The sequence below is a fragment of the Bubalus bubalis genome, chromosome 12 (genome assembly GCF_019923935.1).
Source record: "Bubalus bubalis isolate 160015118507 breed Murrah chromosome 12, NDDB_SH_1, whole genome shotgun sequence".
Classification (NCBI taxonomy): domain Eukaryota; kingdom Metazoa; phylum Chordata; class Mammalia; order Artiodactyla; family Bovidae; genus Bubalus; species Bubalus bubalis.
This window is the reverse complement of record NC_059168.1, coordinates 12,738,806-12,986,585: the sequence shown is the minus strand read 5'-3', so window position 1 is coordinate 12,986,585 and position 247,780 is coordinate 12,738,806. Positions and strand designations below refer to the sequence as shown.

The following is a 247,780-nucleotide window of genomic DNA, read 5'->3' as shown; positions in this document are numbered from 1 at the left end:
TATTATAACCCTCTCTTTATAATTCGAGTGTTATAAACCTAGAGATAAACCAAGAGAGAAGTCCTTCAGGTTAGGAACTGTTAAGGTATTTTTTGTTGGGCCTTCCAGATCCACTCTACCCTTTCACACCCTGCTTTCTGCCTAAGAGGCTAACCTATGTGAACTGCATCCCTTGCTTGTCCACTTCTTAGTGGCTTTGAATAATGAGGAGCCAGGGCAAGAGATTGAATAGAATGAGGTTAGAGTATTTCTCCTGGCTCCCTCCCTGCAGGATCACCTCAGACTGGCTTTGTACTTCAACCATAGATGAATATTTTTTATCAAGGCTGTGTGTTCTTTATCAGATCAGATCAGTTGCTCAGTCGTGTCTGACTCTTTGCAACCCCATGAATCGCAGCACACCAGGCCTCCCTATCCATCACCAACTCCCGGAGTTCACTGAGACTCACGTCCGTCGAGTTAGCGATGCCATCCAGCCATGTCATCCTCTGTCGTCCCCTTCTCCTCCTGCCCCCAATCCTTCCCAGTATCAGAGTCTTTTCCAATGAGTCAACTCTTCGCATGAGGTGGCCAAAGTACTGGAGTTTCAGCTTCAGCATCATTCTTTCAAAAGAACACCCAGGACTGATCTCCTTTAGAATGGACATTTTGGATCTCCTTGCAGTCCAAGAGACTCTGAGTCTTCTCCAACACCACAGTTCAAAAGCATCAATTCTTCGGCGCTCAGCCTTCTTCACAGTCCAACTCTCACATCCATACATGACCACAGGAAAAACCATAGCCTTGACTAGACGAACCTTTGTTGGCAAAGTAATGTCTCTGCTTTTGAATATGCTATCTAGGTTGGTCATAACTTTCCTTCCAAGGAGTAAGCGTCTTTTAATTTCATGGCTGCAGTCACCATCTGTAGTGATTTTGGAGCCCAGAAAAATAAAGTCTGACACTGTTTCCACTGTTTCCCCATCTATTTCCCATGAAGTGGGATGCCATGATCTTCGTTTTCTGAATGTTGAGCTTTAAGCCAACTTTTTCACTCTCCACTTTCACTTTCATCAAGAGGCTTTTGAGTTCCTCTTCACTTTCTGCCATAAGGGTGGTGTCATCTGCATTGTTGTTGATATTTCTCCCAGCAATCTTGATTCCAGTTTTTGTTTCTTCCAGTCCAGTGTTTCTCATGATGTACTCTACATATAAATTAAATAAACAGGGTGACAATATACAGCCTTGACGAACTCCTTTTCCTATTTGGAACCAGTCTTTTGTTCCATGTCCAGTTCTAACTGTTGCTTCCTGACCTGCATACAAATTTCTCAAGAGGCAGATCAGGTGGTCTGGTATTCCCATCTCTTTCAGAATTTTCCACAGTTTATTGTGATCCACACAGTCAAAGGCTTTGGCATAGTCAATAAAGCAGAAGTAGATGTTTTTCTGGAACTCTCTTGCTTTTTCCATGATCCAGCAGATGTTGGCAATTTTATCTCTGGTTCCTCTGCCTTTTCTAAAACCAGCTTGAACAACTGGAAGTTCATGGTTCACATATTGCTGAAGCCTGGCTTGGAGAATTTTGAGCATTACTTTACTAGCGTGTGAGATGAATGCAATTGTGCGGTAGTTTGAGCATTCTTTGGAATTGCCTTTCTTTGGGAATGGAATGAAAACTGACCTTTTCCAGTCCTGTGGCCACTGCTGAGTTTTCCAAATTTGCTGGCATATTGAGTGCAGCACTTTCACAGCATCATCTTTTAGGATTTGAAATAATTCAACTGGAATTCCATCACCTCCACTAGCTTTGTTTGTAGTGATGCTTTCTAAGGCCCACTTGACTTCTCGTTCCAGGATGTCTGGCTCTAGGTAAGTGATCACACCATTGTGATTATCTGGGTCGTGAAGATCTTTTTTGTACAGTTCTTCTGTGTATTCTTGCCACCTCTTCTTAATATCTTCTGCTTCTGTTAGGTCCATACCATTTCTGTCCTTTATCGAGCTCATCTTTGCATGAAATGTTCCTTTGGTATCTCTGATTTTCTTGAAGAGATCCCTAGTCTTTCCCATTCTGTTGTTTTCCTCTATTTCTTTGCATTGATTGCTGAAGAAGGCTTTCTTATCTCTTCTTGCTATTCTTTGGAACTCTGCATTCAGATGTTTATATCTTTCCTTTTCTCCTTTGCTTTTCGCTTCTCTTCTTTTCACAGCTATTTGTAAGGCCTCCCCAGACAGCCATTTTGCTTTTTTGATTTCTTTTCTATGGGAATGGTCTTGATCCCTGTCTCCTGTACAATGTCATGAACCTCATTCCATAGTTTATCAGGCACTCTATCTATCAGATCTAGGCCCTTAAATCTATTTCTCACTTCCCACTGTATAATCATAAGGGATTTGATTAGGTCATACCTGAATGGTCTAGTGGTTTTCCCCACTTTCTTCAATTTAAGTCTGAATTTGGCAATAAGGAGTTCATAGTCTGAGCCACAGTCAACTCCTGGTCTTGTTTTTGCTGACTGTATAGAGCTTCTCCATCTTTGGCTGCAAAGAATATAATCAGTCTGATTTCGGTGTTGACCATCTGGTGATGTCCATGTGTAGAGTCTTCTCTTGTGTTGTTGGAAGAGGGTGTTTGCTATGACCAGTGTGTTCTCTTGGCAAAACTCTATTAGTCTTTGCCCTGCTTCATTCCGTATTCTAAGGCCAAATTTGCCTGTTACTCCAGGTGTTTCTTGACTTCCTACTTTTGCATTCCAGTCCCCTATAAGGAAAAGGACATCTTTTTTGGGTGTTAGTTCTAAAATAGGAATCTCCATTTAGGTTCCAGCAGCTAGTAACTGCTGATACTCATCCTAAGGTATTGAACTACCCATTGTTCCCCCAGAGCCTCCACACCTTTATTAAATCTTCCTCAAGTTATCCTAATATCAGTATTCTATTTTCTTTTTCTTTTCAAACTTAATTGTACTGGGGAATAGTCAGTTAACAACGTGGTAGTTTCAAGTGAACAGCAAAGGGACTCAACCATACACAGACGTGTACCCATTCTCCCCCAACCCCCGCTACCATCCAGGCTGGCACATAATGTTGAGTAGACTTCCATGTGCTATACAGTAGGTCCTTGGTGGTTATTCATTTTGAATAAGGTGTGTACATGACCTTCTCAAACTCCCTAACTATCCCTTCCCTACCAGCAACCATAATTTCATTTTCTAAGTCTGTGAGTCTTTTTCTGTTTTGTAAGTGAGTTCATCTGTATCATTTGTTTTTAGATTCCACATATAAGGGATGTCTTATATTTTTTCCTTCTCTGCCTGACTTCACTCAGTGTGACATCCCGAGGTCAATCTATGTGGCTGCAAGTGGCATTATTTCATTCTTTTTAATGATTGAGTAATATTCCACTATATATATGTACCACATCTTCTTTATCCATTCCTCTGTTGATGGACATTTAGGGTGTTTTCATGTCTTGTCTATTGTAAACAGTGCTGCAGTGAACATTGGGGTGCATGTATCCTTTCATATCATTTTTTTTTTCTCCAGTGATATGCCCAGGAGTAGGATTGCAGGGTCATATGGTATCTCTATTTTTACTTTTTTAGGGAACCTCCATACTGTCCTCTGTAGTGGCTGTACCAATTTACATTCCCCTCAACAGTGTAGGAAGGTTCCCTTCTCTCCACACCCTCTCCAACTTCTGTTGTTTATGAAATTTTTGATGATAGCCATTCTGACCAGTGTGAGGTGATACCCCCTTGTAGTTTGATTTGCATTTCTCGAATAACTTGTGATACTGAATATCTTTTCATGTGCCTGTTGGCCATCTGTGTGTCCTCTTTGGCAAAGTGTCTGTCCAGGTCTTCTGCCCATTTTTTAAGTGGACTGTTTGTTTTGATGCTGTAAAATGTCATAAACTTTTTAAATTTTGGAGACTAATCCCTTACCAGTCATATCATTTGCAAACATTTTTTCCCAATCGGTGGGCTGTCTTCATTTTGCTTATCGTTTCTTTTGCTGTGCAAAAGCTTTGAGTTTAAATAGGTCCCATTTGTTATTTTTGTTTTTATTTCCATTATTCACTGTGCTGTTTCTTACTGAGACAGATTGAAATCAGTACTGGAAGTGGCTCTAGGAAACTGCACTTCAAAACTGAGCTACCAGTTCTTTTAAACTGGCTATATTAATATCAGATAATTATACTCTAAAGCAAAGTGTATTACTCAAGACAAAGAGAACATTGCATGACAATAAAAAGGTCAATCCACCAAAAAGATGTAGCAATCTGTATGTTTAAAACCAAGCAAGAAAGCTTTAAAATACATGAAGCAGAAACTGATAGAGCTAAAAGGAGAAGTAGAAAAATCAATTATTCTTGGGAACTTCAACACCACAGTCTCACTGATTGATAGAATTGCTAGAGAGAAAATCATCAAGGATATAGAAAAACTGATGAAAATCATCATATCAACAGGAACTAATTGGCAGTCATAGAACACCCAGCTATAGCAGAATACACATCTTTTCAAGCACATATAAAATGTACACCAACATAGACCATAATGTGGACCATCAAACAAACCTTGACACATTTAAAACAATCAGAATAAGGCAGAATAGGCTCCTTGATCCTAATGGAATCCCACAGAAATCAACAACATAATGGCAATAAGAAAATCACGAACACTTGGAAATTAAACAGTACCCACTTAAATCTATGGGTCAAAGAAGATTTTTGAAGGAAAAAAAGGAATGAAGATGAAAACATCAAAATCTGTTATTGTTCAGTCACTAAGTCACATCCAACTCTTTGCAACCCCATGGACTACAGCATACTAGGCTCCCCTGTCCTCCACTGTCTCCCAGTTTGCTCAGATTCATGTTCATTGAGTTGGTGATGCTACCTAACCATTCAATCTCTGCTGCCCCTTCTCCTTTTGCCTTCAGCCTTACCCAGCATCAGGGTCTTTTCCAATGAGTTGGCTCTTCGCATAGCTTCAGGATTAGTCCTCCCAATGAATATTCAGGGTTGATTTCCTTTAGGATTGACTCATTTGACCCCTGCAATTCAAGAGACTCTCAGGAGTCTTCTCTAACACAATTCAAAAGCATCAAAACTCTTCGGCACTCAGCCGCCTTTGTGGTCCAACTCTCACATCCAAACATGACTACTGGAAAAATCACAACTTTGGCTATATGGACCTTTGTTGGTAAAGTGATGTCTCTGCTTTTTAATATGCTGTCTAGGTTTGTCATAGCCTTCTTCCAAGGAGCAAGCATCTTTGAATTTCATGGCTGCAGGCAGAGTCTGCAGTGATACTGGAGCCCAAGAAAATAAAATCTGTTGCTATTTCCGCTTGTTCCCTATCTGTTTGCCATGAAGTGATGTGACCAATGCATGATCTTAGTTTTTTGAGTGTTGAGTTCAAGCCTACCTTTTCACTCTCTTCTTTCACTTTCATCAAGAGGTTCTTTAGTTCCTTTTCACTTTCTGCTATTAGAGTGGGGTACCATTTGCATATCTGAGTTTGTTGATATTTTTCCTGGCAATCTTGATTCCAGTTTGTGATTCATCCAGCCTGGCATTTTGCATGATATACTCTGCATACAAGTTACATAAGCAGGGTGACAGTATACAGCCATATCATACTCCTTTCCCAATTTTGTACCAGTCCATTTTCCCATGTTTGGTTCTAGTTGTTGTTTCTTGACCCACATACAGGCTTTCAGGAGGCAGGTAAGGTGGTCTGGTATTCCTGTCTCTTTAAAAATTTTCCACAGTTTGTTGTGATCAACACAAAGGCTTTAGCATAGTCAATGAAGCAAAAGTAGATGTTTTTCTGGAATTTCCTTGCTTTTTCTGTGATCCAGTGAATGTTGGCAATTTGATGTCTGGTTCCTCTGCCTTTTCTAAATCCAGTTTGTATATCTGGAAGTTCTTGGTTCATGTACTGCTGAAGCCTAGCTTGAGAAAGATTTTGAGCATAGCCTTGCTATCATGTGAAATGAGTGCAATTGTATGGTAGTTTGAATATTCTTTGGCATTGCCCTTCTGTGGGATTGGAATGAAAACTGACCTTTTCCAATACTGTGACCACTGCTGAGTTTTCCAAATTTGCTGACATATTGAGTACAGCACTGTACTGAGGGAAATTTAAGTGCTTACTTTGTAAAAGAAATATCTCAAATCACTTAAGTTCATAGTTAAAGAAGCTAGAAAAAAGCAAAAGAAACCCAAAAAGGGAAATTAAAAAGAGCAGAAATTAATGAAATTGAAAAGAGGACTATGAGAGGGAAAAATTAATGAAACAAAGCGACTCCTTTAAGAAACCCAACAAAATTGATGAACCTCAGCAAGATTCACAAAAAGAAGACTTCCCTGGTGGCTCAGATGGTAAAGAATCTACCTGCAATATAGGAGACCCAGATTTGATCTGTGGGTTGGGAAGATTCCCTGGAGAAGAGAATGGCTACCCACTCCAGTATTCTTACTTGACGAATTCCATAGACAGAGGAGCCTGGTGGACTGTAGTCCATGGGGTCACAAAGAGTCAGACATGACTGAACGACTAACAGAAAGAAGACACAAGCTACTAATATCAGGAATGAAAAAGGAAATGTCACAACAGATACTGTAGTTATTAAAAGAATAATAAAGGAATATTATGCTCAAATTAAAAAACTCAGAAGAAATGGACAAGTTCTTGAAAAATCTAAAGCAACCAAATGAAGCCAGGATGAAGTAGAGAACCCAGATAATGCTAAAATTGAATTTGTAATTAAAACACTCTCAAAAATAATAATAACTCCAGGACAAGATAGTTTGCCTAAATAATTTTTTGAAACATTCAAAGAAGTACTTTATACAATTTCTTTCAGAAAGTAGAAGGAATACTTCCTAACACATTTTATGAGAGATTTATTCCAGATGCAAGGCTGGTTCAATATGGAAACTCATCAATATAATCCAACATTATCAAGAGGCTAAAGCAGGAAAGAGCCATATCTTTTGATTCAGAAATGACATTTAACAAAATTCAGCACCAATTCATGGTTTAAAAGAAAACATTAAAAATAGATGGGAAATTCCACAGTCTCATAAAGAGGATCCACTTTGGAAAATCTACAGCTAGCATACCACTGAACACTGATAGACTGTTCTCCCTCTCAGATCGCAGATAATGAAAGGCTGGCCACTCCCACATCTGTTACTCAACATAGTACTACAAACTGTAGCCACTGCAAGAAAAAATATATATATAAAAGCACAAATTAGAGGAAATAGAAATCTGCAGATCATATGATTGTCTACATAGAAGACTCCCAAGAACCTACAACAAAACTTCTAGAACTACTGTATTAGTTCAGTAAGATATATGAGCAATAAAAAATGAATTTTTATGTATTTTCTATTTACTGACAATAAGTAGAAACCCAAGTTTTTTTCAAATTCAGTACTGTTTACAATTGCTCCAAAGAAAATGATTTAGATGTAAATGTACCAAAACATGTCGGAGAAGGCAATGGCAACCCACTCCAGTACTCTTGCCTGGAAAATCCCATGGATGGAGGAGTCTGGTAGGCTGCAGTCCATGGGGTTGCAAAGAGTCGGGCACGACTGAGCGACTTCACTTTCACTTTTCACTTTCATGCATTGGAGAAGGAAATGGCAACCCACTCCAGTGTTCCTGCCTGGAGAATCCCAGGGACGGGGGAGCCTGCTGAGCTGCTGTCTATAGGGTTGCACAGAGTCGGACACGACTGAAGCAACTTAGCAGCAGCAGTACCAAAACATTACAGGATCTGTGGGTGGGACAAATGGATAGAGTAGCATGGAAACATATACAATACCATGCATAAAATAGATGGTCAGTGGGAATTTGCTGTATGACTCGTAGCTCAAACTGGGGCTCTGACAACCTAGAGGGGTGGGATCAGGTGGGAGGTGGGACATATGTATACCTGTGGCTGATTCATGTTGATGTATGGCAGAAACTAACACAATATTATAAAGCAATTATCCTTCAATTAAAAATAAATTTTAAAATATGGTCAGGATCTATTTTGAAACTTACAAAATGCTGATGGAAGAAATTAAAGGGAGACCTAAATGAGAGATTTATTATGTTCATGGATGGAAAAATTTAACACAGTAAAAATGTTAATTTTCCTCTAAATTTTCTATAGGTTGGTGCAATTCCTGTCAAAATCCTAGCCAGCTTTTTATTTCTGTAGACACAGACAAGGTTGAAGTGAAGTCAGTTGTGTCCGACTCTTTGCGACCCCATGGACTGTAGCCTACTACGCTCCTCCACCCATGGGATTTTCCAGGCAAGAGTACTGGAGTGGGTTCTACTGTATATATGGGACACATAAAGTTGGAAGAGTGAAGAAGGATTGGCCAAGATGCTGGAGTAGAAAGACCCTGAGCTCACCTCCTCTCTTGGGCACACCAGAGTCACAAATACTTGCAGAACAACCATTGGTGAAAAGACCAGAGCCTATCCAAGATAAAATGATAAATCATTTTCTTATGTTAAGTCTTAGATTTAGGTGCAGCAATCACTAGAGCATGGTACTGGTAGAGGGAGAGGTACAGAGAACAATGAAACAGAAAACCTGGAAATAGACCCGTTCAAATATACCCAATAAATTTTTTACAAAGAAGCAAAGGCAATTCAGTGGAAGAGAAGTAGCCTTTACATTAGATGGTGTTGGAGTAGTTGGACATCCATCAGCAAAAAATTGAACCTCAACCTAAACTTCAGACCTTACATTAAAAACGCAAAAGTGATCATGGATTTAAATGTAAAACATAAAACTATGGAACTTTGAGAAAAGAATGTAAGGAAAATTTTAAGGATCTAGGATTTGACCAGAGTTCTTAGACTTGACACCAAAAGTTTAATGCACAAGAGGAAAAATGGATAAATTGGATTTCATCAAAGTGAAAACTTCTGTTTTGTGAAAGACCTAAAAGGATAATAAAGGTAAATTATAGACTAGCAGAAAATATTTACAAATCACAAATCCAACAAAGGTCTTATACGTAGAATATATAGTCTTGGACTTCCCTGGTGGTTCAGTGGTTGAGAGTCCGTCTGTCAGTGAAGGGACACTGGTTTCACCTCTGGTTGAGGAAGATCCCACAAGCTGTGGAGCATCTAAGCTCCGTGCCACAACTACTGAGCCCGAGCTCTAGAGCCCATGCTCTGCAACAAGAGAAGCCACCATAATAAGAAGCCTTCACTTCGCAACTAAAGAGTAGCTCACCAGGCTCCCCCATCCCTGGGATTCTCCAGGCAAGAACACTGGAGTGGGCTGCCATTTCCTTCTCCAATACATGAAAGTGAAAAGTGAAAGTGAAGTCGCTCAGTTGTATCTGACTCTTCACGACCCTATGGACTGCAGCCTACCAGGCTCCTTCATCCATGGGATTTTTTCAGGCAAGAGTACTGGAGTGGGGTGCCATTGCCTTCTCCATGGTGATGCAAGGCTATACAAAAAAAATGCATAGTGCATATACACAGAAGTGCATGTATAACTGGTGAAACTGAAAAAGCTTCATAGGTTTTACTAATAGCACTGGGTGATTTTCATATAGGTCTATAGTTGCTTAAATGTTAACATTGGGTGGGGGGAGTTGGTGGGAGGGTGCATAGAACTTCCCTATGCATTTCTTTGCAACTCCCTATGAATCCATAATTATTTCAAAGTGAAAATTTTTAAAAAGTGGATTCTTGAGTTGTGTTGGTCATTTGTTTGAATATTATGTAACCTCTTTGCCAGGGATGAATAGGACATGGTCATCTGGTATGCAATGTCCTCACAATTATTCCAGTTATCACCAGTGGTATCAAGGAACAATACCTTGTAAAGATACCTTGTATAAAGGCTTTGGAAGACCAAGTATCTGTGGCACTTAAATCACTGTAACAACAATAGTGATTATAGCACATTTAGGGGAAAAGAGACAAGTTATTAGCCTACAATTAAAACAGTCATGGAGAACCAGAAGGCCTCCATAGCAACTCTGAAGTTGTACCTCATCTGGTGTCACAGAGCAGGTAAGGGTGAGGAGCCCCACAGATCCTCCCAGCCACTTGGTAGCCTGTCTCATCATAGAGGGTACAATGCTTTGTCCTCACCAGGGATACATACACATTTGGGGTATGGATTTGTCTTCCCTGAACTCAGGACTTCTGATCGTACCACCGTTTTTAGACTTTTGGATGGACTTAACCATCACCATGGAATGACATTCAACATCACTGTGACAAGGAGATGCGTTCTTTGGTAGTGGGCCATGGGCTCATGCCCACAGACTTCACAAGTTTTACCATATGCTGCATAATGCAGAAGCAGCTGGCTGATAGGAACAATGAGCTGCTAAAGATTAGTTACAGCACAAATTGGAGACAACATTTGGAAAGTGTGATTGTTGTCTTACAGATGCTTTATATACCTTAGATAGAGGCCAACAGGTACCATCTCCCCCAATGGCCAGAATGCATAGGTTTGAGAACTAGGGAGTAGTAACACAATTGAAGGATTTTTATTTCCCATCTTTGTGACCTCGGCCTCAGTCTTTGGAAGTTCAGGTACCCAAAGGAAGGATGCATCCACCAGGATGAATTGGAAGCTGAGACCACCCTGTCACCTTTTGGGGTTCCTCATGCCACTGGACCAACAGAAAGGAAAAGAGATCATTGCACCTGATGGGTGATTGTTTTTGTTTACTGGGGGAAACGAGTTGCTGCTACACAGTGGGGGCAAGAAGGGCTATATTTGGAAGCCAGGAGATTCATGAGAGTATGCTTCTTAAGACTTATTTGGCCAATAGCCCTGGTCAATGGAAAATTGCAATAATCCAATAAAGACAGGACCAGCAAGGACTCAAATTTTCCCAGCATTCCTGCTGGCAGAGCATAAGCAGAAAATGGAATGAGTAATGGGAAAATTAAACTGTTATTTCAATATGGGCCTTGTTACCAGATATAGAAGTGGAGACCATAGCAATCATGTTATGTGATTCTTTTTAAAATCTCTTTTCCCTCCTATTATTTTACATGCTGGGTGTGACAAGCTAAGGATACTCTGATGAATACCCAATTCTAAAAGCAAGGGACTTGAATATTAGTAAAGATTGATCCCAGAGCCTAGGCTTGAAGAGGATCACCATGGAGGAGAAAGTGTTCTCAAATGTTAGGATGCCGGTAGATCTGATCTCTGGATCAGACATCAGGCAATGATTGGGCAAGAAAGAAGAGCAACTATGAAGTGCTGTGGCTGGGTAGGAAGTAAGAACCTCAGTATCTTCCTCAGCTGACGCTAAAAAAAAAAGCTCTTGGTAAGGGTGGGAATTTGCCAGGATCAAGGAGTTAAGTGGATTCCCTGGATTGGAGGGAGCCTAGTTGTGAAGAAAGGTGTAGAAAGACAGAGTCCTATTGAAATCACGGAGTTTGAGCCTTGAAAACCAGTCATCACCCTGGGTTGTGTTCATCCCAAAGCTGATTCTCCCCAGGCTTCCTTCTGTGCCTGCTTCTCCAACCAGTTCTTTCTTGTCGGGCAGGATTAGGCTCCATATAGCAGGTCCGTTCTTTTTCAGTTCATCTTCTAAGTGATGGAATGGTCCCTGAGGTAAGTCGAGATATTACTAGATGTGTACACCTGAGCTACTGTAACTTCCCCCAAATGTCCAGAGAATGGAAGTCTCTCCTCAGCACCTGGGCCAGCCCTTACCCTAGAATCATCATCTCTAGTAATCATTTTCTCCAGTTTCCCCTCTCCTGTATTCCTCACCTACAGCCCCTCTTGCATGAATCTTGGTGAGGATTTCCATGCAGGACTATATCTTCTTGATCTGCAGCACTCTCTCTCCTGCCTTCTGGTAGTTACGCTACTTTGAACAAGGAGTATCTTCCACCACTTTTATTGTTGTTCAGTCGCTAAGTTGAATTTGGGCTTCCTGCGTGGCAGGTAAGAATTCTACCACTGAACCACCAATGTCATGGCTTCACCACTTTGGATTTCTGCAATACTTCTGTTAAAACCATAAATGCTTCTGCTATAGTCTGAATGTTTATGGCCCCCCAAATTTACATGCTGAAATCCTAACCCCTAAAGGTGATGGTATTAGCAGGTAGGACCTTTGGGAGGTGTTTACATAATGAGAGTGGAACCCTTATGAATGAGATTAGTGCTTTTTAAAGAGGCTCCAGAGATATTCCTAGTTTCCTTCTACCACGTGAGGACACAATGAGAAGTCTGTGACCCCTAGAAGAGACTTCATTCAACCACGTGGGCTCCCTGAGGTGAGACTTCCAACCTCTGAGTGAATCCAGGTAGTCTGACTCTAGAGTCATCCTTCTACACTGCTGCCATTGTCCTTTTCTTGTCCTACTGGTTTTACTGTTTTTAGCTGAAAATTATCTTCCTTACCTTTTCTCCCTCCTCCAAATGCTCCCTTTCTTCACTTCAAGCCAATCTCCAGATAAACATCATCTTCTCAGTCCTTGTGAAATGTACACCCTCTGGATTCAAGAGTGCATTCACCTGTCATTTAAAGTAATGATCCAAAGAGCCCAAAGCCTGTGCTTTGACACTACTTAGGTCATTGTTTCCTGGTCTTTGGTCCATATGAGAATAACTGGGGGGCTTTTAAAAGCCAGATTCCTGAGCCATTTGCAGACATTTTGATTCAATAGTAATCGGGAGTTCAGAGGAACCCAGGTGTCTCCATTTTTTACAAGAATTCAATGAGGAGACTTTTGGATCAAGCACACTTTAAGAAACACTAATGAGTCAAACATTCACTTCTCTTGGTGTCCTTTCTCTTCCAAAGTCTCAGCCTTCAGGCAAGGAAGGCACACTGAAAATGCCAACAGTTTGTTGCCCTCTTAAGTCCTGGAAATATTCTTGAGGCCTTTTCTGGTGGTGTCTGCCCAGGTAGCAACAGGAGTCCTTTGGTGTGTAAGTTTCAGAAAACTGTGGCTCAGCTCTGCCCAGAGATGCACAGTAGGTACCCCTCACTGCTGCTGCTCCTCTTGCGCACCCACTCTGCCTAGACCTTCAGCTGTGCCTCAGCAGGGAGCCACTCATCACCAGGACCTGCCTCCTCCTCTCTGCCAGGGCCTGGAACTGCATCCTGGGATGTTGTTGACTCTTCCCGAAGATGAATAACCTCACTGGAAAAAGTTTATCTCTTGTTCTTTTCCATCATTACCTCAGTTTGCACTCTTGCCCTCTCTCCCTTCCTCCAATGCCCCACCCCATGTACCTGTGGATGTGTGCTTTCCTCCATCCTCTCTAGAGACACCCCATCTTTTGGAATTGCTTTGAAAGGAGGATGGTGCATATAGATGGACCTGCTTCTGGTAGTCCCAGGGCGGTTCTCCCTGCACTTCAGCCAACAATCTGCTGGGGCTCTCAGGGAGAATTTCAGACCATGGGAACCCCAACCCTCCCATTCTGAACACACATCTCTTCAGTATCCCAGCCATGCCTGAATGGATAAAAATAGTCTGTCTATTGGGTATTTACTAAGTGTTTCAGTATTGGGTATTTACTTGGTATTTCACTTCAGTATTCTTGCCTTGAGAGCCCCATGAACAGTATGAAAAGGCAAAAAGATAGGACACTGAAAGATGAACTCCCCAGGTCAGTAGGTGCCCAGTATGCATCTCCACCTTCAGTGGAGAAATAACCCCAGAAAGAATGAAGAGATGGAGGCAAAGCAAAAACAGCACCCAGTTGTGGATATAACGTGATAGAAGCAAGGTCTGATGCTGTAAAGGGAAGTATTGCATAGGAACCTGGAATGTTAGGTCCATGAATCAAAGCAAATTGGAAGTGGTCAAACAGGAGATGGCAAGAGTGAATGTCGACATTTTAGGAATCAGCGAACTAAAATGGACTGGAATGGGTGAATTTAACTCAGATGACCATTGTATCTACTGTTGTGGGCAATCTCAAAAACGACAGAATGATCTCTGTTTGTTTCCAAAGCAAACCATTCAATATCATGGTAATCCAAGTCTATGCCCTGAGCAGTAATGCTGAAGAAGCTGAAGTTGAAGAGTTCTATGAAGACCTAGAACTAACACTCAAAACCAATGTCCTTTTCATTATAGGGGACTGGAATGCAAAAGTAGGAAGTCAAGAAAAACCTCGAGTACCAGGCAAATTTGGCCTTGGAGTACAGAATGAAGCGAGGCAAAGGCTAATCGAGTTTTGCCAAGAGAACACACTGGTCATAGCAAACACCCTCTTCCAGCAACACAAGAGAAGACTCTACACATGGACATCACCAGATGGTCAACACCAAAATCAGATTGATTATATTCTTTGCAGCCAAAATGGAGAAGCTCTATTACAGTCAACAAAAACAAGACCAGGAGCTGACTGTGGCTCAGATTATGAACTCTTTATTGCCAAATTCAGAGTTAAATTGAAGAAAGTGAAGAAAACCACTAGACCATTCAGGTATGACCTAAATCAAACCCCTAACAATTATACAGTGGAAGTGAGAAATAGATTTAAGGGCCTAGATTTGATAGATAGAGTGCCTGATGAACTGTGGAATGAGGTTCACGACATTGTACAGGATCAAGACCATCCCCAAAGAAATGCAAAAAAGCAAAATGGCTGTCTGAGGAGGCCTTACAAATAGCTGTGAAAAGAAGAGAAGCGAAAAGCAAAGGAGAAAAGGAAAGAGATACCCATTTGAATGCAGTTACAAAGAATAGCAAAGAGAGATAAGAAAGCCTTCCTCGGTGATCAGTGTAGAGAAATAGAGGAAAACAAAAGAATGGGAAAGACTAGAGATCTCTTCAAGGAAATTAGAGATACCAAGGGAACATTTCATGCAAAGATGGGCTCAATAAAGGACAGAAATGGTATGGACCTAACAGAAGCAGAAGATACTAAGAAGAGGTGGCAAGAATACACAGAAAAACTACACAAAAAAGATATTTACAACCCAGATAATCACAATGGTGTGATCACTCACCTAGACCCAGACATCCGGGAATGTGAAGTCAAGTGGGCCTTAGGAAGCATCACTAGGAACAAAGTTAGTGGAGGTGATGGAATTCCAATTGAACTATTTCAAATCCTGAAAGATGATGCTGTGAAAGTGCTGCACTCAATATGCCAGAACATTTGGAAAACTCAACAGTTGCCATGGGATTGGAAAAGGTCAGTTTTCATTCCAATCCCAAAGAAAGGCAATGCTGAAAAATGCTCAAACTACCGCACAATTGCACTCATCTCACACGCTAGTAAAGTAATGCTCAAAATTCTCCAAGCCGGGCTTCAACAATACATGAACCGTGAACTTCAGATGTACAAGCTGGTTTTAGAAAAGGCAGAGGAACCAGAGATCAAATTGCCAACATGCGATGGATCAACAAAAAAGCAAGAGCGTTCCAGAAAAACATCTATTTCTGCTTTATTGACTATGCCAAAGCCTTTGACTATGTGGATCACAGTAAACTGTGGAAAATTCTGAAAGAGATGGGAATACCAGACCACCTGACCTGCCTCTTGAGAAATTTGTATGCAGGTCAGGAAGCAACAGTCAGAACTGGACATGGAACAACAGATTGTTTCCAAATGGGAAAAGGAGTACATCAAGGCTGTATATTGTCACCCTGCTTATTTAACTTACATGCAGAGTACATCATGAGAAACGCTGGGCTGGAAGAAGCACAAGCTGGAATCAAGATTGCCGGGAGAAATATCAATAACCTCAGATATGCAGATGACACCACCCTTATGGCAGAAAGTAAAGAAGAACTAAAGAGCCTCTTGATGAAAGTGAAAGAGGAGAATGAAAAAGTTGGACTAAACCTCAACATTCAGAAAACTAAAATCATGGCATCCGGTCCCATCACTTCATGGGAAATAGATGGGAAACAGTGGAAACAGTGTCAGACTTGATTTTTTGGGGCTCCAAAATCACTGCAGATGGTGACTGCAGCCATGAAATTAAAAGATGCTTACTCCTTGGAGGAAAAGTTATGACCAACCTAGATAGCATATTAAAAAGCAGAGATGTTACTTTGCCAACAAAGGTCCGTCTAGTCAAGGTTGTGGTTTTTCCTGTGGTCATGTATGGATGTGAGAGTTGGAATACAAAGAAAGTTGAGTGCCAAAGAATTGATGCTTTTGAACTGCGGTGTTGGAGAAGAGTCTTGAGAGTCCCTTGGGCTGCAGGGAGATCCAACCAGTCCATCCAAAAGGAAATCAGTGCTGAATATTCGTTGGAAGGACTGATGTTGAAGCTGAAACTCCAATACTTTGGCCACCTGATGCAAAGAACTGACTCATTTGAAAAAACCCTGATGCTGGGAAAGACTGAGGGCAGGAGGAGAAGGGGACGACAGAGGATGAGATGGTTGGATGGCATCACCGACTCAATGGACATGAGTTTGAGTAAACTCTGGGAGTTGGTGATGGACAGGGAGGCCTGGTGTGCTGCAGTCCCTGGGGTTGCAAAGAGTCGGACACGACTGAGCAACTGAACTGAACTGAGCTGAACTGCTAAGTGTTTATTATGGTAGATTCTCTGGAAGGTCCCTTTCACGGCAAATTGAAAGCTTCTGACACTACCATGAGTTATTCTCCTCAGGGAAAGCAGATGAGATGACCAGAGTGTGATCAGGGTCTGTGGTTCTTAGCAAGCTTGGCAGGGATGTGTGTGGCTGAGAACATCGAAGTGTTCATGGAGTGTTTACAAACGCTTTCTTCTTAATTGGCAGGTAGTTGGCAGGTACTGAGTGGGCATCTCTATATTTGATAAGAAATAAAAGATGAATAAAATATTTGGAGCAGCGTCTGTATCCTGAAATGTTGCAATTTTTTAACCTGTGATTAAAAAAAAAAACCCTATGCAGTCCAGAAAAGCCTTGTTATATTGTTTTACATGTATTTTATCCTCATTTTACCCTCACCACAAACTGTGATTGTATTTATCTGATAGATGAGGAAACTAAAGCTCGGCGATATTAAATCTGACCATCGTATCATGGTCATACGACGACTGGGAGCTAACACTGATACCACCCCTGCTTTCTGTCCCCAGTACACCTGACTCTCTGGATTCCAACACAGAGCATGTGGTCTTACAGGAACTGAGCTCATGAAAGCTAAAATAGATTGACCTTGAAGATTCAAATAGTTTTTCTTTAAATTGCCTAAGTTGGGAAGGGTTCTGCTTATTTACTTTCTTTCCCAGAGGAGAAACCAAACTGTAACACCAGAGAGAGTTTTAAGAATTGAAAAAACCTTACTGGTAACTATAGGTAAATCTAAGCAAATCTTGATAAATCTAGGTAAGTCATCTTGTAACCTTGGATGAAGCAGGGATTACTTATCAAGACAACAAAAGTAGAAGCCATAAGGGAAAGGACTGATAAATTTAACTGCATGAAGGTGTATAGCTTCTGTATGTCAGCCAAGCTATCTACAGAGTAGAATTCAGCTTTGAAGGCTTCCTGAGCTGAAGCTGACTGCCTGCCTGTTTAGTACCTTTAGCTAGAGATCCTGACTTTGACAGTTATGGTTTATGAGGGTCAGCATGTATCATTAGTTCAATGTACTACCTGTGCAATTGTACCTGGCAGCCCCTGTTATTCTCTCATGATGCCCCAATTAAGGGATAGACACTAGCCCACAAACTTCTCCCCCCCAACAAACACACACACAAACACACACACACCCCCCTAGGAATTTTTCTGAGTTACATCAAAGCTCTCAGTCCTCATGTTCTCCACTTCTTTATGTCTTTCCTGATCTGATCCCAGCCGTAGTTCCAAAGGAGAGAAGATATAGAAATATAAGACTTTAGTGGAGCTTCATATACCTTGAAAGTCATAGCCAAGGGTTTTTTTCAATAGCAAGAAACAGAGTTATGCTTCAAGTTGTCCTAAATAGGATATGGATGGATTCACTCTAAAGACACTGGGTACAGTTGGATTCTTGGCTGCTAGCAGTCTCACCCAAGCCTGGGCATCTGAGTCAGGAGATTATTACAGGAGAGCTTTGGGGGTTCACAGAATGGAGAGAAGCTGGCAGTGTTGGCTTGGGAAACAAACAGAACTCAGGGCAGCAAAAGTCACAACTGTGATCCTTCATCCTATTGGAGGAAAAGACTGGTCATTTGCTGCCATGGCAGCTGTCATGTCTGACTTCCTGCTTACGCTCCTTAAGGACTCAAGCCCTGGGAGACACTGTCCAACTGGCTGAGCCTTGGCCACGCTGCACAGGGACAGGAAGGTGGAGGCCCTGACTCTGACGTTTCCAGAGAGGTGGGCATTTCTGCTCCTAGACCACTTACAAGAAGTGGTGAGAGGTGTTTTAGGAAGGAGAGGTTGAAAGCTGGGAGCTAAAAATGATAAGTATTCACCTCCAAGGCCATCTCAGAATTCATGGGCAGAAAGACTCATGAGGGATGGGATCCACAAATGCCTGAAAGTGTTTCTTTCTGTCCTCTGCCCCAACCCCTGTGATCTTTTTTTCTCTGACTGCTGAACTTTCTCCATTTCTCCCTGCCTCCATTTTATTCATCTGAGTTCCAGCCACGCACAGAAGCTAGCATCTCTGTCCCAATTCTAAATTCTTGGGCGAGATCATCATATTGCTTTGACTTGAATCAAGTGTCCACCCAGGGGGTGGTCTCAGAGAACATGTGTCTTTTAAATAGAGAAGAAAACCCAAACATGCCCTATGTTGAGCAATAAAGTTGGGGGGCATTCCCACTAGGGGTTCATATCTGTACAGATGAGGCTGTGCATAACAAATTTGAAGAGAACTTGTTGCATGAATAAACAGCATAGAGAAGTTGCAAGGGGGATGTTCAACCTATAAAGAAAGCTGGTTCCTCTTAAATCACTTTAGTCACCATGTCTGCAAGCAGCTTAATGTTTCTTGGATCCAATTTTAGCTCAGCCTTACAGCAGGTTCATATTGCTTTATGCATCTGAATAGAGCCAAACTGTACTTCTTTAAAAATAGACCATAATTTGGACTCCCTAGAGCAATAGGGCCTCTTGTCCTTCTTCCCATTGAAATTAAGTTTTACTCCCTACTTGGCACCCTTCTCTAAAACTGAAATCTGCACACTCCTGCCATATATGAGGCACCCTATACATATTGGTTAGGGTTTCCCCAGTGGCTCAGCAGTAAAGCATGTGCCTGCCAATGCAGGAGATGCAGGTTCAATCTCTGGATAGGGAAAATGCCCTGGCGAAGGAAACAGCAACCCACTCCAGTATTCTTTTCTGGGACATTCCATGGACTGAGGAGCCTGGTGTGCTGCAGTCCATCGGGTCGCAAAGGAGTCAGACATGACTGAGCAACTGAAACAACAATCCATATTGGTAAATGAAGGAATGAATCAGCCAATGACTTCATCCATGCCACATGTTTTTTCTCCAGTAACACATAAAGGCCAAGTTTAACAGCAGGAAACTTGATCTCCTCCACCTGCTCACAGAATGACCCTCCTGCTTCCTCCCAGCTTTAACTTCAGTTCCATCTCCTCTTTCACCCCTGTGGGCCAAGTCACCACCACATCTCACTTTGACCCTCTGCTGTGGCTTCTAACTGGCCTCTTCACCACTTCACCTCTTCACCACGCTGGCCCCTTGCACCCCATTCCCCCAAATGCAGCCAAAGGGAGATGCTGAAAAGTAAGCCAGGTCCTGCCATTCCTCTGGACTTGACCGCAGGCAGCTTCACACAGGCCCTGTGTGCTTCTCCAACCTCACCTCCTCCAATCCTGCCTCCTCCCAGTTTGTACTCCAGCCAGGGTGTTCTCTCTTCCCTCACTCTTCCCAGGAACTTGACTCAGAGCATTTCCTTCCTTCTCTTAAGAAACCTCTTGTCCTCTGCTCCAACCTCAGTCTTTACCATCTGAGCCACCAGGGAAGCCTCCAGTCTTGCCCAGTGAACTAATTGGCCTTCAGATCTCACCTCAAATACCTTTCGCTGTCCCAGGACTGGATAAGGGCTCCTTGCTATCTGCTGTCACGCACCACCATTTTCTCTACTTTACTGCACTTACTGGAATGGTGTGAGATTGGCTTGGTTACTTGATAAGCACCAGTTTCCTCTACTGAAGTGGAAACTCCTTGAGGTCTAGGTCCATGTTAGTTTTCTCTGGCTGCCATAACAAAATACCACAAGCTGGGTGACTTAAAATGACAGAAGTTTGTCTCCTCACAGTTCTGGAGGCTAGAAGCCTGAGGTCTGGTCTCTGCTGAGGTCTCTCTCCTGGGCTTGCAGATGCCCTCTCCCTGTAGTGTCCTTGCATGATCTTTCCTCTGTGTGCATGCCTCCCTGCTATTAATATCTCTTCATTTAGCCAAATTTCCTCTTCGTATAAGAACCTGTTGGGTTGTATTAGATTAGATCCCACTCTAACAGCCTCATTTTGACTTAATCACCTTCTTAACTGAGGTCAGTGCTTCAATAGCCAAATTTTGAGAGAACATGATTCAGCTCATAACAGGGACAATGTCACTTATGTTCACCTTTGTGTCATCACCCAGGACAGAGCTTGGCATGCTCTAGGACTCCATACATATCTGTTAAATGAATGATTAAGCCCGCTCATTTTCCTTCCCCCCCTCCAATCACATATTGTGCTAGAGGCAAAGAGGCACAGACTGGAGCAGGAGGACCATAAGCGATCACAAGAAATGTCTGCTATTTTGGTCTTAAAATCACAGTTCTTTGGGGAAGCATTGCTACCTCCTGCCACCTTCACATGAGGCAAAGCCAGCCTCTGATCCCTCCTGCCCTGGGAGTGTGTGCTCCCCAGTGGGCTCTCGGGGGAGGAGCTTTGCTGACAGCTGCTCACCCACACCCATCCAAATGGCCCGCTTTAGAAGGCGAGTCACCCAACTGCTGGAGTGGGTCCACACAGCTCCGGGAAAGCAGTTTACAACAGGTACTAGGACCTAAAAAAAGGCACGTCCTGTGCCCTTATAATTCCAAAGCTAGAAATCCCAACTGAGGAACAAGCAGAGAGGGGCTCAAGACAGGTATATATCCCAGTTTTTATATAAAAAGCAATTTCTCACTACTATTTCTCACTACTGGAAAGAACCTAAATATGCAGCAATAGGAGAAAGCCTTGAGAGTTTAATATATTCATATGATAGAAAATTAAGTAGCTATTGAAAAAAAAACTTTATAAAGAATATTTAATAATGCAAGGAAATATTACTTGAAAAAGCAGGACACAGCACTTCACAGACACTTTGATGTCACTCATACAATAAAGACCATAACAACATGCATCAGTTCAGTTCAGTTCAGTCGCTCAGTCGTGTCCGACTCTTTGCGACCCCATGAGTCGCAGCAGGCCAGGCCTCCCTGTCCATCACCAACTCCTGGAGTTCACTCAGACTCACGTCCATCGAGTCAGTGATGCCATCCAGCCATCTCATCCTCTGTCGTCCCCTTCTCCTCCTGCCCCCAATCCCACCCAGCATCACAGTCTTTTCCAATGAGTCAACTCTTCGCATGAGGTGGCCAAAGTACTGGAGTTTCAGCTTTAGCATCATTCCTTCCAAAGAAATCCCAGGGCTGATCTCCTTTAGAATGGACTGGTTGGATCTCCTTGCAGTCCAAGGGACTCTCAAGAGTCTTCTTCAACACCACAGTTCAAAGCATCAGTTCTTCGGCACTCAGCTTTCTTCACAGTCCAACTCTCACATCCATACATGACCACAGGAAAAACTGTAGCCTTGACTAGACGGACCTTTGTTGGCAAAGTAACATCTCTGCTTTTGAATATGCTATCTAGGTTGGTCATAACTTTGCTTCCAAGGAGTAAGCGTCTTTTAATTTCATGGCTGCAGTCACCATCTGCAGTGATTTTGGGGCCCCAAAAATAAAGTCTGACACTGTTTCCACTGTTTCCCCATCTATTTCCCATGAAGTGATGGGACCAGATGCCATGATCTTCGTTTTCTGAATGTTGAGTTTTAAGCCAACTTTTTCACTCTCCTCTTTCACTTTCATCAAGAGGCTTTTTAGTTCCTCTTCACTTTCTGCTATAAGGGTGGTGTCATCTGCATATCTGAGGTTATTGATATTTCTCCAGGCAATCTTGATTCCAGCTTGTGCTTCTTCCAGCCCAGCATTTCTCATGATGTACTCTGCATAGAAGTTAAATAAGCAGGGTGACAATATACAGCCTTGACGTACTCCTTTTCCTATTTGGAACCGGTCTGTTGTTCTATGTCCAGTTCTAACTGTTGCTTCCTGACCTGCATACAGATTTCTCAAGAAGCAGGTCAGGTGGTCTGGTATTCCCATCTCTTTCAGAATTGTCCACAGTTTATTGTGATCCACACAGTCAAAGGCTTTGGCATAGTCAATAAAGCAGAAATAGATGTTTTTCTGGAACTCTCTTGCTTTTTTGATGATCCAGCGGATGTTGGCAATTTGATCTCTGGTTCCTCTGCCTTTTCTAAAACCAGCTTGAACAACTGGAAATTCACGGTTCACATATTGCTGAAGCCTGGCTTGGAGAATTTTGAGCATTACTTTACTAGCGTGTGAGATGAGTGCAATTGTGTGGTAGTTTGAGCATTCTTTGGCATTGCCTTTCTTTGGGATTGGAATGAAAACTGACCTTTTCCAGTCCTGTGGCCACTGCTGAGTTTTCCAAATGTTCTGGCATATTGAGTGTAGCACTTTTACGGCATCATCTTTCAGGATTTGAAATAGCTCAACTGGAATTCCATCACCTTCACTAGCTTTCATATATACATGCAATTCACAGGAAAAAGTCTCAGTTGGTAAATAACCAAATGTTAATATTGTATTTTTTTCAGACTCAGCGATTTCTTTCTTTTATGCTTTTTGATTAAAGTAGTATGTGTTGTTTTTACAACCAGAGAAGAAGGGTACAAAGTTTTTAAGGCAGCCAGCGCTGCCTCTCAATGAAATTCCTCAACTCTGTCTGGAAAGCGCCGGCCCTGCGCCTGCTCCCCAGAGCGTCCCCGGGGCGGTCTGGCTGGCGGCGAGGGAGAGTGCTGGAATCCCCGCGGTGGGAGGCCACCGGATTGGCGTCGCGCACTGCCCGAAGTGGAAGGTCAGGGGAGGGACCAGGTCTTTCTCCCGTCCTGGAGCGAGATCTGGACTGCGCTGGGCGCCCGCAACCCCGGTGCAGCCCTCAGCCGGCGCGGCCGCCGCCCAGTCCGCTGTTCCACCGCCAGGTGCAAAATGCCGTGTCATTGGGAGAGTCTGCGGCCGGAGCATTGAATTACAGCTTAGCCAAGCTCGCGCAGGGCGGCGCGGGTGGAAGATGAGCAGAAGCCCCTGTTCTCGCAGCGCCCGCTGACAAGCGGGCTAAGCGTAGCCCGGGGCGCTGACCGAGTGGAGGCCAGTGGAGCAGCCCGAGACTGGCCTGTTTTTTCTCCTTCAAGAGCCGTTGCTTTGAGCTGGGAGTCAGTTATCCGAGCCAGTCTCCCTCCACCAGCCCTCTGCAGTGAGGGGACCCACGAGCTGCGCCTCGGCAATCCCCAACCTTCCCCAGCCCTCTCCGCGCCCTGGGTGCACGGGATCCTGACTCCCATCAGTCATGCTGAGGGTCTTCATCCTCTACGCGGAGAATGTCCACACCCCTGACACCGACATCAGCGATGCCTACTGCTCCGTGGTGTTTGCAGGTAGGAGGGGCCCGCGATCCTTCCCGGAAAGATGGGGTGGGAGTTGGAGAGGGGACGCCGCGGCTCTCCACCTCGAACACCGGAATGTGAGAGATAAGACTCTTCGGCCAGATTGACTTTGAGTGTTCCAAAAACACTCACTCGGAGAGAGGCGACTCGGAGAAATGGAGGCAAGAGGGAGAGGTGGTCAGCGGCCCGGAAGCTGAGCCCCGGCTGGGGCTAGGAGGGGCCTGGGGGGCAAGACCAGCATCTATCCTCGCACTCGCTGGATCTCTTAAAAGAGACCTTTTTGCATTGTGTGCTGCAAAGCGTTGTGTTGCAGGGCTCCCCGCCTCTCCCCGGAAGACTGGTCCCAGGGCTATTTATAATCCAACTCTCTTGCCTTGGCCGGGGCCTGGCGGCTGCCCTCGCCCTTTACTCTCTATCACAGGCTGGGCCGGCAGGCAGGCGCACACTGGGAACAGAGGCACCGCCCATCGGTCCAGGGGTCCTACTCTTGCTTTCTGGCACAGGATGCGGAAATTCAGCATTTTGGGGGTGGCATCCCCATCATCAGGTGGAGGAGCCTGCTCCCCCATCAGACTGAGACCATCCACAGGAAGGTCTTTCATGGTGATGAATGGACTTCTCCAGGAGGTGAGGGCTGGGCTCAGGCTTCTTCTCTGGGACTTTCTGTGGGCGAAGCCAGAGCTGGGGTCTATGGGCCTGTGTGTTTGGAGCCTTACTGGAGGACAAGGACCAGAGAACTTGTGTGGGCCCGCTGCCCCACCCACTCTGTGGGTTTGCTTTCAGCCTCTATACCTGTCACTCCCTTTCTCCTTCAAGATCTAGCTACATCCCAGGCCTCCGGAAATCCCTGGCCATCCAATGGACTCGTTTTAGTTTCATGAGCTTTTGGTTCCCTGTTCCCAGACACCCCCGTGCCCATAGGCTCCCAGACACATGCACACATGAAATGCAGGTGACACTTGCAAGTTCCAAGGAGTAGAAACTCACAGAATGCAGGCATGTGTCCACAGCAGTGTGCTTGCGTGCACACACACACACACACACACACAAGCACACACATATTCCTGGGGGTGAGATTTCAGGTTTCTCGAGGAGGAGCTGCTGAATGGGCCCTTGGCTGGAAAGCAATGTGCTCCAGGGTGAGGGGTAGGGGGAGGTGACACTCTGGCTGTGCTCTTTTCCTGACACCTTGCTTTGAACTGTTCTGACCAGTTTCCTACAGTTGCCTTCGGAAATGCGCTTTATCAAGGTGTTTCCAGGGGGAGAATGAGGGCGTGAATGGGGTGGCGGGGTGGGGGTGGGGGGTGCCTCCACACTTCTACAACCTCAGCTCTGTGCAGGCCAGGACAGTGGTTCATCTGAAAGGCCCAGATGTGCAGCCTAGCTGAGGGCCCTGGGCTTGGAGCTGCAGACCTCCTGGGAGCCCCGTCCACTCTGTAAATAACCCCCTGGCTGAGGGGAAGGAGGATACGCTGCTGCCAGAGGGAAACAAGCACCCTGGGCTTTGAGCATCCATCTCCCTCAGCTCATCCGCCCCACCCAGCCCTTCATCCCTGTCCCAGGGCTGAGCCCACCCTGTGGATGGCACCTTCTGGAGCTGTCTAGTACAAATGAAATGCAAGAAGGGCCACTTTGGTGCTCCTGCCTCTGTTTTCAGGGGCCTTGTCTCCTCTGATGACCCTCAGCTTGAACCAGATTTTCATTCACCTTCTCTGACCACACTCCCACCTCCCAACACCTCCCCCCAATACACACACACACTTTCCCCAGACTTCACAATGCCCCCACCCAGACCAAGCTCAGAACCCTAGTAAGAGAAAGGAAAGAATGAAGAATGGTTAATGAATGGGGAAGCACTTTCTAACCCTGGAAGTGCTTTACCCACCGGAAGTCCCTCTGGCATGGTTCCTCTCCTTTCATAATTTCCTACTTCTGCCTCAGGGCTGTCTGTGGAGCAATCGCTCATCTTTTATCCTCCCCCCAAATGAGTCCCCCCACCATTTGTCTGCTGTCAGTCTGCAGTCCTCCCCTTTGTCTGCAGCCAGCTCCTCTGAGAGGGCTCCCCCTTCCCTGGCGGTAAAGGAAATATGTTGCCTGTGCTGACTGGGAGTGCCCCCAGCCTTCAGAGGGGGCTGTCTGGATGCCCCAACTCCCAGCCATCACAATCACTGCCAGGCAGTCATGGGGAGCTCAGGCCCTCCCTCCCCCAGCCCTGGCCACAGTCCACTTCCTGTGTGTTGGCCAAGCTCTTAACTTATGTCCAAATTCGGCCTCCCCGCAGCATCAGGCTAGCTCCGCCTCCTCCTCCCGGCCAGGGACAGGTTGCTAAATGATTACACAGAAGGCTCTGGTCTCAGGGACACACTACTCAGAGCAGAATGCCCTTCTGGGAAGCCTCCCCTCACCAACTGGCTGGGAACTGGCCTTCTCAGACCTGTTAGGTTTGGAAACCATGGACTTCCCGCCCCCCCCACCTTTGGCTACCTGTTTGGAATATCCTGTAATTTAACAAGTGTCTCCATGCATGCCTAAGTTCACTTCCTGTTCACAGTAGCTTTGTGAGGCCATTGGGCAGGGATATTATCCCCTTTGACAGATGAGCAGAGCAGATAGGCCCAGAGAAAGGCAGGGGCCTGGCCAAGGTTACACAGCGGCCAAAGCATCCACCACACCACCCCCATCATCATGCCCTCTGTTGTTCTCAACGTCTGTGCTCATGAATAAGAAAGTGCTTTGAAAAGCATACCATGCACTGCCCACACACGAGGCACCCTGGACCCCAGCCAGAGCTAGGGAGGGCTGTGCGTGGGGTACCCGGGCTGGGCTGAGTCAAAGTGGGGGGTGTGCCAGGCTGCAGGGAGTGCAGTGTATGACAAATGACCCAGAGATGGGGATTCCAATTCTGAACATGTGTATTCATCACAGTGAGAGAGAATAGTCATTCATTAAGCATAATGTACTATTTTCATACGCTGTCTCTTTAAAACCCACAACAATCCTATGAGATGTACTTAAATGATATTGTGCTTCCTAGGTGTAAGCTCTGTTCTAAATAGAGGTCACTTACTATGAGCTCTATCATGTTCAAGTTGCTCAATTTGTACCAGGCCCTTATATGTAGATCCTTAATCCTTCTAGCAGCCATATATGGTAGTAACCATTATCACCCACACTCTACAGCACGAAGAAGTTAAGTCACGCTAGTCACTCGTGGAGTCAGGATTCAGGCTCACATGCTCTGGCTCTGGAACCCTGTTGTCTTTAACTGCCCTACCACTTCCCTCTGGCCTTGGCTCTGATTTACAAAAGACTAGCAGTAAAGGGTGGAGAGACAGGAATGAACCCAGCTCTGGCTCACACCCTGGAGCCCCATCTCCATCTGCACGTGGCTCCTCACACCTTGTCTTGCCTCACACTTTTTGTCCCTGCTGCCACTGGCTCTTTCTCCCTCGGACTCTGACATCCTCGATCTCATTCTCTAGTCTGAAGGAGGCTTTCTTATCTCAGAGGGGTCTCTGCCCTTCTGCATCTTGCAGGACCAGTCACCGCTTGGTCCAGGGTGCTCCCTCTGGGCAGAACTCTTGTGCTAGGCCATTTCAAGCCTTCTGTTAGGCCTGTGGTGGCTCTTAAGGGTCTGATAAGCTGAGGCTAGGGTCATGCATCCCATGGCACCGAGGTGGGCAGCCTGCAGTGGGGGTGGCAGGCACTTGGGGGCCTCTGAAAAGGGAGCACTGTAACCTTAGGCCCCCAGCTTAGCCGATCCATTGGGGGGTGGGGTGGCACTCAGGAGTGAAGCCTCAGTCACATTCCAGTGGGATAAGAGCACTGAACAAGAGCGGAAGAAGGATGGTAGCCTAGAGTTCTGGCTGTAGACCCAAACTACCTAGGACCTTGGGTGTGGAATTCCAGCTCCGCCACTTTCCAGCGGTGTGTGTGTCTTTGGGCAAGTTACTTAACCACTCTGTGCTCGGTTTCCCCACCTATGAAATGTTGATAATAATAGTACCTGTTTTGGAGGGATGGTTCTGAAGAGTTTATGTGTTAATCCATATAAAACACTTTGAATAATGCCCAGCACATAAATACACATTAACTATTTCACTATTATAATATATGATTATATATATTTAGCTCAGACAGTAAAGAATCTGTCTTAAAATGCAGAAGACCCAGGCTCTATCCCTGGATCGGGAAGATCCCCTGGAGAAGGAAGTGGAAACCCACTCCAGTATTCTTGCCTGGGAAATCCCATGGACAGAGGAGCCTGGTGGGCTACAGTCCATGGGGTCACAAAGAGTTGGACACGACTGAGTGACTAACAACATTCTAATTATTATCATGGTTAACATGTATTGTACATGTACTAAGAAATCATTGCACACATCCAAAAAGTCTTTCACAATCTTTTTGGCCTGGTCAGTCCTATCACCAGCTCTGTTGGTTCATTTACTGTCCAATCAGACTGGGCACACTGTGCTGAGCAGTGAGTGGTCATCCCTTCAGCCCCAGGGGACTCTGGCCCTGTCTCCTCTGGGAGCACTCCCCAGGGCAGTCCTTTCTGAGGCCAAGGCATTTGTCTACTTACCTAATGGCTGGCTGTGGCCATCAGGCTGGCTGGCCCTCCCCATTGGACTGGATCTTTCTTGGAACGAGCATCGCTCCTGTGACTCCCTGGGCCCACAAACCTTCTCAATCTCTCTCTCCAGGCCAAAATCTCTCTCTTTCTTTTCTTCCTGCATACTGGTCTCTCCTCAGATGGGTTCATTAGGCTGAAATGTTAACAGTTGTGCATCTCCTGTGAGCCAGGCAGGCTCTGGGCTGGAAGCCCTGGTGTTGCTTTAACCATCCCAAGAGCTCTGTGAAGTAATATTCTCTTGATTTTACAGAAGTGGAAATAGACTCCAAAAGGTCAGATCTCATGCCCTGGGACACATGGCTAGAAAGGCAAGGACTGCAATGGACGCCCAGGGCCATCTAATTGTTCCTGCGATGGGCTATTCTTCCAGGCAGTTGGTCATGTGGTCATGGCCGTAACCAGAATCATTGTTGCCTGACACCCCTGGCAGACATGTGTGGGTGCCCCTCTAATCCCAGCTGGTTGTATTGGGATATCCACGGGACACAATTTCTTAAATGAATGTGGAGGTGGAGCAGAAGGATGCATTGGACTGTTCATACTCCTGTGAGTCTTTGGACTTGGACAAATGTGCCCTGAGGAATCCTGGAAGCTCACATGCAGAGTGTTCATCTCAAGGTTGGTGTAACTGGAAGCAGAGGGCAAGGTTTATTTGCTTCCTGGATAACCCATGTGAGGCTTTGGGGAAAAACAAGGACCAGATATTAAGAGAGCTGAGCTAGAGGAGACCAGTGGACCAACTCCAAGAACAAAAAGAGGCTCTCCTTGAAGTAACTCCTCTTGACTGGCAGGGAGGAAGGACCCCAAATAGGGGACAGAAGAGGGTCATAAGCCCACATCCCCAGGGGAGCGTGGCAGGTGGTATAACTAAGGCCAGAGGGAGGAGCACATGCATATCTGGGTGAGTGCTGGTGTAGGGCGAGCTGAGATGCACACTTCCGGCCAGAGGTGCTAGGTAATCAATGTTGGGCAGAAAATTAGGGCTCACAGGCCAGGTGTTCTGATTTTTCAACAGATGCTATAAATCCAGATCTCATAATGTTTAAAGTACAATTTTGTCATAAAATGTTGTGTTGATCAAAGACAACAGGTCTCTGTGCTGGGTGTGTCCCAGGAGACACCAGTGGCAGCATCTGATGGCTTCCACTGTGTTTAATCCTGGAGACCTAGGTCTGTGTCTCTTCAGGGAACAGGCAGCCAGGCCCCTCACTTGAGATGATCAGGCAGCACCTATCTGTGGCTACACCACTGGGATGGCAGGGGTGAGCTTTAGTCCCCTCCCCTCTTACCTCTGTTAGCTCTGAAATGTCATTGTGGTTAACATGAAATTTTAAGTAAAAACTGGGCTTGCTATGCAAACTCAGCTTCAAAACAGGTCCCCTTCAGGCAGGAGATAGACAGGCGCCAGGCTGAACAGCTAGATTTTGTCTGCTGTCGACAGATACCCCAAAACAGCAGGAGGGAGGAGAAGCAAAGCATGACCAGGTAAGAGATCAAAGACCACATATTCCTTATTCTTAAAATCAAGGACACCTTCCCAGTTACACATGTGCAGAAAAGCTCCTTGGAGGTCAAACAGGGAGGGGCCTCCACCCCATAGTAAGTGATGTCAACCTACCCATAGGCCTCTTGGCTAAAATCCATCTTGGCTAAGAGATGCACACACACATGGGAGGACCCTGAGATAAACCAAGTACGGATCAGAACAAGGCAAAGCAAGATGACTGGCCACAGGAAACCCAGAAGAAATGCCCCATAAAAGCAATTTAAACTACCATGAGGGTGCGGCTCTCTCGCTCAGCCTGCCTGTGTGTCTGTCCACATGTCCTCTTTTCCCTCCTTGTAAACACTGTTTCCCTACTTTGTTTCTTTGTGGAAATTCATTTTCCACAAAGCCATATGGGCCAAGGTCGTCTCAGTGGCCAGTGGTCTAGCAGCCAGGACTCAGAGCTCTCATTAATTACTGTAGCCTGACTTCAGTCTCTGACTGAGAACCAAAATCGTGCTTCAAGCCACTGTAGGTCAAGAACACCTTTACCCACTTGCTCCCCGATGGTGACTCCTAAGCCTGCCCTGTCGCCTTTGCAGTGGGGCTGGAGTTGTCTAGGGTGCTGAGGAGCTGCCCTTACCTGGGCCCTTAGGTAGGGTGCAGATTTGGCTGTTGGTTAGAGAACCTTAACTGAGGGTGGGGGGCATGCATGATGGTCACTCTCGTAATGTTTGCTGCATAGGCAGCCCTGACTGGTAAAATACTGACCCACTGGGCTGCCCAGGCCTCCGGATCCTTCTGTCCTGTTTCTCTGCTATAACTTGTGGTCCCTTTGACAACATGGTTGATGTGGTGGACATTGTGCTTGGCTCTCCAGTGTCCCTTCCATACCGTGATGAGGCTAAACCAGTGGTTCTCAAAGAGGATAGTACTGCCCCCAGTGGGTATTTTGCATATGATGATTTGGGATATGTTTCCACTGCAGCCGGCAGGACAGCATTAGCCTTCCTCTTCATTGAGGCTTCCCTTCCCTGGTGGCTCAGATGGTAAAGAATCTGCCTGCAATGCAGGGTAAAGAATCTGCCTGTGCTTAAAGCTAAAGCCGGGACGTGAGTCAGTCATCTTAGCTGGGTGAGTACTGTGGTCTGAGCAGGGGCAGCAGGACAGTGGGAATAGACTGAAAAAAATGTAGGCCTCCGGAGCACTGCTCAGTCCTGCCTCTCTGATGTGCTCTTGTACCAGGGGTCTGATCAGGCCTATGTCTGCCTCCTTCCTGAGTAGGCCAAAGAGCCCATCTGAACAGCCTTCCTACAGCAGTGTCTCACTCCGGGTGGCTTGATGGAAATTCCAGACCAGTGTTGTCTCCTGGCACATTGACACAGTGGCCAAGTTTACTGGCACTGGGGCTGCCACAGTTGGTATGGCTGGTTCAGGGGCCGGCATTGGAACAGTGTTTGGCAGCTTGGTCCTTGGCTATGCAAGAAACCCATCTCTGAAGCAGCAGCTCTTTTCCAGCACCATTCTGGGCTTTGTCCTGTCTGAGGGGCTTTTCTGTTTATGGCCACCCTCCTCATCCTCTTCACCACATGAGGCTCCATGGAGGTCACCTACCCACCGCTGCTGCTTTGACTCCAGGCCATGCTCAGTGCTGGAGTGTGCTAACTTCTACCATTAAACACAATGTTTCTCTTTAAAAAAAAAAAAAAAATCGACTTGCAATGCAGAAGACCCAGTAAGATCCCTGGGTCAGGAAGATACCTGGAGAAGGGAATAGCAACCCACTCCAGTATTCTTGCCTAGAGAATTCCATGGACAGAGGAACCTGGCAGGGTTTGCAAAGAGTAACCCAGTCCATGGGCTTGCAAAGAGTGGAACACAACTGAGACAATAACACTTTGGTGTTGGAGAAGACTCTTGAGAGTTCCTTGCACTGCTAGGAGATCCAACCAGTCCATTCTGAAGGAAATCAGCCCTGGGATTTCTTTGGAAGGAATGATGCTAAAGCTGAAACTCCAGTACTTTGGCCACCTCATGCGAAGAGTTGACTCATTGGAAAAGACTCTGATGCTGGGAGGGATTGGGGGCAGGAGGAGAAGGGGACGACAGAGGATGAGATGGCTGGATGGCATCACTGACTCGATGGACGTGAGTCTGAGTGAACTCCAGGAGTTGGTGATGGACAGGGAGGCCTGGCGTGCTGCAATTCATGGGGTCGCAAAGAGTTGGACAGAACTGAGTGAACTGAACTGATTGTATAGGTTATCACTTGGATTGCTGGCCACATCCAGCTGTGAGCGAATTCTGGGAAATGTAGTTTATCTATGTGGGTGACCATGTGTCCAGGTCGGAGTCCTTGGAACATTTCTGTGGAAGGAGGGGAGAACAACTTTGAGGGCGACAAGTGGAGATCTCAGCACACTGTCCACAAGAGCTACATTCCTGATGCAAGTCCCCTTGGGAGGAAGCCCCCTTGAGGATTTGGCTCCAGGATGATGTCTCCAAGGGATCAGTCAACCATCCAATCAGTGAGAAGTGAAGTTGGAAATTGGGATGGGAAGAGAAGCCTCAGGAAGTTCCAGGGCTCATGCCACCAGCTGCTGTTTTTCTGGTGTACAGAGCAACTGTGTGAAGACCCTGTTCCTTGGAAATACGCCAAGTGTTTGTAAAAGTTCCACACATTTCCTATGCTGTCTCTGACCTAATTAGAGCAGGTCTGGGGGGCACGGTGTGGCATGCTGGGGAAAACAGCAAAGCCAGGAATCATTGTGATGGTAAAAAAAAATCCCTAGTCATCATATCCAAAATTCCCCATAGAGGGCAGTAGTATCCTCTTTGAGACCTGCCTGCCTAACCAAATCCTAGGGTGGAAGGGACACAGCCAAGTACAATGTCCACCACACCAACCCCAGGCCAGCCCTTGCTTGCACTGGGAACACCTGGCTGCCTGAGACAAACTTGGTCTCTCCCCTCAGTGACCAACTTCACCATCTAGCTAGACATCAAACCAGCAATTAAACAAATAGGTATTGCTTATAATTGGGATGAAAGCTAAGAAGGAAAAGTGCTGTTGTGCAGTGGTTTGCCAGAAGAGCCAACCTAGATCAGGTCAGAGGCTTCTCATGGAAGCGATGAGGCCTGAAGGATGAGTGGGGGTGGCCCTTTAAAAGAACGGGAAGGCAGGAGAGCTCTGAGTTTGGAGGGAGCTCAAAATACTCCAGAAACTGGAAGTCACTGGAGCTCAGAGAGTGAGGGGCTGAGTGCTCTTACCTTGTATGCAGGGGAAAGGGAGTTGGGCTTTATTCCAAGAGCATGGGAGGCCTTGGAGGGATTTTACAAAGAGTGTGTGTTTGTGTGTGTGTGTGTGTGTGTGTGACTGATTATATTTAAGATCACCTGGCTCCTGTGTGGAGGCACATGGATGCTGTGGGCACATAGACCGTACCAAAGTCAGCAAGGATGATTTAGGCTGTAAGTGAAATCCTATCTCAAAATGACTTTAATAATAAACAGTCTTAAAGTGATCTTCATTCCCAATACAAGTCCTCTGGGGAGGAAGCCCCGTTAGTATCAGGCCCCAGTATGATCCAGAGACCTGGTGGGCTCTGGGCACATAGAGTGGACAGCTCCAGACATCCCGGACACAGGCAGACTCCATTTTATTTTTCTCTGGTCTGCCGCCCTTGGTGTCTGCTACATCTTGGAGCTGGCTAACAATTGGATCTACACGCTTCCTTATTCTCACAAAGTGGGACAGGGAGTTGGGCTTGCCCAGTCACGAAGAACAAGTTATCCCTCCGGGAGAACAACTTGGGACATATATGCCCATCGCTGAACCAAGAGCTATTGCCAGGTGATGGGCTTAGTTAGGTCAGGATCTGGAGCTAGGGCTGGAAGTAGTACCCAAATAGTTGGGTTCTGCTGAGAGAGAGGAACTTTGGATGTTGGAGAGGAAGTAAGTGGCCATCGCATTATGAGAGTGAGTGGGGTCACTCAGGGAGAGTGGAAAAATCAGGAGGAAGAGGGCAGAAGCCAACTGGAGGAGGGATGGCCTTTAACTGGGGAGAGGACAGCCTTAGACTTGTCTTTGAGTGGGTGAGGGGGATCGGATCTAGTGCCCAAGCTCCCAGCCGGGCTTTGCAGTACAAACGATTCGTTTATTAACAGCAGGAGAGCAAAAGGTTTGGGCACAGAAGCTGGTGGGGTTTAGGAGCCTGGGAGCCTGGGGCGTTCTCTCCTTTGCATACAGTAAGCAACCTGAGAGTGAGGGTGGTGATGGGGTGCTGTAAATTTGGGGAGCGAAAAGTATGAAGTAGTTGTCTAGGAGAGAGTGTGGCTGAAGAGACTGCGGTGATGTAGGGTCACTGCTTATTGGCAGTCAGGATCCCCCTGAGTCTGGGGTGGGACATAGCAGGTGAGGCTGGCAGGGTAGCTGTGTTATTCTCCAACACCAGTTAGCGCTTAAGGGACAGAGGTGGAGGAGGTGAAGCTGGATTTCACCAGGTGACAGTCACCTGAAAATGCTGGAGCCTCAAAACAAGACAAGGGGAAGAGAGTTGGGGTTTTGTGCAGCGGAATGGGGATAACTGGTCACGGAATGGAGGCCGAGTGAGGAAGCTAGTGAGCACCTGGGAGGTGGGAGGAAGGGCAGCGCCCGTCGGGCACTCGGTGCAGGTCTAGAGGTGGGAAGCCCGCCACCTGTGATCGTCAGCTGGAAAGGAATCAGACTTAACACGGGAACGCATGCTAAAGGCTGTCACCGCTCGAGGCTCACACTAAAAAGCAGTTCCGCCCACGGGGTGGGGGGTGGGGGGCGGGTGGTGGCAGGGGACCTAGAGATTGCTTTCGGGATGTTGCAGAGCAGCTCCAAGAGAACAGGACACAGACCTCCGCCTCCGGAGATGAGTGACCCCAGATCACTGATCTGAGAAGGCTCAGAGGCCCTTCCCGAGAGTTCGAGCGTCGGGGTCTCTCGGGTCTCCGGGAGCACCGAGGGTGGGCCAAGGCCAGCGGCGCGTGGGGGCGGGAGGTGCCGTTCGGCCTTCTCCTTCTTTAGTGCTCCCAGCGCGTGCAGTTTTCCGCGGACACACTGTGGTCCCTGCAGCCGGGTTTCCCCCACCTCGCGCCTCCACACCCAGTTCCTTGGCGCGCCACCCTTTGCGCAGCGGCAGGAGAGCCGCGGACAAGAAGTCGGCCCTGGTGCGCTCCGGGCCCAGGCGCGCTCGCCGCTCCGGGAGCCGGGTGGTACTGACTGCCGCTTTCCTGCTGCTCAGCCGAGCGGTGCGCCCGGCGTCAACGGCGCTTCCATTCCTGGCGGGGGCGGGGACCGGCGGAGGGGACCAGGGCCCCCGCCAGCGCCCGTCTGAGCTTTGGCCTGTCCCGCCCCCCGCCGGCAGGGCGGATCCGCATCGGGGCCGGAGGGGAGGGTCCACCCAGAGGGTGTCCGGTGTCCTCTCCGCGGCCTCTCCCAGGCGTCGGGACTTGTCCGCGGAGGCGCAGCGGAGGCGACAGCTCGCTCCTCTTTGGCGCGGCTGCTGCGGAGCCGGGCGCTTGCTCGGCGGGGGCCGGCCGAACCATGCTGAGCTGCCAGCTGGTGAGGGCCAGCAACCTCCCCAGTCTGAAGAAGGACCGGCGCAGCGACCCGGTCGCCAGCCTGACTTTCCGAGGTGAGAGCCCCTTGGCCGCCGCGCCCGCTCGCCCGCGCCACCCGCCAGCGCGCGCACCGCTGGGTCGGCCACCCCAGCTAGCGCACTCACCAGGCCAAAGTTTCCTCCCCTGTCAGCAAGGACAGAAATCTCAGAGAAATCTCGGACCTGTCTTCTTCAGAGGGGGCAAGGAGGATGCAGTCGAGCAAGAAAAATGCCATGGTGCTCAGAAATTTTGGAAACCGAAAGCGCCGTAATATGTCGATAGTTGCACTTCTAAGACCGATACTCGGGTGATACCGTGCGAGCCTTAGCAGGCAGTGATGAGGGTGGGCTGGAGGATGAATGCAGAGAGAGAATAGGATTGCTTAAAAATTGGGCGTGGAGACCGTGAGAGTTGTGTCTTGGTTTCATTCATTCATTCGTCCGTCTTTCTTCAACACTGGCCGCCTTGAATTCGTCTCAGTTGGGAGGAAAAGGGATAGAATAGGGCGGATATGGCCTTGATACAAGGAATTTTGAGTGTTTTAGGAAGTCTTTTAAAATGCCAAGATCCTAAATGCCGTCTGTGGGTAATTAGTCAAGAGAGAGTCTACAGTTTGGGGAAAACACCCCTAAGGACTCACACCCGCCCCCTTCTCACCAGACACCCTTAATCCTCACTTAAAGGCGGACATTCCCGTGGGAGGAGGTGTCTCGGGAGGGGAAAGGGAAGAGGAAGGACCTGTCAAAATTAAGAGAAGGAACAATGGCTGTGAGTCAGGACCCCAGTTCTGCAAAGAAAGATAATTAAGGAAAGGGGAGAGGGTTTTCCTCTTAACATATCCTGTGGCTTTGTGGAAGTACAAATATCCTGTGGTTCTGTGGAATTAAAAATTTGCGCAGCACAAAAGGTGGTCAAAAGTAGAGGGATAAATGGCTGGTGTTTTCAGGAGGCTTGGAAAAGGTGGGGACACCATGGCGGCTCTTTAGTTCTGACCCACGATATCCATCTGCTCCCCCAGCACCCCAAAATATTGATAACCATAGATGAAAGACACAGTTTGGCAAAGTGAGAGCTAACTGTAGCTTTTATTCTTTGTTATGGGACGGTTTTCATTTTATTCCTTTTTTTGAAAAGTGTAAGTTGAAACAGTTTAGAAAACCTTTCTACTTCCATTAATTGGTGCTATTCCTGGGTGCCTACAATGCAATGCAGTGTCAAGACAGGTCCCTAGCTGTCCCTTAGGCTCAGATTCTGACTAAGCCATTCTTGTGTGAAATTATAGGGCCAACTGGCTGGGAAAGACTTCCCAAGGACCCTGAGCCCAGGGCCCTTTATCAGCCTTGAGTCTACTAGATGATTTGGATCTCTTCTGCATCTTTTCACCACTCTCTTTCCCTGGTTCTCCAACAATTGTGTGATAGCTACTAATCCCCCTGTTCTGCAGGCAAGGACATGGAAACCTGGGGAAGTTAATTAAATGCTGTGTCCCACTCATGGCAGGGAGGACTTGAGTGGGCAGTGCCCTTGAGTCCAAATCTATTGAGGTCCCTCTCTGCAGTTGAACCTGCCCAACTGAGCACGTGCACCTGTTGCCCTCTCCCCAGCTCTGCATTCCCCACCCTTTACAATGCCTTACTATTTATTCTCACTGGTGAGCTCCTAGCAAAACTGAAATATAGCGGGATGTACCATCTCCAACTGTTCAAAGTCTGTTCATCTTTCAAAGCCCAGCTACAATGCCACCTTCTCCGGGAAGGCACCCAGGAGTCCCTTGACTGTCATTAGCCTCTCCTCTCTGGATGCTCAGCGCCTTGTTGCCCTCTGCACACCTTGTGTGCACTCTGGTGCACACACCCCAGCTGACCTGTGCTCAGTACTCTGCTCCATAGTTAAGATCACACAGCTCCTTGCGGGTAGCGACTTCACCAGGATTCCCAGTGCTAGCAAACCGGGTGTATTCTCTAGTGTGTGCCCCATTCTGGCCCAGTTTCTCACCATCTTCCAGAAGTGCCTGGGGGTCGCAACAATCTGGGGGAAGTGGTCCTTATGTTTTACTGTGCCTCAGAGTCTTCTGGAGAGTGTGCTTGACAGACAGATTCCTGGGTCCCCTCCGTAGAAGTTCTGATGCAGCAGATGGAAGTGACCTAAGAATTAGCACTTCCACACCTGAGGCAGGTCATTTTGGAACCACATCTCGAGAGAAATTGATGTGAGATGTGGTGAAAGGTGAAATTAATGTGACTTCCCCCACCCTATGGGGATATTCATGCTGGAGTTTGGGGCTGAGCGGATGCTTAGGGAAAGAGGCTGTTGGAATCAGACCCAGAATTTACAGATCCTCTAGCCTGGGGTACTTAGCCCTGGCTGCACATCAGAATTGTGTGGCGGAGCTTTTTAAAAGACCACAGCCAGACTCCTTGTTCCTCCTCTCTTGAAGCTGAGTTTCTGGGAGGAGGGGCCCAGATACAGGTATTTCTAAAAAATCTCCAAATGTTCAGGAAGCGTAATTGTGGGGTGAGAAGCCTTGCTGGAGCCTGTCACAGCACAGAGGGGACGGGCCTGCTTGCAGAGAGGCCACCACACCGTGTGCTGGGCTCCCATCCGGAGTCCGAGGTGCAGGCGCCTGGTCAGGCCCACTGTCTCACAGTTGTTCCTGGCATTTCAGGCTCGGATGTAATTTCAGGACCTGCTTCCCAAAATAGACTATGAGATCTGGGAGGTTGGACTCTGAGGGTGCTTTTTTGGGTTCCCTCTCTCGGGGCTTTAGGATAGAGGCTTTTAATGAATACCTACCATCCCTTTGTTCTTGTATTAATTAATTGGTTAGCATGACTGACTACTACAAGTGCCTGAGCTGTGGTAGAGATAGTTCCCTGACCAGCTTCGAGAATGAACAGCTTCATTTCCTATAGCATTTAATGATCTGTATCTTTCTTCTGCCCTCTCTATTTTCCACCCTCTACAGTCATGATTTATATCCTTTTATTCACTCATTTTGTTACTGAACAAATATTTATTGGGTATCTACTACATGTTGGGTGATGCTTGGGGGTCTGGGGATACATCCAAGAACGAAACCAGATCCCTGTTCCCTTAGAGCTCAGACATCTAATTTCCTTGAGGGTCGGCTCTCCTGTGCCCCCACTTGGTAACTTTCTACCCTGCTTCCCCCAGGCTCACCAGCCAGAACCCGAATCATGTCTGCGCCTTCCTTCTGCTTCCTCCCATCAGGTCCTCTCTTCCTCCCTCTGTCTTACCAGTTACTCCTTCTCCCTTCTCCCTCCCCTCTCTTCTATCTTCTGGGGAATCTTTTCGATCCATCTGTAGGTGGACCCACATGACTTACCTGTATAGGGAACGTGGGATGCAGGGCCACTGGACTCTCTGAATCTGGATTTTTGAATAGTAAAAGTAACTTTAAAACATTGACAATAGCTCATTTTCTTTAGATGAACTTAGTATGTAGTCAGTGTTAAAAAAAAGGCTATATTACATAAAGGAATGGGGCTTCCCTGGTGGCTCAGACAGTAAAGAATCTGCCTGGAATGCAGAAGAACCGTGTTCAATCCCTGGGTCAGGAAGAGCCCTTGGAGAAGGGAATGCCAACCCACTCCATTATTTTTACCCGGAGAATCCCATGGACAGAGGAGCCTAGTGGGCTGCAGTCCATGGGGTCACAAAGAGTCGGGCACGACTAAGTGACTAACACTTTCACTTTCATGAGGCAACAGTAAAAAGTAGCCCCTGCCCCCGCCATTCTGATGCTTCAAATTAACTTGTTAACAATTTGACATATTTCCACCAAGATTCTTTTTCCTCTTTTTTAAAAAAGCAATGTTAGTGTGAAATTTAACACCTAAGAAAGTGCATAAAATACACATGTACACTTTGATGCAGTGGTTCTCAGTTGGGGGCGGTTTGTTCCTCAGGGGCATTTGGCAATGTCTGGAGACATGTTGGGTTGTCACCACTGAGTAAGAGATGAGGTGCTATTGGGATCTACCATGCGGGGAGGCCAGGGATGCTGCTCAACATCCTCGAGTGCTCAAGATGGCCCCACAATACCCATAACAAGGAAGTATCGAGGGCCAAGGTTGAGGAACCCCACTTTAATGGATAAATTATGAAGGGAATACTCATGTACATTGCCCAGGTCAAGGAATTGAACCTTACTCATCCCACCCGTCCACCAGAAGTCCCCAGACTGCTTGCCTTCCTCTCTAGAGGTAATCCCATCCAGATATCTTTTTCTTTCTTTTTTTTTTAAAAATAATTTTATTCAGATATCTTTTTCAAATGTTTGCTTATTTACATTTTCACTCAGTAATAAGCCAGGGAGATTTTTGTATGTCAGTAAATATTCTACACACTTTTCATTTTTATTATTGTATGGGTGGACCATAATTCAGTTAATCAACCCCCTGTTGAGGAATGTTTAAGTTGTATCAATTTTTAATATTTATATCCAATGCTTAAGTTATAGTGTCTCTGCAAGAAGTATCCTGGCAACTAAATCTTTGCCCAGATATTTAGTAATTTCCTTTAGGTAAGTACTGGAAGTGGTGTTGCTGTGTCAGAAGTTATAGACATATATAAGACTTTGCTGTGTTTCCCAAATTGCTCTCCTGATGATCTTTATCAACTTTATCTTCCCATTAGCTGACTTTAGGGGCTTATTTTCTTATAATTCTGCTAACACAAAGCATAATCATATTTTTATGATCAAAGCATAATCAAATTTTTAACAATTTCTTAGGTTCAAGTAGTATTTGTGATGTTTCAATATTATTGCCTATTTGTATTTATTTCTTAACGAATTGCTTTTTTTAATTAAAAATTTTTTATTTATTTATTTATTTTTGACTGTGCTGGGGCTTCATTGCTGCGTGTGGACTTTCTCTAGTTGTGGGAAGCAGGGGCCACCCTCTAGTTGCCGTGGCTTCTCATTGCAGTGTCTTCTTTTGTCGCAGAGCGCAGGCTCAGTGACGCATGGGCTTAAACAGTTGCAGCTCGTGGTCACTAGAGCTTGGCCTCAGTAGTTGTGGCATGCAGACTTAGTTACTCTGCAGCATGTAGGATTTTCCTGGACCAGGGATTAAACCCTTGTCCCCTGCATTGACAGGTGGATTATTAACCACTGGACTACTAGGGAAGTCCCTACGGCTTTTTAATTTGCCCAGTTTGGGAGGGAAGAGATGTTTGTCTTTTTCTTAATTAGTTTATGAGTACTCTTTACATATTAAGGACATTAAGATTTTTGTCATCGGTGTTTCAAATATCTTCAGATATCTTTGATAGTTTCAAATAGAACTGTCTTTCAAAGTTCTATTTGGCCTTTTGAGTTTAAAGACGTCTCTTCTCAGACAGCATTCCATCATAGCCCGTGTACCCACTTGCCACCACTCTTTCCTGGCTACTTGTTTCCTGGAAAGTATATTTTCAGTTAAGATTTAGAAAGGTGGAGATTGGGATGGGAGTTCTTGAGATGAGAGGAGTAGGGCTCTCGTAGGGAAGGCGGAGAGTGACTGCTGCCCAGTCTCAGGGTGTGCAGGCTGGAGTTAGGGAACAGGTGGCGGGCAAGTATCAGAGTTATCTGAGTCTGCCGACCCTTTTTGTTAGGGGATATCTGTGCTGAGAAGTAAAGCAGACCTTCTTTCAGCAAAAGTCATTCAATTTCCACCATGTTTCGGTTTCTGCTGGTAACTTTGAATTCTTATTACTTTGCTTATCTAATGGGTATTCTAATGAGGTGTCAAGAGAGTGCCCAGGACAGAGCAAGTCCTCAATAAATATTTGTGGACTGGATTTCCCTGGTGGTATAGTAGACAAGAATCTGCCTGTTAATAAAGGAGACAAGGGTTTGATCCCTGGTCCACATGCCACAGAGCAACCAAGCGTGTGCGCCCCAACTAGCGAGCCCGAGTGCCTAGAGCCCGTGCTCTGCAACAAGAGGAATGACTGCAATGACAAGCCCGGGCCCCGCAGCAAAGAGTGGCCCTCACTTGCTGCAACTGAAGAAAGTCTGCTAGCAGCAGGGCAACACCCAGAGCAGGCCCTGCTTCCCCCAGACATTTACAAATATATTTGTGGAGCAAATGAGAGGCTGCATTGAGGCTGCCTGCAAGATCTAAAGGTGCCCTGCCTCTCCGTAGTGGATCTGCTACCTGACTCGTGGGCAGAAACAGCCCGTATCTCCCTCTCTGTGAGTCCCAGACGTCCCATCTCCTCTTCCGCCTGCTCCATCTCTAGGTGAACGGCCCCTCCAGCCACCCTGAGTGCATCCATGTCAGAATCTGAGATGGGCTCTCCTCTTGCCCCAGCCCCCTTCCCCACCCAGTGGCTGGTCAGCAGACCCCAGGCCTGCTGCTGTGTCCTCACCGTCTCCCACCTGGAGATGCTATTTCACCTAGCATGATGTCTCCAGGGTTCATCCATGTGGCAGCCTGTGTCAGAATTTCCTTCCTTTTTAAGGTTGAGCAATATTCCATTGTGTGTACAGCTCACATTCTATTTATCTGTTCATCTGTCAGTGGACATCTGGGCCTTGGTGCCTTTGAGATACGATGGGAAATGGACCAGTATTCCTCGGCCTTTGTGTAAGTCCTCTTTGGACAGATGTTAGAAACATGGGAACAGGTTACAGACTGTGATGTGCACCCTCAGTGAAGACCCTTGCTTTGGCATTTATCTTCTCTGTGATCCCACCAGCTCTGAAGATTCCACTGAATGAGTGTTACAAAGACAAGCATTTTGTCTGCTTCAGAAATGTACCTCAACCTTATCATTGTGTAGGGGGAGGAGTCTGTCCCATCACTGCTATGGGGAGACTGCCCCCTTGTTCTGCCAGAGATTGGGGTGCTCCCTTCCACTAGTAACTCCCATCCATATGTGTTCAGGCCTTGGCAGTGGGGGCGGTTCACAAGTGTCCTAGACCATTGAAAGGGGCTGTCCCCACAAGTGCTCTGTGTTCAGTAGCTTGATCATGTCTGATTCTTTGCGGCCCTATGCACTGTAGCCCACCAGGCTCCTCTATCCATGGGATTTCCCAGGCAAGAATACTGGAGCGGGTAGCCATTTCCTCCTCCAGGGGATCTTCCAGACCCAGGGATCAAACCCTCATCTCCTGCACTGCAGGAAAATTCTTTACCAACTGAGCCATCTGGGAAGCCCTGCTCCCACAAGATGGGCTTGAAAAGGTGAACGAGCCATGAGGCCCAGATGGCAGCAGGGACAGCAACTGGCTGCTGACAGCTAGACCTCACCAGGTGGAATGTGGTTCCTCGTGTGAGGCCATGGCTGTGTCTGATGCTCAGGTGTCAGATGTGTGAGGCTCCTCTCCCCTGTGGAGATTGCTCAGCCGGGTGGCCCCAGGCGCTGGCTGGGCAGGATGGGCTGTCCTCTTAACTTCACTTTGCTCCGTGTCTCTAAGCCTCCTTCCCAAATCCCTTCCCACAGCCCATGGTCTTAATCAGAATTGGCTCCATAGGGGGCTAGGACAATGTACTATATCTTTTTCTGTTACATACCTTACCTCTCAACATTCAAGGGCCAAGATTTCTTTGTCCTCCAGTTCTCCTCTGACAATCTTCCTTTAAGTGATCATTTTTAAACTTTGGGGCTGTTATCTACAATAAGAAATGTATTTTACATCAAGATAGACTACACACATAAGTATATATGTGAAAATATAACCAAAAGTTTTGAGTAATAGTACTTTCACATGAAAGATGTGCTCTGACATTTTCTTCTCTAGTCTGCTGCTGCTGCTGCTAAGTCTCTTCAGTCGTGTCCGACTTTGTGTGACCCCAGAGATGGCAGCCCACCAGGCTCCCCCTTCCCTGGGATTCTCCAGGCAAGAACACTGGAGTGGGTCTAGCCTGTCATTAAAAAGACATATTGGTCAACTCACTCAGTTGATGCCATGGGCTGCTAATGGGTCCCATTGAGCAGTTTGAAAAACATTACCCTACAGCCATGGGTGACTCTGGTAGGAATGTAGGGTTGAGGTGGGGTGGGTGGGCAGGGGAAAACAAGTGAAGAATTTCCATGGGGCACAGAAGAGTCCTCCCATGGCAGGCTCACTCCTCTTCACTGAGTCATTCAGTCTGGAGGGACACCCCAGGGTTCCAGCATGATTCTCACGGATGCCTGCCTGCCCCCAATTCGGCAATCCCCTCTCCACACCCCTGGCAGGAGCTGTGAGTGCTTATCTATCTTTAACTATTGAGTCTGTTTATTTATACACATAAAGCCACATCTCTCAAGGCCAAAACTGATGATCAAGGACAGGAAAGGTCTAAATCCATGATGAGGAAGAAACTATTTCCTAATTAGCAGCCTGCTTTCCTTTTCCTCTGTGTCTGTGAGTCATGTGGTCGTGCCGGGTTAAAGTTTCGTTTCTTTCTGTCTCTTCTTTGGGGCTGTAGAGCCTATCGGTGGCCCCTCCCTTCCCATCATCCAGATGGTCCCAGAGTCGGCCCTTCTCGCTGGGACTTAGTGTAATCATATTGAGGGCCTTTGTTCTCATCTGCAGGGAAGGCAGAAAGTAGAAAATGTCTAAAAGACATTTTGCACAGGGCTTGGCACATGGATACTGCTTATTTGCTACTAGCCAGAAACACTAGGTTATGTTTCCAAGTGGATAATTCAAGAGAGGCTGCAGATGGAATTTTCCATGTTACTCCTGTAGGCCATGGAAAGTTGATAGGGGAGGGGAAGTAAACACTTAGATAGCATCTCATATCCCCTCAAAACCAGTGAAGTAGAGATTCTTTTTTTATTATCATTTTACTGCCAAGGGAGCTAAGACTTTTGAGAGGTGACAAGTTTTTCTTTAGGTCACTTAGTAGTGCCTGCTGTTTGAACGACTCCAAAGCCATGAGTTTAACCCCAGCTGGAGCCACACCAACATGGCCCACAAGGGGATTCAGAGCGATTCAGTCAGAGCAGGCCTGGGACACCTTTCATAAGATCACCGGGCCCCCTAAGGACATCTCCCCCTCCATTGTGCCTCCTTTAGCCCCTCTGTCTGTTGACATATAGCCAGACTGTGAATGTAGTCTCTGACGTTCCCTGAGAAGTGTGGCTCTGCCCTCTAGTGAGGAAGTGAACTTGCACTCAACTTGAGAAACAAAAGGACCCATTCATTTCACGCTCAATTACTGGGCTCCTTGCTATAATAATCCGACTGCAGTGTGGGAGATCCGGGTTCAATTCCTGGGTTGTGAAGATCCCTGGAGAAGGGAATGGCTACCCACTCCAGTATCCTGGCCTGGAGAATTCCACAGACTGTATAGTCCATGGGGTCGCAAAGAATCAGGCGCAACTGAGCAACTCTCACTTGCTGTATTCTAGGGTTCCTACCATGAGTAAGGCATGGAGTCTGCCCTCTGAAGCTCACACTCTAGTTGGGAGACAGACATAGAAGTGCAGCGTTGTCCTGCTGTTCGATATATGTTTTCACAGATTGCAACCATCTCTGTCTGGGGGAGTCAGGGAAGGCATATCAGAGCAGAAACAACTGAGCTGGGCATTGAAGGATCAGTAGGAGTTCACTACATGCAACAGACTGAGGCTCAGAGGGGAAGGGAGGGGACGCGAACTCACACTTAATGAGCATGCTGTGTGCCAGGCACCTCTCTCATCCTATCTTGTTTAATTTTCATGACAACCCTGTAAAGAGATATTATTATGACCTTATGCTAAGTGCGTGGTGCTAGTCGTAAAGAACCTGCCTGCCAATGCAGGAGATGTAAGAGACGTGGATTCGATCCCTGGGTCAGGAAGATCCCCCTGGAGAAGGGCATGGCAACCTTACAGGTGAGGAAACAGATGTTCAGTGAATTTCCTGAGAGGTTCTTCAACTGTGGTACATGGACCCGTGGGGGAATCCCCAGAACTTTGAGCAGGTCAGCAAGGTTAAACGTATTTCCACAATAACATTAAGATGCTGTTTGCACTTTTCACTGTGTAGAAATTTTAACACTGGTGCAACAGCAATGGAAGTGAAACTGATGGTGCCTTAATACTAACAGGGCTTTGGCACAAAAGTTGTACTAGTTGTATTTTTCACTAAAGGTCCATCTAGTCAAACCTATGGTTTTCCCAGTAATCATGTATGGCTGTGAGAGTTGAACCGTAAAAAAGGCTGAATGTTGAAGAATTGATGCTTTTGAACTGTGATGTTGGAGAAGACTCTTGAGAGTCCCTTGGACTGCAAGGAGATCCAACCAGTCAATCCTAAAGGAAATCAATCCTGAATATTTGTTGGAAAGACTGATGCTAAAGCTGAAACTCCAATACTTTGGCCATCTGATGTAAAGAACTGACTCCTCTGAAAAGACCCTGATGCTGGGAAAGATTGAAGGCAGGAAGAGAAGGGGACGACAGAGGGTGAGATGGTTGGATGGCATCACTGGCTCACATGAATTTGAGCAAGCTCCAGGAGTTGGTAACAGGGAAGCCTGGTGTACTGCAGACCATGGGGTCTCAAAGAGTCGGACACGACTAAGTGACTGAACAACAACATGTAATTTGAAGGGGAAAAAAAAACCCAGTACTTACAGTTTGAAAAAGAAAAGCTAGTTTTATTGAAAAATGTCCCTGATAAAGCTGTGCAATCATTGATTTTATTAATCTTGATCCTGGAGTACCTGTTTTTATAATGTTTTCTGTGTTGAGATGGGAAGTATGCCCAGAGCACTTCTGCTGGACCTGGGGAAATGACGATTGTTGCAAGAAAAAGCACTTGTGTGACTGCTCAGGTGGCATGTTGAACTAGCCTTTTGTTTTAAAATTTTAAAAATGGAATATTGTTTTTACTTCAAAGAATGACTGACAAGCTATGATTATTCAGACTTGGGCATTTGATAGATATTTTCTTGAAAATGAGTGAACGAGCCTGCTACTTTAAACTGACATTTATCATTGTTGCCCATCATAAAAGTTGAGCTTTCAAACAAGCATTGGAATTTTAGAACACTTCTGTCTTGCGTTTCCCAGTATTTAATGACTTTTCTGATGAGATTACTTCCCAAATGACCAACGCAAGATGTTACAGAGTCCTGCATGGGTAAAAGAGTTATTCAAAATGCAAGATAGGACAATAGATTTTAATGTAACGGTATGAAATGTTTATCACTCTGCTTTCAAATTTCACTCTGCAGCTAACCTTTAAGTTTAAGAAATACTACTTGTCAAGTTTTGGTGTAGTATGAGAGAAGAATATCCACAGTTATCTGAAAACTTATTAAAATGCAACTCCTTTTCCATCTATATGTCTGGTTGGATTTTCTTCATAGATGTCAACTAAAACAAGACATCTCAATGGACTGAATGTAGACAAAAATATGATAATCCATCTAGGCATTAAAGAGTTTTGCAAAAAGTAAACAGTGTCACTTTCCTTTTTCCTTTGTTTTGGAAGTTATAGTTATTTTTCATAAAAATATGTCACTTATGTTAACATATACTGGGCTTATTTTTGTTAATGTAAAATTAATTTCCAAATAAATATTTTAAAGTGCCTCAGTTTTAACCTCAAATACAGTAAAAGTCGATAGATACAAGTTACCTTAGTTTTACTTAAGCTCCTTAGGGTCCTTAATTTTTAAGAGTGACATTGTGTGACCAAAAACTTAAGAACTGCTGCCCTAGGGTCTCTGATAAAATAAGTGTTCTATGGTGATCTGTGTCATCTCAAAGTCCACGTGCTTTTCCCTCAACAATGATTTTCAGCAGGTGGTGGAGTGGGTGGGGCTCATCCTCTCCCGCTGGGGGAGATTTATCAGGACCTCTGAGGGGACTCAGGGGGCCTGAATCTTTGTCTTGTCTACCAATCCTCCGTTGGATGTTTCTTTCTCCTTGATTTTCTTTACTCCTTTCTCTGTTGTTGCATGCATACGTGCTCAGTCAGTTGTGTCTGACTCTGTGACTCCATGGATTGTAGCCTGCCAGGCTCCTCTGTCCATGGGATTTCTTAGGCAAGAATACTGGAGTGGATTGCCATTTCCTTCTCCAGGGTATCTTCCTGATCCAGGGATGGAACCCGAGTCTCCTGCATTGGCAGGCGGATTCTTTACCACTGAGCCACCTGGGAAGCCATTGTTCCCTTCCTCCAAATCTGTCCCCAGACCTTGCTTGTGTCCATGACCCCCGCTGCTCCCCTCTTCCCTTCCTGCTCTGAACTGGGCCATGGGGGCTGGACCTGCAGAAAGGAAACAGACAGTGCTCAGCTTCAGAGGACTCAGGGGGCCTGGGGTATGTTTCCAGAGGCTCAAAGGGTCAGTCCAGGTAGGACACTGTGAATGCTGAGCGGTCTGGTGGAGCCACAGGCTTCTCACTGAAGGGTCTTGCACAGTTGGGGTTGAATCGGTGATCTTTCATATCCAACCCAAATATAAGTTCTGTGTCTGGCTGAACACTTTAAATCGTTTACTAAGCACAGAATCATTCCTGTCCTGGTGCTTAATGGAAAAGCCAGACATGTTTGGCCCCTCCTGTTCCTCTCATCCACCCCTCAGGCCCAAAGGCCAGAGAAAAGGCTCAGCAGGCTTCCGCCTGGGGCACTCAGCAGCATGAGTTCTTGTCTCTTCCAAAGCCCTTCTGTGTCCCCTCAGCCCAGCCCTCACGAGCAGGTAGAATAGCCTGTTTCAGATAGATGCCTTCAAGGTAAGAGAGAGGAGGATTGTTTTTTTTTTAGATTGAGGTAAAATTCACAAACCTTAAAAGCCACCATTTTAATAATTTAAAAATGTACAGTGTAAATGGTCTTTATACATTTACTATGTTGTACAATCGTCATCATTATCTAATTTCAGAACATTTCATCCCCCCCCAAAAGAAATCTCCATTAAGGATTCATTTGCCATTCCCATCTCCCCCTAGGCTGCTGGAAACTACTAACCTATTTTCTGTCTGTGGATTTCCCTATTCTGAACATTTCACATAAATGGAGTCATACATTATGTGGAGATAGATTTTTTTTTAAAGAAAAATGGAATATTTTCTATGAAGATCATTCATTCTTAGAATCAGAAACTTGACAATTTCAAGACTTTATTTAGAAAGTCTGGAGTAACAATAACAGACTCATTAAGAAGAGTCAGGCTGAGTTTGAGGAGAATGTAGATGAGTGGCTGAGTCCCTTTGCTGTCCACCTGAAACGATCACAACATTGTTAATCAGCTATACTCGGATACAAGTAAAAAATTAAAAAAGAAGAGCCAGGCTGGTACTTCCCTGGTGGTCCAGTGGCTGAGACTCTGAGCTCCCAGTGCGAGGGGCCTTGGATCCCTGGTCAGGGAACTAGACCTCATGCGGCAGCTAAGAGTGCCCAGCCACAGCTAAAGATCCCGTGTGCTGCAACTAAGAGCCAGAGCAGCAACATAAATAAATAAAAATAAAATATTGAGAAAAAGAAGAGTTAGGCTGGGTTTTTTCCTTTAGACGATCCCTCAGATGGGGCCGCTGTTTCTCCATCCCAGGGCTGAGAGGCGTGTGTGATTGGCATTGGGCTTTCACTGCAGACCAGGGGCATTCTCAGGGACCTGTGGGTTTTGTAAGGTTTCCTTTGGGGGCCGGCTGCAGTGCACGTCTGGGAACTGGCCCTCACTTGGGGAAGGTGCAGAGTGGGGTGTGTCTCTTCACTCACCCTCTGTGTCTCTTGTAGGTGTGAAGAAGAGAACCAAAGTCATCAAGAACAATGTGAACCCTGTGTGGAATGAGGTATGTCCTCTGCGGGACGAGTCAGGGGGCTCGGTGGCTTTTCCAGTGGTGTTGTCATCCAGAGGAGGGGCTCTGGTCTGGCTCGCCAAGGAATCCTCCAGGCACCAGGAGCCCGGGAGGAGAGGCGGTGGCCTGGCCGGGGTCTGCCCTGTGCTGTGGCCGCAGCGTGGAGAGGAGTGAGGCGTGCACTTCTCTGCTCCTCTCTGGCCCGGCCAGCCGGGTGGAGGCTGTGTTCGGCTCTCCTGTCTCCCTTACACAGGCTGTTGTCTTTACCCAGAGCCTCCTCCTACCAAGGCCCTCCCTGGCTCCTCCTCTGCCTCCTGCTGGCCTCTGCCCCACTCCTCAGCCAGCTTGCTTTCTTTTCCATTTTTAGTTTGGGTTACATTGAATACATTGTTTTAGAAAAACTGACAATGTTTAGGTAATTTAAACCACAGGAAGTAATTGCCTGTTTGCAGTAACTTATCCGTGCAAATGATTTGCTTAAAGCATTTTGCAATAGCCTCTAACAGTTTTAGTGACTAAATCCCTGTTGGGAGATGCTCATTTATTTGCTCACCAATTCAGGTTCTTGTTGGTCAGTGTGTTATCTGCTCAGAGATTCATCATTCTCTAATTGGCAAAAGAACTGTCTCCCATCGGCTGTATAACTTGCTCTTGTTTGAGACTTAGTCAGCCAGCTTTCCTTATATGGCTCCCTGGTCATCTTTGGAAGCCCTGGCTGCCTTGTGTGGGTAGGGTCGAGGTGCATGGGGTACCTTTGCTCTGAGAAGGATCCTGGGATTATGGGAGACCTATGTGGCACTAAAGCATACTGTCACCAGGGCCCTGACTGCTCCCTGAGCACATTGATCTGTGTCCCTGAGGGCCCTGCAGAGTCACTTGGCGTTTTCCCCAGCTGTGCTCCTGGTGACTGGTAGAATTGAGTTGGGGGAGGGGGTCACGGGGGTCTCGCCTCTTCTGGTGCCTTCAGCTCTCGCTGTCAACTTCTGAAGCCCTGGGACCCTGCAACTCATGTATTCATTCTTCTGCTTGTGCATCCCTCCCTCCCCCAGCAGTGGTCGCAGTTGCCAAGGGGGAACCAGACACAGTCTCTTCTTTTCTAGGGGCCCACGGATTAAGACATCTTTTCTCCTTTTCTTCCAGGGATTCGAGTGGGACCTCAAGGGTATCCCCCTGGACCAGGGCTCCGAGCTTCTTGTGGTGGTCAAAGACCATGAGACGATGGGGAGGAACAGGTGAGGCCATGGTGAGGGGGTTCTCTGTGACCTGTGAGTTTGTGTGGGTAGGGTCGTGGCAGACGCCGATTCCGGAACCTGGACTCTGGAGAGCTGGAGTTTAGTGAAGACCTGCCACTCATGGGCTTGGCCCACAGGAGGAGGGGAGAGGCTTGACTGCAGCGTCAGAAACTCAGCTGGGGGTGAACTGGCAGGGAAGGAAGATGGGCTAGAGACAGATGTGAGTGTGTTTCCCAGGACAGCCTGTGCCCCAGGAAGCAGGGAAGAGAAAGCTCTCTGGGTCCTGCTGCAGCCCCGAGGTGCCTGGCACGGCCCTCTCTCCCCACCCACTGCGGGAGATGGGCGAGCAGAGCAGCCACTGGCAGGAGTGCTCCAGGAGGGCTTCATGCAAGAGGTGGGACTCGAGGTGAGAGCTGTGGTTTACAAGTCAGGACAGTGATCGCGGTCCACGCTGGCTGCCCATCATCCTGTGGCAATGTTTCCTGATGTCATTTCATGTGTCAGTTTATAGTGGGGAGGGTTTCCAGGCAGGGGAAATAGGAGGAGCAGAGTTCCAAGTTTTGTGGTGGTAAAAGTAGGCTCTTTGGCAGATGGTGGGTCCTTCCTTTTGTACTGAGTGAGTTCCTGGCCTTTTGTGTGCTGGTGATCAGGGTGTGGGGAGTGGGCAGGGCCAGCCGAGCTTGCAGATTGATGGCCCTGTTGATTGTGGGGTGGGGTGGCCTGGGAGAAACCAGGTGTGAGGGCACCCAGTGCTGAGCCTTAAATGTGATGGGGGTGGTTCAGCAGCCCTTGCTGGGTCTGACGGTGCCGGCAGGAGTGGGTTCTTGCTCTTGGTGCCATTTGCTGAGGTCCGGACCCAAGGATCAGGCACGGGCTTGCTGTTTTGTGACCTGCTGACAGTGGAACTTTTGTTTGGGAACTGGGTGAGCTGGTGTCTGGGGCCCGGCTGTCTTTCCCTGGGGTGGGGGAGGGGAGAAGGGAGGAGGGAAGATTCTGATCTGGGGAAGGCCGACAAGGGTCTCAGGCTGCAAAATATCCGGGAAGTTTGAAATCTTAAAAAGCTTGGAAAAAACCCAACAGCCACAGTCTCTCTGTGGTTCTGCGGGCCGTGAGTGCAGAGCTTGGTATGTGTGGGGAGGACGGGGGTGCTTTCAATGCACCCTCCCAAGGTGGGGCTGCAAGTGTGGGGCCCAGGGCGTCCTGGGTCCGTATTGTCCATTCTGGACCTCAGCAGCCCCCACCTGCACAGGAGCAGGGTCTGGAATTAGTTCACACTAAACTACTCCAACACAGTCGTTTTGTGGGAAAAAGGCAGCTTCTGACAAGTATGGATGGTGGACCTGCGGGTGAGGGGGGAGCAGCACTGGACTCCAGGCAGTCCTGGAAAGCTTCTTGGAGGAGGGCCACACAGGCTGAGTCGGAGGCCAGGGTCGGCTTTAGAGAGGAGAGGAACGGAGGGCCTTCCGCTGTTCAGTCACACAGGGCCGCCGGCTAAGGCCTTACAGGTGGGACCGAGTCACACAACTTGTGCCGCCCAGTGGGAGGGGAGCAGGGGGGCCCGACTGGGAGGGGGCCTCCAGCATCAGGCTGAGGATAACAATAGCAAATCCACAGCAGCTGATGTTTACCGAGAGCTTAGCCAAGTGTCTGGTCCTCTGCTGAGTCTTTATATAAAGGCTCTTTTTTAATCGTTAGGGGTTGCTGTTATACTTCTCATCATTACAGAGGGAAATCGAGGCTCCAGGAGGCCGGGTGATTTCCCCGAAGGTTAGTGATGGCAGAGCTGTGATTGAAGGGTGGTTCTTCAACATGGTCAGAATCACCGTGTCCCTGCACCTCTCAGAGTCTCCCGGAAGCCCCAGGCGGGTGCTAGGCCCTTCTGGAAGGAGCTTAGCAAGGCAAAGGCATGCAGAGGAAATGCAGGTTTCATTTTCATGATCATATTCAGCATTTTTCAGGCCCCGTGGGGAGATTTCTAAGACCAGGAAGGCAGCAGGGTTCAAGAACATATTTTTGATCAGTTCAAGAGCCAGGCTGGCCCTCGGGGCGATACCAAGTCAGTATCACACATGGATCGGCCCGGCCCTGTGGGTTGGAGGTCATAGGAGGGACAGGTTGGATCGCACCTTGGAACCCTCTTGTTGGCCCCTGTAGGTGTCCTTTAGCTCCCAGGGGGAAGTCAGCTCTCTGGAAACCAGTTTCCCCCATGACCAGGTCACTGTGAGGCCAGCGTGCTGGAAATCAGTTCCTCAAACATCAGTCTGCAGAAGACCTAATTGACAAAGCTTTCTAATTTAAACAGAAACTTCTTTCCCATAACTATTTGATTGTTATTTTTTGAGTTTTACAAACATTTATCTTGATTTTGTATTTCTAGCAGTTAAAAATTATTAATGGGTTTCCCTGGTGGCTCAGCTGGTAAAGAATCCGCCTGCGATGTGGGAGACCTGGGTTTGATCCCTGGGTTGGGAAAAACTCCTGGAGAAGGGAATGGCTACCCACTCCAGTATTCTGGCCTGGAGAATTCCATGGACTATAGAGTCCATGGGGATGGCGAAGAGTCAGACATGACTGAGTGACTTTCACTTCACTTCAAAAATTATTAAATTTTAATTATTAAATTTTAATTTTAATTTTAATTTTAAAATTACATTCACAAACACCTGAAGAGTTTCAGGAATAGAGTTTTGCTTTCATTGTTGGAGCTGCTGCCAGATTGGGGTATGCAGGCTGGAGAGCAGTTTGACTGGATGGAAGGTGTATGGGAGTAAGCCCGGTGGAGCGGCAGAGGGGAGGCGGGTACACACAGGTACTTCTGTCAGGCCCCCATGGTTGGACCACACAGCACATTCACTCTGCTCATGAAATGTGAGAAAACAATCCCAGATTTAAGTTATTAGCATTTCTAAGGCTGTGAAAGTGAGGAACCTTTCCCGGAAGCGACAAGAGCAGCCACATGACATTTTACATTCTGAAAGATAAAAGGGAAAAAAAATAGTGAATTCAATTTAATGAACATTTTATGTGAAACACCTACTTACTACCCTCAAGTTGTCAGTGTCTGGTCAGGAAGCAAGTAGGGAAATAATGGGTGTGACGTTGACCGTTGGCATCAGACTGTCCTTGGTGTCAGTGAGGTCCACGGGGTTGTCACGCAGTGGGCCCTTCATCCCTGGCTGTCCCGGGTGCTCTCTGAGCCCCACCAAGGGTCCTCCTGGTCTTCTTCCAGCAAAGCCTCTGCCTCCTCTCTGCCTCCTCTGCAGAGGCTCCCTCCGCCTCCTCCTCTCCTGCCAAACCTCCATCCTCTGCCTCCTGCTGTTCCTGCTGCTGCTGCTAAGTCGCTTCAGTCGTGTCCGACTCTGTGTGACCCCAGAGACGGCAGCCCACCAGGCTCCCCCATCCCTGGGATTCTCCAGGCAAGAACACTGGGGTGGGTTGCCATTTCCTCCTCCAATGCATGAAAGTGAAAAGGGAAAGTGAAGTTGCTCAGTCGTGTCCGACTCTTAGCGACCCCATGGACTGCAGCCTACCAGGCTCCTCCGTCCATGGGATTTTCCAGGCCAGAGTACTGGAGTGGGGTGCCATTGCCTTCTCCCCCTGCTGTTCCTAGAGTCCCCTCAATGCCTCACACATTATTTACAGCCCCTCACTTGCACCTCTGTCTCCAGAGGTCTTTGGCTTTGCTCACTTTCCCTCCTGGCCCCTCTCCTTTTATCCGTTCTCTCCTATGACTCTTCCCCGACTTCCACTCTCCTCTCTTGCCCCGTGGTTTCTGTGTTTCCTCCATGGCTGTTGGCAGTTTTGAGTGACCTTGTTGTGCCAAACTGGTCTGCTGGCCTGGAGTGGGGTCTTGGAATCTCTCAGGAGGGGAACCTCTCAGGCTGGTTACTATCTCTGGGCCATTTAGCACCCCACCCACCCTGAACCAACTGCAAGGGTGGATCAAAACTGTGTCCATAAAATCAGATTTCAAGTGCAAAAAGGAAGTGTCACTCCTCTGGATGGGAGACACTTGTGCCGATCCAGCTAGGGTGGGTCCTGGACTTGTGTCCCAGGCTGCATTCAACAACTTCCTGTTTACTCTGGGCTTCTCAGAAGGATGTTGGAGGGGAAGCTGACCTTGATCCCTGACCAACTGCTTGACCGCTGGAACGCTGAGCCCAGAAGTTCCCAATCCAGGCTATGAGACACAGGAGTACCACTGGCAGTTTTGACACAACACACCAGGGCCTGGCCGCACCTGCAAGTTCTGACTTAACTGGGGCCAGGGCCTGTGCATCATTACGAACTCCCAGGTGTTAGGGAGTGAGAACCAGTCATCTCCACTCTAGACCAGTGCTGCTGGATAGAACTTATTGAAATGATGAAGTCATTCTGTGTTGGCTAGTGTAACTGAGGAACTGAATCTTCAATTTTACTTAATTTAAATTTAAATAGTTCATTTGCATGTGTAGTGGCTCTTTGCTGTGTGGCACAGTGCAGCTCTAGATTTTTGGAACAGAGCTCCAACGCTGGGTGCATCTTAGAATGACTTAGGAGCTTTACGATAGATCAGTGTCTGGGCTCTGCAGCAAATTGATTAAAGGAGAAGCTAGAGTCGAGTGCAGGCCTCAGCACTTCTTGAATCCGCACAGGGGAGGCCAGTGTGCACCAGGGCTGAGCACCCACTGCATGAGTGCAGGGAATGGCTCTCAGTTTTTTTCATGGATTAACTAAGAAGTAAATATAATTCTTGCTGTAGTTTATTGATGTAGTTATTGGTAGAAATGATTACCATACAATAATCATGGGCAAAATTGTTAAGGAAATGAAAAGACTGACTGAGGGATTCCATTGGTAACTGTGAACATTGGCCTGAGAGAATTAGACTTAACAGAATTCCACAAAAGAAAACTCAAGAATGGGAGAGACCTATAGTTGATAAAGCTTGATCTTTTTGTACCAAAAGATGAAAAAAAACACAACAACTTTGCACCAAACCTATGTTGGGAATGTAAATAGAAAATAATTGTTACCAATGAGAATAATTTAGGTAAAATAAAAATGAAGATCAAAAAAAGGAAAGAGTTTAATTACACTGTATAGAAAATACATCAACAAATTAAATGGGTTTAATTTAATTTGTTCTGAAAAATGCCTTTCCAGTGGAAATTAATTAATGTAGGTGTATTTTTTTAAATTTAAATGTTTGGTAAATATAAATATGGAAGCAAAAGTTTCCATGGGGTCGAAGTATCCATTTGTTAAAACACCAGGGTTACAGAATTCCCTGGTGATCCAGTGGTTAGGATTCTGTGTTTTCCTGCTTTCACTGCTGAGGGTCCAGTTTGATCCCTGATGGGGGAACTAACATCCCACAAGCTGAGCGGCACAGCAAAATGAAAAACAAGAAGCATAAAACATCTGTGTTAAAATGATGCTCATCTTGACTACGGTAACTCAATGGCTCTGGGCCTAGCCAGGCCTGGGGTAGGGTGGCCAGATTCAACAGAGAAACATACAGGACAGACATTTAAGTTTGAATGTCCCAAGTGTTGCATGAGACATACTTATATTAAGAAATTCCCCATTGTTTATCTGAAATGAAAACTTAACAGGCAGTAGTGTACTTGACGGAGAAGGCAATGGCAACCAACTCCAGCACTCTTGCCTGGAAAATCCCATGGACGGAGGAGCCTGGTAGGCTGCAGTCTATGGGGTTGCTCAGAGTCGGACACGACTGAGCGACTTCTCTTTCACTTTTCACTTTCATGCATTGGAGGAGGAAATGGCAACCCACTCCAGTGTTCTTGCCTGGAGAGTCCCAGGGACGGAGGAGCCTGGTGGGCTGCCGTCTCTGGGGTCGCACAGAGTCGGACACGACTGAAGCGACTTAGCAGCAGCAGCAGCAGTGTACTTAATTTGGCAACTCTACCTCAGGGGGCCTGTGCACCATAATCCCTTCAATCAGACCGTAAAGAAGGAGACCCAGGTTGACACCAAAAATCAGCTAGAAGGCACATTACTGTTTTCAGGAAGCGTTCCTTTAGGCGCTCACTATAGCATTTTCTTTGGACAAGCGTGGTCCACCCCCAACCTTTCAGCAACCTGGTGACTCTATAAAGTGGGCCATTGAGGGCTCTCTCAGCCACACACAGAGCCTTGCCTGCCTTCGTCTGCCCTGCAACCTGGGTTGCCTGTGTGGAGTCTGCCACTGAAGGGGGCCCAGAAGGCAGCTCCCCACGCACAGTGCTCCCCGTCCTTCCTCCTCAGCTGCTCCTCCTCCCACCCCCTCGGGCTCCGTGAGCTGGTGGAAGGGAACCAGAATAGACTTTGGGAAGACGTGCAGTCTAGTTGCAACAGCCCTGCTGCCTTGGGTGGGTCCTCACGTCAGCTCCCTGAGCCTCCGTCCCCTCCTCCTTATGCAGCGTTAACTCAAGTGCACAGGCCCATCTCAGGGCCCTGCAGAGGGCTGCTCCATAAACGGCAGGTGGCACTTCCTCCAGGCGCATTTCCTTTTTGTCCCTCATGTGCTGCCTCTGGCTGTCCGGGTTGCTTTGAGTCCCACTGCCCCAGCCCTTTCCCATCAAAGGCTCCTCTTAGCTGTCATTGAAAAAGACTCATTCATACTGAAGTGTTGGTGGCAGCCTGTAGCTTAACTTTTGCTTTTTCTTAGAAATGTTGGGGATGCTGCTTTATTCCCCAGGCTCTGCTTAGACCAAAAAGAGAAATAATAATGGTGAGGGGTTAGGTACCACGATGGGCTGTGAGGAGACATTTTGGGAATGGTGGATCTTCCTGACATAGGTGACTGTCTCCTGTAAGGATGTTGCTAAGTAGGTCTTGGCTCCCTCCCGCCCCGGGTGGAGGTGGAAGGGGTGTCCTGGTGTCTCCTGGGACAATGGGCTTAATCTGTTGAGGGAAAATGGGGCTTTCCAGGAAGAAGCTGAACATGAGTCAGTCACATGCAAGAATGTAAGGAAGGCCGCAGAGGCGCCTGGGGGAGCAGGTCTGGCCAGTGGGTGTCTGCCACTCACCCCTGGAGTGGGTTGATGTGGCTGAGGGGTCCCATCCTGGCAGGAGCAGGTGGTCTTTGCCCTCTAGGTTGTCTGCATAGCTGAGCAGGGCAGCAGTGGTGGCTGGCATGAGTCAGGGTCAAAGCTTCTCTCAGGAACTCCTCTGTCAGCAGTGAGTCTCATCCTGGCACTGCCTATGACCTGGACCTCTCTGAGCCTCTGTTTCCTCATCAGGACAGAGGCAATAACCATACCATAATGCAGAGTTGATGTGGGTGTTTTAACGCCTACCCCATGCTTGGCACATTGAAGGTGCCCAGTATGTGGTAATAGTAGAATCCATATGGATGCACATAAGAAACCACACCAGCATGTGAATATTGCAGCAAGCATGTGCTGCATGTGGACACGTGCTATACATAAATTTGCACACATTCTTTTATTTATTTAGCTATGTTAAGTCTTAGTTGTGGACGCTGGATCTCCCTTGCAGCACTAGGGCTCAGTAGTCCCACAGCATGTGGAGTATTAGCTTTACCATTGAGGATCAAACTTACGTCCCTGCATTGGAAGGTGGATTCTTAACCATTGGACCACCAGGGAAGTCCCTGCACATATTCTTTTGTTTAAAAAAAAATTTACAGAAACCCCATAAGAGTACAAAAATTATTTTTAAAAACATCAGCATAAGTAAGCTCCATTCTTAAAAGGTCATAAAGGAAAAAGTCATGTTCTCCCATTCACTCCTTCCCGTCCCTACAGTGATGTCCACTGTTGATCATTTGGTGCGTGTCTTCTTTATCCGTGCGCATCTGTTTACATACAAGTGTATACATTTACTCACACAAAAGTGAGTCACGCCATGTAAAATGGTCCACGTCGTGTTTTTCGTCATTTTATCGTGGACCGTTTTCCCAGGTCAGAGGGTATTGATCAACCTCATTTTCAGTAGTCGTGTTACGTTTCATGGCGTGAGTGTACCATAATCTATCCCATTGTGCCCTTATCCACTGGTGTTTAGTTTCTTTCCTGGTTTTTCACTGAACATCTTTAACCAAATGTTGTTATGTTCTTATACTGTTTTGCCTTTAGGATAGGTCCTTAGAAATGAAATAGCATTTTCATCAGTTCTGACAAATGACTTTTCAAAAAGATGTCCTGGTTTACATCTATCAACAGTATTAAAAAAAAAATCAGTGTTTTATGTTTGCTAGTGTGTTTCCTTGATTGCTTGTAAAGTTGGGCGTCTTTATTGCCCAGTCGTATTTCCTCTTCTGTCAGTTGCCTGTCCTTCTGTTTTGAGGTGCTTGTTTTTTTCTTACTCATTCCCAGTAGCTTGTACACGTGGGATCTTGTCAGGAATATTGACGCCCAGTCTGTTTTAAGTGTGGAGGGTATTTTCTCTCTGTCTTTCTATTGGTTGCTTTGTCCTGGTGTCTTTCTTACACGGGAATGGATGTTCACCCAAATGTGCCTGTGTGCATAGGCATTAAGAAAGGCAGAGAGGCAGTCTGTTGTTGCTAGAAGTCGGGGAAAGAAGGCCTATGTTCCACTTCCAGGTTTCAGCAGGCCAGTTGCTGGCCTCCGGAATCCTTGGGAGGAAGGTGATTTATTTCTTTATGACTGCTCCGGGTCTTTGTTGTTGCACGTGAGCTTTCTCGAGTTGCCGCGCGCCGGCTTCTCGTGGTGGGTTCTCTTGTTGCGGAGCAGGGACTCTAGGTGTGCAGGCTTTGGCAGCTGTGGTTCATAGCCTCAGTAGTTTCAGTGTGTAGGCTCAGTAGTTGTGACACATGGTCTCAGTTGCTCTGAGGCATGTGGGATCTTTCCGGACCAAGCATCGAACCTGTGTCCCCTGCGTTGGCAGGTGGATACTTAGCCACTGAGCCACCAGGGAAGCCTGGCAGGCAGACTCTTAACTACTGGACCACTAGGGAAGTCTGGGAGGCAGTTTTGAGGCAGGAATATTTATACTTCACCATCCTCTTGTTCCCAGCATCCTCAGAAGCATTGATGATATCCTTATTTTCCAAGGATTTTTATAACTATGCATTTTGTCCCGGATTCTATTCAGGATATCCCTGGGTTTCAGAATAGTTTTTCTTTTGTCTTTTTTTGGACTGAAGTGGACAACTATTTAGAGTTACCCTGGACACCCCTGGGGAATCAGATCCTGGCAGGAAGGCCGCCAGAGGCCAGGCAGGCTGGGTGTGTGGGTGTGTGTAATATCCGGCTCTTCTCATTTCCTGCTCCTCATGCCTAGGTATGCATGGCTGGAGGGACCACCACTCATGGTGTCTCCTCACCAGTATCCTTAAACTTCCCCTGAGTCTGTGTGCCTGTGTGTGTGTGTGTGTGTGTGTGTGTCCCCTGCCAGGTCAGGGGCTATCTGACTTTCCTGTTGTGCTAACTCACTAAATCTAATGAGGAAGGTGCAGCTGAGTCAGTGATGAATGGGTTTGAGTGGTAATACATATATTTTTAGTTGACATGTCTTTTTCTTAGTTTAAAAGATAAAGAATGAGAAACTGACATATGGAGACCCTTCTAGAGTTTTTCTGGGGAAGTAATTTCAAACCCAGAGAAATGTCAAAAATAGAACAAAGAACATTCACATACTCTTTACTCAGATTCACTTATTGATAATGCTCTATTCCATTTGCTTTATAATATTCTCTCTGTCACTATCTCCTCTCCCTCCTTCCTCTCCTTTTCTCTCTCTCCCACTTGAGGGTTAAGTTTTACTCATCATGGCCCTTTATCTTTAAATACTTCCATGTATATTTCCTACGAGTAGGGATTTTTTTTACATAAGTGCAGTAAGTTTAATTTCAGTAAATTTAATACAGTTGCCTACTTTAATCTACTGTTTGTATTTTAATCCCATCAACTGGCCACATTATGTCTTTTATAGCACTCCCCCACCCCTCTTTTCCTGTACAGGATCTCCAGTCTAGACTCTCACACTAAATTTCATCATGATATTTCCATAACCTCTTTTACTTTGGTTCACTTCCACAGTTGTGACGGTTTATATTTTTGAATAACATGCGTGTGTGTGTGTGTGTGTGTGTGCGCTTAGTTGCTCACTCATGTCTGACTCTTTGCAACCTCATGGACTGTAGCCCACGAGCTCCTCTGTCCATGGAATCCTCCAGGCCGGAGTGGGTTGCCGTTTCCTCCTCCAGGGGATCTTCCTGACCTGGGGATTGAACCCAAGTCTCCTGTGTTTCCTGCATTGCAGGTGGATTCTTTACCTGCTGAGGCATCCAGGAAGCTTTGAATAATATAATACTTCAATTAAAAAATTGAATATTCCTCAAATTAAAAAAGAGTATTCCTCATTTGGAGTTTGCCTGATGTCTTTCTCATAATTAGATTTATGATCAGATTGGGTTACTGACTCCTGGCTGGAATCTGTCATAGTTTATCTCCTACTTGTGCCATAGTTGTGTTTTGTCTCGGGATCTGGAGATACATGGTATCCCTCCTTGGTGATATTCATTTCAATCACCTGTCAAGGTATTGTCTAATTTTTCCATTGTGTCTTTACTTTTATTTTTCCCTCCTTGAAGTATATTAAGAGACACTTTAATACTCTGCAAATATCCTGCTCCTCATCAAAATATCCCTCTAGATTTAACATCCACCAGTGCCTCTTGACTGATTCAGTCTTTACCATGAAGGTTATGAACTGGTTCTCCATTGCCAGCACTCCCTTTGTAATTTACCAGTCTGGGCTGTGGAAGCCTTTCCCGTGGGAGGCTGTTGTTTTCTTTGGACCGCTGCACCTGTTCATTCTTCAGCTCATGGCACCATGGCAGAGGGGAGACCTGGAGTACTGATGGGGGATCTGCACCCTTGCAGGTATGGAGGCCACTTTCAGTGGAAGAGCCTCTCTCCTAGCCTCTCCCTCAGCCATGCCTGCCCCAGGCTCGGCTGCCTCTCTCTGGCTGGCTGCTTTCTCCTGGGGTCTCAGCCAGACCTGTTCCCCACACAGGACCCTTCCCTTCCTGCCTCTCATCAGTTCCCTAGAGGAGGGGCAGGCACTGGGAAGCACCAGGGTCAGTCATGAGGCAGAGGGGGTGAGAGGAAAGTGCGTACAGGAGCCTTTACTGTGGTTTCCTCAGAAAAGAAAGGGCCAGGCAGGGTAAGCAGAAAACGAAGAAGAACTAAAGAGCCTCTTGATGAAAGTGAAAGAGGAGAGTGAAAAGGCTGGTTTAAAACTCAACATTCAAAAAACTAAGATCGTGGCATCTGGCCCTATCATTTCATGGCAAATAGATGGGGAAACAATGGAAAGAGTGACAGACTTTATTTTTTTGGGCTCCAAAATCACTGCAGATGGTGACTGCAGCCATGAAATTAAAAGACACTTGCTCCTTGAAAGAAAAACCATGACCAACCTAGGCAGCATATTAAAAAGCAGAGACATTACTTTGCTGACAAAAGTCCGCCTAGTCAAAGTTATGGTTTTTCCAGTGGTCATGTATGGATGTGAGAGTTGGACCATAAAGAAAGCTGAGTGGTGAAGAATTGATGCTTTTGAACTGTGGTGTTGGAGAAGACTCTTGAGAGTCCCATGGATGGCAAAGAGATCCAACCAGTCAATCCTAAAGGAAATCGATCCTAAATATTCGTTGGAAGGACTGATGCTGAAGCTGAAGCTCCAATACTTTGATCATCTGATATGAAGAAATGACTCCTTAGAAAAGACCCTGATGCTGGGAAAGATTGAAGGCAGGAGGAGAAGGGGACAACAGAGGATGAGATGGTTGGATGGCATCACCGATTTGATGGACCTGAGTTTGAGCAAGCTCTGGAAGTTGGTGATGGACAAGGAAGCCTGGCGTACTGCAGTCCATGGGGTTGCAAAGAGTTGAGCATGACTGAGCGACTGAACTGAACTGAACTGAGGCAGGGTGAGTGGGTTTAGGAATGGCTGTGAGAGTGAAAATGTTAGTCGCTTAGTCATGTTTGACTCTTTGTAACCCCAAGGAACTGTAGCCTGCCAGGCTTGTCTGTCCATGGGATTCTCCAGGCAAGAATACTGATGTGGGTCGAACATGGGTCTCCTGCATTGCAGGCAGATTTTTCAGCATCTGAGCCACCAGGGAAACCCTTACAGATGGCGGGTCTGAATAATTTCAGTGGGCTGTGGGGTGCTGGGCTGCATGGAGTTTTGTGTGCCTGGTCCTGGGGTTTCAGGGCAGGGGAATGTTGGCTGAGTGGGAGCACTCTATAGAGGAGTGGTGGGGGTGTGGGCTCTGGACTGGTTGGTTTGCATATGAAAGGTGCAGTTGCCAGTGAGTCCTTTACTGTCTCTAGGAACTGGCCAGCCCTGGGAAGGGCAGCCTCTCCAAAGTGAGCAAAGCCTTAGATGTCAAAATATGTCATGAAAATATAGAAAATAAGAAGGCATGATTAATACATCTTGGAATTAGATTTTTTTGAAAAAGATTGAACCATATCAAATTTATAGCCTGGGTTCCTGTTTCCATGGATGAGGCAAACCAAGGATTTTTTTGTGTCTTTCACGATGTGCTCACAGGGCTCCGAGGTATGTCCTCTAGTCCATGATTGGGTCTAAGGCCAGGCCTTTGGAGTCTGGCTCTGTCTGTTATTTGTGTGAAATCAGAAAAGTTAAGTGCCTGTCTGAGTCCCAGTTTCCTCATCTGTAAGATAAATTGAACTAACACCAGTACACTACCCCACCGCTGTGACAGGCATACTTGTAGAGTGCTTGGCAACGTATCTGATATACACTCAGTCAGGAGGCAGGCAGCTGTTAGTAGAATGTAAGTTCCATGAGGCCAGGCCCAGTATTTTGTCTGATGTGCGAAATAAGTATTTGTTGAATGAATAAATTATAAAATTAAAAAAATGTTTTTATGCTCCGTTTTTAAATTTAATTTTTTAGTTTGTAAAAAAAAATTAAGGAGCTATAAAACCAGAAATGATTTTAAAAAATGCAGCGAAATTCTTCCCTTTGTTTCTCCATCTGGTTCTCATCTTTCTCTCATGGTTATAACTGTTTTTTGTTTCTTCTCTATCACTCATATTATTGCTTAATCATCAGTATAAATTCTGACTTTCCTATTTTTACACAATAGCTAGTATATTTATTTATTAAAATAGACTTTTTTGTATTGTGGTAAAATATAACATGGACATGGAACAACAGAATGGTTCCAACTAGGACAAGGAGTACATTGAGGCTGTATACTGTCACCCTGCTTATTTAACTTCTATGCAGAGTGTACATCATGAGAAACACTGGGCTGGAAGAAGCACAAGCTGGAATCAAGATTGCCAGGAGACATATCAGTAACCTCAGATATGCAGATGACACCGCCACCCTTATGGCAGAAAGTCAAGAGGAACTAAAGAGTTGGCTTAAAGCTCAACATTCAGAAAACTAAGATCATGGCATCCAGTCCCATCACTTCATGGCAAATAGATGGGGAAACAGTGGAAACAGTGGCTGACTTTATTTTTCTGGGCTCCAAAATCACTGCAGATGGTGATTGCAGCCATGAAATTAAAAGATGCTTACTTCTTGGAAGGAAAGTTATGACCAACCTAGACAGCATATTAAAAACCAGAGACATTACTTGGTCAACAAAGGTCCATCTAGTCAAGGCTATGGTTTTTCCAGTGGTCATGTATGGATGTGAGAGTTGGACTATAAAGAAAGCTGAGCACCAAAGAATTGGTGCTTTTGAACTGTGGTGTTGGAAAAGACTCTTGGGAGTCCCTTGGACAGCAAGGAGATCCAACCAATCCATCCTAAAGGAGATCAGTCCTGAGTGTTCATTGGACGGACTGATGTTGAAGCTGAAACTCCAGTACTTTGGCCACCTGATGTGAAGAGCTGACTCATTTGAAAAGACCCTGATGCTGGGAAAGATTGAGGGCAGGAGGAGAAGGGGATGACAGAGGATGAGATGGTTGGATGGCATCACCGACTCAATGGACATGGGTTTGGGTGGACTCTGGGAGTTGGTGATGGACAGGGAGGCCTGGCATGCTACAGTCCATGGGGTCGCAAAAAGTAGGACATGAGTGAGTGACTGAACTGAACTGAAGATATAACAATTACCATCTTAACCATTTTTAAGTATATATATAGTTTAGTGATATTAAATACATTAGCATTGTGTAACCATCATCACCATCCGTCCCTGTAACTCTTTTCATCTGTAAAACTAAAGCTCTATGCCCATTAAACAGTAACTTCCCATTGTCCCCTCCCTCCAGCCTCTGGCAACCAGCATTACACTTTCTGGCTACTCTAAGTAACAGGTAGCATATTATACACACTTTTTTGAACTTGGTTTTACACTTAACAATGTATGTTTTAAAAAAAAAAAATCAATCAATATTAAAAACAATTTAAGTATAGGTGATTTACAATGTTGTGTTAATTTCTCCTGTGCAGCAAAGTGATTCAGTTTTACATGTATATATATTTTATATCTATATATACACACACACAGACACATATTCTGTTTTTCTAAAATATTCTTTTCCATTATGATTATCATAGGATATTGAATATAATTCTCTGTGGTATATAGTAGGACCTTGTTGTTTATCCATTCTGTATATAAAAGCTTATATCTACTAACCCCAGCCTTCCATTCGACCTACCCCCCCAACCCTCCCCCCTTGGCAACCACTGTCGGGAGCCGCGTTAGGCATTACTGACAAAATGGAGGCACGGCCCTAACCCCCTCCCTTTGTTCCGCAGGCATGGACCGGGAATGAAGGAGTTAGGCTTTATGATTCTGACTAGTTTTTTTCCTTTCCTCGGCTGAGTTGACTGAAAAGAATATTAAGGTGCTTATTGTGTTTGAGAGGAGCATGAGAAGGCACAAAGCCTTCTGCAGGCTGTAGCTTGAGGCCATGGGAGGGATTGCTATATGAAGCCTATTTGTGAGGAAAGTGTTTATGGCAAAAGAGTTTGCTGAATTTAGGGCTTAGGAATAATTAAAATAGTTAGAAGCTAAAGAGTTAAGGATTGCTGTAATGTTAGCATATTCTACTATAGCTTATAGAAATTAGGGACTTTAGAGATGATTATTAGCCAGAAGCCCTTTCTAAGAAATAGTGAGCTTAGGATACTAGGGGCAAACAGGACTTAGAAAGATAAGAAATAAACTGAGGAATGTGGTATGCAGCCCAGACATTAGCATGAGTTACAGTGTATTCACAAGGACACATGAGAAAAAGTAGATAAGAGAATCACTGAGGAAGGAGCTCCTTTTGAGGGGCAACAATGATTTATGGAGACAACAAATCTGGGTCAGTGGGAACTGAAAATATCAAACCTCTGACCTAATGCTTTTGTAAAGGTATAAAAGAGAATCATAAGCTTGAAATAAACAGGCAGTCCAAGAAAACTGAGAGGCTGCCTCAGTTTCTCACTGACACTGCTCATCCCTTCAGGTTGAATCCCTGGCAGCTGGAGCTGGGCTCTGGTAAACCACCAATCTGTTCTCTATGTCCATGATTCTATTTCATAGAGAGGTTCATTTGCATCATAGTTTAGATTCCACATATAAGTGACATCACATGGTATAAATGACATCATTTTTTTTCTGACCTACTTCACTTAGTATGAAAATCTCTAGTTGCATCCATGTTGGGCTTCCCTGGTGGCTCAGACGGTAAAGCATCTACCTGCAGTGTGGGAGACCCGGGTTCAATCCCTGGATTGGGAAGATCCCTTGGAGAAGGAAATGGCAACCCACTCCAGAACTCTTGCCTGGAAAATCCCATGGACTGAGGAGCCTGGTAGGCTACAGTCCATGAGGTTGCAAAGAGTCGGACATGACTGAGCAACTTCACTTTCACTTGCTGTGAAATGGCATTATTTCATTTTTTATGGCTTAGCAGTGCTCATGTGTGTATGCACCACATCTTCTTTACCCACTCATCTGTTGATGGGCATTTAGGGTGTTTCCATGTCTTGGCTATTGTGAATACTGCTGCTATGAACAAAAAGGTGCATGTATCTTTCTGAATTATTGTTTTGTCTGGATACATGTCCAGGAGTGGGCTTGCTAGACCATACAGTAATCTGTATTATCTGTATAATCACACAATGTAGTTCTGTTTTCAGTTTTCTGAGGTACCTCCATACTGGTTTCCACAGTGGCTATTCCAACTTGCATTCCCACCAACAGTGTAGGAGATTTCCCTTTTCTCCACACTCTCGCCATCATTTATTTGTAGACTTTTTAATGATAGCCATTCTGACTGATGTGCGGTGGTACCTCATTGTAGTTTTGATTTGCATTTCTCTTAATAATTAGCAATGCTGAACATCTTTTCAGGTTTCATTTCAGTAGGCCATGTGCCTACTGGCCATCTGTGTTTCTTTTTTTGACAAATGTTTGTTTAGGTCATCTGCCCATTTATCAGTTGGGTTGATTGCTTTTTTGTTGTTGAATTGTGTGAACTGTATGCGTAGTTTGGAAATTAAGCACTGTTGGTTGTGCTGTTTGTAAATATTTTACCCATTCTGCAGTTTGTCTTTTCGTTTTATTGTTTCCCATAATGTGTAAAAGCTTGTAAGTTTGACTAGGTCCCATTTGTTTACTTTTGTTTTTATTTCTATTGCCTTGGGAGACTGACCTAAGAAAACATTGGCATGATTTATGTCAGAGAATGTTTTGCCTTTGATCTCTTCTAGGACTTGTATGGTATCACGTCTTATGTCTTTAAGCCAGTTTGAGTTATTTTTTGTGGTGAGAGGGTGTGTTCTAACTTCATTGATTTACCTGCGGCTGTTCAACTTTCCCAATACCACTTGCTGAAGAGACAGTCTTTTTTCCCATTGTTTATTCTTGCCTCCTTTGTCAAATATTAATTGGCCATAGGGGTGTGGGTTTATTTCTGGGCTGTCTATATTCTGTTCCATTGATCCATATGCTTAACAATGTATCTCGAAGAATTTCCATACATTATAAATCTACAGTGTAATATTCCCATTATTTTTATAGCTGTAGATAGTGAAGGACAGGGAAGCCTGGCATGCTACAGTCCATGGGGTCGCAAAGAGTCGGACATGACTTGGTGACTCAGCAACAACATGGTATTCTGTTGTATGTCTAAACTTACTCATCTTCTCTGCTTGACATTTGGGTTGCCTCCTGTGTTTCGTTCTTATAAACAATGATGTAAAATGGCCCACTGTTTTATTTATTTACTTATTTAACTTTTATTGCAGTGTAGTTGATTCACAGTGCTGTGCCAGTTTCAAATGTACAGCACGCTGAGTCACCCACTACATATATCTACTCCTTAAGATTCTTTCCCCATATGTGGCCAGATGTTTTAAAATAAAATTGTTTCGATTTCTTTGCGCTTTGTTAAAATCAACTTACTTGGCCACCTTAATTCTTACCCTCCCACTTAAGGCTCAGACTTGGAGGTCACCACCTCCCATTTCTGGCAGGACAGTAACCTGCCTGGGTGATGAGTTTGAATGAATTCTTTTTTCATGAGGAAAAGTGTGCCTGTCAACATGGAAGCTGCTTTGACCTTTCCCTCCCTCCTCCATGCCGATTCCTGATCTCACTTTCTGTCTTTGGGATGGCAGCAGCTCTTTCGGCCCCCAAACTTGTGCCCTCACATGCCAGTGGCTTCAGAACACAGCACAGCCAAGACGGATGACGGGGTCTGGAGAGGCTGGGCAGCGCATTTTTCTATCAGTAGGTTGTGCAGAGTGGGGGGTGGGGGCAAGGCTCACAGGCTTTTATTCCAGCTACCTGGGTTCCATTCACACTCAGAGCTGGCTCCCAGGCTCCCAGGCCCCCAGGCCCATCCTTTCCTCATTTGTACTGAATCCTGCCTGCCACTAAAGGTTGGTACCCACCAAGTGTGCAGCATCCCTCTTATGCAGAAGGCTGGGTGCCCTAAGTTCTGTGTCTCAGTGTTGATCTCAGGATGGGTTGAGTCTCCTCAAAGGTCTGCATCCTCCCAGCTCTGATCCCCCTGAATAACACCATGTCCCTCTGTCCTCCGTGAAATGAATGAATGAAGAGTGGCCCATCGGGGTTTTTCCATCTCGATCAGCCTCAGACCGTCCCTCTTTCCTCCTTCCTCCACCCACTCAGAGGACGCTCTGCCTTTCTCGGATCTTGACCCCACAGCCGGCTCCTTAGGCTTAGGGACGGGCATACTGCCTCCAGTCTTTCCTTCTGGAGGAACTGGGGGCTTGTGAAGCCACCCAGCCCCTCGGAAGGGCTGACTCCAGGGCCTATGCAGGGCTGGGAGGTGGGGGTATTTTATGACCCAGGAAGACGTTACAGGGAGGAAATAACAAGCAGTCCAAGGAGCAGGCCATGGAGGTGCCTGTTCCCCGGGCTGGCAGGGGTGGCGTCACCGCTTCCTCCTGCATTTCCTCCCATTGTTCCCGCCCCGCTTCCGGGAATTCTCCCGGGCGGAGGGCTGCGCGGGAGGCGAGGGAGGCAGAGGAGGCTGGGCTGCTCTGTGCTCAGCGATCCGCTGCGTTCGGCAGCAGCTCCCAGGTTGCACCGCCAGGCCTGCCATCCCTCCGCTCCCTTGCCGGCCCTGCCGCTCTGAGAATCTGGGGACCAAATTTGTCAACCAGGAAATAATGCACGAGGCTGCAGATAAGAAAATAATTTATTTGGGATTTTAAGAATTGCATTTCAGGGGGCTTCCCTGGTGGCTCAGTGGTAAAAAATCTGCCTGCCAATGCAGGGGACACAGGGTTGGATCCCTGATCTGGGAAGATCCCACATGCCTTGGGACAACTAAGCCTGTGGTCACAACTACTGAGCCTGTGCTCTAGAGCCTGGGAACCACAACTCCTGAAGCCCATGGCCTGCACCCCTGGGGCAGTGCCCCACAACTAGGGAGCAGCCCGGCTCACGGCAACTACAGAAAAGCTGAGCAACCATGAAGACCCAACCTTGCCAAAAATAAATAAACATTAAAAAAATGTAATATGGGAGACACAAATTCAGGTACCTGTGAAAGTATTGGGAGAAAGAAGGGCTTATAAAGACAAAAAGCCTGGAGGTTGTTAAAAGTTGTCTAGAGAGAATTGTGATTGACTTTGACAATATTTGTGCTTTAAGTATTACAAGTTGTTTCAGAGGGGGGTCTGATAGATGGGTAGACTCTCACTGAGTTATTTTAGGGTAAAGGTCCCATAAATATCTTGGCTTCTGGCAGGTGTTCTGGATGACTTCATCAGGTCAAAAGGTCAGATTAAATCCAGGACCAGCCATATCTGAATCACACTTCATTAGTGACCTCCCAGCTCCACCTTATAGAGCTCTTAGCAGTACCGACTCTATTTCACAAGTTCTAGGGCAGGGTCCTCTGTCTACCATCTGCCTGCTCAAGCAAGTCCCTCCTTTCTGCTGCCCTAGGTTTTCAGTGTCACATTGTTACCCAGAAACTGGGTTCACCTCTTAGTGGGTATCGAGCCGAAAGACACAACCGAGTCAAAGATAGGGAGAAGGAAGGATTTATTTCTTGCAGCAAGTAAGGAGAACATAGGGATCGTTTCCCAAAGCAGTGTCTCCCCAAACAGCAGAATTGGGGAAGTTTTAAGCTAAAGGGTATATGCATATTCATGAAAGGGTTTGGGCAGTAGGCAGAGTCCAAGTTTTAGTTGATTGAAGGAATGAGGGTCAGAGAAGGTCAACATCGTTATCCCTTATATTCTAGCTGACCCAGTTGTTGCTGTTATTTAATCTCTATGTTGTGTCTGACTCTTTTGCAACCCCATGGACTGTAGCCCGCCAGGCTCCTCTGTCCACGAAATTTCTCAAGCAAGAATACTGGAGTGGATTGCCATTTCCTTCTCCAGGGGATCCGACATAGGGATCGAACTTGTGTCTCCTGCTTGGCAGGTGAATTCTTTACCATGAGCGCCCAGGGGTGGTATTTAAATTCTGCAAAACAGCTCAAGAATGTGCATTAAGCTAGTCTTTACCATTGAAATAGAGCTGGGAGTCTTTACAACTGATTTATTTTTGTTATTACTTTCACCTGGTAAGCTTGTCCTTGTGTTTTCTTAAGATCATTATTATTGAGACTTGTTCAAAGACAAGTACTGTGGCCAGGCTTAGATCATCAAATGACTTAAGCCCCAAATGGCTTCTGTTGTGTCAGGAAAGCCATTCCTCGTTCTCTTTCTCCCAGGGACCACTACCCTGTCTGCTTTCAGCATGGATTCCTGGTTCCCTGCACTTACTCTCTGGTATTCTTGACATTGCTCTGGTTGTGAGAACACTTCAGTCAACACACCGGTGACAGGGGCCTTCCCCTTGCTGACTCTGGGGTGGAGACACTCCAGGAGGCCTGTCTTAGTGAGCTATGGCAAAGCCTGCTCTGCTCTGCTCTGCAAAGGAGTATAACACTAACTGTTGCAGGAAGGAGGACCGCTTCCAGGGCCCAATGGTGGGCTCTTGTCTAACACTTGGAAATGAACTGTCCCAGGAGACATGTGCTGACAAAGCAAGAGATTTTATTGGGAAGGGCTCCTGGGTGGAGAGCAGCAGGGTAAGGGAACCCAGGAGAACTGCTCTGCTACATGACTCTCACTCTTGGGTTTTTCCCGGTTGTCTCTGGCTAATCGGTCTGACTAGGGTCCTTCCTGGAGAAGGCAATGGCAACCCACTCCATTACTCTTGCCTGGAAAATCCCATGGATGGAGGAGCCTAGTAGGCTGCAGTCCATGGGGTCGCTAGGAGTTGGACGCAACTGAGCGGCTTCCCTTTCACTTTTCACTTTCATGCATTGGAGAAGGAAATGGCAACCCACTCCAGTGTTCTTGCCCGAGCCTGGTGGGCTGCCGTCTATGGGGTTGCACAGAGTTGGACACGACTGAGGCGACTTAGCAGCAGCAGCAGCAGGGTCCTTCCTGGTGGTGATGTCATCATTCAGCCAAGATGGAGTCCAATGAGAAGGATTCTGGAGGTTGAAAGGACATATGGACTGGCATCTCCTCTCTTTTGACTTTTCTCTAATTCTTCTGGTTGGTGGTGTTCCTTACCAGGACCTCCTGTTTTGTAAGCTAACTCGTGCCGAGTGGTTACTGTCAGGCCTGGCCAGGGTAAGTCGGTTTCAGTCAGTGATTCCCCTAACAAAACCAGTCTGGATTCTAGAAAATGTGATTCCTAGCATCCTGAGTGGTTTTAGAACTCTGGAATGAATATTAGCAAACACCTCTCCCTTTAGCTCTGTTGAAAAACAAAATTGAACCAAGTAAATCTGAAGATCTAATTGGTTCTCTTCAATAACTCATGAATTGACTGGACTTCTCTCGTGGCTCAGATGGTAAAGAGTCCGCCTGCAATGCAGGAGACCTGGCTTTCATCCCTGGGTTGGGAAGACCCCCTGGAGAAGGGAATGGCTACCCACTCCAGTATTCTTGTGTGGAGAATTCCATGGACAGAGGAGCCTGGGAGGCTATAGTTCATGGGGTTGCAAAGAGCTGGACACGACTGAGTGTCTAATACTTCCACTTTCACAATGACTCATGAATTTAAAGCAACTAGAAAGGTGCTCCAAGGGGTTGTACAAAATGGAAAGTTTTATAGGCAGAAGGTGGGTGGGGCAAGAAGATATTAACAAAAGAAAATAAAGGGTTATTTTTAAGCCAGGACATCAAGTTTTTGGGAGTTGAGAAGGGATCAGGCAAGGGTTTATCATGCTGATTACCTTGTCTTCCACTGGCTGTGGTGGGGGTGGGGTAGAGAGGGCCCACATGACAGATGTCCATTTTGGTGCTTGACCAGAATATTCCAGACTGGCCTATTAAGGTTACATTTCTGGGAAAAGTTGAAACTGCAATTAGACCCATAATTAAATCTAGGTTTGGTACTATGGGCTTTAGCAAGAATGACACCATTTTGGGCTTGTGGTTTTCTTTTTTACAGCATCTTCTGTAAAGAAATGTTAGAAAAATCGGTCTTGAGTAAATATCAGGCTGGGCTTTCCCGGTGGCTCAGTGGTAAAGAATCCACCTGCAATGCAGGAGCCGCAGGAGTTGTGGGTTTGACCCTTGAGTCAGGAAGATCCCCTGCAGGAGGGCATGGCAACCCACTCCAGTATTCTTGCCTGGAGAATCCCATGGACAGAGGAGCCTGGTGGGCTACAGTCCATAGGTTCACAAAGGGTCAGACACAGCTGAAGCTATTTAGCATGTACACACGCATGTATGTGTCAGGGTTATTGCCTCGCTAACAAAGAAACTTGCAAAGCAACTAAGAGTCTGCTGGTTCCAAGAGGGATGGAGATAAAGGAATTTTATTGCCAAGAAACTTACACAAACAGCTAGTTTTTAAATTTATTTTTATCATGATAAAACATACATAGCAAAACTTAGCACTTAACCATTTTGATGTTCAGTGGTGTTAAGTACATTTACAATTTGTGCAGCCATTGCCATTATCCATCTCCAGAACTTTTCATCTTCCTCAAACTGAAACTCTGTACCCCCTAAATAATGACTCCCTCTTCCCTCATCCCCTGCCCCACACAACCACTACTCTGCTTTCTGTCCCTATGAATTTAACCCCTCTAGGTCACCATACAATATTTGTCTTTTTGTGTCTGTCTTAGTTCACTTGGCATAATATCTCCAAGGTTCATCCATGTCTAGCAAGTGTCAGTATTTTCCTCCTCTTTAAGACTCAGTAATACTCCATTGTGTACATTTACCACATTTTATTTATTCATCTATTGTTATGCACTTGGGTTGCTTCCACCTTTTGGCAATTGTGAATAAGGCTGTTATGAACCTGGGTGTACAAGTATCTCTTTGAGTGCCTGATTTAAATTCTTCTGGGTATCTACCCAGAAGAGGAATTGCTACATCATATGATAATTCTGTGTTCAACTTTTTGAGGAACTACCCTGCTGTTTTCCATAGTTGCTGCAGCCTTTTCCATTCCAACCAATGTTTCAATTTCTCACCACAAGGGTTTCAGTTCCTCAACATCCTTGCCAACATTGGTTGTCTTCTATTTCTTTTTTTTTTTTAACTTTTTGTTTTATATTGAAGTATAGCCGATTAACGATGTGGTAGTTTCAGGTGGACAGCAAAGGGACTCAGCCATACATGTACATGTCTCCCTTCTCTGTTTTCTGTTTCTTGATAGTAGAACTGAATGTGAAGTGCTACATCATTGTGAACAGCCAGTTTTAACAATTAGTTGATTAGGTCAAGATGGAAGTTTTATTTCATGAGTCATAAAAATTCATCTTCGAATCAGGTGTTGTAGACACCAGAAAGATGGAGGTCCCAGATAACAGGTGTGCTACTTACCCATCAGGAAAAAATTATGAAGCAAATGATGAAAGCGCATCTGTGACTGGTTGTTCACATCCCGACAGTAAGGTGCGGAATCATGCCCACGTTCGATGCAGACACAGCCGCAGTTCTGACTGACCAAGCCACTTGCTGCTCTGATGACCTTACTGCTGCAGAACACACTTTGCTCACTTTTTGGCTTAGAGACACAACCTTTTCCCTTGGCCCCCTCTGAAGGGTCTCTTCACTGGTCATCAAGTGATGACCTTCTCTTTCCTAAGAGACCATCCATTTATGGGCCCTCTCCCCTTGGTCAGAGATATGGCCTCGCATGTGTGGGTGATAGTCCTGGGCCTCTTTGGGAGTGGGGCAGACTTCCGTGCTCCAACTTTCCTCTCTCCCTGTGTCTGGAGATAGGAGGGTCTGAGTGTTTTCCCTTCACCCTCCTTGCTGGCCCAGCTCGGGGACATTAGGTGGGAGGTCTGTGTAGTGGCAGGTGAGGAGAGCTGCAGAGGGAGAGGAGAATGCAGGTGTTCTTCCAGGAGGGGCTGCTCTGGTGGACTGTTTAGGTCTGAAGGGTAGGACAGCCCAGGCACGTGGGGTGGTGAGGTTGGGCCTCTGGGGAGGGGCAGAAGGGGTCAAAGTTGACCTTGGGGGAGAGGAAAGTGTCTCTTATTCTTCTGGTGCCCGGAGAGGGGCCTGGCCTTCCAGGCCTGGTGATGGGGTAACCGTGGCAGACTGCCAGGGAAGTCTTGAGGATTCCTAGGTGTTCTAGGAAGATGAGCCTGTCTATGGGTTGTCTGAGAGGTGGCAGTGGTGAAGGGTATTTGGGAGAAGAACAGGGTGCATTTGGCTGCTTTTTGACTTTCTACTTTTCCCTCTTCTCAGGTTCCTGGGGGAAGCCAACATCCCCCTCCGGGAAGTCCTCGCCACCCCCAACCTGTCTGCCAGCTTCAGTGCCCCACTGCTGGACACCAAGAAGCAGCCCACAGGGGTAAGTGTCCACTGGCCTCTGTATCCGGCCAGTTTCTGTCAGAGGCCTTGCTCTCTGACCCCAGTCATGTGTCAAGGTCCAGCCCCCAGCACCCAGGCCTAGCCCACCCTGATTGAAGCTCTGGGTGCTTAGGAGGGGCCCAGGGGTGGCTAGGATGCGAGGGGCAGAAGAGGGAGCTGGGCCCCACCAGCAGGGCTCGAGCCAGCCTTGCCTCACACCAGTCTGCCCTGGGTCACCTCCTGGGATTGGTGTTTCACTGGAAACCTGATGCCTTCCCAAGCTTCCTGGCGGCCTTGCTTACGGCACCCCAATCTCCCTGGTAGTCCTTCCTTACCATCCAGGCCCTTCTCCGGGTCTGGAATAGCTGAGTCATCTGGGTCACAGATCACAGCGGGAGGGAGGCAGACATCCCCCTCCCCTGCCCGCCGGGATCTGTCAGACCCCCTTACCGTCCTCCATTGTTCTTCTTGCTTCTCCCCCAGCCTTCCCTGTGTTCTCCTAGCCCTCCCAGACAATTCCCAGCCCTCATCCCCGGCCTTCCGTTATTTTTAGTGAGCTAAATAGACCCTGCAGGGTCCTTTCTTCATGGTCTGTAGAATTCCTGACCTTTCTTCTGGGTCAGCCCCACCTCCCAGGATGCACTGGGGAGTCTATCGATTTGGAAATACTTCCTCTCGGTGGGGTCCTGGGGAGTCTCTCAGAGTGTGGCCACCTTGCCGGGTGGAGTGTGTGTGTGTGTGTGTGTGTGTGTGTGTGTGTGTGTGAGGTTGGGGTCTCTTGGCTGGCTTGGTGAGTCAGGAAGTGGCCGGTCTGGGCAGAGCTCTAGAGAGTGGAAGCATTGCTTGGAACTGGGAGCTGGAGGAAGAGAGTGAGTGACTGAAGTCACATGGTGAATCGGTGTCCAGATGGGGACGAATCAGGGTGTGTGTCTCCCGACTCTCAGCGGTTGAAGGGGCTTGAGTGGACTCTGGGGTCACTGCCCTTCTGATACTGGAGTTTTCCCCAACCGTGTCTCAGGCTCCTCAAGGCTGGGATTCTTCTCTGATGGGGAAATGTCTCTTAGAGAATCCATCCCTGTCTCAGACAGTGCTCACTGGTAGAACATTCTAGTCCGTGCAGGGTGCATCGCCTGCTAAATCCCTTTTGTCCGTCCTTGGAGCTCTTCAGAAAGAGCTCTAGGACTTCTGAGACTTCTGAGCTGGCCCTTCTGGGGATCCTGAAGATGGCCAGGGCAGGCTCCGGAGACGCAGAGCACTGATGGAGGAGTCAAGGAGGGCATCGAGGCAGCAGGGGACACAGGTGTTTGGAGTCAGGGGATCTGCCTGGTGCTTTCCCCCTGCTCTCAGGGATGGGGGTTGCCCACTTTGCCATGTGTCAGGCCCCCAGTGCCTCCAACCAGAGTCTTTCGCTTCCTGACTGAGCTGCTCAAACCTCTCTTCTCTCACACCCTCTGTGCATCTGTGACATTGGTGTTTTCTTCCAGCCTGCCCGCCCCTGCTCCCCTCTAGCTCAAGGGCCCCCCCAGCCCCTGAGACACCGACCATGGGGCTGAGCCTGGCTGTGACTCCCCAGCTGCCTCACCTCACCTCCTCTCGCTGTGTTCTGGCACTCTGTCTGCACTTCCCAAGCACCAGCAAGGAACTGACTGCCTTCTCTTCCCTGGGCTGGGACTCCTGGCTGTCTGCGGAGCTTGCCACTCCGTCCCAGACCATGTCTCCAAGAAGGGTGTGAGAGCCAGAAGGTGATGGGTGGGAGTGGAACACGGGGTCTGGGAGGTGTTCCTGGACCCACCTCCAATGTGTGTGTGTGTGGAGGCTTCTCCATGCCAATCAGCAATGCCCGGATACCAGCTGGGTAGCAATGATTCAACTCAATTCTGACACCATCTACTTCGCTACAGCAGCAGATCCCTCGGGTTAAGGGCTCAGTCCTGCCCCCGCCCCCTTTCAGATGCTAGTGGCAAGCCCAGGCTGTTACCTGTGCTTCTAACCAACTGGCTATAGATCAGAGGTTCCCAGGACTTCCTCCTCAGGTTCAGGGAATTTGCTAGAGTGGCTTACAGAACTCAGGGAAACATTTTACTTGCTGGATTATGGGTTTATTATAAAAGGATATATCTAAGGAATAGCCAGACTGAAGAGACACCCAGGGCAAGGTCCGGGGAAGAGCACAAAGCTTCATGCTCTCTCCAGGAGCACCATGCTCCCCAGTCTCCACCCAGAAGCTCCCTGAATCACATCCTTTCGGGGTTTCATCGCATAGGCATGGTTGATTAAATCACTGGCCATCAGTGATTGATTCAACCTCCAGACCCTCTCTCATCCTTGGAGGTTAGGGGCAAGACTGAAGTTACAACCCTTCAGTCACAGGTTTGGTCCTCCTGGCAATCAGCTCCAGCCTCAGATGAGGTCCAGAAGTTACTTCATTAACATAACAAGAGATACCTTTGTTACTCTCAACACTTAGGAAATTCCAAGAGTTTGGGGAGCTGTAAGCCAGGAAATGTGGACAAAGACCAACTATATATGAAAAATATGCTTTGGTCGTCTCAATGATGCAGTATATGTCTTATAAATTGCAGTATAGCCTGGGACCTCCTTCCCTTCAGCCCAGGAGGTGTCTCTGGCCTGTGGAGAGTGTCTGGGACCACCCTCTAGCCCCTGTGATAGAGCTGAGTTCCACTGCAGCCCCAGGCAGGTCCCGAGACCCTCTGAACTGGGACTCCCCACCAGGGCCTGGGGCCTGGGGCTGGTTGCACGGCAATCAGGAGCACACAGAGCAGGGGATGTGGTCAGAGAGACGGAGAGCCCCGTCAGCAGCTGTGGATTCTCACTGGCCATTTTCTGAGGTTGGTTTCTGGGCTGAGTCTGGCGGGCAGAGCTAGCCAGGCATCCCCAGTTAGCTGTGGCTCAGATGACCTCAGAGGGCCAAAGGAAGCTGCTGATGGTGTGATGGGAGATTGTGAGGCTGATTGTGGGATTGTTAGGAAACCCAGCAAGACTGAGGAGGAGGAGGGGGGGCCTGCAGTGGGCTGGCCTGTGGGCTCCACCTGCCTGTCATTCTCACCCAAGTCCCTTCAGACGTGGCACACTGGGCTGCGTGCCACGAAAAGATGCCAACTTTATCCAGATGCCTCTAGCTTGAAGTGGAGAACACTACCCTTGTCCTGGGGGAGTCTCCAGGCCCACGAGGGCGCTGGACACACATGAAGGAGAGCAACATACTCACAAACGTGTTTCCATTGCAGCTTACTGATGAGGGTGTGGATGATACACCATGAAAACCATTCAGTGGCTCCTCAGCCTTGCAAGCTAGAGTCTGATCAGAAAGGGAAACCCGCTGGGTGAGAAGAGCGCATGAAACCCAGTGGCGGGATGGGCCGGGAAGCCAGATGGGCCCTGCATGTTGGGAGCAGGCACTGAGGTGCTTTGGTGAACCCCTGAGTATCCTTCAAGTGACCGAGATGCTGCCAGCCACCCCTGCCCCAGCTCAGGACCACATCTTATCTTCCTGCCAGCTTCTGGGTGTTGTCTGAGGGAAATGTAAATGTGACCCAGGCGTGTGAAGTGTGTTGGGAGCGGTGGGGGTGGGTGGGTCCAGGGTTGGTCTTCCTAAGCTCAGGGTTGGAGGGCTGTGGCCCAGCAAGCAGGCAGTGAGCAGTGGGGCTGAACACGGCAGGGTAGGCGAAGGACCTGGGAGTTGGGGCCTGTAACCTGTAGGAGGATCTGATGAGGTTGTCTGTCTTTTTGCCTTTCCTGATGTCCTGGTTTCCTGGACCCTCTTAGCCTGCGGGCCAGACAGGACCTTCCAGAATTCTGTGGTATTGTTGACTGTGAGCCCCAGATGGCAGACATGGGTGACTGAGGTTACCTGCTCCAGGGCAGCATGCTTTGATGGGCTCATGACTGACTGATAATGGCCTGTGACAGGGTGCATGTGTGGTGGTGCTGGGGCTGAGGAGCTGAGGGACAGGGCTGTCAGATGGAGTGCCTTGATATGGAGGGCCTTAAAGAGGGTCCCACTGGGGGCTGGGGGCCAGGGTCACTGTCTAGGAGAGCATGGGGCTCACATATATCCCACAGAAAGAGAATCTCAGCTCTGGTTATGTCTAGAGAAGGGGACAGGCTATGAGATATGATGTCCCAGTGAGGATGGGAGGTCCTGACCCTGAGTGAGGCCCACAGACAGGCCCCGTTTCCCTAACTCTCAATAGAGCTAGAGGTCTCCAGAATTAACCAATCCTGGGCATGAAGCAGTGGACCCTGGAGCTTGCCCCCTGCTGCGAGATCTATTCTAGATCCTGGGCTCTGGTCCTTGGAAGCTGCCAGGAATGTTCCTGTTGCTCCTTGATGGGCATGTAAAAGATGGAACTGGCTTCGTGCCTGAGGTCTCTTCTCGTGCCTGGAGCCACCGGCATGCTGCTAAGTCTTCAGGAGGTTGGTGGGGGCTCTCAGTGTGGAGATCTGATGCTCAGGAAACTCCAGGAGGGGCGGGGTTACCTGGATGGTCTTGGGCTTCAGAGGCTACTGCTAATGGCACCCAGTCCACAGCGTGGAGCAGTTACCCTCACACGGCTCCACTTCTGCGCAGAGATGAGGTACCGGAAGCCCCCAGGTGGTGAAGGATGGTGGCTGGGCAAGGTGAGCCCTGAGAAACAGGAAGTGGTTCAAAGGAATCTGGTCCTAGGGTCAGAAGCCCTCAGCCACCACATGTTAGGGGGGTTTCATTCATCTCTGCTAAATGAGATTCCTGTGGTTATAGCAGAAGCAAATTTCTCAGATTTTCAGAACCTTCTATTTTAAAATAATTTAAGATTCAGCAAAAAGCTGCAAAAGTGGTTGAAAGAATATTTTGTTCTAAGCCATTTGATTCCTTCTCCTCACTCCTCATCCTGAATTTAGTGTGTATTTTCCCTGATTAAGGACTTTCTCCTACATAACCACAACGAAACCTTCAAAAAGAGGAAATTAATATTGACGTGACACTACCATTGAACCCACAGATTCTCATTCAAGTTTTATCAGTTTTATCAACAGTGCCTTTTATAACAAAAGGATCCAATTAAGGATCATGTGTTGTGTTAGTCGTTTCCATCTCTTTTAGTCTCCATCCCCCTGCGAGAATTCCTCAGTCTGACTTTTATAACCTTGTCACCTCGAGACTTTGGGGAATCCAGGCCAGTTGTCCTGTAGGATGTCCCCCTGTTCATATTTGCTTGCTGTTTCCTCGTGACTGGGCTTCCCTGATTGCTCAGATGGTAAAGAATCCGCCTGCAATGCAGGATTCCCAGTTCGATTCCTGGGTCAGAAATATCTGCTGGAGAAGGGATAGGCTACCCACTCCAGTATTCTTGGACTTCTCTTGTGGCTCAGCTGGTAAAGAATCTGCCTGCAATTAGATTTAGGGTGTTTATCTTTGGCAGGAATGGAACACCGCAATGCTGTGCTGACCCCATCATGCCCTAGAGTGGCAGGATTTTGATTTGTTTCATTTCTGTGTGATTACCCTGGATCATTTGATCACCTGGCATTTGCTGGGTTTCTCCACCAATCTTGCATCCATTCCCCTTTCTAATAAGTAAGGATTTAGGGACAGGGGGAAGGTGCTTTGTGACTCTAAATACTTTGTTCCGTATCTAATGTTTATCCAGCAGGTTTAATACTCACTGTTATTTCTTGGTTGGATTGTTGCTTCGATGCTTGCTAAATGGTGGTTTCTTAAATCAATTATTAATTTTTTTCTGCATTAATCATCTGGCATTCCACTGTAAGGAAAAGTGTCCTCCTGTCGTATTTATTCATTTATTTCTATATGGATTCATATATTACTGTTTTATTCAGTGGTTTAGTCTGTTACCATCATCATTCATTTTCATGTTTAAAAAAGCAAAACATGTCAAAAGGTCCTTTTGGCACGTTTCTATAGTTCTTTGAATATTTCCTTGTTTTCTGGCACAAAAATAGATGTTCCTGGGTCATCTACCTTCTCTGGCCTAACCCTGGAATTCGTTACTGCTCCGAAGAGCCCAAATTGCCTTTGGATGAAGTGAAGAAAAACACAGCTTCCCAGGGCCACCCCAGACCTGAATTGGCGGCTCAGGGAGATGGGCGTGGCTGTGGGCGGGTCTGGTTATCTGGGGCCGCCTGAGCGCCGGTTCTTTGTGTCGCTAGAGCTTGGGGTTGGGGGCGCGCTGGCAGCTCAAGTGGCGACACCTGGTGGTGATTCAGGAACCTGCACGGCCATTAGGATAATGCCTTGCATCTGGGACTTAAGGGTCTCATTGCCTTGCTGGGCCTCCTACTAGGGCTCCTGGGATGGCGAACTGCGTCCAGCCTCCTTCCTCAGTGTTCTGAGCACCCTTCCTCACCCACCACACACACCCCCGCCCTGCCCTTCCTTAGCCTGGCTGCCCAAGTCCAGGACCCAGCCTGAAGGGTTCAAGCTCCAGAGCTGGATACACCCAGGACTGTGAGCTCCTTCCATCTCAGGACCAAGATTCGCTCCAAGGGTTTCCGGACATCCCTAACATTACTCAGCAGAGATGGCTGTCTAGTGAATTACACTGAGTTGCTCAGAAGATATTATGTATCATTAACAGTTATATATATAAAGAGTTTATCAAAATTTGGGGAAATGCTTATTGTCTCATATGAAGTAAAAGAAAAATATTTGATGTACAGCAGAGCCTACATAGGCTACAGTCCATGGGGTTGCTAAGAGTCGGACACGACTAAGCGACTTCACTTTCACTTTTTGCTTTCCTGCATTGGAGAAGGAAATGGCAACCCACTCCAGTGTTCTTGCCTGGAGAATCCCAGGGACGGGGGAGCCTGGTGGGCTGCTGTCTGTGGGGTTGCACAGAGTCGGACACGACTGAAGCGACTTAGCAGCAGCAGAGCTGAACATTATTCATTTAAAAAGATTGGAGAGAATTATATCAAAATGTGAATAATGGTGGGATTATGCAATTTATTTTATTTTACATTTCTTTTACATTCTGAAACTTTCATGCTTTGGAGTTTTTCTTACTCTGATGGATTAAAAGGCTGCCCCAGGAGGCCTGCTGGACCAGGGAAGGCTTGGTCAGGCCTCCATTGGCCTGGGAGCAGCAAGGCTGGAGAACCTGCCGTGGCTGTACCTTTTTTTCAGGTCCTTTGAAGGGTGTTGGTCTCCTGGTGGGCTTGGCTGGGGTGGGGGCACAAGGCAGCCTCCCCCGTCCGTGTGAACGGCCTGATGGGTCACCCCTCCTCGCTGATCAAAGCCAGAGCATCTGGGGGTTGCTTCTGGGAGGAAAGAGGGCCTCATCCTTTCAGTGCTATCTGGGCCTGAGCAGAGAGAGGCTGAGCTGTCTGTGGAGAAACAGGGGAGGACCCTTGACTGAGCAGAGTGGCCAAGGGGGCTTTTTTTTTTTTCTGAAGATGGGCGTAAGCTGAGAGTTGAAAAGTCCTGCAGGTGAAGTTCATTCGCTGATGCATTTATAGAAGCTTGCCAGGCTTTCAGTTCACGGACTTAACCCTCATTTGACCCCACGCCCAAAGTGCCGTTGCTGTCACCACCCCCACTTTACAGATGAGGAAACGGAGGCCCAGAGAGCTTTCAGATCTTGCCAAAGTCACCCAGCTTCTGAGTGGTGGAACTTGGTTCCAGATTCAGTGCTCCTAACCATGTGACTCTGTTGATGGGCCCCTGGGGGTGGCTTTGCTGAGCCTCTTGCAAACCAGACTCCATTCCTGGTTTGGAGGAAAGGAACAGGGATGCAGGGACAGGAAGCATGCTGGAGGGCGGTGGTCGGAGGCCAACACAGTAACCTGCTGCCCTCTCACCCCAATCTGTTCCAGGCCTCGCTGGTCCTGCAGGTGTCCTACACGCCACTGCCTGGAGCCGTGCCCACCTTCCCACCCGTAACACCTCTGGAACCCTCCCCGACTCTGCCTGACATGGATATGGTGGCTGGTGAGGAGCCCACCCTCACCCTGGCAGGGCCGGGGGGATAAGCCTAGTGGTGGCACCTGAGCCTGGGAAGGGGGTGCCTTCCTAGATTGGGGGCTGCCCGGGCCTGGCGAAGAGAGGCCGTGGGTGGGTGGGGAGTCTGTAGAACTGACTTCTGTCTTACAAAATAAAGCAGTAGGAGGCCCCATAGGTGCCACTAGGGTTAGCATGAGGACGTCCTCCCAGCGCCAGCTGTTCAGGGAGGGTGTTGTGTGGGCGCTGGGTACCCGGCCCTCTGCAGCTCCAGAGAGGTGGGAATTTTAGAGGGCAGGCCTGTGCTGGGGAGCAGGTCTATCCTAGGAGATGCCTGAGCCCCACCCGCTGCCCAGCACTCTGCAGGTCTTTAGCAATGACATGTGGCGAAAGAGTTGGACTTTCCCTGAGAGCCCTGAGCTGATGTCAGGGGATGAGTTCCTGTCTTGCCTTGACACCAAGTAGTTGTGTGGCTTCGGGCCAGTCACTCCTTCTCTGGGCCTGCAGTTTATTATTTGTGGAAAGTGAGCAGACTGAACTGACCAAGCCTCACGGTTGCCCTTTACCTACCTCTTCTGGCCCTGTGAAGTGAGGACCAGCCCGGGTGGCTGGCTTGTCGGTGGTGGCTGGGGGGGATGTGACAGTTCAGCCTGCTGGAGTGAAAAGGAAGCACACAGATGGGCCAGGTGGGGTCTTGCCCCTGGGAAAGATTCCAGCCTTTCTCCCTTCATGAAGGGAGCCCATCCCAGGTGTGCCCTGAGCCCCTCCTGGGGCCCGTGTGGGGCTCCTGGTGGGGGAGGTAGAGTGGGGCCCCTCTTGTTGGCCTTGGCACTGTCTGAGCTCAGAGGTGGGGTGATCCCTCTGGACTGGGGTTGAGGGAGGATGAAGGGGGTGCTCCTGGTGACCGAGATGGAGAGACTGAGGGTCCCAAATGTGCTGGGACCACTTTGAGGTGGATCTGACAAAGTTAGGCTCTGCCCCGAAGGTGGCGAGAAGGTCCATCTGGACAGACAGGGCACCTGTTCCGGAGCTTTGTGTTGGGCAGGGGCAGGCGGGGCGGGCAGGGCTGGTAGGGTGGGGGGCCCTGGGTTGGCTTCCCTCACCAGCTCCCTCCCCTCCTGGGGCTGTGCCCTGCCCATGTGCCAGGTGGGGGCCAGAGCCAGGCCGAGACCTGGTCCCTGCTCAGTGACAGCACCGTGGACACGAGACACTCTGGAAGGAAGTGGCTGGCCCCCACGGGTGAGACGCGGGCTGGGCTGTGCCGGCCCTCCTGCCCGTAACCAGCTCACTAGCTGCCGCCATCAGCTCCCCAGAGCGGGCAAGGCAGCCAGGAGGGCTCCTCCTGCAGGTCCTGGTGGGGAGGGCTGGGGCCATTCTGTCTCCTCCTGCCTGCTAACCGGACTGACCACCCTCAAGTTTCAGCTGTTGGAAGCTCTTCTTCTTCTCCCTCATCCGTCCTGGCTGACCGCTGGGGAAAGAGAGGGGCGGGGGAGGTGGGTGCTGGGCCTTTGGGTCTGCCGTCAGCTGGGACCCAGGGGCCAGAGGGACCCAGCCTCATTACAAGCCTCTCCTCCAGACACAGGAGGAGAGGAGGACACTGAGGACCAGGGGCTCACGGGAGACGAGGCCGAGCCATTCCTGGACCAGAGCGGGGCTCTGGGCCCGGGGGCCCCCAGCACCCCGAAGAAACAACCTTCCCATCCACCCCCCTACCACCCCGGAGGGGGAAGGAAGAGAAGCGCGCCTGCGCCCAGAAAGCCGCTGTCGGACAAGCCGCAGGACTTCCAGGTGACCGCGGTATCCTCCTTCAGCCAGAGGCAGCCTCTGAGGCCAGCATTAGACCTGTCTGTGTAGCCGTGGGGCAGGTCCTAAGAGGGGAGTCTGGTTCCCCTGGGTCCTGGGCAGACGCTCGATGGGGAGGCCATGTCTTGGGGCCTCTAGAAAAAGCCTCTGCCCAGCCCCTGGTTTTACTCTTAAAAAAAGGCAGGGGGTGGGGGCGTCACTGCCCAGCGCCAGCATCAGCACAGCTGTTACCTGTTTGCCCAGCCAGATGCCCCCTAGCCAGTGCTCTGGCTCCCCTGTCCGCGGGATTTCCCAGGCAAGAATACTGGCTGGGAATACTTGTTCAAAGGGACGAACAGCATGGCTGCCACCTGGGGCATGACTCAACATGACCCACTGACTCAATCTGCATTTGAACAAGATCTCCAAATCTAAGACGCTCTGCCTGTCTTTTTTTCTCTATCCGTTCCCCCTGTTAACAGTCATGGTTTTTCTGAAGGTCATGTGCAGTTTGAATTTGTTCAAGCTTGTCACAGAATAAAACTATGAAAACCAACCCTTTGACTTATTTTTATCCAAAAACCTATCTCATTTAATTTGGGTCTTTTTTTTTTTTTTTTTCTTTTCTACAGAACTTTCCATTTTGATATAATTGCATTTAGTGATATTTAACTTCAGAACTATTTTAAAAATTAAAAACAGGAAACGTCAATATGTATTTATTAAATGCAATGAATTATAAAACTATATTTCAGTTCCAAATTGTGGTAATTTCAGAAAAGTTTTAGTTATAACCCACAATGTTCACCTGCTTCCCTGATGACTCAGACAGTGAAGAATCAGCCTGCAATGCAGGAGACCCTGATTTGATCCATGGATCAGGAAGATACCCTGGAGAAGGAAATGGCAGCCCACTTCACTATTCTTGCCTGAAAGATCCCATGGACACAAGAGCTTGGTGGGCTATGGTCCATGGGGTCACAAAGAGTTGAACACTACTGAGTGACTAACACTTTCACTTTCGTGTTTGCCTGAGAGACAGAATTCTAATTTATTATTATTTGCAAGACATGCCATTGTTTTCTCCTTAAAACAAACAAACAAAAACTTTTGGGACTTTCCTGGTGGTCCAGTGCCTAAGACTCCTAATGCAGAGGGCCCAGTTTCCATCCCTGGTCAGGAAACTAGATCCCACATGCCACATTTAAGACCCAGTGAAGCCAAATAAGTAATACATGAAAAAAATGATTTTTTTGGTAGAAAATTTGGAAAATACAATGAAAAGAATAAAAATCACTCACTCCCTCTTCCCATTGCCATTGATAATATATCCTACAGCAGCTTATTTTTAAAATAAATAATTGCTGGTTAGAAATTAGAACCAGTAAACACTGCATTTTTTCATGAAAGTTTTAACACTTTAAAACGTAATATTCTTAAATCTTTTGCATAACTTTGGAGGCACAGATGTTCTTGAAACCCTCATTTATTGAAAGTTCAATGAAGAAAACTCACTTCTAAGAATGTCAGACATTCTGTGCTGCATCTTATACTATATAAGGATGAAGTGGGGTTGCATCACTATGTAGCTCTGACCTCTGAGGGAATTGTCAGTGAGGAGTATTCAAGTCCCCCAAGAACCTCACCACTGAGGGGTCTGAGACGGGGCTTGTGCAGGAACTGAACAGGGACTGGATTCTCAGGCCACCCCTGGAATTTACTGCTGGCAGCTTACCTGGGGCAGCCTGGCAGCTCTTATGAGGCACCATGGAGTGTTATAGATGCCAAGGAACTTGGTGGGAAAATACTGTTCTTACGATGTTCTTCCTAATTCCTTTTTAATGCCTGTCCCAAGAGGCTGGCTGTGAGGGTGGGCCCTGAGATTTCTGACTCTCGCGTGGGGGTGGGGGTGCGTGCCTGACTTCTTCCTCTCCTCCGGCTCATAGCCTCTCCTGGCTTTCAGATCAGGGTCCAGGTGATCAAGGGACGCCAGCTGCCAGGGGTGAACATCAAGCCTGTGGTCAAGGTCACCGCCGCTGGGCAGACCAAGCGGACGCGGATCCACAAAGGAAACAGCCCCATCTTCAATGAGGTGGGAGCCCCTGGGTTAGGGCTAGTGCCTTGGTGGGAGCGCACAGCAGACGCCTGGCAGTTCACTCAGGTTTTGCAGATGGCACTAGCATTGGGTGGAGAGCAGTGCCGGTCCTGAGTAGGTTATCTGAGGAACTGGAGAGAGGGCTCCTGCTCTTACTCCTGCCTTGGGCTCCCCCTGCTCCATACCCCCACCATCCATGGGGATGGCCACCCTGTCCTTGAGATGACCACTTCCGTGAGGTTGAATCCCCAGAGCCTGGTGCTGGGTTGAGCCCACCGCACACTCACTGTGTGGACCAGCCCCGGAGGCTGGGCGGTGGCCGTCTCCTCCCGGCCCCAGGCTCAGTGGGCCTTCATCTGTCCCCCTCTCGCCCTGAACCAACAGACTCTCTTCTTCAACGTGTTTGACTCTCCCGCGGAGCTGTTCAATGAGCCCATCTTCATCACGGTACGTGCCAGCCATCAGACACTTTCTGTGGGCTCCGTGTGTGTGTGTGTGCATGTGGCAGAAGCTTAGAAGCCGAGCCCGGGTGACAGGGAGCAGCTCACAGCCTCGCGCTCCCCCCTCCCATTCTGCTTGGCACAAAGATGCCTTCGGGGCTTGGATGCAGGCGGCAGCGGAGTGGGGAGACCCTGACACTGCCCAGCTTCCCCAGGTACCAGACTCATTCGTGCTGTGGTCCTTTGATTTTCATTTTATTTTGTTTGTCTATATGTCTGCTTCTGGCCAAGGTTTTGTTTCACTGGACCTTAGCTCTTTCCATCATCCCCGCTTCCTCTGAAAGGCAGTATAGTTGAGTGGCTAGAAGTGTGGGCTCTGGAGCCAACCCATCTGGCTTCTAGTCCTGCCTGTGCCAGGGAGAGGACGTGTGATTCTGTACAAGCGGCCTCTGTGCCTCTTTCTTCATCTGGAGAATGGGAACGATAATAGTACCTACTTGTGGGGTTCCATGAGGGTTGAGCGTTGCTTGGAACAATCTCCGGGATAGAGCCAGTGTTGTCCAGAGTGTGGGCTGTTGGTATTTGGGAAGGAGGAGCAACTGGGCTGGGACCTGTCTGGGCCCATGTTTACTTGTGGACCAGAATTTTAGTTTGTTTTCCTTTCAGGTGGTGGACTCCCGTTCCCTCAGAACAGATGCTCTCATCGGGGAGTTCCGGGTAAATGGTTTATTCTCTTTGAAAGCAATCAGTTCTCGTTTATCCACATTAGCAGAAACTCTGTGGATGATGGGCAGGGTTGGTGCTCAGAGACCTGTCCGTCTCGGTCTGTGTTTGGAAAAATATGATGATAAAATCCAAACAAGATCTTCTCCTAACCCAGAAATCCTCTTCACAAAGGTAGTAGAGAAAGAGAGCACTTTTGTTATTGAATAAGCATTAAACCAGTATGATGGTATTATGGGCCATCTGATAAGAGATTGCAAAGACAGAAAGAAATCCTGTATAGAGCCAAGCAGACACAACCCATTCCATACGTATTCTTGAGATGAACAATAAACAATTACTAATGCCCAAGTGAGTGGCCAGGATAGCGCCTTCAGTACACATGATTCATCCTGACTTTACCTGGTAATTGGGGTGACAGTCACAAGAAAAATCAGAAAACAAACTTGCATTTTTATGATGGGAGGTAATTTTACAATTTGGTTAAGGTAGGCCCTTCCCTTGCCAGAGATTGGAGAGCCTGGGGAAAGGCACTCCTGGGTCCTAAAGCTGAGGAATGACTTATCTGGCTTCTAAAAAGATACATTTCAAAGAGTCAGGGAAAGTACTTATACTGACAAGTTTTCCAAGGAAAACGTTCTGAGAAAAAGAGAGGAGAGGGAAATCGCCCCGCTTCTCTCCAACGGGGGGAGTTCAGCTTCTTACTGTCAATCCACATCCGTCTTTGCATCCTGGGGAGGCAGTGTGGGCCCTGAGTTTGGGCAGCTCTCTCCCTCAGTCTGGCCGTCTGGGGCCAGCGCGACTCCAGTGCTCAGTTCTCCGAGCTCACCGGGGCTGGGGAGTGGGTCCAGATTGGGAGTCGCCCAGGAGGCGGTGTGGGGTGACCCTGCCCCTTCCTGTGTCCCAGACGTGCAGAAACGAACCCGCAGAGGACCTTGAACTGATAGCATGGGATGTGTTTAACAGACTAGCGTCAAGGCAACGGGTACTGGAGATCTTCACAAATGGCGTTTTAATGTCATTCTTATTGATTTTCTGTTTTGAATCTTCAAGAATTTATCAAATGGAAAGAAAGGGCACAGGTTTATTTGACCCTCCTTCTGCTTTCCAAATAAAATACGGCCCCTTCTCTGAGAAGTAGTCACAGATAGAAAATGGAATCTGTTTTTCTAGAGAAGCAGTTTTTTTTTTTTTTTTTTTTTTAAAGAATGGATTGAGCTTGAGTCATTCTATAATAAGTGGGGTCTTATGTTTTGAGTCTCTAATCTTATTGTAAGAACCCAAGGGTGAGGTTAAAAAAATTTTTTTTTCTAATTATAAAAGTAATCCATGATTTTAAAAAAACTGTAGTTTTTGAGAGCAATTTTAGGTTCATAGCAAAATCGAGTGGAAAGTACAGAGTTCCCATATGCCTCCGCCCTACACATGCATAACCTCCCCTACCATCACATCAAAACCTGTAGGGTTTTTTTAATAGAAAATTATATAATATAGGAAAAAATAAGAACAAAATAAAAATCACCCAAATCTGCCACCCAGAGGTAGTGCAGTTACCATCCAGCATGTTTCCTTTGCTCTGGCTTTTCTATGCATAGATACACTTCACCAAACTTCAATTAAGATATATTCCACTTTTTCCCCATGTAATAACAGGTGACCAACATTTTCTCATGTCTCCAAATGTTCTTGAAAACATGATTTTTAATGCATCAGATTTTTGATTTTCATGCATCATACTTTGTTTAACACTCTGCTGGCAGGACCGTGACCTGTGCCTCTTGTTTGCTTTCAGCTGGACGTGGGCAGCATCTACCGAGAGCCCCGTGAGTCGCCCTGTCGCCCTCTTGGGCAGGTCTTTGCATCTGGGTTCCGGCTGCATGGGGGCACCCACTTGGGACACTCATGTTTTCTTCTTGGGGATTTTAGACTTTAGAGGTGGAGTCTGATCTTGGAGGTGAGGCTGCAGGAATAAAGAGAGGGCAGCTTTCATTTTCTGGGTAAAACAGGTCCCCAGGAATATCAAACCCTCATGTGGGTTTCAGCTGGCCCAGTTGGGATGCTAAACTGGAAGCCCTAAGCAAAGATTGCTGGAGGCTGGGGTCCCTCCAGATGGATGAGTCATTTGGACGACAAGTCTAGGATTTCTCCGCACCTTGGTCTCTGGTCTGGTCTGGTTACTTCCTGAAGGGGAGGAAAATGGCCTGGGGTCTGGCTTTGGCAGCCTCTGATAGTGGTGTCTGTTGACATTTCTGAATGAACACTCAAAATACCTTTTATTTTAGAACTGGAGTCCTTCCCCCATGTCTGGGTAGATGAGTTCTTCATCTCACCCAGTGGAGTCCACCCTGGGCTCCCCGGTGTGGTCGCAGACTTGGGTCCTTCCAATTTGGGGTCACCAAGGGTGTTGTTCCCTTAGGACATGCCTACCTCAGGAAGTGGCTGCTGCTCTCAGATCCCGACGATTTCTCTGCTGGGGCCAGAGGCTACCTGAAAGCGAGTCTCTGTGTGCTGGGGCCTGGAGACGAAGCCCCCGTGAGTACATTCCTCGTCCTCCTCATAAGTACTACCACCGGGCCATGGGGGCACCAAATGAACAAACAAAAAACTTTAGCTTTTCTGATTTAAAAGGATACATGGCAATTGTGAGAAATGTAGAACATGTGGGAAAGCATAAATATGAAATGAATCACTCATCATTCTGCCCATCAGAGAGAACCATCATTAATACTTTAGTGCATATTCTCCCATCTATATATAGTGTATATCTATTCTTTTTCAGATTCTTTTCCCTTATAGATTATTATAAGTATTGAGTAGAATTCCCTGTGCTATACAGTACGTTGTTGTTTATATATAGTAGTGTGTTAATCCCAAATTCCTAATTTATGCCCCGCCACCTTTTGGTAACCATAAATTTGTTTCCTAGGTTTGGAAGTCTATTTCTATTTTGTAAATAACTTCATTTTTATCATTTATTTGGATTCCACATATAAGCAATATATGACGTTTGTGTTTCTCTGACTCACTGCACTCAGTATGACAATCTCTGGGTCCATCCTTGTTGCTGCAAATGACATTATTTTTTTTTTAATGGATGAGTAATACTCCAGTGTACACATACACTCACATATACACTCTCATGTACAACACACACACACACACACACAGACAAGACCAAAGGATTTCGGAGCAGACACAGGAGCTGGAGGCTTTGTGGGAAAGCCTCCTAATACTCAGTGGCCGGGACCCAGAAGGTAGGTGGATGGAGGTGCTGTTAGGCGTGGATGAGGCAGGCATGGTGGAGGCATGGGGCTGGGGAGCTGATGAGCCTGGCAGGGAGGGTGAGGGAGGACCAGGCTGATGAGGAGGACAAATAATAGGGAAGGGCTAGGGAACACACATTTTTTAAACCCCTGCTGTGTGCCAAGCTCTGTGTTGAGTGCCTCCCGTGGTATGAGGGGGATTGGAGAAGGTAGATAGTATGGAGGCTGTTTTTAGAGAAGGGTCTCAAGGTCAAGGTTTTCCTGGAGCGTTGGTTCTGAGCGGCTGGAGATTCTAGCAGCTGCAGGGGAGGGAAGATTAAGATGCTGTTGGTGGAAGACAAGGACCTGTGTTGGTGAGTGACTTGTCCTTGTGGATATTGACTATCTCATGGGAAAATTGGAAATCAGATACACAAATGGTGAAGCAGATACTGAAATGATCAAGGCAGGGGGAGGCAGGAGTTGGGGAAAGCGGGTCTCCAGGGGAGGGTTGGGGAGGTGGAGTCCCTGGGGAAAGCCGTGTGTGATGGGGAGGTGGAGGGCAAGGTCCCTGAGGAGGTTAAGGCTGAAGAGCTGGCTGATGATGCAGGCTCAGGCAGCCCCAGTGGGAAGGATTGGGGCAGCCCTGAGTGCTGTGCAAGGCCCGGCAGAGCTCAGGCGGCCCAGTCCCTCCCAAGGGTGCCTCCCCTGCCCTCTCATCCCCTGTTCCTCTGCAGCTCGTCTCTCCAGACGCTGTGCCTTCGTGCTCCTGCAGATCATCTCTGAATGTGTTCTCCTTTCCTAAAACACTCCTTCTTCCGCTCCCCATTCATCGGACCCTGGTTTTTCCCAGATGAAACCACTTTTCTTGAGACCGGCTCAGAAGGAAGCCTGTGTTTTCTGCTCCAGCTCACCATGGTCTTTAGAATGGGAAGCGTGGCCATCTTTTGGTTTCCCATGGCAGCTTCCCAACTTTAGCTCTGCCTTCTTTTCTGAAGCCCGCCTCTCTGGTTATTTCCCTCCTTCTGGTCTCCTGGGCTGTTACCTACCCCTGGGGCAGGAGGGTCCTTGCTGGCAGGTTTCCCTGTTTGCCATTGTTCCGAGACCAATGTGTCCTCCCTGATGAGCCGTCAACATCTGATCTTACCTTCTTTAAGCCCTTGAGCTCAGAAATCCCTCTCGCCAGCAGTTTCTTTCTGCCTCCTTCCCTCCCTCACCCTCAGTGAATGGTTCTTCCTCACTGAGGTTACAGCCCTGACCCCTGTCTGTTTCCCTGCCCATCAGCTGCCTCCTGCAGCCTGGTCCCCGGCTCCCATCCTCTCTCTTGCTTGGTGCTCGCTAGCCCTGGGTTTTGCTGCTGTATCTCCGTGTTCCCCACCCTCCCCATGACACACTGTCCACACCACCCTTTGGTCAGCTTTGGTGGCAGAAGTCACTGGAAGTGCTGTCAACCTCTTCTTTTACTTGGGTGATGTTTGCTTCTTATCCCGTTCTCCATGGTGGCTGTTTCCTAACTTTCCAGTCTTTCCTAAGCTCCCGCCTCCGCTCCCCTTAGAGAGGCAGAGTTGCACAGTGGCAGCGACGTGAGGGCTGAAGTTCCTCTTCCCTCCCTCTCCCTCTCCCCACCTCCCTTGCATGTGCTTGAGCCCTGCCTGCTTTCTTGTTCAGTCTGTTCTGCCTCTTCTCTGGCTCCTGTCCTCTGGTCTGAACGAGGCTCCAGATTTCCTGATCTCAGAATACCCTTGCTTTCACCCCTCCTGTCCAAGCTGTTTTCCTCGTCCTTTCAGCCATCCTCAAGGCTACCTAACTCTTGAGAGGACCCCACGTCCCCTTTCTCCAGTCCTTCACCAGCTGCTCGCTCCTTCATTGGTTCAGTGTGCCTCCCATCACCTCCTTCCCTGAACCATTTGCCTAAGCCCACCCATTGCCAAGTCCCGGGAGCTCTTCTCTCATTAATCTGATCTGCTGCTCCACAGTGTTTGATTCCAGAGCCATGTCTTAGCTGAAACTCTCTCCTCCTTCAGCATCTATGACTCCCCTAATTCTTTTCCTTTTTTTAAAAAACTGGATTCTTCAAATTTAGCAGCTCAATAGGATTTCACTGCCTGCGTCTCTGCTGTGCCTTTGACATGACATTCAAGGCCCATGACCATCTGGCCTCAGCCAGATTTTGCAGCGTATTTGTCTATCTGTGGAGGAGCCGGTCTCTGTCCACCTGGGCTCCTAAATCGCTCACCTCCAGCCTGGATCCTCGCAGCTCCAGATGCTCGGTTCCAGTTTCCTGTAACAAAGCACATGAACACGTCCCTTTGGCCCCTCTGACTTCACCTATGGGAACCCAGTATCATTTGGTGACCACTCCTATGTTAGGTGATATCTTGGGAAGTGGCACTCGTCCCCTTGGTCCCCAGGTCAGAGGCCTGAACACCCTTCCTCATCCCTCAGTCCAAACCTGGAAGTCAACATGCACACAGTTGGCCAGTCTTGTTGGTGTGACGACCACGGTGCATGCTTCTCCTCTTTCCAATCCCAAGACCAGAGACCAAGGTCAGGCTCTCACATATCTTATCTGGGCCTTCCTGTGAAGGAAGATGTGGTTCAGCCGCTGTGAATCTAGTTAGCCCCCACATTACCACCAAAATCACCTTCTTTAAACCCAGGTACAATCACATGATGGGCTTCCCAGGTGGCACGACTGGTAAAGAACCTACCTGCCAGTGCAGGAGACATAAGAGACACAGGTTCGATCCCTAGGTTGGGAAGATCCCCTGGAGGAGGGCATGGCAACCCACTCCAGTATTCTTGCCTGGAGAATCCCATGGACAGAGGAGCTTGGTGGGCTATGGTCCATGGAGTCACAGAGCTGGATGCGACTAAAGTGACTTAGCATGCATGCATGCACAAATCTTCCTTAAAAATCTTCCAGTGACCCACCCTGCCTGCCAGTTACTTTCGGGATGAAGTCCAGAATCCTCAGCATCACATTCAAGGCCATTAGCATTTGGCCTCAGGCTGATTTCGCAGGGCCACTTGCTGGTGTGTGCCTGCATGGACTCTGTGCTGTGGCCACGCCAGTCAGTGTGACCCTTTCCAGAGTGTACTTCCGTCCTTGCCTTTCCACCTGTCGGAAGGCCTTCTCTGCCTCTGTTGACCAAAAGTCACTTTGTTCTTTAAGACCCAGTCCAGATGCTACTTTCTCCACGACGGCTGCCTTGTCCTCCAGGGAAACTGATGGATCTTTCCTTTCGGTCACCACCCCATGTTTCATTAGTTTGGTTAGCTGTTGTGTCCGTCTCTGTCACTGAGACTCAGTTTGTTGAGGTCAGGGACAATATAGTAAATATGGACCCTTTTATCTCCCCTCTCGCCTAGTACAGGTCTTGTACACAACAGGTGCTCGATCAGTGATCGTGGCCTATGGGAACGAACAGTGTTATGGATGACTGAAAGTAGAGGAGGGCTGAATGTGAGCTGAAGGAAGTGTAGAGCTATTACTAGCTCCTTCCCAGGCTCTTGTGTGACACGAGGCACTCTGGGATGGAGAATTTGGCTGCGGGGATTCTGAAGCAGGTTTCTACATGCAGACGGGGTGAGGATGGTCTAGGCAGCTCTGCAAGGAGTGGACTGCTGGGCATGGCCTTGTGCCACCTCTCCTCTATCCCTCTGCCCCTCACCTGCCCAAGTGCAGCAGGTGGATCTTTTGTTCCTCAAACTGCACGTCAGCCCTTGCTCTGCGTGAGTTGAGGCCTCTGCCTTATCCATCATCCAGGTCTCAAAGCTGGGCTACCACCGACACTGTTCCCTACCCCCGTGTCCATAGTTACCAGGCCTCTTGCTCCGTTCTCCCTAAATCCCACTCCCCTAGTTCTGCATCCAACCTCTGTGAACTCTCATCCAGCTTATCTGTAAAGTGGGGGGTATTCTAGGCCCTGGCCCCCTGCAGCATGGACATCACTTGGGCACTTGTTGGAATGCACAGGCTCGGGCTCCACCCCAGACCTGTTGAACCAGAACCCGTGTTTTAGTTGGAATGTGCAGCAGTGGTCCAGAAGACACTGACTCTCCTGTTTCTAACGTACAGCCACGTCTGAGACCCACTGCTCATGGGGCTTGCTGTCAGAATTAAATGAGAACATGTATAAAATCAATATATATTATTTTAATTATTACTGTTCTAATCAAAACACTCAGCACATGCTATGGCATTCATTTGCTTAAAGGTGGCTTTCACTGTGAAAGGGTGAGTGCCACGCAGGCAGGACCTCTGTCCACCTTGTTTACTGCTACATCCCTCGCCCCCGGCATGAGGCTGACACTCTTAGTTGCTAAATAAATACTGGTCAGGTGAATGGACAGACCTTACTGAAGACGGTGGCCAGCCTAGACCCCTGTCACTTGTGCGCTGTTTTTTAATGGGCGGGTTGGGAAGGAGACGGTGGTTCTTGAGTGCCTGCTGGTGACACGTGCCCTGGCACATTATCGAAGTCGACCCGCCCAGAGCCTGGGAGGTCAGTGTCCTTGTCTCCACTGTCCAGATGAAGCTGAGTCTCAGGCTAAGGAACCTGCTGGAGGTCACAGGCTACGAGTGGGCAGGATGAAATCTGCCTGTCTTCAAGATAAACTATTTAAGCGTGTTGGTCAAGCTCTCAGAAAAGGAAGGGAAAACGCTGTGCTTGGGGACTCATTAAGTAGTCAGATTTGGTTGTATTGTAGTTGGAGAGAAAAGACCCCTCTGAAGACAAGGAGGACATCGAAAGCAACCTGCTTAGGCCGATCGGCGTGGCCCTCCGTGGAGCGCACTTCTGTCTGAAGGTCTTCAGGGCCGAGGACTTGCCACAGAGTGAGTGTGGGGCCCTTGCTGGGTGACTGTGACGGGGGGACCTGGGCTGGGCCGCCTCAGATCCCGGCAGGAAGGAGAGGGAGGGGCTGGCCCCTGGCTCCCTCCCTGCCTCCTCCTGGCCTGGCTTCTGCACCCAAGGATCTGCTAGATCTGTGCCAGCCCAGCTTCCCTTCTGCTCTGCTGTCTGGGCAAGCCTCACACCCTCTCTAGACTGTTCTTAGGAGAAAAGCAGCCAGAATTAATGAGAAGTAATATCAATGCTGGTGAAGTCACAGAGATGCAGGCAGTCCTCAGAGTACTAGCGGTCCCTAGGTCTGGTTCAGCATCTCCTAGGCCTGGTCTGGCTGTTGGACCACTCCATGCACCATTTTCTTGGCTCACATTAGGGGAGAGCATAGTTTCAACCAACAAATGCAGAATGTTCTATACCTGTATTTTAATCCCATTACTTATTTAGAGGGTTTCCCCATGATTTTGGTTCAATTAAACGTGTACAGAAGGAACCCATTTATTGGTGTCATTAGTCAAAGCAGAAACCCTCAAACAATTAGCTTCATGCAAAACTTGTAAACAGGGACCCAAGGAGTCCCCAACTACTTGTTCTCTCAGCTAGCAACAGCGCCTGGTATAATTCTGCTAATGCACGCTGGGACCCTGGGCTGGGCTGCCTCAGGTCCCTGCAGGAAGGAGAGGGAGGGGCTGGCCCCTGGCTCCCTCCCTGCCTCCTCCTGGCCTGGCTTCTGCACCCAAGGGTCTGCTAGATCTGTGCCAGCCCAGCTTCCCTTCTGCTCTGCTGTCTGGGGAAGCCTCACACCCTCTCTAGGTTTCCCAAGGGTTTGGGGACTGTTCTTAGGACAAAAGCAGTCTCCTGCACCATTTCCTGATACTGAAAAGCACCAGCACCATTTCCATTCTATTGTGTGCTTATGCCTGGCTCCCACCGATTCTCCTTCCCTCCTCTAGGAAGCCTCCGGCTGAAGACTGGCAGCCCCTGGCTGGGGAAGCAGTTGCTGAAATGTTAGAAGGGCTCAGTGTATCCACTGAGTGGAGACTCCTGGGTGTTCAGTTTGCCTGGGACTGTCCTGGTTTCAGCACTGGAAGTCCCACATCCCAGGAAGCCCTCCTTCCCTGATAAACTGGGACAGCGGGTCACCGTAGCTGTGGCCGAGTCTTCATCACCCCGGGAAGGCTATGGTGGCCACTGCCTGGCTTCTCACAGTGGCGAACCCTGTACTAGCCCTGCTCTGTGTGCTCAGTTCATGCTGGGGGAGTTATGCTCAATATTCTGCAGCTGTGGGGGTCAACCCAGACTGTACATTAAATCACCTCTGGAGCTTTAAGCAAGTGCAGATGCGGGGCCCCTCCCCCAGTGTTTCAGATTGGCTTGGTTTCAGGTGGGGCTCACCCACCGGTAGTTTTAAAAGGCTCCTGGTGGTTTTCTCGCTGCAGGCTATGAGCCACCATTTTGGAGCGTGCATTAGCAGAATTATACCAGGCGCTGTTGCTAGCTGAGTCCAAGAGAACAAGTAGTCAGGGACTCCTTGGGTCCCTGTTTACAAGTTTTGCATGAAGCTAATTGTTTGAGGGTTTCTGCTTTGACTAATGACACCAATAAATGGGTTCCTTCTGTACATGTTTAATTGAACCAAAATCATGGGGAAACCCTTTACATAAGTAATGGGATTAAAATACGTGTTTAGAACATTCTGCATTTGTTGGTTGACACTATGCAGAAGTGAGGCTGGGGAGCTTCCAAAGGGGGCTGGGGAAACAGAAATGTCTGCTTTGCTCAAGGTGAAGGGCATGATGATGTTTAGTTGTCTGCAGTGTTGTTTAAATATAAATAAGAAAAGAATACATGGGTAAATAGAACATAAACATTTGCTAAATATTTGTTAACTGTTGTATTCATGTAGACAGACATTGGCTAGTATACAGTTGTTAAGTGTCCCCTTCTCTCATTTTCTCATTCATGTACACGAATTTGCTAGTCAGTCAGTTGTGTCTAACTCTTTGCAACCCCCTAGACTGTAGCCCGCCAGGCTCCTCTGTCCATGGAATTTTCCAGGCAAGAATACTGGAGTGGGTTGCCGTTTCCTTCTCCAGGGGATCTTCCTGACCCAGGGATTGAACCTGGGTCTGCTGCATGGCAGACAGATTCTTAACCATCTGAGCCACCAGGGAAGCCCTTCATATACATATGTACCATTATACAGAACATATATATATATACACACATACATGCATATACACATCTATCATCTATAAACACATATGTAAAAATACAGGTAATTAGTAAAACATTGGTTTGAAGCAGCATAGATTAAATTAAAAAACAAAACAAAACAGAATTGACTTATTGGTTACCTTCAGGAAAATCACTGAGCTAATGGATATAAGGGAAAATGTCAGACAGGCACCAGTAATGGGATATTACAATAACAACGTCCAGTCTTTCTCTGGAAGCTGGGCAAAGGAGCAGCACAGTGCCTTCAGGAGCTGCTGTTTGGAGATGGTCCTCCTTCCCTAGAACCCTGGGCTGAGGGGCGCGTGGCCTCTTGGGGAGTCCCCAGACTGTCGGGAGAACACAAGTGGGAAGTGGGGGTTTTGAAGATGGAGAGCAGCAGGCAGTGATCAGCATGTCTTTCTCCTCAGTGGACGATGCCGTGATGGACAACGTGAGGCAGATCTTTGGCTTTGACAGTAACAAGAAGAACTTGGTGGATCCCTTTGTGGAAGTCAGCTTTGCAGGGAAAATGGTAAGAAGCAAGTAAACAAGAGGACTTGCGGAAGGGTGGCAGCTGGCGTCTCTGTGGATGGGTGCTGGGCACTGTCCTGCCGTGCAGCACAGAATTCGGGGTGCACAGGGCCTGCCGTCGGAGGCTGCATGCGTGGGGAATGGGGGCACTGATCACGGGACATGGGGTGAGACACGCAGGTCCAGCTCTCTGGGGCTGACATGCACACACGCAGGTCTGCCCACGTGTGTGACAGACAGGTGTGGATGGACACAGAGGGGACACAGGGATGGTGGATAGAGACAGGAATATTTGGGGTAAATTAGGCAACAGTAAGTAAAGCAAACCAGATGTGAAGGCACAATGATAGGGAAACAAACAAACAAAAAATATGCAGTAAAACCATAATGATTATTTTTAGAAAGTTGTGCCAGGAGTTGAGTGGAGTAAGGCCACTCTGGTGGGGGTCCTGGGGATCACATACCTCTCTTCCTTCCTGCCCAGAGCGGGGCTGTGGCTCCTGTCCCTCTTGACTTCTGCTGGGACTCTTTCCTCCATTGCACTTCAGGGCCGGCTTTGGCCACTCTGAAGGCTCTCCCTGACAGCCTCAGCTGCTCCCAGGCTTCAGTCATCGCCTCTCACAGAGGAATCCACAGCTGTGTTTAACTCTGAGCCTTCCCTTCAGCTCCGGAACTCCCTGTGCCTTTGCACATCTCTGTGCTGCCCACCCGCCTCCGGCTCGCCCTGTAAAGGCATCATTTTCTGCCTATACCACCCCACTTCCAGAAACTACTGTCTTTACCAGTACCACCATCAAAGGCAGAAAATGCGGGCCTGCCTTGATTCTTCCTTCTTTTTTTGACCTCTCTACATCAAGATCCCACTGCTAGCTTTTGCCTTTAAAAATCCCGAGCTCTTTTCCTCTCTCCATGCCCCTGGCCACTGTCATCTCTCCCCCAGGCCACACAACAGCCTTGCGTCCGTTCTTTCGTCCGGGTTCTCGCCGTAGAAATCCACCAGCATATTTAGTGTAAAAGACAGCCCTGTCTGTAAAATGAAGTTCAAACCGCATAACCTGGTTGACCAGAGCTCACCCAGCCGAACTTTCTGGCCTCATCTCCATGGCCAATATTAGCTTGTACAGTCTTTGTGCGAGTGCGGAGCATCGCGCCCCCTCCTGGGCGGACGCGGCCCAGCAGCCCGCTCGGAGGGCGGAGTCGAGCCGGTTTCAGCGCCACTGGCTCGCTCGCCGCGCTCAGCTTCGGGTACAAACCGCACAGCCCGCACGTGCGCGTGTGTCTTCTCGTCTGCCCTGCGGTCACGCCTCTAGCCTTTCCCCGGGCCTGTGCACTCCTGGCTCCTTCTTTGTCTTCCTCCCCGCAAAATGTGCTGCATCGTTCAAGATCCAGCTTCCGTCACCCACACAGGCTTGCTGTGTTAATTCAGCCCTCGGGGCTCTACGCGGCCTTAGGCACTGCTCTCTTTAAGTCCATTTTCCATTGCTTTAGGTTGTTCGTTAGCATCTGTTCCTCGGGAAACAGCCCGATCGCGCTTACTCTGTAACCTCAGAGCAGAGACTGTGGTGGAAATACTGGAAATGGGGGAGAATGACATTTCCGGAGGGCTCGGCCTCCGCCCCGGCTCCCAGAACCCCACTCCGCTGGGCTCCAGGGTCCCACCATTGGAAACGGGCGGGCGGAGCAGAAGGGCTGAGAACCAAGCGCGACGGCTCGCGCCTGCAGCCAGCTGTGCTTTGCTCCGGAGGCAGAGGCGGGGAGCGGGCAGACAGTCAGGCGTTGTAGGACAGTTAGGGGAGCCTTTACAAGCTTAACAACAAACGCTAAAAGCGAGGGTGATGATGGAGGTGGTGTGCGCTCCCATTCACACAGCACTTTGCAGTTTTCCTTTTCAGTTAATCTATTCATTTTGGAAAGAAGGAGGGTCTGCCTGCCCATCCCACTAACAAAGGACCCTTGAGGTCAGGGGACCAATTGCTGAGGTCCAGGTTGATTTCAGAAAGGAGAAAGACCTTGGATAAGCTTATTTCCTCTGCCTGCTACCAGATACCACCACCCTCCGCCTCCCTTATTTTGTTTTCTTTCTTCTTTTATTATTGATGCACACATTTATTAAGGAATTTTGAAAACTACAGAAAAAAGTAAATAACATTACCCGTAAAGCATCATACAAGATTTATGTTTGGTGCTTATCTGTCTAGCTTTTTATTTTATTTTACTATGTATCAATATTAGATGCTTTATTGAAGCATTTTTTAAAATTATTTAAAACCACAAAATTTGGGAGAACTGTTCAATGAACATTTACCCACTGGTACAGCTTCCACTTAGATGAAACAATTGTGAATGTTTTGCTGCATTTACTTTCTATGTATATGGATATTGCCCCCCACACCACCTGACTGAATCATTTGAAACGTAGTTACACACTTTGCCTCTAAAGGCTTCAGCATATATCTCTTAAGAAAAACAAAATTCTTTGTAACCACAATAACATTACCACACCTAGGAAATTAGCAGTTACTTTCTACTCTTGTCAGATATTGTATTTATTTTTTTATAACTGGAATTTATGCTCTGCATTGGTCTCTTCTGTAACAACCTTACTCCCATCTCCCCTCCCATTTTTCTCAGCCCATGAGATTGCCTCTTTGAAGAGCACAAGCCATTTGTCCATGTCCTGGGTTTGTCCCACCATTTCCTTCTGGTTTTGTTTAACTTGTTTTTCTGGCCCCTGTATTTCGAAGTTAGGTCTCAGACCAGATTAAATTCAAATGAACTATTTTGGCAGGAACACATCATATCATAGGTGATGTTTCGTGCATTGCATTTGCATCACAACAGGAAACAAAATGTCAGCATGCCCCATCGCTGGTTACTCGGTTAAGGTGGTGTCTCCAGGTCTCTCCCTTGTCAAAGCACACACTCCGCTTTGTACTTTGCAGGTAATCTGGGCACAATCTCAGTCTGCTGATATCCTGTTTCTCAACAACCTCTTACCTAATGGGCCACGTAGCCACTGACCTCCTTGCCTGAATGAGTCATTCACTGGGGGTTGCAGAGGGGTGATTCCCTCATTATCATTCCTTCTCTCTTTATTAGCTTTTTTTTTTGTAAAGAAGAGCTTCTCCTCCCTTCTTCCCCTTTGAGTGTTAATATGCTCCTTCATACTTATTAATTCAGTGTGTTAAAATCAGTCACTATGGTGCTGGATATGTGAACCCTCCTGCCTTCGAGCTGCTCCTCCAACGTAGGCTAATGCAGGGCTCATGGGAAATGTCTGTGGGAGAGGGAACACGAATTTTAAACTCATTCACACTGGGCTACAAATGCTCACTGTGGGTCTTACACAAGTGCAGTTTTGGTCTGGGCTTTGGGTCAGAGTCTGATGCCCTGTACCTGGCCTTAGGAGGGACTGTGATGAGATGAAGGCAGGAAGGAAGCAGGCAGTTTGGCTGGACACTTAACTCCAAGGACCAGAATTAGTTTTCCCAACTTGAGAGATAGGAAAGTCATGTCTCAAGACATGTGTTTTTCTTCCACATTCCCAACATAGTGGGGTGCTGTGATGATGACTAGAACCAAGACTGGCCTGCCTTCAGTTCAGTGGCTTTCCTTCAAGCTGAATCTCAGCGCTCTGAGGCTCCTAGCTGCACCTGGCTCCTTGCAGCGCCTTCACCTCTCTAGGTCTTCTTCTGTTCTGAGATGCCCTTGGTTGTCCCTGGGGATTTTTCTAGGAAGGTACAGATGTCTGGGCTGGGGGAAGGTGGTGGTGATGGGGGTGGGGGACCTGGCCCAGGCAAGGGAATATGTCAAGCTGGTTGGTGTGGTCCCTAGGCCTCTGTGTCCTCCACTCTCTGCCCCAGCCACCTCTTCATGGTCTCCTCTACTCTCTCTGCTGCCCTTATCTCCTGTCTCATCCTACCTGTCCCTCTCTTTGGCCTGGTGTGTCACTTTTTCTCATTACATCCGATTCAGTTGTCCTGGGGATTTGTTCCCTGTGTCGCCCTAGCCTGGTCCTCTTTGCATTTCCTCTTATGGACACTTGGTGTCACTATTATCTAAGCTGCGAACCATACCTGGTTTGGCCGTGCTACCGAGGGGCTAGAAGGGTGTGTGTGTGGTGCATCCTCTCACGCACGTATCACACTTCTTCATGGTGTGGGGAAAAGACAGGGGAGGTACTTGGAAGGCAGAGTGGGAGGCTTTGAAGCAACTTTTTTTTTTTCAAGAATAAAACTTATTAATTGTAAAAAAAAAAGAAAAAAATCAGAGAAAAGCAAGGAAAATGAAAAGCAATGCCTCATATTTCTGTACTGTGCACCACCTTGGAGATAAGCACTATTCACGTTTGTTTATGTTTCCTGCCGCTCTCACGCCTTCCGTCTGGCACGCCAACCCCTCTCCCCGTCCATTGCCCTCACCACCTTGCCCCACTGGAAAAAAATTGGATTCACAATACATTTGGATTCAGCATACAGTCTGTCTTCGTTATTCACAGAGTCTATTTGCAGATTTGCCTACTTGCTAAAATTTGTTTGTAATCCCCAAGCCAATCCTTGCAGTGCTTTGGTCATCATGTGCAGAGCTCCGGACAGTTCGATTCGGCTGAGGTGCCAGCTGAGCTGGGCGCTGTGCTCCCTTGTGTGTTTCAGCGCTCATCCTGTAATGTGTTTTTTCCTGGTCTATTTGGTGTCATTTTTTGTTTATGCATTTTTGGGGTGTTTTTTGCTGGTGATGTCCGTGTTCACAGTGGCTCCCAAGTGCAGTGCTGAAATGCTGCCTAGTGTTTCTCAGTGTAAGGAGACTGTGAGGTGCCCTATGGAGAACCACGTATTTGGTAAGTTTTGTTCAGGCCTGAGTTAAAGTGCTGTTGGCTGTGAGTTCAGTGTTAATAAATGCACAGTATATTAATATAATGAGAAAGGTGTCTTGAAACAGAAACACACATAAAACAAAGTTACTCGTCAGTTGACCAAAAAAATGTTGTGACAGAGGCTTGCAGGCCCCTAACCCTGTTTCCCTTGGGAGCAATGCTTCAGTATTCACTTACAGAATGCGTAACCACTGCCAGAATAAGTCAACTGTATCTACGTGGTTTGGTAAACTGCGTTTGTTGTCTAACTTTCCTTAGGTTATTAAATAGCCTTTGAAGTAAATTTTTGCTATCTGCTATAATATTTCATTAAACGAATATAATATGACATTTAAACTATTTTTGGATTTCTTTTTTTTTTTTTTTGGAATTTTCCTCTTTCATGAACAACTCTGTGAGGAACATCAGTGTAGAGGAATCTTTGTCCACGCTCTGCCTTTTCATAGGGAAGTTTCTAGAACCAGGTCAGAGGGCATGCTTATTTTTGAGTGTTTGATACAGATGGCCAAATGGCCTTCTGTCATGAAGGGGAGTTAATAAAAAAAAAAAAAGACACAGATAAGAGGAGGAGAAGGAGGAGGGGGAGGAGGGAGCTCGGTGTGGGGAGAGGAGTCGGGGGATGGAAGGCTTCTGGGTGCTTCTAGGGCCAGAGGTCGCGCTGGCCTGTGGTGTGGCGGGGGCCCTGCTATTCAGGCTCCCGCACACACATCTTGGTGGCTCTCTCAGAGGGAACCTCCAAGGGCAGATAGGTACAAGTGCTTGCTGGGGAGAAGGCCTGTGGCTCCCCGGAGGCAGGGCTTGGGGAGGGTGGGGACCACCTGTGCCTCTCATCCAGGGAGCTGAGGAGCGATGTTGGCAGGGCCTGTCTGTTGTGTCTGATGAAAAAGTCTTCCATTTCTTTCTTTTTCTCTTTTGTTATTTCAAACTTTTGTTCATCTAAGTTTCGAATTAAATAATACATTTATTATGTACACCATATCCATTTACTTATCATCTATCATGAAAACCCTACCTCTCACCCTGTACCTGTCCAGCAGTCCTCCGGTCATCTCCTCCCTTGCACAGGAAATCATTGTTGGTTTCTTCTGCATCATTCTGGCTTCATTATGTGCATGCCACATGTCTGACCATGAATTCTTACCTTTACGCCTTTAACGCACATGGTTGCACATGATACTTACTGCTTTGCACCTTGGTTTTCTTCACTTAATAACACACCTCAAAAGTTGTTTCATACCGTAGAGTGGTCCTCATTCTCTAGAGCGGCATAGCGCCCCATTCTGTGGATGGGCCGTTCTTTATCCAAGCTGTCCTCTGTTGGTGGCTATGCGGGTTGTTCCACGCCCTCCCTAACTGGAGTCATGCTGCAGAGAATAATCTCAGTTCAGTTCAGTCGCTCAGTCGTGTCCGACTCTTTGCGACCCCGTGAATCGCAGCATGCCAGACCTCCCTGTCCATCACCAACTCCCGGAGTTCACTCAGACTCACGTCCATCCAGTCAGTGATGCCATCCAGCCATCTCATCCTCTGTCATCCCCTTCTCCTCCTGCCCCCAATCCCTCCCAGCATCAGAGTCTTTTCCAATGAGTCAACTCTTCGCATGAGGTGGCGAAAGTACTGGAGTTAGACGCATGTTATTCTGCACATGTGCAAGTATTTCTGTAGGATAATGTCTAGAGGCAGAACTAGTAGGTCAAAGGGCATCTGCATTTGTAATTTTTGAAAGGTAGTGGCCAATTGCCCTTTGGAGAGGTTGAGTTGTTCTCTCCCCACCAACAAAATCTGAGCGAGCAGTTTCCCATCGCCTTGCCAAGACAGGGCTGACAGGCTTTAGAGACTTTTATGACTCTGATAGATGAGACACGGTATCTCATTCGTTCTGTTTGTGTTTCTTCAATTATGAGGGAGATGGCACATTGTTCTGTGTGCTCTTACAGCCCTTGGTGTACCCACTCCTGAGAACTGTGAGTCCCACTCTGCCTTTTGTTCCATCTAATTGTTGGATTCTCTTCTTTCCTTACTCCTTTCTTTGCTCACACAAGGGCCAAATCCTGGCACCCATCCCTACCCCCAGACTTTGCCTGGGCTCTTCTCACAGGGAGGAGGGGACGATGGGCACGGGGCCGATACTGGGTGGATCAGGGATGAAGAAACAGTCCTGACCCCTGGGGAAGCCACACTCTCATTTGATGGAGAGTCTTGTCGGTTGCTCATTAGATGAGATAATTATGTAAATGCTTCGCACAGTCAGGGCCCAGTCAATGCTCTGAGGAAGGCTGCTCCTTATTTCCATGTAGGACACACACCTTCCAGCATCTGAGGCAGAGCCTTCGCCCGCTGCCCTGCATGGGTACAGAATGCCCCGGGCAGCATCAGTGCCTCCCTGGGGACTCCTGCACAGAGTAGAACCCGTGAGCTGCTGGTTTGGACCCAGTTCTTGCCTCTGCTAGGTTTCTTGTTGTGGAAAGCCCGGTCTTTTGAGCAGGGCTGATTGGAGGCAAACTGTGGCCTATGAGGCTTGTATCTTAGCTGAATTTTCATTTTCCTCTCAGAATACTGGTGTATGGCCCCCTGCCCAGCCCCTCAGCTCCCTTTTCCTCTCCCCCTCCCTGTGCTCACAGTCTTCCGAAGGGGCAGGTGATCTGCGCTGATGGGCGAAGGGAATTGCCTCAGATGCTAGGACTCCTGGGAAAGCTGGTCTGGACTCAGGGTCATGGCCATACTTAGGGTCATGGCCATAATGGGAGGGAAGGGAAGGGAACTTCCAGCCAGAGGTATGAGATAAGGGAGAGGCTTATGACTTTCAAACAATCTGTCCCTCCCTCCATGCCCTGGTGGGTCTGACCTACCATTGAGCTTTGTCTCTGGAAAGATTCCTGGTGTCTAAGCCCACTACCCCAGGTTCCATAGCCTCCAGGGCCTTCTGCCCAGCCTGAAGGGTGGTCAAGATGGCCGACAATGGGTGCCCTTCGGTGTGGTGGTCCCCAGGGGTACCCACAGTCCCCTCAAAGCTCCATTCACCTATCCTCATTGTCTTCTAGCTCTGCAGCAAGATCCTGGAGAAGACGGCCAATCCTCAGTGGAACCAGAGCGTCACACTGCCTGCCATGGTGAGCCTCACCTCCATGAGCCAGGGCTCCCAGCCTCCCGCTCCCAGGAGGGCTGGGCTCCCAGCCTTCCCAGCTCCCGCCTGCCTCCCAGATTTCCACTTCTTCAGAAGGCCTCCACCCCCACATATCTCTCTTCCCTCCTTAGTTTCCATCCATGTGTGAGAAAATGAGGATTCGTGTCATAGACTGGTGAGTCCTGCGTCTGGGGACCTTTAGAGGTGGCTGTTGTCCGGGGTCACTGGGTCCTTCGGTTTCCTTGCGTTCAGTCTGCATGCAGCAGGGGAGTCTGTTTCAGGTGAGGTGGTGTCCTCACAGGGAGGCCGGAGAAGGAGAGGGCATGGGCTGCTAGGAAGCTTACTCACAGCGGGTTGGGACGGCTCCAAGAACCAGAGATCCCTGGGGCCAGAAGGGCCCAGGGAGCCTTCCTGGGGGAAGTGGGGTTTGGGGAAGTTTGAGATGAAGGCATCCTTATGAAGAGAGGATCATAAGCAGAGGCAAGGAGGCAAGCTCAAAGAGCAGAGCTTCCAGGAGGGTGGACTGAGACTCCCCAAGGGTTGGTAGGATGGAATAGATCTCCAGGCTGGAGAAGGGGGCCAGGTTGCCCAAGCAGGGGATGGCACAGCAGGGGAGTAGCCACAGGGCCATCCTGGAAAATTAGTATCTAGCTCTTGTGAATGAGTGTATGCTCCAGGCCCTCTGCCCAGTGAGCTCTTTACACGCCTGTCTCACCTGATGCTCAGCTTGACTCTGGGTACAGCCCGACCTTACAGACGAGGGAGCATGTCTGAATAGATTGAGTGCCCTGTCTGGGGGGACAGCTGGAAGCAGCCGAGGCCAGGCTCGAACTCAAGCCTGTGCTTAACCGCCGGGCTGTGCACTGAGGTGCCCTGTCTCACACCGAGGGCTGCAGGGGTCCCCGTGTGCCATCTCCAGGGCCTTCCCTACACCAGGCTTCCCCCAAAGAGAGAGCTGTCCTTTCTCTGCCCCCAGAGAGTCTTGGCTGTGCGGTTCCCAGCGTGTTGTCCTTTGGTCTTCGGCCCATGTCACCCCCAGCCAGGAGGATAATGAGAGACTGGGGAAAACCCCCAGGCCACAGAGCCATTAAAGTGTGCGCCAGGTCCCCAGCCTGAGAGAGAACAGCTTGTGAGAATTAGAGGAGAGGAAGGGAGTGTGAGGAGGGCCAGCAGGGAGAGGCCTCTGGGGCCCCGACCGCCGATCTGCTCTGTGGGAGGCGGTTTGGGGCGACGAGCTCCGCGTCCACAGAGCTGTCCCTTCGCCTCGCTGTGTGTGTGTGCACGAGTGTGCCCTGGGTGCAGGTCTGTGTGGCAGTGTGAGTGAATGCACGCGGGCGCCATGACCCCTGTGTCGTGGATGGGCCCCGCCCGAGTCCGTGTGAGCCGTGTGAGACACCGACATACTGTACAATCCAAACACATTACGGAATCTGGTGGTGGCCTCTCTGGTTTAGGTTGAAGTGGCATTTTTATTGTGAGTCTATTTTCAGACTTGCTGTATTTTCCAAAAGCAACCCCAAGCCCCAAAACCCAACTCTTGGCCAGAAATCATTCTGCTGCTGCAAGTTCCTATCCAGAAAAGGGCTTTCTTCCCAGAAAACTCAGATAAATTTGTACTATTACCTGAATCCTAGAAATACGATATGGTCCACATGGCCTTTTCTCTGTAACTTAATCTTTCGTTCAGTTCTTAAAGAATTCTTTTCATTAAAAAACAAAACCCCCCAAAACTACCCCCTCCTCCTCAAAAAAACCTGACTCAAAACGTCTCTCTTCCCATTCAGATTCAGGTGAGCCCAGAGGTCAGAAATCCTATTTTGCTCCAAGAGCTATTGGTCTTCTCTAGGGTTTGGTCGTGAAGGCAGTTTAGAAGTGTCGTCAACTGTCAATTATCTGGTGTTGATAATCTCATTGTAAAACGTTTAAGGGACTCTTTACTTCCCCGTTTCTATTAACGTCACTCACCATGAAAAGTGATACAGATCTGTGCTGACAATTCACTCCTCCTAACGTAGCCCCCGCCCTGATACAAAACTTTAATGCTTAACCACCTCCCTGGGAAATACAGAGAGGAAGGAAGGGAGCAGCAAAGATCTGGTGCCTCATGGTTGTCAGATTTAAAAGAAAAATGGCATCACCATGCTCAGGTGGGTCTTTCACCGTGAAGCACGTGGATGTCATCTCCTGAAGCCGCCTGTGGTCAAGGGATGCACAGCAGGAAGAGAGGGCTACTGGGCTCCAAGAGAAGGGAAGATGCACACAGGGAACCTAATGGAAGGAGATAGAGCCTGCCCCTCCAGTCTTGGCACTGTGGTGTTTTTGGACTGGAAACGTCTTTGCAGTGAGAGACTGTCCTGTGCGTTGTAGGGTGTTTGGCTACAATTACGGCCTCTCTCTATGGCTCCCCTCTATACCAAAAATGTTTCCAGGTGCCAAATGTCCCGGGGTCAAAAATCTCTGGGTTGAGAACTCTCGGTCTAGCCTGACAGGGAAGCAGCAGGCTTCTGCAGGCACGGCTCTGGTTTCCCCATGAGGCATATCTTGCTCAAGTCCCACCTTTGCCATCCTGCCTGCCTCGGCTTCTTCTCTAGACTGGGGCTGACTGCAGGGCCTGCCTCAGAATCCTGCCTCGGGATTAAATGACGTGACAGTTTCAGCACTGTGCTTGGCTCTCAGGAGCTGCCCAGCAAAAGGTGCCCAGCTGTTACTACATATGGTTGTCAAGGGGGCAGGTGTGGGGCAGAGGAAGGGTCTGCACAGAACGCTCAGTCCTGGAGCTTCCCCCACGGTCCCCTATGATGGGTAGGAGGGGAGAGGCCTTCTTTGGGGAGGCAGGACCACTCCCATTTTGGAGCCAGAAGCTGTGTGGACCTTGGTGAGAGCACTGGACCAGGAGTCAGGATACCAGTTTCTGTCCTGGCTCCTCCCCTCCCTCCTGGGCTGACCTTGGGCGAGGACTTTGCGTCTCCGAGTCTCTTTCCTTCCATCTGTGCAGTAGAGATTTAATAAAAGTACCTATTCCCCAAGGCCATTGTAAGGATGTTTGGTGATCAAGGAAGCTAGAAGTGCTTTGTCACATACAAAATCAGATACAAAAAAAAGAGCTATGTATTAGCTACCCTAAGCTAATTAAGACTGTGGGCTTCCTTGGAGAGAGTTTCTTTCTGGTCACCTGATTTTTCTCCTTCGTCTGGTATGTCTTAGCTCTCAGAGCCTTGCTCTCCCTGGGCCTGGGGGTCTGGCTCCCTGGGCGGCCTCCTGCTCCCCTGCACTGCTCCTGCCTCAGGCCTCCTCCCTTTCAACCTGCAGCTGTGCCCACAGACCTCCAGCTTGGCTGCTGGGATGCTGATGGACTGGGTTCCCTCCAGAGGAGTCTTGAGTAACACTGTCTTTCCAGTCTCTTTTCGCCAAACATTACTAGGCCTCCATAACATCCCTGGTGTGAAGACTGGGACCCCTAACGAGCGATGCATAACTCTGGCCATTTCCTCCATTGGGTGGGTTGTGGCCTGCGAATCCCACCTTTGTTCAGGCCCTTTCTTCCCCTCCCTCTAGGGACCGCCTCACCCATAACGATATTGTGGCCACCACCTACCTGAGTATGTCGAAGATCTCTGCCTCTGGAGGCGAGATAGAAGGTGAGTGCCCCTCTGTGCTGCCCTCTGGCCCCCATGCTTTCCCCTGTCCTCCTGCTACTGTCTTACACCTCTAGCTTAAGAGTTTGCAGAAAAGGGAAGTCTATAAGGTCTTCGTTGCCCATTTCCCAGGAAGAAGGGCTTTGGCCAGTGAGAGAGATGGGCTTGTGTTTAGGACTGGCCTCCTCGTGGAAGGTGGGTACACCAGCAGATGGTCTAGAGGGGATCCAGTCCTGCAGATGATCTTGGGGCTGTGGCCACACCATCCACCGGGTTCTGTGTTGGCTCACTGTTGGTTAGCAGTTCCTGTTTTGAAACGGCTTTCATTGGTCTGTTAGAAAGTGGTGCGTGATCATTTTGTACAATTTAAAAGAGATAATCTGAAAGAACAATATACAAATTTACTCACAAAATTATCCATCAGCCTCTCCTCCCAGACAAGAGGTAAATATTAATATTCTGGGGCCTGTTTCTGTGTATGTGTGTATATGATAAACAGTGTTTTGAACAATTTTTAATTGTTTTGACAATTGCTTTTTGTCACTTGGCAATATAACATAGACGTTTATTCATGCTATTAAGTATTCTTCTACAATATGATGAATGCGCCATAGACCACATTAACTAAATGTTGAATATTTAGGTGTTTTCTAATTTTTCCATGTTATAAGGAGCTAACTTGATATTGAGTATTTTTGTAGCTGAATCTTTATGTAATTCCTGATTTTTCTTTTGCATAAATGCCTTGAAGTGAAATTGCTGTGTCAAAAGATTTGAACATTTTAAAGCTTTTGGTGTATATAAAAATTGCCCTACAAAACAACTGGACTCATTTATACTCTAATCTCTCAAGCTTATTTTGCTGCATCCTTATCAACACAAAGCAAGATAATGATATTTTTAAAGAACTTTGTCAATTTGTTGGGTGCATTTCATTGTTGCCTTAATTTTATTTCATTGGTATCTGGTAAAGTTGACCAATGTAAATTTAAAAATATTTAATATTCATCTTACATTTGCAAATTATATATATTTTACAAATTATATATATTTATATACTTTAAATTTTATTCTGCTATAAATTGCCTATTCATGCTTTGTCCATATTTTTGATGGTATGTTTGTCTTTTTCTCATTGTTTTTTAAGAGTTCTGTATGTAGATGGAGGTTAACTTTCTCCTGTCATCTATGTTGTGAATAATTTTTGTCAATTTTATCATTTAATAGTTTTTAACTATTAAATTAAAAAATTTTACATAGCCACATATATTAATTTTTTCCGTAGTGAATTAGGCAAGGGTTTAACATTACTTTTTAAAAAATTGTTCTTCTTTGGTGATACCAACACTGTATGTTGAATAATCTTTTCCCTACATTTTGAAATGCCACTTTTATCCCCTACTAAATTCCTAAGTGTGTTCTTGGTCCTATTTCTTGATTTTCTATTATCTTTAATTGGTATGTCTGCTTATTATTTCTTAGGTTTTGGTATCTGGGCTGTGCTGGCTCTGTAAAATTAATTGGAAAGATTTAAAGTCTTTTCTAACATCTGGAACAGTTTATATAACATAAGAATATAGTCTTTTGAGGGTTTGAAAGAATTCACCCATAAAACCATGTGGGCTAGGTGCCCTTTCTGAGTGGCTGTTGCACAACCTCTAAAACCTTTTCAGTTTCTCCTGTGATCACTGGTATTTTTAGTTTGTTACTTTTACTACAGTTAATTTTGATAACCTACATTTTCCTAGAAAAATATTTATTACATTGAGGTCTTCCAATTTTTTTATAGTGTTGTGCAGAACAATCTTTTATGATTTAAACAATTCTCTCTACTTTCTTATTTCTAATGATATGTGTTTGAATTTTCTTTTTTCTTGATTAGTGTTGTTAGAAGTTTTTCTTTCTCCCTCCTGTATTGAACTTTTCAAAGAAAAGTTTTTGGACTTAGATATGCGTTCTAATGGGCTTCCCAGCTGTGCAATAGTAAAGACTCCATCTGCCAATGCAGAAGACACAAGAGACTTGGGTTTGATGCCTGGGTCAGGAAGATCCTCTGGAGTAGGAAATGGCAACCCACCCCAGTATTCTTGCTGGGAAAATTCCATGGACAGGGGAGCCTGGCGGGCTATAGTTCATGGGGTCGCAAAGAGCTGGACACGTCTGAATGAATGTGCACAGGCACACTTTAGTTCTAATATTTTCTAATTTTTTATTCTCTCATCTTTTAAATCTTCTCTTTAACTCTCTTTAGACATATTTTGTTGTTTCCTTTTTAACTTTCTAATTGTGTGCTGAGTTGCTCAGTCATGTCTGATTCTTTGTGACCCCATGGACAGTAGCCCACCAGGGTCCTCTGTCCATGAGGATTCTCCTGGCAAGAACACTGGAGTGGGTTGCCATGCCCTTCTCCAGGGGATCTTCCCAACCCAGGGATGGAACCCAGGTCTCCTGATTGTAGGTGGATTCTTTACTGTCTGAGCCACCAGGGAAGCCCAACTTTCTAGTTAACTTGTGTTTATTTTCAGTATTTCTTATTGAAGTAATGGAAGTATGGTTTCTGCCACATATGTCATGCTTTTGGCCTTCAGCAAATCCCAAGGTTGTATTTATCTCTATTTTTTACTTTTATTTTTTACATTTAGATATTTAATCTATTTTGAGCTTCTTTTGATGTGTTTTCTGAGAGCAGTTTGATTTGATTCCTTTATAGATAGTTTTTCTTTTTTCTGGCTTGTAGGAATGTCTCTTTTTACTTGTAGTTTAAAAAATTATTTTGATCGGTCTAGGAGCAAGACTCTTGAATTTTTTCTGAGACACAGTGAATTCTTAAATCTGAGTTGAGGATTGATTTCATCTACTCTAATATTGTTGTCTGAGCAGCTGAAGACATGGAGAAGGGTGGGATAAGAGCTTTTCTGGAGCCAGGGAGCTCCAAGAGAGTTGTTCCAGTCTTCTCCCACCAGTCCCAACCTTGTAAGGTCCTTACAAAAATCCAGTGAGACTATAAATGTCACATTCTGGAACACAATAAACCCTAAAGTAATGTTGCTCTTTAGTATCATGATTATTGGCTTTCTGCATCCCTATTCTGATCTTTCCCCCCTGTACCAATTCTGCTTTTTACTGCTTCCCATGTGGTTTAAAACTGGCTATTGCATTTTTAGTTTCTTGTCATGCCTTCCTTTCCCTCCATCTTTCCTTTTATATTTTCCTTTTCCTCTTTGCTCTCTCCCTCGTTTTGTTTTGTTCCACAAAAGTTATGTCTTCCTGCACTCTACTGAGGAGTCCAAATCATTTCTTGAGAATTCAAGGTGAACACCCTCCTGAATTTTACAGACGCTGTTTCCTCCCTATTTCCCTATCCTGGTTGGCCCTCTGTTTTTCCCCTCCCCTTTTATTCACTCTCACACAGTCTCGCAAGATCTGGCCAGTGTTGGTGTCTTTCCACAGACAGGGTGTGTGGGTCTCCGTTCATCCATCTTCTCAGATCTTTATCTGGAGGTCAGGTTAGCATGCCCAGTTTCTGGCAGATTCCACCTAACACTTTTGAAGTTGACCAGTCTCCTCTAGATTCTCTGAAACATTTAAAAATATATATATACAAGTAAAAAATTCTGCAATGAACTTCCAGTTTCCCTCCCGATGCGTTAACCTCTAGCTGCCATGCTCATTTCATCCCTGATACTTGTCATTGTTGGAGTATACCAAAACTCCTTCCCAGAAGCCCTTGCTAAAGGGCTTCTCCTGCCCCAGCCCCTGCCCGTCCTGACTGTGGGAACTGCTGGTCCCAGGATGCGGTCCGCCTGTAGTTGCTGTTCCGATAGTTGGATGCAGAGCTAGAAAGATGGGAAGTGCGGGCAGTGTGTCATGCAGGTGGGTGGGAGAGACACTATCCTAGGCTCCTCATGGATCAGAACTCCTGCATGGAAGGAATCTCTTCTCCAGTTTGCCAGCTAGTGCTGTCCCTGTCTCTGAAGTCCAAGGGCAAATGTTGGCAGAGGCACAAAGTGCCTTTCTGACTGGTTTCCAGCAGCCACTGTTTCACGAGGCTACAGCTCTGCCAGCTGTCAGCCACCCGAGGGAGAGTTTAGATGCCTGTGCCCCCATCAGTCTTCATGTCTGGGGCTGGTGTTGACCTTGCTCTTTTCCAGGGTCGCCATGAGTATTTGAATGTGAACATGAGAAAGATATTTATTTGGTCACTAGATGGCGCTCAAGCCATGGGCAACCCATTGTGGTTCATGGACCACTGGCTCCCACAGTGTGCTTTGGACATAAATGAGAATCTTCTTGTCACCAGCTAAGCAGTTTTAAATACAGTTAAATAGCTTGATCTCTGTAGCAATAAAACAGTTAGAGTTACTGCTCAAACTGGAGCCGTTCTTCTTAAGCTCTCTCTAGGCCTGGAAGGTTAGCCCTTGCCTGCCTCCCTGCCAAGCTTCTCCCACTTGTCCTGAGGCCACCTCCGAATGTCACTCCAACTTTGAGCTCTTTTTGTTTTTCTCCACCCTAGGATGTTCCAGAATATCTGGGTGATGCGCGGCCCTTGCTTTTCCTACTACTCTCAAGGCTCAAACTAAACCAAACTATAAAAATGGATTCTTTCTCTATATTCTCCAGCCTCACGGTTCACCAGATTATTTAATCCAACCAGGAGTTTTTGTTTTCGTGTTTTTGTTGTTATTTCCAGCTAGGACAGGACCTAACACTAGCCTCTTAAGCACTTCTGACTGCAGGTTTGCCTGGCACAATTAAGTATTCCTTGGACCCTATGCTCCAAAGCATTTAGTAAAAAATTTATTTATTTATTTATTTTTTAATGAGGAGTGCTTTCCTGAGAAGCCTCAGTCCTTTTGAAAGGTAGCAGGCACATGAGCCCCATGAAACGTAGGTTTCATGGTACAAATTCTTTTATAACTTTGTACATATGAAAATCATGGTACATAAATAGCACTCAGGCAGTTTTTTCCATGGCTACGAAATCCAAAGTTCGTTTCTTTTTGTCTTTGGAGCATAGATGATGAGGATTTCCCAGCAGTTCTTGGTTTCTTCTCCTGCCTGGCGCTGGCTGGAGTCAGGCAGCCAAGCCGTGGGCGTGGGAGATGTGCTGAGAGGCAGAGGGAGCGGCTGGGCTGGCCACAGGTAATGGCCTCAGATGCTCCAGGAGAAGGGGGTCCTGAGCTGGGAGGGCCTGCCCTGTACTTCCACAGGTGAGGGAGCTGGGCTGGGCTGCTCAGGCCACAAAACTGGAAGCGTTCATCTGTGTTCTGGGGCTTCCCCAGCCCCTGTTCCTTAGGCTTAGGGAAAACACACCAGAACACTTGTGTTTTGGCAGAAGAGTGGTGAGGACTAAATAGAGGCTTTGTCTTGGGTGGCTTCACTGATGACTCTGCCCTTGACTTTATGAGCTGTCTGCAGACACAAGCATGATCCTCACACCTGGAGACCTGTGACCCTGCCCCCGAATTAGGAGTCGCTGGCCTTAGTTGTCGGCAGGGCCCTGTCTCACCATGCCTCATTCTGTGCCTGTTAGGTTTGTGGAACAAACCAATGAATGAATGAGGCAATTAGTGAAAAAGGTGTGGTTGGGAACCAGGCTGCTTGGCAGCCCCTAGCTTGGTCCTCCCAGCCACCAGAGGCACGTGTTGTTCAGATGACCGGGACTAGGGGCCAGCTGTGTCTGGGCTGGGCACTAGTTTGCAGCCAGAACGCAGAGTTGGTCTGTGGGTGGAAAGCTGTGTTTGCTTCTGTGAGGAGCACATGAGGGTCGGAACTATGACCTTGGCCTCATTAGCCCTAGATAACTGGCCAGGCCTGTTTGTAATAATTTGAAGGAACTTAAAGTGGAATCTGTTTCCTTCCGGCGGGCCCTGGTTGTGCTGTCCTGGGGGTGCAGCTGTGCCTGGGTCGGTCCTCTGTGGTTGCTGAAACTCTCCTGTGACCAGAGGCCTTGCTCCCCTCCTGATGAAAACCTATTCCTGTGGATATGAAAATGGCCATGAATTATGGTTTATGCACTCTGACTCCTGCCAGCCGGCATTCCTAGCTGAGGCCGGCTGTGGAGAGCTGAGGGGCCGGGTCCCAGGGCCGCAGGTCGCCCCCATCCTCCGTGCCACCTCTGTGCTCACTTGGTCGGCTCTGACCTTGTACCCATGTTCTCTCTGCTCCATGCCCTTTCTTTCTGTGTCTGCTCATTCTTCCTTCCTGCCACAATGTTCTGCTCAGCTCTTGGCTCTTAATTCTGATCATGGAGCTATAGGGAAATAGCAATAGGTATTATTTCTTGAAGGAGACTAACAGGTAAAGGTGATCAGTGAATGAAAATAATTAGGTATTTCACTAAACACAACCCCAGGTCAATCAGGACCCCAGACTGGGCCACACTTGGATGGTTGGAGGAGGAGACAGGGAAGGTCAGAGTGTGGCAAGAGGCAGAACCAGAGAGGACAGTGGAAGGAGACTGAGGATTGCATACTCCTTTGGGGGTGTCTTGTACTTGAAGTGAAGTTGGAAGTCTACCAGGGCATCTCCTTCCTTCTCTTATTTCTAGACCCTCCTTAGCCGTGTTTAGGGTACAACCAAGAGTAGAACATTCAGCTAATGGACAGTGTCTGGCACTGTGCTTCATTCGAAACAGCAGGTGCCAGAAGCCTCCTGTTTCAGAACTGTGCCCAGTGCCTGCTGTTGTGAAAATGCAACATGGTGCCCTTAGTGGTAATTCTAGAAATGACCACTAGGTGGAGATCTTGTGCCTTGAAATGCCTCCACTCCACGCAGTCAACCTGCCTGTGGGGTGGAGAGCTGTGTGTGCCTAGCTCTGGCCCTTTCACGATTCCCTCACCCTTTCTTTGCATCTGTACTTTGTTTCCCCCTCTTATCTGGCTATAATATGGCAAAGCACATATATATATATATATATATTTTTTTTTTTTCCCTTCCTGTGTTACTCCTTGAATGTATTGAGTCAAGTTTTCAATCGACAAACAACATACAGCCCTGCAGGCAGATGGCGGCGTGCACGCCGGGGCACTGGGGCTGTGTCTCGCTGAGGGGAGTGCACGGATGACTCAGTGTGTGATAAAGTCACAGCTGGGCTGGCCTTGGGGTCTCGGCCCACATCTGTTTCCCGTCCAGGAGCTGTTTTCCTTCTGTCTGCCGGCTGTCCATCCACAGTGCCTCGTTCACCTAATCGGTCCTCCACCCAGCCATGCCCATCCTAACCCCTCTTCCATTTCTTTACGCTTCAGAGGAGCCTGCAGGTGTGGTCAAGCCTCCTCCAGCCACAGAACGTACGTGCTCTCACCTCCGGGATGACATGACGAGGGAGTTGGGCCTTGAGGTTTTTACTGGAGGAGCAAGGGCGCTGGTTGTGGGGAAGTGTTCCATTTGCCTGTGGTGGGCTGGAGATTCCCCACCACAATCCCCAAGCTTAACTTTGGCTGTTACCTCTCAACCACGGTGGAATATGTAAATTGCTGGGAACGCTTCAAAGGCAATTCCCTCCCACTCTCTAACCCCCTTGCCGAATGTGCTGGGCCCTGGAACTCAAATGAGTTCACTCTCTCTAGCAGGGTGGGGGGTGGAGCAGGCAGGGGGTCCATGATGAGGAAGGGGAAGTGTGAGTCCTCTCAGGGACAGGGAGGAGGCCGGGGTGAACTGAAAACTCTTGAAGTTGAAATGTGCAAGGTAAATTACAGTCAAGATGATTAGTATAAATAATTAGTCATGCTTACAACAGCTCCATCAGGTCTTTCACCCCCATCCCCAAAGCCAGAGTGTGTGCTGGGGACTGGAGGGGGAGTGATGCTAGGTGCAGGGCTCTGGAACAGGCATGCTCCTGCATCTAGTTGGGAAAATCTTACTGCTCAGGGACGGGCTCAAGCCCAGGATCCCTGGTACCCGCCCCCCAGGGTCTGAGCACTCAGAGTCATCTCAGATAGTACCTGCTTCTGGGCCCACCTCCCACCTTTGCCATTCTGGAAACGGCCTCTTCCTCCTTCCTATAGTGGGGCACCCTGGCTTTTCAGGATTCTTAGAGTTTGGTCATTGAAGTCCTGTCCTAGGAAACTTGGCTGTCAGCTAGAAAGTCATGACATTAACAAAAGAGGGCCGTCAAAAAAAAAAAAAAAAAAAGGATGGAAATGATGTGGAGGAAAGATTTTGTCTCATCATTAGTGTAATTCTCAAACTCTCCTCCAACTTGCTCCACTGAAAGATCCTTCTTTGCACAAAGTGGGGAAGAGGAGGAGATGCCAGGATGAGTCAAGGCTATTAAATGGTCTGTCTCAACTTCATAAGGATACAGGGGTGGAGGAGACATGTGCCTGGGGCTGCCCTGTGTGTGGGGTGACATCAGGCCCCCTCCCTGGAGTCCAGGAGATGTCTCTGGTGACCAGGCTCTTGGGCCTTCTTTGTGCCTCCCCATAGGCTGGATGGCCTGAGACACAGATGGAAGGGCAGGGTGAGGAGGGGATGAGCGTGGGCTGGGAGGGGCAGGGCAGTGAGCCCGAGCCCAGCTTTGCATGCCGGCTGAGTGCATGGGCTTGAAGGTGAGACCGCTGGGGTCATGCCTCTTTGCAGTCGTGTGTTCCTTTTCATCTCTTGGCCTCAGCTTCCTCATCTATACAACGAGACTAATAAAAACAATACAAATCTCCATGTCTCGACATGGTGAGGATTAAAGTCCCGCAGGGGAGACAGCAGTAGCTCTCATGGGGTTCACTGTCCTTTATACGTTTGAGGGGGCCGCATCCTGTGCACGTGCGAGGTGCTGAGACCGGGGATGGGCTTGGCCTGAAGGTAGCAGGGCTGAGCGCTAGACAGCTCGTCTGGGCCAGCCCCTCTGATCTGCACCTATGTCTATGTCTCCCAGTGGACGACCATCTAGGCTTCCTCCCCACCTTCGGGCCCTGCTACATCAACCTCTATGGCAGCCCCAGGGAGTTCACTGGCTTCCCGGATCCCTATGCAGAGCTCAACACGGGCAAGGTGAGCCAGACAGGAACCCAGATCCTGGGGCCTGCCTGGGCAGTATCTGAGGTCAGCCTGGACTCCAAGGGCCTGGCGGTGCTTGAGCGGGCCCAGGGCCAGGCAGCTACTGGCTCAGAGACCCCTTCTTCCTCCCAGACCCCTCCTGGCCCCTTCTTCCCTCCCACTCTCTTCTTTGCCTCTCCTTCAGGGCAAGCCTGACATCTCCTCCCAACCCCCCACCCCCACCCCTGCTAATTTTCCTGGCACCCAAGGGGCCCAGCTTCTGTCTGTCTCAAATGTCATTCTCCCCTGGCGAGGTTGGACCCTGGTGCTGACCATCAGGGTGGCATGGCCCTTGAACCCTCTGGGCCACCGTTTCCTCATCTGCAGAGTGATGGGGTGTGGCTCAGGGCCCTGCTGGTTTTCTGGGAGATGGGTGACCTCTGGGCCAGATGAGGTTCCTTCCCTTCCCCTTCTCCCCTCCACTCCCCCTGCTCCTGGTGACCCTTCCTCCCCTCTCAGGGAGAAGGCGTGGCCTACCGAGGCCGGCTCCTGCTCTCCCTGGAGACCAAGCTGGTGGAGCGCAGTGAACAGAAAGTGGAGGCTCTCTCTGCCGATGACATCCTTCGGGTAGAGGTGAGGGGCGTGGCCCTGGGAGGGGCCAGAAGGGCAGCGGCCAAGTGGGGCTGGTGGAGGAGGGCTCAGCTCCACCCATACTCACATGCCTTCTCACCTCTGGGCCTCAGAGTAACCCAGCACCTGGTCTGCCTTCCTGAGGAATGTTCAGAGGCTCAAAGAAGATAAAAAGTGGAAAGTGTTCCTGAAATGAAAGTGTTAGTCGCTCAGTCGTGTCCGACTCTTTTCAACCCCATGGACTGTAGCTTGCCAGGATCCTCTGTCTATGGGTTTCTCTAGCCAAGAGTACTGGAGTGGGTAGCCATGCCCTCCTCCAGGGGATCTTCCCGACCCAGGGATCGAACCCGAGTCTCCTGCATTCCAGACAGATTCTTTATCGTCTGAGCCCAAAGAAGATAAATAGAAGTATTTTGAAGTCTAGAGCTTGATGCAGGATGAGAGGCTGTTTTAAAATAGCTAACACTTATGAATCTCTGACTGTTTGTTTTTCACACTATGCTGATGATACTCCTGATGTCACTGAGTCCTCCCAGCACCTGCCAGGTGGCTGCTCTGAGTATCCCCATTTTACAGATGAGAACACTGAGGCTCAAATGTAACAAAGCAGCAAGTGGTGGAACCGGGCCTTATTTCTAGGAGGCAGCTATGTGGAGTCTTCATGAGGGATTATACGCTCTCACCCTGTAGTCAGTGGTGCTGGTTTGACTTCTGGCTTGTCCACTTACCAGTTGTATCAGTTTTCCTATATGTAAAGTGGGAGTAATAATTATACACACCTTAAAAGATTATTGTGAGAAAGAAGTTTATTCTTACCAGCACGCAGTAGGTGCTCGATAAGTGTTAGCTATTGTCACTGTGTGCTTGACCTAATAAACCAGTCATGTAACCCCTCTCCCCTCTGCCTTCCACAGAGGGGATTGTAAAGTCATCTTGGTTCAAGCCGGGATGTGTGGTTGGGTGCTGGCCATGTCCTCAGCCTGGTGCCTGATGCCCAGCGGGGACAATGGGGCTCATTCATCCCATGCGTGCGGCAGCCTGCGATGCTGCAGGGCTGGCCGGCGTGGTGGAGAGCCTGAGTGGTGCGGAGTGGGTGTTCTGGGTGGGCACATGGTGCGTTATGGCCTTCGGCCCCTTCTGGAAAGGCAGAGGCAGGAGGCCAGGCTCCCCGGGGTTGTGGTGCCTCTGCTGCTGGTTTGGATTAAGGAGCTCCATGACCTCGGAGGCGCGGACCTTAGTAGAGGAACACGGCCAAACACACAGGCCTGGAATGAGTTTGCTCAGTTACTGACCAAATCTGGGCTCTGGTGCCGAGCCGGAGCACTCGCCACCCACCCGTCCAGCCAGGGTTTATTGGGTGCCAGGCTCAGCCAGGGCCTCCCAGCCACGTGACCCCCTCCCCCCCCCCCCCGCACTGGTGTCCCTGTCCCTCCCCCCGTGACCCCGAGGCTGCCCTCTCTGCCCCCAGAAGTACCTCCGGAGGCGCAAGTACTCGCTCTTTGCCGCCTTCTACTCAGCCACCATGCTGCAGGACGTCGATGATGCCGTCCAGTTCGAGGTCAGCATTGGGAACTATGGCAACAAGTTCGACACCACCTGCCTGCCGCTGGCCTCCACCACCCAGTACAGCCGGGCGGTCTTTGATGGTGAGGCCGGAGGCTGCATGCCTGGCGGGGGACCTAGGCCTCAGAGCAGGGGCCGAGCCCTAAATCCCATCCCCTGCGGAAAGCTTCTGGAGGCTCGCCCAAAGGCACACGGGTTCGGGGGCCCCCTAGTCTGCTCCCCGCTGTGCTGCCTCCCCGTGCTCATCTCCGGGTGCATCCCTCCTGCTGGGATCCATAGACTGGGCTCCTGACACCAGCAGGTGTCGGCCTTGATCTTGACCTTTGGCGACCACTCATTCCATGGTGGGTGTGGGGCTTGGCGTAGAGATTTTGGAGAGCGTGGGATTCCCAGGGTCCTTCTGACAGCGCCTCGGTTTTGATGTGCTAAGGAGCCCTAATGAGAGCAGCAGCCGTCTGCTCGGTGTGTGAGGGGGCTCTTGGCACCTCGCCCGGGCACTGGGGATACAGGGCATGCCACAGCTGTCTTAGCGGGGGGCGGGTGTTTGCATCCGCCCCTACTGCGCCCCCACGCCCCGCCCGGCTCAGCGCCAGGCCCCGCGTCCTTCCAGGATGCCACTACTACTACTTACCCTGGGGCAACGTGAAGCCCGTGGTGGTGCTGTCGTCTTACTGGGAGGACATCAGCCACAGAGTCGAGGCTCAGAACCAGCTTCTCAGGATTGCCGACCAGCTGGTGAGTGGACGCCGCCACCACCCACAGCACCCCATGCATGCACCCCTCCCGCCCCGTGGGTGTCTTCAGTCCTGCCTCCACAGGGGCTAAGCCTGCAGACCTCACGATGCCTGTGGTCCCTGTGTCCTGACCAGGCCAGGCTTGCAGTCCTGCCCTGCACACTGGGAAGAGAGGAGAGGGAGGGAGCACAGCCTTGGGGGGATCATCCCTAGTCTGAGGTAGGAGACGGCACAGAGAAACAGCTGAGAGAGACCGAGCTGGGAGCAGAGGACAGAGCCTGCAGCCATCCATCCACCCATTCATTCACTCATCGAATGCCTTTGACTCTTAGCACAGCAAGGGTTGTGCTGGAAACATCTAGCTAGAGGGTGGACGTGAACAGGATGCTGCCCCTGACTCCAGGGGTCAGCTTAGCAAAGGAGTAGGCAGGTTCATCCACCCCTCTCCTACAGAGGCTGGAATTTCAGTTCAGACGTTGCTCCAGGAGTCCCTAGGGAGGGGGGCTCAGAGGAGAGAGGAGGCCAGTTAGCATCAGGAAAGCAACTCAGGGCGGCGAGGGGCCGCATCCAGTGAGGGGAGTTGGGGGCCAGTTAGGATGCCCTTGCTGGGGTCCAGGGGAGTGGCTCTGGGAGGGAGCTGACCTCAGGGAGAAAACAGAAAGAGTTGAGCTGCAAGGACTTGGTGGTCTGTTGGACTGGGGAGCGGGGGCTGTGAGGAGGGCCTCCAGTGGCTGGGATCCGGGGAGAAGAGCAGGGCTGTGAGGTCAGGAGTGTGTCCTGTCCTGGATGTGGCTGGGGGTTACTGGTGGATGCTGGGATTTGCAGGCCTGGCGCTTGGCCAGAGAGCAGAGGAGAGTCAAAGTGGGCAGAGGGGAGAGGCCAAGGGCGGAAGATCCTGGTGGTGGCCCCTGGCCATTTCTGTGTGTGCACGGGGTGGAGGCTCAGCCACAAGGTGTGTGGCCCGTGAGAACAGGGGGAGGCAGGTGTGCATGCTTTGGGGGCCCACAAGGGCAGCAGGGTAGAGGGCAGGGCGTTGAGAGGTTTGGACAGGTGGAGGAGGTGAGCGTGGTGAGAAGGGAAGGGGGGAATGGGGATTTTAGAATGGCTGGGAGGGGTTGTCGGCCCCAGATGGGGACCACGATGACCCACACTTTCCCTGAGACCCGCAGTTCTCTGGGAGGGAGGGACCAGTCCACGCCCAGGTTTGGGAGAACTCGGAGTCGATTTTGTGCAAGTCCAGCATTTTCTTGGCCATCAGTCCTCTCCCAGGCCATGCCTGGCAGACAGGGGCTGGCTGTTCCTTCCAGGGCCTGTCTGTCTGCAGTGTGGTGGGCCCAGGGTGGAGCGCAGGCTCAGGAAGGCAGAAAAGGTGGGCAAGGGGATGGGGATGGAGGCACAAGTCCTTGGCCTGAGCGTGACCTGTTGGGAGATCTCTGTCTCCCAGTTCAGGCCTGAGGCCTGGGGCTGGAGCGCCCCCTGGAGGAGACCAGTTGCAATGGGGGCACGAGTAGGAGTTTGGGGAGGGAAGACCCTCTGGGGCAGGCTGTCTGAGCGCTCCCGAAGGAAGGAGCATGGGATCCAAGCCTGCTTGGGTGGTAAGGTTTGGAAAGGAGAGAGGGTGCAGGTGGGACCTGGAGCTGGCTCTGAGGTCGCTTACCTGTGAGACCTGGCTTGACGGGGCCGTGGAGAGCGAGATACACAAGCGTGGTGGGAGTCCCACGTCTGGGAATTGGATGTTTGGTGCGGGGAACCCTGCAAAGTTCTTGAGCCACGACAGCCGCTGGCTCGTGGGGTCCGTACTCTGCCTTCTTGGCTCTCACTGTTCTTTCCTTTTTGGTTCAGGGGCTGGGCTGTGGTGACAGGACCTGGGGATTGAGGGTCCGCCCCACGGTGACCTTCCTGACCCCTGCCCGCCCGTTCCACAGGAAGCCGGCTTGGAGCAAGTCCACTTGGCCCTGAAGGCTCAGTGCTCCGACGAGGACGTGGACTCCCTGGTGGCTCAGCTGATGGATGAGCTCATCGCAGGCTGCAGGTAGGGGGTGCCCGGCACCCACGGCGCCCTCCCCTTCTGGCTGGCCGGGCCCTTTCCCGGGAGTGTTCGTGTGTGGCGGTGAGCGACGGCACGTCTCCCCGGCCACGCTTGGCTAGCAGTCCAGCCCGTGCTGAGTCCAAAGGTGGTGGAGCCAGCGCGGGGAGTTGAAAAGGTGACATTTAGAGCAGGTCATAAATCTCCCTGCAGCAGCGGCAGCTGCGGGCCCAGGGCGGCCCGGCTCACCTGAATGGGGAGCGTTGTGTCTCTGATCCCCGACCTCTTATTTCCCTGATGGAATCTCCAGGAGGAGCTGGCTGGTGGGGGTGAAGGCGCCCCTCCTCCCCCCAAGGCTGTGTCAGGGACCAGTGTTTCTGTTTAGCCTTCTATTGACATGGCTGATTGTCAGCTTCAGGAAAAGGGAGCCCCAGGGGTGAAGGAGAATGGGGGTTCAGGGCCCTGGTAGAAGGGGAAGCATCTGAACCTCTCCTCCACAGCTGGGTGATTTGGGGCTCACCAGCCACCTGCTCTGAACCTTGGTTTCCTCGTTTCAACCTGACATTAAGAATATTGTAACCACTTTATAATGTCACATAAGCAAAATGCCTGGCCCTTAGGACGTATTTAATAAATGATAGCTGTGATTATTATCAAGCAGAAGAAACATTAAGGAGACTTAGATTCTCATCCTGTTACCCACCTTTGTGGCTTTGGGCAACTTCACTTCTTTGGGCCTCAGTTTTCCCAGGTATTAAATGGACTTAATAATAGACAGCAGTCTTTTTTCTTACCATGGGATTAAGTGTGAATGTATGCAGATATATTCTACACCCTCCTCTAAATCGTCTCACCCTAGCCCCTGTGGAATGTATAAGTGCTATGTGGCTGCCTGCCCCTTCTGGTCCTTTGTACCCCAGGTAGGAAGCACACCTTTATCAGAAATGGCCCTGTGGCCTGCTGCCCAGATGGGTCATTCATTCCTCCAAACTTTACTGAGACCTGGCAGGTTCCAAGCGAGGAACCTAAAGCATGTTACAAGGGTGCAGCTTCAGCCCTCTCGGGGGTGATGAGGCAGAAGTGAGCAAATGAAGGAAAGTGTTGGGGGCTCGAGGCATGTGCCCTCGGAGCTCAGAGCAGGTGCATCTTGTGAAAATCTATAGACGCTTCCTGGAGGCAGTGGTGCCCTAGGAGAACTCTGGAGGGGAGGAGTCAGCCTTTGGGGAACGGACTTCTGGGCATGGGCGCAGGAGCCTTGGATACCTGCTGCCTCCTGGGGGTTGTGAGGGGAGCTGCAGTCCCGTTGGGACAGGCCTCAGGGGGTTGCTAAGGCAAGCCCAGAGCTGGGGGCAGCGGGGGCCCAGGGATTCCTGGGGTTCAGAACTCACTCTGGCTGCAGTGAGAGTGGTGGGCTGGGGCTGGTGGTGAGGGGTGACTGATGAAGGCATCACCCAAGGCAGGGGACTCAGGGACATGGGTGAGAGAAGTAGAGGGCAACGTGGACTGTTCAGGAGGCATTGTGGTGAGTAACAGCCTCATGGGGACCACTTTCTGTGCCAGGTGCGGTTCTGAGAATTTCACCTGTATTAACTGATCATAAGAATCTTATGAGGTGGGAAGTAGAGGGATCCACATTTTACAGATGAGAAAACAGGCTCCGAGAGGTTAATCGCCCAGATTCACACCCTAGTAAGTGGCTGATCCCCTCGCTGTGCTGCTCTGTACTGGACAGGCTTTGATGGTGGATTGAGTGTGGGGGCCCAGGGAAGGTCCAGAATGGTCCCTTGGCTCTGGCCAGAGCAGGAGGGTGGAGAGCAGGGCCATTTCTGGAGGGGGACAGTGGGAGAAGAGCAGCTTTGGTAGAGGGAGAGGTGCTCGGGGCTGGCAGTGCTGAGTAGCAGTTGTCTGTGGTCTGGAGGTTGGAGGTCACTGTGAAGCTAGAGGGGGTACCCTCAGCAGGGGCAGCCGCAGAGTGCCTGGCTGTGCCCCACTGCCCGACCTGACAGCTCGGGTGCGGAGGGCGGGCCGGGGCTCTGGGTTCAGCATGGTCTGCTCATGACTCACGCGTGGTGTGGACCTTGGCAGGTCCGAGGGGCCTGACACATCTGAGACGGGTGGGTCCTGGGCCCCTGGGCCATTGCACCGCTCTCCCAGTGACCCCCTCTTGACGTACTTGGCTCAAAATGCCTCTGCCAAAGCCTGGTCCCCTTGAATCACTCTCCTGGGGATAGAAGGTGGCCGGGGGCCTCCTGGAGAGCCCTGGTCTCAAGTCAGGGGCTTGTGAGGAGGGTCCCACCCCCTTGGGAGGGCACGCACGGCTCTCTATGGAAGATCTGTTCCCTCGGCTCCATCTGGGCCACCAATAGCCCTGGGGTGGCAGAAAGAGAGCTCCCCTCCCCAACCCGGCTCTGTGTTGTGCATCATTGCAGCCAACAGCAGGGCAGCTGGGTGCAGATTACATGAGCCAGCTTGCCATAGATGACCGCCAGCTGCTCGCCCATTCCTCCGGCCAGCCCCCGCCCACCACTCCACCATCAAGAGCCCTTCGTTTGCACAGATCCCTTCCTGCCGCATCTCCTGGGAGCCCCTCTCCCCACTGTGCCAGTCGCGCCCACTCTGCTCCTTCGGCCCAGCCTTCTCCTCTCATCTCCTGACCCATGGACCCATCTGCCAGCCACACCTGGGTGTCCACCGGGCACATCCTATCATTTTCTGTGATCTTCCTAAGCCTGTGTCCTGCCACCTCCACTCCAGCCCTGCAGCGGCTCCCGTTGCCTTCAGGAAAAGCCAGCCTCGTCTGACACGTGGACTTCTCTGTCTCCACTGCCTGCTCCTGGACCTCAGCAGTCTCACCCTCCGGCCCCCCGGAGCCTCCGTGCTGGCTCACTCCCTTGCACGTGCTCCCCCCGCCTCTGAGCCTTGTCTTCTGCACATTCTGCTTCTTCAGCCAGAAGGCCCTTCCTGCTCTGCTCGGCCTGACCTGCTTCTGCCGACCTGCCAGTGCAGCTTGAGTCCTCTTCCTCCAGGAAGTACTCCGGACTCTGAGAAAGCTCAGGAGGGGAGCTTGTCTGTTCCAGGGCCTTCCTGAAGGTAGAGCTGGGTCTCATCCCTGGATCCAGCCTCTGGTCAGGACCAACAGAGCTGTTCCTCATGAGGATTGAAATGAATGACCCAGTGCCCAGGGTATCTTTCAGGCTGGACACTCTCCCCTCCCAGGCAGCATCCCTGATAAAGGCATCCACTCTCCGCGGGGGCAGACAGCCACCTCATGGACAGCCCAGCTCTGCTCCTAGCCTGTGCTGGACCCTGCCCTGGGCTGGCCTGTCGTTTCCAAGTCATCCAGGGTTGGTAGAGCGACTGCCCCTGCTTGGGGTTGGGGCCCTGTCATCGGCCTCCACTTCCAGGTCTCCCTTTTTTCTGGGCCTGCCTTGTGCTTTACGGGGTGGGAAAGGGCCGGGGCACCTTGCTTGTGGCAGTTACGGGTCTCGACTGTTTCTTGGGGAGCCTTGGCTGGGCTGGTGGCCTCCATGAAAATCTCCCTTTGGTGGTCTGCATGGCAGTCCCTCTCAGTTCCCGACCCAGGCTGGGAGCATAAATCACCCTGGTTGGCTCTACTCTCCATATCCCACTCCAGACCCGCCTGCCCCCGCCCTCAGGCCCACTGAGGCCTCCTTCCCAGCAGGCCCAGCCCAGGAGTCCGGTCGGGCCCCCCTTCACCCTCCGAACATGCCCCTCCGCCGTGCTCTGGGGAGCTGGGGATGAAGGCCGCCCCTCTCCTGGCCTGGGGCAGCCCCATCCGAGGCACCCTCGGGGCAGTAAATATTATATTACCACAGGGTGTGCAGTACGTGACCTGAGACAGGCCCCAGGGCTTAAGTTTCCTGAGATGGAGTTTGCGTACTGCTCCCCCCACCCTAAAAATTCAATTAAAAAAAATAACAGGAAAAATGTAGTGCGCCGAGGGCCTGCCAGAGTGGTGTATCTGGCGGCGGCGGTGCCGCTGCGCTCGGCGGTAATTGGTTCTGCATAGCTCGGGGAAATTGGCAGAAAAATAAATCAGCCGGGAGCCGGGAGTCGAGACACCGCGGGGAGGGAACGTGAGGTGGGGGGTGGCTGCGAGTGGTGGGAGCAGATCTGGTGAGCAAGCGGGCTTGACTGATGTCCTGTTTGCGAGTCAAGGGCTTAGCGGGGGTGGGGCGGCCCGTGCCCTGGAGCAGAAGTAATCTGGAGGAGTCCTGCCCGGTGAGAAGAGCACAGAGGCCGCCACCCGCCCCTTCCGTCCTCTGTGACCCCTGTGTGCGTACTAACTGACCCCGGGCCTTGGTGTGGGCCGGAGGAGCCATATAAAGGGGCGCCCAGGCAGGGAGCCCAGCCTTTGGATGAGGGTGGTCAGAGTTATATGCCTCCAAATAGGGTTGAGTTTAAACCCAACCCCCCTACTGGAGGCTTGGGGGCCGTGTTTCTGGGACTGCGTGTACCCCCACCTCCTCTCCAAAGGCTTCCCAAGGCAGAGGGTTCTGGGAGGGGTACTGTGGGGCCACCCTGGGTCGACCCATCTGTGCTGCTGGCTCCTGGCCTCCCCACAGCGTCTGCAGTGGCTTGTCAGGGGTCCATAAATTTCCTTCTTGAAGAAAGTGTGCGTACAACAGAATGGATTCGTTTCAGCCAAAGGCAACTTAGTGCTCAGGCCTCTGCTCTAGGAGGGTGCAGCGGGGGCAGGAGGGACCCACCGGGCCTCTGGGGGCTTGCAGTCAGTTGGGCAGAGGGGACGCACAGGTGAAAGAGGTCACAGAACTGGAGGCTGAGAGGGTAGGTTCCAGACGGGCAGCCTCAGAACAGAGAGGTACTTCAGAGCAGGAGGCACTCTGGCCAGGGTGGTTGGGGCAGGCTTCCTGGAGGAGGTGGCTGGAGGAGGTACCCAGGGCAGGTGGAGCAGCCAGCAGGAAGCTGAGGGTTTGAAGCCTGTTGTGAGTGCCTGTGCACACGTGTACACGCCTGTGTGTGTGCCCGGGCCCAGGTGAGTGCTGGGCTCTGGCTCATCAGGCAAATCCCGTCTCTGTCCGTCATAGCCAACCCCTGGGTGATGTCCAGGAGAAGCCCTCTGCCACCCACCTGGACCAGTACCTGTACCAGCTGCGCACCCGCCACCTGACCCAGATCACCGAGGCGGCCCAGGCCCTGAAGCTCGGCCACAGTGAGCTCCCTGCCGCCCTGGAGCAGGCTGAGGACTGGCTCCTGCGGCTCCGTGCCCTGGCTGACGAGGTAGCTGACCCTGCGTGGTGCCTTCCTTCCCGCCTGGGATGTCAGAGCTGGGAGGGGCAGGGGGATGTCTGGTGCAAACTGGCTCTGTTGCGGGGTAACCTTGGGGAGGTGACTTAATCTCTCAGCCTCCATGTTTGCCTTCAGAGGGGATACTGGGTGTGGTGGGGCCCAGCCCAGAATCTGGCATGTAGTAGGTGCTTGATAAATGCCCCTGAAGAAAGAAAGTGAAGTCACTCCGTCATGTCTGACTCTTTGCGACCCCATGGACTGTAGCCCACCATGCTCCTCCATCCATGGGATTTTCCAGGCAAGAGAACTAGAGTGGGTTGCCATTTCCTTTTCCGGACCAAGAATACTTGAGCGGGTTGCCATGCCCTCCTCCAGGGGATCTTCCTGACCCAGGGATCGAACCTGGGTCTCGAACGTTGTAGGCAGATGCTTTACCATCTGAGTCACCAGGGAAGTTCAAAAATGCCCCCAAGTATGCTCAATAAATGTGCTTAATAAATGCTGCCGAGGGCTTCCCAGGTGCCTCACTGGTAAAGAATCCGCCTGTAGTGCAGGAGTAGCAGGAGATGTGGGTTTGGTCCCTGGGTCAGGAAGATCCCCTGGAGGAGGGCATGGCAACCCGCTTAAGTATTCTTGCCAAGAAAATTTCATGGACAGAGGAGCCTGGTGGGCTTCAGGCCAGAGGGTCACAAAAAGTCAGACATGACTGAAGAGACTTAGTGCAAATGGTGCCAAAGTATGTCAGAGACAGAGCTGGGACCAGAATTCGGGGCGCCTGGTCCAGTGCCAGGGCCCCCTTCCCCAGGGATCCAGCCCCACCTCCCCACCTACCTGTCTGCCTCGAGCCTGCCTCACAGGACCCTGTGTTTCCTGCCCGCCTGGATGCTCCTGAGCCCCAGGCTTGAGGAGGCTCCACCTGTAGTAATGTTGCATCTACACCCTGAACCCTCTGCCCTCCGGGGTCAGATGCCCCCACCAGGTCTCCAGGGAAGCCGGCAGGCCACAGATGTGTCTAGAATGAGGAGAAAGGTCTGCCCATATGTCATGGGTGGACACAGGTGCTGACCACCCTGGCCAGAGCCATGTGGGACCCCCAGGGAGGGAGGTCGTGAGGCATGATCTCTGCAGAAGGGGTGTGCAGAGAAGGGCAGAGCCTGAGTGGGGAGAAGAGGGCCCAGGAGGTGGAAGGGGTGGTCTGGAGGGGAAGTGGCCTGAAGGGTCAGTGTTGTCTCTTCCCCAAGTGGGGCCTCTAACATATGACTGGTTACTTGGGTGCCACTGTGCTGCTCGAGCCCAGGATGACCCCTAGAAGTGGCTGTGGACCATCCCCTGGGGCGGGTCACAGACTGCCTTCCACATCTTGGCCCAGACTCCGGAACCCTCAGCGCAGACTGTGTCATGGCTGGGAGTGGTTAAGGTGACACGAGTGCTAAGGATTGTGGAGGAAATGGGAGGGAGCCTTTCTCAAATTTGAGTGTGCTTCAGAATCCCCCGAAGGGCTTGTCAGCACAGGGTCCACGCCCCACCTGATCTCGCATGTCTGGGGTGGGCCCTGAGCATCTGCATTTCCGGCAAGTTTCCAGGTGATGCTGCGGGACCACACTTGGTGCTGTGGTTAGGGACACATATTTAGAATCAGAAAAGCCTGGCTCCTCACCTCTTTGAGCCTAAGTTTCCTCGCCTGTGCTGCCTCCCGGCTGCAGGGGTGAAGTGACACGCAGGGAGACGCTAAGGGAGGGTGCCGGCCAGCAGCCCCTCCCACAGAGCACAGGCCTTGGGAGCAGACGGATTTAGCCAACCGACCACCTCTCCCGAGTGTGGCATCTAGGAGCAGTTCTCCCAGAGGCGTGGAAGCGCTCCAGGGCCCTCCGTTTTCAGAGCCCTGTGTCAGTGTCCCCAGAAAAGGGCCAGACCCCCAAGCCCCTGCTGTTAGAGGGAGAAGGGCCCAGTGTCCTCTGGGAAGGGGCTCGCCTTCTGTAAATTCACCGCTGCTCTCAGGAGTGGGGAACGGGGTGGCTCTTAGGTGTAATGTCATCTCTAGGGTCAAGTCAGCATTTCTCTACTCCCCAGTGGAGGGGTCTAAGAACTTGGGGCTCCAGGCAGGAGGGTCTCTTCCCAGAAAATGTGAATGCAGAGCAGTGAATTCCTGGTGGGCTACTCCTGTGAGCTGGGGGCAGCCTGGCGTCCTCTCCTTGAGGGCTCATAGCTGCTGAAGATACAGGTGCCCAGCCAGCCCTGGGGAGTCAGGGGACACCCGAGGGTAGGAGCTTGGAGGAGAGGCCTGCGGAGGCTGGCTCACTTGTGGTGGGCTGAGGGCGCGGGCTGGATGGTACTGTCGTCCCTACCCTGACTGCCACCCTCTCTCCAGCCCCAGAACAGCCTGCCTGACATCGTCATCTGGATGCTGCAGGGGGACAAGCGGGTGGCGTACCAGCGGGTGCCTGCCCACGAGGTCCTCTTCTCCCGCCGGGGCACCAGCTACTGTGGCAAGAACTGTGGAAAACTGCAGACGATATTTCTGAAAGTGGGTTGTTTTCCCTTAAGTTGTGGTCATACTCTTTTACCCCTAGGGTGGTCCACTTCCCTCTGGTTCCCTGTTTTCTGTCAGGCTCAGAATTTTAAGGCTCTGCTCTCTGAAGGGACCGAGGGCTTCCACAGAAAGACTTCCCTTCTCCCCTCCTCCCACAAAGTCCCTAGACCCCATGCACTTGGTCTGGAAAGCGAGTAGGTGAGAATCAGGGGGTGCTGGGAATGAATGGGGGGCTGACCCCGAAGGCTGTGTTCCTCTCCAGCCAGCTCCCTGGTGGGGGCGGCCTCAGCCCTCAGCCCCCACGGCCAACCTTTAGGAGTCCTGGCACAGACCTGCCTCCACCCTCCCGAGGGTTTGGCTCCAGGCGGAGTCACACTCTGGTTAGAGTTCCTCCCCGTGTTAAGGCTGGTGTGTGGGCGCTGGCTGTGCCCGTGGCTCTGCTCATCGGAGGCCTGGGACCAGGTAACCCTGTCCCTTCCGTCCTTTGGTCCCCACCTCCCCTGCCCTTTCTCCTCCCACCCATCCTTGCTCCCCCACCGTCTTCTCTCAGCCTTGGGGGTGGGTGACAGGGAAGTGAGCAGGTGCCTGAAGATGCCTGCTTTCTTCTCTGGGTTCATGTGGGGATACACGAACCTTGGTCAGGAGGCTGTGGCCGGCTGGTCAGGACACAGTTCAGGGACACCCCTCTCTGAGCTGTGGCTGCTGCGTCCCAGGCGAGGGTCTGCGTGTGGACAGCCGTCACTGAGGCTGCTCTGCTCGAGGAGGAGGCCTGGGGAGTGAGCCTGCCGCTCACTGCGTGGGGCTGACTCCAGATGGCTCTGCTGGCATCATGAACTGCCTGGCCTTCAACCTTCCCTCCCCTGTCTCTTCCCATCCACACCAGAGCCTCCTTCCATCTCACCTCTTCCAGGAAGTCACTGTGGACTAACCTTAGCCTCCAACCTCTGAGTGGCTATTGGCCGATCCATTCATACACTGGCCAGTCATTCTCGCTGCCCTCTGAGGTGGGCAGAGGAGACAGCTTTCAAAGGCACAGTGTGTGTGGACAGGTTGTAGGTTGGCTGAAATACTGTGTGGCCTTGGGCAGATTGCCCAATCTCTCTGAATGCTGTTTTCCTACCTACAGAATAAAGATCAGACTGCCCTGATTACAGCATTGAGGATGGAATTAGGTAGCACAAGTCAAGGGTCTTCCTGGAACTAGGTGATCAATGAATACAATTTTTTTTCTTCTCTTCTCCCCTTTTCCTTCTGGGGAGCTCTTTGCCCCCTGGGGAGAGGAGGCTCCACCAGCACCGTGGCTGGAGGCCATCACAAAGCCAGGGATGATCAGAAGTCTACATGCAGGTCCTTGGTGCTTCAGAGGAGAGCTGGCTTTGCCTAGAAAGAGGGCAGGGGTGTGAGGCAGTGGGCTGGCTCTCCCACCTGGGACATTTTCCTCGTGAGATCCCAACCTCCTAGCATCCCGCTTTCTTCTCTCCCAAGCCAGCTCCTTGCCTGGTTGGGCAGATGGGAAAGGAAGTCCAGGAGCGGCCACATCTGAACAGGGTTAACCAGGCTGTCAGGCTGCAGTGGAGGTGAGGCTGCAGGAGCGGGCCTGGTAGACGCCTGTGAACGGAATGAGCATCAGGCTCTGACCTCTTGGCCCTGCAGCCTCAGGGAAATGCAAACTGAAAAATTTTTCTGATCCCAAGCAAGAAAAAAAAAAAAGATATAAGATTGTTTCTCGAAGTCTTCCCCACTGAGTTTATGAGCCCCGCCAGTAGCTCCTGAGCAAGCTCTACAAAAATGTTGGCAGCAAGCAGAGACCAAGAAAACATTGGTGTTTCTTAAGTTAAACCAAAGTTGGAAAAAATGAGCACCAGCAGAGAGGGAGAGGAGCCCCAAACTAGACATTTCTTTATTTGCTGTTGCTATTTTGGGTCCAGCAGGCTGGCCCTGTCTGGGGGAGGGCAGGGGAGAGACTGGGGGCGGATGGGGGAAGAGGGGGGTCAGGCATTCCTGCCATCTCCCTGGGGCTGGTGGTTTGGAGGGGAAAAGGCTACTAACCACCCCAGGGGAGAGGACACCGAAGCAAACAGTCATAGGGAGGTTTCCGAGGGGTGACACTTGGGGTCAGGGGCTCCTCCAGGCTTCACTGAGGATGAACCAAGACAGAGAGGCTGGGTGAAGGGTGAGATTGCTGATGCCCTGGCATGACCACCCCTTTCTGATCCTCTTACCTGGCCTGGGCTTCCGCTCTGGGGATCCAGGCCTCTTCTACTGGTTGGAGAGCCTCCCTTTCCTCTAAACCCACCAAAGTGACTTTCTTATCTCATTCAGCTCCATGTCCCAGTGGAGACACTCCTCCAAGCTCAGGCACATGAAGCCTGGATACTTAATGTGTTACTTCCTCTAAGGGACTGTGTGTTATTCTGAAAGTGAGGCACTTCTGTTCCTTAGGCCCTATCTGACCCTTGATTTCAATCAAATGGTGAAGCAGTTGTGGAGAATAAATGTTTTATGTTGGGTTGTTGTGGTTATTCTGTTTTGGCAGAGCTTCTGAAAGTTTCAGGATAAAAAGCAGTTGAAGACCAGTGAATAGCAGTTAACATGCTGATAAGCACTTGAAAGGGTGGGGATATCAGATGATACAATATCCAGCCAAAAACCCCTGAAAAAAAAAAACAAACCCCAAACTGAAACTGAATAGAGAGGCTTTAACCTCTCCCCTTTTCAGACCTTTCTTTCTCTTATAGAGACATGTTCTAGAACCGCATCATCCAATATGCTAGCCATATGTGGTTATTTAAATTTAAATGAAATAAAACTAAAAATTTAGTTTCTCAGTCATACCAGCTACATTTTAACTGCTCAGTTGCCACATGGAGCTGGTGCATTGATCTCTGCAAATGTAAAAAGCCATTTCCACTGTAACAGAAATTTCCACGGGACCATGCTATTCTAGGAGAGAGCAGAAGTGAGGATGTGGTGGGAGAGGGGAGAATGGGGCTCCTGGTCTCGACACAGCCCGTCTCTGCATAGAGCACCTGGATGGGAGGAATGCAGTCTTCTCTTTTGATGGGAAGAAATCTTGGTGAGGTTTCTCAGTCGTCCGTGAACTTCTGAGAAGTCCCCCAATAGGGCCCACCCTGATGGGGTGTCAGGCTGGTATGCCCAGGCCTGGAGGCCCTACAAGTTGAGACATCCTGACTCTGAAGGGGATTGTGGGTTTCTTTCCTTCTCTGGTACCCAGTATCCGATGGAAGGGGTGCCAAGAGCCCGGATGCCGGTGCAGATTCGGGTCAGGCTCTGGTTTGGACTCTCTGTGGATGAAAAGGAGTTCAACCAGTTTGCTGAGGGCAAGCTCTCCGTCTTCGCTGAAACCGTGAGTGCCTGACCACCTGCCCACCCTGCCCCCAGCCCCTGAGCTACTGCAGGCCTGCTCACTTCCCTGTTGCTCACTCTCCAGTATGAGAACCAGACCAAGCTGGCCCTGGTTGGGAACTGGGGCACAACTGGCCTCACCTACCCCAAGTTTTCTGACATCACGGGCAGGATCAAGCTACCCAAGGACAGCTTCCGCCCCTCAGCTGGTTGGGCCTGGGCTGGAGACTGGTTCGTGTGTCCAGAGAAGACGTGAGTTGTGGGCAGGGAGGGCTTGGAGATGTGGGCAGGGAGGGCTTGGAGACCCCCTCTGCCCCAGCCATTTCTGTGAAAGGGTCTCTGTCTACTCTGCCCCTACGTTGGTCAGAGTGACTCCTTTGAACTCTCCTGGGCTCACGAGGCAGCATTCTCTGCTCAAAGGGCTCTAATGATCAGAAAGTCCTTTCTGATTAAACCTAAGCTGACATCCAGTAGACTTTGCATCCATCGGTTACAGCCCTTTCCTCCAAGATACCAGAGAAAGCCTGCTCTCTCCTCTGCATGTTAATCCCTCTCCCGTCTCAGGCCCCCTCTCCCTTAGTGCCTTTCAGGACAGCCTTATCCTTCTTCAACTGCATTGCCATCTCTACCTCTTCCTCCTCTCTCTTTTTCTATTTCGGTTGATATTCAACATTTTTTTTTTTTTTTAACTCTTTAAAAATTGAAGAGTAATGCCTATCGTAGTCACCTACTCAGATCTTAAGTATGCAGCCTGATAATCTTTTACATTTCTGCAACTATCTACTGAGCTTCAAATTCCCACAGGGTATTTGGAGTCTTCAGTTGGTTTCCCTGTTTCTTTCTCTATCTTGGTGGTGACGTTCTCTTCCGTCCCCTTGACTCGCTGCCCTTCCTGTCTCTTCCCCTCATCTCTCCTGTTGTTGGTTGGAAGTGAGGCTGACACAGAAAGGTTGGCCCAGGCCCTGGAGTGCTCTGCCGGAGGGTGTGGATGGGTGGGGGTGTTGGCAGAGACTCTGACTCACCCCTGTCCGCAGACTGCTTCACGACACTGACGCTGGCCACCTGAGCTTCGTGGAGGAGGTGTTTGAGAACCAGACCCGGCTGCCTGGAGGCCAGTGGATCTACATGAGTGACAACTACACGGATGTGGTAAGGGGGTGCTCTGGGGCAAGTGGGCTCTGCTTTCCCAGGGTCCTGGGCATTCAGGCCCAGGAAGGGCCTGCGACTGAGAGAAGAACGTTCTCCGCTGCTCCCACAGCCCCAGCACCCATGCTCGGGCTTTCACAGGGCCAGTGAGAGGTCTGGCAAGGGTCGGACACGGACCCCAAGTGACACCTGGGGCTTTGAGAGTGTGCAGCGTCAGGGTGCATCTTCTCATCTCCCCATCCGTCTCTTCTCACGCTTGCCTGACCCGTGTCACTCTAGAACGGGGAGAAGGTGCTTCCCAAGGATGACATCGAGTGCCCGCTGGGCTGGAAGTGGGAAGATGAAGAGTGGTCCACGGACCTGAATCGGGCTGTTGATGAACAAGGTGGGCAGTGTGTGGAGCCCCGTGAGCACCCAGCAGTCTTGTGAGGCATGTTGGTGGGGACAACTAGAGGCAGAGCCCTTGGACTTGGGGTACTGGCCTTCACTGGGCTAGTTCATCTGGGGGACCTCCTGGGGAGGCCTTACTTCAAACTACAAATCGGGAATCAGTGGCCACTTGAAAGTCTGTGAATGTCCTCCGAATGCTGAGTGGGAGATGGCCAGGCCATGATTGATGGGCGCCTCTCCCCCAGGCTGGGAGTACAGCATCACCATCCCGCCGGACCGGAAGCCGAGGCACTGGGTCCCTGCCGAGAAGATGTACTACACACACCGGCGGCGGCGCTGGGTCCGTCTGCGCCGGAGGGACCTCAGCCAGATGGAGGCGTTGAAGCGGGTGAGCCCAGGGGTGGAGGTGGGCAGAGGTGAGGCCCTGGGCAGGGGAGGCCAGCTGGGCACAGTGCACACCTCTGTGCACACAAGCATGCAGGGGGCGTGTGCAAGACAAGCACTCGAGATGCTCGAAGATCACGTGTCGCTCACACAGGTGCTCATGGACAGAAAGCACCCAAACGCCCATGACTATGTGTGGGGATGTGTTCAGCATCCCCTGGAAGGTGCGAAGGTGTGCCTCAAGCGTATCTGTGGCTGGGTGTCCTTGGGGCAGAGTCTGAGATAGGAGCTTGGCTACCTGCTGTTTGTTGAGGCAGTGCTCTAGGGTGCCAAGAGCAAGACTGTGGTCCCAGGCAGAGACGGTTTTGACTTGAACTGTGGCTCAGAAAGGGGCTCAACCTGGAGCACCACAGCGCTCTCCTCACCTGGAGGCAAGGGGGCTGGGTTTGTACCACCTTAGCCATCAGTCACTGGCTAGGGTTGCTGGGGTGGGCTAGCCGCATACCCTCCCCAGGAAGCCTGTTCCCTCCAGCACGGCCAATTCCGTGGAGAAGGGGCCTGCTGGGGATGAGGGTGCTGCTAGTCAAAGAGCCTGGGTGGGCTCAGTCAGCATTTACCAGAGGGTGAATTCAAGTGTGAGCACCCCTGCCCACAGCCATGCCCAGATATCCCAGGATGCAGACAGGTGCAGAGCGAGCTTGTGTGAGCACACACCTGCCTGCACCTGCTCCCGGGGTCACCCAGAGGCTCGCGTTCTGTGTGCCTGCCTCCCCGCAACCCTCTTGGCCTGTGTCCTTCCTTTCCAGGCACACGTTGGAATTTTGGCTCGAGAACTAGGCCTCCCCTCCAGTCCAGGAATAGCCTTTGGCATGACCCAAGTCCCTTCTCTCTCTCTTTGGTCACAGAGAATCTAGAGAGGAAAGTCACTGGGTCCCGGGAGAGGCCAGGCTTTTGGGCTGTTCCTGGTGTCATGAACCAGGCAGACGCCACTGTGCCTGTGAGGCACCCAGGGGACAGAGGCGGAGCCTTGCCAGGCGCTGCGCCTCGCCACCCCCTCACCACCGGCATCGCCCCGCAGAGGGGCACAGCCAGCCTTGGGACTGGCGCTGAGCTCATGGCCCTGAGGGTCATCTCAGGTTATGAGATGGTGCGAAGGGGCTTCTGGGACTCCCTCCAAGATGGGAAAGGGCCCCCTTGGAGGAAGTCTGGGGGGTCTCTCCACACTGTTGTAGGTTTCACCTCGTGGAGAAACAACCTATGGCTGGGAAATGAGCTATTCATTTTGCCTCCGAATTGCAGATCCATTTCCTTTTTTATAAGTCGGAATATGAAGAAGAAAAAGGAAATTACAAGGAAACCTTGGATTCACGAAATCCACCTAGAATCCAAATAAACAAACAAACCAAAAGCCCAGTGTTTTCATCACTGCTCAGTCTACCTTCCTTCTTGGCTCCTTGGATCTCCCCACAGCCCAGGGAGCCTCTGATTTCCTGACCTGGGACTCTTGTCATTGCAGAAACCGCTCAGAAGCCCCTCCTCCAGGGGTCCCTCCCAGGTTTTCCTACTTGCAGGGTGATGATGCGGGGTGTGCGTGTGGGGAGTCCTGGAGGGCAAGGAGGGCACAGCTGGAGCCCAGCCTGGGACTCCCTGCCAACCTGCCAAGCAGCCCCTGAGTCTGGCCTGTTCTCCCATGCAGCACAGGCAGGCGGAGGCAGAGGGCGAGGGCTGGGAGTACGCCTCGCTCTTCGGCTGGAAGTTCCATCTGGAATACCGCAAGACGGACGCCTTTCGCCGTCGCCGCTGGCGCCGCCGCATGGAGCCCCTGGAGAAGACGGGGCCTGCGGCTGTGTTTGCCCTTGAGGGGGCCCTGGTATGTGGCCATGCCTTTCTGGGGTCGATTGGGTGCAACATGTTTTTCCAGGGCTGTTTAGGGCTGACGAAGGTGAGGTGCAGGGGGCCCCGGGATGGGACTGTGAATTTGGTCCCTTGGGGTTGCATGTGGGGATATGGACACCACTCTGGGTATTCTCCCGAAACAGAGTAGCTCGTTTCTTGGCACCAGAAGACCCACTACTACTTTGGCAATTGAGATGGGAGCAGGGAGAGGGCCTGGACTTCTGGTGCTCTGACCTGTGACTGAGGCCAAGGGACCTGTCTCCTCTGAAGAGGCTAGCTGGCCTGGGGATGGGCCTGGGAGGCTTTGGCCTGGCTCAGGGGAGTAACCAGAGGGGTTCAGAGACCCTGAATGTCCTCGGGTAGACTTGGATCCTCCTGAGGCAGAGGCTATCTCGTGGGCGTCCCGAGAATCTGGGGAGAGAGGTGCCGTAGAGACCACGTCCCAGAGCTAGTGGAATGAGGGTCAGATCAAAGTTATCCAGGGTCTGGATGATGTGTTCTACAGAGAAGATGTGTTCACGCTTCCTGGATGGACCAAATGGGGACGTTTGGGACCAGGGGATAGCCTGTCCCCTGCTCTGTTGGTCTGGGGATTTCCAGAGTTGGGGGTGAGATGCCCATGAAGAGATGTCACCTCTGAAATCCAGATAGGACAGCCTGCCCCCTGGGTGGGGGAGAGGCCTTTGTGCTGTGACCCATGGGAGTAGGTCTCACCAGCTTTACTGGCTAATAGAATCTGAGTGTGTCTTCATGAACCCGCTGTGTGAGTACATATAAGTGTTTGGTCTGGGTGAGGAGCAGTGGGTCTTAGCCTTCAGCCAGGAAGTACAGTGGGGAGGGCCCCCCGGCCTGATGGGATGGCTACAGAAAAAGGAGTTGAAGCTGGCAGTGGCCCTGAGGGGGCCTGGGCAGGGCCTGGAAGCTCGGTCACTCCCAGGACCTACTAGGGGGTGCCAGGTCCAGGGGTGACAGAATGGGAGATGGAACCCTCTTGGGGCCAGGTGATGTCAGAGGCTCTGGAGGGAGCCCCTCCCGGGTCTGGGGGCCAAGTGGTAGGGAGGCTGAAGGAGAGGGCGGAGCTCTGGGCTCTCTGGGCCCCTGAGCTGGTGCTCAGGCTGGTATGGTGCCAGGGGGCAGGGGGTTGGAACTGCCACCCAGGCTGGAGCAGCCGTAGCCAGGGATCTCTTTGTCCTGTCAGAAGGGTCCTGGCTCGGGCACAGGGCAGCGCGGGGGGGAGCTTGTGTGGCTTCCACTGAGGGGCAGGGAATAAAGACCTTGGCAGACCTCAGAGGCAGGGCCAGGTCTGAGGGTGCTGCCCCCTAAGGGGCCAGGGCTTGTTTTCATCAGATAGAAATGCAACCGAAGTGGGCTGAAGAGAGGAAAAGAGCTTAAGGCTCAGATGGCTGGGAATCTGATTCACCACGAGGTGAATCAGGCATCAGGCCTGGCAGGAGCCAGGGGCTCACACAGTGTCCTTGGGACTCGGTGTTTCTGACTCGCTCCGCGGCCTTGGCCCCGTTCTCACACTGGCTCATTCCATGTGGTGGCAAAGGTGGTGCCTGTGACGGAGGCTGCCACCGTCTCTACAGCCAGCAGAGCCCAGCCGGCCTTCTCTCTTTCCTCACAGCTGGAGACCCCAGAGGGGAGAGCGTACTTTCTCAGGGAGGCCAGGGCCATCTCGTGTGCGACTGACCAGCTCTCCTGGGCCCTGTGCCCACGCCAGTGCCTGAGCCCGAGGGCGAGGAACAGAATGTTCTGATTGACTGTCTTGGGTCACACTCCCCTTTTCTTTGTGGTCGACAGCCCCACCAGGTTGGGGAGAAGAGCATCTGAGAAGGAAACAAGACTCACCAGTGCTGGGCACAGAGTGCAGATGACCACGGCGCTCTTGAATGAGCAGTAGGGAGAGAGTGTGGACTGCCGAGGGGAGGAGGAGCGCGCTGGTCAGAGCTGGGATTTAGGGCCCTCATCAGGTAGCCATGGAGAATGGCTGGGGAGGGAGAGCCTTCCATCATGAGACCCCCAGGAGGCTTGGTTAGAGATCTGGGAGGGGGTGACCATCTGGGCTGGGAGCCAAGAGCGTGGAATGGACGGAGGTGGAGTGGCAAGGCTCGGGGAGGGAAGGGTCAATCGGGTGTCAGAGGCTCCGCCGGATGGGCAGTAGGGCCACTCCCCTCGCCAGGCTGTGGGGTGGGTGGGCCTGGGGCTGCGATGAGTTCACGGTTGGCCCTGGCGAGTGTGACACACACGGTGAAGTGCTGTGTGAGGAAGATGGATCTGGCGGCTGCCTGCCAGGCGGCCCCAGGGCAGGGAGACCGGGGGTGTGGGGGGCTGAGCGTCAGCTGCGAGGGGAGGGAGGGGGCTGGGAGGAGAGAGGGCGCCAGGCCAGAGGTGGCCCCGAGACACGTGGAGGGAAGCGTGGACGGCTCCGGGGCTGGCGGGGATTGAGGGGAAGAAGGCGAGCGAGGCTGGGGGACCCACTGCCAAGCTTTCATGGCTCGGTGACTGGGAGAGTGAAGGCGGGCATTTCCCAGAACTGAGAAACCAATCCGTTTACTCTTTACGTGGGAGAAAATGTTGTGAGGGAGCCCTGAAATCAAATGTCAAGTCAAGTGGGAAGGTGACTGGTAGTGATGCAGATGTGAGCCGCCTGTGATCTGTGGAAGAAATCAGGGCAGTGAAGCCTGGAGTCCTGGGGGAGCTTTGCTGATATAGGGAGCCAGAGGCGGACAGTGGTCAGAGTAGCTGGATCTGTGAAGACTGGAGGACACAGTCTTTAGGTGTGACCAGCATTTGGACAGGGCCACAGGCCCATTGGATAGGAACTGACTAGATCACTCTACTTGAGCCAAAGACCACCCCTCATCAGCATGAGAGCACACACACAGACGTGCGCGCACACACACACACACACACACTCACTCACACACACACACTCATGGTCACGTTTACCTGCCTCCTGCCAGGACCAAGGACAGCCTGGGTGCCCATTCCCGAGTCTGCTGTCCTTCATCCCAGGGAGAACTGATGCTCTAGCATCAGGGTAGACGGTTGGGTTTTCTGGACGTCAGGACCAATCGAATTGTTCCAGGTACTGGCCTTTGCCCACTGGTCACTGATGCCTGCTGATTCCCTTGGCAGGAGTGTGGAAGTGGGTGGGTGAGGCTTCTGAATGGCACCAGTTTGGTTTGAATGTTGCTTCCTCTGCTTCCACTAAGGATAGGTTACTTGTCTCTTTAGCAACTCTGTTACCTTACTTATGAAAATTACTACATCCATGGGTCCTTGTAAGGAACATCCATGGGTCCTTGTAAGGAATGAAGACATAACCCATGTAAAGAAGTGTTTCTCAGTTTTAATGAACTTAGGACCCATCTAGGGATCTTGTTAAAATGCACACTTTTGATCTGATGTCTGAGTGGGGCTTGAGAGTCTTCATTTCTAACAGGCCTCCAGGGATGCTGACATTGCTGATCTCAGGACCGTCTTTGAGTAGCCAGGATGTCAGCTGCATAGAACATCCTGAAGATGAGGGAGGCAGTCATATTGGCCCCCTACTTGAATGAATGCCCCTCTGGGGGAGGGGGGCTGTCTCTTCCGGGCTGAAGGTGTGTGGCCAGGGTCCTAGAGAGGGAGGCTTCCCAGGGAAAGGTGACATGTCCTCTCTGCTTCTTCGTGGGAGAAGGTGATCTTTTCTTCTAGTGATCTGTCTGATGGACCTGGCTCATGGGAGACCCCAGTCTGATTAGGAAGAGGGATATTCACATCTGAATGCAAATAAGCCCAACACAATCTGCATCTTTGAAGTGTAGACTGAGAGTCATTCCAGAGTGACGGCATCTAATGAGGGGAGCTTCTTGGAGGAGGCCCTGGGGAGGCAGAGCTTGGAGGAACCCAGGACTGTGGGTGGTGGCCAGGTAGCCTTGCTGGTAATCTGACATTTCTGGATGTCTGGGCCCAAGGGCCAGGCCTATGGCGCCCCCTTGCCTCCTACTGCCCGTCCCCTGGCCCATGAGTCCACCAGCAGGCTGGGCCTCACTTGCCAGCTCCCCTCCTGAAGACGTCTCGCTGGAAGGCAGGCCCTGTCTGCTCATTAGCACGGGCAGCCTTTCCCTGAAACCTTCTGCCGGGGCCAAGCCTGGCTCCCTCTGCGGAGCGGGAGGCCCTGGCTCTGTCTGCTAATCGTCTGCTGTCTCCATCGCGAGCATTATTTTATTTTCGTATTATTCTTTTTCCAGCTAATATCCTGGCATTCCCAAAGACACCGGGTTTCATAATCTTCCTGGCGTTCCCAGGGAGCTGGGAAGCAGAGTACAAAGCTGCTATTATAGCGTGTTCCATCCAGCCTCCCTCTCCTCGCCCCACACCCCTCGCTGCCGCCGCCACCGCCACCGCCGGCTCCGACCCAGTCACCCCCTCCCGACGCCACCGGCCTCTCTGAGAACCCTGGTGACGGCTGCTGGGGATGAGCTCACAGAATCCATCCTGTGGCCCTTGCCCTGGGCCTGCCCTCCTTGCGCGAGGATTTTTCCAGAGCACTGTCTCTGCGCTCGGCCTGCAGAGTCTGGAAGGGTTTTCTGAGATGCCTGAGCTTGGGCAGGGAGAGGAGGAGATGCAGATTCGGCCAGTGCACTCCTCACCCGGGACATTTTTAGAGCTGGAAGGAACTCTCCACCTGGGTGCTTGACATTGGGTGCAGAGCTGTGAGTGTGCATGTGTGATCTGTGTGCACGTGTGTTCGAAGTGTAAGCCCATGTGTGGTGTGTATGGATGTATATGGTGTGTGCAGTGTGTGTGTCTGTGTTGGGTAAGGGTGAGGCCTATGATTTTCTCCAGTTCTCAAGAAAAGCTAGGATCTCAAATAGTAAGAATTACTAAAATCTCTTTTGCCTTGTGCCAAAGACCAGGTTGAGAGCTATATGTTCATTGTCTCATTTCATCCTCACAGTGACCCCAGAAGGCTGGATTTTATGATTATACCCATTTTATAAGTGGGGAGACAGAGGTTCTGGAACTACACTAATAGCCAGGTGTGGCTATTTAAATTTACATTTAAAGTGATTAAAATAAGAAAATTCAGCTCACCAGTCACACTGGCCACATTTCAAGAACTCAACTGCCATGCCTGGCTAGTGGCTACCATTGGACAGTATAGAACAGTTCTGTCTTTATAGAAAGTTCTGTTGGATAGCGCAGGTCTAGAACTCTGAGCCCTAATGTGATCCCAGAAGAAACGGGCCTGAGAAGGCGTTTGCCCTGCAGCACGGCATGGGTCAGTTCTAGAACCAAGGCCAGAAGAGCAGGCTTCCCAGGTTCATCTCCCCACTGCTGTTAGGGCATGAAGTCCTCCCCCACAGAGGACCCTTGAGTGGGGTCCCAGGGACCTTCCTGGGCAGGGTGCAGCCCCCTCCTCATCTTGTAGCCAGGCAGCATGCCCTCCCTGGGCAGTTGGAACCACTGACTCCAGCCATGAAGCCTCCAATTGGTTGGCAGGGCCCTGTCTCTATGGGTCCTGACCTGAAGTGTGGAGGACCCATAGAGACAGGAATCCCCAGCCCCAGTCAGGGGCAGAGAAGGGCAGCTGGGGAGTTGGAAATGCTAGGAAGGGGGTCAGGGAGAGGTTGGTGCCAGAGAGGAGTAATTTGGGGTTTGAACTGGCTGAAAAGGAGGTCAGATGTGGGTGGGGAGGGCAAGGCCCATCTCTGGACCTGGATGAAATCTGGTGTTATGTGCAGGGCACCCAGGCATACTTCCTAGAGTGGGTACTTTGAGCGAGGGCGGCTCCCGGCAGGTGAGAGGCCTTGGCCTTATTAAGTGGCCAAGGCGTGTGGGCCATTGCAAGGCGGCCCTGTGTCTCTTGAATGTCCTTGTGGGGCGCTTGTCACACCTGGTATTGTGCTGTGGGGAGACTTGAGGGCTGCTGACTCCCTGCATAGAAGGACCACCTGAGTGACTCCTCTAAATATGCAGACTTCGGGTCTATCTTGCTCAAGAGCTGGATGCTGAAGCCTGAGTGTGTCTGTTGAAACGTGTGTGTCCATGGACCTGAGACAGAATGTCAGCACAGAGGCAAGCCTGGACCGGCTGTTACAGTGGGGTGAATGTGACAGGTGTCCCCATGTGTGTCATTATACATGCATGAGGGTCTGCGTCCACAGTTGCTAGCGTGACCTTATAATTTATCATCTGGTCTGCATGCATGCTAAGTCGCTGCAGTGGTATCCGACTCTTTGCAACCCTGTGGACTGTAGCCCGCCAGGCTCCTCTGTCCATGGGGATTCTCCAGGCAAGAATACTAGAGTGGGTTGCCGTGCCCTCCTCCCGGGGATCTTCCCTACCCAGGGATTGAACCTGTATCTCCTGTATTGGCAGGAGGGTTCTTTACCACTAGCGCCACCTGGGAAGCCCATTGTCTGGTCTAGAGACTTAAAATTCATGCTGGAAAACAGGCTAAGCTCGGACCATTCCAGGCCAACCAGGATGTACAGTTGTCCTGACTACAGAGGCACTCTGGCATGGCCTGAAACCCATTTGAGTGTGCTCTGCAGACTTCAGAGACCTGGAAAGCCTGGAGGGACACACACGTACACACAAACACAGACACTCGCGCCAGCCCACACGTGGCATTGTGGATTCTCCAGGTTTCCTAATTCCACTCTCAAGTTCCCGGGGGGCCGGCCAGTAGCTTTGTAAGGAGTTTCACAGCTGCTTTCAAGCCCTGGCTCCAGCTGTAAATTAAATGGGGTTGCACACTCGCCTGCTATTCCACTTAAGGTTGCAATCAGCCCTGATTGGGAAGGGAGGGCTGTGTGTTCCAGAGCTTCCTCTTTCACAGGGTTCTCCTCCTCTGGCCTGGCCTGTGGGCCTGTGTGGGGTTTCCCTGGAAGCTGGGGCCAGGCAGCCAGGGCAGGGACACGGGTGTGGACTCCCCAGGGCCCGACTTGGCACTTAGTCACATCCTACCCAGATCCTGCTCAGGTGCTGAGCTCTGATAGGAAAGCAGGGGCTGGGAAGAGCCCTGAGGGGGTCCCAGGAGATCCTGAGCTCTGCCAGCGGATTTCCCAGGCGACCTGGGGGAACGCATGAATCTCCAGGCCTCAGTTTTCTCACTTAACTCACGGACGTGCTAACAGCACAGCAAAAATAACCACCTGCCCTACAGAGAAGGCACTGGCAAGCGGCAGCCTGTGGCCCAGGCCGGCTCTCTGCCTGTGGGTGTAGACGAGGCTGTTAGCGCGGCCACGCTCGTCCTTGTGCGGGTGGCCTGCGGCTGTCGTCCTGCCGCCACAGCCACTGGGTGGCTGCAGCAGAGCCCTCGGGCCCTGTGTGGACAAAGCTGAACTGTTCTAGAGCCCGCGCTGTGTGCCAGGCAGTGCCCTCTGCCCTGTTCGTGTGCCGTCTCAGTTAGGCCTCCTGACAATCCTAAGAGGTAGGTGTTTATCGGCGCTCCCATTTTACAGAGTAGCAAACTGAGGCACAGAGGAAACAAGCAACGATTCTTTTAGTGGTATTTCCTCAAGTAATAATTCTTTTTCACGCCTGAACATTATGGAAAATCGTGCGGATAGTGGTGGGGTTGTACAGGGCTTAGGGCGCTCTTCTCTGTATCTCCATCTGTTGATTGCGTGTCCCGGCAGAGCCCAAGGTGAAGAAGAGATCCTGGCGGGTCATCTGAGGCCTGTCTGTTGTACAACTGGCTCTCTGGAAAAAACATTCAGAGAACAAATCCAGCTCTATCTGCAGCATTTGCCGATATGGTGTAACTATCCGTGCCGTGGCCAGTTTCAAGCTATCCATGTGAAGTCACAGACCGTGGGTATGGGAGGAGACGGGCACAGCTCACCGCCACGCAGCGTTTATACAGTTTCCACCTCACAGACACACGAGATGGAAAGCGCGTCAGGAACAGGTTCACAAAGGTCGTGGGGTAATTTGGAAGTGATGAGTTGGAGGATTTATTCCCTTTCTTTTAAAAATAATTTCTGAAGTTACATGTTCATATGATTTAATTTTTACAAATGGCTGTGTTTAACAAATGGCTTGCGAATGGCCGGAGATTTAATGATCTCTCCTGAGTCATGCCAGCCGGCTCCAGCGCCTGCTGCTCTCGAGGGTTTCCTGATCCTGTCTACTTAAAGCAAGAGATGGGGGCTCCCCATCGCAGCACGCTTCCTGTCTCTTTGGCTCCATCGTACGAGGGAACTGAGTCCTTCCCATAAGGTGGGGGTGGGGTGCAGCTGGCCCCTGAAGCCCATAATCTTGACTCTGCTGGAGCAGGGTCTCCCTGGGGGCCCCTGGAGCCACCTCACAGGCTCCACCATCTCCTGGCTGCCGTGAGCATGGCTTCTGTGGTTCTGTCCCCCAATCACTGAGCCCTGTGGAGCCCTGCTGCTCAGCTTGTGTCTTTTTGCCGCATCCACCTTGACTCTGGCCCCTTCTGCTCCTCCCTGCCTCCACTTTCTAGATCCTGAACCAGACCTCTGGGCCCTGTGTGGGGGTGTGAGTGTTGTCAGAGGAAGGAGGCATGTGTGTGACAGCCCATGTGCAGAAAGACTTTCAGAAACACCAGTGGTCTGGTGCTTGGTCTTGGATCCCCTTTAGGTGGGTCAAGGAGTCCCCTTCCTAGGCTGCTTGTTTCCAGAGAACCTCCCCACCTCCTCCCGGTGTGGTGGCATGGGTTCTGGGACGTCCACCTTCAGCAGAGGAGGTGGGCTTGGCCACTGGCTCGGGGGGTGGCCTGAAGGAGCCGGGTATACCTGGGAAGGAGAGTTCCTCACCCTCCTGAGCTCAGGCACCTCCAGGGAGCCGAGGCCGCCAGCAGGGCAGCCGTGGGTTGGAGGCTGCCCAGTCCCTGTGTGAGCAGCAGGCTCCCTCCCACAGCTAGCCCCAAGACCGAGTGCGTGGCCACAGACCGCGTGGCTGCCAGCGCCAGCCTGGGAGTCACATCGGCATGAGCTATGGAGGCAGGAATGTGACTGTGGGAAACCCAATGCCCCGGGCCTGGCCTGGGGAAGAGTGTCAATGTAGAGTGGGGGTGAAGGTGGGTGGGTGGAAACCAGACCGTCAGCCACCCCTGCAGCCTGGCTCTGCTCAGGGCTCCGTCCGAGTGAGAGCACAAGGAAGCCAGCCCTACTTCTCCCAACTCTGCCCTGCCCTGGCCTTGCTCCTGTAGCCAAGTCTTCCCTGATCTTGGGGGTGGGCGTCAGGCCTTCAGCGTGCTGCTGTTCCTCCTGTTCAGCACCCTTCTTTCTTCTCCTCCTCCTGGAAGCCTTCCTGAATAGGGGGCCCACTCTGTTCCATTCCAAATGGCCCCTCCTGGGGGGTAAGTGAGCCTACATCCCGCTCTTTCTCAGGTGACATCTGACTCTGAGCTCCAGGAGGGTGTGTGGTGCTGTCTGATGCAGTTTCTTTCCCTTTTCCTGGGACAGTAGACCCGAGCGCTGTGCACATACCTTAGGGTGGGGATGCTGGTGATCAATGTGCTAAATCTTCGCTGGATGCTTACTAAGTGCCAGACGCTGGGTTGGGTGCCAGGGGATGAAGAAATGTGCATGCCTTACTTACACACGTGGACAGATGGATGCAGCAGAGATGTCTGGAGAATCTGGGCAGGGACTGCTGATGAAGCCCCTGTAGTCAAGGAAGTGTCCAGGCCTCTGATGACTGAGCTGAGGAAAGAACTCGTTAGCTTGTCTGGAGGGCATTCCAGGTGGTGAGAGCAGCCAGTGCAAAGGTCCTGCGGCAGGGGGATGGTGGTGGATTCCAGAGTTAAAGTCAGAGGACCGGGATTAAGGGGGGGAAGGCATTGCTTAGCGTGAGACTGGTGAGATGAAAGAGTTAAACTGGCACCACTGAATCTGATTATGTGCCAGGTACCTGTCCAGGGCCGTGGGTACATTTCATTTAATTTCCACCAGTGGCTCTCAGCTGAGGACAATTTATATCCCACACCTACCCCAGGGGACATTTGACAGTGTCTGCAGATATTTTTGGTGGTTACAGCGGAGGGCTGGGGGCAGCTATGGGCATCTAATATGTAGCTTCCAGGGATGCTGGTAAACATCCAATGCACAGGATAGCCCCCGTAACAAAGAGTTATGCAGCCCCAAATGTCAGCAGTGCCAAGACTGGAAACCCCTGCATTTGCCTCAGTAGCCCATCGAGGTGAGTGTTACCACGATGGCCACTTCATGGTGAGGAATCGGAGTTTCAAGAACTGGATTTTCCGGTGGCATCCCCAGCTGCCTCCTCCAACCCACGTGGTGAGCTCCAGGCACATTCCCCCCACCTTCCCAGTGTGTGACGTGGAGCTCGATGCCCAGGGGCTGACAGCCTGATGTTCTCTATGTCGAGTTTCAGGGTCTGTAAAATGAATGAGTTGCCCTGATGGTCTGCTCTGCGCATGCGCACTGCAGCATCAGGGAGCTGCAGGTCGCTCTCATGCCACACGGTGGTTGCCTGTGTTTGCCTGCGTTAAGGACAGAGCAATGACAATCCCTGTTGTGAGGTGGTAAGGTGTTGGCAGGATTCCGAGGTGAGGATGGATGCTGAGGGTGGCAGCTTGGGTCATCTCTGCTGAACCTCCACTGGTCTTCGCTTCTCCTCTCTGCCGACACCATTGCTATCTCAGGGTATCCATCCCTCAAATCAGTCTCCACCCAGAAATTTTCTTCAGCCCCAAATAATTCTCTCCAGAAAATATGAGATAGGAGAGGCACTCACAGAGATGGGGACTCAGGCCTGGATTTTATTCCTTGATCAGTAAATGTTTGCCGAGGGCTTCTCTGCTCCGGGCGTTGCAGCAGGCCCTGTGGACATGGCAGTGCCCTTGTGAGGTTTGCATTCTACAGCCCGGAGAGACAAGAAACAAAAATGTTCATATAGCAAACACACAGGGTGGTGAGTGGTGTGAGGAAAAGGAAAGCTGAAGAGAGTAGAGGGCTGTTTTGTGGGGTTGGGGTGTGTAGGCTGGGTGTGCGGTGGTGTGGATGTGAGCATGGCTTTTGACATTCGGACGGGGGTGGCCTCTCTGGGGAGCTGACATTTGATGTCTCCACAAGCAGCAGTACCTCTTTTCCAGCTGGAATGTGGGAAAGACCTGGCACAAAGCACGTGTTTAATAAACACAAGCGGAATGTCAGAGGGGAGGGCAGGCGGGAGGGAGATGCTTCCCAGAAGTTCCCAAACCAGCTTTTCATGAGGCTGCATGGTTTGCTTTGAGAGAAATTCCCTGAACGTAAGCTGTGCACGTCCACACGTGAAAGCCGAAAGTACTCTTCCAAGTGGAAAAAGCGTGGCGCTGGATTATCTGTGTTAATGCACAGGTTGATCCCCTGACCTGGGCGATGGGCTGGCCTTCATCATCAGCTCTCCCCAGAAAGGTGTGTGCTCATTCATTCATTCACTCTTCCTCCAGTTACTCCTTGAGCACCGCTGTGGGTGAGGGTTCTGCTGGGTACATGGTGGGAACCGCGCAGAGCTCTCTGTGAGAGGGGCAGAGAAGGAAAACAGAGATTTACAATGGAAGGTGGTATATGTAGTAAGGGGAAAATGTGGGGTTCTGTGGGAGCACCTAGGAGGTGCCTAACTCCCCGCAAGGTGACCTTGAAGGTGAGACTGGACATCTGAGGAGACAGGCAGGGAAAGAAAGAGTAGGGCAGAGCGAACACTGCAAAGGGCCTGGGGTGGGAAGGGGGCCCTGGGGGTGGTTTGCGTGTGGAGGCAGTAGGGCTCTGGGCCTTTGGGAGTGAGTGTCCTGACCGCAGCGGACTCAGTGCAGAGGCTGCAGCCAGACTGGGAGGAGGGCTGGCCCCCACTCTGCTCCCAGGGTCTGAAGGGGATGCGTGAAGAGCCCAGGTGCCCCTGGGAGGGTCATGGGGCCGGAGGATATAAAGCCACTGGCTGCTGCGTGGGTAGAATTCTGCCCAGTGTGAAAACCAGGCTGACTTCAGGACTGGAGCTCTTTGGGGGGCACTGAGCTTAGTGGGGGCCCCTCAGCCCGGCTCGAGGTGTGTCTGTCATCCTGGTTCTCCCAGCTTCTTCCCACCCTTGGCAGCAGATGGGGGTGGGGGTGGACAGAGGCCCTGTGGACCAGGGTGGACGGCCGCGGGCCCCTTCTGGAGGTTGGGCGGGTGGAGGCGCCTCGGCAGCGTGAGGGCCGTTCCTGGAGGAGCGCGGTTCTGCCTCTAGAGGGTGTCACCGTTGGTGCCGGGGCCTGCCGGGGGCCAGGACTGAGCTGCTTCTAAGGCACCTGGCCCCGGCCTTCGTGGAAACCCCAGGGAGGAGGACGCTTTTTTTCATCACAGGCCGGCAGCCATGCCTTTGGACGGAGACCCAGAAAGTGCTGCCAAAGGCCAGGTACAGGCCGTTCAGTGGGGCATGGACGGCCCTTGCAGGCCCCCGGCGGGGAGAGGAATCAGGGGGCCTGTGGCTGCCAGAGGTGGCTTCCCTCCTGACACTCCCCTCAGCGCCCTGCTTGTGAGTGGAGTGCGTATGTGTGTGTGGCTGGCTGAGATGAGGGGCTACAGAGTCCCTCCAGACTCTCCCCCCGCCACCACCCCAAGGTGTATGAGCTGCTGGGGGCGCTGAACCCTGTGGCACCTGGGGGCTGGCCACACCCTGTTTCTAGCTTCCTGACCTGCTTTCCTGGGTGTCCCTGCACCTGATGGGCCCCGAGTCGGGCCCCACCTGTGGCCTTTTAGACCCTGTTACCAGACCCGTTAGCTGTTGGAATTGGCAAGGGTGGCGGGGCCGGTGGTGCAAGGCCGGGCCCACACCTGCCGAGACCGAGGGCTGTAAACGTGGTGGCGTTTGGGCTCTCACCTGTGCGCTGTGTGACACCCCTCCCTGCTCTCCTGTGTGTGTGTGCACATGTGTGGATGTGTGTGTGTGTATGCATGTGTGTGTGTGTGTCTGTGTGTATTGAGAGAGACTGACAGCTTGACTCACTGATTTTGATTTCTGCCCAGGACTGTGGCTTTGTGCTGAAATGTCCACTTTTCCAGCTCCTGGAGTAATTTTGAACAAGTACAGGATATATGAATACCACCCCTGAGCACAATTACTGACTTCATAGTTTATGACCTCTCCCCTCACCCCACCCCATGCTTTATTTCTCTCATAAGATCATTAATAGCAAATATTTATTGATTTATTATGTGCCAAGTTGTGTGCCAACACAGCATATAATTCATCTTCTTAACAATCAGGCAGCCCACGAGACAGACACTGTAGAACTCTCCCACACTCACAGATTCTTGGCACTTCCCTGGTGGCTTAGATGGTAAAGAATCTGGCTGCAGTGTAGATTCTGAGTCTCCTGTAGGAGACCCAGGTTTGATCCCTGGACCGAGTCAGGAAGATCCCCTGGAGAAGGAAATGGCAACCCACTCCAGTATTCTTGCCCGGAGGATTACATGGACAGAGGAGCCTGGTGGGCTACGGTCCATGGGGTCACAAAGGGTAGGACATGATTGAAGGGGACAGGTATCCAGGGAGGCTTCTTGGACCAGGGGCCTGGAGCTAGGCCCTGAGGGTGGGCGTGGTTTGGAGAGGAGGAGCACGTCAGTGGCCGCACCTCTTGTATTTGGAGGTGCGGGTGGGGGTCGGGGTGTAACTGCAGGGCCTGGGGAGAGGTGGAGATTCCTGGGAACTGGCTGCTGCTGGGTAGAGGGCAGTGTGGCCCAGCAGAAAGGCCTTGGGGAGTGGCTACTCTAGGTGGACCTGGGTGGGGTGAAAAGGCCATGGGAAGGGAGGCTGGGTTTTCTTTCAAGGGTGGGCGTGCTTAGGTTTTGGGAAGAAGGACTGGGGCAGATGACAGTGTGAGGAGAGGGAAAGGGCCATGCAGAGGGAGCGGATGGCAGAGGAAGGCTGTCCAGCTCTCCCTGGCCCTTCTGCTGGGCTCCTGCCATGAGAGGCTGGTGGAACTTATGTCCTAGAAGGCCAGGTCTGGAAGGGCGGGCTGCCGTGTGACTGGCACATTTCCTGTTTTTTCCGGGGGCCTTGACTCCTGCTGGGGCTCATCCTCGATGAGGGGGTGCCATGTGACAGAGGCGGTGGTGGAGGGATGCAGGGCACCGGGAAGGCGATTTATGGCCCAGTGGCCAACGAGGACAGGGGTGGGGACTGAGCATCTAGGTTGATGCAGAGCTTCTGAGCCTGAGTGTAGATGCCCCCGCGCCCCCCATGCCCTTGTCCCCAGCCTCAGGCTCCTCTGACCCTCAGCACAGTGGGAGCTGGTAAGAGATGAGAAGACAGAGCGCAGCTTCTCTGCAGAGCTGGGGACCCAGCTGCGTGCCTGTGTGTCCTCACACCAGCCCTGTGTCCAGGCAGGGGAGGACAGAGATGCTGTTTGAGGCCCTCCAGACGTGGGCTCCCCATAACCCCTCACCCTGGGCAGACCCCTGATGGATTCCACCCTACCCCGGAGAGCCCCTTGAGTCCCTCCTCCTATCAAACTCTAACCTCTTGGGCTGGAACAACTCAAAACCCCCTTCTGGCTTGTTGGGTCTCCGCTAGAAAGGGAGAGGCTTTTCCCTGTAGACTTGACATTGGGATCTGGAGTGAAATTAGTGCTTTAGAGCCTTGTCTAAAGGACCTTGGAGACCTGACTATCTGAGCCAGTCTCCCCACCACCCCCAGCCTCTGGGGTCAGAATCTGCTGTGACCAGCTCTGTGTCTCCAGGGTGGCGTGGCGGAGGACAGGAGTGAAGATTCTGTGTCCGTCTCTACCTTGAGTTTTGGTGTGAACAGACCCACGATTTCCTGCATCTTTGACTGTAAGTGATGTTTGGAGGTATCTACAGGGGTGACACGGATGGGTCACCCTACGTTCCTGGTTGTGTGGGTTACGTGATCAGGTGTATGTGTGGGGTTTATGGAGAATTGCGTCTGTGTTGGTGGGTCAGTGTCGAGTGTATGTCCGTGTGTGGTGTATGTGTCAACGCTGAGCCTGAAGTCCAGCACTCAAGGCACGGTGGTTCATTTGACCCCTTCCCCCTTCCCTACCCCCTCCCCAGTGCTCACCAGGGCCCAGGACACATTGTTCTGTGGCTCCGCCTTTGGGTTGTGGTCTGCTCTCCTGATCCTGAGAGCGTGGCACGTGTAGTTTCTTTCGTCCAGCCCCTCTGTCCACTGCTTTCCAAGAGATGCGCTCCATCCTCCAGCCCCTGATCCTGTCACCCCCAGCCCCTCACTCGGCATCTGTTTCTTCTCTGGTGCAGATGGGAACCGCTACCATCTACGCTGCTACATGTACCAGGCCCGGGATCTGCCTGCAATGGACAAGGACTCTTTTTCTGGTAGGTGGGGGGAGTGGGGAGAGCTGGGGGCCAGGGACTGAGAGCTGGGAACAGAGTCGTAGGGCCTTCGGCCCACAGGGAACGTGGCCTGGGCTTCCCCCGATCGAGGCGGGGCGCTGTGTCTGTTGGGTTTGTGGAGGGGGGGGGCTGCTGTCAGCCCACTGTGTCTCCGGGTTGCAGGGGCCTGCTTGACCTCTGTGGGGTTTGGCTTTACTGGCCGTCGCCCCCTGAAAACCCCTCTGGCCTTGGCCCTGGGACACCCCTCTTTCCTGGCCTCCTACAGCTTTCTGCTCCACCTGTTCCTAATCAACTACTTCACTGCCCCTTGAGCCTGATGCCCCTGAGGAGTTCCATGTGTGTTCTCTTCTTTGGACACTGGGGTCCCCCTACCAACCCAGGAACTGCTCATGTCACGGAAACTTCCAGGTCTTCAGTTTCTAGAAGCCCCTTATACCAGCCATGTTTTCAGTGTCTCCCCTGGAAGACTCAGAGTCACCGCAGTTCATCTTGTCCAAAACGAACTCCTTGGGCCCCCTTCCCCCAGATCCAGGCCCCCCTTTACTTCCTCCCTCAGTCCTGGCATCGCATCAATGTGCCTGTACTGCCCATCAGGCTGGAAACAAGCAGGTGCCCAGCTCTGTTGATTGTGGCTCCCGAGTCTCAGAAACTGTTCCCTCCTGTTCAGCATCGTGGCTGCTGTCTCGCACTGGCCATGGCCCTTTTATCTGAGCACTCTGGTCATTTCCTGGCCTCCCTGTGACCTTCCACACTAACCCAGACAGATCTGGTCATGTCACTCCCCTGATTTCAAACAGATACTAACACATAAATGGGCTTCTTCCCTGGTGGCTCAGATGGTAAAGAATCTGCCTGCAATGTGGGAGACCTGGGTGCGATCCCCGAGTCAGAAAGATCCCCTGGAGGAGGGCATGGCAACCTGCTCCAGGCAAGACTTTGCCTGGAGAATTCCATGGACAGAGGAGCCTGGCAGGCTACAGTCCGTGGGGTCGCAAAGAGTCAGGCACAACTTAGTGACTAACATTTTCACTTTCACAACACATAAATCCAGAACTCTTTAGTGGACAATTCCTTTGTGATCTGACTCTGCAGACCTCGCCAGTTCCATCTTTTCCTGGTTCTCTCTCCACTAGGCTCTGGCTGCGCTGGCTCTTGTCAAAGCTGTCTGGTTCTTCCGCGTTCCTGGCCATTGTGTCAGTGCCTGGAACACAGTCCCTCCCTATTCTTGGTCCAGTGAACTCCTACTCATCTTTCAAGACCCAGCCCACATGCCCTCTGACCCTTCCCCAAGCCGAGCTGGTTGCTCCCCCTCAGTACTTGGTCAGGACCTTGCCAGCACCTCTCCCAGAGCCCTTACCCACTGCATAGATCAGTTGCCATGTGTCTCTGTCACATTCTTCCCACCAAGACTCTGAGCTCCTCAAGGAAGAGACCTTGACTTACCTTGAACCTGTAGCGCTAAAGAACTAACACTGAGTGCTTGCTCTGAGCCCAGGCACATTACTGGTGTTATTTCATAACCCTTACAACTGTTCTATGAAGTAGGCATTTAACATCTCCATTTTACCAATGAAGAACTTGAGACTCAAGTAGGTTAACTAAATTGCTTGAGCTGAAATAGCTGACAAGTGATGTACCCCCATTCCAAACGCTTGGTGCTTAGTTGGGTGAACTGAGCCCCTCTGGGAGAGTGGCCTTCTGTCCATAGACTGGCACTCAGCTCACAGCCACCCATCCATGCCCCTTTCCAGGTCCTGCTCCTCCCCAGCCTGGGGAGCGACCTTGGTTCCTCCCCGGCAGCTGTACCTCCTCACCTTCCTCTCCTCTCAGTGACCTTTTCTCTAGCTCTGTGCAGCCGGACGTGGGGTGGATGGAGCAATTTCTCTTCTGTGCTTTGGGTTCGGGGTGCTGAGAGAGTGTGCATGCGCAGTGCAGGGGCGTTGGCAGGTGAGAGGGCGATCTCTGCCACTGCACTTTCCTGGGAACCGCGGCCAGGATGCTTTCTGACACTCAGCACCTACTCTCAGGAAAAGAGAAGTGGCCTAATTCCCAGTCTTGCTTCCTCTTCCTTCAGGGGAGATTGTGAGAGGTGGGGGTGCAGGTGTGGGAGGAGTGAAGTGGGGTGCAGGTGGAGGACCCCTTCTCCGTGGGCTGTACTGTGGCAGACCTGTTGGAGGGGAGCTCCCCTGGGGGACCCACACCTCTGGGGACCACAGGCAGGGTCAGCCTGGTACCGCCCGCAGGAGACGTCACACTTTCCATCCTAGCTCCACCCCCGCCCCCAAATAAACATCCCTTGAGTTTTGAGGGCACTGCCCAGGGCTTCCTCGGAGGCCACTGGCTTCTGAATGAAAGGCCTGATTGAGCAGCTGCTGGAAAGGAAAACAGCAGCCAACACGGGTGAACCTATAAAACCCAGAGTGTTTATTTTCACTCCCAAACCCTAAACCAAAGCAGCTTCTCCCCTGGAACTGACCCTGGGGTGGCTGGCGGCTGGAGGCTGCGCAAGGCCACTGGCTGGCATTTCTCAGAGGAAACTCCTGTGTGCATCAGGCATGTCTGGGGCCGGGGGAGGGTCCAGGGCGGCAGAGTCTGTCACTGGTCCCACCTTCCAGCCGGTCTGCTGGTGTCTGCGGCCGTGAGGGCCCTCCTTGGGAAGCCCTCTGGCTTTTCTCCCAGTGGGGGCTCCCGTGGCCCTGGGCTGTGACCTCTGCTTGTCCGTTGTGGCGTGGCCTTGGGACTGTCCCAAGGTTGGTGCTGTGTTTGTTTCCTTCTTCTTGGCCGAAGGTGTGGGGGACATACAGGAGTTGCCCAGGAAACACTTGTTGAGTGACACTGAGCTCAGGTGGGGAGGGAGGCTTGTGGCGATACTGCCGTGCAGGGAGCCTGAGGATTTTGCCTCAGTGGGGTTTGCCTGGAGGGCCGGCACCAATCCTCTGGACCCCTGAAAGGGTGTGTGTGGCCTGTGTTTGTGTGGTTATGAGTGTGTGTGGCCAAGGTAGTGATTAGGTATAAAAAATGTGAACTGATGCTTACTTCAAATGACTTACATTGGGATAGGGTTGCCACCGCTGGGTGAGCGTCTGGACTGTGAACTCGATCTATTTAGAATGGAGAAGATAGGACTCCAGACCTAGAAACCACACGTCCTCAACGCCATGCGTCATGGGCAGTAGTGTGGCTCTAACCAGCGCTCAGAGCTGAGTTGCTCATCACTGTGGACGGATATTTCTCAAAGAGGCTTGGGGAGGACACTGTCTCCTTTGCCCAGTTATACTCCGGGGAGTTCTTCTCTGCTTTCTCCCCCAGCCTGGAACCACCTGTATGGTTTGAGTGAGCCACAGGCTCTGCTTCCAGGGCTGCCACCACGATGGAGGACCCCTGGGCAGCTCATAGACCAGGGCACCGCCCTTGGCTTGAGGCCCCAGAAATTCCTTCTTGCAAGTGTCGTGGGTCAGTGGGCTCAGGGGCCGGGCTTGGTTAATGAAGAAAATGAGAGGCTTGAGGATCAAATGCCAAGTTATTAATTTCTGGGGGTGGGGTGTCTGCCAACAAAGTAGAGAGTCCAGTGCTCTCTTTGCTGGCCTTATGGTTCCTGGGAGGTCAGAGCTATGTGCTAGTTGGGTGGTCCTGAGGGGTATTGATGCCAGGCCAGGCTACAGTGAGGTCTGCTGAACTACGGTTGCCCCCTGGCTCAGGTCACCTCTGTGGGCCCCCAGGTCCAGACTCTGTCCTGAGTGGGGCTGGGGAGTCCTTGCTTGTGGGCTTCCTCTGTCTGGACTCCAGTCACAGCCCACCCCCCTCTTCTGAAGCACAGCTTTCTGTTAAGGTTGGCTCTGGCTGGGGGAATTCTCCCGATGAGCTTAAGAAGCTATTTTCCAAGGTGCACTGGAGGCTTGTGAAACACTCCACTTAAAAAGGGATCCTGAGTGAGAGAGGCTGGGAAACACTGCACGCTTAGCAATTTACAACGCACAGTGGCACGGAAGGCTCTGGGGTGGCTGCAGGAAAGGAGCCCGTGGAACTTGTTTAAGCGTTCCTTCGTTCCCCCGAGAACTCGCCTTGCTTAGAGCATATTTTGGGAAACTGATCGACAGGATTCAATCCAGCTAGCTCGGTGTGAATCCGGGACCGTTTGTGGGCTGCCCGCCTGCCTTCTCCTTTGTCCTCTATTCCTGCAGCCCGGGGTGCTCCCTTCCTTGCCACAGACAGGCTCGCTGTCCCCCCAGGGCTCTTTGGTGCCTTTGCCCATGCTGTCCTGGGTGCCTGGACGCCCCCTTCTCCTTGGTCTGTCTTGGTTACCTCCTTATTCTTGACACTTGGGGAGGCCTCCTTTGGAAGTATTGACTTGAGGCCACCAGGCTCCACAGCCTACCCCAGCCCCTAGTGCCTTGAACACTTTGCTAGGAAGCTGCACATCACTTGGGTTATAATTGATGTTTAGTTACCATTTCTAAGCAGCAGTCATGATCTTAAGAGTCTGGACCATGTCTCATGCGCCTTCATATTCAAAGCACTGTGCTTACCTACCACGTGCTGCTCAGTCAATAACTGTATATTGAACGAGTGATGGATTGCAAATAGTGCTGGAGTGAACATCTTGGTTCATATAGCTTTTTGGTTAATTTGGATGATTCCCAGGAATATGGGAAACGGTGTAAACAGTTTTATGTTGTTCAGGGCATACGGCCCAATTGCTTTCCTAAAGGGCTGTTGAATTGCTTCCAGCAATAAAGGAGAATACCTATTTCATCAGCTATTCGCCAACACTGGGTTTTATAAATCTAAACAAATTTTTCTTAATTTTATATGAAAAATACTGCTGTATTGTAGTTTTTCTTTGCATTGCCTTGCTTACTAGCAATCTACTCCACCCTGTCTTAAGGGGCCTTTTACCCTGATCATGACAGGAAGAAGGAGCACTGACTTGGAGTCAGGGAGTCTGGTCCCAGGCACGTGTGAGCAGGCACTGGAGACTTAGTCTTTCTGAGGCAAAGCCCCCTCTTCTAACAAGGGGTACAACGCCTCCTGTCCTGTCCCTCACCCTGGTGGTCTGAGCTGTTGGAGGGAGTGCATTGTGACTGGAGAAGGGTCCTCCTCGGAGCTCTGGGAATGTCGCAGAGATTGGGCACAGGGCTGCAGGTCCAGCAGTCACCTGTCTGGGGCCTCCCACGGTGTTGAATTCCTGTAGAACCCTTGTGTGTTCTTGGCTGGAGCTCCCCGGACAGCCTGTGGTCCCCCAGAGCTCCAATCCAGCTTCCGCCTCAGGGGGATCTCCGTGCGGCTTGGCAGGTGAGGCTGGAGGCTGATGCTAGCCCTCACCTACCGGCGTGGCCCTGGGAAGAGCCGGCCTCTCCCCTGCCCTCCCCCTCTTCTTGAGACCTGCCTCCCTCCTCCTGGCTTTCCTGGAAGAGGCTTGTGTCTGTGCGTCTGTCTGGCTTCCCTTCATCTGACCACCTTGCTTCAGCAGCACCCCAGCCCCCCTTGTTTCTTTTCTGTCGCGGGGCTGGGCCTTGTGTGGGAGAGGCCAGGCCCGGCACACAGTAGCCCAGTGTCTGAGGCCCCAGGCCTCCAGGCCTGCTCCTTACAATGCCTTTGTTGTGTGTTTTTTCCTCCCCTGGGCGGGCGGGGTGCGCGTGTGGGTCTGGGTGATTTTTGTTTGAAAGCCGCCCCCTCCCTCCCCTGTGCTGAGCTCATTGCCTGCGCTGATGGGGCTGCTGGAAGGAGTCGCTTGCTCGGGGGCCAGCGTTGGGGGGGGCTGCCAATACCAATACAGCGTGCCCGGCCGCCACAATGTGCAATTGTGATCTCTGTGTAAACGTGGTCGGTCTGGGGCCCCCGTGCTTATAAAAATAAAGCGTTGGGAAGCACAGGGGGTGGGAACAAAAGGGGCTTTTTCGCTGGCTCTCTAATATGGTTTTATTTATCGGAACGCGCCCTCTTTCCCTTACTGGAACCGGGGAGAGGTTCTCTGCCGAGCTTGGAGCTGATGGTATCACAGCCAGACGGTTTCATTAAACGCACAGACGCCGCTGGGCCCTGCCAGGGGCAGGAAGGGAACGGCTCGGGCAGCCCTGCCAGGCTGGTGCATGGGAAGGGAGCCCCGTGCCAGGGAGGCCTCCATCAGGTGGAGGTGGTGAGAGGTGGACACATCTCTCCTGCCCCTTCTTCTGCCAAGGTCCTCCCAATGCCCTCTTCTACTGCCAGAGTCAGGTTCAAAGCTGATTTCCTTCAGGAAGCCCTCCAGGATTGACCCCACTGTGCTTTTGTGCCTGAAGGTTGTGAACTGGTCTTAGCCTGGTGGCTGCCTCCCATTAGCCAAACCCAGCATTGTTCGGCCAGTGAGTGCCCGTAGCTTCTGCCTCCTAACTCAGATCCCCCCATCACCCTTAAAACTAGCCCCTTGTACCCTGTCCCTTGATGGGAGTCCTCCTGTTGCTCACCCAACTTTTCCACTCCTCGATGGTCACTGTCTGCCGCCTCCTGCAGTGGCTGTGGCATGCCGCGTGGTCTCTTTATGGACAGGGATCCTGGCTTGCACCTCCCCATGGTGGGGAAAAGCTGTCTCCCCAGCTCAGCCCCAGAACCAGCTGGACATCTAGGCACTAGATGTCTGGTGTTGAGGCCATCTGAGGTCACACCAGGGCCATCCTGTGGGGTGCAAGGTGCTGCGGGATGGAGAAGGTGCTGAGTGTAGAGGGTTTGTGACAGGGCATTTGGGTTCAGCCCTGCCAGCCATTGGGCACCCTCAAACTTCTCTGTCCACGTGGCCTCAGCATCTGGCACTTTGAGTCTTACAGAATGGCAGCACATGGACCTTGCCCCCTAATGAGAGCCGCTGGGAGAGCCCCTCCTCCGAGCCCTTCGCTCCTGTCCCAGATTATATGCACTCAGTTCCATGGGCCCTTCTCCTGCCTTGGTTCCCAAGTGTAGCCCTGAAAGGCAGCATCGGCACCACCCGGGAACTTGTTAGGAATGTTAGTTCTCAGGCCCCACCCCAGACCTGATGAAGGAGTCTCTGAGGGTGAGGCCAGCCTTCCAGGTGATATCTCTGCATCCTCACATTGGAGAACCACTGCCCTAGAAACTTCTCTAGTGACATCTTGGGACCAGGCAGAGGGATGACTCCTGGTGGGTCCCAGGCCAGCATGACTGGGGCTGGCAGGTTAGAAAGGAGTTTGGGGGTGGCAGGGAGCTGCTGGGATCTTGAGGTTCTCCTCACCGCCCCCCAGCTCTCAACAGCCCTTGAATCCCTTTGTTTCTCTTTAACTCCCCCACCTGTCTATGCTACCACCCCCTCTGCCTGCACCCTGGCAGCAGTTTCATAACTGGTCTCCCTGCACCCACTTGTGCCCCTTCCAGTCTGTTCTCCCGTGACAGCCAGCAGAAGCTTGCTGAAATGCAGACCTAGGCATGCCAGTCTACCGGCACCTCCCTCTCCACTCTACTCTGCCTCTATTGAGAAAGCTGGATTCCTCTCTTACACACCACTGTACCTCATTGCTATTCTTCAGAGCATGATCAAAATGGCAATTTTACGTTTTTTTTTGTATAGATTTTTGTATTGCTCCAAATGTGTTCTCAGTCTTTATCACCTAGCCCTGGGCTTTGCCTGCAGAAGGCACTCAGTAAATGCTTTCAGGATGAATGTCAATAATTCCAAACCATCTTGAAGATGTGTGTGTGTGCATGCGAAGTTGCTTCAGTCACGTCCCACTCTTTGTGACTCTATGAACTGTAGCCTGCCGGGCTCCTCTGTTCGTGGGATTCTCCAGGCAGGAATACTGAAGTGGGTTGCCATGCCCTCCTTCTGGGGATCTTCCTAACCCAGGGGTTGAACCTGCATCTTGTATGTCTCCTGCATTAGCAGACGATTCTTTACCACTAGCGCCACCTGGGAAGCCCTGGATGAATGAATGAATGAATGAATGCACCATCCAGGCTCTCACCTCCTTCAACTATACTTTTGCCCCCAGCAACCAGTCCAGAAAGGAGCCCACAGCGGGAGCTCTCTGGATCTCTGGGTCTGCTCTCCTGGACCTTGACCCCATCTCCCTGCGATTGTCACCAGCTTGGCTCACAGAAGCCGGGGGTGGGGGGAGAGCCCCCCTGGGACATGTCTCCAGCCTGGACATTGCTGCTCCAGAGCGGCAGCCACAGCCCTGCTTCAGCTTTGTGGCCACATGACTCCTGAGCAGGCGACTCTCACGGTCTCTGCTGTGTCCTGTCTCCCTTCCCTGTGCCCGGCTCACACAGATCCCTATGCAGTCGTCTCCTTCCTGCACCAGAGCCAGAAGACGGTGGTGGCTAAGAACACCCTGAACCCCACCTGGGACCAGACGCTCATCTTCTATGAGATTGAGATCTTTGGCGAGCCGAGCAGCATCGCTGAACAGCCGCCCAGCATCGTGGTGGAGCTGTATGACCATGACACCTACGTGAGTCTGCCTGCCTCCCTCCCCCAGCCCTCATTGGCCACCCTTTCCAGGGCCCAGCGCCCGGGGGGAGATGCTGCTGTGAGGGATGGGTGCCCCGCCAGATGGGCGCTTCCCAAGGCTGGGGCTGGTGGCCTCTCCCCGACCCCACGGGCTGCAGAGTGGTGAAAATTTCAGAGTAATTACAGTGAATTGCTGGCAAGTGTGCTGGGCCCATGAGAGAGAAAGGGGACAGATCTGGCCAGGGTGCTTCACTGTGGGTTGGGAGCCTGGGTTTTTCTCTGTCTCTAGCTTGCATATAAGATACCAGGTGGGTTCCCCCTCCTCATCAGAGAGCTGCATGGACTCCTCACATTGTACTGGGCTGAGTGGCCCCTCACGTGGGGTTCCCAGTCCAGGTGAGAGCCGGGGCTCAGGGGCCGCAGGGCAGGGGCTCCTCCTGAGAGCCAGGGCTCAGGGGCCGCAGGCAGGGGCTCCTCCTGAAAGCCGGGGCTCAGGGGCCACAGGGCAGGGGCTCCTCCAGGGAACCAGGGCTCAGGGGCCGCAGGCAGGGGCTCCTCCTGAGAGTCGGGGCTCAGGGGCCGCAGGCAGGGGCTCCTCCAGGGAGCCAGCTTGTGACACAGGCTGGGTCCTCCCTGGGCACAGAGCAGCGGGTGGCGCTCTCCCACAGTACCTGCCGTGCTGGTGGGAAGGCTCTGCAGGCGTGCTTCCCAAATGAGGGCCACTTGAAGCGTGTGCTGCTGAGCAGTTGAAATGTGCCTAGTCCAACCAAGAAGACGGATTTTCCTTGTTTTTCAGTTTAATCCACTAAACGTAAATTTAACCACTGGATGCTGGTGGCTCCTGAACTGGACAGGAAAAGTTCAGGAGGAGAGAGTGGTGGGCTGGAATGTGACGGGCTCTGGGGAATGTGAGATTGAGGTGTTGGGATGAGGCAGGGGGTATTAGCACAGTACGAGGGAGGGCCAGGGCCGGGAAGGAAGAGCAAGGAGTAGAGGTCAGGGGATTGGAGGCGTAGCAGGGTCAGGGAAACATTTTATAAAGGAGGGTTGGGATGCTATTGGGAGAGAGAGAGACGAGGTTGGCCAAGGCGTATGTGGCCAAGAGGCCCTGCCTGGGTTGTGGGTAGCAGTGGATGAAAGGGAAGGGGGCCGAGTTTTAAAGATATGTCCAGAAAGAGTTGCCATGACTGGGTAGGATGGTGTGATGACCAGAGGGTGGCTGAAGGTGATGCCAGTGAGGGCACCCCTACCAGGTGACAGCAGGCAACACAGGCCTGGACCTGGGAGGCCGGCCTGCTGGCTCTGCCCTTGGAAGAAAAAGCTGGCTCCATGGGGGCTGAGCTGCTGGAGGAAGGGTCTTTTGGGGAAGAGCTCAGGGCCTGGAACCCTGGGGGCAGAAATGAGCGGGAGGCGGCGGGACTGCAGGGTTCAGGGCCAGGGGACGTCACAAAAGTAGGTGCAAGTGCTGGCATGGGGCGGGCGGGAGGCCACCGGACTTGGTCTCTGTCTTCCCATAGCACCTCACCTCCGCTTTCACCAATGTCACGCAAATGTCACTCTCTCCCCTTCAGGCCAATGCCTGCGAGGGACCCCAGTGGTAGAGCACCATGGCCTCTTCTGGGTGGGTCGGCCCCGGGGTCCTGCTTTTTGATAACATAGTCAGATGAAGCTGTACCTGTTGGCAAATATCCATTGCTCTGAGCTCCTGCGGTCCTGGCTGCCCGGGCTCTGCAAGGCTGCCCCTCCCCCAGCCTCTCCATGACCCAGTGGCTAAAGGGCAACACTGGGCCCAGGGGAGCCTCTGGGACCCTCCCCACCGCTGTGGCTGATGCCCACTCTGAGGGTCTGTGCTGGATTCTCACTCACTGAGGGGGACATCTAGCTGGTGACCACTCCAGATGGCTCTGGACAATATCCCCAGCAGCGAGGTGACCACAGGTAGGGATGCCTCCCAGCCCTGGCCTGGATGAGTGCCTTGGGTAAGCCACCAGGGCTTGTGACCGCTGAGGCACCATCTGGCTGAGACCAGGTTCTGTCTGTGGCCCCTGTCCTGGGGAAGCTAACCATAAGGCTGGAGTTCACAAGTCAGCAAGGTCCCAGGGGTCCACATCAAAGGGCTGAACTTGGGCAGGGCTGTGGGTGATGGCTGAGAAGAGCAGAGTGCAGCAGGGTAGGGGAGTGGCCAGCATAAAGGCTGGGGTGAGGCCAGCTGAGGGCAACAGCCAGGGTAGAAAATATGTGGGAAGGGATGAGACAGGGGCGCGAGCGGGCTCCAGTGAGCGGCCCTTCTGTGCCGGGAGGGGTTCAGACCTCATCCTCTAGGCACTGCAGGTCATGGAAGGCACAGAGCAAAGGAATGAAAAGATGCAAACATCATTTTAACAAGATGCATTTAATTTGATGAGTATGATCACAGTCTCCCCATGTGGAAGCTGGAGGAGGCGGGGGGGAATCTGAAGGTGAAATGAATAGGAGAGACAAAAGTCCCAGGAAATGTCAAGCACTTGTACTGCCGAGGACATTCGAGAAATGCTAGGTGGCTATCACTTTTGACTCTAATGGGCTTAGAGCTTGGTTAAATTGAAGCAAGGTGAATGCTATTTGGACAAACAGAGGGACTCCGCGATGGGAGTCAGCTCTAGCAACAGTGGCAGGAGGCCACTCACATGTCTTCCTCACATCCTCCTAAGGGAGGCAGAACTTACCATTTTGCACCAGGGGCTGCCCCGGCTTCTGAGGCCCTTTCCAGTTCAGGTGGCCAGGTGTTAGGTCTGGTGAGAACTCTGAGGCCAGCACCCCGGGGCTGGGGGACGCTGACTCTCCTTTCTCCACGCTTGGTCTAGGGTGTAGATGAGTTCATGGGACGCTGCATCTGTCAGCCGAGCCTGGAACGGTTGCCCCGGCTGGCCTGGTTCCCACTGACGAGGGGCAGCCAGCCCGCGGGTGAGCTGCTGGCCTCTTTTGAGCTCATCCAGAGAGAGAAGGTGAGGCTGGTCCACGTCCGGATTCAGGAGGCCCAGGTCGGGAGCGCCTGGCCGGGGAGGGTGGGAGGCCCAGCGAAGGGATGGTCTGATGGAGGGGAGGGGCCTCGGATACATTCTTCCCTCACCAAGGGCCTGCGTTTAGTGGAGAGCGCTGAAGGGCCACCTCTGGATCTTAGGCCTCCTGCTGGAACCAGTTTTGTCCATCTTTTCTGAGCCCCAAATCAAGAGGCAGTCTACACTGGGGCAGAAAGTTGAAATCTGAACTGTGTTCAAATGTCTGAGTCCTCTGGTCATTGCATGTGTTTTTCCTGACACAGTTTCTGGGAGAAAGACCTCTGTCATCTGGTTAGGGGGCCTAATTGTCCCGGGGAAGGGGACTTCAGGGACAGGGCAGGACAGGACGTCTGTCCAGTGCTGGCTCACCATGGCCTCGCTGTGACCCTGGCCAGCCACTTCCCTGCTCTAAAATAGGGGGTTTGGGTTAGAGCCATGTCTTCAAATTTGCTCTTAGTGTGATGTGAACCTCTAAAATGTAAGCCGGCCAGAAGTGAGGCTGCTGTGGTGGAAGTGTCTGGAGGGGACGTGGCATACTGCTAACCTGGCTTCCCCTACACCTGCCTACCAGGCACTTCCCAGGAATCCCGAGGCTTCCTAGGAATAGTCTGCAGATCCTGGGACTGTCCAATCACAGACATATCCACAAGTGTCAACTTGTGGTTGGGAATGTGTTCGCCTGGCCAGGGCAGAAAGGACACTGGTGGGGCCTTGGGTGATAGGCACCTAACCAGAGCTCTTTTTTTCACCCTAGCCTGCCATCCACCATATTCCTGGTTTTGAGGTAAGGCTCACTCTTAACTTTGCTTCTTCAAGCTCACCCCCTCCCCGTGTTTGCAGCCACCTCCCAAGGCTAGGAAGGGCAGTAGGCACATGTCACCACCATCCTGCCTTCAAGCCGAGGAAGGTGTGGGTGAGGTCTTAGGGTCAGGGTGGGTGGAGGCTGGGGTCCTTGCTTAGCTCAGGCTTCCCTGCCTTTTTTCCCTGAGAAGTCCAAAGATCACAGATGACTCAGATGGAAGGGACCACGTCAGTCATCTAGCCCAGTGGCTCTCCTCTGGGCTGCGTGTTGGAATCCCTTGGATAGATTTAATAATCACCAGTGCTCAGTCCCAGCACAGACCAAATGCAGTACGATCTTTTGGGGGTGTGGCTCAGGCACTGGTATCTTTCAAAGCTATGCTGGAGATGGGACTGTGCAGCCAGAGCTGAGAACTGTTGACTCAGGCCAGTGGTTCTCAGCATAGCATCACTGAGGTAGGTATTGTTAGAAATGCCAAACTTGGGTCCCACTTTGGACCTACTGAAGCCAACTCTGAGAGGCAGCGCAGTACCCTGGGTATTTTCGAGCCCTCCAGGGGATTCCCTTTAAGAATCACTCACTTTTCAGAAACTCTGATGAATCGACCGTAGTTTCCAGCTCAGTGTTCCCACCGAGATCCAGTTTTCTTTCCTCTGCTAGTGATGGAGACTTTGTTCCCATCACACTCCTCCCCTTCCTTCTCCTGAGGGTCATGAAAAATGTACACCTTTTTCTGGTACCCGGGCTGACTTGATTTGGGAATCGTATACTTGGCCAAGGGTTGCCCAGCTGCAGCTGTGAGAGCCCAGGCAGCTGGGCTCTGTCTAGATGCTTCCCTGCTTATGAGGCAGGGAAGTGAAAATGTTTAGTAGCTCAGTCGTGTCTGTCTCCTTGTGACTCCATGGACTATAGCCCACCAGGCTCCTCTGTCCATGGGATTCTCCAGCCAAGAATACTGGAGTGGGTAGCCATTCCCTTTCCCAGGGGATCTTCTCAACCCAGGGATCGAACCTGGGTCTCCTGCATTCCACGCAGATTCTTTACTGTCTGAGCCCCCAAGGAAGCCCTAAGAGGCAGGTAGCCCAGACAAATTTGCAGATAGTTCTTCCGTATAAGACCTCCTCCCATCCCTTTTCATCTCACTCCCTCCCTGCTCCCTGTCCAGTCCAAACGCCTGCTCTCGGGTCTGCCAGCCCTGCGCATCAAGCTTCTCCTTGGTTCTCCAAGTCCATAGCTCCAGCAGCAGCTCCAGGGCCCGGCCCTGACGGCATCCTGGGACTGACGCACAGGGTCTGGGATCCTCCCCCACCTGTCAGTCCGTCAGTCTCCTTTCTTCTGTCACTTTTAGAGACGCCTGGGCTCTAGGTTCATGCTTGGCCTCTCCCAGCAGTTTCTCTGCATCAGTGTCTGTTGTACCTTCTTTCTTCATTGCAGGGACCAGGCAGAGAGTGTGTCTGGGCAGCACACCCCCCTCACCCTAGATGGGAAGCGTTTTCTGTTGGCTCCTTTAGGGGGATATCTGGCATGTTGATCTCTGCCCCAGCCTAGTGCTCCTTGTCACTAATGGTGAACCTCTTTCCTCTTCCTCTCCTCCCTCCACCGTCTCCTGGATGTGGACTGCCCCATGGTGGGGTCCAGGTACAGGACACAACAGGGATCCTGGAAGAGGTGAGCTGGACCCTCACAGCTGGGGCCTGTGGCTGGGTGGGTGGGCAGAGACAGAGGGAAGAGGAAGGCCATGCCCGGGAGCCTTCCTGGTTCCTGGTGCTCCAGTGTGTGTCTGTCACATGGACTCCTGTGTGGATTTCATTCCCGCTCTTTGCATGGATCCAGGGTTGCCTGGGCTGTGTCCTGATGTGATTCTGGCCTTAAGTGGATTGCTGCTATGTTGGAAGTCACATTTACCCAGACCCCAGGGACAGCAGTACGGAGCCTCATCTGGCTGAGTACCAGGTGGAATGTTTTCAAGAATTAACATGTTCATAAGGGGACAGAACAGTCAAAGAAGCCTTGCTGGTGGAGGTGGCATTAGGCAGACATTGTTGCAGTGCTTAGGAAAAAGGTGGGGAACATGCCTTTGACCCAACAGAGCAAGTGCCAGTTTGGGGCCTGGCCGGTTTAGGGTATAGGGTGGGTTGGGGATTCCTAGGTTCTGGGAGAAGCCTGGGGTTTGCATCCAAAAGGATCAAGGCTGTGTCCTTTGCTATGGCGGATGAGGAGCACCTTTCCTTACGGCCTCCTGCGAACGTGTGAGTGGGCGCTCCTGACTGAGCTGGGGCAGAGGCCCGGGCAGAGAGACAGGAAGGAGAGCCCTGGTCAGATGGGGGCTGGGAAAAGGGCAGCCACTTCCTGTCGACAGGGAATCCCCAGGCTGGGAGCGGACACCGTTTGACATTTTCAGTGCAATTTGGACTTGAAGCGCAGGGTCAGGATGTGGGATCCACAGGCCCGGCGCCCCTTACCTCACTTCCTTCAGCTCCCAGACCGAGGTGGGGTCCGCCAAGTGAGCTGGCTGTAATTGCGCCTGACAGGCAGCCTCCTACTTCTGGCTACGGTTGCGAAAGACTGCCGATTTGGAAAGGGGACCAGAGTCCTGTCCAGGGAAGCAGCACGGAGCCCTCTCTCTTGATTGAGAGCATTCTGTGGCCAAAACCCACAGCCTGCTCTGAAGAAGACCCAGCCCAGGGATGAGTTATTAAAAAAAGTTAAAATCCTTAATAACTAGATTTGTAATATATAACAGTGGAAGCTCAGATTCCAAGAGCAGGATCTGGCTGTGGTCTTGTCAGGAAGCAAATCAAAATCTGCAGCTTTGGGGCCAGAGCCCGACAAGGGCCAAGTGTCCTGCTGCAGGGCCCACTGGCCACAGGCTGAGGCGGGTATGGGTTAGCAGCACCAGAGAAGGGCAAGTCCTGGGGCTTTGCTGGGCACAGGGCTGGGCTAGCACCTCCCAAGGGTCCTAGGCCCAGGAGGGTGGATGGAGTATCAGTTGGTCTAGGGAACCATTCCAGAAGGTGATCCTTGACCCCTTCATCCCCAGAGGAGGCCTGCAGCTACCCTGTCCCTCTGCATTTGAAGGCTAAGGTTCAGGCTGAGGTCCTGAGTCCTTTCTGGTTTTAAGAATCCCTGGGGATGGGGTGGAGGCAGGTTAGTCTTCCTGCTGCCTCTGGTCCTGCAGGAAGCCTGACGCCTTAGCAAGATTTTTCTGTCTTCCTTGCTGCAGCCAGGCTCCTGCTTGGTATCCCTCATTCAGCCCCCTCCAGGCTCCCAGCTTGATCCCTGTGAAGAGCGCTCCAGCCGTGACCTGTGAAAGCCATGCCGGGAGCTTAGATTCTGGGCCACTGGCCGTGGGAGCCCTCGAAAGTCTGGGAGCAGAGATGGGTGTGTTAGGAAGCTGTCTGGCTGCAGAGAGGTGTGGGTTGGGGACCGAGGGGCAGGAGAGCCCAGCTAGGAGGCTTTTGAGACAGATGTGATGGGGGCCTAGGCCAGAGAGGAATGGAGAGGAACAGTGACTCTGGAGGGTGGTTTAAGGACAGCCTCTCCAGTGGGGATGGCCTCTGGGACAGCATGCGTGGGTGGGAGGCGGGAATGAGGTGAAAGGCCACTCCCCGGGCTGAGGATTCCTACAGCTGGAGGCTGGTGGGGATGGCTTCCTGGAAGAGATGACTCTGTGCTCCCTTTGGGGGTCCAGTGTCTTGGGCTAGGGGCATGTCACTGCATGGGGCCAGGGTGGTGGGCAATGAGATTTCCCTGATGCCAGGCATTTTGCCCACCTGGAGGGCCCCTCTCCAAGTGCTCTTGGTGGGGAAAGGAGACTGTTGCGTTGTATCTTTGAGGTTTTGCTGTGGGGAGACCCGAGTCCTTGTGGAGGGAGGGGAGGGCTGCTTTCCATGCAGCCCCCAGCCTTCCTGTCTGTCCCTCGCTGTTGGCTCCTCTTCCGGAGCCTCGCTCTTCCCCTTGTCCAGCTCTGCCTCTGCGTTTCCCTCTTTCTCTGTTTGCTCCTTGGCCCGGACCCGCTCTCTCCCTCCTTCTCCCGCCTCTTCTGAGCCCTCTGTCTCGTTTCTTTTCCTTTTTGTCTGGAGAACAAAGGCGGTCTGCGCTGCCAAGGGGAATGAGTTCAAAGAAACTGCAATTTTAGATTTCCTGAAAAATGGAGAGCACACAGGCACGCGTGAGTGTGTGCAAATGTGTACACTCATGAGAGCATGTATACGTGCATGCACGCGCACGCACACACACACACACACTGCACAAGAGGTGATGGCAGATTCCTTAATAACTGAGGGCCCCTGAGCCAGTGCAGAGGAAGGCCCTTTCTTGGGACACTTTAGGTGGGATCAGGGCTTGTGGTCCTGAGTACCTCAGGGGGCGTGGTTCGGAATACTGCCCTTGGTTCTGCTATTCCTGTCTTGCCCTGTGGATGGATGTCCTGGAAGAAGGCAGAGCGGACTCATGGATTTTTTGCTGTGACTTGGGGGCCAACCAGAGGTCACTGCATCCCCCTCCTAATCCAGGCAACAGGCTTTTAGTCTGAGATATCCAGGGGATGTACCCTCCTGCACCCCCAAATCCTCCAGAAGGAAAAATTTGGTGTTTTGCAATCAGGAAAATAAGCCCAGTGGTCCCCCCCTCTCCCCACCGACCAGCCCCCTATCCCTCCCCCAAGGCTTTAATTTAAAACACTGTTTTTCCTGGGAAGTGTAATTAGAGCAGCATGTTGTTCCTAACGAGCTGGGTGGGGCAGGCAGACAGTGGAGCCCTCCCAGCCTGCCTGCCTGGAGCTCCCCGAGGAGCCAGGGTCTGAGTGTTCAGAGGGTCCCCTGACTGTGCCCCGCAGGGTGGAGTGGGTGTCTATGGGCTACTGGTGGCGGTGCTGTGCCCTCGGTGGCTGGAGGGGCCGCCTGCACTTGCCCCTCCCCTGGGGATGAACACAAGGCTGTCTAGCGTGGTGGCCTCTAGGACTGGGAGAGGAAGCAACCCTCATGGCCCATGGCCTTGGTTCCCTGCACTGAACTGGCCAACAGGGTGGATAGATGAAAGTGGGTAGAGGATGGATTCTGCTCGGGGGAGGACAGAGCCTCATCTGTCCTTGAGACCTTGTCCTCTTGGCCTGCACTATCTCGGTGAGCACCCTGCTCACTTGTAGAGCCCCATCCGTGCAGCAGCCCTGGGTCTGCCCTCCATTCAGGCAGGGTGGGGAGGGTCAGCATGGAGAGGGTGCACCCCACCATGGAACGACTCATCTAATTAGCCTCCTGTTGTGTGGCTGCCCCTGAGGTCTGTGGTCCTCGGAGTCCCCGGTCACACTTAGGACAATGAATCAGGACACCCCTGAGGTGCTTTCAGCCTGCATCCACCCCCTCCCTGGCTGGCTGTGCTGACAAGGGTCACAGCAGCCCATCCCACTGAGAATCGCTGCCCAGGAAGGAGATACTGTGCCTCTCAGATGGGCTCGACTGGATGGAGAAACTTGGGCACAGGAGTGGCCGTTTGGCTGGTACTACAGGACTCTTAAGTGTGAGATGTTGGAGATCAGTCAGGACCTTGGGAAACCGGAGCCCAGGATCACTTAGAGGAAAAAGAAGTCAGAGAGAGGGTAGTAAAGAGTTTCTGGAGGATGTAGAGTTTGAACTAGGCCCTAAAAGATGTGGTTGATTCTGGAAGATGGCAAAAGAAGCCCATGCAAACAGAGAGAGCCCTGAGCAGGTCCAGGGGAAGGAGGTTGGTGAGGATGCAAGGCTGTTGCAGACAAGTGTTGGGAAGGATGGAGAGTGTATTGGAGTAAGTTCTTTCTCCTCCCAGCCCCCTACCATTCGCCCTCTGCCATCCCTCTCTCCATTCAATTATCTGATCCTAAGCCTCTATTGGACAGGGGATTCAGCTGTGGTCCCTGCGTGCAGAATTGCCAGTTTAACAAGTCGGCTATGGTAGTTTAGTCGTTAAGTCGTGTCTGACTCTTGCTACCCCATGGATTGTAGCCCGTCAGGCTCCTCTGTCCATGGGATTTCCCAGGCAGGAATACTGGAGTGGGCTGCATTTCCTTCTCCAGGGGGTCTTCCCAACCCAGGGATCAAACCCACGTCTCCTCCATCTCCTCCATTGCAGACAGATTCTTTACCACTGAGCCACCTGGGAAGGCCATTGGTTTAACATGGGACACAGACAAATGAACACATGGAAATGACACAGGGTGATGTGTCTTTCAATGGGACAAGTTGCTCTGGAAACTGTGGGGTGCTTAACTTAAACCTGGGGCTCCAGGGAAGACTTAAATGGACCCAGAGTCTGAGTCAGAGGTAGCCAGATGAAGTGGGTGGAAGAGTCCTTCGGCCAGGAGCAGCAGTGAGCTCCAACCTCACAGAGAATCTGGTGCCTCCTGCAGCCTTCTGGCATTCAGTAGGATGGGTGTTGAGTGTTTCTGGGGAGGTGGCTGGGCACTGCTTGGGGTCCTGCAGTGGAAAGTTAGTGGTGAGACGTGAGACCAGAGAGGTCAGCAGTACTAGAAGACGAGGGGTCTTGGAGGCTGCATCAAGGAATTTGGGCTTCATCCTGAGTGGGTGGGGAAATTTTGAAGGGTTTTAAACAGAGTGACATTCTTAGAAATTGCCTCCTGGCTGCAGAGTACAGTTCTCATTCATTGTTGGAAGGAGATGCCAGATATCAGATGCCAGATGCCAGAAAGCAGATGCCAGATATCACTTGTGTTGTTGTTGTTTAGTTGCTAAGTTGGTCTGACTCATTTGTGACCCCATGGACTATAGCCTGCCCAGCTCCTCTGTCCATGGGATCTCCCAGGCAAGAATACTGGAGTGGCTTGCCATTTCCTTCTCCAGAAGATCTTCCCAACCCAGGGATTGAACCTGCGTCTCCTGCATCACAGGTGGATTCTATACTGCTGAGCCGTCAGGGAAGCCCAAGATGTCACTTAGGAGGTGGCAAAAGAGGGTAGTGAACCAAACTCAGGAAAGAAGATGGGTGCGTGGGCATGGGAGAGCTGTAGGAGACAGGTCTCTAAGGCTTGGGGACCAACAGAGGGGAAAGAGAGCCAAGGGTGGCATGGGGCTTCGTGGCTTGGCTGTCCAGGTGGATGGTGGGGCTGGTTTCTGAGATGACATTTGAAGAGAGTAGGTTTGAGGGGGAGCTTAGAGAATCCAGTTTGGGACAAGTTCAGTGTGAGAAGCTGGAAGGACACATGTATGAAATAGCAGTAAGGCTGGAATGTGAGTCTGGGGCTTAGGAGAGACGTGTGGGAGAAGAAAGCCTAGGAGAGGGCTGGGCCGAGGAGCGGGTAGAGAGGGCAGAGAGGCCAGCGGTGAGGAACCAAAGGGACTGCTTTAGGGGGGAGGCCAAGGTCAGCTGGCCAGATGCTGCTGAGGGAGGGGGAGAGATAGGAGCCTGCGAGCTGCGTCTGAGCTACCAGCAGGTTGGTGTTAATTCTGGAGAGAGAAATTTCAAGGGAGCGGGTGCAGAGGGCAGAGCGAGTACGTGGGGCCGAGGGTGGCCTGGAAGTGAGGCAGGGGCAGGGGATGGACGCAGCCCTTTTTGGGAAGCGAGGGAAGAGTAGGCACAGAGAGAAGGCGTGGACAGACCCGAGAGGCCATCTCGGGACCATCTGTAAACGGGGAAGGGGAACAGGCAGCGGATAGCGTGGAGAGCTGGGGAGGGCTGGATGAGACCGGCTCAGGGAGCAGAGCGTGGGGAGGCACAGACGCACCGTGACGATGAGAGGCGCCTGTGTGCACTGCAGTGTGTTCAGTGGGGAGGGGACAGAGGACTGCGTGACACCCGGCAGGAGGAGGGAGCCCCACAGAGGTGGGGATTCTGGGGAGTGGCAGCTAAGGGCTCCTGAGGGAGGCATGGTGGATGGAGGTGGCCTTGGGATGAGAATGGGGGGGCCTTGTGCCTGGTAAGCTGCCCCGTGGACACGACCCTAACCACTCTTTCTGCTTGTCTCTCCTCCCGCCGGCCGGGCCTGGCCTCTGCAGCTGTGTGCACCTGCCTTCTTCCTCCAGGGCCTCCTGCCAACGGTATTGGAGCCCAGTCTTCTCCAGGTTCTTGTTCCCTGTCCTCCTCCGTGACCAGGTTCCTGCAGTGGGGAGCCTGGGCCACCGCACGGAGACGCGAGTGTCCTCACGGGGAGCTCGGGGGAGCCCAGCAGGACGGTGGGCCATGGAAGTGAGGGACAAGCAACCAAAGGGACACGGCCCAGAGTTTGGGGGCCTGGAGAGAAGTGTTCTAGGGGGAAATATATTCCTGAGTGTCCCCGGTGATTTCAGGAGAACATTGCAACCGTGTGAGGAAGGTTTGGTCTTCCTGCCTCCCCACCCAGGAGCCTGGGGCTGCTCCCTTCCTGACCTCTTCTACTTGTCCATTTTATCATGGACTTTTGGCCTTGGGCCCACGGTTGGCTGGGCATTGGCCTTGAGCGGCCACGAGCGGGCTTCCAGGCATAACCGTTTTAAAAGTGAAGTGACCCCTGCCACCCAGTTGTCACAGCGGTAGCCTTGGAAGGCCAAGGGTGGACACCAAGTCAGGCACATCCACAGTGGCCAGCCCACCGCGGGCTCTGCCCCCACCCTCCGGGGCACCAGTCATGTGGACTGTGGCGTGCACAGCAGCCCCCAGGTGTGCCCCGGGCCGCCCTGCTCATCACTCTTCCTTCTGATGGCATCTGTTGCTCATTCTGAGACTGTGGGTGCTTCCTGCATCTTGTCACCTGCTTTGGGGGTCTGGAGGAAAATGATGAATTTCTTCACGTTGTGCTTTGGTGACACTGGGATAGCTATGAAGCTGGTGCTGTCTGAGAGGTGCCTCTAATGGCTCAGCTCTGCTCAGTCAGTGGGGTTGGTCAGCAGCAACACTAGTGACGAGAACAGTGCGCTGATCCCTACAGTCCCTGCTCTTTATTAAGCACCTCCCATGTGCCAGAGACACTTCATATTTGTTCTCTTGTTAAATTCTCAGAGCAATTTTGTAAGGGTGTCATCCTGGATCTTCACATGAGAGTCCTGGACCACAGAGTTTGAATAATTTGCCCAAGGTCAAATAGCTCAGAAGCCGCAAGGTTAGGACTAGGACCAAGGTCTGGTTTGATTTTAGAAATCAGCACCACCGCAGGTCCGTGTGCTGTGGGCAGGAGTGACAGCTGGGGTTGGCTGTGAAGGGCCGAGGTGGGAGGAAGCTGGTGTGTTTCAGTGCTCCAGCTGTCCCCCCATCAACGTCAGAGCATCTGCAGATGGATGCAACATCCTTTGAGAAGGAACCCAGAGCAAGTCTGCTTGGAGAACGAATCCGATGACTCCGTTGTTTCTTAATGCAGTTATGTGAGGCAAGCTCTGTAGAGCGCACAGCACAGCCCTTGGATTTGCAGCTGACGTTTCCTGGGTGTCAGGGCCTTCTAGACGGGTGTTCAGATTGTGCAGTGCATGGGTGCACTGGGTCTCCGGGAGTGGGACTTCCAGGGCAGGCATCGGATATCGGTATTTATTATAGCAACTTCCAGCAGGTGGCAGTAAAGTGTCTTGTTCCAATAAACTAGTGACCTAGGATGATTTTCTGACATGGAAGAGCTTTAAGAAAGGGACATCTTTTTCTAATTGTCACAAAGTTGCCATGTGGACTCCTATTGAGAGTTTACATGAACCAGGAACTCTTTTAAATGTTATCAGCTTCTTCAAGCCTCACATTAAGCTTTAGAGGTTGATAATTTTTAATAACCATTTTGTAGATGAAAACCCTTGAGCCATAGAGAAGTGAAATAACTTATTTAACTAAGTGGTGGAGTTGGGATCCATTCACACCCAGAGCCCGTGTTCATAACCACTGCCAGACATGGTAGTTGTCTAATCCCCAGGGATACCTGCTTCTAGTGCTTTGCCTGCTTCCCTATGTATTAATAGTTCTTCAGGATTCTTGCCCAAGTCTTTTTTGGCAGACCCATAGCAGGCAAAATTGCCACCCTGACCTCTTGCCCACGGTGTGGAGGCGCTTCCCCAGTAGGCCTTTTGGTGCCTGGGGTGGCAGGCTTTTCTAGCCCCTCCTCCTGTTTGTAAACACCTCTTCTGGCCCACAGTGCAAGCGTTCTGCTCAGGTGTGTCATACCTCAGGACAGGTGCGAGAGGCGGGATTTGGGGGCTGGCCGGTGTCTGTGGGTGTGGATCTGTGCGGGCTGGAGATGGAACACAGGGCGGGTGATCAGTTGGGAGGGTCTGAGCTGGACGCGGGAGAGGCTAGCAGGTGGGCACGTGGTCCTCTCGGGACTGAGACGGGCTGAAGTGGACGTGTCGGGTTGGGCTGGACAGTGCACGTGTGTGCACGTGTGTGTGACAGGGGCTGGGACCCCCGGGGGGCTCATTGGCGGGAGGAGTCGTGGCCCGGGGCTTGTCTGAAACAGACTCACCTGATCCCTGGGCCGAGGTGCTGGCGTTGTGACCTGGAGAAGGGGGTGCCTGGGAGACTGACAGCTCTTGTTCTGCCTGCCCGCTTGCCCCCTTCTGTGTCCCCGCCGCTCTATTTCTGTGTCTCTCCACACATGTACTTTCTTTCCATCCCGTCTGTCCTCCTTTCTTGTCTTTCTGCCTTGGGCTTCCTCCTGCCCTTGTCTCCCTTCGACCTCGTGCCCTGCAGTCAGAGGACACAGACCTGCCCTACCCGCCGCCCCAGAGGGAGGCCAACATCTACGTGGTCCCCCAGAACATCAAGCCGGTTCTCCAGCGAACCGCCATCGAGGTGAGCTTGCCCCCATCACGGGGGTGGGGGTGGGGGCCTCCCCTTTCCTGGCCCAGCCTTGCCCGGGCCTGGGGCCTTTCCAGCTGCTCTCCTCACTCTGCACCCCCAGATCCTGGCATGGGGTCTTCGGAACATGAAGAGCTACCAGCTGGCCAGCGTGTCCTCCCCGAGCCTGGTGGTGGAGTGCGGGGGCCAGTCTGTGCAATCCTGTGTCATCAAGAACCTCCGGAAGAACCCCAACTTCGACATCTGCACCCTCTTCATGGAAGTGGTGAGCCTGACCTCCCTGCGGTCTGCTACTTACCGGAGTCCTGGTGCTTAGAATTTCCTCGCAGCCCCAGGCAGCCTGGGCTCCAGCTCCCTGCAGGATTCTGCCTGGTTCACGGTCTCGTTCCCACCTCCTTTGAGAACAGGAGGAAATGCTCGCTGTCTCCTTCCTGGAGGAGCTGCAGCCTGCGCGCAGCACAGAGGGCGCCAGCTTGGTTCCGCCTCCCCAGATCCCGAGTCCACGGGAGTCCCAAGGACTCACCCATGGCTGTTTCCTCTCTCAGGGCAGGCCTCAGTCCCCTGGTACCATCTGCCAGGGCTCTGACCTTCAGGGATTCCTCCAAATCTTCCTGGACCTAGTCCTCCCCAACCCCAGGCCTTGCAGAGGGGCTCACCCCCATGGCCCTCGGCCCCAGCCCCCTCCAGCAACCTGGTTTGCCTGGGCTTAGTGACCAGAGTAAGGCAAGTCTGAGGGCAGGAAAATGGTTTGCAGGATGAAAGTGCTGTAGAAATTCCAGGCCCAATGGCTGTCAACAGGAGCCTCCTCTTGGCTGAGCCAAAGACGCCACCGAAGGAGAGAATATAAATTATTTCAAGTTGTGTTCAAAGTGCTTTTAGGGTTGGGGGAGAAGAATCTGGGTCTGGAAGCCAACTCTTGAGTATCCACTTGGAGGGGTCTGTCTGTGAGAACTGTTGAGTCCCGGGCCAGCTTCTCCCTTCTCCCCTTCCCTGGCCAGTGAGGGTTCAGGGAAAGGAGACTTGTTTTGACTTTGGGGCTGAGTTGGGTATGTTTGGGGGTTAAAGCTTGAGGGGAAAGTCAGCCTCTGCATGCAGCATTCAAGAGGCAGACAGAGGTGGGTGGCTTCTGCCCCACTGGCCCGCTCCTGGGCTCAGCCGACCACCACTTTGGATTGTTGGCCCTTGGGGGTTAGGTGTAGGTTGAGAGTCATTTTCTGCTCCTTGGACTTGTCCTGGGAAGAAGGGCTCCTCCTTCTGAAACCTCCCAGAGATGAGGTCAGGCTGCTGTCCAGAGCTTCCCTCTTCCTCCACCCAGATGCTACCCAGGGAGGAGCTGTACTGTCCCCCCATCGTGGTCAAGGTTATTGATAACCGCCAGTTCGGCCGCCGGCCTGTGGTGGGCCAGTGTACCATCCGTTCCCTGGAGGGCTTCCTGTGTGATCCTTATTCAGAGGAGAGTCCGTCCCCACAGGGCGGCCCAGGTAGGGGAGGGGCTCTTGACTGGTGGAGGGGGCGGGCAGGGGGTGCTGGGGCAGTGGGCTTCCCAGCTGAGACACGTCCTGAAGCCCTCCTCTTACCTGAATGAGAATGAATTTTGCCCAGCTGATGGGAGGGAAGGGCGGGAATCTTGTCTTCCTCAGGGCATCATCTGGCCCCAGGCTGGATCCTCCAGGGAGTGGGGTTGATGCTGTGGTAAGAGGCCATGTGGAAAAGGCTGCAGGAGAGGGAGATGCAGGGATCAAAGGGATGAGGAGAGAGGGAACTGGGGAGATGGGGAGTGTGAAGGATGATGCTGGGAGAGGGAAGGACCGGGGGAGGAAGAGGAAGACATGAGTGAGAAGTGTGGTGAGACCCAAGGCCGAGTCTCATGGCTCGGGAAGGGTGAGTCCCCAGGGGAGCCCCTCTCAGGCCTGGACACTGCTTTCCCTCCAGATGACGTGAGCTTACTCAGTCCTGGGGAAGATGTGCTGATCGACATCGATGACAAGGAGCCCCTCATCCCCATCCAGGTAGGAAGGGTCCCTGGGGACAGACACTGGCTCCATCAAGAGCCACCTGGTTTACCATCTCCCCCCACCTTGCTCCCCTTCCTCATCACGCAGCCTCCATACGACACTCTCCTGTAGCCTGGTGGCTGACACCTGACAGATGGAGGGACCCAGTTAGGAGCTTTCAGCCTGGATGGGAGCAGGGCGGGGGCTTGCGGGAAACCCTGTGGGTCTACCGGGCAAGACCCAAAGCATCTGAGAAAAATGGCCCTGTACCTTGAAGGCCACGTGGACGGCTTGCCCCTGGTGATCACCAGGAAATCAGGGTCAGAGGAGCAAGAAAGAGGGAAGGACAGGGTGAGGAGTGACTGGCAGTCTCCGGGGTGCCCAGCTCCGTTGTTAGGACCTTCCTTGGGCGGAGATTCATCAATGGGCTTGTGCTTGGTGGCACCCTGGAGGCAGCTTGAAGGACGGGTCTGTGTTCAAGCCAGTAGTCCCTCACACCCCATCCCCTCCACCTGCGGGAGGGAGTAGGGGCAGGAGAAGGGCCTTGCTGCCAGGGTGTCCAAGAGGCAGTCCTTTGCTCTGTGCTCCACCTGGTGAAGTGAAACTCCCTCTTTGTGACTCTTTCTGACTCTTTGCGACCCCATGGACTATGTAGTCCATGGAATTCTCCAGGCCAGAATACTGGAGTGGGTAGCCTTTGCCTTCTCCAGGGGATCTTCCCAACCCAGGGATCAAACCCAGGTCTCCCACATTGTAGGCGGATTCTTTACTAGCTGAGCCACAAGGGAAGCCCCTTCCACCTGGTGACCCAGGCGTCAATGCCAAACAGCATGGCAGGAGAACTGTGGCATCTCTTACTGAGGGGGGATCACTCTTCCCACCTTGGGCTCTGGGTGGCTGTGGGTCCTGTACAGCTGGGCCCACCCAGCCTTATCACAGTGGAGACGGACACAGACCTCACTGTGAACACCAGCCTTGAACAGCTCTGTTCCATCTGCTCCAGGTTGTCACCCTCTTCTTGGCTTTGCTTGACTCTGGCTGCCCCATGGCACCTGGGACTCCCAGAGCTTCTGGGCTGCCCAGAGCAGAGCCTTCCAGCCTACGTAGAGTGCGCATGTGTCCTCAGGCCCACAGCCTATTTATTCACTAGGGAAGGGATGGCATTTTGGAAGGGTTCAAATTTTTTAAACAATCAGTCAAATATTAGCCTTGAGAGCAAGAGGACAGCCTTGGGTGCTGGGTCAGTCTTGGGGTCCTCAAAGCTGTCCCTGAGATGTGCTTACAGGGGCTTCTGTCTGACATTTAGGGTGAATTTCTGCTTCTTCCCATGCACTCATCTCTCACCGTTTTGCTGCTTCCAAGGGGATATTGCTGGTGTTCAGTCCTGGGCCACACTGCGGCTGACGCAAGAGCTTTATAGTTGCTCTCAGGTGTCACAGGAGCTAAGCAGCCTCACGAGGTCCCAGCTGCCCACTTCTCCCACCTCTCTGGCTCTCCAGGGCCCCACCCCACCACCCTTTCTGCTGGGGACACCTCTGGCCAGCACTGGTCACTCAAGACTCAGCCTAGGTGAGGTCATCTCCTTCTAGGATTCTGCCCTGGCTCCTTCACTTCTTCTGCAAGTCCTGTCTCTGTCTGGGTCACTGCCCTTGCCTTAAGTCATGCTGATGCTGTTTTAAATGTTAGCATGTTTCCTAGACTAGGCTCAGGGCAGTGAGTGGGGTCCATTCCTTTTTGCGTCCTCAATGCCAGCACAGGGCCTGGCGTAGAGGACGCATTCGAAGAAAGTCTGCTTGCCCAGATGGACAGATGGATGAGTGGATGGATGAGTGGATGGATGCATAAGTAGATGGGTGGGTGGGTGGATCCTGCCTACTCTCTGTAGGAGCTTAGGAGGAGCTTCTCTTGCCTGGGACACCCAAATGGAAATTGCAAATACTCAGAATTCAGCTGCACTCAAGGCCTGGGTGGGTGTTTGTAGCTGAATGAGGCAGATAATTAGCCCCAAGCTCGGTGCCCAGCGCCGGCTCCCACCCCTCAGCGGGCTGTCTGAGTCTGTGTGGGGTAGCACAGAGCTGGCCCAGTAGGATTTCCGTTCTGTGTGTGCTGCCCTTAAAATGTCCACAGACTCAGATGGGGAGGTGCTGTGTCGGGTCCTGCTGGCTACAAGCACAGCCAGAGGCAGACAGTGAGTAGGCCCAGGCTGGATGTCCTCCCGGCGTTGACATGAGTGAACCGGGGCCGGGGTAGGAGCCAGAGCAGGGTCGGCACTCTTTGTGGGAGGACATGGCTCGCGCTGCTGGCCAGGCGGAGGGTGGGGCTGGCTCACAGGGCCTCAGGGGTCCACAGGGAGAGGCGGCAGAGAGCTCCCCCTGCTCTGGTGGAGTAGGTTTGGATCCTGCCCTCATCCAGCTCCCTGTCTGATGGCGGAGGAGACATAACCTTATTATTACAGAGCCCCAGGCCGGCAGGGAGACCCGTCCCAGTCTCTAGGGAGCCCTGTCTTGATGGGGTCTGATGGCAGCTTCAGGAAAAAGCAATTCTGTGTTGCACTTTTCTCTGAGATCACTGATCTGATTTGGCTGGTCCATGAAATCTTTCACTGACTCTGTCTTGCACATCCCCTGTGCAGGACTTGGGAGGACCGGGGCTGACTCAGGACACCGTGGGTTCCAGACTCAGTGGTTTTCTAGATAGTTCTGGCTGGGCTCTTGTGCCCTGTCCCCTTCCCCAGTCCAGGTAGAATGGAGGGCCCTGGTCTCTGGGGACTGGAGGAACACTAAGTCTAGCAGAATTGGGACTTTTCTGGCTCCTGTTTGTCTAACCTGTGTCTCCAGGCCAGCTTACCATTCCCACTGTGACACAGCCCCTCCGCTGTGCTCACCAGCTGGGGCTGTGGACCCAGCAGAAGGCTCCTCCCCAGCTCCAAATGCTCTTTTACACATCTGGTTTCTATCTTGGTCCCTCCTGTCTCCTTGCTCTGTCACCCCTTCTTGGCCAAAGAACCATCTCCCCATCACTGCCCAGTTCCTGGGATGAGCTGCACATGCTAGAAAGTCCCGATGACCTGACGCTCAGGTCACTGGGTTGCCCACCACGGCCGAGTGTGTCTTAGGTTTCTAGAAATCTTTTGGTCTATCAAGAGTGGCCAGTTCTGGAGATGATCTGAAATGGACATATGAGACAGAGCTGTCCACTTGGCCTTCCAGGGTTCAAAAGTGGGCACCCATCTCTGGGGGTGAGGAGGGTCGTGGCCTCCTGGACTCTTCTCTAGGGGACTGGGATAAGATGAACTCTCACATAGTAACCCCTCAGTGTATTCTTGGTCTGTGCGGCTGTCCTTTGTGTAGATTTCAGAACCGTAGGCTGGGGATAGGGGTGGTGTGAGAGTGCGTGCGTGGGTGAGTGTGCGTGCGTGGGTGAGTGTGCGTGGGTGGGTGAGTGTGCGTGCGTGGGTGAGTGTGCGTGCGTGGGTGAGTGTGTGTGCGTGGGTGAGTGTGCATGAGAGGCGGGGGTGGGAGCAGATGTGCGTCAGGCTCAGTGCTGCTGCTCTAAGCCTCGTGGCCTTGCTGCCTCACTTTCTGAGGGCAGGCCAGGGGTGTCCTCAGAGAGCGGCTCGGAGGTGTTGCATTCTGTCTAGTGCGCTCCTCGAAATAAAGGATATATTCATTTTTCTCTGATTATAAATATATGTCTATTATCTACAGTTGGGAAAATATAGAAAAATAATGAACAGACAGACAATGCCTCCAACCAGGAAGACAATGTGAATGAACCGCTCCCAGCATTTCCTCTGTCCTGTCCTTCTCCCCCCGCCGCATCCTCCACTCCAGGCTGCTCTCCCTGTCTCACTCTGCCTCTGAGTCTGACCCCGCTGCATCCCCCACTCCAGGCTGCTCTCCCTGTCTCATCTGCCTCTGAGTCTGAATCAGGCTCTACTTTTACCTTCAAACAAACCTGGGGTCTTCGCCTCCTCATCTACTAGTTCTTGTGTTCTGAAGATGACAAGGGGAAGAGAAGTGGTGCAGGAACACACCTGGAGCTGGCTCCCCGCCATTCCCTAGAGGGTCTTGAGGCCCACGTAAGGGTGACACCCCTTGCCTATCCCCCACATCACCCACCTCCAGGCGTGGGAGCCGCCAGTCAAGGTGACCCTTTCCTGTTGCTCTGAGAGACCACCATGGGTAGAAGTATCCTCTTGGAGTCTTCAGGGACTCGGTGGGGGGATGTGTGTGGCCTGAGGAAGGGTAAAGAGGAAGAGAGAGCTCTTGGGAAGTCTCCCCTCTGGTGGGCAGAGACAGCAGGTCTGTGCTGTGGATCCATATGAGATGATGAGAGTGATGGCAAAGCCGTGAGTGCTCGCTTAGCAGGGACACCAAGATCTGGGACTCTGGGCCTGCAGGGTCAGTGTGGACTAGATCATCAGGGGAGCTTCTCTGAGGGGGCTGGTGAGAGGGATTAGAACAGCAGTGGGGAGAGGAGGCCTTTCCTGGTGGGCAGCTGCTGCTGCTGCTAAGTCGCTTCAGTTGTGTCCGACTCTGTGAGACCCCATAGACAGCAGCCCACCAGGCTGTCCTGCCCCTGGGATTCTCCAGGCAAGAACACTGGAGTGGGTTGCCATTTCCTTCTCCAATGCATGAAAGTGAAAAGTGAAAGTGAAGTCGCTCAGTCGTGTCCGACTCTTAGCCACGCCATGGACTGCAGCCCACCAGGCTCCTCCATCCATGGGATTTTCCAGGCAAGAGTACTGGAGTGGGTTGCCATTGCCTTCTCCCCTGGTGGGCAGAGGAGTGGGGCAAAGGCTTGGTGGCAGGCGGTGTGTGTATGTTGACAGTGTGTGTGTTGACTGCATGTGTGTGATGGTGTACTGAGAGTGTGTGTGTGTGTATGCACTCATATGTGTGTGATGGGCCTGGGAGGCTCTGGGGGAAATGCAGGCTAGTGTGCAGGAGGAGTCAGGAGGCTTGCCCTCCATGGGCATGGGGTGGGGTGCTGGGGCTGGCTGCTCCCTGGCTCCTGGCTCGGGCTAATTTTGAGCCGCCTGCTCCGGTTTTAGTCTCTGGGACGCCGTGAAGGTGGGAACGTGCTCCCAGAACCGGAGCAGCAAATTATGCCCGGATCCCAAAGGAGAACGTGTAATTTCGGAAGCTGGCCCAGACCTTTGGAGCACTATGTTTAGCTTTATTTTTTCTCCCTCTTGCACTGGTGAACTGCCGGTTTCCCTCTCACCTTTCTAAAAACGATCTGTATTAAAAATAACAATAAGGCTTCTGTGAGGTTCAGGATGAGAACCAGAGGGGCAGAGCTGCTGCCTGGCTGGGCCGGTCTCTGGGCCGCCGAGGGCTTCACGTGGAGTTCATCTGGTCGATTCAAGGGTCACGCCACATGCAGCCAGCCCCCTGGAATCCTCCAGCGGCGTGGCTGCGTGCCCGGCCGTTCTGCCCTCCTGCCTGTGCTCCTGGGCCTAAACAGCCGAGGGCCGATTTAGGGGAGGCCAGGGTCCCCCTCAGTGAGGCTCTCTTCACAGATCAGGGAGGGGACTGTGAGTTCCCAGACGACTTCTTCTGTGTTTCCCTGACCCCAGGCGAATGGGTCTCCCCACACCTTCCTGCCAAGGAAGGAAGGACACTGGGGCTTGGCCTCTTGTAGAGACTCCCAGAGCCCCCTGCCCCAGGCTGAAAGGAGAGAGGGTCTCCCTCCTGGCAGCTCTGGGTCCCCGCTTGTCTCCTCCCTGGTCTGGTCACTCCCCCTTCACCTGCCTCCCTGGACTGTTTACCCTGGCAGCGCTGCTTTATTCACACCTCTGCCCTTCACAACTCCTGTCTCCTCTGCCCACAAGGCATCTCCTGGCCACCTCCACCTAGACTGGAATGTGTCCCCCCAGGACCCCATCACCTCTTCCAGAACTATTTTAGTGGTCCCCCAAAATGTCACCCTGCCTGTAGCCCTGACCCCCACCAAGGCTCTCCTGGACCCCGCAGCCCAAGGATTCATCCTATAAGCTGGCTTCACCATACCGTGAGATTGCAGGCAAGGATCTGATGCCAAAGGAGAAGGCAGCAGGTTTTCTGTATTAAGAGGTGGCATGTCTATGAGACTGGTTTGGGGCGAAGTCGTACGATGCCCTGATGTCTGTCCTTGAGGACAGAAGACTCAGAAACCCACACTGGCTTAGGAATGGTGCTCAAGCAGGGGTTGGTGTGGCTCAGCTGTTAGGAGAAACCACCAGCCATGATGCAGAGCTTGGTGGGTGTCTGAGGTCAGGATGCTTGGAAGGCTGGGAGGGCAGGTGAGCGTGGAGTCAGTGGCGCCCAGGGCTCTAAGAAAGCAGGCGGGAGACAGGCATGGACTGAGCCCTCGCGTGTGCCTCACCTTGTCCTCGGCGTGCACAGCCTTCATCTCATCCACACTCGCTGCTGCTCTGTGACAGTTCAAGGCTTGTGCCCATTCTCCAGATGGGGATGCTGATGCAGAGAGGTCAGGGTCACGTAGAGCACTGGGGCCAGGATTTGGAGCCATACTTTTCCAACTCCAAAGCACACGTTCCTCCCACAGCTTTTGTACCTCCCTGGAGAGAGAACAGAGGGTGCCTACTCGGAGAGTTCTGCTTCCCTGGGACCATCTAGTCTTCCCTGACGGGGCTTTTCTAATCCTGTTGCTAACCAGCGTGTTTAATTTGTAGTTTGCAGATGGTCTCTCGGGCTTGGCCCCCACTAACATGGCATCTTCTCCATCCAGTCTTCATGTATGTATTGTTTACCTATTTGTGGGCACCTTGATTTCCCCGGGGGGACTGGGTGGGGTTAGGGAGTTAGGAAGGGAGCAGAGGAGGTGGGGGTGGGAGGGGAAGAAAGGAGTTTTCTGAGCCCTGGCAGAAAACAGTTAAGCTGCCCTGTGCAGTAATGGAGGGGTGGGGAGAAAGCTAAGGGAAGATTCTCAGAAACAGATGGGGCTTGGTGCATCCTGGGATTTACCTTCATCCTGCTTCCCTGCGTGAGGGCTGAGGCCTTGGTTGGGATTGCATGGGCCGGGGGAAACGGGGAAGTCTCTGGACCCTGACCGCTGGGATGCAGGACACGAGAGGCCTCTGTGGGCAAGAGGCCTGTGGTGCTGCAGAACCTGGCGTCCCCAGCAGGTGCGCGCGCTGCTGGCCGCAGCTCACGCCTGCAGTTCCCGTCAGTGCTGCTGCTGTCCTCCAGGGCTGATTTCCTGGGTGTTTTCTTTAAGGGTCATGCGTCCTTCCAGGAAGATGGCTGTTGTGTCTAGCTTTCAATATGCACTCCCGAAGTCTCATGCTGAGGGCCAAGGGGAGCCCCAGGCCCGTAGGGGGAACCTAAGATATAGGACCTCCTGAAAGTAAAATTTCATTCATGGTGTCAAGAGGAGGCATTGCTGTATTGGGTGCTTTATGGCTTCTAGGAGGAGGCAATCTATATTTTAACTGTTTTCTGATTTATCTGTTGTAGAAAATACAGAAAACACAATAAAGTATAAGGCAGGAAAGTTAAAACCACCTGTATTCCTACCAGTTGGAGAGGAACACTTAAGATTTTGATGTGCCTATATTTATAGATATCTCTTATGCACATTAATACTTAAAAAATAAAATCTGAATCTTATCAGACTTTAAAAATCTGAATTTTCTTTTACTTAAAAGTATATCGTAGATGTTTTTCCATATCTTTATATTCTTTACAAAATGCTTGCCTGTCATTCCACTGTGTGGATATCCATAAAGTTTTAACTCTTCTCCCATCCCTGGACATTGAATTTCTTTTTTAAAAAAAGACTGAAAGATTCTGTATTTGTTTTCGACTGCACTTGGGTCTTTGTCGCTGCGTGTAGGTTTTCTTGTTGAGCGAGTGGGGCTCCTCTTTGCCGTGGTGCACGGCTTCTCACTGCAGTGGTGACGGGCTGTAGGGTGTGTGGGTCTCAGTAGTTGGGGTACCTGGGCTTAGTTGCTTCGCAGCTTGTGGGATCTTCCTGGACCGGGATTGAACCCGTGTCCCCTGCATTGGCAGGTGGATTCTTAACCACTGGATCACCAGGAAAGTCCTAATTTCTTAATTTTTATAATTGTCTTATTTTATGTCCCTTAGAAGAGTTATTTTTAGTTTACTTTAAATAGGTCTAGTGCATTTCTTGTTAAGTCTATTCCTAGGCATTTTATAGCCTATTTTGCTACCCGAATGGAATATCTTTTTTTTTCTTATTATTTTGTCTAGCTGGTTATTGCTAGAATATGGAAAACAACATTTTTTTTTGTATATTTACTTTGAAACAGACTCTTTATTAAGTGCCTTTGTTACTTCTGACAGTGGTTAATTGATTCAGTTGAATTCTTCAAGCAGCTAAGATTGTTTTCTTCAAACAATAATAAATATGTCACTTTCTTTGTGATAGTTTTACCTTATTCCTTTTTTCAGAATAACATTTGGTAATTGAGATGCTAGTGAGCAAATTTATTTAGTTACTGATTCTAATGAGAAATTCTGTCATTTTCCCATTAATTAATTATGATAATGATTGGTAGTTTCAGGTAAATATTTTTGATCTTGTAAAGTGAAAGTCACTTAGTCGTGTCTGACTCTTTGCGACCCCATGGGCTATACAGTCCATGGAATTCTCCAGGCCAGAATACTGGAGTGGGTAGCCTTTCTCTTCTCCAGGGGATCTTCCCAACCCAGGGATTGAACCCAGGTCTCCTGCGTTGCAGGCAGATTCTTTACCAGCTGAGCCACAAGATTAATAGCTTAAAAATTAGACATGGGAGTTTAATATTATCCAGTGCCATTTATCAAGATGATCATTTTGTTTTCCATTGTTCTGTTCATAATATATATATTGATACATATAATTGTCCTGCATTCCTGAGGTAAACCCAAATCAGTCAAATGGTCATGGTATTATAACTGACTACAAATGAAGTCTTCTTATGCAGTCAATCAGGATAGGTAGTTGGTTGGCTAACTGAAAAAGTTGGTTTAATAGGAACTCATTAAAAGTCAAATATAAGTACCATAAACATTTTCTTTTTAATCATATCCATGTATCTTCATTTGACAATCATTTGATATATGCCAAGGCCTCTTTAAATTTGAATCTGCTATTGGGATATGTTGTCCTTCTGGTATAAAACACATCTAAAATGTATTACTTATTATTTTTCCTTTAGGTTTATTAAAGTTTTTGAGATCTTAATGGTAGGTGCAAAAGAACGTGAATGTGGAGTTCTTTTAATGTTTAAGATCCCCTCACACCTTTTTTTGGTCGCTTCACTCATACTTAATTTTCACCATTAAAAAACATCAATTTAGCTAAATTAATCAATAGCTAAATTAAAAACGTCAATAACTAAATTAATTTTCATAGATAAAATGCCCTTTCTTTTAAAATTCAAATTATATGTATTTATAATGCTTATTGATCCAATTACAAAATTAATACAACTGGCATGAGCAGATTTGGGAACAAACAGTTCTTGGTGAACATTCGGCTCATCCCTGGGAGCTGCAGTGGATAAATTAGATTAGCTGCAGGCTTTCGTCCGCTCTGGACCTTCAATTGTTAGCAGAGAGAATGGTTGGTTTTTGTTAATCCTGGTTAAGGGGAAGTTTGCAAGGAGAAGTTTTGGTATGTGTTAGTTATTGACTTAGATTTGTTATTATTTATGTAGGATTTTTGCATATTTGTTCATATGTATTACTTTTAGGTTGTCTTTGTTAGGTTTTGCTATCAGGGTTTTAAATGAGTTTCATAAAATATTTTCTGAGGTGTACTCTCATTTTCTGTGCTCTTGAACAGTCTCTAAGAGATGAGAATGGTTGTTTAAAGGTTTGAAAATACATGAGAGGGATTCTTTATGAATCTGAATCATGCAAATTGGAAATTGCATGGTATTTTAATAGCCTTGTTTTGTGTATAAAATGTGTAATAATGTGAATCAAACTAAATTTAAAAATGATTAAGAGTCATGTAATTTAAAAGGTGGTGGCCAAATGAATTGTATTTATGGTTTAGCTGGTAAACAGGATACCTATCATCTTTTCTTGAAAATGGTGGTTATATGATGTGAGTTTTGAATTATAGGAGATCTTCAGGAATACATATTTTATACAATTGGGTAAGATGTGTCTGCTCTGTACTCATTTTATAAGACTGGGCCCAGCATCTATTTTTGAGAGGAGATTCTTTGATCACTTTCTACGTCTTCAGTCAATTTGGTGCCTTAGATGTCATCAGATGTTGTTTATTATGTTGGTATGGATTTACACATGTTACTATAATAAAAGAAAATGCTTTTGTATCTGTTCTGTTTTTTTATCTGTTCATTCCTGATATTGTAATTTATGCTATTTTATTTTTTGCTTCATTAGGTTTAATAGCATTTCCTCTATTTTATGTTTGTTTTTCATCCTAAGAACTGGCTTTTTAAAATTTTTGATTCTTCTGTGTACTTTTAATTTCTTTTTCTTTTTTAACTATTTGCTTGTCTTGTCTGACTGTACTGACTAGGACCATAAGTTTAATACTCTGTATAACTGATAATAGAGAGTATTCTTGTTTGATCTAATTGAAAATGGAATATTTATATTTCGCCACCATGAAATTTATAAGCTGAGTGATTATTGGCAAGCTAGGAGTTTTTATTATGAATGATGTTACATTTTATTGAATGTTCTTTATGGATCTGTTGAAGTGATCGTATGTTTTTTCTCTTTTAATCTGTTAATGTGGTGAATTACATTAATAGTTTTTTTTTTTTTTTTTTTTTTTTTTTACTGCTAAAACAACTTTGCAGTTCTGAAACTATCTATCCTGGTCATGTTATATTATCTTTTTTCTGCATTGCTGGGTTCAGTTTAGCTTAGGAATTTTTTTGCATCAATTTTTAATGAATGATAATGGCTTGGGACTTCTTTTTCTGATACTGTTTTTTTCAGGTTTTGGTGTCTAGATAATACTAATCTTATAAAATGATTTGAGGCATATTTGCTCTTTTTCTAGTCTCTGAATAAATGACAAAAGCCTGACATTATCTGTTGCGTGAAGGTTTTGGTAGATTCATTGGTAAAACTGTCTAGACTTAGTGTTCTTCTTGGGGATATTTTAAACTGCTGATACAATTTTTAAAAATGTTTATAGGACCTTTGAGATTTTCTGTTTCTATGTGAGTCACTTCTGGTGATTTATATTTTATAGGAATTTATCCATTTCTTCCTAAAATTATTGACATAGGATTTTTCATAACAACCTCTTACTTAAAAAAAAAATTTCTTCACCTTCTATTTATGTTCCCTTTCATTCCTAAGGTTATATTTTATTATTCTTGCCAGAATTTGTCAGATTTTAAAAAATCTTTTCAAAGAACCAATTTTTAGCTTGCTGATTTAGCTCTATGGTTTCCTAGTTTTCTAGCTTCTAGTTGTTTCCTTTATTATTTTCTTTGCTTCCTTGGTGGCTCAGATGGTAAAGAATATGCCTGCAACGCAGGAGACCTGGGTTCCATCCCTGGGTTGGGAAGATCCCCTGGAGAAGGGGATGGCAACCTACTCCAGTATTCTTGCCTGGAGAATTCCATGGACAGAAGAGCCTTGTGGGCTACAGCCCATGGGGTCGCAAGAGATGGATACGACTGAGTGACTAACCTTTTCCTTTGATGTTTAGAGGGCTTGTTATATTTTTAACCTCTTTAGTGCGATGTCTAGTTCATCAATTTTCAAACTTTCCTCTTTTCTAATGTAAGCATTTAAGGCTATAAAATTTCCTCTAAGTACTGCTTTATGCATCCCACAAGTTTTGATACGTGATATTTTTGTTGTTTTCTAGTTCTGAGTACTTTCTTATTACTGTCATTTCTTTTTGACACTTGAATTGTTTAAAAGTATGTTTTAGAAATTCCTAACTTATGTTTGTTCTTCTTTGTGATTTCTGTCTACTTTTTGTTTATATATTTGATGCTGTGTTATTAGGCACAATTGTAGCATTCTTTTATCTTCCTAGAGAATTCAGTCTTTTAATGATATATAGCAAACCTCCAGTACTCTTGCCTGAAGAATCCCATGGACGGAGGAGCCTGGTGAGCTGCAGTCCATGGGGTCGCTAAGAGTCGGACACGACTGAGTGACTTCACTTTCACTTTTCACTTTCATGCATTGGAGAAGGAAATGGCAACCCACTCCAGTGTTCTTGCCAGGAGAATCCCAGGGACGGGGAAGCCTGGCGAGCTGCCGTCTATGGGGTCGCACAGAGTCGGACACGACTGAAGCTACTTAGCAGCAGCAGCAGCAGCAGCATTCTCCCCCAAACTCCCCTCCCATCCAGGTTGCCACATAACATTGAACAAAGTTCCACGTGTTATACAGTAGGTCCTCGTTCACTAAGTCTTAAGTTGCTTCTAAAGGCTAACCCCATCTATTGAGTTTCTAGTCCCAGTATTAATATTTTTATTCTAAAAGTTCTCTTTTTCCCCCCAAATCTGCTTGTTGATTTTTGAAAGTCTCTTATTCCCTTGCCATATTTTTAATGCCTTTTAGTTTTTAAACAGTTTTTTTTTTTTCTTAAAATTCTATTTCTGATACTTCTTCTTCCTATTGTCACAACAGGTCTGTCTGCAGTTGTTTGTTTCTAACTGACTTTCACTCATGGTGCCTTGTTCATTATGTTTCACTATTTCTGACTGTGAACTCATGTTCCTTGGAACTTTATCTGAGAGTTCTTTGAGGCCTGGATGAAAGTCACATTCTTTCAGGGAGTACATGTGTTACTTTTACCAAATGCCTGGAAATATTACAAATCCAGATTCACTTAAAACTGAATGTTTGGCTTGGGCTTCTTGGACCCCACAGTCAATTTGCATTTTGGCTCCTTATTTCTTTGGCTTTTTGCTTTTTCATTTGCACCCAAGTATCTTCTTTATATTCCCATCAGTTCAGCCACTTAAAAAGGATTTTAAACATATATTATTTGTTAATTTAGGTGTTCCCACTTGGAGAGTTTCTCTGGTCCTCCAGTTTGCCATTTTGCTGGGTCTCTGTTAGAATTTTCAGTTTGACAGTCATGATGTCTTCATGCACATTCTATTTCCTTCAGGACCAGTACTCTAACTTCTTGTTTGTGAGACCCTCTGGAGACTTCCTGAGACCATAAATTGATCATTTGTTTTCTTCCATTTTTACTCAACTCTTTAACACTTGCCTTCGTCCTCATATTATCCCCCTTATTTTGAACCTTCATCTTTTCTTCCTGTTGTTACACAGGGAAGCCCTTGCTTGTCAAGTACCAGGAGCCCAGATGGCACTTCCATTACTGCGGAGGCCCCTTCTAATCTCAAACTCAGATGAAAGGAAGAGAGAAACAGTCTAAAGTTGCGTAATTTTACTTTGTCAGCCAGGAATCCGGCAAGGTGAGAGAAGTAAGAGGGAGAACAGGATCAGAGGCTTTCCTCCTGGGCTGAGCAGTTTGTCTTCTGTGGTGGTGGTGGCGGTCAGATGCTGGCTGGCTAGGTCAGAGCCACAGTTCTTGTGCATGGACTCCGATATAGGAGTTTCTTAAATAAAGGAGAGCTGACTCTTTCCCAGAAGGGAAAGACCAGGCAGGTGTGTTGCTTTCGGGACATTTTTATAGTCTTGGCTGTGCAGACCCTTGACACTGTGAGTTTAGACACTTGATGGGTCAATTTTCTTGGGGCTAGATGCATATTATTCAAGTTTCTAAACCAAGGTTGCCTGTTTATGATTTGACAGTGAAAAATACTTCTGTCTGGAGGATGTGATCTTGGGATCTGGCCTGTGGTCTCTCTAAAGGCTCAGCAACTGGGAAGTCAAATTGTGAATGGAGATGAGTAAAGAATCAGAATGAGGAGAGAGAGTACTGGGATCTGAAATTGAGTGGGCAGCAGTCCAAAATGGATTGAAACATCCATCTCCAATGGTACGGGCAGCTTTAGTCCCTAAGCTGGGGACCATCCCCCTGGTGATGCTGGTGTAAACAGATAGGAACAGTCAACTCTTACTCCTCTTCTTTTCTATTTCCAGGACTGATCAGGTTGTTTTTTCCCTGACATAGTCTTTCCCTAGATGTATTAGTACAGTCTACCCACTATGGTTCAGGCTCAGTGTAGAAGCCTCTCCTTGCTCTGAACCCCCTGCCCCACCCCACCCCCCCACATTGATTTCATGGTCTGATTCTCTGAGGGCAGCCCTATTTCCCTTAATTCCAAGGTTTGGGGGAATGCTTCATTGCAGCTCATGGATACTGACAAGAATTTATCCAAAGACTTTGAAGCAAAGGTTTTCTGAGCAAAGGAATCAATTACAGGGTGTGGCTCCCAAGTGAGGAAGCATTTCCAGAAGGCAGCCAAGACAGTTTGTCTCAGTGCAATGTGCTTGCATCTCTGACCTTGAGAGTTTCAGGGGGAGTATTTTAACTTTAATATCAAGAAGTCTTTTTACCTGTACTTTTGCAGATATCAAACGTGCTAATTAGGAAAGTACTTATCTTCTCCTTAAAGTAGGTTTCTTAAGGACATGTATTTGGCACTATTGGTTCAGCAAGAATTATTGTACGTACTTGAAAGTAACAAAACTGTACTTCTTTAAAAATATCTCTGGTTCAGATGTGTTGCCAGTGCAGCCCGGCCTCCCCCCACTCCCATTAGTTCTGATTAGGGAGGTTTGATGCCTGTCACTGAGTGTAATCTGGACCTTCCTTTGTGAGTCATTCCTTCTCTCATTTTCTCAGAGCAAATACAAATCGCCCATCAAATGACAAGTGAAGGCACAGGGGAGGCAAGGGGAGGGAAATCAGAGCCGAAATCTGTTAGCTATTTGGAGTAATTGGTTATTTGCTGTGTTTGCTGGTTGGGAAGCAGAGCACATACTTTACGGTCTCTCCTGTTACGGGGGCTGGAGTCACCCGCCGATATTGGATCCTCGTTGCCGGAGCCCTTGGCTCCGGGCGCCTTTCCCCTGCTTGGCATTCCTGTGGTCTCCTCGGGGGTACACCCTCCTCCCTCGATGCGCACTGCAGGGGGGACAGCCCAGGGTGAGACTTGTCTGGCGAACTCCAGGGCCTCCTCAGGGAGGAAGAGACCCTAGCCCCCTCCCAGAAGCCCTCCCTGCCTGCCCCCTATACTTCCTTCTTCCCAAGAGGTCTTTTTCCTGGTCCACAAGGGACCTGTTTTCCTACTCAAAGGAAAAAGATTCATCTCTTCCCAGAGGGAAATTCTTGGCTTTCCTTGAAATCTACAGGACAGGAAGTTCTCTCTGAGGTCTAATTTAATGCCTTCCTACCCCTGATGGTCCTATCATCATCCCTGCCCCCTCCTACTCCCCAGCCTGGGTCCAAACAGTGCTTGGAAGTTGGTTCAGTGCTCACCGCTGAGTACAAGTGCCCCAAAGGAGCTTATCAACCTGCCCAGTGACGTGAGCACCTCTCTTACGTTCACGGAGGCATGGGAAACCAGCTTGAATTAGCAGCAAGTTCAAAATATAGAATATTTGGAAAGTAATATGACTTTGTGTATGAAAACTCACACAGTAACTAGAAAGCAGGTTGACTTTGGCACATAGTAGGCTCCCCCAAAATACTTTTAAAATTGAATTTAAGATAGCTAAGATTAGTGTCTGTAGTTTGATGAATGCTTCTGTAGCCCTGGGAAGGCCTTCAAAAATAGTTTTTCTCTTAAGTAGCTGGTTGGAACTTTTGTTGAGCAAAACTGTCTACATAAGCAGAATGAAGGTAAGACAAGCTTTTGCCCAGGCCTTGTTGGAATCATCACAGATTCTGAGTTAGCCATGTCTCATTGTTTTCTTCACAGGTTTGAAGACTCTGATTGTCTTTCATTCACCCTACTGGATAGATTCCATTTGTTTGGGCTTTCTACATGGGTTATGGGGTGATGCTGTCCTTGGAGGACTAAGTCATGGGCCCACATACATACCTTAGGCTTCTGAATTTGGAAAGACATTTCCCACAAGTCTCCCACCTCACTTGGGCCCTCCATCTGGAACAGGCGAATAGTCAAATTGTCAGGTCCTGACCCTTCTCTGTTCACCATCTGCTTGACTGCCAGATTTCAGGCACACTTACTCACTGGGCCTTTTGGAAGCAATTCAGCATTTTGGTTAAAGGTCTTCCTTTCCCTCCCACTTCTGCTGGTCCAGCTTGAAGTCAGAGTAAGCAGAGTAATGATCCCTCGACAGACATGGAGGCAGAACTGCAGGGAGTGTCAACAAGAGGCTGAAGGCCCAGTGCTCCACTTGTGGAAATAATTAAGTGATTCTTTTTGTCATGAGAGTGTAGAGTTCGGCAGAATCAACATGGTGGCTGGCTGTGGGTGTATGTCTTTGTGGTTTTGAGGGGCATGAAAAGCTTAGTGTGCGTGGGGTGGGGTAGGTTCTGAGTTGGGTGTTGCACGTCTAGGGGTTTGTCTGGTTTACGTGTAGGTGTGAGCCCTTGTCCATTACATCTGTGTTTGTGTTAATGTGTATGTGAGCAGATGGACTCAGTTTAGTTTTGAAATCTTAGAACATTAATTAAAGAACTAGACAATCATCATCTCATCATTCCAGTTCTGCAGATGTTGAGCTATGGGGAAACAGCACCGGGGGTCAAACTGGTGACGTTGACAATATCAACAAGAGCATTGATCATGGTCAACTTTAGAGGTCACAAAATATCTTCACAGACATCATCTCGAAGCCTACACTAATCCCAGTGTTGGGTTCTTACGTTATGACCTTGATGTAAATGATTTGTGCTAATGCAGAAATTCTTTTCAACACCATCTAGGATGGCTACCTTCTGGTTGACATAGGCAATGAAGGCCTGTTTTAAAAAATGGACTTCTTTTGTAGAGGTGGGTGTATAGTTCCCTATAGTGACCCCAAGGTTTGACGTTGTAACCTGGGTGATAAAGGAATTTGACCACGGGCTCTTGTATTTGATTTAACTGGTCATCCTGGGGAGAGAACACAAGTGATATCCTCTGTCCTCCTCAACTCTCCTAACATCACAGAGAGTCAGGCTTAGAATGATTGTTGTCAACTTTGCTATCCATATTCATGAAATGCATTAGGCTTATTGAATGAAAATGGGAGATTAAATGTTCTGACTTTGCCGTGCTGATTTGGGTCTTCAGAGGGATTAGGGTGCCCATTAGACTGGATCAAGCTTGGAGAAGCAAGTCTTTGTTACATGGCTCTGGTTGCTCAGGAACTGAATGTTGGCTATTAGCTGAAATTGGAGAGGCCGCCAGTCTGTGCCTTGATCAGACTTACTTGTTCAGCGGGCTGAAGGGTGAAGGACTCTGAACCTTGGGCACAGGGAAATAAAGCTCTGATGGCCAGACTTCTTGATGAAGCCTGAGATGACACTTTAACAATCAAGCCTTTTGCATTTGTTTTTCCTCCTTTCCATGTTCCAAGACTAGATGCTTAGCTCTTGCAAAATGAGGTCAAGAGCACACTTGGAATTAGAAAACGTATGACCATTTCCCTTTTGGAGCTTTGAATTATGGAGCCTTCCACAGAGGGTTGCTTGGCTTTGGTGCATCTGGGATAATAAGACATGGGAGGACTCTCCTGTTTCTGTGCGGCTCATTCTTATGTGGGGGCTAACTTCTTCTTGGGCTTCTTGAGGAAGGGAAAGAAGACATGGTCATGAAGTAACTCCATCAGAAGCCAGGTTAGTGAAATAGCAGGGATGATATTTTCAAGTCACATCTGTGAGAGTGTTGAAAATATGACTATTTTTCTGTAATTCAACTTAATCTGTCTTTTGAGCTCACATTTTTCCTGGCAGAAAAGTCATAGTAATTCTTCAACCATTTAGGTTTAAGCTTTAGTTAGTTTTGGATTTTTCTCCCTTGTCCTTACCCCTGGGAGACAGCTAAATTCTGGGTTGAGCTTCCATCATGTCATGACCTCCACACGAAGGGGCCCCTGTTCACTGGTGTGTGTGCACCCTGGATCTACTGGGCACACAGACCATACAGACACTGTCTCATTGTCTCGACCAGAAGGCCCTTTCAGGCATCCTGGCTTCCCCTCTTTGTTGCCTTTCAAGCCTTTCTGGGGAGCATGGTACCGCGTGACAGCTTCTTTGTGACTCTGGGGTCTCCAGGATGTGTTGAGGACTCCTCCAGGCTCTCTCTCCCATGACACCCATGCAGCCGTCTGTCAAAGGCCACAAGCCCCAATTTCTCTGGCAGTTTTTGAATGGTTGCTACTTATCAGATCCCCAAAGTTTAGGAGAGGTCTCTTCCATGTATACTTTGAGCTAACCTATGGGGGAAGGTATGGGTATGCCTTATCAGAAGCCACCACAAATCTTAAAGAAGATGTGGTACACATATACAATGGAATATTATTCAGCCACTAGAAAGAATGAAATAGTACCATTTGTAGCAACATGGATGGACCTAGAGGGTGTCATACTGAGTGAAATAAGTCAGACAGAGAAGGACAAATATCATATGACATCCCTTATATGTGGAATCTAAAGCTGCCAGAACTTACACAGGACTGGGAAACAGAGTCTTGGAGGGCACAGACAGAAACTTGTGCACCAGGACTCAGGAGAAAGGAGCAGTGACCCCACAAGAGACTGACCCAGACTTGCCTGTGAGTGTCCGGGAGTCTCCAGCAGAGGTGTGGATCAGTGGTGGCCTGCTGCAGGGTTGGGGGCACTGAGTGCAGCAGTGCCTACATGAGATCTTTTGAAGGAAGTCACCATTATCTTCATTACTTCCACCATAGTTTGGCTGCAGCTAAATAGCAGGGAGGAAACACAGATCCACCCATCAATAGAAAATTGGATTAAAGATTTAGTGACCATGGCCCCACCCATCAGAACAAGACCCAGTTTTCCCCTCAGTCAGTCTCTCCCATCAGAAAGCTTCCATAACCCTCTTATCCTTCTCCATCAGAGGTCAGACAGACTGAAAACCACAATCACAGAAAACTTACCAATCTAATCACATGGACCACAGCCTTGTCTAACTCAATGAAACTATGAGCCATGCCGTGTAGGGCCACCCAAGACGGACGGGTCATGGTGGAAAGTTCTGACAAAATGTGGTCCAGTAGAGAAGGGAATGGCAAACCACTTCAGTATTCTTTCCTTGAGAACCCCATGAACAGTATGAAAAGGGAAAAAAAGAACACTGAAAGATGAACTCCCCAGGTCGGTAGGTGCCCAATATGCTACTGGAGATCAGTGGAGAAATAACTCCAGAAAGAATGAAGGGATGGAGTCAAAGCAAAAACAACACCTAGTTGTGGAAGTGACTGGTGATGGAAGCAAGGTCTGATGCTGTAAAGAGTGATATTGCATAGGAACCTGGAACGTTAGGTCCATGAATCAAGGCAAATTGAAAGTGGTCAAACAGCGGATGGCAAGAGTGAACGTTGACATTCTAGGAATCAGTGAACTAAAATGCACTGAAATGGGTGAATTTAACTCAGATGACCATTGTATCTACCACTGTGGGCAAGAATCCCTTAGAAGAAATGGAGTAGCCATCATAGTCAACAAAAGAGTCTGAAATGCAGTACTTGGATGCAATCTCAAAAACGACAGAATGATCTCTGTTCGTTTTCAAGGCAAACCATTCAATATAATGGTAATTCAAGGCTATGCCCTGACCAGTAATGCTGAAGAAGCTGAAGGTGAATGGTTCTATGAAGACATACAAGGCCTTCTAAATACTCAAAAAAGATATCCTTCTCATTATAGGGTACTGGAATGCAAAAGTAGGAAGTCAGGAAACACTTGGAGTAACAGGCAAATTTGGCCTTGGAGTAAAAAATGAACAGGGCAAAAGCTAATAGAGTTTTGCCAAGAGAACGCACTGGTCATAACAAACACCCTCTTCCAACAACACAAGAGAAGACTCTACACATGGACATCACCAGATGGTCAACACCAAAATCAGATTGATTATAACCTTTGCAGCCAAAGATGGAGAAGCTCTATACAGTCAGCAAAAACAAGACTGGGAGCTGACTGTGGCTCAAATCATGAACTCCTTATTGCCAAATTCAGATTTAAATTGAAGAAAGCAGGGAAAACCACTAGACCATTCAGGTATGACCTAAATCAAATCCCTTATGATTATACAGTGGAAGTGAGAAATAGATTTAAGGAACTAGATCTGATAGAGTGCCTGATGAACTATGGATGGAGGTTTGTGACATTGTGCAGGAGACAGGGATCAAGACCATCCTCAAGAAAAAGAAATGCAAAAAAGCAAAATGGCTGTCTGAGGAGGCCTTACAAATAGCTGTGAAAAGGAGAGAAGCAAAAAACAAAGGAGAAAGGAAAGATATACCCATTTGAATGCAGAGTTCCAAAGAATAGCAAGGAGAGATAAGAAAGCCTTCCTCAGTGATCAGTGCAAAGAAACTGAGGAAAAGAATAGGCTGGGAAACACTAGAGATCGCTTCAAGAAAATTAGCAATACCAAGGGAACTTTTCATATAAACATGGGCTCGATAAAGGACAGAAATGGTATGGACCTAACAGAAGCTGAAGATATTAAGAAGAGGTGGCAGGAATACACAGAAGAACTGTACAGAAAAGATCTTCACAACCCAGATAATCATGATGATGTGATCACTCACCTAGAGCCAGACATCCTGGAATGATAAGTCAAGTGGGCCTTAGGAAGCATCACTAGGAACAAAGCTAGTGGAGGTGATGGAATTCCAGTTGAGCTATTTCAAATCCTGAAAGATAATGCTGTGAAAGTGCTGCACTCAATATAGCAGCAAATTTGGAAAACTCAGCAGTGGCCACAGGACTGGAAAAGGTCAGTTTTCATTCCATCCCAAAGAAAGGCAATGCCAAAGAATGCTCAAACTACCGCACAATTGCACTCATCTCATATGCTAGCAAAGTAATGCTCAAAATTCTCCAAGCCAGGCTTCAGCAATACGTGAACCATGAATTTGCAGATGTTCAAGGTGATTTTAGAAAAGGCAGAGGAACCAGAGATCAAATTGCCAACATCCACTGGATCATCAAAAAAGCAAGAGAATTCCAGAAAAACATCTATTTCTGCTTTATTGACTATGCCAAAGCTTTGACTGTGTGGATCACAATAAACTATATAAAGTTCTGAAAGAGATGGGAATATCAGACCACCTGACCTGCCTCTTGAGAAATCTGTATGCAGGTCAAAAGCAACAGTTAGAACTGGATATGGAACAACAGACTGGATCCAAATCGGGAAAGGAGTATGTCAAGGCTGTATATTGTCACCTTGCTTATTTAACTTATATGCAGAGTACATCATGAGAAACACTGGGCTAGATGAAGCACATGGGAAGGCAATGGCACCTCACTCCAGTACTCTTGCCTGGAAAATCCCATGGATGGAGGAGCCTGGAAGGCTGCAGTCTATGGGGTTGCTGAGGGTCGGACACGACTGAGCGACTTCACTTTCACTTTTCACTTTCATGCATTGGAGAAGGAAATGGCAACCCACTCCAGTGTTCTTGCCTGGAGAATCCCCAGATCGGTGGAGCCTGGTGGGCTGCCATCTATGGGGTCGCACAGAGTCGGACACAACTGAAGTGACTTAGCAGCAGCAGCAGCAGATGAAGCACAAGCTGGAATCAAGATTGCCGGGAGAAATATCAATAACTTCAGATATGCAGATGACACCACCCTTATGGCAGAAAGTGAAGAAGAACTAAAGAGCTTCTTGATGAAAGTGAAAGAGGAGAGTGAAAAAGTTGGCTTAAAGCTCAACATTCAGAAAACTAAGATCATGTTATCTGGTCCCATTACTTCAATGCAAATAGATGGGGAAACAGTGTCAGACTTTATTTTTGGGGGCTTCAAAATTACTGCATATGGTTACTGCAGCCATGAAATTAAAAGATGCTTACTCCTTGGAAGGAAAGTTATGACCAACCTAGACAGCATATTAAAAAGCAGAGACATTACTTTGCCAACAAAGGTCTGTCTAGTTAAGGCTATGGTTTTTTTCCAGTAATCATGTATGCATGTGAGAGTTGGACTATAAAGAAAGGTGAGCGCCGAAAAATTTATGCTTTTGAACTGTGGTGCTGGAAAAGACTCTTAAGAGTCCCTTGGCCTGCAAGGAGATCCAACCCATCCATCCTAAAGGAAATCAGTCCTGAATATTCATTGGAAGGACTGATGTTGAACCTGAAACTCCAATACTTTGGCCACCTGATGTGAAGAGCTGACTCATGTGAAAAGACTCAGATGCTGGGAGGGATTGGGGGCAGGAGGAGAAGGGGACGACAGAGGAGAGAAGGAGAAGGGGACGACAGAGGATGAGATGGTTGGATGGCATCTTGAGGACATGAGTTTGAGTAAACTCTGGGAGTTGGTAATGGATAGGGAGGCCTAGTGTGCTGCAGTCCATGGGGTTGCAAAGAGTCAGACACAACTGAGCCACTGAACTGAATTGAAAAAAAAAGATACAAATGAACTTACAAACAGAGACTCACAGACTTAGTAAAGGAACCTATGGTTCCTGGGGGAAAGTAATAGTTAGGGAGTTTGGGATAGTCATGTACTTACTGCTATATTTCAAATAGATAACCAACAAGGACTTATTTATAGCACATGGAACTCTGCTCAATGTCATGTGGCAGCCTGGATGGGAGGGAAGTTTGGGGGAGAACAGATGCATGTATATGGCTGAGTCCCTTCATTATTCACCTGAAAACTATCACATCGTTGTTAATTGGCTATACCCTTATGGCAGAAAGTGAAGAGGAACTAAAAAGCCTCTTGATGAAAGTGAAGGAGGAGAGTGAAAAAGTTGGCTTAAAGCTCAACAGTCAGAAAACTAAGATCATGACATCTGGTCCCATCACTTCATGGCAAATAGATGGGGAAGCAGTGGAAACAGTGTCAGACTTTATGTTTTTGGGCTCCAAAATCACTGCAGATGGTGACTGCAGCCATGAAATTAAAAGACGCTTACTCCTTGGAAGGAAAGTTATGACCAACCTAGATAGCATATTCAAAAGCAGAGACATTACTTTGCCAACAAAGGGCCGTCTAGTCAAGGCTATGGTTTTTCCAGTGGTCATGTATGGATGTGAGATTTGGACTGTGAAGAAAGCTGAGTGCAGAAGAATAGATGCTTTTGAACTGTGGTGTTGGAGAAGACTCGTGAGAGTCCCTTGGACTGCAAGGAGATCCAACCAGTCTATTCTGAAGGAGATCAGCCCTGGGATTTCTTTGGAAGGAATGATGCTAAAGCTGAAACTCCAGTACTTTGGCCACCTCATGCAAAGAGTTGACTCATTGGAAAAGACTCTGATGCTGGGAGGGATTGGGGGCAGGAGAAGGGGATGACAGAGGATGAGATGGCTGGATGGCGTCACCGACTTGATGGACGTGAGTTTGAGTGAACTCCGGGAGATGGTGATGGACAGGGAGGCCTGGCGTGCTGTGATTCATGGGGTCGCAAAGAGTCGGACACGACTGAGCCACTGAACTGAACTGAATACAAAATAAAAAATTAAAAAAACAAAAACAAAACTGTGAACTCTAGATATTTAAGAGATCTAATCTTAATTTTGAGCAGCTCATTCATTTAAAAAGAGGAAAAATTGAAATATACGTTAATAACAAAGCAAAAATATGAAAAAAGTCCTCACAAATCTCTGGTTCTTGCTTCCTCTCCCTCTCTATACTGTCATCTCTTCTGTGTATAGTGTGAGAAGGGCTGAAAAGAACATCATTTTAAACCTATTTTTTTAATGGCACATTATCTGCTTTAGGAAATTTAAAAGCCAAGGGTCCAGCCTTCCCACCCCTGGCTGTTTAGGCATTCATATATCCATCAAATAGTTACTGGCCTCCAGATACATGCCAGGTAATGTTCTAAGGATTGAGGACATAGTGTTAAAAAAGATAAAGATCTCTGCCATTATGGGACATAATAAACAAGAACCTAAATAAAATATATGGAGTGAGTGCCTGATGATGATAATTACTAGGGAGAAAAAGTTAGGAAGGGAGAATGAGAATTGTTGGGAGGGGGATCATGATTTAAAATAAGGTGAGTAAGGAGGATAAAACAGATCATATTTAGTCAAGACTTGAAGGAAGTGATGAAGTGACCCATGGCTCCATCTGTGGGAGGAATGGAGTTCCTCATGGGAGGAGCCCGAGAGTGCTGGCAAGGTTCGTGGACTGGGTGGGCCATTGGGGTGGGAACAGCATGAGTGAAGAAGAAATGGGAGGACATGAGATGCGGGAGGTGTGAGGGGCTGGTATAGCTTGCTGTTGTAAGGCCTTTGGCCTTATTCTGGGTGAGTTGGCAAATCATTGGAGGGATTTGCTTAGAGAGGCGACATGTTCCAATGTGTGTGGCTATTGTGTTGAGAATAGATTTTGGGGCAAGAGAGAAAGCAGAGAGGCCAGTTAGGAGACTGTTGAGATAGGTCCCGGTGATGGGGACTGGGGCCATAGTGATCAGGGAGAAGCGGTCTGGTTCCAAATGTGTACTGAAGGGGGTGCCAGTAGGATTTGCTGATGGATGGAGTGTGGGGCATGAGGAAGAGACCTAAGTGACTGCTGGGGTTTTGGTTCAAGCATCTAGAAGGAAGGAGTTGTACTTGCTTCTATGAAGAAGACTGTGGAAGGAGCAGGTGGGTGGGGGTGATTAGGAACTGGATTCTGGAGATGGCACATTCAAGAAGCTTATTAGATGTCCAGCTGGAGATGTTAAATAGGCAGCTGGAGTTCAGAGGAGTCATGCAGGTTGGAGAGAGTCATGTTGGGTTCCTCAGTGTATATGTTATTAAAGATGCCAGACTCCAGGAGAATCCCAGGGATTGAGAGTGAATGGGGAAGAGAAGAGGTCTGAGCATGGAGCCCTGGGCCACTCAAGTGATCAGAGCTCAGGTGACAAGGAGGAATCAGCAGAAATTGAGATGGTATGGCCAGTAGGGTGGGAGGACCACGGCTATAATGCTCTGTAAGGCAAAGGGAGCCTCCCAGCCAGACATCATTTTAAGCCAGAAGACAGAGGAGTGACTGCCTACATCAGATACTACTGCTGGTTGACTAATGAGGCCTGAGTCCTCGGTGACCTTGACAGTCATGTTTTGGTGGCGCAGAGAATGGAAAAACAAGAATTAGAGACATGTGTAGACAACTATAGATATTTTTCTGTAAAAGGGGAAAGAAGATGAGAACCAAAATTGGGATTGGAGAGTTTTCTTTCTAAATAATGGAAACTAGTGTTATATACAACACCAATGGGAGCGATCCAGGAGAAAAGGAAGTGTGATGACAAGGAGAGGGTGAAGAAGATCACGTCCTTGAGGGGGTCAGAAGGCATGAGTGCAGGGGTAGCCTTGGGTCAGGGTGCAAGTGGAGCCACTTCATAAGCAGCAGGGAAGACAGGTGCGACGCCAGTATTTGTGTGCTTGTGGAGCGGTGGGGTGGTCTCTTCTGATGCTTCTGTTCTAAAAGAAAGAGGAAGCAGGGTCACTGCCGCAGAGTGATGACAAGGAGGAGGTGTGAGAGGGCTGGGCAGAAAGGAGAAGATATGGAGAGCTGGTGTGTTCTGAGGAAGGAGAGCAAAGACCCAGGGAGCTGTGATGAAGTGGATGACAGCACTGGAGCCCTTTGAGGCTGTTACATGAGCTTGGAGTGAGACCAGCCTCTGGTTTGCTCTTTTTCAGCTGCATTGGATGTGATGGGAAAGAGCTGGGTTTAAACCTAGGTTGGGTTGGCCAGAGATACAGTGGAACAAGAGAGGGCCCAGGGAATTTACAAGTGGAGGAGGGCAAAGGGGCAAAATATAAACCAGCTAGGATGTAAATTGTGATTCTGCAACACGTATGATTTCTGTCAAGAATGAGGGCAAGTGGAAGAGGATTTCCCTGTGGGATGCGGGATAAAAAGGGGACGAAAGCCACTGAGCAGCCAGTCAGCCGGGTTCACAGGGGTTAGGAAGGTCACTGGCTCTGCTTCTCACCAGTGTGCTTAAGGAGAACCAGCCATAGAAATCACCTGGAACTTGGAGGGAGGAGGAAATTACAGCTGAGAGTTCTTGGGGAAAGTTGAGTGTGGTAAGACTTAGGTCCTGTTTGGTGGTCAATTGCTAGTTCTTCAAAATTTTTTTAAACTCTGATTTCTGCTTTTGTTCTTCTTTTAGAGGTTATCTGCTTGTGTTTTATCATCTGTTCCTTTTCATTTTAACAGCTTTTTTTGAGATAATCCACATATACACAAACCCCTATTTAAGTGTGCAATTTAGTGGCTTTTAGTTATTAACAGAGTTGTGCACCCATCACCCATCATCAATTTCAGAATGTTTTCAGTTATTCCAAAAAGAAATAATGCACCAAGAGCAATTGTCTCCCATTTTCTCCCAACCATTAGTCTGCTTTTTGTCTCTATGGGTTTGCTTATTCTGGACATTTCATGTAAATGAAATTATGAAATATGTGGTCTTCTGTGATTACCTTCTTTTATTTAGCATAACATTTTCAAGGTTTATCCATGTTGTTGCATCTATCAGTTCTTCATTGCTGTTTATTATCAAATAATGTGCCATTGTTTGGGTGCATCACATTTTCTTTTCATTGATAGACATTTGGATTGTTTCTACTTTGGGACTTTTATGAATAATGCTGCTATGAACATTCATGTATGAGTTTTTGTGTGGACATGTTTTCCTTTTTCTTGGAGGAGAATTCCTGGGTCATATGGTAGCTCTCCGTTTAATCTTTTGAGGAGCTACCACCCTGGTTTTTGAAGTGACTGCAATACTTTACATTTCTACCAGAAGTAAACGAGGGTTCTGGTTTCTCCACATCTTCATGAACACTTTTTATTATCTGACTTTTTGGTTGTAGGCATCCTAGTGGTGTGAAATGTTCTTTCATTGTAGTTTCTATTTGCATTTCCTTGATGGCTAATGATGTTGAGCATCTCTTTATGTGCTTATTAGCCATTCGTATAACTTCTCTTGAGGAATGTCTGTTTTAATCCATGGCTCATTTTTATTGAGTTGTTTGTCTTTTGATTTTTGGACTGTATGAGTTTTCTATATATTCTGCTTACAAATCCTTTATCAGATACACACAGGCATATATTTTCTCCTGTGAATTATCTTTTCATTTTCTTGGTGGTGTGTTTTGAAGTATCCTGTTGTTCTTTATTTTCAAAAGGTTTCAGTTTTAAAATTATGTAAGGAATACATGTACACAATGAAAAATTATAAAACTTTAAGTGATACACAAAATAAAAGAAATAAAACATTTGTAATTTTATCATTCACAGATAATTGCTGTGAACATTTGGGGTTTGATCTTTTAACTAAAAAGAATTCTCATTATTCAGTTTTTAACCTTTTGCAAATCTCATCAGTTGTGAATAACTTTTCATGTCAGTAAACATGTTTACAACATCATTTTTTGTTGTTGTACAACATTTAATCACATGGATGTACAATTTACCCCAATAAGTTCCTTATTGTCAGATGCTTAAATTGCTTTTCCCTGTTAAAAGTGTAGTAAGTCTTTATACATATCTCCCTTCTTTGAATAGACTTCTAGAATTGGAGTGAGGGATCACAGTGTAGGCACATTTTTAGGGCTATAGAAGCATGCAGCCAGATTGCCTTCTGGAGAGACTGTGGCCAGCTATGCTCCTGCAGTCAGGGAGAGAGCCAGTCCTTGACCAGAAGCTAACCTGCTCCACAGAAAACAAACAGTACTGTTGTTGGTAACACTAAGTGCTAGGCACTGTCTAAGCACTTTATACATATGACTCATTATTCCTCACAATAACTCTATCAAATTGGTACTAGTATTTTTCCATTTTACAGATGAGACACTCGAGGCACCGAGAAGTTTTGTCCAAGGTCACACAATTAGGAGTGACAGGATTTGAACACTGTGAGAGCCAGACTCCTTTCTGGAAGAAAGCCTGGTTCTGTTAAGTACAATGCTGGCTATTGCTTGAAGATAGTCTTTGTAATGCAAAGAAAGTTCCCTTTTATTCTTAATTCATGAGAGTTTCATTTAGAAATAACTGAAGAATTTAACAACGTCTCACATCCCCTTCTTTTTTGCCTATTATAAATCACAGATTGGCAAACTTTGTCTTAAATGGCCAGATAGTAAATATTTTAGGTTTGGGGTCATAGGGTCTCCATCACAGCTACTCAGCTCTGCTGTTGTAGTTCAGAGGCAGCTACAGGCAATATGTAAATGACAAAGCCAGGTGGCTGGCTGCTGGGCCATAGTTTGCAAATTTCTGTTATAGATGATCATTTGGGTTTTCTGTCTTTGCTTATTCATACTGAGTCACTCCTGCCTTCTGGAATAATCCAGCCTGACCATGCCAGATATACCGCTGCAATCTATTCATTAGTATTTTTATCTAGGATCTTTACCTCGTGATTCAGGAATGGGACTGATTTGTGTGTGTGTGTGTGTGTGTGTGTGTGTGTCCTGGTCAGCCTTCACAAAATGAATGGGGTAAACTCATCTTTTTTCTGTGCTGTGCAGTGATCATTTTTTTTTCTTTGAAAGACTGATAGAAACTGCCTCCAAAGAAACCACCTTGGTCTGAAGTCTTGGAGGTAGTTCTCTGAGATCTCTTCCACTTTCAGAAAGTTATCTCTTCATATTTCCTATTACATTTGAATCAATTTTGGCAGTTTGTATATTTTTTAGAAAGTTACCTACTTCATCTAGATTTTCCAAGGTTTTTCCACTGATTTGGGTGTAGCATATCTCTTATTTTTATTCTCTCCATAATATCTTTTTATTTGATCTTATTCCTAATGGTGTACCTACTTTTTAACATTAGATTTGATAAATAATCTAATGTTTGTTTTATTGGCCTTTTTGAAAGTTTGCTCTGGGATTTGATTATCAGTTACAATATCCTCCATAATTCTACTCATCATTTTCAAATTTTGATCTTCCTATTTTCCTTTTTCTAACTTTTAAAATTATCAGATTATTTATTTTCATTCTTTTTGTATAAGAGCAAGAATATTTAAGACTGAATATTCCTTTGCGTACAGACTTAGCTACTAAATTTTAAGGCATAGCCCTCTTACTGTTGGTATTTTCTAAGGACCTGTGATTTTAGTTTTGTTTTTTTGTTTGACTCGGAAAAGTTTTAAGAATTCATCTTTAAATTTCTGAAAGGTTGGGATTTTTGAGTTTCTCATTCGTTTCTAGTTTTATTATTACATTGAGATCAGAGAGTGTGACTGATAATGGATTTATTCCTTGGACTTTATTGACATTTGCTTTGTGGCTTTTAATTTTTTTGAAGTGCTCCAATGGTACTGGACAAGAAGGTATAAGTTCCGTTTTTAGAATACATGGTGTTTGTCTATTTAAATGACACTGTTAATCATATTACTCAGATTCTCTGTTTCCATATTCTTCTTTTAAAAAATTTACTTGGTTTTTCAAGACTGAGGGAAATGTAATAACTTTCCCACAACTATTGTGTTGCTGTCATTTCTTTGTACAAAACACACTGGTTGTTGTCTGTTGATGCCTGACTCTGAGCCTGAGTCATAGAGGCAAATCTTGAAGTATCTGATCTTGGGAAGAAAAGATAGAGTTAGGAGGAAGCACACAGCTAACGTGAATTCCATTGTAACCATTCCTACCTCTGTGTACGTATTTGCCTGTGTGTTAGCGTGTGTACTTCGTGGTGTGGGGGGTATATGTGCATTTCAGCACATATATGTCTCTTGGGCATGAGTGTGTAAATATGTTCTTTCATGTGTCAGTGATTGTATGAGTTTGATATGTGTGTGTGTTTATGTGTATTCATCCATCATCTCTTTTATTCAAATTGGACTTAAAACATCAGGACTGGTATCTGCCTTGCTGGCTTTTTTGAGAGTGGTTACAACTCTGAAAGCTCTGCTAGTCTGTATTTTAACCCCTCTGAACCTCTTTTCCCTTCTCTGGCTGCAGAAGATCCTTCTGGTAAGTTGGTCAGACAGAGACTCTCTGTAGACTCAGTGTGGCTCTGGCATCCACTAGTGTTGTGTGTCTGAGTACCACGTTCTGGCCACACAGACGATGCTAGGGCCATACTTCCAGAATGGGTCGAGACTCTGAGAACCTCACTTCACCCACTCCCCATTCTACCTGTTCACGTTCCATTGGCCTGCCTCCAGCTTGGGTCACCCTTGAAAACCTAGAGCTGGATGGGCTAGGCATTGGTTTAAAGGGAGCACCAGCATTCGCAGAAACTCATGATGAAATTCAGTTCATTTTATAGAATCAGAGCAGGCTCCTGGGAGATCCCTTAGTTGACCGCCTCATACAGAGGAGGAAAGCAGGCCCCGGAATGGGCTTTCCTGACACCTTGTCCAGTGCCCTTCCCATGGAACTGGGTGAGCTTTACTGGTCCCAACACCCAGACCCAGGGCCTGGGCCTGTGTGGGATTTTGGTGGAGGTCCAGGAAGAGTGACAATCCCACCTTCAGGAACTTGCTGACTCCCTGAGCAATGGGACAACTGGACAGGACACAGCCAAAGGAGCATTCTAGACACAAGAGCCAAGAGGGCCTGCAGACACACCACGTGCAGGAGGAGTTAAAAATGGGGCGACACCAGTGTGTGCCCCAACAGGCCTGCCCACCTTCCCCCACAAATATGAATATGTGAAGGGGCAGAGAATGTGTTGTCCCAGACTTCCTTTCTTCTCACCTCATTTCCCCCATCTAGCACAGTATTTTTTTTAAATAATGGGCACTTAGCATTTGTTGAATTTCAGGGGCTCTGCCCTAATTTGACCTTGGGGGAGGCTAAGTTCTGATTTTGGAAGCTTTTATTTTTTGCTGGAGTCTGGAGGTTGGGGATCAGAATAGTTCTTTGGTGTCTTAAGTTTTCCTGGGTCTACTGTAATTTTTTTAATAAATAATATTTTATTGACATTTCTTCCCAAGGAGTTATCCAACATACGGTCTGAGTTTAGCCTCAGTATACTCCTGGAATGCAGGGGGGACTGTGATGAAGAGCCCACTTCATAGAAGGGAAAAGGAAGGCCCCAGGAGCTTAACAGAAGCACATGGTGAAGGTGGGGCAGAGCCAGGGCGAGAGCCTCTGCTTCTCAACACCAAGCAGGTGTGAAGACCTTTTTCCTGACTGTGCAGTCGGCCCCTAAAGAGGCAGGGAATTCCAGTTCTTTGCTCTTTTGAACTCACCCAGCAGGAGAGATTTGTGGTCCAGGCCAGCCCATCAGCCTTGCTTGGTGTTCATCCAGAAGAACCTTGCTTGGCAAATTCTGTTTCTGAAACTGTTTCTCGTTTTCTACCCACTCAGGAGGAGGAGTTCATTGATTGGTGGAGCAAATTCTTTGCCTCAATTGGGGAGAGCGAAAAGTGCGGGTCCTACCTAGAGAAGGACTTTGACACTCTAAAGGTAAGCCCTCTCCACAATGTCCTCTTCAGTCCAGTGGTCCCTGGGGACCAGGAGTTGCAACCAAAGGATAATATGCATCTATACATATGTGTTTATGGGTGAAAAGATACCTGGGATCTGCTTAACTTTCTTAAATGCTTAAGAAAAGTAAGGATGATTTATTTAGATGATGTGGGTTGCCCTCTGATAGATTTTCAAAATATTAAAAATTACAAAATATTGAATTATTAAAGCTTGAAGATGAGTACTCAGGGATTGTTATACTATTCCGTCTCTTTTAAAGTTATTTGAACTTTTTTTATTATAAAAATTTTCCATGAAAATGAAAAGGAAAGTCAATGTGAGAATGTACCTCTGACTCCCCCACCTCTGCAATTGGGATAGAAATTACCCAGCACATATAAAAATATGGTAAACTCTGTTTCTGTGGAAAAAAAAACCCCAGAGCCTCAAGAACAACACAAAACCAGGAGTGAGTCAGCCAAATTCTGGTATTTTGAGGAAATTCCACAAATATGGTTATACTTTTTAAAAGCAGACTCCTTTTAAAAAAGATAACCAGAGGTGACTCAAAACTGCTCCTTGAAGAAAGTTATACAGTGTCCTGGAAGAGGTTTCCAGGTAAAAGTCAGGATGCTCAGTTACACTGAATTTCAGATAGATAATGAATAATATTTTATTCGAATCGGAAAAAAAAATATTGAATTCAAAATTCAAATTTAACTGGGTGTCCTGTATTTTCACTTGCTAAACCTGGCAGCCCTTCCTAGAGAACAAGAGGGGCAAAGGTTGTCAGACGTGTGAGAAGACCCCAAGGAGCTCCCTAAAGGGGACTGGATGAAGGGAGCTTGAGGGTCATTGAAGTGGTGGGTGGTCACTCCGGAAGGCCATCTCACAGGGTGGCAAGGGCTGCCCCTGGCACACTGGGGGCCCCTGTGTGATTGTACCTGGAGACCTGGAGGACAGAGATGAGCCTCAGGGCACCAGCGGTCAGAAGGCTCAGGCCTTCCCAGGCAGCAAGTTCTTTGTTGACTTGGTAGGTGGGTGTATGAGGCTGGGCAAAGAGACAGAACTATTTGTGTACCAGGAAGAAGGTCCGACACATTAAGTCTGGCATGTGGTCCTGTGGCCTTGCCAAAAGAATGAGAAAAGCCATGTAAGAATGAGGACTCCTGCCAGGGTGGCCCATGGCCCAGGCACCCTCGCTGGTTCCTCAGATGCCGGATGCTGAACTGGCACCCAGCCCACCTGCTTGACCTCTCTGAGGAGATCTCTGGCAGTTTCCAAGTGAAAATGGGTTATTTAAAAACAAAATGCAAAAGAAAAAAAAATAAAAAATAAAAACAAAATGCATTCAACCTGTTTCTCGGGGGGAAGCAGACCTGGAAGGAACACTGATCCTTTAGGGATTGTTAACTACCACCAGCAGTACGGGTCTTTGAAAAATAGCGTTGTAGCATTATGGAGAGAATGGAGTATACAATGGGTGGGGAAACAAATCATAGTTTGGAAATCACTTATCATAGAGGGGAAAAGACAACTCATGGTCTCAATAGGGAAAGATAGAAAACAGAAGATACAGCAAGAAAGCATAGAAGAAACTAAATCATATAAAAACAACAGAAAAAGAATAAATGTTAGTTTTCCTACAAATAAAAATGGGCTACACTCTTTTACTAAGTGATAAGAACTCTTAGACTACAGCAAAAGTAAAATTTCATTATACTACCTTTAAAAGACACTTCTAAGGCAATACAATTTAGAATGGCTAAAAAAGCAAATATTTTGGCAAACAAAATAAGTGCAAAGAAAGGGGAAACAAATAGAAACTAAAGTCAAAAGCAAAGGAAGCAAAATGGAGTGTTTTGTATAAATAAAAGATGTACATCTCAGTGCAAAAATTCCAAACGTTAATGTATGGAACAGTAAAGCTTAGAAATCCTTAAAGCAAAAGTGGATAGGAATATAAAAAGTAATAAATGTGAAAGTATGAAATGGCAGAAATTAAAGTTGCAGTGGGATTTTAATGTACCTTTTTCTTAGACAGATGAAACAGGCAATCAATAAATAAGGAAATGAAAGATATGAATAACAAGGCAAACACTTTCTAAGCTACATCAAGTAGCTTTAAAATAGAGAATAAAAATAATTAAAAATTAGAAAATACATTTTTCCTAATGCTCAGAGAACACTTACAAAACTTGATCACATATTAGTTTAGTAATAAGTTACCCAAAACAGAAATCATACAAGGCAGATTTAAATGCAATAAAATGAGAAATTAATAACAAAAGTTTAAACAAAAAGACCAACCACTTGGAAATTTAAAAAATATTTTATTGGGACTTCCAGTATGAACATGGCTGCATAAGTCAGCATTTTTCCCTTTTTCTCTTGGAAATCATTCAAACCCACAAACTTCATTTTCAGTAAAAGTTGGAAACAAATAAAACCCGCAGACTCCAAAATACATGTAAGGGCTGTCCAAAGGCAACTGAGATTGGGTAGAAGCCACTCGGCCGTAAATGAAGAGAAGATGCACGAAAATGATGAAAGGTCATGGTGGTAGCAGACATCAGAAGACCTCATACTTCCTAATGAAAGAATGCTGATAATTATTTAAGACAGACTTTATGGATTCATGGGGACTTAGTATCTATTCTCTTTACTTTTGTGTGTGCTTGAAGCTTTTCATAACAGTTAAAAATATAATTCCCAAAATTGAAGTTTTACTGTAAAATATAAAACTTATATTCTTTGTTCACAATGATGGACATGGGAAATTTGGAGACAGGTTCAGGCTGGTTGCAAAAGCCTCTTAGATCTGGTTTGGTTCAGAGAAATAAAGAAGGTGGAGTTACACAAGAATCACGTGGATGAGCCACATTTATAGGGAACAGCCTGCCTTTGCTGCGGGAACTAAGGAAATAACTGGTCTAGGAAAATTCAACACATTTAGTGACAAGTAATAAGAAAAGAAATAGTACATAATTATTTTAAAAATCTAAAGAAAAAAGAAAAGAAAATGTAAAACAAAACTTAAGCAAAAGAAGAGGATAGATACCCACCAGAAAAGTTTCTCTAAGGAGCAGAGGAGATGAAAGACTTTGCTGTGAACTTTTTAGAAATAGGGCAGTGTGAATGCAAGCAGAAATGAAAGCACTCAAGGGAGGATGAGAGGAGAAGAGGTGAAATGTGAGCAAGTGGGACTCAGGAGAGAAGAAGAAGAAAACCTGACATTGGAAGGAGCACGGGGCAGAATGGCCACATTGGAAAACACAGGAAGGGGCGCAGGGGACAGAAAGAAATGGAAACAAATAATTATAAAAGGATGACGAGGAAGTGACAAATATTAGTAGTCAGGGAAAGGCTATCCAACATTTGCATAATTGGAGTCTCTGAGGAGGACAACCAAAACAATGAAATTAAGCAAACAGTTAATAGTTTAATCGGAGAAGGTAATGGCAACCCACTCCAGTACTCTTGCCTGGAAAATCCCATGGACAGAGGAGCCTGGTAGGCTGCAGTCCATGGGGTTGCTAAGGGTTGGACACAACTGAGCAACTTCACTTTCACTTTTCATTTTCATGCATTGGAGAAGGAAATGGCAACCCACCCTGGGATTCTTGCCTGGAGGATCCCAGGGACACGGGAGCCTAGTGGGCTGCCATCTACCGGGTCGCACAGAGTCAGACACGACTGAAGTGACTTAGCAGCAGCAGCAGCAGCAGCAATAGTTTAATAAAACTTCACCAGAACTGAGAGAATACTTGAAGATGTACATTAGAAGTTCTGCTGTGTCAGAACGTCAGAAAAGATTGACCCAGATCGGTCAACTCAGGGACATATTCCCAGTGTAGTTACTGAACTTTAGAGATAAAGAAAAACATCCTTTGAATAGTCATATCTTCTCCCTCCACAAAAATTTAAATAATTAAAAAAAGGAAATAAATCAAAGTGGCTTCACTTTCTCTATGACATTTAATACTCAAAGATGACAAAGCACCATGTGTAAGATCATCAGGTAGAGAAAAGGTGACCCAGAGGTTTGACATTCAGCCAAGCCGCCCTTCATGCATAGCTGCTGCAGACACACAGGTATGCACATTGAGGAACCAGGTAGTATGGCTCCCAGGAGCCTGTTTCGAGGGACTCCTAGGGGATGAATGGAGTAAAGGATGAAAGAGGATGGCATAGAGAGTAAGGATGCTGATAGTCGTATTATAGACATAAGGAGAGAGGATGGGTTAGAGAGCAAGGACACTGATAGTCGTATTATAGACATAAGGAGAATTGACAGATATTATTTAAAACTGCAAATCATGAAATGTGGAAATTACCTAAATGTCCATTGAGTGATAAATGGATAAACAAAATATGGTAAATACATACAATGGAATATTATTCAGCCTTAAAAAGGAAGGAAATTCTGATACATGCTACAACATGGGTGAATCTCTAAGACATTGTGTTAAGTGAAATAAGCTAGTTGCAAAAAGACAAGCATTGTATAATTCCACTCTAGAATACCAGAGTAATTATTATTAAGAGTATTATTAGCCTTATTGAACCTGGTGGCTTGAAAATAAAGACACCCCTATGGCACATTTACAAAATTGACATATATACACTACTATGTATAAAATAGATAACTAATGAGAACCTACTGTCTAGCATAGGGAACTCTACTCATTATTCTGTGGTGACCTAAATGGGAGGGAAATCTCAAAAAGAGGGGATATATGTATAACTGATTCACTTTGCTGCACAGCAGAAACTAATGCAATATTGTAAAGCAATTATACTCCAATAAAAATGAATAAAAGCAATAAAAACTGACCATGTAATAAGCCATAAGGAAAATCTTAACAAAGTTAAAAAATGGAAGTACTACTGACAATGTTTTCTGATTTTAAGGCCCTAAAATTAGAAATTAGTAACAAGCTCAAAAGTAAAAAAAAAAAATTCTATCTGAAAAATTAAAAAGAAAGCAACTCTGTTCTAACAATTCTTGGTGAAAGAGAATATATAAAAAAAATTGTGGAATATTTGGGAAGCAATGATAAAACACTGTATGTTAGACCTTAGTGGTTACAGTTAAAGCTGTATTCAGAGGAAGCTTATAGCCTTGAAAACTTATATTAATTAAAACAAAAGGATGAAAACTAACTATACATCTAACTCTTAGATCAGAAAAGTAAAAATGAGACTATTATTTATGGAATGCCAAGAAAAGGAAAATGAAAACATTATATATCAAAATAAACGGGGCCATGCTAAGGCAGTAGCAATTTTAAGTGTTTTCCTTATCAGGAAAGAAGGAGCAGAGTAATTAAAATTTCAACTGAAGAAATTAGAAAGAAAGAAAATGCTTAAAATAGTATGAAGAAGAAGATAATAAAACTAGAAGCAGAAATAAGAAACTGGGTGCAGAATCTGCAGATGTGGAGGGCCGACTATCCTGCTGGTCAGTTTCAGATATACCAATTAAGCATGCATATTGAGTGGGTTAATATCACTATTAATTAGGTACATTTAATCATCTATATTAGAAAACCACTGCTTCATTTAAATCTAAGCACTACTCTAACAAGTAAAAATCACTGGCTGTTGAGAGGAGAGAAATTTGATTCACTGCCATTTGGACATCCTGGGCAGTCAGCATTTTGCTGACTTGTGAATTTTCTAGAGTTCTGTCTTTGATGTTCAAATAAAAAGTCAGTTAACTTTTCATTTATGTGTTTGACTGTGATCTTATTCTCAAGAAATGCACCACTCATGTACATGATGACTCTTGGGTGTTTAGAATATTGGATTAATCAGAAAACCCTGTTTTTCAATGGTGCTGAACAAATGTCTCCCCCTTTTATTTCCTTCTCCTGTTTTTCCCCTCTTTCTCTTGCTCATCTCATCTCCATGACTTGTATCCTTTTCCTCTCCTTCTCTGCCTCTCTTGCTGGTCCCCTCTCTTCCCTCCACCCACCCCACCAACCTGCCCTCCTCTTGGCCTTTTTTCTCTAAACTGCTTCTGGTCCCCCCCGCCATTTTTCTTTCTATCCCTTCTGCTACTCAAACTCTGTCATGCTTCCTTTTTCCCTGCTGTCCCTCTTCTTCTCTCTTTCTCTTGTCCCCCTCTCTCGTCCCCACATGTGGCAGGTCTATGACACACCCCTGGAGAATGTGAAGGCCTTTGAGGGCCTGTCTGACTTTTGTAATACATTCAAGCTCTACCGGGGCAAGACACAGGAGGAGACTGAAGACCCATCCGTCATTGGGGAGTTTAAGGTAAGTCCTTGAGGACATGTCTCTAGCCCAGGGGTCCCAACTATGGAGTAGCAGCAATGAGTGAAGGAGGGGCAGAAGTACTGTAGTAATGTCAGCAATGACCCCGGTGCTGAGATTGGTGGCTATGTGGGTGACGGAGGTGGTGGTGGTGACGTTGATGCTGCTGATGCAAAATCTGATGGGGGTGATGGGATTGCATTGGGCTTCATAATCACAGTGGTGATGACTCTGAAGATTTGAGAGTGATGGATGTAGTGGTGAATGTCTTGGTGACAATGATGATGAAAGTGAAAGCTGACCCCTCCTTCTTTTCAGGGACTCTTCAAAATTTATCCTCTCCCAGAAGACCCAGCCATCCCCTTGCCCCCGAGGCAGTTCCACCAGCTGGCTTCCCAGGAGCCCCAGGAATGCCTGGTCCGCATCTACATTATCCGGGCGTTTGGCCTGCAGCCCAAGGATCCCAATGGGAAGGTAACATCCCTGGAGCTCTCACCTCCCCTAGAATAAATAGCAGGCTGGGGTATCAAGAGGCTGCAGAATCTGGATATAATCTTTGCCCCAGGGAGTTCACAGTAAGTGGGAAACCAGACAAACATGTACCAAATTGAGATGTTATGGTGTTGGAGTTCTATCAAGGCAAAGTGCTCCAGGAGGTCAGAAAAGCCCAAAGGCAGTACACAACTTCGGATAATAAGGAAGACTTTCTGGAAGGAATAGAATTCTTAAGGATTGAGAATTAAGTTTTAATAGGTGGGGAGGGAGAAGAAAACCATATTTTAGGAATTAAAAACATTGGGAAAAGTTTGGGAGCAAACTGCTTAGCATAGGTTTAGCACAAGGATAAGGATAAGGACAAGGGACATTAATGGTGTTGGTGGGACCTTCAAGGGTGGGGTGGGAAGGCAAGAAGGAGGGACGGAACACGATGGGCAGCTGTGCCAGCCTGGCCATGGTGGAGCCTGGGGTAGAAGGAAAAACAAATAATCTTGGTCCTGTCTTTATACAAAATTTTGATGTTTTGTTCATCATGGACTGTTGGTATTGATTTTAATTTTTAAAATACCACATTAAAATGTTTATCTTGATTACTAAAGGTTTTTGTCCTTCCCTTAAATTTTATGCCTGAGTCGAGCACCGCTCTGACTTACTCTAATCCTGACTGTTGAGTGAAGGAGTGGAACTGAAGGAGAGCCTGAGTCTGGAGCTGCAGGGAAACAGGGGCAGGGGCAGAGTGTGGCTGGGAAGAGAGAGAAAGAGGAAGAGGTGGGGCAGAGTAAGGGGTGGTGGGGTTCAGACGTGCGAGCTAGGGTCTTCTCTTGTCTCCTTAGACAGGTGCAGGCCTAGCCTGTGTCCTAGGTTGTGGGAGGGCCCTGGTGTCCCATCCCTGCAGCCCTGCTCTTCAAAGCGAGAAAAGCTCCATTGCCCTGTTGGGGGATCACAGGGCGGGATGGAGCGGTCCCAGCCCAGGCACCATCCACGGCCTCCAAGATGTGGTTGTGGTCAAGTTCCTACACCTCAGCCCTTCCTGGTGCGGAGATTGACCTGAGCACTCTGGCCCTGGCTGCTTCTGAGGCTAGTTGAGGGAATGCTGCTGCTCGCAGGAGGCTGGGTTGGGCTGAAAACATTTGGCCATTTCTCTCCCTTTCTATTGGATGAAGCAGAGGTCACAGACAGGACCCCAGCCTGGCCCCATCACATATGTCACGCAAACTGGTGTGTTTCTTGGGGTATGAGCCTGGCCCCCACCCACCCTTTCCTAAGGAGGACAGTGGACTGGGAGTGTGGAGGACTTGGGCACCCCATTTCCACTGTTGGAGCAGAGGCTAGAAGCACATGTTGGGGCGGTGTGCATGATGGGGCTGCTGGCCTGGCAAGTGGCAGCTGCTTCTTGTTTTTTGCAGATATATTATTTTATTTATGTGATGTTAATGAACCTTTAGTCTATAGTAATAGAAATTAGTTATAAACTGGAATCCAGATAGATGGGAGAAGCATTAACAACCTCAGATATGCAGATGACACCACTCTAATCACAGAAAACGAAGAGGAATTAAAGAACCTCTTGATGAGGGTGAAAGAGGAGAGTGAAAGAGCTGGCTTAAGACAATGTTAAAAAAACTAAGACCATGGCATCTGGCCCCAGTACTGCAGAAAAGGTGGAAGTAGTGACAGATTTCCTTTTCTTGGGCTCCAAAATCACTGCGGACAGTGACTGCAGCCGTGAAATCAGAAGGCAGTTGCTTCTTGGCAGGAAAGCAATGACAAACCCAGACAGTGTGTTGAAAAACAGACATTACTCTGCTGACAGTGGTCTGTATAGTCAAGGCTATGGTTTTCTCAGTGGTCACGTATGGATGGTGAGAGCTGGACAGTAAAGAAGGCAGAATGCCAAAGAATTGATGCCTTTGAACTGTGTGGTGCTGGAGAAGACTCTTGAGAGTCCCTTGGACAGCAAGGAGGTCTAGCCAGTCAATCTTAAGGGAGATAAACCCTGAATATTCAATGGAAGGACTAATGCTGAAGCTTCAGCTTCAGTATTTTGGTCATCTGATGCAAACAGACGACTCATTGGAAAAGTCCCTGATACCGGGAAAGATTGAGGGCAGAAGCAGAAGAGGGCATCAGAGAATGAGATGGCTGGACGGCATCTCTGATGCGATGAACATGAACTCGGGCAAACTCTGGGAGACAGGGAGGCCTGGCGTGCTGCAGTCTATGGGGTCACAGGAGTTGGGTGACTGAACAATAGCAACAACAATAGAAACTAGAATGGTGGTTGCTTATGGGGTAAAGAGTGATTGGGTGGAGGAATGAGGAAACTTTCTGGGGTGACTGAAATGTTCTGTATTTTGAATCATGTGTAGGTTTGTTGGTTACACAGATACATACACACACACACACACATATATATATGCTCTAAATATACTATATATATATATCAAGTATGAAATATTATTTCACTAATGCATATGTATATATACTATGCATATACATGATATATATGTATATGTTACAATGTATATGTATATATATTATGTGTATATAATATGAATTTATATACTACATATGGGCTTCTCTGGTGGCTCAGATGGTAAAGAGTACTACATATTAGTCAAAACTCATCTAACTATGTGTTAAGATTGACACATATTATTGATATAACTTTTACTGTAATTTAAAAAACGAGGGGAAAATGCTTAGGCTAAGGGCATGGACTTCGTTTCACTTTCTGGGGCTGGGTGTGGTTGGCAGCTCACCGGTTGGGAGCATGGAGGCTGGGCAGAGAACGAAAAGGTGAATCAGAGCACAGCAGAGCTGGGAGTGAGGGAGGGATTTCATAGCTATCCCGAGTATGAAACTTGAGGGACAGGCAAAGCTATCCAGGAAGGCTGTTTAGGGAATTCTCTCTGTTGGAAGTAGTGAGAAGACTCTGGTCATCCCCTTCAAGAAAAACTAAAGAGCTCTGTTATTCTTCTTGGCTTTCAGAGTAAAGTGGGATTTATTTGAAAGTGTCGCCATACTAAGGTTTGGCGTCAGAGGACTCAGATTCCTAAGGGTTTCAGGAGGCATGCCCAGAGGATTCCAACTCTCTTGTTTAACCCCCAGATGTGGTGGGCCCCTGACCCCTTTGAGAGCAGAGCAGTGAAGGAGCCTCAGAGACGTGTTGGGAAGGTGATTTCACTGAAGTGTTTCCTTCTCTTCCTGCAGTGTGATCCTTACGTCAAGATCTCCATAGGGAAGAAATCGGTGAGTGACCAGGACAACTACATCCCTTGTACTCTGGAGCCTGTATTTGGAAAGTAAGTTGGAGTGGCTTGGGGCTTGGGGTGGAGGTGCCAGTCTGGAATAACCCACAGCCCAGCAGGAGAGATGTGGCTGCTGCTGGGAAGTCCCTGTCTCCTGGAGCAAAGCTTTGTTCCCTAAATCTTGCATGTCTGTGGGGGTGTAACCTCAGCTAGCTCTTCCTTAAGTCCTTGCAGAAGCTCCTAGTTAAACAGTTACCTCAAAGATCAGAAATCTAAATGGAAAGCCAGAGCATGCATTTGCTCCTTGGTCTCTTTTTTTTAGATCAACTTTTACTTTGGAATAATTTTAGATTTACAGGAAAATTGCAAAGATAGTACAGTTTTTGTATACCCATCACTCAATTTCCCTCACCATTAATATCTTACCTAACGTATCAAAATTAAGAAATTGATATTACTGCATTACTATTAACTAAACTCTAGCCTTTATTAGGATTTTGCCAATTTCCCCATAAATGTCCAAACATCCTACTGTTTTAGGATCTAGATCAGGATTCCTATTGCATTTAGTAATTATTTTCTTTTATTGTTCCTGGTTCGTTTGTGGAAGATAGTAGAATGACGTGGACTTAAGGGAGTGAAATACTTCCTAAAGTCTAAGAATAAGGAAGGAAGAAGCAGTGCTCATTGCAGGGACTAGCTCCCAGGCATTCTGACCTGCTTGCTGTTTGGATGCGAGCTTATTTAAGTCAATGGGCTTCCCTGGTGGCTTGGTGGTAAAGAACCCACCTGCCAATGCAGGAGATGGGTTTGATCCCTGGGTTGGGAAGATCCCCTGGAGAAGGAAATGGCACCCTACTCCAGTATTCTTGCCTAGGAAGTCCCATGTATAGAAAAGAGACTCTTGAGAGAGGTTGGCGGCTATTTCTCTAGCACCTGTTGGAGAAGGCATGTACTGATATTGTCAAGCAGCACACTGGATTCATGAACCAGTGTCATGCCTTTCTTGGAGGGGAGCCAGCCCGGGCCAATGATGAGTCACTGCCTAGCTGGAACCGGAGGGCAGGGCTGCGGGGAGGATGGCAGGTGTGAGAGAGGAACCCTGTTTGGTGCGCGTGGCTGGCATGGGGCCCCAGGCTGAGGGGACCACACAGGGCCCAGGGCAAGGTGGGAGCGTGAGTGTAGAACACGCCTCTTCCTCGCCGTTTGCCATCTGCCCCCAGATCATGATCATCTGCTCTGTCTGTGGTTCAAGCCTCCCCAAGTCCACAGCAGAAGCTCTTTGTTTCTATCACCCACGTGTTGACCAGCCCTAGGCATGGGACATAATCAAAGACAACTCTGATTTTGTCTACCAGTTTCCTATGAACATCTGTTCTATAGGGTGATCTTCCTCACTCCCTGAGTGGAAGCCATGGCAGGCAGGCCACTTTCCCGCTCGGGTTCAGACAGTCCACTTTGCTAGAAACCCGCTGTCTCAAGTTGGTAACCAGAATGCGCATTCATGTGTTGTCAGGAGCGCGTGAGACGGTGGAGGGTCCACCTTGGGCACCGCACGTACATCTTGGGCAGGGGTGTGCAGAGGGGAGGAGGGGCTTTGCCCAGTTGCCTCCCCCTCTAGCTGCCCCCGCCGTTCTTGCAGGGAGCATGTGGGAGAGGAGGGGCCCATCTCAAGTGCAAACTTTGCTCATCTGACACCCTTTGGGTGGCAGACGTTTGCTTTCCTGTGGGTGCTTTCCAGAGCCCTCCTCCCCACACCAAGCCCTCTTAACATAGCTCCTGGGATGTGGCAGGTGCTGTGTCCCTTTAGCTGGCATCTCCCTCTCATCCACCCACCCATTCTCAGATGCTTCTCCCCACAGCCTCTCGCCGTCAGAGCCCCACATCCCATGGGGTGGGCTTCAGGCAGCCCCCTACACTGCAGCTCTGTGCCCAGTCAGGACAGGCACACAGCACTTCCCAAACACAACGCACCTCCTCTCTGCCACTAGCTGCTTGCACTTCGTCAAGCACAACTCGGGTGCCAGGCTGTGTCTCCCTCCTGAAGGGAACTCATTTCAGAGAAGGGACAGCACTTCCACACTTGACCTCCGTGGGAGGTGGGGCTCTCAGAGCACAGCAGGGGCTCTCTCCAAAGAAATCTCTGCACAAGTCCTCTTTCCATCCCACTCCAGAAGCAGTGGAGAAGCCCCAACAGTCCTGAAAGTGGATTCCGGGCCACGCCCTTGGTAAATTCCAGAGCTCTGGCACCTCGCTCTGGAGTTTCACATCTTGTCTCTAGGTGTCCTGGTGGAAACTTCATTAAAATTTTATTTATTTATGTGGGTGCATCAGCATCTTCCCTGCATCGTGCAGGATCTTTCCTTGGCGCATGCATACTCTCTAGTTATGGTGTGTGGGCTTTAGGAGTCGCAGCACATGGGCTTAGTTGCTCCACCACATGTGGGATCTTAGTTCCCTAACCAGGGATGGAAGTCGAGTCCTTTGCATTGCAAGGTGGATTCTTAACCACTGAACCACCAGGAAAGTCCCCGGAAACTTCATTTTTAACCTTGTGAATGAACCCAGTTCATTTGTCCATTCTGTGATCCATCTGGCAGGCATCTGCTGATTATTTGGGAAAACCACACACACACACACACACACACTGAGACAAGCCCCACGTCTAGAGTGCTGTGTGTGGTGTGCTGAAAGAGCAGTGGAAGGTCTCAGGAGGGTGGACTGCAGGCCAGTCCTGCAAGAGGAGGAGGCCAGGGGTGGCTTTCCAGACTGTGCGCCAGCCTGGCCATGCCCTCGAGGTCCTGCTGTGTCCAGTGACCTCTGGGAGCTCGTGTTGTCAGGACAACCCCCTCGTTCCTCGCAGGATGTTCGAGCTGACCTGTACTCTGCCTCTGGAGAAGGACCTGAAGGTCACCCTCTATGACTATGACCTCCTCTCCAAGGATGAAAAGATTGGGGAGACGGTCATTGACCTGGAGAACAGGCTGCTGTCCAAGTTCGGGGCCCGCTGTGGACTCCCCCAGACCTACTGCGTGTAAGTGCACGGTGCTGGCTGCTTCTCTGACTGTGGGCTGAGCACTGACTGTGTGCCGGCCTGATCCTAGCCTGGCACAGAGGCTTTCTCAGTCAGTCAGCCCAGGTCTCATCCCCACTCCGTAGATATGGACACTGAGGCCCAGGTTTATAAGTGGTGACGTTAGGATTTGAAGCTGCTTATCTTACTCTAAGAACCCAACTCTTCATCATGTCGTTACAATTCTCCTTAAGGCACCATCGAGGTGCTTGGAGAGGGGACGGAGAAGGGAGGCCGAGGGTGGGATGGGTCACCAAGCCTGGCTGGGCCCTACAGTCCTCACTCACTTCCTGCCAACTTGGGTCTTGTCTGAGTCTGATTCTCTAAATCTGAAAATTGGAAACCTTTCAGTTCCAATCCCATGCAAGTGTAAAGGAGTCTTTTTGTCTCTGGGCTTCAGTCTTTCTGTGTGTGTAACGGGCTCCCCAGTCATGATGAACAATCACATAGGGTGCCCATGGTCAAAGAGAAGGGCGGCTGATGCCATGTTTGTGGGCACATAGGCCACTGCACGCCCCTCTGCCCCGTAAGTGTCCTGGAGCGTCTCATCTCTGTGTTTTGCTTGGGCCTCAGCTCTGGACCCAACCAGTGGAGGGATCAGCTCCGCCCCTCCCAGCTCCTCCACCTGTTCTGCCAGCAGCACCGAGTCAAGGCCCCCGTGTACCAGACAGACCGCGTGGTGTTTCAGGATAAAGAATACACCGTCGAAGAAATAGGTGGGCTCTCCCTCCAACGCCCTCTCTCTCATGGGTCCTCTCCTGTCGTAAAGGGGCTTGGACATACCCACCGGACAAGACCCACCCCACACAGTGTGGTCTGGGGTCTCTCCAGGGCAGCACAGATGGACTCAACTTGCCCTTGGTGTTCTTGGGACCAGTACTTACCTGGAACACCATTATGAAGATTAGAGGTCAAAGTTGGGGCCAGGGCTGGGGGGTTCATCAGAGTTTAGCCTATGGCCAGGTTGGGGCCTGTCTGAGGGGAAGATGATGGGGGAGCCTGAAGCCAGGGTCAGGGTCACAGTTGGGATTGGGCTGCTTCTGGCTTTGGGTGGTCAGACTGGTCAGAGATTGGGTACGGCCCACCACTGAGAAGGTTTTCTACTTGAATCACGCTAGCATGGCACTTTGACCTTGGCAGTGCCTTCTGAGCCCCTAGCCACAGCTCCTGCACCTGATGCATCCAAAGGGTGGCAGGAACCCTGTAGCCCTCGTTTTGCCTGACGCTTTGGGTCTGTCTAATGCTCATGCCTAGGGTGCCGCCGTGTGCTCCCTGTGTGTCTGAGATGCTCACAGGCCTGCACGGCCCACCCGGAGCAGCTCAGACTCCCCGGAGGTGTTTACAGGCCCAGCTGGCCCCTCGCCTCCTGCTGGTTTCGGCGATGTTTGATGTCAGAGCTGGTGCTGAGGTTGTAAAAGGGGAAGGAGGCTTTGGCTCCCCCATCCCCAGCCCACCCCTCTTCTGTTTCTCTGGTTCTCTGAGGTCATGGCTGAGTCAGGCTCCTTTCCATTAGGCCCTGACCCCACCCCCATTCTCTTTTCCTGTAGAACTCGCATCTGTTTTAGGGGTGGTCTCATTTCCTTCTGCTAGTCTATGAGCAGCTTAAGCTCAGGGACCAGGGCTCATGGTCATAAATTCATAGGAAAAGAAAGCCAGAAAGCCAGAATTCTGCCTGTTTTTGAAGATGAGGCCATTCAGACCAAGAGGGGTTAACAACCTGCCCAAAGTCACCCAGCCCTTTAGAGGCAGAACCAGGTTCCCTGCCCAGTGGTCCTCCTGCAATGCTAGGCTGCTTCCTGAGTGGCACCTATCAAAGTGGGTAGGGCAGGTTTGACGGATGAACGTGTGTGTGTGTGTGTGTGTGTGTGTGTGTGTACACGGTGTTAGAATCTGTGCTGGTGAATGTGGGCACACCTGAGTGCACATACCTGTGTGTGTACATGTGTATAGACACATGTGGACCCTCCTACTCCCAGTCAGGTCTCTGTCATGGGAGCTCCAAGTTCATGTTGCTGGCTGATTAGCCAGCCTTCTCAGGGTTAGAAACACCCCGTCCACAGTACCACTTCACGACCCACCCCCTGACAGGTACACCTGGAAGCATGCAGGGGAGGGGGGTATTCACGCCCAGTTACACACCTTTCCTAATGAGGGTGTGATCTCAGCCCCCCCCGCCCAGGTGTGTGACTGCCTGCTGCTTCATGTCTATCACCCGTGAAATGGGGCTAATAATAGCACTTACCTGTTAGGGTTACTTTGAGGATCAAACCTTTAATATCTATGAAGAACAGTGCCTGGCTCTTGATTTAAATGTGTTCTCTGTTATTGCTAATGTTTTAGCTACTGCTACTAATCAAAGAGATTGCATGAACCAGAGAATAGTACTGAAAGCACTTAGATGCTTATCTGGCAGAAGAGCTTGTAGAGCCTCCGAGCTGAGAGCAGTCTGGAAGGGCTTCCTGGAAGTGGTGGGCTTTGGAGGGTGGGGAGACTTTATAAGAAGAAGAGCTTACAGAAGATGCTTGGAAGAGGTGATGGCAATGGGGAATCTGGATTTTAAGCCCGGAGCCTGTGGACAGGGAGATTCCCGCTACAGAGAGTGAGATGTGAGGGCCAGAAGTGTGTGTCTGGGTTTAGGGTGAGGCTGTGGGGTTAGTGGCTTCCCAAGCCCCCCAGGCACCCCTGCCATCTCCTGCTCACTCAGTCCTGGCAGTGTTTTTCATCTTCTTCCTGGGGTTAGAGGCTGGCAGGGTCCCGAACCCACACCTGGGCCCAGTGGAGGAGCGTCTGGCCTTGCACGTCCTCCAGCAGCAGGGCCTGATCCCTGAGCACGTGGAGTCCCGGCCTCTCTACAGCCCCCTGCAGCCGGACATCGAACAGGTAGGACCTCCACCCACAGCCCCAGAGCCCCTGACCCTCAGCTACCCCACCCCAAGGACAGCATGGATACCTCAGAAGCACAGTGGAGACCTCTGGATTTGGCTAACCCCTGCTTGCCATGTTTTTCTGATCTGAGTAGTTACCACTGACCACTGTTGGCTTATAAGAGAGCCCCCTTGAGCCTAGCCTTTCTGGGCTACCTGTGGACCTTGGGGCCTGGGGAATGAGCTGCCTCCTCCACCCGCATGTAGGCCAAACCTCTGACTGCCCATGAGTCATTCTGAAGCCTCAATGTTTCAGCCTGGCCTCGGGGTGTCCTCCCCTACCATCAGTCAGTGACACCCCAGAAGGCCAGCCCTATGCTGGGCTTGTAGGGAGTTCAGACAGGTCGACCCTATGACAGAGAGGTGGAGCAGCCACCAGGAAGGTCAGGGGAGTCCTCCCAGGAAGAGGGAGGGTGAGCAGAGGGACAGAGACCTGGGCTGACACAGGAGGGCTTCCTGGAGGGAGTGAGCTCAGGTCTGGGGCTTGGAGGAAGAAGAGGAGGGAAGGGCTTACAGGCAGAGATGGGGTGATGCAGCCATGCAGGTGCCTTTGTGCACAGCAGAGAACATCCTCTCTGCTCTTTGGAGCTGAGTCCTCCTTCCCTTGGTGGCATGGCTACCAGCTCCCCAGAGTGGCACTTCAGGTGTTGAAATGTCAGCTCTTTCATGCTCGTGTGAACAGAAGTTAGATCAGTCCCTTCTCCTCCTCCTGTAAGATGGGGCCAGAGGTAACAGCTGCTTGCAAAGAAGGCACGAGCTGAAGGGTGGCAGGTAGAATGGTTTCCTGTCTGGTAACCCTCTGAGCCCCTATGACCAAACCACACTCTCTGACCCTCTACAACCGTGCCCACCATCCCAAGGTTGGAGTGCCCCCTACTCCTTCCCACCTGGCAGCGTGAGACCCAGCAAACGTCACCATCCCCGGGGAGCTTCCCTGACCCCGACCCCTGACCCCCAGGCACTCCCCAAGTCCCTACCAGTGGGAGGTGGGCTCAACCCTGTTGTTGGCCCTGTAGTCCCGCTGAAGGCACCTCCCCTGCTGGATGCTGAGCCTCGCCATGCAGGCCTGAGTCTCCTCTGTCCTGTGCTCCAAGTATCCAGTGCAGAGCAGGCGGTTGGGAGATCTTGGTTGAGTGAAAAGGGTGGTGAGAGAGCAGGGTCATGTCTCCCTCCCCAGGGGAAGCTGCAGATGTGGGTCGACCTGTTTCCGAAGGCCCTGGGGCGGCCGGGACCTCCCTTCAACATCACCCCACGGAGAGCCAGAAGGTGACTGATGCGGCCTGGGCTCAGGGCTGAGCAGGGTGGGGGGTGGTTGCTGTGGGTGGGACTAGGAGGTGGTTCTTGGGCTGGGCTTTTTGCCACTCAGGCGCCACTCCTGTGTGACTTTGACCAAGTGTCCAGCCAGGCAAGCAGCAGTCTTGAGTGAGTGGACTTCTTGGCTTCTTGGTCAAGGACCGCCCACCCTTGGTGGGAATCCGTGTGGATTTGAGTCATTTTCTCTGCAGGTTTTTCCTGCGTTGTATTATCTGGAACACCAAGGATGTGATCCTGGATGACCTCAGCATCACTGGGGAGAAGATGAGTGACATTTACGTGAAAGGGTAGGAGGTCACCCTTCTTTCTACCCGTCCCAGCTCCAGCATGTCACCTCTGCCCTCATGAGGGTGGTGATCAGTTGGGAAAGGGGGTGCTCTGGTGTGGGGAAGGGGGAGAACAAGAAAGCAAGGACGGTCTTATGGGAGTGTCTCTGCCTATGGGGAGTTGATCCCCATCAGATGTCTCCTTCCATGCTAATATTTGGGATGAACTTATAAGGTTTGAGGATGCTGCTCAAGAGAGAAATTAGAATATTGTGAAATTTATGGCACATTTGGTATACTGTGGAGATTTCTCGGGGTTTATTTTTCCTCTATCATTTACCAAGTTCAATGACCTTCTTAATTCCTTAAGCTGAGGATGCATATTGTGGTAGAAACCTCAATTAGTTATGTTCTCTCAAATGTGTTATTTCTAGTTGGATGGTTGGCTTTGAAGAACACAAGCAAAAGACAGATGTACATTATCGGTCCCTGGGAGGTGAAGGCAACTTTAACTGGAGGTTCGTTTTCCCTTTTGACTACCTGCCAGCTGAGCAAGTGTGCACCGTCTCCAAGAAGGTGAGTGTCCTTCCTGTCCCCGGCGGTGCTGGCCCAGGGCTGCAGCTGTCCGCCTGCTCGCACCGCCTGTTGTAGCCGTGCACTGTCACATTCCCAGCCTGTCCCACGCCGCTGGAACCACATCTGCCACCATGGCGTGACGAGCACAACTGCCCCATCACCACCACCATGTCCTTCGTGCCCGCTCCTCCTTCCTCTTCTGCCACCTTTGCCATCTTCAGCATTGCTGCCCCCCCAGCCCTCAAGGCCCCCACTGTTATGTGTAACTAAGTTCAAATCCTAACAATTCAACTAGCAGGGAGGGCCTTGGTGTCAGCGTGGGGAGGACATTGTAGGGAAACTCAGCAAGGTCATCAGAGGGCGGGGCGGGGGGTACCCCCTAGGCAGGGTGGCCCCAGAGGGCTGGGCTGGCCTGAGGTCAGCTTGTTGATGGGATCAGATGCTGCTTAGCCAAGTTTCCACTCCTCCCTCCTTTCTCCCATTTCTGTGCCTGGGGCCTACGCCGCCGTCCAGGCTGGTCTCTCTCAGGCCTGGGGAGGTCCGCCCGGTGCATCAGCTGGGGTCAAGGGGCTGCTCCAGAGCTCTCAGCTCTTTGTAGGTCCGCATCTCTTAGTTTAGGCCTCATCTGGGCCATAAACTCTTTCTTCCTGAAACAGGTGGGTCCTGAGGCCAGTGGTGGCCCTGAGCCAGCTCTGAGGGAACAGCCCCCAGAGCATGGTGAGGAGGATGCCATGGGCAGTGGCTGCCCGGAGGTGGTGGGCATCTCTGCTGGAGCCTCTAACCACGCCTCCCTCCTAAATCTGTTTTGCCTGGAGGTGCTCTCCTGCTTGATTGACCGGGTGAATGCCCGTCTGGACTTGAGATTCTGAGGGTCCCACTTCCTTCCAGAGGTGGTGCCCAGCTTCTTCTTGTCACAGAGGCAAACTTTTATGACTCCTCTTTCTGTCCTGAGCGGCTGTGTGGCTTCAGGAAGGGAAATATGTAGTGTACCTCAGCTGCCATGACCCCTTCCCAACCCAACACACAGCACTGCACTTCAGAGAAACCGGAATGTTCCGGTGAACATTCTGAAACCATCAAGCAAAAGAAATAAGGGCTAAATAAGGCTAAATGAATTCTTTCACCCGGGGATTGCTGCCTAGTGCCTACTAGAAAGCAGAGAGTGGTAAGCCCTGGCAGCTGTACGGTCAAGGAAAGCCAAGCCTGTTTGTAGGTTTCATCTTGTTTGCCTTTGCTCAGTATGTTTGTCTATCGAAAGATGTTTTCCTGACAGCAAATGCTGCATCTGCTGGGGGCGAGCTCCAAGTCCAACAAACAGAGCCTGTCCTTGCTGTGGACAGAGAGGGTGGGGAATGGGCCCTCCATGGGACGAGCTGTGGCTGGGGAACCGAGGCTGCGAGATGCCGATCGGCCTGCTCACAGGGAAGGCCGGGCCACCTCTCTGTTGTGACAGGTGGAGATGGGGGCAAGGAGTTGCAGGAAGCAGAGGCTTCCTGCAAAGTAGAAAAAGAGAGAATCTCCTGGTGTTGTGGCAGGTGACTGAGACAAATGAAAAAGGCTGGAAGCGGCTATTACACTGAGAGGGGGAGAGAAAGGGAAGAGAGAGACCTACTAGGTGCTACCCAGCAGTTTTGAGAGCCCAGTGAGGGTTGCTGATAAAGAGTTTGAGGTGGCCCCATTCTGGCAACAATGGGCTTTCATTTCTGCCCTTTAGTCGCGAGCAGGGAAGGAGGGAGTCTGAGTCACGGTGGAGCTCCAGAGGAAGAGAAGGGCTGAGGGAAGGGACCGGTTGGCCCGATGCCCTGCAGGCCGGGTTGGTATTGAGAGAATGAGAAGGCCAGGAGGGCTGCTAAGTGGGGAGGAGAGAGAGAGGTCTGGGGAGGCCCACGGCGGGTGGGGAAGGCTGAGGGACTCCCACCTGCGTGGTGCCAGGCTCTGGAGAGGGCAGCTGGAGTGAGGGGTGGCAGAGGTCAGAAGAGGAGATTGGAAACAGGCAGGGGGTTCTGCAGTCAACCAGGAGAGGGAGGGAGGATCTGGCTTGACCTGAGAGGGCCAGCGGGTCCCTCTGGGAGAAAAGACCCTGGGAGGCAGGGGAGACATGCCTGCAGTGGGGCCCCAATTAGCTGGTCTGGGCTGGGGGACTGAGTCTGCTGGGGGGTTACTGCAGGGGCACTGCACAGCCTCTGGGTGTCCTGGTCCTGCTGCAGAGCCAGCCCTCTGCTGAGGGGTTCAGGGCCTCTGGCAGGCAGGCCCTCCAGGGACCCCATTAACCAGACGAGACTGTCATAAAGTACAAGGTCTCCTTTCATCCGGCGGCTTTGAACCACCGCTGGTTGCCCCGGCCGGCTCCCCACCTGGAGCCCAGCACATCCACTGGGGCCTGCCTGCGCGTCAGGCACCCACCCTGCAAATAAACAGCTAGTAAAAGGGCCCAGACTGGGAGCATAATGAGTGCCCGGGACCTGGGGGGGCCATTCCCCAGGCTGGAGCCCCAGCCCAGCTGCTCCCACCAGGGGCCGTTTGAACCTCTGGCTCATTACTGAGCCCATAAACCGGGCTGGCCAGAGGCATGGGGGAGGCTGGCGGCCTGTGCAGGCGGGCCTGTGGAGCTGGCCGTAAAAGCCCCGCCAGAGGAGGGAGGCACCTGCAGGAGGGCTGGGGCCCGGAGCGGGGGAGGCACCAGACGGGGGCTGGGGCGAGGGGCCAGGTGGGGACTTGAGCCCCTTCCCCAGCCCGCCAGCAGTCCAGGCTGCACCCGGCTGCTTCACGAGGTGATGGTTCTTCAGGGGGCACTGGTGCGGGAGCTCTGTGGGGTCCGTGTGATCTGGAGTGGCCACCAAGGCTGTATGTATAGCACACCCGGGCCCAGACAAACCCTGGGTGGTCAGCAGTGCTCCCCGACTCCTGTGGAGTCTGTGCCCTTGAGATAGGGTCCCAACACCTGCTGTGACCTGGCATCCACCATCAGCGGGATGTGGTCAGATTGTTTCCTCTCCTTGCTACCCTCTCGGGTAAAGCTTCAGAGGACAGAGAACAGGTGTGAGCAGGAAGGCCCCAGGGATAGTCCTTTGGGTTGAGTGTGACTGGGCCCAGAGATGGATCCAGGCCTCAGGGAGCCCAGGGCCCACACTCAGCTGCTCCCTGAGGCCTCCGTGGAGAGAAGGTCCAGACGATGCTAGTCCAGGCTGATTGGCCTGAGGAGGGGGAGGCGGGGGAGCAATGGGCTAGTGACCTTCCTAGCACTGGGGGCTTTTGATCTGCCCTGGGGTAAGATCTTGGGGATGAAGGTGGGCTCCTCAGTGCCAGTTCCTTTGCAACAGTGTGTTGGGGGGAGCCCTCCTGGTTCCCAGCCAGCCCACCCTGTTCCCAAGATCACACTGGTAGAACATGAGTAAGAGGTGAGAGTGGAACCCCAGAACCTGACTGCCTGGGTTAGATTTCCAGCTTACCACTTCCTAACTGGGTGACTTGGATAAATTACTTGCTGTGATTTCCTCAGCTGTAAGGATAGTATCTCTCTCATAGGTCATTGGAAGGATAAATGATTTTATAGTGGAAAGGGGCTGGTGTATAAGAAATGCAATATTAATGTTTTTATTAGCTGTCAGAGCCTAGGCAAATTATTTACTTCTCCAAACCTTTGTTTCATCAACTGTAAGACAGGAATGAAAACCTTGACTCATGGAATTGTGAGCATTAAAGGAACTACCTTATATCAAGTGAACACTGCCCTCTGGGGTCTCAGCAGTCTTCTTGCCAGGACCTGGCTCTGGCAAGTCCCTCAGGGATGTCCCCCTACACTGCCTCCTCCAGGCAGTTCTCCAAGCAGGAAGGGATCTCTGCCCTTCTCTAATCCTGTTCCCCTACTTCCTTCTCTGCTTCTCCTCTGGGCCAGGATGCTTTCTGGAGGCTGGACAAGACAGAGAGCAAGATCCCCGCACGAGTGGTATTCCAGATCTGGGACAACGACAAGTTCTCCTTCGATGACTTTCTGGGTGAGCACCATTTCCAGTCTACCATTCTGCCTGTCAGCATGTCCCAGAGTCCCTGCTGAGCACGTGTGTGTCTCTCGGGCCTTTCGGCAGGGCTGGCAGGAGGATCAGGGAGCTCACAGTCTCTGGTCCCTGGTGCTGAGTGAGGCTGGTGACACAGAGTAGCGCCGCAGGGATCAGGGTGGCCTGCCGGCAGAGGTGGCCTTGAATGGTGGGCTGTGGTGGGTGGTGGGACCCGAGGAAGAAGAGAGGGGAGCATGGGGTGAAAACATGCGGGCAGGGGCTGGCTGTCACTAGCTGTCTGGCCCCTGGAAAGTTGTGCTGCATCCATACAATGGGGTGTTATTCAGCCACGAGAGAAGTGAAATCCTGACTCATGGTGCACCATGCATGAACCTTGAAAACATACCAAGTAAAGAAGTCAGACACAAAAGGACAAATATTGTATGGCTCCTTCATAGGAAATGTCCACAATACGTAATCCACAGGGACAGAAAGTGGTCACTGGGGACTGGAAACAGAGGTGGGCATGATGTGTCTTTTAGGGATGATGAAAATATTCTGAAATTAGATAGTGGTCGCACAACTCTGGGAATATACTAGAAGCCACTGAGTTGTACACTTTAAAATGGTTACAACGGTGCATTTTATTATGCGAATTTCACCTCAGCAAAATAGTGAGCCTGTGAAAAAGGCCTTCCAGGAGGTAAGGAGTCCTGGGTTCCAGTTCCGCTTTGCCACCTAGGAGCAGGGCAGGCTTGGATGAATCACTCGAGCCCTCCTTGGATGGCTCTTGATTGCAGGATTAGCCAAGCTCTTGGCCCTCCCTGCCCTGCCCCACCACAAAGGACATTCTGACAAGCAGCCCCAGCAGGAATGGGGAAGAGGGCTTCCAGCCCGTCAGGCTGCTCTTCACCCCACGTCCCCCCACACCCAGGCTGGTCCCCTGCACTTGGAGGACTGAGGACTGCTCCATGACATCACTGTAAAAGATTCAGGGTGTTAGCATCACAGCACCAAATTGGACTTTTGTTCTTTTACTTATTACATAATTCCTGTAGCCACATTAGAAACTGGAGATAAGCAATGCCTCCCTTTCCTATTTTATTATAATCTCACTGCTGCTGCTGCTAAGTCGCTTCAGTCGTGTCCACCTCTGTGTGACCCCATAGACGGCAGCCCACCAGGCTCTGCCGTCCCTGGGATTCTCCAGGCAGAAACACTGGAGTGGGTTGCCATTTCCTTCTCCAATGCATGAAAGTGAAAGTAATAATCTCACTACCCAGAGATAACCTCCACTAATACTTTGGGGTATGTTACTTCTTATACAAGCAAATATGTGTTATATGCGTATTCTTCCAAAACATTTTTTTAAATTATTTATTATGTATTTTACTTTTTGGCTGCACTTGGTCTTTGTTGCTGCATGGGCTTTCTCTAGCTGTGAGGAGTGGGGGCTACTCTTTGTTGTGGCTTCTCATGGACTTCTCTTTGCAATGGCTTCTCTTTTTGTGGAGCCCTGGCTCTAGGATGCATGGGCTTCAATAGTTGTGACCCACGCAGCTTACTTAGTTGCTCTGTTGCAAGTGGGGTCTATGTGGACCAGGGATCAAACCTGTGTCCTCTGCATTGGCAGGTGGCTTCTTAACCACTGGACCACCGGGGAAGCCCTATATGTGTATTTTATACATATATATACACATGTATGTATGGCATAGAGATAGCAAAATGAGTTTATGTGACACATACTATTTTAGATCTGGATTTTGTGGGAAACAATACATTGAGAATGTTCCTACTGTCAGGAGTTATCCATCTCCATTTGCATCTGCATCATGGTACTTAACGTCCACCCGATGACCCGTTGCACAGATGGATCCTCTCCTGTCTCACTAATCCCGCTTCGGTGCACACTCAGCTCATTTCCAGGCTTTCCTGTGTGAGTGACAGCCTAGGCTTACATCTTTGGACCATTTGCACATATCTTCCCTAAATTTTAAGGAGCAGATTTTTAGTCTTAGAGTGGTTTTTGAAATGTTTTGTTCAATTGCCCTCTAGATAGATTTTACATTTTTATATTATCATCTGTTCTCTATTTGCCCAAGGGCACTATTTTCCTTAAACTTTTGCTAAAAGTGTTATCTTTTTTTTAAAGAAAACTGCCAATATGACACCTTGTTTTTATCTTTCTTTGCATTTCTTCTTTACTTGTAAGGTAGAACTTTAAAAACATGTTTATTATCTATAGTGTTGTTGTTATTTTCTTTTTCATGGTTTTGGGATGTTCCTCGTTTATTATTGATTTTCAGAGCTTTTTATATAGTAAGGACACATTATAAATAATTTCACCATTTTCAATTGCTTTTTAATTTTTTATAGAACCTCTTTTACTTGCAGACTAAAAATTTTTTTTAGTATCCATCTATCATTCTTACCTTTATGGGATGAGGCTTTAGAAAACCATTTTTTTTTCTCATTTTATTTTTTAATTAATTAATTTATTTTAATTGGAGGCTAATTACTTTACAGTATTGTGGTGGTTTTTGCCATACATTGACATGAATCAGCCATCAATTCAGTTTAGTTCAGTTCAGTTGCTCAGTCGTGTCTGACTCTTTGCGACCCCAAGAATTGCAGCACACCAGGCCTCCGTGTCCATCACCAACTCCCGGAGTTCACTCAGACTCACGTCCATCAAGTTGGTGATGCCATCCAGCCATCTCATCCTCTGTCGTCCCCTTCTCCTCCTGCCCCCAATCCCTCCCAGCATCAGGGTCTTTTCCAATGAGTCAACTTTTTGCATGAGGTGGCCAAAGTATTGGAGTTTGAGCTTTAGCATCATTCCTTCCAAAGAATACCCAGGACTGATCTCCTTCAGAATGGACTGGTTGGATCTCCTTGCAGTCCAAGGGACTCTCAAGAGTCTTCTCCAACACCACAGTTTAAAAGCATCAATTCTTCGGCGCTCAGCTCTCTTCACAGTCCGACTCTCACATCCATACATGACCACGGGAAAAACCATAGCCTTGACTAGACAGACCTTTGTTGGCAAAGTAATGTCTCTGCTTTTTAATATGCTATCTAGGTTGGTCATAACTTTCCTTCCAAGGAGTAAGTGTCTTTTAATTTCATGGCTGCAATCACCATCTGCAGTGATTTGGGAGCCCAAAAAAATAAAGTCTGACACTGTTTCCCCACCTATTTCCCATGCAGTGATAGGACCAGATGCCATGATCTTACTTTACTGAATATTGAGCTTTAAGCCAACTTTTTCACTCTCCTCTTTCACTTTCATCAAGAGGCTTTTTAGTTCCTCTTCACTTTCTGCCATAAGGGTGGTGTCATCTGCATATCTGAGGTTATTGATATTTCTCCCGGCAATCTTGATTCCAGCTTGTGCTTCTTCCAGCCCAGCATTTCTCATGATGTACTCTGCATATAAGTTAAATAAGCAGGGTGACAATATAGAGCCTTGATGCACTCCTTTTCCTATTTGGAACCAGTCTGTGTTGTTTCATGTCCAGTTCTAACTGTTGCTTCCTGACCTGCATATAACTTTCTCAAGAGGCAGGTCATAGATGTACATAGAAAACCAATTTTAATAAGACAAACAAAAACTGCATTCTAGTGAATGAAAAAATGGTGTTCAATATAAAATTAAATAGGATCATTTTGTGTTTTTAAAAATAAAGACACTAAAACTTCTACTTTTAAACTCCACAGATTTCTTTTAATTTGATGTTTGTATCTATTGTGAAAGGATCAGCACAATAAACTGCATAGCTAATTTTTTTTCTTGTGAAGAGAAATTTTAAGATCTACTCTTTTAGCAGCTTACAGCATTATTAAGCCATTTCCTTTTCCCTCTTCATAATGTATTTTCTAATTACATATTTTGCTTCTTTTGAATATTTATTGCTTTATTTTAAAAGTAATAGCTAAGATCTAGAAATTTTGCCATCAAGAAATAATCCTTATAATTTGTTTCCTTATAATCTTTATGATATGCTATGTGTGTATATATAGTTTACTTTATGTTTATATACTATATATACACTATACTATATATATGTTATATATATATATATATAAACCTTATGTAGATATACTATATCTGGAGAAGGCAATGGCAACCCACTCCGGTACTCTTGCCTGGAAAATCCCATGGACAGAGGAGCCTGGTAGGCTGCAGTCCATGGGGTCACTAAGAGTTGGACACGACTGAGCAACTTCACTTTCACTGTTCACTTTCATGCATTGGAGAAGGAAATGGCAACCCACTCCAGTGTTCTTGCCTGGAGAATCCCAGGGACAGGGGAGCCTGGTGGGCTACCATCTATGGGGTCACACAGAGTCAAACATGACTGAAGTGACTTAGCAGCAGCAGCAGATATACTATATATGTGTATATATAATATATAGTATATATGTAGATATATATGATATATGTAGGCTTCCTTGGTGGCTCAGATGGTAAAGAATCTGTCTGCAATGCAGGAGACCTGGGTTTGATGCCTGAATCAGGAAGATCCCCTGGAGAAGGGAATGGCAACCCACTCCAGTATTTTTGCCTGGAGAATTCAGTGGACAGAGCAGCCTGGTGGATAAAGTCCGTGGGGTCTCAAAGAGTCAGACACAACTGAGCAACTAACACACACGTATATGTAGATATACGTATAGAGTATACATACTATATATAATATATATGGTTTATGTAGCTACATGGTTTATGTAGATATCCTGTATACAGTTTAATATATATAAATATAATTTATATATAGATTTAATGTAATATTTAATATATTAAACTATATATATATATGATTTAATGCCCTATATTACATTGAGACCATATTTAAAATGAGAAATAAACATTCAGCTGTAGTTGAGGGATGGAGAGATGTGTAGATGGGTACATAGGTTAGTGCTGATATAGAGTTGAACAACTGTTAGATGGAATAATAACCTGATTAATGGAGATATAGTGCTCAGCAAATGTTAGCTATTGAGGGATATAGATAGTTAAAGCAGATAGCTGCATGGAAGGATAAATGGAGGAAGGGAAAGAAAAAACTACAAAAATAGATGCAGTCACTGAATACTTGCAGTAACTGAGCATTCCACACTGAAAAATAGTCTAATCTCCTTTGTGTGGTATTCAAAATTTTCTTTAATATGGACTCAGTAAATGTTTTTTAGATTTATCTCTCACTTAATCCCTTCAGTAACCTGTGCTGCAATCCCACTGATTTCATCATGTTGTTGGAATTGGATTAGGTGAAACCACATGAAATTACTGTTTTTATACATCAAAGATAATTGAATATCAGAATTTTCATGTGGCTTAACCCAAAAGCTGGATCTGTTCTGGGAGAGGAGGGATAAAATAGATGAGCAGATGAAGCAGTATGGTAAGATAGCTGTGTGGATAACTAGGTGGGCAGATGAACAAACTACAATGAGATAACATTTGTACCTATATAAAAGCAAGAACAAAAATAAAAAATGGGATATAACAAATGTTGGAGAGGATGTGGAGAAATTGGAACACTTGTATACTAAGTAAGTATAGTAAGATGAATAATTGAGCAGTTGGGAAGCTCTGTTAAGGGTGAATCAATAAGGGCAGATTAGTGGGCATATGGATGTGTGAACAGATGGGTGGGAAGCTGAACAGATGGAATGAGAGGTGATGGATGGAGAGTGGAGTTTGAGCCACAGGGTGGTCCTAGGCTGGCAGTGACGGAGAAAGCCTGGTTAAAACACCCTTCTTTGCCACAGGCTCTCTGCAGCTGGACCTTAACCACATGCCCAAGCCCGCCAAGACAGCTGAGAAGTGCTCCGTGGACCAGCTGGAAGACACCTTCCACCCAGAGCGGTTTGTGTCTCTTTTTGAACAGAAAACAGTGAAGGGCTGGTGGCCCTGTGTGGCGGAAGAGGGTGAGAAGAAGATACTGGCGGTAAGTCAGCTCCATCTGGCCGGTGGCGACATGGGAGTGGCTCCTCCATAGAAATCACAGGTGCAGGCGTGTTCCTCTCCCTATCTCCTGCCCTACTTGTCTGTTTTCCAAGACCTGTCCCTCTCCCTTGCCACTTTCCAGCCTTCCTCTCCTTGAGGGTTGTATCCCAGCGAAGCCTATTTAAATCAAAGGTGCTTTAATCTCTGTGGATCCTGTTTAATTTATACTCTACTCTTTGGCCTTAACAGTGATCTCTGTCCTGGGTTCCCCTTTGGCTAGACTTCTGGAAGAGGACAGGCATCATGCTGCTCCCATTTAAGCAGAACCCTACAAGGGACCATCCTGAGGGACTATTCCCTCTGCCCAGAGGTCTGTCCAGGGGTGTGACTGGGGACCGTGAGGAACTGTCCTGCCTCTGCAGGGGAAGTAAATGCCAGTTTATTATTGTCCCTCAGTATCCGCGGGGGGTTGGTTCCAGGAGCCCCATGGACATCAAAATCCACGGATGGTCAAGTCTCATAGTTGGCCCTCCATGGTTGGTGGAATCTGTGGATTGAAACCTGCAAATGAGGGCCGACTGTATATTTATTGAAATAATATGTGTATGGGTGGATCTGCATGGTTAAAACCTATGTGGTTCAAGGATCACTTGTACCTGGAAACAGCAAGCAGCCAGCCAACCCCTCAAGTGGCCCTTGAAATAAAATATCCATGTTGTGTAACAAATTATAACAATTAATAAGAAACACTAATGTCTCAAAAGAAGAATGAGTGTGGTGCATGCATAGATAATACACAAAGAAGTAGAGTGGCCATTAAAATTTAAGAAAGTTCATTTCCCCTAGGAATTACATAAAGGAATATTTTAAAATGTGAAAACATCTTTAATGTATTATAGTAGAATGTTTTAAAAACAGAAATGCTCATTGCTAGCGAGGATGCAGAGAGACTCCCCCCTCATTTATTTTTGCCCGGCAGGCTAATGATTTTACATTTGGGGAAACAATTTAGTAATATATAACCTGAAACTTAGCAATATTTATTCCCTTTGAAATTTTTTATCCCACTTCTAAAATCTTTCCTAAAGAAATAACCTCATTAAATTAAAGCTTTATGGTTCTAGGGTGTTGGTTACAGCATTTTTTTTTTTATAACAACAAAGAGTTGGAAACAACTTAAATGAACCAAAATAACTAGTTTACTAAATAAATTATGGTCAGCCATTGCATAGAATGTTTTATAGCATTAAAAGCAAACTTTAAAAGAGTATATAATTATATAATAATAAAATATATTATTTTAAGTGAAAGAAACAAGCTATAGAACTAAATCTACACAGTATGGTATTTCATATACTTGCAGAGGAAAATAAGTCTGATGAATAAAATTATCTGGTGAATGAAATAAAAAGATAAATGTGAATTATCTTTACATAGGGAAAGTATGAGTGTCCTTTCTTTATACGTGTCTGTAGTTCCTACATATTCTAGAAAAGGGTACTTTTATGATCAGATCACCCTGTTATCACTTTTCAAAAAAAATCATAAAGTGACCTTGACCTCTGTCCTGGCCTGGCTCCTCTCCAAGCCACAGTGCAGAGCCTTTGTGTCCCTGACCAGGTTCCCCCTTGTCCCCACAGGGCAAGCTGGAGATGACCTTGGAGATTGTAACGGAGAGTGAGCATGAGGAGCGGCCAGCCGGCCACGGCCGGGATGAACCTAACATGAACCCCAAGCTCGAGGACCCAAGGTTGGTGCCCAGCCCCTGACCGCTGATGGCCAAGGGGACTGGGAGGCGCAGCCACAGTAGAGGAGGCGCCTGCTGCATAGCCACACAGAGGTCCCGAGGCCCGGAGAAGGGTGTGACTCATCCCAGGGTACACCTTGTTAGGGAGCAGGTGACCGACATCCTTCCAGGACAGGCTGGGCTCATCAGTTCTTTCCAGAAGCCAGCACCGTTGAGCAACTGGTGGTTGTAGGCCAAGCGTCCTGTCGTATGGCTTGTGTGTGTTGAGTCCTGGACCCTTCCCTGCTGGGCCATCTTAGCATCCTCACTTTACAAATGAGAAAACAATCACAGCAAAATTAAATAAGGTCATTCCAAGGAAAGTGGTGAAGCTAAAATTCTCACACCTGGCCTGATTGGCTCTGGAGCCTGACCCAAGGTCTTCTCCCTGAACGAGCTGCTTCTGTGGCTCTCTTGTGGTGTCAATGTGCCTTTCAAAAGGTCTTTCAGTTTTCCCACCTGTGAAATGGGGGCCTAGCCTCTGCCTCCCCTACCTCCCAGATAAGGGATATAAGCCAATCCAGTGGTTGTAGAAGGCTTGAAGACAGTTATTGGAGCCTGAAAGATGGCTGTTGGCGGCAGGGGTGTGTGTGAGTGATCGGGCTGTGTTTGCTGGGTCCTTTGCCACGGCCTGCTGAGCTCAAGTCACACTTAGCACAGACAGCCCACTTTGTCACAGAGCTGTCCTGACTGCCACAGGCTGGCTGAGCAGCAGGAGGCACCCCTACCCAAGGGTGCTGGGATCTGGGTGGAAAGATGAGGGAGACCCAGGAGAGCCAGCGGCATGCAAGCGAATGTCAGATGGCCATTACCGAGACACAAAACCTGCCTGCTCTTTGAACTGTGAAGCTGGTCTAGGGGAAGGATCTGCGGTTCTTGGTTGTGAGAGATAATCACCTTTCTGGGTTCAGTTCTTGCCATCCTTCCCTGACCGTGGACCAGCCATGTGCTTCTAGGCCCGTAGCTGAGCTTATCTGGAGCTCATGGGCCATAGCTCAGTGAAAGTGGAGCCCCTCAAAGCTCTGTCCAGTCCCCAGGTCTCTAGTCTGTGACAAGTCCTGGGTCAGGAAGGGGAGAGCGGCAGGGAAGGTGACCTGGACAGGGTGGCTGATAACTGGGTCCCTGAGGGTGTGCAGGGCTTGATGGCGTCAAGAAGAGAAGAGGGGTGCCAGCGGGGCTCATGCTGTAGCAAAGGCTGGGAGGAGAAGGGGTTGCAGATGCAAAGGGACAGGGGCTGGGGGCTGGAGGCTGGGGGCTCTGGGGGCCTGGCTGGGGAGGGCCAGGGTGATTTGGGAGCAGGGCTCCCAGGGAGCAGCACTGGTGGGGGTGCCCTGCTGACCTCTGGGATCTCTCTTGCAGGCGGCCTGACACCTCCTTCCTCTGGTTCACCTCCCCGTACAAGACCATGAAGTTCATCCTGTGGCGGCGGTTCCGCTGTGCCATCATCTTCTTCCTCATTCTCTTCATCTTCCTGCTCTTCTTGGGCATCTTTGTCTACTCCTTCCCGGTAAGCTGGTCCGAGGCGGGAGGCAGAGACCCTGTCAGGGGAGCTCCTGGTCTGATGCGGGAGGTACAGCTCTCGACCTCCAGCAGCCCCTGGTCTCAGGAGCCTGTCATTGTCCTCCAGTGCACTGGGTGTCTGAGGGAGAGGCAGCCTCTGTCCTTGGGGAGTCTGTGGCCTGATGAAGGGGACACAGGCCCTACTCTGGGGGTCCCCACTCTGGTGGGAGACCCTTGGGGAGTTCTGAGTTCTTGCCCTTAATGGGGAGACACAGTGTGCTCAGCAAGCCCCTGATGGGCTGTGTAATCAAGAAGGTGAGGCCCTTGGGCAGGCGTGGGCGGGAGAACCTTCTTGAAGGAGGGCGTGCAGCTTGGTCAGGAAGGGAAGGGAAGGTGTGGATGGCAGAGAAGAGGGGAAGGCCCTGTGTCTGTGAGGACAGTGCCTGCTGAGGGCCTGGAGAGGGGCTTAGGGTCCACCCGGGGACCTGAGCGTGTGCCTGTTTTCTGCAGTGGGGTGGCCTGGGCCGGGGGGTGAGTGAGGAGGGGGTGCGCCAGGAGCCTCTCCCCAGCACAGTGAACACTGGGCCCCTTTCCCTGCTGAGTGCCTGAGAAGCCAGCTGATGCCTGACAGAGAACGACCAGGGCTGCTCCGCGGGCCCCTCCCAAAGAAGAATCTGGAGCTGTCTCCCCTGCCCAGGCTTCCTGGGTCCTCATGGCAGCACCTGAGTGTCTCTAGAACCTCAGACCTTGAAGGGATCACAGGTTCCCAGGCTGATGCCTGAGTTTCAATCTCTTCTAAATTTTTAAAACTTTTTAATATGAAAATTTCAAATCCATGTACAAGTAAAGGAACCGTGTGATCAACTCCACGTCACCCTGACTTGAATGGAAAGAAACAGACACCGAGAGAGGGGAGGGACCAGCTCAGGGCTGCAGGGCAGTCTGTGTACAGCTCCCAGGCTGGGGTTCCGGCCACAGCCCTGGTCAGCACCAGGCCGCCGACCACGCGCACGGTCTCCACAGGGGGCAGTGGAATTACTCACCTGTGAGCTCTTTGCTCTGTGAGTCCTCCAGGAAGGAGGGGTCCCAAGCGCCTCTCCCAGTGTAGCTGGCGAGGCCTGGTACCAGCAGAGAGCCTCCTGAGAAAAACAGTTAAAACGGCAGAGCATCCCCTTCAGGCCCTGATACCATGAACTGTGGGAGTAGCGGAGGGGAGCTCTGGTTCAGACACCCAGGCCCTGGCACCCTCTGGGCCCTGAGTCACAAAGGAGGGTCTAGAGGTGGGGTGGCCATGGGTCGGGCTGAGGGCCAGGCCCTTTGAGCGGGCTGAGACTGTTCTAAGTCTTAGCGAGAAGACTTACATTGACCAGATAGGCCTGAGGCTCAGGGGTGGGTGAGGTTATGGGGGTCAGGCTTGTTTGGTTTGGGTGCCCTCTTAGTGAAAGAAGACAAATTACAACTGTTAATACAGGGTTAGCTACTGGGCCCTGGAGGAGAGCAAGTGGTGCCTAGAGCTTAGCTGCCCTGGCAGTGACCGGGGCTCAGGGGTCAGGCCCAGGACTCCACCTCCGTGTCTCTTCCCCCGGGGCAGGCCCAGGTGGTCCGTTGGGGAGGCACAGTGCCCCTCACCTGGCCTCTCCTCAGGCTCACCTCCTCTCATGTTGTTTATGCCCAGCCACCATTCAATTCAGGCAAAGACTGTGTCCGGGAACCAAGGGTGAGTCCTGTGGGTGATGGAGGGGGTGGTGAGGCTGGTGCTCTGGTAAGCTGGCGGTCCACGAGGAGACACAGGGATGCCAGGACCACGGGAAGAACAGGGCACAGCCTAGTGCTCCACGGTGAGGCCGTGCCAGGGAGTGCGGGCGAGGCGAGCTGGTGCACCCCCACGCTCCTGAGCAGGTGGTCTGAGAAGCAAGCACCAGGGAGAATTGTAGAGCCCCGGCCCACTCCAGGCCTGCTGGGGAGAATCTGCCTCAAACATTCTGGTTTGAGCATCACTGTTGTGTGAGATGGAGCTCCATGTGGAGTCATGAGCTGGTAGCTGCTTTTGGCTCTGCCAGGGACTCCCTGAGTGACCTCGGCCGGGACTCCCATAGGCATGAGGCGGGGCTGGGCTGGGTCAGCACTGACCTGCTGTGACTAGCACTGTGTGGAGGGGAGCTGTGTGGGGAGGGGGCTGCATGTCAAGCCAACCTTCTGCTGAAGAGCCAAGGGGAGGGCAGGGCCGGGCCCCAAGTAAAATGCCCATCTCCTTGCTATGCCTGGGCCTGCCCCTAGCCAGCCGGGCCCCACCCTGCAAGGTGCTTGGGCAGCAGACTGGCCTCAGGGACCTGGGGAAGGGGGAAGGAGGTCCCAGCTGCCTGGCTGGGAGACAGAGGGAAGATTTCCAGTCACTTCCAGCCTGCCACCCTTTCTCATCTCAGGGGCAGCCTTAGCCCCAGACCCCGTGGGCTGGCCCTGGGCAGAGCCTCTTCCCTGTCTGCTGGGTCCCCAACAGCAGCATCCGTCTCTTTTGAGATCTTCTGGGAATTGTCCTCTTCAAATACCAGCCCTGCCTTCTCTCCCAGGGCTGGTGTGTGGGCTCAGCTCCCACGCGAAGGCTTTGGGGCGAAAGGGGCAGCCTGGACCTGAGGCTGGTGATGCTCTCACCTGCAGTTCTTTGCCACAAGCTGGGCATGTCCAAGTGGCTTGGTCACCTGGTGGGTGCCAGACCACGCCCCTTGCCTAGCTTGCAGGTTTTGGGGGCGGAGGCCTTGGTGGAGAGGGGCCCGGGGCTGCCACCTCCTCCCCCGCGTAGACCTAATCTCCCACCCCCTTGGAAATTCCCCCGGGAGGGGGACAGGAGGGCAGCCTGTCTTTTTCCCCCCAGCTCTCCCCCAGAGGCCGCCGGGAGCAGGGCCAGCATGGGGAGGCAGGAGGCGAGCTGGCGGGGAAGGAGCGGTGGCTTTGTTTCCAGAGTTGGCTTTCCCGGGCGGCGCTGGGGAACATACTGTCCCAATTAGGAGCCCTGTGCTGTGTTGTATGTGTTTTCATGGTTTTGGAGGGGAGGAGTGGGGAGGGGAGATTCCTGTCAGTCCTGCAGCAGCCAGGGCTTAATCAGGGGTGACCCGTCTCCAGGGCTGGCCTGTGTTGTGGGTCATCCTTGTACACCACCCCTGCCCTCGGCTCTCTCTTTGCTTCTGGGGCAGGAGCATGGTGGCCAACGAGCCTGGGGTTCCTGTGTGTGGGGAGTTGGGAGTGGGGTGGGGAGAATCCCCGCCGTGCCTTCGGGCCACCTGTCTGATGGAAGGTGCTGGGCCTGGCCTGGCTGGGGCAGAGTCCTCTGGGCAGAGCAGACGCTGGGAGTGGGCCCTGGTTGATGGAGGAGAAGACTGAGCAGTTCAGGCGCCGTGGCCCCCAGGAGAGTGTGGGCTGGTGTGGCAGTGAGGCTGGAGGGCGCAGTGTTGAATGTGGAGCATGGCGGGGGTGGTGAGTGCGAGGTGCAGGCAGGTGGCTGAGTCCTCTCCCAGCTCCTTTTCCCCCCGCAGCTGTCACCACCTGTCCCTACCTCCTCCCTCCCTCTCTCCAGAACTACGCTGCCATGAAGCTGGTGAAGCCCTTCAGCTGAGGACTCTTGGGCCCAGGACTGGCTTCCTCCACTGCCCGGCTCGGTAGAGCTCCTCCAGATGTTCAAGCCTGACCGTCCTGCCGGGGCGGGCAGATGGACCGGCACATGCACCAAGTGCTGCGACGTCGAGCCCTGGGATCACCGCTGTCATGATTTCTTTCTCCCCTGAACCGAACCATTTGGGATCAGCCCATGTGTATTTCAGTATAAAACAGTTGGAACCACAAAGCAGCTTTGGTGTGTGTCTCTGTGGCACCTGAGTGGGGTGACCGAGCTGGGGATGGGTCCAGGTGGGCGGGGGTGTGGGGTGTGCCGTCTCTGCTCAGTGGGCCCGCTAGAGCTGTGGATCTTTTGACAAGGAAGGTGGGGGTGGCCTGGGCCTGCCTGGAGACCCAGCGTGTTATGCTCCCAGACTCTGTCCCCTCTCCTGTGCCCTCCTCCCTCTGGCATCTCCTCTTTCTCACCCACACTTCTCTCTGCTTAGGTGGGCAGTTACCTGCACCACGCCTGGAAGAGGTCTCACTTAGGCACATGGAGCCCCAGAAACTCTCCAGGCAGGGGTAGCTTCTGGATTCCTGGCTGTAACCTTGTCTCCTGTACTCTTGGGATGTCTTGGGGTTCTCTCCCTGTTTCCTTGCCCTGCTCTGGGCTGGACAAACACACCCTTTTCTTGTGATCCGAGCATCTCATTAGCCGTTGGTCTGACATCTCTTGCAGGGATCAGGCTTCATCTACAGGAGCAGCAAGAACACACTTAGAGAAAAACCAAAGAGTATGAAAGCATTGTTTCCAAAATAGAGGCCTCTGCCTCTGTCGCCGGAGGGGCTGGAGCTCTGGAGCTCAGCCCGGTGGCCTCCTTGCCTGTTACCCAGGAGGGCTTCTCTTGTTTCCTGCTGTGAGCTGTTCCCGTGGCCCAGGACCCAAGGTCCCAGAGTGAGCCTTCCAGCCCCTCTGGCTCTTCCCTGCCTGCTGGGACCCAGACAGGCCCTGCCTCATCCCACCTGGTTGGCGGGACTAGGGGTGACTGGGATGGGGCTGATGGCCTGAACCCTCTTGGATGAGGGAGCGACATCTTGAACACAGAGTGGTTCTCTCTTCAGGAGAGGGTCTGACGGAGGATGCCCTCAGTGTCCAGCTCCTTGGCCCTGAGAACCTGGGTGGCCAGCCCTGAACCCTGGAGCCATGTGGCCATACCTTGCACAGAACAGGCAGCAGGGACCAGGGTCACCCATCTCTTCTGGGTCATGAGCCTTGCATGAATATCCACCATGGAGGCGGTGGATCAGTGATTCCATGGAGAGGGCTGGAGGTAAAAGGAAGAGGTGGGCCTGCAGCTTCAGGAGGTGCTGAGAAAGCTTTGGGGTCTGGGGAGACCTGAGAATGTTTGAAGGTAGGGAGGAGGAATCCACTAGGGAGGGAAAGATCAAACATACAAGAGAGAAAATGGGATAATTAATGGAACCAGCTTCCAGAGAAGGAGGGGAGGGTGTTATCTTGGAAAGAAAGTTCTCTTTTTCTTACTGGTGCAAGAAGGCTGGAGGAAATATATGCATACGGGTTGGCCATTGGAACCATGTTTATCCTGCTCAGTATTGTATCTCTAAAGCCTAGCACCGCTAAATATGGGACTGTCACCTGGGTTATATGAATTTGCGGGAACACTGTGCCCACTCATTAATATTTTCTTTTATTCATTTGCTTTTTCTTGCTGCTTTGAGTTGCAGATAATAGAAACCATTACTTAAACTAGTAAAAGGACTATAATGACTTTATAGAAATGAAACTTTCAGGATTGGCTTCAGGCAAGGGCTGATCCAGCACCTCAGTTAGGTCACCAAGACTTTGCATTCTCTCTCTGCTCTGCCCTTGTCAGAGTTGGCTTCTGTCTAAAGCTGACTCTATTCCTTTGGATTCTGGGGTTAAAGCTGCTCCTT

The 247,780-nt window shown here is 49.8% G+C and overlaps 1 protein-coding gene and 1 pseudogene across 24 annotated transcripts; both read left to right on the top strand.

Annotated features, from left to right (window-relative positions):
- Positions 1 to 23,084: 23,084 nt before the first annotated feature.
- Positions 23,085 to 246,074, top strand: DYSF (dysferlin). 24 transcript variants are annotated; one of them, XM_045162206.1, is made up of 58 exons: positions 23,085 to 23,672; positions 49,104 to 49,159; positions 50,306 to 50,397; positions 74,584 to 74,689; positions 82,528 to 82,642; positions 83,798 to 83,890; positions 84,228 to 84,439; positions 86,397 to 86,525; positions 86,913 to 86,975; positions 87,635 to 87,685; positions 89,484 to 89,514; positions 90,108 to 90,223; positions 95,647 to 95,773; positions 98,429 to 98,532; positions 106,446 to 106,514; positions 106,660 to 106,703; positions 110,084 to 110,166; positions 117,411 to 117,452; positions 119,036 to 119,151; positions 119,656 to 119,769; positions 121,235 to 121,412; positions 121,940 to 122,064; positions 123,989 to 124,095; positions 129,159 to 129,351; positions 131,729 to 131,884; positions 135,126 to 135,257; positions 135,342 to 135,508; positions 136,291 to 136,405; positions 136,682 to 136,787; positions 137,038 to 137,180; positions 138,873 to 139,046; positions 153,756 to 153,849; positions 154,294 to 154,371; positions 162,646 to 162,827; positions 165,670 to 165,810; positions 166,619 to 166,648; positions 168,305 to 168,334; positions 174,652 to 174,717; positions 177,293 to 177,394; positions 177,504 to 177,665; positions 178,716 to 178,881; positions 179,333 to 179,409; positions 186,077 to 186,139; positions 210,720 to 210,818; positions 216,975 to 217,103; positions 217,419 to 217,574; positions 220,812 to 220,903; positions 223,713 to 223,883; positions 224,496 to 224,638; positions 226,663 to 226,802; positions 228,024 to 228,112; positions 228,352 to 228,447; positions 228,861 to 229,002; positions 232,898 to 232,997; positions 238,776 to 238,954; positions 240,594 to 240,703; positions 242,099 to 242,246; positions 245,808 to 246,074. In XM_045162206.1, the coding sequence occupies exons 1-58, from the start codon at positions 23,585 to 23,587 to the stop codon at positions 245,844 to 245,846; spliced, it is 6,471 nt and encodes a 2,156-aa protein (XP_045018141.1). In that variant the 5' UTR covers positions 23,085 to 23,584; the 3' UTR covers positions 245,847 to 246,074. The 24 variants fall into 24 exon arrangements, with proteins under 24 accessions (XP_045018141.1, XP_045018152.1, XP_045018149.1 ...); XM_045162207.1 differs by lacking the exon at positions 23,085 to 23,672 and adding an exon at positions 35,164 to 35,469 and having other exon boundaries at positions 174,652 to 174,693; XM_045162205.1 differs by lacking the exon at positions 23,085 to 23,672 and adding an exon at positions 35,164 to 35,469.
- LOC102410872 lies at positions 30,993 to 31,596 on the top strand (annotated as a pseudogene).
- Positions 246,075 to 247,780: the final 1,706 nt, after the last annotated feature.

Excerpts from the sequence above, each read along its gene's own strand:
- DYSF (XM_045162205.1), top strand. The coding sequence starts at position 35,379 with ATGCTGAGCTGCCAGCTGGTGAGGGCCAGCAACCTCCCCAGTCTGAAG. Across the intron at positions 153,850-154,293 it reads GATTTCCTGCATCTTTGACT|ATGGGAACCGCTACCATCTA; the intron begins GTAAGTGATGTT and ends TCTCTGGTGCAG. Across the intron at positions 242,247-245,807 it reads TCTTTGTCTACTCCTTCCCG|AACTACGCTGCCATGAAGCT; the intron begins GTAAGCTGGTCC and ends CCCTCTCTCCAG.